The 271,924-nt window shown below is 41.6% G+C and overlaps 20 protein-coding genes, 3 long non-coding RNA genes and 1 pseudogene across 27 annotated transcripts; 14 read left to right on the plus strand and 10 right to left on the minus strand.

Annotated features, from left to right (window-relative positions):
• Window positions 1-3,649: 3,649 nt before the first annotated feature.
• Window positions 3,650-18,053, minus strand: LOC308312669. Its single transcript, XR_013963798.1, has 2 exons — window positions 17,417-18,053; window positions 3,650-3,887 (listed from the first exon to the last, which is right to left on the minus strand). It is a non-coding gene; the product is annotated as an uncharacterized lncRNA (long non-coding RNA).
• Window positions 18,054-24,107: 6,054 nt separating this feature from the next.
• utp6 (UTP6 small subunit processome component) lies at window positions 24,108-35,466 on the minus strand. Of its 2 annotated transcripts, XM_080760395.1 has the most exons (20): window positions 35,421-35,466; window positions 34,060-34,159; window positions 33,025-33,109; window positions 32,590-32,631; window positions 32,171-32,263; window positions 31,654-31,701; window positions 31,484-31,547; window positions 31,213-31,331; window positions 30,948-31,025; window positions 30,721-30,802; window positions 30,484-30,565; window positions 30,209-30,387; window positions 29,228-29,307; window positions 29,041-29,118; window positions 28,320-28,499; window positions 26,411-26,491; window positions 25,619-25,734; window positions 25,462-25,528; window positions 24,996-25,068; window positions 24,108-24,757 (listed from the first exon to the last, which is right to left on the minus strand). In XM_080760395.1, the coding sequence occupies exons 2-20, from the start codon at window positions 34,149-34,151 to the stop codon at window positions 24,603-24,605; spliced, it is 1,794 nt and encodes a 597-aa protein (XP_080616521.1). In that variant the 5' UTR covers window positions 34,152-34,159; window positions 35,421-35,466; the 3' UTR covers window positions 24,108-24,602. The 2 variants fall into 2 exon arrangements, with proteins under 2 accessions (XP_080616521.1, XP_080616520.1); XM_080760394.1 differs by lacking the exon at window positions 35,421-35,466 and having other exon boundaries at window positions 34,060-34,228.
• suz12b (SUZ12 polycomb repressive complex 2 subunit b) lies at window positions 34,805-48,711 on the plus strand. 2 transcript variants are annotated; one of them, XM_080760388.1, is made up of 17 exons: window positions 34,805-35,137; window positions 35,407-35,551; window positions 36,146-36,192; window positions 36,927-36,991; window positions 37,120-37,188; window positions 37,662-37,711; window positions 37,848-37,933; window positions 38,061-38,292; window positions 39,207-39,312; window positions 39,523-39,628; window positions 39,745-39,922; window positions 40,333-40,421; window positions 41,529-41,672; window positions 42,107-42,264; window positions 44,341-44,539; window positions 45,476-45,555; window positions 45,828-48,711. In XM_080760388.1, exons 2-17 carry the CDS (start codon window positions 35,422-35,424, stop codon window positions 46,171-46,173), a joined length of 2,085 nt encoding a protein of 694 aa, XP_080616514.1. In that variant the 5' UTR covers window positions 34,805-35,137; window positions 35,407-35,421; the 3' UTR covers window positions 46,174-48,711. The 2 variants fall into 2 exon arrangements, with proteins under 2 accessions (XP_080616514.1, XP_080616515.1); XM_080760389.1 differs by having other exon boundaries at window positions 35,414-35,551.
• Window positions 48,712-49,449: 738 nt separating this feature from the next.
• Window positions 49,450-59,413, plus strand: atad5b (ATPase family AAA domain containing 5b). The gene is made up of 13 exons (XM_080760213.1): window positions 49,450-50,114; window positions 50,593-50,931; window positions 51,054-51,150; window positions 51,853-51,935; window positions 52,115-52,260; window positions 52,501-52,675; window positions 52,767-53,041; window positions 53,130-53,223; window positions 53,320-53,384; window positions 55,803-56,001; window positions 56,555-57,308; window positions 58,278-58,436; window positions 59,159-59,413. The coding sequence occupies exons 1-13, from the start codon at window positions 49,553-49,555 to the stop codon at window positions 59,232-59,234; spliced, it is 3,024 nt and encodes a 1,007-aa protein (XP_080616339.1). The 5' UTR covers window positions 49,450-49,552; the 3' UTR covers window positions 59,235-59,413.
• A 126-nt stretch (window positions 59,414-59,539) lies between these two features.
• On the minus strand, window positions 59,540-62,813 carry tefm (transcription elongation factor, mitochondrial). The gene is made up of 5 exons (XM_080760214.1): window positions 62,521-62,813; window positions 61,727-62,205; window positions 61,270-61,419; window positions 60,652-60,830; window positions 59,540-60,298 (listed from the first exon to the last, which is right to left on the minus strand). Exons 1-5 carry the CDS (start codon window positions 62,570-62,572, stop codon window positions 60,037-60,039), a joined length of 1,122 nt encoding a protein of 373 aa, XP_080616340.1. The 5' UTR covers window positions 62,573-62,813; the 3' UTR covers window positions 59,540-60,036.
• Window positions 62,814-63,140: 327 nt separating this feature from the next.
• Window positions 63,141-69,761, plus strand: LOC308312521 (arf-GAP with dual PH domain-containing protein 2-like). The gene is made up of 11 exons (XM_080759130.1): window positions 63,141-63,752; window positions 65,469-65,599; window positions 65,881-65,972; window positions 66,898-66,986; window positions 67,106-67,218; window positions 67,494-67,634; window positions 67,838-67,921; window positions 68,329-68,391; window positions 68,599-68,673; window positions 68,777-69,005; window positions 69,621-69,761. Exons 1-11 carry the CDS (start codon window positions 63,665-63,667, stop codon window positions 69,647-69,649), a joined length of 1,134 nt encoding a protein of 377 aa, XP_080615256.1. The 5' UTR covers window positions 63,141-63,664; the 3' UTR covers window positions 69,650-69,761.
• Window positions 69,762-70,284: 523 nt separating this feature from the next.
• On the plus strand, window positions 70,285-74,028 carry rnf135 (ring finger protein 135; the record flags this gene model as incomplete). The annotated part of the gene is made up of 5 exons (XM_080759131.1): window positions 70,285-70,566; window positions 70,791-70,895; window positions 71,103-71,235; window positions 72,210-72,319; window positions 72,516-74,028. 5 exons carry the CDS (start codon window positions 70,285-70,287, stop codon window positions 72,969-72,971), a joined length of 1,086 nt encoding a protein of 361 aa, XP_080615257.1. The 3' UTR covers window positions 72,972-74,028.
• Window positions 74,029-75,977: 1,949 nt separating this feature from the next.
• rhot1b (ras homolog family member T1) lies at window positions 75,978-97,167 on the plus strand. The gene is made up of 20 exons (XM_080759254.1): window positions 75,978-76,077; window positions 76,777-76,835; window positions 77,399-77,480; window positions 77,721-77,764; window positions 77,851-77,904; window positions 78,065-78,117; window positions 78,541-78,649; window positions 79,771-79,872; window positions 80,467-80,565; window positions 81,218-81,326; window positions 82,286-82,406; window positions 82,812-82,896; window positions 83,676-83,821; window positions 87,792-87,892; window positions 88,013-88,143; window positions 90,106-90,189; window positions 90,521-90,643; window positions 91,031-91,233; window positions 93,272-93,394; window positions 95,029-97,167. The coding sequence occupies exons 1-20, from the start codon at window positions 76,035-76,037 to the stop codon at window positions 95,144-95,146; spliced, it is 1,989 nt and encodes a 662-aa protein (XP_080615380.1). The 5' UTR covers window positions 75,978-76,034; the 3' UTR covers window positions 95,147-97,167.
• Window positions 97,168-99,671: 2,504 nt separating this feature from the next.
• Window positions 99,672-106,581, plus strand: LOC308311885 (extracellular calcium-sensing receptor-like; the record flags this gene model as incomplete). Its single annotated transcript, XM_080758660.1, has 9 exons — window positions 99,672-99,717; window positions 100,838-101,118; window positions 102,179-102,265; window positions 102,539-102,808; window positions 103,385-103,591; window positions 104,294-104,569; window positions 104,706-104,933; window positions 105,461-105,584; window positions 105,683-106,581. 9 exons carry the CDS (start codon window positions 99,672-99,674, stop codon window positions 106,579-106,581), a joined length of 2,418 nt encoding a protein of 805 aa, XP_080614786.1.
• A 1,691-nt stretch (window positions 106,582-108,272) lies between these two features.
• sult6b1 (sulfotransferase family, cytosolic, 6b, member 1) lies at window positions 108,273-130,787 on the minus strand (the record flags this gene model as incomplete). The annotated part of the gene is made up of 10 exons (XM_080758674.1): window positions 130,646-130,787; window positions 128,610-128,774; window positions 127,682-127,754; window positions 127,160-127,353; window positions 126,589-126,701; window positions 126,414-126,503; window positions 125,546-125,672; window positions 124,903-124,997; window positions 123,905-124,061; window positions 108,273-108,289 (listed from the first exon to the last, which is right to left on the minus strand). Exons 2-10 carry the CDS (start codon window positions 128,674-128,676, stop codon window positions 108,273-108,275), a joined length of 933 nt encoding a protein of 310 aa, XP_080614800.1. The 5' UTR covers window positions 128,677-128,774; window positions 130,646-130,787.
• Window positions 130,788-132,370: 1,583 nt separating this feature from the next.
• On the plus strand, window positions 132,371-138,702 carry LOC308311897 (extracellular calcium-sensing receptor-like; the record flags this gene model as incomplete). Its single annotated transcript, XM_080758686.1, has 8 exons — window positions 132,371-132,447; window positions 132,845-133,139; window positions 134,487-134,597; window positions 135,333-135,566; window positions 136,332-136,607; window positions 136,900-137,127; window positions 137,574-137,697; window positions 137,800-138,702. 8 exons carry the CDS (start codon window positions 132,371-132,373, stop codon window positions 138,696-138,698), a joined length of 2,244 nt encoding a protein of 747 aa, XP_080614812.1. The 3' UTR covers window positions 138,699-138,702.
• Window positions 138,703-139,178: 476 nt separating this feature from the next.
• sde2 (SDE2 telomere maintenance homolog (S. pombe)) lies at window positions 139,179-150,295 on the minus strand. Its single transcript, XM_080757943.1, has 8 exons — window positions 150,161-150,295; window positions 149,110-149,227; window positions 146,375-146,486; window positions 145,403-145,572; window positions 142,070-142,190; window positions 140,761-140,877; window positions 140,355-140,547; window positions 139,179-140,160 (listed from the first exon to the last, which is right to left on the minus strand). Exons 1-8 carry the CDS (start codon window positions 150,269-150,271, stop codon window positions 139,576-139,578), a joined length of 1,527 nt encoding a protein of 508 aa, XP_080614069.1. The 5' UTR covers window positions 150,272-150,295; the 3' UTR covers window positions 139,179-139,575.
• Window positions 150,296-151,178: 883 nt separating this feature from the next.
• naf1 (nuclear assembly factor 1 homolog) lies at window positions 151,179-163,532 on the plus strand. The gene is made up of 11 exons (XM_080760278.1): window positions 151,179-151,295; window positions 153,055-153,590; window positions 154,064-154,251; window positions 155,249-155,476; window positions 155,984-156,128; window positions 159,495-159,588; window positions 160,191-160,273; window positions 160,953-161,113; window positions 161,458-161,509; window positions 162,297-162,378; window positions 163,055-163,532. Exons 2-11 carry the CDS (start codon window positions 153,060-153,062, stop codon window positions 163,522-163,524), a joined length of 2,034 nt encoding a protein of 677 aa, XP_080616404.1. The 5' UTR covers window positions 151,179-151,295; window positions 153,055-153,059; the 3' UTR covers window positions 163,525-163,532.
• On the minus strand, window positions 157,660-159,144 carry LOC308311086 (WD repeat, SAM and U-box domain-containing protein 1-like; annotated as a pseudogene). Its single transcript has one exon. The product of its transcript is annotated as a WD repeat, SAM and U-box domain-containing protein 1-like (transcript).
• A 5,270-nt stretch (window positions 163,533-168,802) lies between the features above and the next one.
• Window positions 168,803-169,524, plus strand: LOC308312632. The gene is made up of 3 exons (XR_013963791.1): window positions 168,803-168,975; window positions 169,141-169,248; window positions 169,394-169,524. It is a non-coding gene; the product is annotated as an uncharacterized lncRNA (long non-coding RNA).
• Window positions 169,525-169,596: 72 nt separating this feature from the next.
• Window positions 169,597-171,896, plus strand: LOC308312940. Its single transcript, XR_013963827.1, has 4 exons — window positions 169,597-169,660; window positions 169,768-169,901; window positions 170,138-170,247; window positions 170,985-171,896. It is a non-coding gene; the product is annotated as an uncharacterized lncRNA (long non-coding RNA).
• A 2,415-nt stretch (window positions 171,897-174,311) lies between these two features.
• LOC308311906 (uncharacterized protein) lies at window positions 174,312-183,710 on the plus strand (the record flags this gene model as incomplete). Its single annotated transcript, XM_080758698.1, has 6 exons — window positions 174,312-174,558; window positions 175,668-175,778; window positions 176,127-176,384; window positions 176,569-176,702; window positions 182,841-182,947; window positions 183,372-183,710. The coding sequence occupies 6 exons, from the start codon at window positions 174,312-174,314 to the stop codon at window positions 183,505-183,507; spliced, it is 993 nt and encodes a 330-aa protein (XP_080614824.1). The 3' UTR covers window positions 183,508-183,710.
• A 2,827-nt stretch (window positions 183,711-186,537) lies between these two features.
• On the plus strand, window positions 186,538-192,415 carry LOC308311915 (uncharacterized protein; the record flags this gene model as incomplete). Its single annotated transcript, XM_080758711.1, has 8 exons — window positions 186,538-186,766; window positions 188,832-188,933; window positions 189,336-189,539; window positions 189,653-189,786; window positions 189,939-190,045; window positions 190,467-190,521; window positions 191,011-191,120; window positions 191,726-192,415. 8 exons carry the CDS (start codon window positions 186,538-186,540, stop codon window positions 191,862-191,864), a joined length of 1,080 nt encoding a protein of 359 aa, XP_080614837.1. The 3' UTR covers window positions 191,865-192,415.
• A 2,041-nt stretch (window positions 192,416-194,456) lies between these two features.
• On the plus strand, window positions 194,457-198,070 carry LOC308311922 (uncharacterized protein; the record flags this gene model as incomplete). The annotated part of the gene is made up of 6 exons (XM_080758722.1): window positions 194,457-194,703; window positions 195,805-195,915; window positions 196,286-196,603; window positions 197,022-197,155; window positions 197,269-197,369; window positions 197,581-198,070. The coding sequence occupies 6 exons, from the start codon at window positions 194,457-194,459 to the stop codon at window positions 197,708-197,710; spliced, it is 1,041 nt and encodes a 346-aa protein (XP_080614848.1). The 3' UTR covers window positions 197,711-198,070.
• Window positions 198,071-200,352: 2,282 nt separating this feature from the next.
• Window positions 200,353-218,866, plus strand: LOC308311929 (uncharacterized protein; the record flags this gene model as incomplete). Its single annotated transcript, XM_080758734.1, has 12 exons — window positions 200,353-200,440; window positions 202,245-202,346; window positions 202,776-203,057; window positions 203,171-203,304; window positions 203,435-203,541; window positions 212,908-213,031; window positions 213,751-213,787; window positions 214,763-214,903; window positions 215,642-215,734; window positions 217,344-217,549; window positions 218,062-218,168; window positions 218,722-218,866. The coding sequence occupies 12 exons, from the start codon at window positions 200,353-200,355 to the stop codon at window positions 218,864-218,866; spliced, it is 1,566 nt and encodes a 521-aa protein (XP_080614860.1).
• A 10,980-nt stretch (window positions 218,867-229,846) lies between these two features.
• LOC308311938 (ubiquitin-like modifier-activating enzyme 6) lies at window positions 229,847-232,933 on the minus strand (the record flags this gene model as incomplete). Its single annotated transcript, XM_080758747.1, has 1 exon — window positions 229,847-232,933. One exon carries the CDS (start codon window positions 232,931-232,933, stop codon window positions 229,847-229,849), a length of 3,087 nt encoding a protein of 1,028 aa, XP_080614873.1.
• Window positions 232,934-235,586: 2,653 nt separating this feature from the next.
• Window positions 235,587-236,480, minus strand: LOC308312671 (SAP30-binding protein-like; the record flags this gene model as incomplete). The annotated part of the gene is made up of 1 exon (XM_080759336.1): window positions 235,587-236,480. The coding sequence occupies exon 1, from the start codon at window positions 236,475-236,477 to the stop codon at window positions 235,587-235,589; it is 891 nt and encodes a 296-aa protein (XP_080615462.1). The 5' UTR covers window positions 236,478-236,480.
• A 7,143-nt stretch (window positions 236,481-243,623) lies between these two features.
• LOC308311946 (iron-sulfur cluster assembly 1 homolog, mitochondrial-like) lies at window positions 243,624-243,968 on the minus strand (the record flags this gene model as incomplete). Its single annotated transcript, XM_080758757.1, has 1 exon — window positions 243,624-243,968. The coding sequence occupies one exon, from the start codon at window positions 243,966-243,968 to the stop codon at window positions 243,624-243,626; it is 345 nt and encodes a 114-aa protein (XP_080614883.1).
• Window positions 243,969-246,022: 2,054 nt separating this feature from the next.
• Window positions 246,023-270,798, minus strand: LOC308311404 (E3 ubiquitin-protein ligase pellino homolog 1-like). Of its 2 annotated transcripts, XM_080758091.1 has the most exons (8): window positions 270,670-270,798; window positions 257,130-257,324; window positions 254,991-255,120; window positions 254,626-254,727; window positions 250,864-251,061; window positions 250,228-250,416; window positions 248,928-249,212; window positions 246,023-248,360 (listed from the first exon to the last, which is right to left on the minus strand). In XM_080758091.1, the coding sequence occupies exons 2-8, from the start codon at window positions 257,222-257,224 to the stop codon at window positions 248,073-248,075; spliced, it is 1,287 nt and encodes a 428-aa protein (XP_080614217.1). In that variant the 5' UTR covers window positions 257,225-257,324; window positions 270,670-270,798; the 3' UTR covers window positions 246,023-248,072. The 2 variants fall into 2 exon arrangements, with proteins under 2 accessions (XP_080614217.1, XP_080614218.1); XM_080758092.1 differs by lacking the exons at window positions 254,991-255,120; window positions 257,130-257,324; window positions 270,670-270,798 and adding an exon at window positions 254,927-254,978.
• Between the last annotated feature and the right edge of the window lie 1,126 nt (window positions 270,799-271,924).

Genomic DNA, 271,924 nt, shown 5'->3' on the forward strand with positions numbered 1-271,924 from the left:
CCCGGTAGCAGAGATATAATTTTTTAGAAAGTAATATCTATGCCTATATGCCTGTTATTATGTTAGACATGCATTTATGGTATAAAGTTAGAAATCATTAAGCTTAGATATTACAGATGGTTAAGTTTAGGCATAGGCCTAAGGTTATTAGTTTATTCGTTATTACATTGAGGCATTCTTTTTTTTTATGTCGTTTGTTTTGATTAAGGTTAGGTACAGTTGGTTAGATTTATAGACATGGTTTGGTGTAGCCTACATGGTTACATAACTATATGTTTATTATGGAAGGACAGAACATTATTCATCAATCCTTAACTCTTCTGTATGTAGTTTTGTTTGCCGTGTAAATAAAACAGTGGTTCTCAAACTTTTTGGGCTCAGGTCAACCCTGTAGGCCTAAATAACTTTCTGATCCTCAGCACACATTAATTACACAGCATCTTTTATCGTATTTACAGTACGTACTTATGTAAATCTTAGATAGTGTGTCACAAGGACAACTGGAGAGAATATTTGCTTCCATTAGGACAGACTGAAAATAACTTTTATACATAAGCAATATTACATGAGAGGGTGTGCTTTACTGTGATTATTGGCACGCCGCAAGCATCACAATGCATTCACAACGCATCGCATCATCACGTTGTGACTCGTGAGCTTGTAGATCTGCTATTTTTGGTGAAGAGACTTCATGGGGCTCCATTTTAGTCACCGCTAAACCCCTTATCCCTAAACTTCTTTGCCTTTTTTTTTCTTTTTTACTATTTTGCAAAACATTTTTGAATAGTTAAAATAGCCAGTCTACAAGCTCACAACGTGTCAATGTAGATTGGCTAGTTGAACTATTCAAAAATGTTTTTCAAAATAGGAAAAAAAAGGAAAAGAAGTTTAGGGATAAGGGGTTTAGCGTTGACGAAAATGGAGCCCTTGGTGTACTGTATACAGGCTAAAAAAAGAAAGTGACATTGATAAATTTAAAGTATTCTGACTCGGGCACCCCTGGACTTGTGTCAAGGCACCCCAGGGTGCCACAGTACCCACTTTGAGAAGTCCTGCCATAAAAGAATATTATATTACAGAAAGATTGGTACCCTCAAAATGATTGGTATCAAAGAAAAGGGCATATTTTTGGTTTTGTAGTAGCTTAATCTTCAAATACACCCTACATTGTAGGTTAATAGGTGCATACTGTGCACCTGTGTACTGGGGAGGAACAGAACAAGTTAAACTGAGTTTATTTACTATCCCTCATCCTTGGGAACAAGTGTTTATTCCATTATGTACATGTTCTTTAATAACAATGAGATTTATTATAAGCTGTTGTTGCCACGGCTCCACTGGCCTGTTGCATACATTTTAGCCTCAATCTCTCTCTCTCTCCATGCCTTCTTGCAACAGGAGCCTTGAAACATCTTTATCTCCTTTCATGCTTAATAAAGCCAGGGTCGATTTGACAATTGAGCTCACAGAGAGGTAGAAATGTCACCACCAGACATGAGGAAGTCCAGCTCTCCATACTTTCCTTTTTTTTTTTGAAAGACATGTATTACAGTAGTTAGCAGCACATGGCTTCATAGAGTTGTTTCTTTCTATGTAAAGTGTCAGTTGTATGGCTGAATGGGTATATAGAGGCCTCCTGGGAAACAGAAGGTCCCAGGTTTGATTCCCAGACCCGGCTATGAGTCGAGGTGTCCATGAGTAAGATCCTAATTCTGCTCCCCCCCCCTGAGCACTCAATATGAGCATCTGAGCAGCTACGTTAAACTAACACAATAGAGCCCAGAGAAGCAGGAGGGGAATAGGAATGACGTCAGTATAGCACTGAGGTGACAGCGGAAGGCGTTCATGTTGGGTCCGCGTCAATATGCCGACGGGCCGGTGTTTCCGAAGCCTGCTATCGAGCATATAGCGGCCCATGACGTCATGCGTAAACAAGCAAGACAAGAGCCGGCGATCAAGAACTAAATCTAATCTGCACGCTGGCACAAATATGGCGGTCTGAAAGGGTATTGATTGACTGCCAACCAGCGCTTGCCCGGGTAAACTAAATTACGCATTTAAAGTGACGGTACGCACATTAACCAGTTAACAGTTTTTTCAATATAATTTACCGAAAGGAAAAAGCTCAATTGCCTTTCGTCTGTTAGAAAAGTACTGTATTTAAAGGCCCTGTCTTGTTCTGTTCTGTTCTGTGCACGTGCGTGTGTGTGTGTGTGTGTGTGTGTGTGTGTGTGTGTGTGTGTGTGTGTGTGTGTGTGTGTGTGTGTGTGTGTGTGTGTGTGTGTGTGTGTGTGTGTGTGTGTGTGTGTGTGTGTGTGTGTGTGTGTGTGTGTGTGTGTGTGTGTGTGTGTGTGTGTGTGTGAAAACTGTTGGTTGTAGCCTATTTATTACTTGTTATTACTGCGACCGGAGATAGATAACTATGAAACCTTGCGTTTTTGACACCTCACCCACAATCCCCGTCACTCTGACACGTCACCTAACTCAAATCCCCGTCGCTCGCCCCAGGCGAGCCCCGCAGGTGCCCGGGTCACTGTGACATCATCGTGACATCACGTGAAAAAGTTCCATACATGGGCATTCCCAGCCTTACAATCCCTGTTATGCCCATATTTGGAGATCCCTGACCGTGATCAATAATAAAACCCAGTATATGGGAATGCCAATATGGTCATGACAGTGACTCATGTCTCATGATGACCACTGTGGTCACAGTTAACTATGGAATCATGAGTTTCCCGTCAGTCAGTCAGTGTAAATCCCCATACATGGGGAAAGGCCCATATATGGTGCCCATGCACTGCCCACGTCTCGTGACATCATCAGGGATGGTGAGTAAATGAGACCTGCTGTCACAATTAAGCCCATATATGGAGATCCCTGATGTCATCAATATTAGTATATGGATATATGTCAGAACCTGTTCTGATGTCTCCCTTTTGACTGATACCTGTCCATTTAAACTCTAGACGGGCCCTGAGTTCTCAATAGGCCCGAAAATTAAGGCCAGTGGCCCTACCTGGGCCCTCATCAAACCCTGCATATTCGATACACTGCCCCGGCTGCCACCCTTAGATCTATCTATCTATCTATATATGGAGCTGACCTGTTCTGACATTCCATATCTTGTTCTGACATCATCACACCCTGTACACTCAAGATACGCTCCATATATGGCCAGTGTACGTACGCGACCTCGCCCCTTTAGGGTGAGGTTGCTTCTCGCCCCCCCAGGCGTCTTACTGGTTAAGTGGCCTATTGTTTAGTTAATATAATGTGAGTGAATTGTTTAATCTGTTTTCTATAGCTTGTTTCTGCATAACAGCCTATAGCCTAATCAACACACAAGCAAACCAACATGGCTGTGTGTGCATGCGCGTGTGTGTGTGTGTGTGCGTGCGTGCGTCAGAACAGCTTGGCAGCCCGTCGGAAGACCGGCCCATCGGAAACACCGGCCCATCGGAATTATGTCTGGACCCGCTCATGTCAGTTGTGTTTATGCACATATACAGTACGTGCAAAGGCTAAATATCATCTTGCTGTTTGCTAAGCAGCCAGGACAAAGATGCATTGAAATAATAAGTTAATTGGGGCAAGGGGTATTGAAATAGTGCTAACAAACAACAAAATATGAGTGTCATGAAAACCGTTTTTCTTTTTTTGGGTTAACTTAAGAGATATAAAATATATTACCAAAACTGTTGAGTTTGGAGTAAGGTCGCCATCAATCCACCGCACTTATGCCCATGGAATGAGTAGGAAGTTCTCCAAGGAGGCACATTTCAGGGCTTTGGGTCGCCTCAGGCATGCTTGTCATTATTGTGGCTCCCATCATTCTAGTGCCAACATAAAACAGCTCTTTGTTCAACCTTAAAATAAGACGTGCTCTATGCGCGCGCACGCACGCTCGCAACGCACGCAACGCACGCACGCGCACACACACACACACACACACACACACACACACACACACACACACACGCACACACGTACATTTGAAGTATTTATTTATGTCCACATCAGTTATGTCACATGGATGTGGCGCTGATATTTAACAGACTTGTCAGTTCAACATGTGCTTTGCAGACCGACATTACTTAACGTTACTACTAGCACATCAAACTGCTTCGAGGGGACAAAAGGCACAGAAACACATTTCCTTTGTGAAACCAAAATGGAAGAATCCCGTCGATGCATAAGCCAATTAACATAAAGAGCACGCATACGATAAATTACAATGTTTTTCCCAGGGCCTTGAATAACTTCCTTTCAATAGAACTGCAGAACCAATGTGGATTGAGGAACTTTAAAAAAATATATCTATCTATTTTCAAATGAGGTATTATTATTAGCCACTATCAACCTGGCATCCATACACTTCGGGCAAGTCGCGGGCAAAAGTCTCCAAAGATTCTGAAACATTTTCTTTCAATATTCAGCAGGGGGTCTCATGATGCGATGTGTGAGCTTGAAGATCGCTATTTTAGCTGTTTTCATAGGACACTGTAGTGCGGTAAAGTATAAAATATAGGACTTAAGTGGCTATAACCAGATGCCCATTTAGCAGCAGAGGCAGGCTTGGACAGAACACTGTTGTTCATCCAAAATATGTTGCCCCTACTGTTGCTAACCATTTTGAAAGAAAATATTGGACTACCTTTCCTATTGTATCTGTGAGAGAGAGAGAGAGAGAGAGAGAGAAAGAGAGAGAGACTGCTCCACCATGATTACTGAACGGTTTTAAAAGATAAAACATGTCCAGTTCTGCACGCTGAGATGTTTGGTGAATTCTGGCATCGAAACAGTCCATTTCTGGCAAATGATGTGCCAAAACTCACACTCTTTTCCTCGCTTGTAAAAACACAGCCACACATGCACACGCAGGCGCACACTCACACTCACACTCACACTCACACTCTCTCTCTCTCTCTCTCTCTCTCTCTCACTGGCTAACTCTACCTATTGGCTTGGCTGTATCTGCGACATCAAACAGATAACTGCCAATTTTACTACAGAGTGCAATGTTGCACAATGCGCACAGACAGCTGAGCTGAGTTCAACTTTCAGCTGGTTTTGCAATGCAAAGAGAGTGCTGGTGACAGACAGTGGCCCATCCATCTACATTCTACATTTCTGCCTGGCCAAAATCCATACACTGAGAGGACAAACACCAGACCTGAGAACTTTATAGTGGACAGCGGATTGGCCGCTGTGCGTATAGAGTGCGACCCTCAATCACCCATTGGAATGCAAATGCATGCCTTTCAGCCTTTGTAGCCTATACTCGTCTGGCAGGTATATCTCTTTGAAAACCTTTAGTGCTTCTGATTGTGCGCGCGGGGGGGACGGGGGGGGACGAGGGGGCGAAGACAACGACAACAAAACGAAAACTTGCCTGCCCAACATGCAATTCCTGGAAACGCCTCTGGCTGGTGAAGTTTAATTGCTAAATTATGCATCATTGACCCCAAACAGGCAGAAATCATCTGTATAAATCTATGGCAATGGGATTGAACTGGGAGAAAGTTCAGAGTCATTCTAATATTTGTGCTGAACAGAGGAACTGTTGTCCACGTCATGCTGTGGATAGGACCACATCTTGGCTATATAATGCAAGCTCCATTTCTCTTCATGATACGAGCAAATAGTTTCAAGCAAGGCCAAACTCTCAGAGACTGCAAATATGAAGTCTGCTGCATGCAGTCACGTATATGGCACACATACTCAGACAAACGGTGGAAGAGGAGGGCTGGAGAGGAAGACTATAGCAATTGAATTGCATTTCATTCCACACTCCATTGGCGCAGAAATGTTCAACAACAGTGAGCAGCGTAGCATTCAGTATGAAAACAAACCGTTGAGAGTTGGAGCGTTTTATGCCTGTGGCGTGTGCGCACTGCGCGCACATGTTTGTGCGCGTGCATCTGCAGCCCTGGTGTCTGACTGAGTTGGGAGATTTCAGTCAGGTGCGTGTGTGTGTGTGTGTGTGTGTGTGTGTGTGTGTGTGTGTGTGTGTGTGTGTGTGTGTGTGAAACCTGGCAGTCCTATTCTAGTGTTTATTTTCATCTTCTGCACAGTTCTACATACAGTTCTTATCCGTTTACAACCACATTATGTTGAGAGACCGACGTTTTCAGTAGCACAGCTATAGGCTTCAAATAGTTGCCAGCTTCTGTTAAAATATAATTGATTTATATAGTTCCTGGTCAAAGCTGCATGTGAAGTGGGTGATTATCTCTCTAGTTAAATATTTTATCTTACTAAGGCTTCGTACAGACATGTCAGACGAACATGCTCTGTGCTGTCCGTGTGTCATGGCCGCCCCAATGCTTTTCCAATGGAAGTCACGTGGTTTGACCAAACAGTTGTGTGTGATGGGGGGAGGGGGGGGCAATCAAACACAAACAAAGCATTGGGGCGGCCATGAAACACAGGCAGAGCACAGCACAGTTGTTCTTTATGTGTGTACGAAGCCTCAGGCCTTGATCATTCACACGTACCAAACACCAATCAAGTAAATGTTTGGTCGTTTTTTTTTCTTTTTTTTCTGGGCCACCGCAATGCTTTTCCAATGGGAGTCACATGGTTTGATCAAACATTTGTGTTTGATTGCTGGTGGTGTTCTGCCCCTCCCCCCTCATCAAACAAAAATGTTTGGTCAAACCATGTGACTCCCACTGGAAAAGCATTCATTGTGGTGGCCCAAAAGAACTAAAACAACGACCAAACAGTTGCTTGAGTGGTGTTTGGTATACGTGTGAATGAGGCCTCAGGCTTCGTATGTCTGTACGACGCCTCAAAGAATCCACAAGAGGAGGACAAACAAACTCCCATTCACTGAAACTAAAAAAAAAGATATCGCTAATTATTGAGGAAATGACCATTGCACCGCTGCAACACTTTGATTATACACCCTCCTCTATTGACTCTATTAGTCCCACCTATAAGGGCAGATCTCACAAGCCGATTGGCCGAAACCAGGTCAGGATCGGGTTCATTCTCATTTCTAAAAGGGGTTGCTATATACAGGCCCCGGGATCCACATGCAGAAAGTCTGCTCCAGTTTTTTCTCTCACCTTTGTCGGTTCACTGTTTGCTCTTGATTTGAGTGGTTCTTTCTACCGCGGGAACTTTGTGAGTCCACACCCTATAATGGCAACGTCAATTTAAGATCTAGGACTATATGCGGCTGCTGCTAGGAGTGTGTGTGTGTGTGTGTGTGTGTGTGTGTGTGCGCGCGCGTGTGTGCAGTACACATACTATTTACCCAGGGTGTGCGTGAGTGTGTGTGTGTGTGTGTGGGGGGGGGGGGTTCCTAGGATTTTACTCTGTGTGGGCGTGTGCTTTCGGGTAGGGGGTAGTATGGTCCCAAAGGCGTGTTCTTTTCTCTTGTCGAGTCATGCCACCAAGGAGCTCATCGTCTCATCACCCTCTCGGTCTTGGATACGCACATAAACTATAAAACTAGAAAAGTGTGCTCCTCAGAGCACAGCCAGGTCTCCACCAGGGCAGGTTGCCTATACCCAGATGTATGTGCAAACCTTTGAAAGCAGCCAGTCTTGTCCAACTGGAATATGGGATCTGAAAAATAATAAGACTTTTGATGACATGACAAACAAATCCACAGAGGGACCCTGGCCACAGCCATAGCCAAGGTCAGGCCGCCAGGGGGGAGGGGGGGGTTGGGGGGGGTGACTCCAGGGCCCAGCCCAGATTGATTGAATTATCAATTTGGGATTGCTCCAATCACTGGAGCAATTTTGATTTCTTCTCCTCCATTTGTAGTTGCATCATGGCAAGGTAACTATTGACGATATGCACATGGTTGCCAGCCCACACATCGTTAGACAGTCACTCACAGACCTTTTATTTGGTCGCACTTTGCAAGCCAGGAAGCGGGCCCATTCAAAACATTATCTCAGGGTGCATACTGTAAGTTCACTTAAAGGAGAATTCCATGCTAGAATGGTTTGTTATCTTTCTTACCTTTCTTTGTAGTCGTTACGTCCCCACCAAAGAGGTCCAGGTGGTTTTTTTGTGCAAAAACTCCTTATTGGCTATTTTCCCTACCATAAGCCCTCAATGAATTGCATTGCATTGAATGGGAATTGAAAGGGGCTATGGGGTGTTATGCTAATTAGCTTATTTCCATCGAAAGAAGTAGTAAAGTGTGCCGCTTGGGATATTATTTACATTATGAAGAGAGGATATATACAAAGAAATTATAATTTTGAGCGATGGAAATAAGCGAATTAGCACAACACCCCATAGCCCCATTCAATTCAATGCAATTCGTTTAGGGCTTATGATAGGGGAAATAGCCAATAAGGAGCTTTTGTACAAAATAACACCTGGACCTCTTTGGTGGGGACGTAACAACTACAAAGAAAGGTAAGAAAGCCTTTTAGTATGGAATTCTCCTTTAATAAATAAAACTAGTGTTGACTAATCATTACAAGTGGCCCCTTTTATTTTGAAGAGGAAGAGGAAGCCTGTTTCGGGTGGTAGACAACTGCCATGACAGTTGTGATGCAGAAACCGTTTGTAAACAAGAAGTGGTTGTGGATTAAACACATGCTTTTAGCCAAAGTTAATATAGCCTATTTACCATTATGTAAATTGTAAACCATGTATCTTTGACTTAAACAATGTACACACTTTTGAATTATGTTAAACATGGTGGAACCTCTACGGCGGCATTAGGTGAGTAGTTCATTAATTGTGTAAGTTCCACGCTGGTAAAATCATCAACAGCTGCCCAAAAAAAACATTAACAGGTAGGCTACAGTACAGTATAGTGTACTGTAATGTCACTGCCTGCAAGGATGTACTTGTAACTGTTTGGCCGCCGTGCCATTTCATATAGACTATTTAGTTAATTGGGTCCACCGTGCACTGTAGGCTACGTTGTGCAAATTGAATTTATGTGAGAGAAAACTGGTTTGTATAAGACTGTTTGTGGCAGTTGTGATGATTGTTTTAACCCATTTTGGGCGGGAACCCCTTTTGGTGTTTTAACTAAGCATTATGTTATAATTTAGCTATTGAAAAAGCAGATCTACAAGCTCATAGCGGCGCACTATACAAGCTTGTAGGTCTGCTATTTTAGAAAAATCGGAGCGAACGTTTTTTAAAATTTTGACGTCGGGCCTAAATGGGTTTTAAAGTGATGTTACGTCAAGCGTTGATGAGTTATTATTATATTGCACCATAATTCATTGTGTCGTACGGGTGGGGGTGGGGGGGCTGATCATGCGGACATCCCCCTAGCCCGGTACCAAGTTGTTCCACCGCTGGCCATAGCTGAGGTGTACCATTAAGCGCTGCTTGTCACCTCAGTATTGATTGCCTATAGCCTACACCAGCTGGCCTACAGGGCAAAGCTCTGTGGATTTGTCTGTAGACTAATTTGTCTGTAGGGTGCCCTGGGCGCAGCCGTCACAGAGGTACCATTAAAGGACTTTATGCACACGGCTGCCATCTTGCCAGCAAGGTGCTAACTATAGGTGCAACTTCCCATTGAAAGCCCATTCACCCAAACAGAAAAGTCCAAGCTAATTGTATTAAACAACGTCAAACTCGCCAACATTGCAGCTGTACGAAAAGCTTGGATTATCCTATTTCAATCTGCAGAGTTTTTGTTTAATAGAAATCCACCGTAGACATGTTATGAGCCACTTCCTGTCATCATTCATTGCAGGTGTTGGAGTTTGGAAGTGCTTGTATATCACTCAACGGCCCTGCGTACCACCTGTTTTGAATGTGCACTAATGGAGCATGCAGCAGGAAGTTGCTTTACTGATAATAAGTGCTTCCAAACTAAATAAACAAAATAAATCCTCTGCAAGGTATTTCTTGACGGGAAGTAGTTCATAACATGCGTACAGTGGATTTTTATGAAACAAACACTTTGCAGATAGAACGTGGATAATTCAAGCTTTTCTTACAGCTTCAATGCTGGTGAATTTGACGTTGGGCTTTCAATGGGAAGTTGCACCTATAGTTAACACCTTGCTGGCAAGATGGCAACCATGTGCATATCGTCAATAGTTACCTTGCCATGATGTAACTCCAAATGTGGAGAAGATGGGTTCGTCTATATGGAGAGTTGTGTCATGAGATATAAGTAATCCGGGGGGAAATACATTTGATGTGGATCAAGAGTTATAGGCCAAATCGTTAAGTGGGCTGTTATAGCGCCACCATGAGGCTGATTTGAAACATGTTTCATGGCAATTAGGTCTGTTCATGATTTGTAGGATTTCGTGCAAAAAACTCCCCACTCCCATAAAGCCAATCATAGCCAATCAGAATGGAATCAGAGAATTCTGAAAATGGCAGTGACCTATTTGGGGAGTTGGATAATTATTAATTATTCAAGGAATCCAAGGGGAAAATATTTGATTGTATGACCTACAGTTCATGAGTTATAGGCCAAAACATGATTAATCTGTGAATCATTTGTATAGTGCAACCGCATGAGGCTGATTCGAAAAGAATTCGGGTGGCATTCCTTTCTTAGCCTAGAAACTTTGCATGCACATTACCATGTGCATGCAAAGTTTCATGATTGTGGGATTTTGTGCAATACGTACAGGCCACTCCCGCACTTAGTTTATTCATATTCCATTGTGATTAGACATATGATTGGTTTCCACTTACATGATCATATGATAAATATGTTTGGACAACATTATGTAGGACAAAATGCTGGTGGAGCTATAACGGGTCGACGTGAAAATATTGGGGCAGAGGTTCTTCCTTGGGCTACTGGGAGTGTGCGTGCAGAATGTCATGCTGATATTGGTCCACTCCAATGGTGCCGAGATTAACCACGCACACACACACACACACACACACACACACGGACACGCACACGCACACACACACAGTCCGACATGCAATGAAGTCCGACACCCTGACCCAAACCCTAACCTAATCTTAACCGTACACAGAAGCCACGGGTGAGTCTTAACCGGCCACGCATGTATCTATACCGGCCACACACACACACACACACACACACACACACACACACACACACACACACAGTCACACACACACAGTCACACACACACACACACACACACACACACACACACACACACACACACACACACACAGATGCCAATTCTTGCCTTTGCGTGTTTGGCTCCCTGTCAGTATCTGAATCATCACCAACGCACACATCCAAAATCTCCTACTGGTTTGGCCTTCCAGTCACATGCTGGTAAAGAGAGAAGCCAGTTGCATGTCATGCTAATGTCACGCTTTAACTTAATCCGCCAGTTAAACACTCCACTAACATACATACAGTGGCTCGTCTGTCTGTCGAACATTGACGAAGATCTCATTTTAAAATTGTCGAACCTATATTCAAGCACCCATTAAAGAGACACATCAATTCCAAAACATCTAAAAAGGTTATTTTGTAGCTATGTGCCTTTAATGAGACATAAACATACTAACAACATCACTGCACCAGTCATCGCTACTGATACAGGCATTTTTTTATTGGCACATAGTTATGAAGAATAAGCCCAATGCAATATTATTTCCTGCCAGACACACACCTATTTTGATGCCGTTTCTTTTATACAATTTCCCTAGGCTGATCTACTATGACACTCTGTTTGAATGCTATTGCTGACTACCTTGTCTTTTGTATTACCGTACTTACAGATGTAATGTATCTAACAATGATCTTTTCTAATGTGTGGGATTATTGCTTGTGATATTCTTTCTGATTTTCAGATATAGGCATTATATAGCCAATTAGGATGGAATATGAAATATCGGACAGATCCGACTTGAACACATGACTATAGAGATTCTGTGTAACGATTTGTGGGATCTTTGGACAGAATCTGGAGGAGTAATATCAAAATAATTGTTTTACAGAAGTCGACCTCCTGGTGGCGCTATAACAGGCCGTTCTGGGAAATTTGGGGAAGAGGTTCATTGTTGGTATATCCAGGGAGTGTGTGTGCAAAATTTGGCATCGACGGTGCCGGAGATTAGCTGGTAACAGACGGACGGACACACACACACACACACACACACACACACACACACACACACACACACACACACACACACACACACGTATGGAGTGAAAAAACATACTCTCTCCCCATGCCTTCGGCCTGGTGGAGACAATAATGTTGTTCCTGTGAACGAAAAGGAGAAACTCTGTACCTCAACTGTTACTCTCTGTTTAGATAAAAGGCAATGACTTTCTCATATTATTTTTGAATAAAAGTCTGTGCTCAGATTACATGTTTCCACAACATTGCTTAATTCAGACAAGAGCAGAGAGACATGCGCCAACTTGCTGTAATTTAAAACCCAAATGTATGCAAACAAAGGCTCAGGTGAAACTCATCTTTCAAAGCACTACAATATTTATCCCATAAAAAGCTGTTTCCATCCCTGATTAAATCCAGGACACTAACCTGTCTTGCCACCCACTTTAACGGAAACCAGTGGTTAATTGAACAGCCACGTGCCAGAATTAAGGCCATGATGACAGACACCAATTCTGTTGCCGCACTGTCAAAAGTCTTTGGCAAAAGAACATAAGAATATATATATAATATTTTATTTTAATTCTTTTGAAAGAGATACAAAGGGATTTCAACATGGGTCATTGGGCCCTCACACACATTGTTGCCAGAAAACAAAGGTTACAGTTAAGAAAGACTTGTGGCACAGTTACTCAAGACTTCACCCTTCTCGCTCTTAACTCTGAGGACCTAAGTCACATTGATTATCTTTTGCTGAAAGAGCTTAAATCAAATTTTGCAGTCAAGTGCAAAGTGCCTCTATAGGTATAGCCAAACAGGAGTGAACACAAGTTTGATTAAAAATAAATCAAACACTACTTTCAAGTCAATTTCCCCCCCCCCCGCCCTTCCTTGCCCTCCACATATTTTGTTCACCTCTTGTCATGGATGGAAATGTGAGACTGATCCTAGGTCAGCGCTTGGGGCTAATGGCGGGTGGGTAGCGGGTGAGCAGCAACCATGCGGGAAGCACACAGTCAGTCCTGTGATAGCCATATGAGATTCCACATGCTCTGATGAGTAATTTGTCCCTCCCTCCCCTCCCTCCTCCATACATCCCTCCCCTGACACTCGCCGTACGGCCCTGAGTCATCATCCACACTTTCCCTCTCTGTCCTTTCCTCATTCCTTCTCTCTGTCTCCTTCTCTCTCTCTCTCCTCCTAGCTCTCCCTGTGGTGGGGAGGATTCTTCCTTCCTTCCACAGTGGCGGTCCCGGAGGGAATCTCAACAGAATAGCCTCCCTCTGATGAGTCATTCACCAACATCGAAAGCTCTGCTCCACACACCACCCTCTCTCTCTCTCTCTCTCTCTCTCTCTCTCTCTCTCTCTCTCCAGCCCCAACACACCACCACACCACACCCAGGCCTGGATCACAGTTCTGCACAGGCCGTCTGTCAGTTCTGCACAGCCTGTCTGCAAAGTAAAATCCTCAGTGTTAATTTAACTTCTTCCTTTCTTTCTACTGTCTTATCTGCTTGCGTTTGTATCTCACGTCTATTCATCTCTCTCCGTTTCGTCTATTTATCTGCCAGTTTGTCTCTCTCTCTCTCTCTCCGTTTCTGTGTGTCTATATATTCCTCTGTGACTCTTTCCTTTCTGCCTGCCTTCATGTCTGTCTGGGCTGGATGGCAATTTGTCATCTGTATCTGTACACCTGTCTGTATTGCTCTTTCTATTCCGTTTATCTTCCTGCATGCTCATCTGTCTGTCCATTCGTCCCCTGGCACAAAATCACAAAGTCAAAACCATGAAGGACACGGATAGGACCGACTCTCTGTCTGCATGTTAAACAATGAGTACTTGGGACAGAAATATAATGTCAGAGTAATTCATACGTTTGCCAAAAGGGAGCGTCGGTTCATAAGAGATGCATTTAATAATGTCTGGGCAAAGTGCGACATGTTCCCCTCTCGCTCCACATTCCCACAGCCCCCCCCCCCATGTTTGCAAAATTACTAATCTTTGCATGTACAGCGAAACGCACAGCAAAGCCCCCTGAAGGCATTATGGTTACTGTTTTATTTCTAGACGGTTGACTGCCTGGAAGAAAGAAACAGGTACATTTTTTTTATACATTTAGAGTTCAATTAAGTAGTTCATTGAGTACAGTACTATACCTGCCTCGCATTTCTTTAATAAGTTAACCATGGATGCCTGGTCCCCTTAGTGTGACAGCTAAGCTTGTTGCGGTGATGTCATACAATACATACTGACTGGTATAGAGTTTCTCGGGTGTGTTGCAACAGGAGAATTGTTGACCATTGCAAGAGCAATAAGGATTTTTAGGGGCATTATGACTGGGTTAATAAAACACAGCTGCCCCTAAAAGTCCCTCACTTTTCTTGCTGCCTTTTCTCTCCCTCGCCCCTCCCTCGCTAGCTTAACCTTCCTCTAATGTTTCATTCCAACATTTTGAGCAGTATTTACTAGGCTCGTCAAACGGGATTTGAGTTCATAACTTTGGTAGCGGTACGAGTAGCGGCTGAAGGACGGCAACGACCTAGAATGTTTAGAATATTTAACGTTTGAAGCAGGATTTATATACGTGGTTGCGCTCCAGAAAGAGCTGATCTACAAGCTCACATTGCGTCACGCTCATGCGACACATTTGTGAATTCATGGATCTGCTATTTTCGGTTTTCAACAAAGTATATCAAGCCCTTTAGGGGAGCTGGGTCACATATTTCACACAAAGCAAGCGTGCTTGCCAGTATTTATGAATTGTATATTTATAATGGCAGAGTTTTATTGGGATTTGCACTGACGTTTTTAAAGGGGGTCGAATGAGTTCATACCAGAGTTTCCGAGAAGGAACGCTCCTCATGTTCATTAGTAGTTCGGCTTTCACGCAAAAGGTAAACAGTCTGTGTTTTTTTGTTGTTTTTTTTACATTTATCAGAGTTTCCTACATAATGCTTAAATACAATCGCAAGATATAGCCTACTAAGGCATTCACTATCTCATTAGAGAACTTGGCGAACTCTGTGACCTACACCTACAATGCAAAATGTAGGGAAATTCTATTTAAAGTAAGCCTATATAACCCTACTGACAAATGGTGTGAGGAGAGAGCATTATGAGACAGGCGTGATGGAAAAAAAAAAAAAAAGATGTAAGCAACACTGTGCAGTAAGTGGTTGAGATGAGCCCGATTGGACCTTTTAAACGATGTGAAATGCCACTGAGAGAGAGCCTTGGCAGGCAGTAGCAGCCAGCACTGTTTAATATCACAACTTTAATCAGCACACTTGGTGACTATCCCAGAGTTCCCCATAGCTATGGGAGCTTATTCAAACCAGGCCCATTCCACCAAGCCCTGCCTTACTAGGCCCTGGACTCTCATACTCTGGCTGCGGCTCTTGCTCTTGTTTAGCATACATGGGAGTGGATTTGGCTGTACTGGAGACTGTTTATCTGCATTTTTTGTGATATGTCATTTTGGCATATGTCATTATGGCAGACATGTGTGAGTGTGTGCTGATAGGTAAATGTATAGCTCCTAATCTAAAACGTACTACACTTATGTATACAGTATCTAGACTTATACAGTATCTATCTATCTATCTATCTATCTATCTATCTATCTATCTATCTATCTATCTATCTATCTATCTATCTATCTATCTATCTATCTAGATGTGAGTGTATTTATTTATACATTTTCACTAATGGATACTAATCTACCTTTAATAGGAATCAGTGTCCATTTCCCTGCGACCCACTGTACTGTAGGCCCATAGCAACTTGCTACAATAGCAACAAAGAATAGCAGGCTTGTAAAAACAAATGGACTGCCACTGATTTGTTAAACATGGGCCTTGGAGCGAGACCATGAATAACTATTCAAAAAGCCAATACTCGATATAAATAAAACAAACTGAAAGATAAATGTAGTGATTTACTGTCTTGCTTGCCGGTGGCAAAGGGAGACGTTTATATGACCATTTAAGAGTGTTTCTATAGCGGTCACAGTGGAGTGTTTTTTTGTCAGCTTTTAAAATAAAAATCCCATGCTTCAGCAAATATCTTACCTATGTGTCATTTGCAGCACGGAGATGCCACCATCACCATCCGTTCTATTAATTACATAAAGCATCTAGTGTCAGGATGCTAAATTCATTAGTGAGATATGTACGGCATGCTAGGGTCAGGACAGATATAGAAGCAGGCCTTCAAAACAACTTCTTCACCACTTGACATGCTTGTTCCATATAATAGTGGGTGGGCTTTGCTACTTTTCTTTATGGTCACTCATTTCAGTAACTTTTTTTTTATTATAGCCCTATGCAATACCAGAGAGATGTATCAAATAATGTTAATGATCTTTAAATTCAATGATTCAGTCTAAAGAGGACGGGCATAATTGTCTGAAAACTCAACCTAATAACGGTTTAGATAGCCTTTTTAAAAGCCCATGCTCATCTACTTTTCACAAACTTTCGTTTTCTGGGGGGGCCTGTATATGTTTTTCCATGAGCTGGAAACACCTTTAGAATATATTTGTGAATTATTGTAGAATGAATTTTAAATAAATTGAACAAAAAAAACGACATATTGGAATTTTGCTAGGTTTACAATTTGCCTCAACCGTGCAGTAGATGTGCTGCACACAGTAGCCTACATGAGAATAAACTTGGCCTACTTTAGCCTACTATTATATTATCCAGTGTTATCGCTTCATATTTAACACCAGCCAGAGTTTGTTTGCTCTTGATCCCCCAATTTTCCTTATTATTTTTTTTAACTTCTTTGTAAATCAACAAGGAGTATAGCCTATTGTTTGAGCTTCTGCTTCTGTGCTAAAAGTTTAATGAGTTGCACTTGATCTAAACAGAAATGTATAGCCAATATGCTATTATTAGTACCCAACGAGATTATATAACTTCATAATTTAACCACAGAACTGCCAATACAATAGCCATGATGTAGTGAATTATAGCCCACAGTGGAGAATCTAACTTGGTGGTCACGTGCGCCAGAAACTGGGACTTTGTAGGCCAGTTGAATGAATGAGGACTCACCTTGCCCGCAAAGACCCAACCTCTGACACACAGCATCACTTAAAGTCCATGAATGTAAGCCGTTGTTTGTTAATAAATTAAAAATATATATATTTATTACTATACTTGTAGTATAGTAGCTATAGCCTAACTTAAACACCAGGTGTGTCATCTATAGAAATAGCTCAACATCCTGCCATAGATGGTCGGCATAGAGTGCACTAGAGCTCTCAATCTATAAACTATCTGTGTAGCCAAATCTATAAATTGATCCTCCGCTGTCTTGTCAGAGTGTGTGTAGATAGAACTTGTATGCGTCTCTATATAAGTGTCGCTGGGTGGCTGTTACCTTTCAGTCCAATGTCACACACACAATGATGAGCGCAGAGCACAGCGACGGGCTGGTGTCTGCATCCCGTGGTATTAAAGGCAGCAGATGACTTCGTTGTGATCATACAGGACTTGGTCTGTATGTGGCGTGCTGTTGAACTTGAAGTTCTCCGTTCCATCCCCACCATCACCACCGCCCCTGTTATAACATCGCGGATCAGTTGCGTTATAGTAGCCTATTGCACGAAGAACCCCACACATTTAGTAAGATTATCCGTTGGGACGAAATTGCAGCAATTTCTTCTAAAACAACTCGGACCAGTCCTGGCATTCCTCCCATGTCCCATCCAAGGAGGGGGGGGGAGACGCAACAGTGTATTGCTGCCTCAGTGCCTTCAGTGCCTTGTGGTGTCCGATTCTCCTCCTGCGTTTCATTTGGCGTTTTCCAGTCCGAGGAGCGGACCTCGATCGTGCGCACGCCGTGCAGTGTGTGACAGTTAAACCAAAATATATCCGCTCTGTAAAGAGCCCGCTGATGTTATTGCCATGTTGCAGCTTTATGACCACGATATCACTTGGAGGTGGAAGGACCTGATATATGGTGTTGCGCCCTCGTGTTGGGCCCTCCCCAAAATGGACTTCTGCTAAGTGGTATTCTGAGCGCGTCACTCCAATTATAGGTTTCCGTCGCTAAGATTTTGTAGCGCAGCAGTGTTTGTTAATATTGATTTGGCAATGGCACAAGTAGCCTATAAGTCAAGAGCACTGTTGGGTAATAATATAGCCACGATCCACGGACATATGTTTACCTAAAACATGCATGCATTCCAGAGGTAGGCCTATGTTGTTGCTTCTTCGAAAGTCCAGTAACACAACTACAACAGCCTATAATAACCATATATCTCTGCTCATTATGTTTCCAATGGATTTTAAATCAGTTCCTGCAGTGGCGGACCGGTGTCCCCTGTCCAAAAAAACACCGAGTGCCTTTACTGTGTGAGGTGATCGCTTCTCTTCGTTTTTAATTTGACTGAATCCCCACCGGGGATCAATACATATTTATCTTATCTTATCGTTTTACATCATTGCTGAATATCTTGGCGTGGCCTGACCCCTCGTGGTGAAAGTGTGCACTGCACATGTCATTGCCTTAACTTTATTTTACATCATGGGGCAATCTTTAAATTAGGCTACCGGTGGCGGTGCCTATGTGTGACAGTGTGAGACAATCTCAAGAGATTGTGTCCTTAGATTTGGCGGAAGTTATATCCTAAAATCTAGGTAGGCCTATAGTTATAGATGATAGATGACAGTGGTAGAGCGAATATTACATTTTGGGTAAATTGTTGATTTTGTTCTGATATGCAAAATGCAGTCAAGGGTGTGCATATATATTCACAGAGGTGAAATATTGTATTGTATAAGTTTGTATATTCTATTGTGGAGGAGGCTAATAATGCATTGTTGTTTTCCATTGTACGAGATGACGCCTACTTAGTCCGAGCGTGGTGACGCGCTCGCACAGCAGCAAGCAATGTCACACTGGGTAGATGGGCCAAGAACAGCTACAACACCAGACATCATTTCATAACAGCTTGATTGATATTTTACGCAAACGACAACACAAGTAGGCTACGGATGCGTAGCCTATGTTAATCCCACAGTTGCATTGGAAAACCGTTGGTAAGTAGCCACCATTAACTAGGCTATGGGTAATTTTAAACTAATACGTGTACGTATACGAACTCCTAGCTGCAAGCGACGTAACCAGCTAAACAAGTGCGCCTTGTTCATTCAGTAGGCTAGTAGCCTATAGGCGGCAGAGACCAATGCAGGATTTGTAATAAATCCTAAATCACCAACATTGAGCCGTTTTTCTTTAGATCTTTTTTGATTGACTGAAGTATTAACAGTTTGCAGAAACAGTAGCCTACATTTCAAGTAGGCTACAACTCAATACAAAAACTAGCTGTCTGCAACTGCAGGTGGACGACACCATAAAGTAGGGTTAGTACTTAGTAGGCTATTACATTTTCAATTCATCATAACATTTGACGTAGGCCTACAAATATACACTTCTATATAGCCAAAAACAGGAAATCATCATATAGAGGAGGTAAAAAAAACATATTGAGGGGGGGAAATGGGTGGGCGGGGGATTCAGAATGTACAGGGGTCTGTTTCGAATTGGTGAACCGTAGGTGCCCTTTGAGAGCGGGTTTGAAGGAGTCAAGGGATTCGCATGTCTTAATGACTGTTGGTAGGGCGTTCCATATTTTGGTGGCATAGGAGCGAAATTAATTTAGTCCCTTGTTTGTGCCGAATCTGGGTTGCACATGGTTTGTTGAACTCCCTCTGGTGTTGTGGGTGTGGACTTCGTTGACATTAAGGAAGTATTTAGACAGATACATGGGTATCTTGGTGGTGTATAGCGAATCTTGTGGACCAGACCATTGCAAGATGCTGTACCCTGTCGTCAACCCTAAGCCATTCAAGTCTTTATTCTTTATATATGTCAGCCCAGATAGCTGTGTAGAGTTCATGATTCAGATTTACATTCCCTATAGGAGTTATTATTGATCTTTAATAGTAAAGTAATGTGATTCAACGCTATCATTTACAATGTTTATTGCTCCCCATGGGGATGAACAGCTGACAGAAAGGCCCATAGAAAACAACACTATGTGTCATGAGTGAGTCATGACGTCAGAAGGCCCAGTGATGAGTCTGTCACTTATTCAGCTGGTCTAGAGCTGGTGATGTGATGGTCTGAGATGGGAGTGGATTCAGTGGAATGTATATAAGGAAATACAATACCAGAAATGACTGAGACACCAATACTGATTTCAGAACTGGTGACAGATTTTGTAGCTATTAATAAATAGCTACAAAATTCCTCATTACTCATTCCTTTCTCATGCAAAACGTCAAAGTATAGGGCCACCCATTTCAACAAGCCCCGTGCACTGCCCCTCTCTCTTCTCTCTTATTTGCAGCGTATAGTGGGGGCCCATAGGCACTGGATGTGGGCGGAACCTGCGCCTGGCTCCCCGTGGCCTTCTCGATGGTCTCTCCCACCATTAAGGCCGTGGTGGACGCGGCGTGGGCCGTGTGGAGCATCGGAGCCTCCGTCTATGACTACCTCCACACCAACGCCATGGAGGAGCGCATCCATGACCTGGAGGACGCCATCGGCGTCCATCAGTGTGTCATCGGGCTGCTGTCGGCAGGCGTGGTGGCTCTCATCACCTACGTCTTTCTCCGGAAGATGTAGGTGATGAGAAGGAACACAAACAAGAAGGGAGGAGTGTGATTCTACCGGTTGGGGGTACTAAACGCCGGGGAAAGGTGGACGGATCGGACCCAAAACCAAACATCCCATCGTTAGATCAAAGATTCTCCCATTGCCGATAAAGAGATATTTGAGCTTGTAATTCTATATATGTTGCCCCTATAGAGTCCTGATCACAAAGCTCTTAGTAGTTTAGTTTCCGTGGGTTGTAAGGTTGGGCCCACGCCAACCCTGCGGGTGTCTTCTCTAGTTGTACAGAAAGTTAGGAGACAGGAGTGGTAGTAGTAAATAACATGAGATAATGACCCCCCCTACATGCATCATGTGGTTGCTTTGTTATTTGCATAGAGAAAGAGTTTGCCATCCGTTAGCAGAAATTACTAAGAGTTTGCAGACTGTGTCTGTGTATTAGCCTTGACTACTACTGTATTACAACTCTTCAAAGGGATCTTTAACTGAAACATGCTCCAGCTCAACTTATGCCTTTTATAAGCCTTGTTTCTCCTCTCTGAACTCTTAACAGGGGCATTATTCCGTTTGCACTAATCTCATACTGAAGGCTGGACGTTGCATCAGAAGCAATGTGACGCAACATTCAATACGATACGAAACGTTGTCAAATATACGACAGGCATCGTGGCAAGATGCTTTGATGTCCGAGTTGAGGCAGTCAGGTTGCAGAGGGTCTGAATGTAGTTTTGTATTGAGGCATCTATAATGGATAATATCTATTGTATTCATCAAGCAATTCTCTAGATCAGGGTCTTCAACATTAACCACTTGAACCCTCGCAAGCCTATTCTGGGTGAACATTTGGGGAAATGGATCTATAAGCTCACAACGCGTCTGCAAGGCATTGTGAGCTTCTAGATCGGTTATTTTCAGCAAAGAGATTTGATGGACAGGGGGGGGAAAAAAGAGCAGACCAAGTAGCTACAAGGCCAAAGGTCAAGTGTACATAGTATTGAGGGTTTAAGCGTTTAAATGTCTGAAACCCCACATTTAACATGAATCCAATATTTAGTTTCATCTCTCTCAGCTAAGGGGTCCTTAGCCTGAAAAACATTGACCCCAGCCCTAGATCATAGATAGTTGGCTACAGGTTCTCCTCATACAAACATCACTTTTGAAAACAGGTAGTCGTTAAATAGTGTTCATGCTATTATACTGTCATTTCAGCATTTAGAGACACAATTAACTATTTGTGAAACCTTCTTGACAGGCCTACATTTCTGACTTAATCAACAAGTCAAATGTCAATTTATTAAGACGATTATTATGTACGATTGTTGTATGGTGATAGTTTTGCTAAAACAAGTGTAAATTGATATTCTAGTAATCAATCATTACTATGTTTGTTCAGTAACTCTTTAGTAAATAGAAAATTCACTCAGGATACCAATTTTATCCAATCATGAAGATAAAACTCAAAGGCTATAGGATAAATAAGTGACATTAGAAGTGGTGACACAAATAAATATATACAAGACTAAATCTAATCTAATAAAGCCACCGCCGTTGGGGAGACCCCTGTTACAGAACGCACTATTAGCAATGATTACTATCAGAATAAACGGCAAAGCTTTGACTTAACATTTACACAACCTTTAACAATGCGTTTGTCCATTGTTTTGTTGTACCTCATAAAATCACCATACAGTACACTCTAGAAGTGTAGATGCTTGGTATGGTAGAGTTCAAAGTGTCCTTAAAAACAGCAAACTTGTTTATTTGGTGCACTGCTAACTTAGTGTTGGGTAGCCTAGATCAGGGATACTCAAATAGATTTACCTGTGGGCCACATTACAAAAATGGCAAGGGGCCAGGGGCCAGTAGATAAAATTACGACATTAATGATACTTGATAACTTCTCTCTTTCAATTGCTTTATTTTCGCAAAATGTATCAAAGTACAATGTGCATGCACACAATATGTAAATAAATAAATGTGTTACATTTTCTTGCATAAACACAAAGAGCTGTTTCCATAACTGCACAAATTATTGCACATAACATGAGTAGCTGTTATAATAACATAATAACATAACATGAGTAGCTCTTTGCCTGCCTGCCTGCCTGTCTGTCTGTCCATGAGTAGTTATTTGTCTGTCTGTCAATGAGTAGCTGTCTTACTGTCTGCCTGTCTATGAGTAGCTGTCTGCCTGCCTGTCTATGAGTAGCTGTCTGTCTGCCTGCCTGTCCAATTGTCCATGAGTAGCTGTCTGTCTGCCTGTCTGAGTAGCTGTCTGCCTGCCTGCCTAATTGTCCATGAGTAGCTGTCTGTCTGCCTGTCTATGAGTAGCTGTCTGCCTGCCTGCCTAATTGTCCATGAGTAGCTGTCTGTCTGCCTGTCTATGAGTAGCTGTCTGCCTTCCTGCCTGTCCAATTGTCCATGAGTAGCTGTCTGTCTGTCTATGAGTAGCTGTCTGCCTGCCTGCCCAATTGTCTATGAGTAGCTGTCTGTCTGTCTATGAGTAGCTGTCTGCCTTCCTGCCTGTCCAATTGTCCATGAGTAGCTGTCTGTCTGTCTATGAGTAGCTGTCTGCCTTCCTGCCTGTCCAATTGTCCATGAGTAGCTGTCTGTCTGTCTGCCTGTCTATGAGTAGCTGTCTGCCTGCCTGCCAGCCAGCAAGTTGGTTAACAGAAAATAAATTGTTATGGCTGAGTAAAATAAAATACAATAAACACAATTTGCCTGAAAATAGATTACCCAGCTATGACCTTTTTCATGAAAAAAAATGAGTAGTGATATGGCTGACTGAGTAAAATAAAACAATCTACCTGAAAATAGATAGCTAATTTCCTCAATTTCCATTTCCGCAATTTCCATTTCCACCATTTCCGCAATTTCCATTTCCACCATTTCCGCAATTACAATTTCCGCAATTTCCATTTCCAACTATTAATGGCAGCTGGGTTTCATCATTCAAATAAAATAGAATTCTGTCCGTTTAGCTATAAAATTATGTCAGGGAATAGGGATACACAGTATATGTCTTTCATTTGCATTGCATCTCCCCCCCCCAAGCTTTTATTTTCGTTCGAGTAATAGTACAACTCTAATAGTATTACTTATAATACTGTAATTAAAGATAACTTCATTCAGATTTATTTATTTTTATTTCATTTTCCAGATTTTCTTTTCTTCTTTTTTTTAGATTTTCATTGGTGGGCCAGTCATAATGGTCCCGCGGGCCTGATGTGGCCCGCGGGCCTGAGGTTGAGTGTCACTGGCCTAGATAATTCTACTAGTTTTATTAAGGCACAATGTTTCACCATTCCATAGTAAGTCATTTACCTAGTATGTAATAAAGTTATTCTGTTAATTATGTCTTGATTATGAAGTGAGAAGTGTTTCAGTTTGTCACTTTAGAGACTATAAAGAATGTTTGTTAGGTCAACTGTAAGTATGAAACATGTTCACATCTTTATTTGTTATATTATCGTTACAGAGGGACCACAACAACACAAGAAAGAAAGCGTAAATAAATGTGTTTTTATATTACATTGATTGGAACTTGTTGCAACATGTTTACGATGTTACTTTGTGGCATTAAACACCATACATCAAATGCTTTGAATATACATTGTGTCAAGTATGAAATGGAAACAATTTAGAACAACTTGCAATTACTAAAGTAGCCGACAAGAACAAAGAGAATTGATCGAAAAGGCCACTTTCTGAAGAATAGCCTGGTTACAAGAGAATCACTGACGAGTACAACTGCACATGGAACCAGCATTCTAGAGGATCAGCACCTGTTCTCAGAACAATTCCGGTCACAGTGCTTTGTCAAACAACTCTTTCCCTTGCAGTGAAGACCTAATATTCTACTACACCTACAACTGGTGTACAAATGTAATTTATAGGTATTCTGAATGGCCCATTTCTTGAGCCAAACATGTGTGTGTGTTTAGACATGTCCAGTTTGAAGTAGAGTATATTTAGACGTGAATCTTTCCACGCTCTCCCCCTCTAGAAGCTTCATGGCTCTCCAGTGAATCTTGCTACAATTCTCCGGCTGGCCAAGTGGACCCAGTTCCTCTTTGATGTACTCCAACCACAGATCTAAAAGATAAACAGAAACATAATTTTTGTATGGGTAGTAGTCAAAACAAATTGAGCAGAATGTTCGTTTTTATGCCAAATTCTTCAGGCCCGACCCCTAATAAAGTCCTGAAGTGGAGGACATGCAACATGTAACTTATCATCTACTCAGTATTTTATATTAATAGAGATTTTCTTTAGCTGATGCCCTTTGCATTTCTTTACCATGATATCCTAATTGTATTTAATTTCCTCTCACCATCATCTACAGTGCCAAACTCCCGCAGAGCTCTTTCATGGTAGTCACGCAGATTGCTCATCTTTGGAGACGCCTGGAAGAAGCGAGAACATTTCTTTTCAACCAGCAGTGCATTTTATTTGTACGTTTAGGTATACAAATAACTCCAGATCCCAGAAACCAATGTCTCCCCAGAATTATTTATTGGCACAATGTAAAAAGGTATGTGAAACATACGCCTTTGACGCAGAAGCCATTAACTACCGTAATACAAATGTACTCAAGCACCTGTCCAAATAGTAGAAATTAATTTAATTGTGGCGCCAATGCCAGAATAGTAAGAGTTGAACTACGTCTGGAGTATGAAAAACCCAAAGCATGTGTCAAAATGTGTTGGAAAAATTGGTTTGAGCACTTTGAGGTCATGGTTATTGGGCCACACATTGTAGAGCTTTCACATATATGTTGGTATAGTTTGCTGGCTTACTTGTTCCTTCTCAATCTGGATCATCATGGTGAAAAACGCCTTGGAGAAGGGCCGGCTTTCATGTAAACTAGAGGACGGGGACAAAAGTTAGTTTTTCTTTTTGGGAAATATCTTGAATTTCTGCTCTTATTCCTCATCTATTAACATGGCATCTTACCTAATGAAGGTCTTTCTCACTTTCTTGTAGCCACCCCAGCCACTCTTGTATGACCAGTCAAGGTAGCTCTCCTTCATCTCCATGGCAACAGCCGCCACAGCGGAAAACAGACCTCTCTGAGAACAGTCAGGACAAAATGTCTGAGACACTCAGTAAAAGAAAATGCATGCCAATAATATTTACGGCACATGACATGACATAACCTGACCTGCTGCCACTCGACAGTGCTACGTTTTCTGACCAGAGGGTTTTTAAAGGGAGCAGAGAATGGAAATATAGGCTCTGTCTCAAACATATCACAACATATAAATGGCTTAACCCATTCTGGGCGGGAACCCCTTCTGGTGTTTTAACTAAGCATTATGTTGTACTTTAGCTATTGAAAAATAGCAGATCTACAAGCTCATACGAGCTTGTAGGTCTGCTATTTTTGAAAATTTGTGAAAATGTGGCACAAATCTTTGAATATATATTCTTTCAGAAGACTTTTTATTTTATTTCGACGTCAGTTCTAAATGGGTTAGATTGTTAAAAGGTTCATGCACTCATGTTTTTGTCTTATTTGTAGGACACTTACTATCCAACACGTATCATCTTTGTTCCATTATAAGCCAATAGGAAAAGATGTCTTGCTAGTTTGGGGAATCATTTTCAGTAAATGTGTACCGTCTGTTGTGCCGACAACATACAAACTAGATAGGCTGTCAAATGTGATGGGCGATAATTGGGGGGTTTGTGTGCACAGGTTTTTTTTTTGTAGCTGTCCCAGAGTTGATGGACTCTATACAGTACCTGGAAAAGAGCTTCTGTTTCCTCAGGCTGTTGGTTCAACACACTCCACTGAACCTGGAGCTGCCAGAGTGGTAGACTCTCCTGTCAAGTATCAACACACAGGTGCATATAGTTAAACCATAATGAGCCATTGGTAGACACACACACACAGCATTTTGATTGTAGGGAACAAGGTTAAAATTCACTAGAGATGTACCGAATACCGATAGCATTTTCTCCTTCCCTATACCGATTCCAATAACCACAACTTGTGTATCGGTCGATCGGTTTCGAGTGTTGTCATTTAAGAACAAATCCAGGACAGGGGTTCTGTGGGGTGGGGTCCAGGCCAGGTCCAAATTGACACCTCACAGGCCTAGAACTCTGAAAGTGTCTAAATGGAGCCGCCATTTGTACACTCTCAAGAGTAATGGGTGTTAAAGTGAGTTTAAGAACCACAGTAAAGTGTATAAAACAGTAGTGCAACATTTCCCCCTGTCAGGTGTTAAGAAGCGGCCTGCTCACTCCTCATGCATTGAAGGAAGCATGAGCTCAGTTCGGGCTCTTCCCAGTTTGGCAGAGGAGAGTAGCGCCCAAAAATGTGGAGATGAAAAACTTTGTACAAAAAAAAAAAAAGAATAAATGAAGGAGTGCAACATCAACTGAAGCAATCAAAATATATTACTATTATGAAATATCATGTGCAATCCCTACTAGCTCTGGACTAAATGGTTCTGGGTAGTTGTGTGTGTTTTGTGTGTATTTTGACCCATATTATATGGCTGCTGTCCTTGTGTGTCCATAGTCTTTTACAACAGTTTCACTCTCAAAGAAACGTATTATCTTGAGTGAGTGGAGCTTACATAATGAGCATGGCGACTATAATCCCACTCACATAGCCATTTTTCAGTGGAAGGGTGTTTCAAAATGCATACCACAAAGCCCTCGCTATTCAGCTATCTAACGACAAACTCGTCTAGGGGTGCGTTGCTGTATACTGTGAAGGGTTAAAGTATGTACTAGTAGTAATGCAGTGCTCCGATATGCTTCTGAAGGGGTGTAATGGGGATATATCTTCTCACAACTAGGACAGTGGTAGTCAAAGTGGGGTCCAGGGGACCCTCAGAATGGGATAGGAGCTACATGCAAAAACTATTGAAATGCTGAGGGGAAATCACATTAATTGATGGCTATCCAGTAGTATCCACTAAGAGAAAGAGATTTGAAGTTCATATCCTGGAGTGGAGACTAACCCATTTTGGGCGGGAACCCCTTTTGGTGTTAGCATTATGTTATGCTTTAGCTATTGAAAAATAGCAGGTCTACAAGCTTGTAGGCCTGCTATTTTTGAAAAAACATTTTTAGAATTTGATCTCAGGTCAAAATGGGCTAATTGAGCCAGGGAGCTGGCCCAGTTACACAGAGCAGAGGTGGTGATTGGTCTGTGTTCTAATTCCTGTGTGTGTGTGTGTGTGTGTGTGTGTGTGTGTGTGTGTGTGTGTGTGTGTGTGTGTGTGTGTGTGTGTGTGTGTGTGTGTGACAGGCAGCCAAGTAGGGAAAACAACAATAGTGAGGAAACAAGTTGTGTGCTCGCGCACACTTGAACTACTATTCTTGCAAGGGCAAAAATGTCCCCACAAGTATAGTAGAGGACAATTTTCCTGGTCCACACAGGAGATTAAAATATTTTTAGAGTTAGGCTTACAATTAGGAAACGAGGGCTGAAAGTAGGTATGTAGAAGTTAAATTTAGGGATTGGAGTTATGCCTGATTTATACTAAAAGGTGCATGCTGGTGTCGATTGTAGATTGGCTTCGGGGTTTAGGGTTGAAAATGGCATTCATAAAAATCGCTGTACAAAAATGCTGATGCCCTCACAACGAGTCACAAGTATAGTAACATGTGCATGTGTGTGTGTGTGTGTGTGTACCTTGGGATTGACGTGTGTGAGTGCTTCCTGGAATAGGCTGCCTATGTCTCCACTCTCAACCTGCATCAGAGTCTGAATGCTCAGGCACCATATTGCCACGGAGTTGCTGTTGCGCTGTGTGGCTGCCATGGCAACGCTGGCCGCTCCCTCTGCATCTCCTGATGAGAGTAGGACCTGAAGCTGGACAGTTAGGAGAAGATGGTGTTAATTGTAATATCCGTTTCCCTCTCCGACGTTGATACAGAGCAGCAGATAAGGCTGGCCGATAAACCCTGACCTAACCCAATGTAAATTCGATAATAATGAAGTAATTTTAAACTTTTGCCTCAGTGAGTCGATTACGATTAATGTATACGATCTTATACGTGAAAATAGCAGTTCTACAAGGAGACTTTCACAATTTTTGTATGCCAGGCACCATTGTACAACCAAGTATAATACAAGAGGTCAGACTAATCGATTTCGTCAATTATGAAGAATCTATTCACCTTCTTTTGTGTCGATTTGTTGATAAAAAAACAAAATGAAAAAATATGTACAAAAAAAGAAAGAAATGCTTCTTGATTACTCGATTAACCTATATGAGCTAGATTAACCCATTAAAATCAGTAGTTCTCACACGGTCGATATATTTTCGGTTAATTGCCCAGTCCTAGTAGCAGACCATAATATGTCATAGTCCTACTATGGGGCACTTTAGCACAGTCTTTAGTTGTCTTACCCATTTCTTGTAGTAATCTTCCTTCAGCTGCATGGCATCATGTGCACGCTGAAGCACTCCCAACAGCCTCTCCTCCCTCTGGGACGAAAACACGCAGATACACAAACATGACACATTATCAATCCCAAATAATATACAGACATTTTGTTCACATTTAAATCTCTAACAGCGACATTAATATTCTTACCTTTTCCTTCAGCTCCTGAACGTTAGTCTTTCTTTTCTGTCTCTCGACGCAGAAGGCCACATAGCACGTCCACATAGGCTCTGAGAACAGACACCGACCATACGATCGTCATGACGAGACCCACGACACACAATTTAGGCATTTATCAGAAGCTCTAATCCAGTGACTCTCAACGTGCATGAACCAAAAACAAGGTTGGGTAAACAGTCAAATAAGTGCCAGGAAATCAATTACGTTCTACAAGGTAAACGTCAAACTCGTCCGTCTTGAAAGAAAAAAACAACAAATAACGTTTCGGTCGATAAGGTTATCACCAAAGGATAACCTGACGAAGGCCTAATAGACCAAAACGTTATTCCCATTACACGTCCCACCCAGTTATTATGTCTGTGTCCCTTTTATGCCCATATATGGAGTTCTTCGTCAGGCATGCACAAATATGGAGTCTATGCAGATGTCAGAACATATCGTGATGTAAGAACAGGCCAGCTCCATATATGGAGATATAGGTTTTGTGGTGGTTCTGGACAACCTTGGGTCTGACCGACTCAAGGCCGGGCACTGCAATCCCTGTCGTGGGGTGGGACGCGTGTGGCGAATTTGAAGTCGGTGGGGCAAACGGTTCTCGAGTTACGTGGATTACAGACGTGCGCGCACACGTCTGTAATCGTCGATTGTCAATCGTCGATTGTCTCATTATGTGACAATCGTGTAGACAGTCACATAATGTCAGTGTCCGAATTAAAATCATTGCAGTTTGTAATATTACCAGAGTTCAACCCTGCGGTATTCAGGCCACGTATTTAAAGACCTCCATGTAAGTCGTGTGAATTCCACAAGATGGTCACACATTCCGTCAGGTCACCAATTTCCCCATAACACCGCCATGCTGGAGTTGATCCGAGTGTGAACGAGCGAGTGGCCGAGACTTCAATCTGGGTATTGTAATTTGGCTATAGTCTTCTTGTGTCAACGCCTCACCTGTATCAAGGCTCTTGAGGCCTTCCTCATACACCTGACAGCAGCGCTCCTCTCGCCGGGCGGTGTCGGAGGCCCTCCCCTTGGCACTCTGTAACTCCTCCCCAGCCCCGGGCGCCTCCAGCTCTCGCTTGGCCATGAAATCCCACGTTAGGCTGTCTTCTGTGTACTTTGTCTGTAAGCTAAAGACGACATGTAGGTGAGCAAATGTGTCCTTGCTTAGCCATAATAATGACGACATCCCACGTCAGAGCACAGAGAGAAAGAATGCATCTTACTCTTGAAGGATGGCGTCTTGGAGCTCTTTGGTGAAGTCAAAGATGGCTGAGATTTTTAAGAGTGATATGATGAACCCTGGTCCTGAGGGGAAAAGGATAAAAATGACATCGTTCAATCAACACATAAACAGAAGGCATCGATGAGCGAATATCCTAATTCTACTTTCTTTCCAGGTCTGGGAACACCACACGGATGATGTCAAAGGATTCTGTTAATACATGAAGTTAACTGCCCACCTTGGATTTTAGCTGTAGCATCTCTGTACACAACCTCGGCCAGTTTTCCACTCAGAATCTCCGGAGAGAACTCATATTCACCCTGGAATGTATGAAAGGGGGTTAAAAGCGGCAGTCAAGATAACATTTAACTGTATAGAGATTAGAAAGTTATGGATAGCACTAAGCAGCTTTATATAACAAAGACAACTAAATATGTGCACGTGTGTGCGGGTGTAGACACTCACCAAATCCATCTCAGCCTTCTCTAGTTCCTCCTTCTGCTTCCGCAGTTTCTCAGCGTGCAATAGCTCCATACGGAAATACTAGCACACAGACACAGTCATTCAAAACAGCAAACATCTTTGACAAACATATATTCACTGCCGTTTTCCCTTACATGAAACAATACCAGATTGGTTTGTAGTTTGTACTTAACTTGTGTGGTTTGGTTTCCTATGGGTTAATGTAATGCACAATCATTGTAAAGCGCCTTGGATAAAGGCTGCTTACCTCCTGGTAGACCTTTGAGTCCTCTGGGTGAAAGCGCAGTGCTCTCAGGAACAGGTGCCGGGCACTCTCTGAAGAATTCCTGTCCTCCAGTTCGGTTTTAGCTGCCATGATCCATAGGGCTGAAAAATAAATTAATAATCATCTGTCATTTCTATTTATCATTCATCTAACTCAAATGTATTTTTAAAACGGTATTACTACTAATGTTGGTCAATGTGACACAGTTTAGAACTCAACTTGAAAACTGAACTGAATGTTTAACCAACTGTACCTGGTTTGTCAGGGTGGATAGCCAGAATGGCCGAGTACACTTTACTCAGCTCACTCTTGGTGGCCTGTCATTAAAACGTCAAGAAACATATTACCAATAGCAGAGAGTATACATATTAGCTGAAAGTTAGTCAATCATGTACATTGTACAAACCAGATGATCAAACATACCCATTTTTTGCAGAACGCAATGTGCGATAGCCACAGCTGGATGTCATTCTGTGATAAAGGAAAATGTTCAATCTGTTATCTGCTATTTTTGAATAGCCAACGCAAAAATCTAAAATGACACGGATGCTTTACCGGCATAAATGGGTTAAAACCCAGAAAGCATGTGTCATTTTAGATGTTGCTTTAGCAACCAGATTTTATTTTTATTGTCTGAATAAAAAAAATACGATTTTTGGAAAACTGAGGTTAGGATTGAGATGTTTTTAAAATCGAACAGAACCTCGGATAAAACATCTGATTACCGTACACTATTTTGTATGTGTCTGATAGCAATGCACTATTGTCAAAATCCCTGTATAAACAAACTGATTCTGATAGATGCATCCCCAATTAATTGCATTTCCAAGCAAAAGGGAGAGAACACTCAGAACACATCAATACACTTGCTCCCCTGAAGCCTGAATGCAAGATCAATACCGGCTAGCTTAAATGACTACTAAACATGACATGAATCTACCTTCCACTTTGTTGTTGCTCTTCTGAAGACGATATTTATCCTACGGATGATCGGGTATTCAATCTCCTCTCTTTTGAACTGGTAGCAAATATGCTGCAAATGAAAGGTAGTTCTGGTGTTATTTAACAGTAACCGTTGATGAAAAAAAAGAGTGTACCACGGCACTGTGATATTTCAGTAATTTGATTAACAAGCATCCTTCAAGAGAAGAATCAAGATTTAATTTGTAACAATATGTCATGTGCAAGTACACAAAATATAATAAACAATAAAAAGGTAAAGGAAAATGTACAGTAATCATAGCTGTGTGCACTGCATGGTCCTGACAAAGTTATTACAGATTTAAATTTTATTCTAAACATTAATCTAAACTAAATAAAGGATAAGATACTCTTGTTTTGATCGTGCAAATCTCTTACCTCTCTTCTCTTCTTGATAAGTTCCAGAACATTGATTTCATACTGTAATCAAGTAAAGCTTTTAGGTTAGTATTCTCCCATCCAGCCTCAACCATAGCCAAAACATTGTGATCCTTTGGGATTTTAACAATTCCAGTTTCTTAACGACTCCAGCTCTTAACTGTGCGATTCCTTACTTAAAAGGTTCAGCTTGACATGAATTCCTATATATACTATATTAGTATATATACAGTACACCTGGTCCAGGGACCCTCTGGGTTACCCGACAGGGTTCCAAATGGACCCTTAACTCTGAGTGTACAAATGGAACCATTTGGTTATATTTGTAGTGCACTCTCAGAGTTATGAAATTAAAACATTCGAGAACCTCTGGTATTGCATTCCGGATCCCAAACCCAATTGTGATATTTATTGTATAGAGTTTGATGAGCTTACCTGAACGTAGGCAATGAAGTCCTCCTTATTGATGATGTACCTGTGGAGCTTGTATTCCAAGGCTGTTGCTCTCTTGATCATGGACCTACACAACAGGGGAAAATAACCCATTAAGATTGGGAAAGCATCCGTGTCATTTTATATTATTTTAGCTAAAAGGCATTCTTTTATACTTTGGCTTTTCAAAAATAGCAGATATACAAGCTTGTAACTGTCCCAATAATGGGTATTTTGTATTTCTATTTTTCTATTTCTATTTTCTATTCTAATTTATTGCTAATGTGAACATTAGAGGTATGTTTCTGGGTACACTGTATTTGCATGCCGTGTGTGGTGCCTGGTTGAGGCTGTGACGTGTTGAGGGCGTGCAGGAAGAGCCCTGCGAGTAGCATTAAATGGCACCTGTGTGAGCTGGCTCAGGCAGATTAAGCCAAGTTGCAGGGGTGAGAGGACCCCGTCTCACTCCACTCTGTAAGAGTGTCCGTAAATAATAAAAGAGATAGAAGAGAATTCAGAGTAGCTCCTAAAGAAATCGCAGAAGGCGCACACGGTACGTTACATGTTGTTTGGTTCTTTGTTTGTAAATATTGTCGTAGTTCCGTTGATTGTTTGTGTACGTTTCATCATGTTTGTTTACAATAATAATAATCCGGAAGTCATGATTGACCGACAAACAAGGACATTCACATTGCAATTCCACGGTGTTTAAGAGAATGTATGTATGTTTTTTGTTACAGTTTTCACGTTGTTTAACATGGGAAAATAAAAGACCCTTAAAGACATCAGTCGGAGCGTTGTCATATTTCTGCTACGGGAGCCGCTACAAAGCTCATTCTTTTTAAAGCAAACATTTTAAGTTTTTAACTCAAATCTTTGCTTCTGGGGGTCCCTCATGGAACAAAATATTTTGCCCGTGGTTGAGCAAATGGTAAAGTGTTGGAGAAATTATCAAAATAGCGTAAAAATAGGATTAAAGTTATCCGACCGTTAGCTAGCTGACTGTCACTGCTGGACTTTTCAGTGTAAAGTTCTCACCTGACTTCTTTGTTGGTAAACAGTCCTACTCTTTCCAGCTGCTCCAACTCGGGCACTCTGTCCTCCAAACGGTGCTGAACGATCTCTGCCATCCTTCAGACTGTTAAGATTCACAAAATAATTAAGACAATAACAACTGCTGATGTCTCCTACTACACACTACACACATGTGTCGAGTGGAAGCAGGGGGTGGAAGTTGTGATTGCCTCGTCTTCCGGTCCGTGTGTGAAATAGCTCCGTGGAGAAACGTGTACATGAAAAATTCACTTTACCATGAAACTTTATTTTAGATGATGGTTTATAGGAAAATATACGTGGAGACAAGGTTAAATAAAAATGGAAAAGGGCTGGTATTTATGGTTACTACTCAGAGTGTCTGTAAAAAAAGATTTGATCATTTATTTAGTTAGTTAAAAAGCAGTAACAGTATAAACAGAAGCATTTCAACAAACCATTTACATTCTTCCACATTTAAAAGCAATTACTGTCATGTCACTACAACCACTGTGCAAACTCACATAAATAAAACAAATAAATAAATAAATGGTGGGTCAGTTCCATCCATGCAAATTATGTGCATGGCTCGATTTCCCGCAAAATCGCAGAAAGTGATCCCGCGGTCGCGTGTCATTATGCCTCATTTACGCCCACCCACAGCCGTCCGCGGCCAATCGCCGGCCTCACACAGCTCTTCCCGAAGCCCATTGGCCGAGAAGTGCTTAATGCTTTGCTATCCAGTACAAAATCGGAGGAAAGCAAGCCAACTACTGTAGGAGAGAGAGATAGATAATATCAAATAATCAATAACTCTGTCCAAAAATAATCCACCTCGCCTACACCGGGCACCGTATATCCTCGGCCGGGTGACCAGAAAGGGGGAACTGAAGCATCTAAACTGGATGTCGGTGTGGTAGCATTAAGCCAACGATGCTAGCCTTGCTAGCCAGCTAGCCAGCAGCATCTGTCCCTCCTCTCCTCGCCTCCTCCTCTGCCTGCCAGGCTGCGAGGCTTGTGTTCTGTTCTGCTAGCCAGCTGTGGCTAACTGAGGCTAACTGAATAAACTGATGCCATTAGCCAGGTTGGATTGATTTTCTTTCTGTTGCTGTTGTACCCAGGATCTGTGTTTAAAGACAGCATTTTCGAGATTCTTTGTCATTACCACGCGTGCTAATGCCCAAATAGTGCCTAAACAAATAGCTTATATATCCACTAGTTAAGAGTTAGCATTGTGGTTTTCGCTAACTTGGACTAGTGCTAATGGCTAATAATTGAGCTAAACTGCGGTGGTGCTGTTTGTTATCATGGCATTGTTGTGGCTGTGATCTGATATCGTGTTTTTTTGTGAAGCCCTCAGGTCTTACTATGAGCGGGGTGAGTTGTAAAGCGAACGGAGCGGCGTACCCGGCCTCGTCAACCGCCATGAACTCTGTGAAGAAGCCCAAGATGGAGCAGATTCAGGCCGACCATGAGCTGTTCCTGCAGGCCTTTGAAAGTGGGGACCCAGATTATAATTATTTCATAATGCGGTGGTGGTGGTGTTGTGGGCTACTGTTGTGCTGTCAGTCAGAAGGACTTCCTCATAATTGGAATGAACATTATGTTCCACTACAGTTGTTTTGTCTCTTGCATGTACATTTTTGCTTTCCACATCTGATCATATGTCATGATGATGGTGGGGCCTGTTAGCTGAACTTGGTGTGAAAGTCATGAGGTTGCTACAGTACATGCATGTTTCCCTCCCACAGACAGACATTGCTAAATATCTTTTGGACAAACCGGTGTCACACCTTTTAAACACACATTGACTTCAAACGGTCTTAACATTCTTAAATGCTTAACATGTAGTCATGTACTATGAAAAGTTATATTGTTACTGGTGTGGGTGTGTGTCAATGAACTACAGTAGTTGTACGTTGTTGACATTCCTTAGTATATGGAGTTATTTGCACAACTTCTTTAGGTTGTGACAATGATGTTATAATGGGATATGGGTGGGTGAGTGTCATTTATTACAGTGGACTGAGAAATGCATTTATAAAGTTTACATAATTTCACATTCACTATTTAAATTGATCTTTATTTCTAGAGCCAACTCAGATATACAGATTTCTGCGCACAAGGAATTTGATGGCAGTAAGTTGACACATTTATTTATTACTGTACATTTTTGGCAATAAATAATAAAGTGTTAAAGGAGTATTCCATCGCGCCTCAGGCCCAAATTAGACAGATCCGTAGTTTAAGATTTAGTCTCTCGTATCAATTTTGACATTTTCCATCTACAAGAGTCTTAGGTCCATTCTCTCTGTGGTGTTGGACAGACACAGCTGTCCGACACAGACACAGCTCCGAACATGTACAAAATAAAAATGCAAAATATAAGGTGCTTACCCAGATTCCCCAAAATATGTGGAATCTGGGTAAGCACCTTATATATATACATTTAATGTTAGAGAGGCTGCTAGGGTGCTTGTGCAATGTATTAGTCTGTAGTTTTCAATAAAGAAGTGTTTTAGTCCTGTAAGTGGCCAAACGCCATTTTCCCATCCCCCTTGTTTACTGAGCTTATTGAGGGTAATTCCGGATGCGCCTGTTCACTAAAGCCATTGGAAACTTCCGACGGAATCGACCACTTATGGGATTAAAACACTTTTATTGAAAACTACAGAGCTACAGTGTGCTAGAGAAACATTTCCCCCCTCTACCACTGGCTAATGGATATAATAACATAAGAATTTGGTTAAAAAAAAAAACTGCCAGTCACTCCTTTAAAGTGAAAGGCTCCAATCTTCCGAGTTGCTCCAGCGCCTTCTTCATTCAACACATTTGTAGCAAGTTGTACTAATCTGCTCACATTTCTATTCTAGCCGATATTCTTGCACAGGACACTCACCTTCATGACTCACAGAAATACAAGAACAAATGCCAAAAGGTAAAACATTTGAGTAATTAATTGATACAAAATATGATTTAGAGTGGAATTCCGATTCAACTTCACTTGTCATCAAAATACGAGCACTCCTGGTTAATGTCGTCCCTTCATGTCAATTCTTGTAACAGGAAAACATTCAAAGTGGATGATCTGTTGCAGAGAGTGGAGAAGATGAAGGGAGAGCAGGAATCTCAAAAGTAAGATGTCAATATGAGTTTCATACGATGGCAATGTTATTCAAGAATTCATATATGAATATTTGTACATATCTGTCAAAAGGATCGGAAAAGATATCGAGAGCTTTATTCCATTTGTGGTCCCTGGGTGTCAATGACATGTGTGTGTGTGTGTGTGTGTGTGTGTGTAACTGAGTGCGTCGGGTTGGGTTCGGGGTAGCAGAGTTGCTTTTCCAGTTCAAGTTCTTTATTAGTGTCCGGACTCCCCAGGGCAATTTGATTTGCAGCAGATCATAGAGGTTTAAAACCTAAAAGTACAAAACAGAATGTGACAACATAGTATAGGACAACATGGCATGAGCACATCTGTGCAATTGATAAAAAAGGATAAGAAATAAAAGAGTAACCAAGTACAGTACAAAGTGAAGCATCATAGCATCGTCCCATCTGAATGTGACCATGTCAAACCCTCTTGTTTTTTTTTGTGTCTTTAGTTTGTCTTCACATCTGCAGCTAACATTCACTGGGTTCTTCCATAAGGATGGTAGGCAAATGTTACTGTTTAATAAAATGAATATGTCTTATTGATCTTGTTCTGAATTTGTGATACTGGTGAAATTATTTGTTAATGAGCAAGATGAAGTTGATTTAACTGAATTGAAACATGACTTGCCTTACAGAAAAGCCATCTCAGAATTCTGAAAATGAACAAAACTCAGTGTCCCTTGAGGTGCTACTTGTCAAAGTCTGCCATAAAAAACGCAAGGTAGAGTTACAAATGTTCCCTCTTCCCTGACATTGTTTTTAAATGTGAAATGAATGTTCAGTGAAGATTTACACATACCACATGCATCTGATTTTAGCCTTTCAAATTGTATGCGTCTTTCTTCCAGGATGTCAGCTGCCCGATTAAGCAAGTGCCTACAGGAAAAAAGCAGGTGCCTTTGAATCCTGACAGCAACCAAACCAAGTCGGGCTCCTACCCGTCTTTACTTGTCTCTAGCAATGAGTTTGAGCCCAGCAACAGCCACATGGTGAAGTCCTACTCACTCCTGTTCAGGGTGTCACGCACGGGGAGGAGAGACACCAATGGTCTCGTCAATGGAGAAGCCAACGAGAACATTGGTGAGTAGAAAGTGAAACCCCTTGCAGGGTTTCCAGCGTCTTAAACACTTTAACCCTATTGGTTTTACATTTTTAATCTTTGGATATGAATAGCTGAACTACAACCTCAACAATGGGTTGCAATGTGACATGTAAGCTTACTGTTTTCATGTTCTGTGTGAATGTTCCCCCAGAATGGGGATTGCTAGGGCGTGGTTAAATAAACACAGCAGGGAACATTTCCTTTAATAGTTGACATCAACGGCCTCGGGACAGGGCAGCAGAGTGGTGCTGTGTCTGTTTGGGTAGGGAGGTAGAGAGATGTCCTCGGCTGTTGTCTTCTACACTCAGTGACATGTAGGAGAGACTCAGTGACAGAGGAGACATTACATTAAATTAGAAAAAAAAGAATGGAATAGTTGACATTAACATGTACCAACTACAACATTAGCAGAAGAGTGCTGCTACACAGGTTTTTAATGGTTGCTTGGCAACAAGAGTCATGAATAGCATTTTCAGCAGGCATTTATATATATATATATATATATATATATATAGATATTTTACGGCATCCCTATTGGAGTCGTAGCTACTTTATTGGCAGCATGGCACATTCAAATGATAACCAATCAAAGTACATGCTCACTGTTCAGTCGTTGATTGAATGTATTGAAAAAACAAATGAAGCCTAGTACACAACTTTTTGGAATTTGAAACGGTAGACACCCAAGAACAATAATGGTGGTAATAAACGGCCCAGAAAAAGAGTTTGATGTACTGATTTGCAACCCCATAGAGTACACCTGGGGTTAGGCATTGCCTTGTTGCTGTGTTTCGTTGAGTTACGTAGGACGGATCAACTTGTTGAGATGTGTTTACAGGGTGATACGGCTTTTTCAGATGTTTGATGCAATTTACTTGTTTTCTCTGTGTAGATGTGACAGAAACTCCGAGCAGAAAAAAGAGGGGTTCGTCCCACAGAGAAGAGGGAGACACCACAGAGACATATGTTGCACAGATGACTGTCTTTGACAAGAACAGGTGAGTGGTGGATGGGCTCATGCTAAAGGGAGCAATAAGCGTCAAAATGTATTCATTCAGATAGACTTTATTGGTGTTGTCTGTAACCTCAGTAAGCATGAAGCACTCCTGTAGTAATAGAAATAGCAGAAAAACTATTGTTAGCCTGTGCGTCAAAATCGTGCTCTGTCCTCCATCCCTCTTAATTGCCATCTGTGTCTCCCCATTCAGGAGGCTGCAGCTTTTGGATGGGGAATATGAGGTGTCGATGCAAGGTATGGAAGACAGCCCCGTCAGCAAGAAGAGAGCAACATGGGAGACCATTCTGGACGGGAAGGTTTGTGCTTGAGCGAGCCAAGTGTATTCCATGCGTTTGTCCATTTTTACTTTTTCCGTGTGTCTTTGCTGTGTTAATAAATACTAATTTGTATTACCGTCCTCCTTCGCACACAGAGGCTGCCGCCGTTTGAGACGTTCTCTCAGGGACCCACGTTGCAGTTCACGCTGCGTTGGACAGGTGACGCCAGCGACAAGTCCACTGCCCCTGTGGCCAAACCGCTGGCCACCCGCAACTCGGACAGCTCCAGCCCCATGGAGACGCGGACCAGCAACAACAGAGCTGCCCTAATGTGTAAGGCTGACTGGCTGGCTGATCTCTGATCAGAATTATTTGATTCTGAATGACGAAATAGTGTCCATGTAAATACAGAGAAGGTTTTGTACAGGTGTTGGATGTATAACACCTTTGTCTTGTTACAAATAATGTATCGCTGACGACGATATGTTTGTTGGTGGATGACCATATGCTCATCCTGCAAGTTATTAAAGTAAACTGATAGTTAAAAGAGTTTTTGTAGAGTGCATTTTCACCCTTAAGATCAGAGTGCTCCACGAAAAGAAAAGCTATGGAATTCCAACCCACACGCTTCTTAAATATTGGTGTGGAACAGTGTATTTGTTAGTTACTACAGTATTCATCTAGGGTCTAATTGATTCAGTGAATTTGCTGTTCTACGAATAACTCCCATGTCTTCCATGCAGCTTTAAAAGACTCGGTCACCACAGATGTACAGATGAGGAAAGAACTGATCCTTTGTGAGCCGCGGCAAAAACTACGTATATTTTATCAGGTACAACAGTCGCAACACAGGATATGCGTGGGTGTAGGATATGTTTGTGTCGTGTGTATATATATATATATATATATATATATATATATATATGCCTTAATTTGAACACTTGATAGACCTAAACACAGACATGAAATGAGGTACACTCGGCTTGTTAGTTAAACAATAAACTGAATCATATTTGACTAGTTGACCAGTGTCTATTGTAAATCTGATCAATTGAAAAGCTGGTAACGATAGACCAAATACTGCATATCCTATCATACAATATACCTCCGTAAATTGACCAGTAGGTATAACTATTAACGAGGGTTGCGGTCCTTTAGGAGTTTCTTAATGATTCACTCTCAGCAGTCTGCTTCCTATATATTTTTAAAAATATATTACATTTTGGGCCTTTATTATAATAAAAATTCAATCATACATACAGCATTTCATATACTGTTTATAAAGAAGGTATGCGTGTGACATCATCATTCATCATACGTCATAGTTATGCGGGAATGCAAAAAACTACTTGCTGGTGAGTAAAGTGAGTGACATTAAAAGTCATTTAATGCAATCAAATAGGAGTTTCTGTTTGGATGTATGGGCTGTCAAGTAGGCATTCCCGCACAGCTTCCAGGTATGATGATGACGGCACGCGCATACCCTCTATACAGGGATCCTCTGAGTTACTTAACCCATTCTGACCTGAGATCAGATTCATACGAGGTTTCCACTGGACACACACTGGTCTGATTAACCCATTCTGACCTGAGATCAGATTCTAAAAAATGTCAGTCGTTCTTCGATTATTCAAAAATAGCAGACCTACAAGCTCGTAGCGCGCCACTCGGTGGCGCGCTACGAGCTTGTAGATCTGCTATTTTTCAATAGCTAAAGCATAACATGATGCTAACACCAAAATGGGTGCCCGGTCAGAATGGGTTAAAGGGGTTACAAATGAAAGTTTACAAATGGAACCAAATGAACCCTTATGGGTCCATTTGGTTCCATTTGTACACGGTTATGGTAGTCCTTTTAAAAATTAAAGCGTGAGAACCAGTGACGATGTGATAATCCCGTTCCAGTGACTAAATACACCTATTCTTTCCCTGTGTGAAGTTCCTGTACAACAACAACACGCGGCAGCAGACCGAGGCGAGGGATGACCTCCATTGTCCCTGGTGCACCCTCAACTGTCGGAAGCTCTACAGTCTGCTCAAACACCTCAAGCTCTCCCATAGTCGCTTCATCTTCAACTATGTGGTAAGGGTGCGTGTGTGTGTGTGTGTGTGTGAGACCGTGTACACTGTGACTGAATACCTCATTGCTTTATCATAGTGTTTAAAGGATTTTAAGAGACTTTAAAGAATGAATGTTAAGTGTTTGAAGTGTGCCTGTAAAGCGAGCGGTGGAATGTGACCGCACTCTTGGAGGTACTTTTATTAAAAACCTTTTTCACGTACCGTAGTAGTTGGCTTTTTCTGTCTAAAATCGTAAATGTTCCCCTTATAGTATCCTGTGTCGTTGTGCGTGTGTGTAAGGGGTATTGCATAGCTATGATTTGTGAGAGATTGGTTGTGCTCTTGCATATAACCAAATTGCAAGTTTGTTAAACGTTTCTCTTTTCTGGGCCCTCCAAAGGCATTGTGGTCAAGGTCGACATGCTCTCATTTAATTGGCATTATTTATATCCACAGCCTCACCCGAAAGGAGCTCGAATAGACGTGTCCATCAACGAGTGCTATGACGGCTCTTACGTGGGCAACCCTCAGGACATCCACAGTCAACCCGGCTTTGCTTTCAGCCGCAATGGCCCTGTCAAGAGGACTGCCGTCACTCACATATTGGTGTGCAGGTAAGAGTCGCCCCCCCCTTTTAAAAGTTACAGACCACCTGCTGTACAGAGTCGAGCAATTAGTGTCCAACCCTAATTTATCCATGAATTGTTAATTAATCAAATTCAGATTTTTAATGAGCAGTTGATGAAGTTGCAAAAGGGAAGAAAACTGCGCACCGTTGGGCTCCAGTTGTAACATGGCACACACGCCTGTGACATTTCCAGCTATATGCTTTTCATCAGACATGCTTTCCGTTTGCCAAATGGCATGTAGCTCGAAACGTCACGCTGTTCTGTCATTTTGCACTATTTCTCTGCATGTTCCTCATTTCTCTCTATTCTTTTCGTGGTTTGGGAGAACGAGTCTCATTTGTATGTGCATGTCTCCACAGAAGTAGACCAAACACGGGTCACGCTGCTATAGACTAATATAATGTCACAAAACAAACAATGTAAAGTGAAACTCGTGAAGAGTGAAATTTCTATCGGTTGATAATTTTGTGCATATAAAACGGTTTGTTGGTTGAATAACAATAAAATTGTAAATGCGATCTCTGTAAATAAAAACCTCTGGTCCAAAAAATCCAGTTGTCCAAAGGAGCTGTAGACTGAAGACGATGCAACTTAAAAAATGATATGCCTACAAGCAGCTGCTTGTCAATGTTTCTTATCCCAAGCAGCTTTGTACACCTTTTCAGACCCAAGGTTTTTAAAGGTATTTATTTGGGTTTTTTCTTAACCTTTATTGATCGTCCACAATGTAGACTAGAGCAACAGGAAACCGTCAGGGAGTGACACGCTAGCCTGGCATGGCCAGAATAATATGACTCTTAAATATTAGTCTGGAATCTCTATGTGGAACCTGCATTTGGGGCTGATTTAAAAAGATGCTTCTGGTGATAAACCCATAGACCTAGTATAAACGTTAGACGCCTCTTCCGGCTCTGGGGCGCATGTCGGAATTGAAGACGCAACTTTCCAGAGATTCCTTGCAAAGCATTTGCCTTCAATGAGCGGGAAGCATGTCAAGCTTCCGCATGTGCAACGGAAGTCCCGCAAAAGACGAGCTGGGATTGGCCAGTAGTCACTTGAGTGGGACGTGTGGGAGTGGAGTTGCATGAGTGACGTCACTTGGGCAGCGACGCAGCGTGCCTTCAGCACTTCTAAATGAGAAAGCTGCGGAGAACTGTTGCTTTGTGTTCACTCTTTGATGTTTTTTTGTTAGTAATCCGATCCTGATGTTGTATTTGTTGTTTGTGTATGCATCACGGTTGCATACTTGGCCCTGATTGGTGCCCCACAGCTATAGGGGGGCAGCGAAATCCAATCACAACTGAGCGAGGCCGGACCAAATCTGCAGAGGGGAATCTTTTTTTTTTTTTTTTTTTTGCACTGGCAGATTCGTCTGGTTTCCACTTTTCCAGGATGGTGATGTGCAGGTCCAGTGGGCCTGGCAATCAAACTTGGGGCTCCCTGTCAGGCATCAGAACCTATGTTGTTGCTATTGGTGCCCCCAAGATACTGAAACCTGAGCCGGATTTATAGTTTAAGTTGCCCTTAGAGGTGTTGTGCACTGAAAATAGCCAATCTACAAACTCACTCGTCATGCTGTGACGTGTTATGAAAAAAGCCGGCCCGCGCATCACTAGTGGACTGGATTTTCTGTCTGTGAATTATTATTTATTGTTTAGTTTGAAGGTTGAGTTGAAGGTTTGCTTGTGGGTAACCAATCCCTGGCTATGTGGTTTTCAGGTGAATGCTCTTGTGGTTATTTATCCTTGCAAATCCTTTCTAAAAAAAGGAGTTTTGTCCAAAACTAAATCGTGTTAGGCATTGATTGGACTAACTGGCACCCCAAAACGGGCACCCAAAAACACGGTGTCGAGTCGTGGGTCCGACGACTCGACACCGGGCACTGCACCACCCCCCCTGTGGTGGGGGTGTGGAACGCGTGTGGCGAATTTGAAGTCAGTTGGGGCGAACTTTTTCTCGAGTTGCATGGATTACAGACGTACGTACGTACACACACAGACTAGTTTGATGATAATACACATCCACATAAATGCCTTGTCACTCCTGCTTGTCATCCGTCAGGCCAAAGAGGACCAAGCCGAGTCTGTCAGAGTTCCTGGAGTCCGAGGACGGGGAGTTGGAGCAGCAGAGGACGTACGTGAGCGGTCACAACCGCCTCTACTTCCACAGCGACAGCTGCATGCCCCTCCGGCCGCAAGAGATGGAAGTCGACAGTGAGGACGAGAGAGACCCCGAGTGGCTCAGGGAGAAGACCGCCACGGTAAAGAGGCCATTGCTCAGAATGCCACGCTGTAAAGGACTTTTTATCTATGCAGCTAATTTAGACCCATACATGCCAGTAATGTAATAAAGTACAACCCAAACACACTTGAATAGACTTGAAATTGCTTAACCCATTTTGACCTTCCCCCCCCCCCCCCCCCCCCCCAAAATAGCAGACAGAGTGGCGCGCTACGACCTTTTAGATCTGAATCTTAAAATGTACAAATATGATTATAATAATAATGAATTATAATAATTACGGTATAATGGAACAAAGTCCAGCATGCACATTTTCTTTTGCGAGTTGTAATTGGGATATAAAGAAATGATCCAAATAACATTTGATGATTCATTTTAATTTCACCTCTAAACATGAAATTACCTCTAAACATTGTGAGTCTCTTTACAGTGCTGTGCTTTCCTTCAGTGGAAAGGACAGTTTTATAAAAACAAAATTACAACTGTTAACTTTTCCATTAGTAACTAATTGGCATCCATTAGTAACTAATTAACATGTACCGCTGCAAAAACAAAAGTCTTATGCACACGTTTGCAATGGTTGCTTAGCAACATGAGTCATGACTAGTGTTTTCCGCAGGCATTTATAGACCATGCCAGTGTACTTGTTCTTGCTCGAGTACAGCTTGGGTCCCACCGTATTTCCTGTCTACTGATATTTCACAAACACTGCCGCAGGAAATTAACTATTGAGTGCAGCTGGCTAAAATAAGCTTTCGTGTACACTTGAATCCCACTACTTAGCTGGGAACATACATTGCCGACATCAGCAGGGAAGAATTTGTTAATCACATGGCAGTTTATATAACTGAAATGTGAACATTTACAGTATCCATGAAAGTACATGAATAAACTTAAAACAATGATTGGATATATATATTTTTTTAAAGTACATTGTATTTGGCTTTTTTCTCAGCAACTGGACGAGTTCACAGATGTCAATGAGGGAGAGAAGGAGGTGATGAAACTCTGGAATCTACACGTCATGAAGAATGGGTATGTGTACATACAGTATGTTAAATATGGACCAAATGTTGACACCATCTTGTAGCTTCCACATGGTCATCAGTTAAAGCTAACCTACACACAGTATTTGATTAGCCTATATATATATAAACCATTGACCGATGAACTGTGTGATGTGCCACCCGTAGCTCCACATCATTATTTTCCGTTTGTACATTTAGGCATTGTATTTCTCAGGTTTTTCTTGCAAATGTCGCCGCTTTGAACTGCTGTGAAACTCACATCTGATCAAACTGTCGTAGCACCCCACCCTCCCCTTGCAGCTTGATCGCGGACAACCAGATGAACCAGGCCAGCATGCTGTTCGTGGAGAACTGCGGCGCCTACATCGCCCGCCGCAACCTCTGTCGCAACTTCCTCCTGCACCTGGTGAGCATGCACGACTTCAACCTGGTGAGTGTGGCGACCATAGACCGCGCCATGGCGCGCCTCCGGCAGATCCAGGAGGAGCTCCCGGACGCCGTGGAAGGGGACCACGACCTGCTGGCGAGTCTGATGATGGGAGGAACCTGGCCCTGCAACGGGACCACCAGCTCCTCCAGCGGAGGGAAGCACGGCAAGAGGACAAAAGGTGGCGTAACGGACTGATGTCAGTCGGTCGGACGGATGGACAGACGCTGATCGCTTGTCTTTTTGTCGTTCTTTTTGGGAGTTTTTGTTTTTCTGACCATTACCGGCCCTTTTGGTGCTTAGATAGGTGGGAGGAGTTACAGTGCAGGAACTCTCTTTGAGACAGACAGATATATACATAAACAACCTTTTTAGGGACTTGAGAAGACTGAACCAAATATGAACAATTATACAATACAACCACCCACATCCACACAAATCTGGTATTTGAGGACGGGATAATTGGAGTTGAACCAACTTAATATGCATCGTGTCAGGGCCACAAACCGGAGCTGCTGTTGTGTGAGGGTAAACTGATAAACCTTGTTATTTTGGTGTGACCGTCTCATAAGGACTGTATCACCAATACAGTAAGAAGTATACAATAACAGTGTCACTCATTGTTTGTACACATACACAATAACCTTGTTGGCTCTTGCTCTTATAGTTGATTATTTTAGAACTTGGTATTCATATTTTAGAGAACTGTTAACTTGAATGTTCAAGTTTTTTTATTTGATCCCTGCTGCATCATGTCAAATGCAGTTTGTCTCAAACATTCTGAAATGTCTTTTCCCTTGTCATAAGGGAAACCGTTGAGTTTGATTTTACAGTCATCTGTGATGTTAATTTGGATTAATGAAAAGTGGGACTTTTACCTGCTAATGTTAGAAATCTAAAGTATGGTTTGTTGAACAACAACTCTGCTGTACTTTGTTGAAGGACAACTCTGCCATCTTTCAAGCTAGTCTCCCTTTAGGACTGCAACTTTTATTAATGTTCTTGGCAATACTTTTGTGAGAAATGTATAATGTTTATAATCTACTACACGATTTAGTCTGATGAACCACTTAAGCCCTCTTAGGCTCCATCTCACACACACTGTTTTGCAAAAATAGTATGAAAGGCAAGGCACATCTACAAGCTTAGAATGTACGTTCACACATTCTAAACTTGTATATGGCCTATATTGACATGCCCAAGGATGCTAGGTTGAAAGTGGTTAAATTAACTGTTGCAGCCCTATTGAATTTAAATCCATTTATGCTACTGAAATTCAAACGTTTTTGTTTTTCTTTTCTCTCCTTATCTGATCAAATTAATTTTTCTGTTTCATGTGAAACACACCAGATCTACCTGTCCATGTTGTCTATATACCTGGCTGCAGAAAGTTTCCCTGGACCAAATGAGGTGACCTAGTTATAGGTCAGAATATAAGGAAAAAGGTTTTCCTTTTCCACCATCGATATATTTTTCTCTTTAAGTGGTAGCTTAATCACTAAGTTCTTGAGCAATTTTCAAAGATTTTAAACTTTCAGGCCCTTCAACTTTCATCTCCTATGTGGTGCAGTGTGACCTAAACGGCCGTACAGCTTTTGTTTTTCCATAGGAGCACTCCTACACACCAGCGGGGACAGGAGATGGCTCTCGCGTATACTGTACGTTTTTATAGCGTCTTGGAAGTCGAACTTTGTAGTTAAGCCTGTGTACTGGTGATGCAGTTAAAGCCAGTGCTGGACTCACAAGGTGAAATCGACTTTGAGATCTTCACACCAAAAGATGCAATTTGAGATGAAGCTGAAAACTTGTGGAGTTGTCCTTCATATTATGGATCAGTGGGAGTTGACAACATTGCAGTACAGTAGTAATGTTATGAGGCCGGATTCCAGGTCAAGAGAATAACTGATTTGGATTGCAGGCTAGAACTGTTACCATAGTAGGGCTACATTTAAAATCATCGTACTCTTATTAAGCCTTGTGGCCCACATTGACAAAACATTCAAGAACAAATTACTTATCTGAAAACGTTTTACAGAAGATTTTGTGTAGGGTGAATTGCATCACCTTGTGTGGCCCCCACATAGCATTGACTACCGTCTGAAAGAAAAATCTATTGACATATTTTGATAATATGCTGGAACCTGTTTTTTGAGTACAAGGTTCGAAAAGGTTGGGAATACAAAAGGCCTGATGGCATCCTGTATTATAAAGCAGGGTTATACTTGTTACTTTACAGAAACTTTGTATACATTGTAATGTTAAATCTAGCTGTACCCCATTGTGAATCCAATTATCTCTGATTTTATTTTTTCTTCCTTTCCTCAAAGCAATATGCTGATGGTTGGTTTTGAGGTCCAACTCACTTGTTTTATCCTATTAGGTGCAGTTTATGCCAAAGTGGGTGATTTTCATTGAAGTCTTTGTTAGTTCTGTTCTACTTCTAGCACCTTCTGTCGTTAGTTAATTTCACAATAAGGTTTCAAATCCATAAGATCTATGGTGTGTACACAAACTGATGGTAAACACCTTATTTCTCTTTTTCTTCATTTACGCTATGGATAACCACGATAGCCTTTTCCCTGTCCTCAGCCTTTTGTGCACATTTTCCTTTTGTCATCTGGAATAGGGAAATCCAGTCAATTCACCACTATTATCAAAGCACCGTGTTAAAATTTGTGAAATGTAAACTTTGAATATGGGGATTTTTATATTTAAATAAAAATACATTTGACCTTGTTCTTGTATTAACGGTTCTCAATCTCAACATGTTTATACAATAGCCATTGGGCTCTATTCAAATTCTAGCTGCTAAGAACAGTTTTGTGTGAAGTTTTGTGAACCTTAACAAATTGGTCATTGGCTACTTGGTTATAACATTGATGTTGAAAGAAGTAGGCTACATTACAATGTTCACTGCCAAAAATTATGTAAGTCTGTAATGTAAGACAATACATTGTACAAAGAGTCTTCACCCTAAGTGGACGTGACACTGGATTCACAATTTTGGTGACTTCATTGCATGAACGAAATGACTTGAATCCCATCTTGGTCTATTTGGACTTGAGATGGATGCCTAGAGACATGTCTGGATATGTTTAAAATATATCAATAACAGACAGTAGCACACACAATACTACACATTTTACAATTACAATGATTGCAGAGTCAACCCTAATTGTCAGAACTTAAGTTACAACTGACAATTACAATGACAAGTTACATTTATACAAAAGTGTATAATTACTGACCCACAAGCACTGGGCTGCAATTTTTCAGTTTTATAAAATGTTTTTATTTTTTATTTTTTTTTGTTAACACAATAACACATCATTGTCCAATCCAATGAGACCTATTCCACTATTCCAGCGACGTTATACTCTGGTACAGTAGGTGGCGGTAGATTCAAGCAATGGTTGCAACCCGTCATAAAACTGTAAGAACAAGAATGACTATTTCCACCAATAAAAACACTAAACAGCAAAACAATCGTGAGTAAAGCTAGTTGTAGTTCAGTTTCAGTATCAGTAAACTGTGCAATGAACTCCCTGCAGGACAGGCAAGTGTGAAACTTAACGTCATGTTTCAAACTCGGAACAAACTCAAACGGAGAAAAACATGTAAGAATGCAACTGACTTATTCAACGAGCGTCATGTCCATGCTGAAACTGAAGCCTGCGAGAAGGGTTCAGGAACTTCAGGTTCAACTCTCCTGTCTGAATACACCAAGTGTACTAGCAGCACAAATGGTGTCATTACTGGAGAACATCATCCACAGTATGGGAAGAACTGTATGCCAAACATCAAACTTGCGCCAATCTTCTTAAGGACAACAACGCAGCAAAACACCAGTGTTAAACAGACAGGTAAAGGCAGACTGGAGCACCCCTTGGATAGGGGGCCACTGCTGCACAGATCATCGGGTACCACTGCTCAGACTAGACACCATGAGGTGAAAGAAGAACAACCAACATCATCATCCAGCCTGATGATGGAGAGAAAAGGGCGATGCGAGCTGTCCGCGTCTGCTCAGAATAGCTGTCTGGAAGAAATGACACAAGATAACCCATCCTTTCCACTGAGAAGGGTCTTTCTTGCTCTGAAGACGAAACATAGAAACAGCCTACGAGATATATCCCAAGGTGAGCCTGAGTATCGATGTATTTAGACAAAATCTGTCTAAATGCATCCAGATTTTGTCTACATACCTGTACATTTTGCCATTCTGGATCAAACATACAGTATATTACATTATCATTATCACACTGACATTGAGGTGTCCATTTGGTTTCCAACTATCACATTTGGTTCTCAACTCAAGGTTCAAGGAGTTTCGTGTTACCAAGATCCTGGTCATGGCAGAATAAATAAAATACACCTAAATGCTATACATTGCAATACAGTGCAATAAAGTAATTGCACTTACCCAAATTAAAAAGCAGCAGCATTAAAAAAAGGTTCAGTTCATAGTGCAGTATCATATCATTTAGCCGGGGGGGGTGGGGACCCCCTGAAACCCCACCCCAGGCCTGGGGGTCCCCTGACCCCGCTTTGAGAACCAGTGCCCTTCAAATCTGTCTGTGTGATCCAAATCGATTATTAATTATTCTGTTGCCACAGAGACAGTCCCAACATCCAGCCAGGTCCCATGTGACCACGTGGGAGCGAAGAGGAAACAACCTTATGAAAGCGATGCCTCAGACAACACACTGATCAAACGTCGGCGTTCCAGCATTGTTTCAAAGGAAGGCAGTGCAACAGGTCATCATCGTCCGTCACCACCAGAGTACAATGACCCCGGTGGTGTTCAGCCCAGAAGAGGCAGGCTCAGTCGTACTTATAGATTGAAGCAGCATGAGCGAAGATGCCAGGGTGTCAAGTATGAGCCAAAACCTAACCTGACAAGTCAAACGGAAACGGCAAGCGTGGTGTTTGAAGCCGGCGCCAGTCTCCAAAGACGTGAGGATTCTTACATGGACATTGACTGATTTTGTTTTAGAAGTTGTATTACAGTATGTCTTGACTCTTCTCTAGTAACGGAGTCAAACCCTCATCTTTCTTTCTTTTGCTCGTCCGTCTAGACTCCATCATAGCAGATATGCTTTGGACAGGGAGGTACAGCCCTCGGCATTCAAATGAAGTCATTGAAAACGCCTCCTCTGTAAATAAGCTCCACAGGTGATATATTCACATAAAGTTATAATTATATTGCACTAGAAATTAGGGATGCTCCGATCAGGGTTTTTTTGGGACCGATGCTGATCACAGATTGTTTTTCCTCATGAAATACCGATCTTGTGCCTAAAGGGGGAAATTTGAATATTTCCCAAATTATAAATAAACCCACATCAAAACTGTTCCTGCGTGTGTGGGGAGGAAGGGGGGAATGTTTAGGCCTGTCACAGAGATGCAAAATTACATTATACTATATATCTGACTTTTATACAACTTAACCCATTCTGAACGGGAACCCATTTTGGTGTTAGCGTCATGTTATGCTTTAGCTATTGAAAAATAGCAGATCTACAAGCTCATAGCGCGCCACCAAGTGGCGCGCTACAAGCTTGTAGGTCTGTTATTTTTGAAAAATCGAAGAACGACTGACATTTTTAGAATCTGATCTCAGGTCAGAATGGGTTAATCAGACCAGTGTGTGTCCAGTGGAAACCTCGTATGAATCTGATCTCAGGTCAGAATGGGTTAAATGGTATAAATAAAGATCGGTTTCCGCAGATGGGGTTAATAGCACGTCACCGATCGAGTCATTTGGAGGCCGATCGGTGGCCAATTGATCGGAGCATTGCGGTACTAGAAATAGATTACCGTACTCGTATTCGGAAGTTACTAAACGTAGTTTCTCATTTTGTCTTTGCAATGCAGTTGGTTAAAGAAATGGAAACTGAGAGCTGATTGTGATGAAAGTAAAAATGAGCTGGTAATGAAACGTGACGAAAGCAGTAATGGTGAGGATTATTTATATAATTGTCTATATAATATAGCATATTCATATCCCTCTAACTGTGACAGTGACAGGGTCCATGTTGGATCTTATTGACAAAATGTCTCGTACTGTAGGATTTCTTTGGAATGTTGAGCATTTCCAGGAATGAATATGACACAATAATTATCTTTCCTGGGGCAGAGTCATGGGACTGTGGTGACTTCCAGGGTGAAGCTGGATTGGAGGAGAAACGGGAGCAGTTATGTACTGCGATGCTGATCACAGGACCTCCAGGCGTTGGAAAAACATCCTCTGTGTACGCCTGTGCTCAGGAGCTGGGCTTTAAGGTTGGTGGTTTAAACAAAACATAAAACGATGTAAAATACTCGCTCACCACACAGAAGCAGGGTTTGCTTCCTGTATATATGTGTGTGTGTGTATATATATATATATATATATATATATATATGTGTGTGCATGCGACAGGCTGCTTCTCGTCCTCAGGGCGTCTTACGTGTGGTTTTAGAAGGCGTTTTTAGAATCTGCCTCAGGTCTACATGGGTTAATTAGCTTGGTCTTTCCTACAGGTGTTTGAGGTGAATAGCTCCTCCCAACGAAGTGGCCACAATGTTCTTTCCCAGTTGAAGGAGGCTGTCCAGTCACACCTGGTGGAAACCTCTGGGAAAGACGCCCTCAAACCAGCTTACCTCAACATCTACAACACCACCAACGTTTCCACAACTAAACATGATACCTTAACGGGTAAGACGATACTGATGGTGTTTAAACCTGTGACATGACGGTCTCGAGTCATGTAAAATATATAATAATGGAGTGTTATTTTCTTTAACAGGAAATAATATGCTGTCTGCCAAACATGTTATCTCCACCTCAAAAAGAAGGGGACAGAAAAGTGAAAAATCTCGTAGTAAAAGAAAACCTAGCCCAGCTTCAATTATTTTGGCCAACTTCTTCAAGATGAAGGCTAAAGCAGACCAGTTGCATTCCAGTGTCCTGTCTGAGAAGACAGCCATTGATATTTCATCAGTACCTGGTAGTGAGTTGAGAAATTGCTCAACGGTGATGGAGAGGAAAAAGATGGCCACATCACTTATTCTGTTTGAGGAGGTAAACCATTTGGCATCATTAAACTGCATATCTGGTTGTGCTTGTGCATAAACTCCTTTATTTACTGTAGCTGTCACTGTCCCTGTAGGTTGATGTGATATTTGATGATGATATAGGATTCCTTACAGCCGTCAAGACGTTCATGAGGAACACCAAGAGACCGGTCATTCTTACTACCAGTGGTAAAAAAAAAAGAGATTCAAATGGATTATAATGTAATTACGGTATAATGTAATCATCATCAGACAAGGTCTAATGAAAGATAATCTCTTCCTTAGACCCCTTATTCAGAGAGAGGTTTGATGGACATTTTGAAGTAACCATTTTTAAGACACCTTCTTTGGTAAGTAACCCTTCACCTTTGCATCCTTTAAATTGTCTAAATGCAGAACATAACTAGAACTGCACTCTGCCGAGTGCATACTTGCTTGTTGCACACTAGTAGGCCATAAATGGCCTACTAGTGCGCAAGCAGAGCGCGCAAGTACTTTCGACCGCTGGAAAGTATCACATCTCAGTATCTCTGTGAAGGAACGTTTGAAATGTATAATCATTACGTGTAACTATTTGCTACCTAACTACTTTTTTACAGAAAAATGAATCATTGATATGTGATGAAAAAAAAAGTAGATTTACAAATTACAAATCACATTACAAGAGTATGTAGTTGTAATTTGATTAGCAGTATACTGTGGTTACTTGGTTCCAAAAAGTGAAGCCAAGTTTTTTTCAACCGTAAGTCTGTGCCTGGTTTGCTGGGACCAGTTACAACATTACGTCATCGTTGAGAACTGGGACCAGAGTACATGGTGTGTATATGTATGACTAGCTCTCAGTGATGACGTAAGAGATATGGTCATCTGTGTAGTCTGGTCCCAGCAGACCAGGCACAGATTTACAAATTACAAATCACATTACAACTACATACAGAGTATGTAGTTGTAATTTGATTAGCAGTATACTGTGGTTACTTGGTTCCAAAAAGTGAAGCCAAGTTTTTTTCAACCGTAGGTTTGTGCCTGGTTTGCTGGGACCAGTTACAACATTACGTCATCGTTGTGAACTGGGACCAGAGTACATGGTGTGTATATGACGTAATGTTGTAACTTGTAACTTGTAACTAGTCCCAGCAAACCAGGCACAGACTGTATGTAGTTGTTCTAGTTACAACTACATACAGAGTATGTAGTTGTAATTTGATTAGCAGTATACTGTGGTTACTTGGTTCCAAAAAGTGAAGACAAGTTTTCTTCAACGGTAAATCTGTGCCTGGTTTGCTGGGACTAGTTACAACATTACGTCATCCTTGAGAGAGTACATGGTGTGTATATGTTGTAACTTGTAACTTGTAACATTACGTCATATACACACCATGTACTCTCTCAAGGATGACGTAATGTTGTAACTAGTCCCAGCAAACCAGGCACAGATTTACCGTTGAAGAAAACTTGTCTTCACTTTTTGGAACCAAGTAACCACAGTATACTGCTAATCAAATTACAACTACATACTCTGTATGTAGTTGTAACTAGAACAACTACATACAGTCTGTGCCTGGTTTGCTGGGACTAGTTACAAGTTACAAGTTACAACATTACGTCATATACACACCATGTACTCTGGTCCCAGTTCACAACGATGACGTAATGTTGTAACAGCGAAACGATTACTTGCGCGCTCTGCTTGCGCAAGTAACTAGAACTGCACTCTGCCGAGTGCATACTTGCTTGTTGCACACTAGTAGGCCATAAATGGCCTACTAGTGCGCAAGCAGAGCGCGCAAGTACTTTCGAGTACTTTACGTCATCGCTGAGAACTGGGACCAGTATGTAACTGGTCCCAGTTCTCAGCGATGACGTAATGTTGTAACTGGTCCCAGCAAACCAGGCACAGACTTACGGTTGAAAAAAACTTGGCTTCACTTTGAAGAGACCAAGCGAAATGATTACTTGCGCGCTCTGCTTGCGCAAGTAATTAGATTGCAACATCATACAACTGTTATAGTTCAGTCAGGACAACTCGAGAATGGATGGAATATTTATTGAATACAAATGAGCAATATAAATCCTGGTCACTAAACTGCCTCCCCCTGGCCAGCCTGATGGAGGGGAAAGGAACTGGTTGGAATAACGTGTTCCTTCCACGCGCTGCGTCCAACCAGGGAAACTCCCCCGTCAGGTGTAAAGGAGCAACTTGGACACTCAGGCATGAAGGAAGCATGAGTTCAAGTCCGTTGCTCTCCCCTTGTCCCCCATATAGGTGGAGGGTGTGTAGAGCCCAGGATCACATTAGATGATTGACACAGGGGTGAAAAAATGGGTTACAAAATCGTGGGATAAAAAATATATTAAGAGCAAATGAGCAATATATTTATTATGGTTTGGCGATGAATTGGATCTGCGTTTAGGTACTGAGATCAAGCGCATCAGTCCCAACCATAATGGGGACTCTGAATCCCCCGTACCCAGCAGCAGATCCAAAACGACAGGTGGTAGCTGGGGGTGGAGGAGGGTAAGCAGCAAAAGTTTAAGCAGGCAGCAGCGCAGTATCCGTGTACAGCAGCAAGTAAGCAAGCAGATTGAGGGGTGCAAACTTCCAGTTTAAATAGCCCATGAAAATGGGATGAGTGTGTGATTGGATGAAAGTGAATCGTGTGCACGTGATGCTGAGGAGGCCCAATTAAAGTTTCCTGGCTGAACTTGCTCTGTGCATGTCTGACAGACGTGATGTTCATTTCTTCACAAAGATGTTCAATTTTCAGGTGAATGTTTGCAGTTATTTGCGGCTGGTGTGTTTGGCTGAGAGCGTGAGGACAGAGTTGGGCGACGTCACCAATCTCTTGAGACTCTGCAGGGGGGACATCCGATCTTGCCTCCTCCAACTACAGTTCTGGGTGCATAGTGGTGGGCAACTGGCACCTCGGAGGGAATATCTGCAGAAGGACCCCACCAGGACACTGTGTATGTTGCTCCGTGTTGCTTAAACATCTAAATATGAAAGTGAATGAATTGAATGTGAATGCCATTTTATAAATTATTTAAAAAAATATGACTCCATTCTAGTATCCAATAATATAAGTGAAGTGGAAGACATTTCAGACAATCCCCATCTTCCTCCCTGTGATGTGGGGTGCACTCCCAGCATGCTGGGGTTTCAGACAGAGACCCGTCTGAGCTTACTGGCCCTTTTGAAGGCAAGTGTGGTCTTTTTTATTTTTTTATTTAGACATTTCTATGCTGCATTTCAAATAGGTCAGTGTACTCACTGTAGAGAGAGCAATCTGGGAACCCATTGGCAAAACAAAGGAAAAAGAGCGCCCTCTTGTGAGTTAGTCAACTTGAGACTAGAGAGAGAAAACCAAGGGCAGAAAGAAGAGGCATTCAAGACGAGATGGGTCGGATTTGAACCTGTGTCCTCAGTATTGTCATAACGATTATCTTATTGATATGTGTTCTATTCTATCTTCTGTTCTACAGACCAATCTTGATCTGAACAAACTTCTGAACATTCTAGCTGAAAGCTGGAGGAGAGGTGTGCCACTGCTTTACTCCAACATGGACTTGCTTCTGCCCCTGGGATCCTCCACCTGTGCAGATGATGTGACTTGTTCTGGGTTGCAGAGTGATCAAACGGCCCCTGCCAGGCAGCCTCAGAAGCAACAGTCGGTTGAGGTAATTGATCTTACAGGAGCCACATCTGTGAATTCAGTCAGGAACTTTTCCAGGCTTGGCAGAAGGAAAGGTATGCCAACAGTGTTTGATGATCGTTCATCTTCTGGTGTTGCGGCCAAAACACACATGACCTCGGTGACACAATATAGAGCTACGTGTTCAAATGACAAGCCAAAGGCTGAAGACAGCGTGACTAAACTGGCAACCCATTGTTTGGATGCCTTAATTGATTTCATTGATCACATGTCATACCTGGATTCCACAGTGCCGACTGAAGAATCGCATGTATCTGGCCCATGCAGGTCAGCAGAGTTTGTCTGGACTGGGGCGGAGATCAGAGATGGGTTGTTGGACGAGATGAGAAACGGGGACAGTTGTGAGCGAGGAGAGAGAATATCGGAGATTCAAGCTTCTGTCGAGGGCTTGGCATTTCGGACATGTTGGAGAAAGGTGTCCGAGGTCTGGACTAAAGTCCAGGGACACAGACAGGGACTGGGGGACAGAGAGTGGCAGAGGCTGGTGGAGAGGTTCACCGTTCCCGTCTCATTCCACAGACAACGTTTCAACTTTAGTTCAACCCTTTTCTGTGACCCAAGGTGAGTGTGTGTATACTCGATCATAACTCAGTCTACTGTGTATGTGGGCCCAATTCAGTTTGAGATCATTTGATTCAGTTATATGATCAAGAGCCATAAAGGTAGGTATTTTTGTTAAAAGGTTAAATCACTATATTCTGATAGTAATCATAGTTTGTTCAGTAACAGTGGTTTCCCTGTATGTAGGTGACACATTTTCAGCCAATTAGGAGAGAGTAGCAGTTGAAGAGCTTACTGTTCCAGTTCCATCACTTACAATTATTTTTGTTTAATCTGTATTTTCTCTCCCTGGAAATAAAAACGTCTGTGTTTCCGAGGCTATCTGTATACAGACTGCGTTCTCTATCCTGATTGGATAAAATAGGTATCCCAGTTTCAGTTTCTGAAAATGGATTTTGTTTAATAAAACACTGGAGAGACATGGAGACTCCTGTTACTGAACAAACACTATATCAAATGAGTACTATCACGATAGAGCTTTTAAACACTTATTTTAACCAAAGAAAATAACCTTTAAAACCTCATTTGTTTCTGCTCTGTATACAAAAATGACCTCTAGCCTAATAGTATTGGCTTGCTCATTGTAAAACCTGGAAGTTGGTTTTAGATTCATGTAGGAAGAGGTGTGTGGTCAATGTAAGCCTGAAAGAGGTTCACATTTTGTGTGCATATCTAAAATGAGTGTGTGCTATAATTGGCGGCATAATGCAACATGAGGGTGACCGTGCATTTGAAGTGGTTGCCTCCACTTTGTGGAATGCCCTGCCCCTTGAGCTGAAGAATGCAGAGTCTGTCGACGGTTTTAAGAAATTGTTAAAAACGTATTTTCTATTGTTGTATTCTATTGTTTGTTTCATGCCCATGTTTTACCTTGTTGTACAGCACTTTGTGACATTGTTTCGAAAGGTGATCTATAAATAAAATGTACTTACTTACTTACTTTACTATGACCACATGTCTGTCCACTAGTGCCGCCCAGAAGAGGTATGAGCTGAGCAAGAAAGTTCTACGCAGTCGGTTCTTCAGCGTCCTGGGAAACAGACGGGCCGTCACTGTTGAATACATGCCTATGCTCCGCTCCGTCTGCCGCTCGGACAGGGCAGAGCAGCAGGGGCAGCCGCCGGCCAGGTGAGTCACAATATAAAATGTCATCGAATTAACCCATTCTGACCCGAGATCAGATTCTAAAAATGTCTTCTACATCCCGACAGTTTTCCATTCTGACCCGAGATCAAGATTCTAAAAATGTTCTTCTACATCCTGACAGTTTTCCATTCTGACCCGAGATCAGATTCTAAAAATGTCTTCTACGTCAGTCGCAATCGAAGACGATTTAAAAAAAATATAGCCATTTTAGGGGTTCCCACCTAAAATGGGTTAAAATCCCAAAGCGGAGTGTCTTATATTGAAGGTCAAATTTGCATATTTTTAATCTAAATCCTATGGTTCTATTGTGAGGATGCTGTGAAAAATCTGAAAAACGTCCCCCATTCGTTCTGTCATGAAAGCTTGCCTTCAAAAGCTCTGAAAGAAAAAAACCTTATCTGGCAGAGTAGACATTTATTATGTATGTGATTATGAGCTCTCGAGCATTGGGAAGTTTTGTACGATTTTTATATCCTCTCAATGGAACCATAGGACTCAAACTAGGAGATATGATATGAACCTTTAAGATATCATTAGGAAATAAGTTGCAGATTCTTTACATTTTTTACAAATTGTCAGCCTAATGATAACCAGAGTATCTTTTGTATCGGAAAATGCCTCAAGATGGCAAGATGACTTTGCAAGCATGCCACACCGTCGTATGAGAAAATAATTGTCAACCTTATGTATCCATTTTGTCCCAGGTTGTACTACCTCAGCGACATTGGACTAGGCCTCTCCAAGTCAACTATTCAACTCCTTTCTGAAGAATTCCCATAGACAAGCCAATACCTGGTCCTCATCAACCACACTATATATTGAGTTTTTTAACTGTGCTTTAGTACTGTGAATAGAGATGAACTAGATTTAGATTTTTTTTAATGGAAACTTCAGTTCTGTATTTGGAAAAACATTTGAAATATGTACAGTATATGAGTAAATAAAAATCCATTATTTTGTTGGAGGTATTTCGGGACTAGAGCCAGGTATGAAAAAGTTACATATAGCTTGACTTTGATACAAAGATGGGTTGCTGGAAGCCAGTTCATTAATTTAATCATCGTTCTTGTTCCTCTAAGATTGAGCTGCTGCAGAATTCACAGATGTTTACTTAGAAAGAATAGCGACAAAAGCAAGGTCCAAATACCATCCCTGTATGACAGCAGAAATGTCACAGTAATATTTTATGATCAGATATTTAGGATGATCTACCAGTAGCAACCACCATCAAAACATTGTTACATAATGTATTTGTCACAGTATGATTAGAAAACCAGTTGGATTTTTCGACGGAGGCACTGCTGAGTGAGTTTGAGCGTTGCAAAGTCATCTTCACTCAGCGCTGTCCGAGTTTTGTACTGATAGGGACAGAATCGCAAATGAATCCCCCACCCCCCTCCCCGAGGTGATCACGAAAGGAAAACGAGCACTCCTTTTTCAATCGTACAGTAACATTTATACCTGGACAGATTGGTAACGGACAGTATTTTAATCAATTGGAAGGCTCACACAGGAGTCAAAATTCATCCATGTTTGTCTGGGTGACTTAACAGTTCCCAAAGCATATAAATTAATGTCAAACCTATTTGGAAGATTCACTCAGCAGTTCGTAAAAGGCCACTCCTTGTAGGAGGGCATCGCACAGTTCATCCCCTCGTCCCGTTCGCATCTGGAAAGCGTCCCTGTACTTGATCAGGAGCTCATGGGGGAAGTTTAACCGAGGCAGCTTCTGTGTCACAGACTCCGTCATCATCTGACGCACCAACTCCGCTCCGCTGGTCCGTGATTCGCCGAGCATCAGTCCGAAGTGACGGCCCACTATCCCACGCTTCATGTTCAGAACCCTGGTGGAGGGGGAGGGGGGGGAATGGGATGAATTGTTATTTTTGCATGACAGTGTTAACTTATTCTGACCTGAGATCAGATTCTAAAAATGTCTTCTTTTCTACATCCCGACAGTTTTCTGAAAAAGCTGTTTCTATGTCAGTCCTTCGATTTTTCAAAAATAGACCTACAAGCTCGTATGAGCTTGTAGATCTGCTATTTTTAAATAGCTAAAGCATAACATGGTGCCAACACCAAAAGGGGGTTCCCGCCCCAAAATGGGTTAATCAATTCGATTGTCATTGTATAAAATAATTACTATATAAGAAAATACAAATAATCAATAGTTGTAACCCTTTGTCATCTTTTTCACCTGTGAGGGCTGTTGCCATCCGCCGCAGAGTATCGGGGCTCTAACAGGGCAAACAGCATAGCCTCGACAGTCCGCATGTGAGCCAGGACAGGGAACAGTGTTGTGTTTTGTAAAGTGATGACGTTCTTCTCCACAATGTAGAAATCAGCAGAGGGGAGGAGTGACACCACATATGAGATCTGTAGGTGGAAAATGCATTACAAATCATAACTAACCAAGTTGTCTCACCTAGACACAGAATCTGACCTGATGATTCATTTTGACCTGTCAATATTCAATTTATCAATAAAAAACATTTGATAACAAAATAAATATTCAATTTATCCTCTGAACAAGCAGGTGGGCTCTATTTAGCTAAAATAAATAAATCTGCGCTTGGCTTTAAGCCTGACATTGTCATAAGACGAAAATAATCTAAGAGCTCACGCGTGACAATGTTGCATCACAACATTTTGAGAGCTGCTATTTTTGCTCTGTAACCTCACCACAGGACATAGGCTGTTCTTTTTGTCATTTTAATAAGTGTGCTGCGTGCAAAATGGGTACTGTGAAGGAAAATTAGTGATTATGGGTTGTGTGTGATAATTGGAATGATCAACTTGAAATCTAAATACTTACATCATTCAAGTATGATGAGGCATCGTAGGTCCCCTTCAGGAAATTGGGACAATCCAGTTGCTGCCAGTCCAACACCGTCATCCCGCGGCCCACATGTGCCCAAGCAATGCTGTTCGTTCCACATATTAATGACACAATGGAGCTGGCTTCCTGAAACAACAAATCACAGTTGTTGAACCCTTATGTCCTAGCTTATTGTAGATGGGCTAGATTTGGTGTGTATGTGAAGTATATAGGGTTTAAGTGGAAGTAAAGGTAGTACATTCAATAAAAGTGAGTAAGTGACAATGGTCAATGCAAGCTGATGAATTGAACAATGTGGACCCTGTTGTAAACAAGTGTAATGCTTAATTGGGCCGTCAACAGTCTTTGTATTGAGTCTGTGCTTGAAATGTACTGTAATTCTGTACACTGTACATATTTCAATCAATCAAAAAAAGCTAAATCAGAAACTCACCTCCAGCCAAGACCTGTCAACTTCTGGCCTGATAAACTTGGCCAAGTTCATTTTAACTTTTCTCTCTTTCTTTGGCGGAGGATTGAGAATGGAATTGAAGACTATGATGGCACTTTTGTGTTTCAGTAGGGGAACACTTGTCACACTTTCCAGAGTTTTAAAAGGTCCGTTTTTGGTCCTATGATCCACAATGTTGACCGACTTGCGGCCACGTAGGAGCTTGACAAGTATAAGTTCTGACACAGTAGCGTTGTTGAGGAGGTTAAGGATGACAGACCGTTGATCTGTAGTGTAACAAGAGTCCAAGGATCTCAAGTCATCCTTGCAGTCGCCAGAGGATGAGATGATGGGGTTCAGGGTCTCGAACCCAGCGATGGGAATCCGACTCCTCCAGCAACACGTACACTGAAGATATCGTAGCTCAGGGAAGCAGCTTGGAGGGCGTTGGAATAAACCAAACTGACCTGCAGATTGTCGTCCTACAAGAGAATGGTACACAAGATCCGAGAATATTGTAACTTCTCATAGGAAATGGAATATGATTTCATTTGAGCTGGTCAGTCAAGCTGCAGGCACACAATTGTGCTGGGACCCAAAGCTCCACCTAACTCAAAGTTCTATCTAATCTTACGGGGGTACCTATAACATCATTTCAGAATGAAATAAATGATTGAATGCACAGAACACGCAAATCCAACGCATTTCCCATACAAACTGTGGAGTTGCATGGCTAACGATTAGCTGCTAGCTCGAGTAACCTGTAGAACTTACTTACTTAGAACTACACAACTTACCTCTGTGAACGACCGATGACAGAAATCTCCTTGCAACCCACATTCTCAGCATCCAAAACTGCTACGTATTAATACATTATAATAAACAACATTATAAAACATGCAGGTTGAACAATTTTGCCCTTTGGCTACTTGGTTGTTTTGCTGTGCGACACTCTTGACTGTCCGATATTGTAAGCGTGCTGGTGTTAGATGGTTCCGAACGTTTTTGTTCCGCAGGAGAATGGCTTCATTTTCTTTCCCTCAAGAGGTAAGGCGTGTCAAACTTATTTTGATCCAAATCCAAAAGATTTAAATAATGTATATGAAAACGCTAGTAGAAATGTATTTGAAAGCACGACATTAGAATGTGTGATGGACAGTTTTTGGACTGATGGTGTTAAAGCTAAAACGTATTTTGTTTGGGTTAGGGACGGGTTTAGGCCAGGGCTTTGTTACGTGACGTCAACCCCATATGTTCCTATTTTGGGCATTTCAGTTCTTACCCCTTTCCCCTCAGTATATCTTTTCCCTTTTTACCTCCTTTTATGATGATTTCCTGTTTTTTATTATAGAGATGTGCATATTTGTGTATGTCTAAATGTTATGATTAATTGAAAATGGTGGACCCTATATGTAAACAAGTGTAATATGCTTTATGGTGTCGTGTACGTCCACAGTTAACAGTTTTTGTATTGAGTAGTGCTTGAAATGTACCCATCCTGCATACTGTTATTAATAATTATTTCAATCAAGCACTACAAAAAGCATTGTGAGCTTAATTGTAACAGCTATTTAAGGAATTGAATAGGGCAAGTTAACAGGAAATATGCAAGCTATTAGTCACCAATTATCTCACACTCACAATTGTTCTGTTACCGACATAGAATTCTATCACCCATGGTGGTGGTGCCTTGTTTCACTTCCTTTCTGTTATTTCTGGAGTCCAGTGTTTGTGTGTGCAGAACAATAAATCCATAGTGCTAAGAGACGAAGAGGAAATGTTGGGAGGCACTCCAACAAGGGCGAGCACAGCTGAGTAGAACCACACTGTCTAATGGATAGAATAATTATTTACATAATATCTATATATTATTTGCTCTTTGGTTGTTAACTTAACTTAACTTAACAAGTGTTCCATGACAAAAACAATCTATTTTCACCTATGGCAAGCCTGGAGCGAAATAAGAAGGTTCTGCTTGAATTGGTCAAGCAGCCAGGCAACAACTTCTGTGCTGACTGTGGAGCCCCTGGTGAGTTGGCAGACAATAATAGCTAAAGGAACTGAAGGATCAATTACAGTGAAATTTAAGTTTGATTAAAATGTATTTATGCTTTATTTTATTTGATAAATAACAGGTGAAACAGTGTTGTCTGAATTCAATGTTTGTTTCAAACACTGCTGACAAAAAAAGTGATATTTGGGAAGACATGTATAGCCTGTTGTTTATTTTGTTCTGATAGTGTAAACTGAAACACATTCTTTGACATATTTGACATACATAACAAATATTCTGCACTACACGCAGACAGTGATGGAAGAAGTACTCACATTTTGTAATAAGTAAAAGTATCATGTTACAGCAATACAAGTCCAGTATTCCACATTTACTTACGTAAGAGTACAAAATATTGGCATCAGAAGTACCAATGCATAATGTCCATTATGTAGACGGTCCCATTTCACAAGTTTTCATATTTATAAAATGTATAACAATACATTGAAAATAGCAGATCTACAACCTCACAACGTGTCGCAAAGCAATTTTCAGACTGCACTGCAGTATATAGATCTGAAGTGGTTTTGGAATATAATAAAAGATTATAGGTCTGTCGTGTGTGTGTGTGTGTGTGTGTGTGTGTGTGTGTGTGTGTGTGTGTTTCGGAACCCTCGGTTAAGCTTTTCTGAATTTCGGACATCGCTTACCCCAGGGTCCCTGAGTACTTATTCCACCCTCCATGGGAGATGTACATACCCTCCGTCCACGGCGTGCGGCGCTCCGCTTGAGTGTTGGTGAGATGTTTCAAAGATGCATAAAGCGGCTATAGGAGACAACAGGTTTCTCCCACGTTTCCGTTGTCTCCTACGTATATCCGCTTTATACATCTTTGAAACATCTCACCAACACTCAAGCCTATGTACATCTGCCTCCCATGGAGAGTGGAATAAGTACTCAGGGACCCTGGGTCCGAACTTCAGAAAAGCTTAACTCAGGGTTCCGAAAGGGGCTAGCGTGCGCCCTGCAGTGGTCAATGGGTGAGTGCTTAGTGTGAATGGCCTGGCATCTGCAGGGGTCAATAAGTCCTACTCTAAACAGACGGACATAGGCACGGACAGACACACACAGGGGCACACATAGCCATTTCCGCTCAAAACAATAATTCTCAAGTCAAAATTGTACTTGCAGTATTTGAGCAAATGCACTTACAGTATATTTCCACCACTGTGCAGCACTACATGCAGTGTTGTTTGTTTCCGAAACTCATAGTTTATAGCTCTGTCATGTTTTGAAATAAACATGAAATAAAAATGAGAGGAAGTGACTGCTACTATGCTAATACTTCAGTTCAGTTTATGATCTGATTGTAATAGGTTCCTTTTTTCATGGTGGACTGCAGTTCATCAGAAGGGCAGCAAGTAATATAGAGATGTTTACTGTAAACAGTTACAGTAAACATCTCTATATTACTGTCCAGAATAAAACTGATAATACAAACAGAAGTTATTTTGTGTGCTGTGCTTATCACATTGCATGGCCAGAAAATATGTAATGCAGCTTGGAAAAGAGCAAAAATGTGATGTATTTCTATGTTAAATAGCTGTTGCCCATTCATTGGGATAACTCACCTACACTGTGTCTCTCTGTTAATTTAACTCTGAAAGTCTGAGGGTGTACAAATGGACCATTTTGGGTCCATTTGTACACACTCGGTTAACATTCGAGATTTTCATGTCTTTTTCTTCACAGAGCCAGATTGGTCCTCCTACACCCTCGGCATATTTGTGTGTCTGCACTGTTCAGGGACACATCGAGATTTGCCAGCTGTCAGCAAAGTAAAGTCTATACGCCTGGATTTCTGGGAAGATTCCCTTGTTGAGGTATAGTTTGTATTCACTTGTTGAGTGATTGTGCTCCATCAAGTCCCTGTTTCCAGATCCCAAAGATCACATATGCACTGCACATACATATCAATGGTGGAATAATTTAAATGGATACTTTTATTTTTCTTATTTCATCTTTGACAAAGTCACATATGCACTGCACATATACATATCAATGGTGGAATTTAAATGGATACTTTTATTTTTTCTTATTTAATCTTTGACAAAATACTTGATATGAAGGCATGTTTGTGTTGTTGTCTTTGTTTTTGTTATAGTTCATGAGGAACAGGGGAAATTGTGCTGCCAAAGCAATTTATGAGAAGTTGATCCCTGCTTTTTTGTACCGCCCACAACAAAAAGATTGTCTGTGAGTGACTGTCATCATATGCAGCTACTGTTATCATTCAACGTTTTGTTGCGGAACTGAAAACTCATGAATCAACGAAATAGTCCATTCAGTTTGAGAATTGACAGGTTGTGCTGTGCTTAAAAGAGGAACAAATACTAGAGGCTGTAAGCTCAGTGGTATATAGTGGAGGCGTATGCCTACCATAAAAAAAAGGGAAAAAATCCTCCATGTAAGACATATTGACCAGACCACCTTGAAATGTTACAAAGTACACACTTCTCAAGACACTACACCACTGATTAGGCTAGATGTAGGTGGGAAACATTGTTGGGCACATGATCACTCAAGCGGCTAATTGCAAGTTCAAGCTGGTGTTGCCTGCCTGGGGAGAAGCATTTTATCCACATCAAATTGATTGCCTGTTAGATCAAAAAGTGGTAGATGCCCAGAATTTCCCACCCCCGCTGTAGCATAAAGAATTGTTGTTTTATTGTTGTTATATTTATTTTTTCATGCATATGTTTTATTCAACTATACAGATATTCACATATTTTGGGGGCTTCTATGTCTTTATTGATAGTTGATTGTTAATAATAATAATAATAATAGCTCAGATTTATATAGCGCTTTTCTGAATACCCAAAGCGCTTTACAGGGAACACTAAGAACAGACTTTATTAAGAGAAAAAAAGACAAAATAAAACATAACAGATACAGGGTTAAAAAGAAAAAGGATAAACGAGACGTCAACTGGGGAAAGCTATTTTGAAGAGGTGGGTTTTGAGTGAGGTTTTGAAAGAGGGGAGAGAGGGGGCAGCTCTGAGGTGGTTGGGGAGTTCATTCCAGAGTTTGGGGGCCGAAACGTAAAAGGCCCTGTCACCCCAAGTGTTGGCAACACGTGAGGCTTATAGTCATCATGAGACATTTTGTTTTTTATCTTTAGTGTTCTGAAGGATCAATGGATTCGAGCAAAGTATGAGAGAAGAGCATTCACTGGAGAGAATAACGCCCTTCAGCAAGCACACAGCTCAGGTAATTAAACACAGACACATTATGCCTCAAAGATTCCTCAAAGTATTATTAATTCATAATTCTGCATACCAAACAGCGTTGTTTGATTCATAATGCTCTTTTGATTTCATCCAATCCAGACACATTTGAGTCCATTCTGTGGAAAAAGGGCAAGGACAACAAACAGTTCCTGAAAAGAACATTCCAGCTCTCCCAAAAAGACTTCACTCTTAGATACTTCGTTAAAAAAGATGTGAGTATTTATGTTTTATTTTTTTTACCATATGCCTGTTTACTACATTATAACTAGCCCCCCTGACATACAGAACTACGTTTCTCTTCATATCACATTATATTTATTTTAATGCTTTAATTTATAGCAACTTGTTTCACATTTTCTCTTTTTTATTCATTTTGCAAGTAAACCCTGAATATCTTCCATCGGGCAGGTGAAAGAAAATGCATAATTCTTGTCGTGGTGATCTTTTTCATCACTAATTCGATAATATACACATAATCCTTCTCCAGTCTCCAAAAGCTGTCATCTCCTTGAAAGACCTGAATGCAGTTTTTCAGCCTGAGAAGATAGGCCATGCTCATGGACTACAGATGACATATGTCCAAGAGGGACGTACCAGGAATCTATTTGTTTACCATGAGAGTGGGAAGGTGAGACAAACTTCCATTATGTCAATATTTGTAGTTTCCGTTTGACATCTTTAGAATAGATGATTGTCATAACAAAATTCAAATACATTGATTTCAATTGTCCTCACCAGACAACACACCTTTTTTCATCTAAAAATAAATGCATTTAAAAAATAATGCCCCTTGACTTCCTGACTTAGTTCCCCGTTTCCATTACCTTATAGGTAATTGTATCCTGGTTTAATGCTATTAGGGCAACCCGGTTTGTCTACCTCAAGAAGAAACACCCAAATGCTCAAGATAGTGAGGTAAGACCTTTTCACACTTTCATAAAGCGTACAACTATTTCCAAACTTCACATTTTAATCCCTAAACTTAGTTGAACGGGGTCCTCCAAAGCTCTATACTTGGTCCTCCCTGTTTTCCCCTCTACACCAAAAATGTCTCAACAAAAGAATAGTTGATCTGCAAGCTCATGGGACCTTGTAGATCTGTTATTCTGGCTGAATGTTCTCTCCACAAGTGGGAAGCTAGGTTTCATATGGTTAAATAAATTAGTTATTTCTTTATTATTATTGTTTTCTTTACTGTATTCAATTTCAAACCTACTTCTCTTATGATTATTTACTCCCAGGAACAGTCCCTATGTTTAGAGTACCAACAGGGTTCACTATTGCACCACTCACTTCAGACCGGTCTGATTCATGTTTTACAGCTCATACCTCAGTTAACTACAAGTAGTCTGAAAGAAGGGTACATGGAGAAAACTGGCCCAATGGTAAGTTGATCTTCTAGCTGTGAATTACTTTTCAACTGTCTTTACCTATCCAAAAGCTTTGCTTGCTTGCTTGCGTGTGTGTGTGTGTGTGTGTGTGTGTGTGTGTGTGTGTGTGTGTGTGTGTGTGTGTGTGTGTGTGTGTGTGTGTGTGTGTGTGTGTGTGTGTGGTTTTATTATTTTTTTATTATTGTGTGTTTGTAATTTCAGCAATGGGAGCCATTCAAAAAGAGGTGGTTCACTCTAAGCTTGGACAGAAAGCTTCTCTACTTTAAAACTCCACTGGTAATGATTGTGCACAGTATTTTTTGAATTTGCAAAAGCATGCACATATCTGCCTATGTTCATTTACACACATCATGCATTATTTTGTTTGTTTTGGCAACAGGATGCTACTGAGCTGGGTGCTGTTTTCATTGGCACAGAGAGCCACAGCTACTCTGTAAACGAGGGATCGCCCAGAGCCATGCGGGGCAGCAGATGGCAGTGTGGTATCACGTTGCAGACACCAGGCAGACAGTTTGTGTTCATGTGCGAGCAGGAACAGGACCAGAAGGACTGGATAGCGGCCTTCAAGCAGATCATCGCTCAACCCCTGACCATGCAGGACTATGCAAGTAAGATATACTTGCATTTCATAAATAAACGACAAGCTCACAAGCACATCATGTTGCGATGCGTTTTTTGATCTTTTAAATTGGTTATTTTTTTGAATGTTTTGAAGTTTTCTGACAAAGCTTGAACATTTTCAAAAACCTTCACCTATATATAATGAATGACATGCCCAAAAATAGTGATGCCAGGCCTAGGAGTTTATGGTTATTTTTCACATTTGGTTGGTGATGGGTGTGGGCACCGCATTGGCGCTTCATCATTGGTGGGAGCGTCTCTGTAGCTTTACAAATGTAGGTCCTTACCAGCTCACCTTAAGGCTGTTTGGAGGCAGAGGAGGAGAGTTGAGCTGGGAGCGATACAATTTGTTGACCGCATTTAAACTTTATTTGGTGACTGTATTGTAACGTAACGTCATTAGTTTATTTGTCACCAGGGTTAAAGTACGTGCTTAAACTAACACATTATAAATACTGGTTTGGTGTGATCTAGTATTATCAATCATTATTATATATCACTTTATCAGGCAAGTGCCCCCGGGCGGGCGGGCAGGCAGGCAGGCAGGCAGGCGTGCGTGCGGGCGTTGAAATTGATATTGTCCTCTTTGTTTATTTCAACAGCTGAAGCCAATTGGCCGAGGTTAAAATGACTTCAATCAGCATCAAGAGAAGACACTGACTGGATGTGGATATAGGAGTGAAGCACCCTTGTTGGAATATTAGACAACATTTCATCATAATGGAAGCAGTAGCTAAGGGAGTGCACTGGCAGCCCAGATCAACACCAATGACAGAATTACTGCAACTGCTAATATAACTCTTTGCACATTCTACACCGTAGAGTTGTAGACACTATAACAGGACAAATGGGACAGCTTGGTCCAAGTTGCTTGATCACAAACATGCTTCATTCACATAACTGTATCTTGCTTTTTGTTTGTTTTTTAAACACTGTTTATTATTTGTTTACAGGGTAAAGTCAGTGACTTTCTTAATAATATAACTCTGTTAGTATATAGGCTACTCAAAATTTACCCAATTTCTTATAAAATGCGGCATTTTATTTTAAGTGTTGTATTGGTAGCTTTCTCCTTTATATAGTGTAGAAAGAAACTGAGATCAAAGAAAGGGGAGAAGAGCTGGCTGTGCCACCAGACAACCAGCAGATGGCAGTATAGGACAATATTTACATATTGTCATGACGTAAACCGACGGAAAGGTCAAAGCAGATCGTTTAATTTCACTTTCATTTCGAGCAACTTGAAGCCGAAGCTGCTGGCTCAAGATGGAAATAGTTGAAGATCTTCTCAACATACTAGATGGATTCATTGAATGTCCTATATGTCAAGAAAACTTCACTGATCCGACGACACTGACCTGTGGACATAGTTACTGTATTGAGTGCATACGTAAACACAGGAAAAAGACAAAAAACTGCCCCGATTGCAGAGCACCAATTCTCAAAAACATGATATTACATAAGAGTATTGCACTATGCAACATTGCCAAAGTTGTTTGGGAACACAAATCGTTTGTCTCTAATGAAGTATCTTCCAACGCCGAAAGGGTAAGTTGTTGAACGAAACCGTAAGAGAGTGAAAGTGACAGCTGTCAGTCAAGTTAATTAGGCTATATCCCTTATTTTTCTAACTGCTGCTTTTTCAGTGGGCCTTTCAAAATTACTAGTCTACACAGCCGAACAAATACCTACTACTCACCACCTGCACAAAACGTATTTACAAACTGGTTTTATGCCCACGTTTTCATGGTGATGGTGGTGGACATATATAGGAGTTGAATGTGACGCCCGGATTTGATGAGACCTCCACACTTTCACCAAACCTGGCATGTGATCCTGGCACTGGCAGTGATGCTCATATCGTTCATTTAAGAGAGGCAAGTGAAAACATTTGGCTATAGATTACATAAAGTGTAATGCAGGGTTGCTGCAGGACAATTCCCTGGAACAAAGGTCAGTTATTTAAGCATTCCCTTAATGGATGGTATAGGCAAGGCAATGTAGCCTATTTGAAGTATTAGCAGAACTCTTTCTAATGAAACGCGTAACATCGTCATCAGTTTAAATGTATGAAATGATTTCAGGTTGCTGTTGCTGCCAGTGCTGCCAATGCAGAGGGGGCAACAGGTGATGTTCCACTGGACACAGACCTCAGTGAAAGACTGTCCCAGGACTTGGCAATCAGCCAACCACTGCAGGACAACCGTAGAGCAGAGGGTGGGTATACCACTGTACAGTGCTATAGCACTATAGCTTGTTTATTGAGTTGCCTATTAGTATCGTGTTACTGTATGTATACACTATAGGCCTACAGTATAGCCTACATTAGCATACAACCATTTAGAATACACAAAAAAAATGAGGTTTCCGTTTTTTGGTGTGTACGTGTAATAACTAACCTACTATATCAATGCTATATATTCGGTGTATGAGACAGTTTGTGCTGCCTTTAAATGCACCTCTGTATTGTAGCAGAGGTGACTGTCACAAAATTCTCCATCACATTTCTTCCCTAGTCTACTGTATAGTATGATGTTGGTACCTGATATCAGATATAGTTACAGCACACAGTAAGTGGCTGATATAAAATTGCCAGGCAGAGCCTCAATCACCAACAGATTCAACAACTGAAATTTACAGTCGGCTGTGGCTCAAGAGGTAGAGCAGGTCGTCCAATGATCCATGGGTCGGCGGTTTGAATCCCGGCTCCTCCTGTTTATATTTCGAAGTGTCCTTGGGCAAGACACTGAACCCCAAATTGCTCCCGATGTGCTGGTTGGTACCTTGCATGGCTTCCGCTGCAATCAGTGTATGAATGGGTGAATGTAATGCACAATCTATGTAAAGCGCCTTGGATAAAGGCGCTATATAAATGCACCATTTACCATTTACCAAAAAATTAAAGTGAGTATTTTTTCAGTAACAGGAGTCTCTTTAGCTCTTCAGCAAACTGAAAATGCATTTTCAGGTCAGGATACCAATTTTATGTAATCAGGAAATAGAACTCCACAAAGATCATTAATCAACTGCTCATTTTGTTGTTTCATGACATCCAACTTCAGTTATTTGTCCTGTTTATCCAGTATGAGTTGAAATATATATAATATATGAGATGAAAATGTATGTACTACGTTTATTTTGACAACAACTTACAACAATATTGATATTTATTTAATATACCCTGCTTTTAGACTTCCCCCCACCATTGCCTGGTGCTACGTTCGCCGTCCTTACGTTCACGCCAGCCCTGGGCCAGCGAGGTCTTGGCTTCAAGACAGCAGGCAAAGTGGTGGTGACCAAGGTAGGTGCTTGTGTTTGTGTAGTCTGTGGTCTTTGTCCCACTGTGTCAAATTAAAGCTCCTAATTTTTGTTATGTAGCCTACATACATACACCAACAACATATGCGTGACCTTTATTATAATATGTTGATTATTGTATGCATGTATGTATGTATTCTCCTCTAATTAACTTCATCTCTATTGTAAATCCACAATAGTCCTCAGCCGGACGCCACAACGACCGCTTCAGAATCAGCCAATGGCTGGCCGAGCAACAGCTCAGCGAGGGGCTCCATTACTGGGATGTGGACACCACAGGAAGCCAGGGCTGGGCTGTTGGCGTGGCGCATGACACCATTGGATGGGATGAGCAGCTGGGACGCACTGCTTGCTCCTGGTGCCTGGAAGGGAGCAAGGAGAGTCTGAGTTACTGGCATGACGGCAATGAAGAGCCACTGAAACATGAGAAGCCCCGTTCGGTGAGAGTGGCTGTGAGTGTGGACGACGTTACAGGGGGATCGCTGTCTTTCTACAGCTTGGAGGATGACCAGACTTTGTTGCACTGTGTGAACGGAGGGTTTTCACAGCCAGTGAGGCCGGCGTTCTGGCTGTATGGACTTAAACTGCACAACTCACTGTCTTTCCCTAGACGTAATGATGCACTGAACACTTAACCCCTGTTTTATACTTGTTATCATATGACTATGGCTATTTTTTATTTTTTTTATTTTATTTTTTTTCTGAACAAGAACACAGCATAGTCATTTTACAGTATACAAAATTTAACTTAAAACATTCACTCTCACACGCATACTCGTGTGCATGCACGCACACACACACACACACACACACACACACACACACACACACACACCCACAACACATCCATTACAATATCACCGGGTCAGTAAGTCTTTCAGGTCTGATATTAGGTCTGTCCACATTGAAATTGTGCCCTCTTGGGCCTGATTAATCCTTGCCGATGACAGTTCCAGATAAGCAATGTCCAGAAAGCTTCACAGCCAATGTGTTTTTGAAACATCATGTGGGGGATTCCAGCGTTGGGCTATGATCCTTTTGGCTGCCGTAAGTCCAGCCAACCAGACCTTGCGTGTCTTTGCCATAAGAGGTAACATAGAATCATCGTTTAACAGGTGTACAATTGGATCCATCGGAAATTGCACCCCCAATAGATCTGTCAAAGTCCTTGTAACTCTTCCCCAAAACTCGGACATTCCCATACCATATGAACAAATGAGCCCAGGGTTCCTGGGGCACAGAATGTGCAGTATGGGTCAGATGCCAATCCCATTCGGTGCCTAATTCTCGGCGTTACATACGCTCTGTGACAAAACTTTAAAGTGTATATGCTGATGATTTGGATTATTTTAATTAGTTTTTTATTGATTTCAAAATACTATGGTTGGTTTGAATGCATTGAGTGGCATATGGCCAAAATACTTTTCTGATATTGTGAACATCATGAACCAATGAACTACCCAGAGAACTATATGAACTCAAACAAATACTTTTCTGTTTTAAGCAACCTATCTACTTTTATTTTATTTTATTTTTTTCATTTTCTCAAATGTTTTTTTAATAAATGTGTTTATTATGCACACACACACACACACACACACACACACACACACACACACACACACACACACACACACACACATTTCCTTGTTGAAATGTGCTATACAAATGAACGTGCCTTGTCTCGCTTAAACTTCCAGAAGGAATAAGTGCACTATAATTTGTTTTTAAATGTAGTTATGGCATAAAGCTAGTGCAAATCTGTTTTTAAGATGTATGCATATTGCATTATGTACGATTCAAATGTTTATAAAAATGTATTTTTTTCCTGGTGTCTTTGTAAGTCATTTGATATGGTTGGTTGATTGATTGAAGTAACAGTTTGCAGAATGGGTACATTTTACAAGAAAGCACAACTCAATACAAAGGCTGTTACAGTGTTACTGACTGTGGACGACACACTGATAAAGCATTACACTTGTTTACAACAGGTTCCACCCTTTTCAATTCATCAGAACATTTAGATACCGGTACGTACAAATATACACTTCTATATTTAAAAAAACAGGAAATCATGTAAGGAGGTAAAAAGGGAAAATAAACATAGTATGGGGGATTCACATTTTACGGGGCCAGTTTCGAATTGCAGCCGTCCGTAGGTGCCCTTTGAGAGCAGTTATTCGCGTGTCTTAATGGCTGTTGGTAGGGCGTTACACATTTTGGTGGCATATGGTAGGCCTACATTTGTGTGCGCTTTATGTTTGTCTATGTGTGTCGTCTCTCATCTGGTCTTGTTGAAGGGGTGCCTCTGGCTGGCTGTGATGTGATGACAGGAGATCAGGTCAGGCACAGCCACTGCAGGCATCATTCCAGCTGGCTGATGCAGACTGGCTGGGGACTGTGTTAAGACTGACTGGTGAGGGTACCGATTGAGTCACCGAACTTTATTCAGATTTTACGGGGGCCAGTTTCGAATTGCAGCCGTCCGTATGTGACCTTTGAGAGCAGTTTTGAAGGAGTCAAGGGATTAGCATGTCTTAATGACTGTTGGTAGGGCGTACTGGGCGTTCCACATTTTGGTGACAGGAACTTGTTCTGCAGAGCTGACCGTTTTGCAGCACAGCACAGGTGCAATGCAAGGTATCTTGGTCTTGGACAAAAATGCGAATAATAGGCCAATCGAGTCAGGTCGTGCAGCAGAGCTGCATCGCAGCCTCAGTCTCCGTGGTTTCAAAGATAATGGCTCTATGCCTGCAGGTTTCAATTCGCTCGTCAAGTCTTAAGGAAGCATCAATCTTCCCGTTGGCGGACTTCACAATAATCTATTTTAATGAAAAATCACTAGAAATACCAGAAATGTAATTAATTAAGGAAAAAAATAAACGTTGACATGGCAGTGTTCTTTGGAACAGTGTCAGACTGTGCTGCCAGTTCTCGTTTAACATTGGATGATTGGAACCTGTTGAATATGAACCATATAGACTGTAAGATATGAACATAATAGGCCTACATATGATTTGCATGCACAGCAATACATTGTATTTTGTTCAGGATGATCAGATGATTGGGTACACCTCACTCTACAAAAGAGAAAAATAGCTTACATAAGGGCTGTTACAGTTTTATATTTGAAACTTCCTACATATTTTTGGGGATTCTTGGTCCAATTTAAATTCCCAAATTTACAGAACAGAACACTCATACTCATATTCCAGAATGTAATTTGGCTTGTATTATGGTGTTTATAAAATATCAATAGCCTATACTTTTCCCTTGACACTGTCCCAAAACCCCCCACTTTTTTATTGTTTGTTTTATTTGGAAAAAGCAACGAACCGTACAAATTACACGTCTATTCGTTAAAAGTAACACTAGAACTGTGTTGGAGAGACGATCACTTTCACAGTTTCACCTTTTCATGTCTTTTTTTTGTAAACCTGAAATCTTAAAATGTCAAACAGATTAATTGTTACCATGATGTTGTACCATCATTCTCTTATTTTGAAGTCCACCAACCGGACGTCACATGTTTATGTAGGTGGTGTTTGACGAGCGCGCTGGGGTTTACTTTGACGGAACAGGAACCGTCTGACGTAGAAAGCTCACGCCGTCTCGCTCTCTGCCATTCATCCAGATGAGCATATATACATGATTGTTTATTAAAATAAACACACCCAGCGCTCTGTTTCTCAACGCTGATGAAGATGCGCAAAGACGTGAGGATATTATTAGTGGGAGAGCGTAAGTATAGGCTAATGTGATTTCGCTTGTGTTGTTGATTTGTGACTGTCAGGTCACCCTCTGATTTCTCTTTTGCATCTCTGACAGCTGGGCGCGTGATGTTGACGTCCACCACGAATAATGTGTCTGTGCACATCGCCTCTCAATCTCATTCATCTCGGTCAAATAAATCTAATATTCAAACATATAACCCAGAGTGGCTCTGCCTCTGATATAGGTAACCCACACCCATAGAGCAGCTGCCACCACCGAGATAGTCAAGAATATAGCATCTCGCTTTTAGAGATAAGATATTGACTAAAGTGCCACATTCACACCAAAACATTATAGACTTGGCTCACCAAGAATAATGCTGACAGTAGTGCTCCTGATCAAATGTATAATTGCACTGGGTCCTTTTAGTGTGAAGGTGTAGTGTAGGTATGGCGACCTGATCATGTTTATGGCCTGATTAGCCTGATTGTCTGATTAGTGCACAAATTGATGGAACTTGTGCACTTTTGATGAACATATACTATCAATCTCACTCACACAAACACACACACACACACACGCACACACACACACACACACACACACACACACACACACACACACACACACACACACACGTATATTGTGTAGAAATGCATTTACAACACGCATTTCAAGAAATTGTTAATGGATGAGGACCCTTTTCTCCCCCAAATGATTCCACAGCCAAGGTGGGGAAGACCTCTCTCATCATGTCCCTGGTCAGCGAGGAGTTCCCGAAAGTGGTATGAGTGAATTATTCAAGCAATTACATCCATCCACTGCTATGGTACGGAGTTACGAAAGGACCACAAAGGTTCATCTATACTCTGAGAGCATGCACATGCTTTGATAAGAAGTTTTTTGGGGGTGTCCTCCTACCCATTCACTGGACAGACTGTTAACCATGTTAATGAGCAAATGTATGCTGAAATGTAATGCTGATATGAACTGTGATGAGCAAAACAATGGTTTACAAATGGTAGTTGAGCCTTTCCTCATCAGAAGGTGGCCTGTTAAGGCATTATTGATTGAAATATTTATTAACAGTTTGCAGAATTACAGTACATTTCAAGCACAAACTCAATACAAAGACTGTTAACTGTGAGTGGACGACCCAATTAAGCGTCACGCTTGTTTACAAGAGGGTCCACCATGTTCAATTCATCAAAACATTCAGAGACGTACACTTCTATATAGTCAAAGAACAGAACAGGAAATTCATCATAATATGCCGGAGCTGTAAATTAGGCTTTGATGATTAGTTTAAAGCCAGCTGTATTGCATTGTGTGTGTGCATCTGTCACAGGTTCCTTATCGTGCTGAGGAGATCACAATTCCAGCAGATGTCACACCAGAAAGAGTTCCTACACACATAGTTGACTATTCAGGTACCGTCATGGCTAAGACTATTTCTATGTATTCTTTTACTTTGTGGTGTTTGTAAAGTCGTATCTTATTCAATATTCTCCATCGTATTGTAATTGTACTTTTATACATTATACATTGGAATGGAGAAAAATACCATGTCCATTATGTCAGTGAGTAAAACAAATGAGAAAAAAAATGAGAAAAGAAATGGCTTGAGAAAGGAGTGGACTTTTAATAAGTCATATTTTATGCAACCACAGAGGCAGAGCAAACGGATGAGCAGCTGTTTCAGGAGATTTCCAAAGTGAGTTAATTAGTGCATTGCTCTGACACCCTTGCAGATTAGACCATTCCAGGTAGAATGCTAATGCACTGTTTCTCTCATTGTAGGCAAATGTGATTTGCATTGTCTATTCTGTCAACAATAAGACTTCTATGGAGAAGGTCAGTTACCAGCTTTGGTATACAGTTCATATTTTTGGTATTTTGTTGTCAACATGCTAGCTTGATAAGCAATATGTGTTTTCCCAATAGCCTCTAAAACACTTGATATGTCCATGACCATATACCACTGTGTGATAATCATCTCCTCTCTAACATCCAGGTTACTAGCCACTGGATCCCCCTCATAACTGAGAACAGGGACAAGGACAGTAGGTGAGTACCCTATATTGGCCTGAATATAAGACTGTTTTTTTTTTTCTCCAATGGAAATTTCCTAAAAACATTGTTGTATTCATCTTAGAGTCATATTTGGCACAATACGGTAGTCTGTGCCGTGGACAGTAATTGTGATTGAGGAACATACAGAGGAGAGGGTTCACGTCAATACCGTATAAGGGGGCGTCAAAAGTACAATTTTACAAGCTGGTCTATTATTATGTTGCTCTCATGGTGTTTATCCTCTCTGTCGGTTACTTTTCAGGAATCAAATAAATAAAAAATATCAAAATGTGTCGCTTCGCGCCACATTTTGAGCTTGTGGATCTGCTACTTTTGATAGTTTTGTCTAGTGCTATTTTTTGATCAAATTGGGTGTTGATTTACAAAAAGAGATAAAAGCTTATGTTGTGTGTGCAGGGTTCCTCTGATCCTGGTGGGGAACAAGTCTGATCTGGTGGAACACAGTAGCATGGAGACCATACTGCCTATCATGAACCAGTACAGTGAGATAGAGACCTGTGTCGAGGTAGGACCATGACCTCCACATGCACTGTAATAGAAGACTTACAAAGAATGCTGATGTATGGGTCGGAGATATACCGTGAAAAACGTTTGGGTCCATGTGTTTTCTCTTTTCTATGTATGATTATTACTTTTTAATGTTAAGGCCAGTCCACACTAATGCAACGCCTTGCAACAAAACAGTTTAAGAGACCGTTGCTGCGGTCGGGAGGGACTGATGGTCAGAACATCTTGATTTTATTTTGTTAAATGTACATTCATTTTGCCACTTCTCCAAAGTTTAGTCTTTATGCCAATTATTGTGCTATTGTAGATGAAAAGGAAGGAAAGACGTGCACACGATAAAAATCACACTCAGTGTGAAGTTATGTGAACTGTGAAGTGAGCGGCGCTCTTAACATCATACACCATACATCTCATTCCGTGCACAGCCAATCAAATCATCACAAATGTCATTCCGGCCGATCACTTTTGGCGTCTTCACCTTTATGCCCTCAATGCTTATGCTCAACATGTACTTTGCTCAGCCAATCAAATCATCGCTATGGGGTGATCAGCCAATCATCATTGGCAGAAGCTGGGCTTGCACACTTGCACACTGATTGGATCCACTTAAAATGAATGTATGTATGTTTTGGGCTCACATGCCCCATATCAGATGCTGCTATTGTGTACCCTACTGGCTCACCTATGTGTGAGCAGTCCCCCCCGGGAGGGCGTAGCACCCTCTGTCCTGCACCTCTCTTGTCTAACACCTCCCACTGACAGGCATCGCTCCCATGACGCATTGAAAAATTGTAGATTAGGCTATTTTTAGTTGCTACAGTTTGGCCAGCTATTTTAGACATGGTCACTCACTAAACTGCTGCTAACACACAACACACACACACACACACGCACACACACACACACACACACACACAGACACTGACTGACTGACTGACCACACATGCACGCACGCACAGTCGTGCACACACACAGACAGAAATACAAGACATGGCCCTACTTTTGAGCTTTCGATACTAACAGTCCCCTCTGTAGAGTGGTTATATAAAGGTATAAAGATATGTCTTTCAGGAAGCATTTGTTTATCTATTTCATAATTCTTCTTCTTAATGTTTGCAGTGTTCGGCAAAGAACTTGAAGAATATATCAGAGATGTTCTACTATGCCCAAAAGGCAGTACTTCACCCCACCGGCCCCCTCTACTGCCCAGTGAAAAAGGATGTAAGCTGAAGAAGGAATCTATGGATTACATCATAATGTATTATTTTGCCTTATGACCTTGTGTATAAACAGCCCAAAATGTACCCCCGGCTGCCCGGGGTTAAAGTGTTTCATACAATGGGGTAGCCTATATTCTGGGCTATAGTCCAGTTTATTCACCTGGGGTATCAAACAGGCTAGCCGACTTTAACCGTGGTTAAAGTTTGGCTGGGGGTACATTTTGGGTTGAAGATAGACGGATGGCTATTGCTAGAGTATATTGTTTTTAGTATAGTGGTTCTCAGCTGGTTTTGCATCTTTACTCAACTACAGAACATCTTAACTGATATTTTTTTGGCTCCATATTTATTACAAAACTTCAATTCAATTAAAAAAACTGTTCTCCATGCCTGGAAAATGTTTGGAATTGCTTTCTGCTTGTTAGCATATGATTGCTATAGGTCTGGAAATTAGGTAAAATACTTTAGAAAAGTTGTAAAAATTCATTGTTAAAACTGTGTGGCAACTGGGAACCCTGTTTTAGTCGAAATCTACTGAGTTGAAAACCAGTATATTTGACTGACTTTATGAATCCCGTTACTGTTTGATCTCCAGATGAAGTTACTTTGTATGAAAGCCCTGACACGAATCTTCAGAGTGTCCGACCTCGACAACGATGGAATTCTCAATGACATTGAGCTAAACTTCTTCCAGGCAAGTAAACCACTTATACCCTATACAATGTATATACATCATATCATATCAACCCTATACAGTATACGTTGGGTCTGTACTTGGTAACCACCGCATAGGAGGGGTTAGCGCCCCTCACAAATAGCCAGTCTACAAGCTCATGATGCGTCGCAAACACGTGAGCTTGTAAATCTGTATAATATGTTCCAAAGAAAGAGTTACAATTTAATGACTCTTAAGAAAGACCCTTTTAATACCAAAATATGTCAAATATTACATAAGAAAGAGGCAAAATTTGTGACATTGTCACTAGATTTAATCGATGGAACCGAGTCGAACTAATGACTACAATTGCAAGCGCTTATCAGTTCAAATGTGACGCAGCCTGAAAAGGTTGAGAACCATTCTGTTAGATTAGTAGAATATCACATTGTTTGTGTTTTGTGTGTGTGTGTGTGTGTGTGTGTGTGTGTGTGTGTGTGTGTGTGTGTGTGTGTGTGTGTGTGTGTGTGTGTGTGTGTGTGTGTGTGTGTGTGTGTGTGTGTGTGTGTGTGTGTGTGTGTGTGTGTGTGTGTGTGTGTGTGTGTGTGTGTGTGTGTGTGTGTGTGTGTGTGTGTGTGTGTGTGTGTGTGTGTGTGTGTGTGACTGTGTGACTGTGTGTGTATATTCACAGAGGATATGCTTCAACACACCACTAGCACCTCAGGCTCTGGAGGACGTAAAGAACGTGGTGAAGAAGAATCTGACTGATGGAGTGCGTGACAATGGCCTCAGCCTGAAAGGTAACGATTGATAGTCTGACGGCCCGGGCTACACCGGGCTACACCTAAAAGCGCACGCGTGCTTTTAGGTCCAGTCCTATTTTAAGTGCGCGTATACACGGGGCTCACGCGTGTGCATGTAAACGCGAGCAAAAAAGCCTGGTGTAGCTCGGCCGTCGTCCAAGTGTCTAAAGGTAAGCTCTCCACCAAACGGACTACTACAGATTCTGGGCTATATCTTCCTTATTTGCCATGTTTTACTATTTTGAAAAACCTTTTAAAATAGTTCAAATAGCCGATCTACAAGCTCAAAACGTGTCAATGTAGCTCAGCTAGTTGAACACAGCTAGTCAAAAATTGCAAATAAGTTTAGGGATAAGGGGTAAGGTGTGGCGCAAGATAGGGCCCTCCGTCTTTTTTTTTAATATATTTTTTATCCCACGATTTTGTAACCCATTTTTCACCCCTGTGTCAATCATCTAATGTGATCCTGGGCTCTACACACCCTCCACCAACCTAGTCCCCATATATGCGGGACAAGGGGAGAGCAACGGACTTGAACTCATGCTTCCTTCATGCCTGAGTGTCCAAGTTGCTCCTTTACACCTGACAGGGGGGAGTTTCCCTGGTTGGACGTATAGCGCGTGGAAGGAACACGTTATTCCAACCAGTTCCTTTCCCCTCCATCAGGCGCCACAAGCTGGCCAGGGCCCTCCGTCTTTTTCAACAAGCCCGCTGCTACAGTGTACCCAACGCACGTTCAACAGCAACTTTTCGGCAACTGAGAAGCTCGTCAGTGTAGTGGAGTGGCTGTCTTAAATCAGTGGCACTGGACGATTTCAGCTATGGAAAACTGAAACATAACGGTTCATGTTTGTGGTCTGTAGCCTGTGCATGCGCACACAGACACACACACACACACACACACACACACACACACACACACACACATTCATGAACCCTCTGTCACACTACCGCAGGCTTCCTGTTCCTCCACACCTTGTTCATCCAGAGAGGGCGCCATGAGACCACGTGGACAGTGCTCAGGAGGTTTGGATATGACGACGACCTGGAGCTACACCAGGACTACCTCTTCCCTCCGTGAGTTATTTGATAATAAGTTATTAGGATTTATACTGCAGCTCACACAAAGATAACACGGACCCAACCAGGGCATAAACACACCATTCTGGTTATTCTGGTAACCGGAAGGCTTGCCCCAAAACACACTCGCACAGACCGCTCACCCTGGGAATAGTATCAGGGAATAGTATCAGAATAATGTCAAATCTCTTCTTTCTCTTTCTTTCTTCTGTCAAATCTTTCTTACAAAGAACTTTTTTCACCAATGTGTTTGTAAAGGTGTCTGCTAACATATCCCACATTGTTTTCTATTCAACCACCTAGGGGAAGTTTTGACATTAACCCATTTTGACCCGAGATCAGATTCTAAAACTGTCTTCTACATCCTGACCACTCACTTCAGACGGGTCTGATTTTCCCCAGGTTGAAAATTCCCCCAGACTGCACTACAGAGCTGAACCACAACGCCTACCTCTTCCTCCAGAGCATCTTTGACAAGCATGACAAGGTACTGAACAGTGTGTTCACTTCTGCCCCCAGGTATGCACTGGGGAGAATTCTAAAATACAGCCCTGAGGAAAAAAAATATTTGAGCTACTATAGGGAGAAGGGCTTGACAGGAGGGAGAATGTACCATCTTCTCGTGGGATTAGTGTCCCACCTGTAAATGTTCTTGACGGGTGTTGGCCTTTGTAAATAGGGTTGATAAACTGCAGTTCACTAGTTGGAACGAACACACCGTTGTGGAAGGTTTAAAGGTTTTATTGAATGAATGAATGAAATGATGAGGAGGAGAGTGGGGGGAGCGGGGCGTGGGTTCCGGCCGGGGGGTCGCCGACCCTGGAGTCTTTGGGGAGGGGGTCGTGTGGCGGTCAGCCCGCGGTACACGTGGAGGCGTGATCCCCCCCGTGGGAACTGTGAGGAAGGGAGGAGGTGAGGAGAGATCATCTGTTGTTCCAACTGCACACACGCACACACACACACACACACACGCACACACACACACACACACACACACACACACACACACACACACTGTTCTAAGTGATTATTGTTGTTCTCAAAATGCATTATAAAGCATAGATGTATAAACAAACATTTTATCATGCTGTGACTCATGACCTCAGTATATCCTGGCCCTCCAGCAGTTCGGTTAGTTGTTGCTCCTTCACTGAAGTGGCTTTTCAGGCTGCAGGTGTGCAAGTAGACATTGCTCTATCTACAGTATTGCTTTAGCTCCAGCTATAACCAACCAATGGACACTGTGTTTGTGTAATCCTATTTCAGGACCGTGATTTTGCGCTGTCACCGGAGGAGATGAATGATCTATTTCAAGTGTTTCCCTACATGCCCTGGGGTCCGGATGTCAATAATACAGTGTCCACCAACGACCAGGGCTGGATTACCTACCAGGGATACCTCTCACAGTGGACGTACGTATACAGTATGTAGTGTGTAGGACACTGGAGACCCAAAAGAGAGGTTTTATGTCTCCGGCCCAGACCCAAACTAGTGAAAATAGCAACATCTACAAGCTCACAATAGCCATAATTATGGGCTGACGACCCAAACTCGAGTCCCGACCCACTGTTCGGGAAAACAGTGCTGTAGTAGAACATCAACATTCCTTTGATGTTTTAGATCATACATGGGCAACTGGCGGCCCGGGGGCCACATGCGGCTCTCACCAAAGTCCATCACGTAATGCGGCCCTCAGGTTAATATCCGAACATTGATATATTATTGATTTCAGCTAATTACTAGTATTAAAATGTTATTGTCTTGTTTTTTTTATGTCCAATGTATTTGTATTTCATTCATAAAGTTAACATAACTATAACTAAATGCATTTGAAATTTAAAAAAGAAATAACTTCAGGATTCTAATTAAAAAATGGCAAACATAAAACACTTTTTATCTCTTGGTACTGGACTGATGACTATTATCTTGATACGGTGACACACTGACTGTAACTAAAGGACACTTTATTCCTTTTTACCTTCCATAACCGAGAAAGAAAGATCACACTCATCATGTGTGATGTGTGATTTTAAGAGCGAAATGAATGTGATGTGACATTCCGTGCTCAACCAATCAAATCATCACTGTGATGATAATAATAATAATGAATTGCATTTTTATAGCGCTTTTCCAAGTGCTCAAAGCCCTTTACAATGGTTCATACATTGGGAGGTGAAGCGGCGAACAGTCGACGCCAGCGTCCTCACTTCTCACATTCACACACCGACGATGGCGAGCTCACACCGACCGACTCATTGGAGGCAATGTAGGGTTCAGTGTCTTGCCCAAGGACACTTCGACATGTAGACAGGAGGAGCCGGGATTCGAACCGCCGACCCACGGATCATCGAACAGCCGCCCACAGACACACAAACGCACAAAGCGGCTGTTCCACAGGCGCGCTGCTGCCCAACAGAAGGAAGGCCTGGTCGGTCCCCCATGGTGTACATGGTTGGTATTTGGAACCTAGGAATATATTTTCAGATCTGAGGGTGTGGGTGGTTTTTTGGAGGGTAGGGTGGGGTAGGTAGGGAGGGGCAGTTGTGCCCCAGACAAACAAGTCAAAGGCACCGCTCACTTCACACAAGTGTAATTAGTTTTTTCCGTTTTATGAATTTGTTTAGTAAACGCATTGACAATGAAGGGAACATTTACGCCATAATGTGTCGTTTACGTCATATTGTCTCTTTATTGTTAACACATTTTGTACATAATACGTCCTGAAACGTCATAAGGATTGGAACCGAGAGGTGCCTTAGACGTCTGTGGACGTCCTAGCGACGTCCAAACGACGCGGGGCGAGATAATAATATTCAGAATAATTACTTTTTTTTTTTTTTGGCATTTCGCTTTTCGCTTGCCGTATGCTAACGCTCTGTGAAACTATTAGCTTGTCATTGACTCCCATGTTAGCGCGGCGGAAAGAATGACTCGTATCTCCTCATCCAGGGCGCTCTCCGTGGTGATGAATGGATCGATATGCTGGCGCTGCGTTTCTGCTCCTCATCCGTCTCTCCCGCAAAATATGAACTCTTTTTGTAGCATATATAAATATATTAAGATGATCGGAGATTGTGATGGCACTTTGTCAGTCAACTTTTTTAAGAAAGTATTTCCGGTTCATGGCTTTCAAAATGGAAGCGATCACTACTCTGGCGATTACTCCGGCGCAAGCAGCGCCTTTATTTTGATGCAGTTCCGGTACTAAATGTGTTAATGGCGTTTAATGTTTGTGTTGGCACCGTTTGTTTTACATCACCTAATCAACATGACTGAGTTAGACTTTAATATAATTAGCGCCCCTCACTAGGCATGCTTTTATCATGTCGGCGTCGTCGGGTTGTTATTGTTGGTTGTCATGGCTGCCAGTTCCCACCTGATGTCGTGTGTGAGCTCCGACTGCTCCAGACCGTACTGAATAACTGCTAGCTTACATAATGTCTTGAGGCTAGGATTTAAGTCTAAGACATACAGGTCGTCAGGTGTTCTTAGTCCTCCAAAGAGGAAGATACGATCTCCCACCATGCATGGAGCAGCATATCTCATACATCGGACCCGGACCTTTCCCTTGGGCTCAACCTTCTTCCAGGAGAAGGTCTCTGGACTGAATTTCCACACATTCATATTGTTACAGCCACCAAATATGTACAGCTCTCCATTGTAGGTAAATGCTGAACGATATAACCATCCTTCTGGATGAGGCTGTGGAGATGGTGTGCTCAGCCAGAGGTTGGTCTCTGTGTCAAACAGAGACCTGATACTGATCCCCCCCGAATACAAACATCTTTGTCCCGATGATGGTGGCAGAGTGAAAGTATGTAGCAGTAGGTTGAGTACCTCTGGTGTTAATTAAAGTCCAGACCATTGTGCCGGTGTCCAACTTGTACATGTCAGTAGTCCATCCAGTCAGCATGGTGGATCCTCCATGTATAAACATGACCTTCTCCAACACACAGGCTGAGTGGTACTCCCTCTCCTCTGGAACAGTGCCAGAAACCCTGGGTTTGAACCATCTGTAGGCGTCAACACCAAATGCATAAAGCACATTGCAGTAAGGCCTCCCTCCCCAGATGTAGACTATATCTTCAACCAACACAGCTGTGTGGCCAGAGCGCCTGGATGGAACCTCTAGGTGGCGTCCTCCTCCTCTTCCTGGGGTGAGCTGCCTCCAGCATAAAGACACAGTGTTGAAGACGAGAACATCAATGGGATCACTGTCTCCTCCAAAGCAGTACAGCTTGTCCTGCAGCACCACCACAGCTGGATGGCAACATCTCTCTGCTCCTCCTTTCAGACGGACGGTCCAGCGGATCATTCTAACATCAGGTTGTTCTTGCTTCTCTGTCCCACAATGCAGTTCTGTCTCTCCGTCTCTGTCCCAGAATGCAGTTCTGTCAACCACACGCTATCTCTTATATCTCTACAGTGGTACAAACGTCATGTGACGCCTCTGGCCAATCCGTGAAGCCGGTGTGTTGCGTCAGCCAGACATACGGTAGTCTATCTGTGTCCGTCACTCAGGGAAAAGGCTCCAGTTTTCAGTGTGACTGTGTGTGTGTCTATCATAGAGTAATAAAAAGATAGAGACCGAACCGGAGTGTTGATATATTATTGATTTCAGTTAATTACTAGTATTACAATGTTATTGTCTTCTCTTTTTTTTTATGTCCAATATATTTGTATTTAATTCAGAATTCCAATTAAAGAAATGGCAAAATAAATATTCAGGATTTTAATTCAAATATAGCAAAAAATATTTTTGCTACGACATTAATATGCAATGTGGCCCCACTGGAGTGAGTGTGGAAATATTGTGGCCCTCTCTATCGTCAAAGTTGCCCACCCCTGTTTTAGATGATTGCTTTTAAAGTATTTTATTGAATTTCCACAAATTACAAGGCTTCACAGTATCACATCATTAAGACACGCAATTAGTCTCCGTGAATACAGTTTGATGCATTGCATTTCACTATTTCTATTTCACTATTACACTATTGAGTTAAGTTGCCTCAACTTCTCTGCTCTTCTATTTTACATTTTCTGTATTTTGTATTTCTTTCTCCCCCTCACACGTTTCTATATATAATATATATATATATATAGTCAACTGATTGCATAATTTCCTTAGGTAGAGTAAGTGATTTCACTTAATTCAAATATCACTTATTTTTTTGTTTTGTTGTGATAATCCTCCCTACTATAGAGTGTGCTGACCATATGACGAGTTCCTCCCTGTCCCCAGTTAACCCCTGGGGGTCAAAAAACCTTAGGTTTCGTTTTTGGTTCTCTATCCTGATTGGATGAAAGGCTGGGTCCCAAGGCAAAAACGAAACCTAAGGTTTTTTGAGTGAAATCACTTACTCTACCTTTAATTTTGTCCAGGCTAACGACTTATCTGGATGTCCAGCGATGCCTGGAGTACCTGGGCTATCTTGGGTATTCCATCGTCGCTGAACAGGAGTCCCAGGCGGCAGGAATCACAGGTGAAAAACGCGTGCTGACCATTTCATCTCCTAAAGTAAATTAAATGACGATTAAATTACGATGAGTTTTATTCAAGGTCCTAATCATGCGTTTCCCTGATCCTCGTTGTCTGTTGTCAGTGACCAGAGATAAGAAGATTGACCTGCAGAAGAAACAGACCCAGCGCAGCGTCTTCCGCTGCAACGTCTTCGGAGACGTCGGCAGCGGCAAGAGCGGCTTCGTCCAAGCCTTCCTGGATAAAAACCTCGCGGTGAGCGGCCATTTTGAGCGGGGATCCCCTTTTGGTGTTATGGCATTATGATATGCTTTAGCTGTTGAAAAATAGCAGATCTACAAGCTCATAGCGTGCGCTACGACATATATTTGCAGTATATATTTGCAGTATGGTGGGGTGGTGTTCCTATGCAGAACGACTGACATATAAACATAGCTTTTTCAGAAAACTGTCAGGATGTAGAAGACATTTTTAAGGTCAGAATGGGTTAAAGACAAAAGCAACGAGACATACTGTACAGCTCAGAGGCACAAATAAACGGTCTGTGATTAAATGCAATAAGCAGTAAACATTATACAATTCAATAATTTTGCGGACGCTCTTAATCCAGAGCGAGTTACGGTAATACATCAAATGCATAAAAAAATTAAATAATCCTAAAAATAAGAATCACCAAAAATAATCCCATGATCCTAGTAATCTAGGGTAAACCAAGAACATATCATCAGTCAAATCAAGGGGGTTCAAATGCCAGTGAGTAAAAAACAGACTGGGGAATGCCCAAAATTGGGAGTGGGGATCACTCAAAATAATAATTTTTCAACTGGGGACCGACCCCAAAATAATCATATTTCAACTGGGGATCACTCAAAATAATCATATTTCAACTGGGGATCACTCAAAATAATCATATTTCAACTGGGGATCACTCAAAATAATCACATTTCAACTGGGGACCGACCCCAAAATAATCATATTTCAACTGGGGACCGACCCCAAAATAATCATTTTTCAACTGGGGACCGACCCCAAAATAATCATATTTCAACTGGAGACCCCCTACCCTGACAACCCTTTGTAATTGTAGGCATTACATTTTGTTTGACCCCCCCCCCCCCCCCCCCCCCCCCTGCATGTCAAACTACTATAGGCACATGTTTTCACTGTGAACTTTAAAGAAAAGACAAGCCTGTTGACTGCCAGACTATACGGTAGGTAATGGAGGGTTTAGGTAGAGTTATCATACATATTTGGTATCTTTTCTTGCCTGTACTTGGTACCAGTACTCCCAACACCCATTTTGTTTTCTGCACTTGGCATTTAAGTTTGTGCCACACTGCTCACATGGGAGTAAAATTAACCTGGTATAAATTGTTCCTTTTATATACATGGTACGAACTTTAAAAAGTAAAATGTATAAAGGTGTGGTTCCCAATAAGTCAAGTTGTGAAACTGGAAGTACTGAAATTAACAGGCTCAACAGTTCAATTGTGGTTAAGTAATTGTACAGTAAAATGAATAGATGCTTGCTTCTGTAGTAAATTAAAGAAGAAAGTCACAACTTCAGATGCCTCAAAAATGTTGCAAATTGTGATGTATGCTACATATCATGCAATGACATGCATGCACGCATACACATGCAGACGTATACTCACTTGTGTATGCACAAACACCATATATAGAAACAGGTAGATAAAATAAATACAACATGGGCTCACTGTCCATCCTCTTCCTGGGAGGTCTATGAAAGGCTATGAAAGAGCTCAAATCACCCAAGATGATTTTCTGCTCTGATGTTAATTCTATGATGTTGTGGAAGGCTGCCGATCAGAGTAGTCACCAGCAATTTGGCATACATTTTACCCACTAGACTATAAAGTAGTGGTTCCCAAAGTGGGGTCCTTCCCAATTACCAATCCAAAAGCTCATTGGCTATTTTTGCACAATGTTTGTCCATTGCATTGTGACAGGCGCAGAATAGGGATGCTAGTGTTAGTAGAAGTGTTATATTATGTACATGCTGTACTGTATATTTTTGCACAAATTGCAGCTGCACGGAGGCATCCTGGTGAGCTATGATAATCACTGATAATAACAGAATCAGAGATTCAAACGACAACAATTTCCGGTATACGTATAAAATGTACTTTGTATTTCAATCTGTTTCATGTGATTGTTACTTGTCTTTTTTTCCCCCTCCATGCTATAATCTCACAGCGCCAGAAAACGATTCGAGAGGAGCACAAGTCCTACTATGCCATCAGCACGACATATGTTTACGGCCAGGAGAAATACCTCCTTGTGAGTCTCATGAGCATTTATTTCTCTGTGTTATGCTTCAATAAAATAAAGAAATGCCCCTACCCCAAAATGTCCTCGGCGAAAAGAGCAGATCGACAAGGTCACGACAAGTGTGTGTGAGTTTGTAGATCGACGGGGTTTTCGCAGAATGTTCGCCCCCCCCCCCCCCCCCCTCCACACTATGGGAACGCAAGGGTTTTGTTATACTTTAGCTATTGAAAAATAGCAGATATACAAGCTCATAGCGGGCCACCTAGTCCACCTAGACTTTTTATTAATGTTGGACCTTACTGTATGTCACGTCATGGTACATGTTCCGTCCTCTCTTCAGCTTAACGAGGTCTTCCCTGATGTCGACTACCTGTCAGACGCTGACCTGGCCTGTGACATCGTCTGCCTGATTTATGACAGCAGCAACCCTCACTCTTTTGAGTACTGCGCCAAAGTCTTTAAGGTACGGGAGCAGCACTCGCTGCCAGGTGTAAGAACCTTGTGTGTCCAAAAACGGTTACTTTTCAGGAAAAGGAAAACAAAAAAAAAGAGAGCCCGTGTTCCAGTTATTATTTAGTCACGAGCTCTTAATACTTTTAATTGGTTCAGTATTCATAAAACCCACACAAGACAAGAAAGTAGACCTACAGGTACAGGCTCACCTGTTCTGAGCTTTTTTCACAACAAAGTAGGACATTAATTGACAAAGAAACAACAACAAAAAAGGACAGCAACGTCATGAAAGCGACTAAATGTTTATGTATGCTCCGCGCCGACTGCCCCGCAACAGTTAAATTCTCCCACGAAATGTGCTGATTCGTTAACGTTGAATCCTCTCTTCTCCCCTCAGCAATACTTCATGGACAGCAAGACGCCATGTATGATGATAGCAGCGAAGTCGGACTTGCCAGAGGTCAAACAACTCTACGCCTGCAGTCCTCTGGAGTTCTGTAGGAAGCACAAGATGCCCCCTCCTCAGTCCTTCACCTGCAACACGGCCGCGGCGCCCTGCAAGGACATCTACACCAAGCTCACCACCATGGCCATGCATCCGTATGTGGACAAAAGCACGTCGCAATCACAACACACTTCGCACTATAGGCCCGTCACAGTTATCGCATAATCGCCTAATCGCAATTATCTGAGATGGTCACAACTCATTTTTTGCATAATCATTTCGATTTTATTATTGTATATATATTATTTTTTTTATATAGTGGAAATAGCAGATTTACAAGCTCTGAGTCTGAACACACTCTAGTTACAACATCCAAAAACCTTTAGGCATAAGGCGCGCCGTCTTAGCCCTTATCCCTAAGCGTTTATGGATTTAGTTTTTCTCTCTCTCTCCCTGTTTCCTGCCTACCTCAGATCATCATCATCTTTTGATTTTGAGTATCTGCCGATAACGATTTTTCACGATTCTATAGTTGTGTTTTTATAGAACGCTGCCATATCACAATAGTACAATATCCAAAATCACAGACAATATCCAGTCTAATATCATGATATCGTCATCATCATCATCATACTATAATTCAGTCAATGTCTGTCTGTCTGTCTGTCTGTCTGTCTGTCTGTCTGTCTGTCTGTCTGTCCTCACTGCCTGCACCAATCACTCCCACTTTTCACACGGGCATTGACCATAACAATATGGAGGGCGTAACTAAGCCCCTTTTTTCGATTTAACACACATCATGATTAATAATTAATTTATTAGTGAATAAAAAATGCGAAAACGCACCCAGGGCGCAGTAACCCCCACGGCCACAAGGGGGGGGGGGGGGCACAACGGGTAAAGTCTAGTGCATATAATTTATTGATACTAGGGATGTCCCGTTCGCGTTTTTTTGTTGTTGCTCCCGATCCGATTTCAGATCATTTGAAAATGACGTGATCGGCCCCTGATCTCTGATCACGTGATCGGAACGGAGATCAGCCCTAATCACAACTTCTATCCTCCAGAAGGTGGTCAGGTTCCAAACGGAACCTCCTCTGCCTGCCTCTAGTAAAGCTCAACTACACCACGTCCTCCTCTTTGGCAGAGGCTTTGCCGTCCCCTTGGCATCAGTGCCTGACATAAAGTCACACATTCAATCACTTTGGAAACACTGCTTTGCAGTGTGGTGGGGTGGTGTTCCTATGCAGAACGTGTCCACGTTCTGCTCTGCTGTAACGTTGAATCCTCCCCTGCACACACGCGCGCGCGCACACGCACACACACACGCGCACACATTAACTGTTAGTCCATCTAACCGTGCCGAAATTATAAACATCAACAGTAAGAAATTATAGTAATTCATTATCAAGCTGAAACACCCACTCAGAGGCTGGATCCTCACTACAGCAGTGTTTCAGAATGGATAGATAGCGGTTTTCGAGTGAAACTCAACTGATAATCACCAGTAGGTTACTCATCAAGACGATCTTATCGACCTACTGCACATGCTGCATGGACTGGAGCCTACTGACAGCGTTCCCAGACCTGAGCCGACAGCCACGGACGTTTTCTGCTGTCGGCCAAGCGTCTTTTTCCGGGTTTTTAGACAGCTGGTGGATGGAAAAGAAGCTCCACCCACACGGCTGAATGCCGCGACGGACGGCCAGATTCCCGGAAACGCTTGCCCCATCGGCAGTCAGCCGCTTGGGTGGAGCTTAATTTCCATCCACCACTAGCTGTCTTAAAAAACCCGGAAAAAAACGCCGGGAGACAGCGGAAAACGTCCGCGGCTCTCTGGTAAGTCTGGCAACGGCTAGTGAACGACAATAAACCTAACCGCAAGCACGGAGCAGCGCAGTCACTTCCGTGTTTCCTAATCGCAGCAGGTAGGTCGATATGGTAGTCTTGATAAGTAATACCTACTGGTGATTATCGGGGTGAGATCGCAGCGTAGCGGAGTTGTAGCGACATCCAGATTTACACATTTAGACAATGTAGTCATGATAATGATGATGGTGTTTCTGCTGTGCCTTCTTCCTTCTGTGTGTGTGTTTACATAATCCTCTTTAAACCGTTTCTGTGTACATGTGCAGTACGGTCTGTCTACTTACAGCTATGTGTGTGTGTGTGTTTCTTCCCCTCTCTTCTCAGCCACGCCCGTTTGCGGTGCATGTGCACGTGCAACAGGTGCACCTTCTGCCTGTGTCAGAACTTCCTCAACTCTGAGCTGCTGCAGACGGTCAGGGCCAAACTCTACGCCGTTGTGCTCAGCAGGTGCTCTCCCTTTTACGTCCCTCTTATATGACTATGGCGTTGTTGTTGTTGTTTGACCACCTTCTAGCTTTGCTAACATACCATGTCGATGCTTCTCATCGTCGTCATGTTAACCTTCTATAATGCTCTAAATTCTTTACTGATTGTAGCTGTTGATTCCACCAAGATAAATGTTTTAACCCGTTTCGGGGCGGGAACCCCCTTTTGGTGTCGGCATTATGTTATGCTTTAGCTATTGAAAGATGGCAGATCTACAAGCTCATAGCGCGCCACCGAGTGGCGCGCTTGTAGCTTGTAGGTCTGCTATTTTTGAAAAGTCGAAGAACGACTGACAGAAACTTAGCTTTTTCAGAAAACTGTCAGGATGTAGAAGACATTTTTAGAATCTGATCTCAGGTCGAAATGGGTTAATAGATTCTTGTCCTTATTTCATTTTTGTGTAATTTTTATATATAGTGTGTGTGTGTGTGTGTGTGTGTGTGTGTGTGTGTGTGTGTGTGTGTGTGTGTGTGTGCATTCTGTGCAAGATAGATAAATACTTTATTAATCCTGAAGGAATTTAGCAAATCGAGTGGCAAAGTGAGTTTTACGTTGTTTAAGGTCGTCTAATACAATCAGATCTTCTGTTTGGATGTATTGGCTGTCAAGGCCAGAAAGTCGTTTTTTGACACTCAGTTGGCGTTCCCGCATAACTTCCGCATATGATGATGATGTCACGTCACTAGTGACATCCATCTATAGCATATCTCCACATAACTCCAAAATGTAAATCTTTCAGAAAAGGAATAAACATCCAGGAGGTTTTTGTCAAAGCGCTGTTTATTCTTTTCATTCGTTTATTATTTTTTAAACAACACACAGACACAAAGGGTGTTCAATAGCACTGATTTATGAGCCACACCTCACAAGGCTCAAGGCCTTTCTGGCAGTTTTATAGAAGGGAGAAAAACGAGAGCACTCTCAGTACAAAAATGCAGATTACCGGGTGCACGGCTCACTAGGAATCACTGTAAGAGAGAGATAGCCAGCGCGCCGAAGTCCATTCAAGGTACATTTATTGCATCGTGCAGCACGGACAAACAAGCAAGACACGGGTGCATTTCGGCGCCACGCCTTCCTCAGTATAAGACAATACAACAATTGGGACACATTTATAGCGGGGTGTGACACTCAAAGTGGTCCGTCTTGAAAAGGGGCAGTTTGCCTGGCCTCTTTTTCAGGACTTTGTAAAAAAGTCTTGCATGTAAAACCATACTCCTCTCCAGGTGCACTAATCGCCTGGACCACTCTCACTCTGATAGAGGTCAACGTGGTTACACAGTTACACACATTACCCTAGCCTACAGAAGTCCTGTTTATCTATATTTCCTTTTACAGTATTTAGACGTATTATTGCATGACAATGCTGTTGCTGAGCCCTCTCTTATTTAGACCTTTTCTACGTCCATTTTCTCTCTCAAACTATCCTTGTCTTCACCATCTCCCCATTTCTGTCTTTGCCTCTTATTTCTTACATCAGTATTTATGCTGTGTTCCTCCGTTTCTCTCTCTCTCTCTCTCTCTCTCTCTCTCTCTCTCTCTCTCTCTCTCTCTCTCTCTCTCTCTCTCTCTCTCTCTCTCTCTCTCTCTCTCAGACATGTAAGCCATGCGGATCTGAAGAGTTCTACCTTCTGGCTGAGAACAAGTGTTGGGGCCACAGTGTTTGCGGTGTTGGGTTTTGCGATGTACAGAATACTGCTAAAACCACGGTGATCATTGGACAGTACACGTATACTGAACAAGCCTTCCTTTGGTAGACACGGTCTAGGCAAGACTTCGCCCACATTTAGCCCAAGACATTAGGCTACACACATCTACGTAGAAGATGACATTTGGGCACATGCTGAAATCCTGTATTTTTCTTCCCCTCCAGACCTTTATTTCAAACACTGCAAGCCGAAACTGAGGAATCTCATACAAGCCGCTTCATTCTTTGCAATATAATTACCGGTATATTATACTATTGTCCCCTAAGGCCTGATAAGGAATGAGGATGAAGATGAAAAGTTTAATTTTGTACAAAGGCTGTTAAACTGCGTTCTCTGACGGTGTCTGAATTATGTGGGCAAAGTATAGATTTTATACTTTGTATCCCTAAGAGTAGCTATTTATATTAAAACCGAGAAGATAACTAGTGCTGACTTAGTCTTAGTTGTTAGCACAGCATCTATGCTTTTTATTTTTTCTCAATGCTGATTGAGATGGAGAAGTTACTATTAACCATGAAAGAGAAGGGTTGTGAATTGTGATGTATGCAATAATAGTGTGTGAAGACTGAACAAAATGTAAATATTGTATATAGAATACATTAAGGTTGTACTTTGGTTGTCCATGCACAATAGGAAATAATAACTATAAGTTATAGTTTGGCAGGTCTCAGAACATTAAATTTTTTGTGTTAATGAGGTGCCCTGAAAGAACTACAATTCGCCAAATGATCTGTGATGTTGCGTGACATTGATAGATTAAATCCATTTTGGGGCGGGAACCCCTTTTGTTGTGTTTTAAACATTGTTATAATTTAGCTATTGAAAAACTGCTGTTTTTTTTTAAATTGTGAAAATATTTATTTCAGAAAACTGGAGGATTTAGAAGATTTCTTTTTAATTTCGAGGTCAGGCCTAAATGGGTTAACACTGACTGCACTGGCATTCACACTCGCAGTCAAACGTTTGATTCTACAATTTGTATGTTTGTACATCTGAACAGGCTCCTATACTTATAGTTACTGGACATCCATGTGACCATGTGTGTGTGGAATGACTTCAGTGCATACTACTGTAGTGCCACATTGACAGTAGTTGCGGTCTTCCCACATTGATCCTTTTCCTTTGAGGCGCTGGTGGTTTGTGTGTTTTGCCCGTGTGCAATCTCTTATCAATTGCGCGACATGGCGCACAGTTATCTTATATTGCAAGATATATAAGCATGCTTCAGGACTTACTGTTTTTTGAAAATTATTATTGTAACAGATGACGGCGTCAACTACAGTATATGCCACATGACGTAATGATAGCTTCCAGTAACACTTAAAATATCTTCACGGAAACATATTGAGTGTTCATGTAACTGTGAGAGTGTAAAAAACATGGACCCTGAAATACCAAGTGTAAAAACCGTCAATTTTGCTAACTTTTTTTTTACACTTTTGAGTTAAATTAACACTTAGTATTTTGTTATCATATAGTGAAGTCTCATAGTGACATATCTGTATGTTTGCCACATGAGTGGCCATCCTGAATCACCATTTCTATTCTTTATATTAACCCACAGCTTCATTAAGGGGAAAATATATACCGGGTAATCATGTTTACAATTCAAATCCAGATTGACCACGTTCAACCTAGTGTTCATATTTTTTTTTATTTTGAAACATTTTGAAAATAGTGAGAATTTAGTCATGTCTCATTTGTGTAAGCTTGGAAATCTGCGTTTATTTGTTGGCATTTTAAGCCTTTATATGATGGCAATAGGGCAAAGAGAGACAGTAAATGTGGAGAGAGTGACATTCAGCAAATCGTCCCGAATTGAATCAGGTATTAGCTGATCAGGGTGTTGAGGTAATTTGGTCTGTGGCATAACCATCTGGCATTATTTAATTTACGCCAGTGGTCTGTGAGGATATTGCAATTGGGCCCCAAATAATTGACGAAACACCAACATCTTTATGATAATGTATCATCATTTATATGGTCTCATGTTGTTCCATTATATTTCCCACTGTCTCGGTTCGTTTAGTTCTGTTCACTTACCTTTGCCTTTCCAAAACGTTTATAATAAATGAACATCTATTGTAGTCTGTGTGATGGTCTGAAGTTCATTGTTGGCACTGGAGAACTATTTTTTTTTTTTACAATCTAGTAAGGTGGATCAGTCTGATCCGATCAGAATGAATTGTGGTAGCAGGTTTAAAAAAATAATAAGTCTAACTGACAAATTGGTTCTTTCATCAACCCTACTAAATGTATCCTTGTAGAACTAGTTTAAGAGCTGCCCAGTATAGCTAGTGAGTCCTGCACTTAGACTTCAGTCACAGTTTTATGGAAACTGTTCTGTCAAGGAATAATGATTAGGATGCAAGTTGGAAATGCATGCCTGCCCCACCCAGTTATTATGTCTTGTGTCCCTTTTTTTGCCCATATATGGACGTCTTTGTCAGGCATGCCCAAATATGGAGTCTATGCAGATGTCAAAACATTATGACGTCAGAACAGGCCAGCTCCATATATACAGTATGGAGATATAGGGCCCTGGGCAGGGCCCCTGTCCAGTGCCAGGACAGAGGCCTTTTGTGGCGGTTCTGGACAACCGTGTTGTCTGACCGACTCGAGGCCGGGCACTGCACTCCCTTTGGTGGTGTGGAACGCGTGTGTCGAATTGGATTACAGACATAGGAAAAAGGACATGCAATGATCTAGGTAAAAGCAATGCTAAAAAGGCGTGTCTTAAGATTTCGTTTAAAAGTGTTCAGAGAACCGTATATAGATCCCTTGGCAGGCTGTTCCACAGCACAGGGGCATAGTAGCTAAAGGCGGCTTCTCCATATTCTTTTGTGTTTGGGGTCTCTGGAATCTCTAAGCATCACTAGATGATCTAAGCCAAGGGGTCTGCCGAGCACATAATTATTTAGGAAGCACATTGTGGCTGTGCCACTGTGGGTGTCGATTTTTTTAGGTAATTAGTCAGATACATTACAGCGGGGGGAAGCCAGCGGTATAGCCAGCGGTTCGATTCCCAGGACTGAATGGCAGAAATTAAGAAACCTGGTTGGGGAATGAATAGAACTGTCACTGACACTTTTCAGTGTCAGTTCTATATTCTGACACTGAAAGAGAACACTCACCCCTCTCTCTCAACACTGTTGAAAGGCCTTTGAGCAAGGTCGTAGGTTTTAATTGCTGTATGCTGTAGTTTATTTAGATCTATCTACATTTGGAGTATATTTTGTGAACCAGAACCATACAGATGTAGGTTCCTGTCTCTGTTATGACACTGTACAAATCACTCCCGCGCTAATTAATGAAAATGAATGATCTCCGGTGACATGAGAATTAATTATTTTCTCACATCACACCTGTTTCATAGCCCCTGGCACCGATGTCATCACTGGAGAAAACACACGGTACCTGTCTTTGCTTGCCCAGCTCACGTTGGATTCAATTGCCATGACGACTATAATACCTGTACACCTGGGGACTTCTAAATGCAAGCTATAGTTCACAGAAATGATCAAAGTAAAATATATATATAAATTAATTAAATACGCAAAAAGAAATCCCAAGGGAGAGGGACAAGGCCCAAGGGAATGCAGATGATCTGACCCATGGGCAGACAAGTATATATATATATATGGACCAGTATATATTGTATGGACATACAGTATGATGACATCAGAGATCTCCATAATATCGACATGTTGTGAGCTTGTACAGTAGATTGGCTATTTGAACTATTTTAAAATGTTTTTCAAAATAGTGGCAAATAAGTTTAGGGGTAAGTGGTGCGCTTGCATGCAGGGCTGTGTGATGTGTTGCAGTAGAACTGTGGGAGTAGTGCCTGTAGCCTAGTTTGTGCATGTTGTGCTGTTTTCAGCTACTGCGTCGGCTAGCCCATAGATATATATAAGAAAGCTTGATGGCTCACCCACGCTCTGGCCAATGGAGAGCGACGTCACTACGTGGCGGCCATCTTACCTCGGGACAGCATAACATTGTGTCTATGGGGCATGTACTTTTAAATAACCATACATTTTCAACGGTTTGCTTTGTTATAAACGTTCATGTGAAAAACAAAATTAAGCAAGGATCTGAAAGTGAGGAAGGCATGACAAGTGTATGGAATTCCAACCTCCCCCGTCAAATCAAACTCAGCTTCTTCTATGCAACGGTATAGAGTCTGTTCTTCTATCCACACTTTTCCTGGGCTGTGTGTGCTCCAGTTCCTGTTGATTTCATTGGATATCATTGGTCATCTGACCAGTTTCATTGGCTTTCATTGGATCAAATCGACAGGAACTGGAGCACACACAGCCCAGGAAAAGTGTGGATATGGCAGTGAATGCTGGACCCTGAAACCAACCCTGCAGAAGTCTCTAGACGGGTGCTACATCAGAATGTTGCATGGCAAGGGTACCAAGGGTGAGCCAGAAAGTAGCAGCAAGGAGAATGAGACTTATCAGGACACTGCCAAAGACATCAAGTACTGCCAGCCAGCAAATTGGTGTTGTGGGAACCAACACATGGGCATCGCTCAAGATGCCCAAGAGTTCTGGGCCTCCATGGCTGGTAGGTCACGCCTCAGAGTCGTCTGAATCAGAGTCCGTAATCGCTAGAATCGGTATCGGCATGCCGGTTTCAAAATAAAAGGATCGGAGTTGGATCGGGAGCAAGTATTGCAAATGAAGCACGGGTGAGGTAGTGCACGTTGCAGGACATACACAACATTATTTTGATATGACGTGATTGTTAATGTATGTTAAGCCATGCCCCTACTTCTGCCTCTGCCCAGATTAGTGTTGACACAGGGGACGTACGGCACGCAGCACCGTGTATAAAACGTAACAACTGGACAAACAAGGTGGGGAGAGGGGGGGGTTAGACACAGGAGGACAGTCAGCCATGAGGGCTTCTCTAGACATACACCTGCTTGCATATATGTACTTATACTTGTTCTCTTCCTTCTCTCCTTCGTCTTCCTCACCTTCCTCTTCTTGTGAGTTACAGGCACGGTTTAATCTCAACAGAATCTACGAGGCCGGGGACTTTATTCTGGGTGGTTTGTTTACAATCCACTTCTCCTCTGTATTCCCGGAGCTGTCTTTCACCTCCAAGCCACCTGACCCCTCTTGCAATACGTGAGTATCACACAATGCATATAGCAAGCAAGAAAAATGGGAACTTCTTCCTGATAGATACTGTAGTATAGCGATTACTTAATGCTTATTTCTACAATGAAAAGAGAGAATAAAATCTGCACTCTCAGTCGTAGTAAGAGTCTTGTTCTTGTTTAATAATGGAGTCAAACCAGACAGACACGTTTCGGAGCGTGCAGGCCTTCGTCTGTGTCAGATTTCAGGACGTTGTGGTGACCCACATCTAGAGACTGGGAGAGACATTCACCCGAGGAGTATGGTGCCTTTAAGAGCACTGAGTCATCAATTCTGACACTGACGAAAGGCCTTCGCGCCGAAACGCGTTTGTTTCTCTTTTATATAATATGTTCTCTTTGAATCTCCACCCACCACACGGCCTGAACCTTTAAAAGACTGTCTGAGTCGAGCGAGCCTTTTCCCTTGAAGTGAACTATTCCTACAATGATACATTATTAAAGGTTACAGTTGCATTGTGTGTGTGTGTGTGTGTGTGTGTGTGTGTGTGTGTGTGTGTGTTAGTTTTAACATTGAAGGGTTCAGATGGGCCCAGACCATGGCTTTTGCCATTAATGAGATCAACGGCAACCCCAGCCTACTCCCCAATGTGACCCTGGGATACAGTCTCCATGATAACTGCTATTCTCTCGGAGTGGCGTTCCGTGCAGCGTTGTCAATGGTCAGTGGGCGAGAGGAGCAGTTCACACTGGACGAGAGCTGTGTCGGCTCTCCTCCAGTGCTCGGAATAGTGGGTGATGATTCTTCAACAAATTCTATCGCCATCTCTAGTATATTAGGTTTGTACAGAGTGCCCATGGTAAGTGAATGTGAACGTGCCCCCTTCCCTTAAAACAAGCAAATCACTGGCCTCCTTTAGGTTTGCATTTTTCTTTTGTCTAATAAAATATTCAATCAATCAATCAAACATCACTTTGATCATCACCAATTTGATATTACATTTCATTTTGAGATACTGTATTGGTATCGGTCCTAAATCCTAATTTGTCATATCTGTATCGGCAAATATGCCAGTCTAAACCACAGATCCGACACAGGGGGTAAGGGGTTAACACTATGGCAGGTAAATAAAATGTTGGGGCATGTGGAGTTTGCTTTCGAGTTGCCCAAACTGCAAGTGCACATTTGAGTGAGTCTGCTATAAACACAACACGAGATATATAGATAGATAGCTATAGACACAACACAAGATCACAATTAACACTGGTATCGGTAATTGGTATTGGCAGAAATTGTGGTCCCTAATTGAATTCATAATTTATTTAGCTATTTACAAAAGTACTGCTTAACTCTCAAATGGTGTGACCTGCATACGTGCAAAGAAAATAAATCCAAGGCACTCCGTCTTTGATGATAAAATATGACATATTTATTTTGATCCCTGCAGCACTTATTTTTCTCTTTTTAAAATGATAAACAATGTATTGCCTTTGTATAGTGTATTGTGTTATGTTTTGTTTATAGTATAATTGTTATATTATGTAACAATGTAATCTTTTGACATCTTTCTCCCTTTATTTTCCTTTCGCCTTTCAACATATTATTACTTCTGTGCACAATAAGCAAACATACAATCACAGTCACACAGAAGTGACAGTGTCGCTGTCCATGGTGCTTATGGATAGTGTTTGTTGAGCTACTTTCTGTCAAGAAATTCCTTGCAGGTGATTCTTTTTCCAAGTGTTGGAGTTTGGAAGTGATGAGTGATCAGTATGAGCAGAGTGACAGGGATTGTGTTTGAGCAGGCCTTATGACCTGGAGTGGGATTTCTCCCTGTTTAGCTCTATCACATGCTCTGCTTGCAGGGGAAAGGTAGTAGTAGTATATCACAGGATATTAATGTTTTGTGCTTTTTGCAGGTTAGTTACTATGCCACCTGCTCCTGTCTGAGTAACCGGCATAGGTTTCCATCCGTCTTCAGAACAATCCCAAGTGGGGCTTTCCAGGTGAACTTCTTGCAAAACACTGTTGGCATGAAAGTAGTACATTTTCCACACGCTTATCAAAATGTTCCTCTAGTGAGTATAGACGAATTCACAGAAGGGTGCGCCCTGGGCGCGGCCATTACTGAGGTGTGATCCATGGAGCAGGTGCTCCGTAGGCCAGCCAGGTGTAGCTAATCAGTGCTGCTGCACTTAATGGTACACCTCAGTAATGGCCGCACCCAGGCAAGCCTCTGTGAATTTTGTCTATAGTCAGTATACACCTCTCATCATCAGGTGCGAGCTATGCTCCAGATTATGAAGCGGTTCGGATGGACGTGGGCAGGGATGCTGTTCACTGACGATGCCTATGGCCGCGACGCAGCCAGGTCCTTCCAGTCTGAGCTGGCCCAGTCTGGTCTGGGTTGTCTGGCTTACGTGGAGGTTCTGCCCTGGGACAATGACCCCGCTGAACTGCAGAGGATCGTCACCGCGATGAAGACCTCCACAGCCCGTGTGGTCATTCCAGTGGTCTATGGGATCCATATGTTTAATCTGCTGGAAGAGGTTGGGGTTAATGATTCATGTTAATTTATAGGGATTCATAATTATAAGGAATCTGAAATGAGTTACATTGAAGTTAATACATTCCTCCATAGAAAAACAAATGGGTTACAAATGAATTCCAAACATTGTTTTTAATTGCAATGCAATCGAATCCCTGCAATTTTCTCAGTACTTCTGTGTACAATAAGCATATGCTCACATGAGTCACATTGTTCATATATTTATTCAATGTCACACATCTCACTGCAAAAATGATTTAGGGAATTAATGGTTTAAAAACCTTAATGCAGTTACCACATGCATGCACATACCTGTAACAGAAGTGAACTCAAAAAGGCCCAATATATCCCATAATTCCATCCACGTACAGTCGTACACTGCACTAGTTATGGCTCTGATATCTGATGGCTGATAGATCCAAACAATGATCCAAATGAGATAGTACATCTGCTTGTCCTTATTGCAAGAAAGGCAGCACAATTCACATAGGCTGAGAGAGAGTGTGATTCATTTTATTTTTGCTGCCACAAAAATGTACAGAGGAAATGAGCATATTATATGTTTTAATTTGCTTAGGTGGTAAAGCAGAACGTCACAGGACTGCAGTGGATATCCGACGTGGGCTGGACAACAGACGCCAATTTCCAGACTCCTCACTTCATGCCGTACCTGGCAGGCACCCTGGGTGTTGCCGTCCGTCAAGGAGAGATAGCAGGTCTCAAGGACTTCTTGTTAAAGATACATCCTGACAATGGCCCTGACAACAGACATGAAAATACCATAGTGAGTCTTTGGTTTAATCTAGTGTTTACAATTTAGGCATGCAGGCAGAGCAACTTACAAGTGTCAGATGCAAATAAGCAGAGTACATTTTTACTTTGTAACAACACAAATAAATACAGCCCAGAGACAACAGTGCCTCAGAGAAATTAGCTTACCTCGTAAGCAATGAGCTTATCTGCTTAAACAATATGCTACACACTAAACACTAATCATATTACATTTTAAATACCAGGTAAACAATAAACCTAGAATCTGTCTAGTATCCTCACATTCTTAAAAGTGCCTTTTTCTGTTTTGTATGTGTCTATCTATGGAGTTAACATGTGGTTAGAATATTCAAGTAATATGTCTTCCCTCTGTATGTTTGGTTTCTTCCTGAAAGCTGAAAGCCTTTGAGTCAAAAGGCCCAATCGAAAATACATAATTTTTGTGACATACAGTACATAACCCTAACCTCTCTCCCCTAACCTCTCCCCCATTACCATACAACACACCGTTGTATACTTAATGAACTGGTGAGTGTGGCCACATAAAAACATAATTTTAACACTTCCTAGTATAGTCATTGTACCTGATGAACAGTGTGTTTTTTCTTGGTCGAAAAAGACAAAGCTACGAGTCTGCAGCTTATTCAAACTGTTGCCTGGTAAATATTCACAAAGTATTTGAATTTATGCGTAAGTCTTCATTGTGTTTCTTCAGGTGAGGCAGTTTTGGGAGAACACTTTTGGGTGTAAATTTGCACCCCTTCCGTCAGGGTGGGTGGATGCCGGCGGAGGGGTGTGCACTGGACAAGAGGACCTGGGCACAGCAGAAACTACCCTGTTGGATGTGTCCGAGCTCAGGCTAGAGTATAATGTGTACAAGGCTGTGTATGCTCTGGCCCACGCCCTCCATGACATGTTGCAGTGTGTTCCAGGAAGAGGGCCTTTCACTGGGCACAGATGTGCCAGTTTGCAGACAATACAGCCATGGCAGGTGCAACTTCAACTCACAGTTTCATTGTTAAAGGGTGTGTTACAACGTGGGAGTGTGTATGAGCACAAAGTCAGTCAAACGTTTCTCAGTGTTCATAATTTAGCTCATCAGCATTTCTACATCTGTATATCTGTAGCTTATGTATTACCTGGAAAAGATCAACTTCACCACATCATTTGGTGATCATGTATCATTTGATGAGAGTGGTGATCCTATACCAATCTATGATGTCATGAACTGGGGGTGGCTCCCTGACGGAAGCGCAGAGGTTCACAATGTGGGTGTGGTCAAGAAGTCTGCCTCCGGAGATGACGAACTCATCCTTGATGAGGACAGAATCTTCTGGAACGTTGCATTCACAAAGGTCACTTTGGCTTCATTATATAACTTATATCGAGCTAATTATGTGCATGGAATTTAGTTTAGACAACTCAGGCTCATAAACCCATGTGGACATAAAGTGTACAACTGAATGAAATTAAGTTAGATTTGTCCTACATGTCTGAGTTAAATTAGTCCTACATGTCTGACACTGAACCCTACATTGCCTCCAATTAGTTGGTTGGTGTGAGCTTGCCACCATTGGTGAATGTGGGAAGTGAGGACGCTGGCGTCGACTGTTCGCCGCTTCACCTCCCAATGTATGAATGAATGAACCGTTGTAAAGCGCTTTGAGCACTTGGAAAAAGCGCTATAAAAATGCAATTCATTATGTCTGAGTTGTGTTGTTTCTATTACGGTAATTGCTGATTGGTTATTTGTGGACTTTGTGCTTTTTAGATACCTCATGGTGACCTCGTCTGTACAGCACTTTGGCCAATTAGAGTTGTTTCTAAATATGCTTTATTAATTAATTTGTCTGAAAGTGATCATTGTTACTTAATTTTGTAGGCTCCTCGGTCAGTGTGCAGTGAGAGCTGTTCCCCTGGAACCCGAGTGGCCAGAAGGAAAGGGGAGCCTGTCTGCTGCTTTGACTGCATTTCTTGTTCCGAGGGAGAGATCAGCAATGAGACCGGTAGGTTTACAGAACCACATTCAGAGCACTCTATGTACAGTGGGTTATCTTTAAAACAATGTTGTTGTCCATCCCTTAAATATTGCCCTCTTCGTTAGACTCTACAGAGTGCACCAGCTGTCCAGAGGACTTCTGGTCCAGTCCCCAGCGTGACCAGTGTGTCCCAAAGAGCATGGAGTTCCTCTCCTACCATGAGGCTCTGGGTATCTCCTTGACAACCATCTCGTTGCTGGGCACCTTTACCTGTGCCATTGTCCTGGGAATCTTCATCTATCATCGAAGCACACCCATGGTGCGCGCCAACAACTCAGAACTCAGCTTCCTTCTCTTGTTGTCCCTCAAACTGTGTTTCTTGTGTTCACTTCTGTTCATTGGCCGTCCCAGGCTCTGGACTTGTCAGCTGAGGCATGCAGCGTTTGGGATCAGCTTTGTGCTGTGTGTCTCGTGTATCCTGGTAAAGACTATGGTGGTGTTGGCCGTGTTCAAGGCCTCCAAGCCTGGGGGTGCAGACATCATGAAGTGGTTTGGTGCCATGCAGCAGAGAGGAACAGTTCTGGTTCTTACTTTCATCCAGGCAATAGTCTGCATAACCTGGCTTGTGTCTGCCTCACCGACTCCTCATAAAAACACACAATACCACAGTGATAAGATAGTCTATGAGTGTGCAGTGGGATCAACTGTTGGTTTTGCAGTATTATTGGGTTATATTGGCTTACTGGCACTCCTCAGCTTCCTCCTAGCATTCATGGCAAGGAATCTCCCAGACAACTTCAATGAAGCCAAGTTAATCACTTTCAGCATGTTGATCTTCTGTGCCGTGTGGATAGCCTTCATCCCAGCATACGTCAGCTCTCCAGGCAAATATGCAGATGTAGTGGAGGTGTTTGCCATATTGGCATCTAGTTTTGGCCTGTTGCTGCCACTGTTTGGCCCAAAGTGTTATACCATCCTGCTGAGACCTGAGAGAAACACTAAGAAGTCCATCATGGGTCGATGACCCACCAACAAGACATAGCGGAAATATAGAAAAATATAGAACACTTTACTAAACATGTAATCTACACAGGAAAAACTTGCACCAGGATTTGAGAAAGGGAAAGAAACGTGTGCTCTTTAGTCAGTGACCTGTTGTAAATGTTGTGTATACTGTCTTTTGTTAGCACCCCTTACCGTTTTTTATTTGCTTGAATATCCACAAATATCCACACCCCGTTTGTAACTTCACACACTTGACAAAATAAATAAAACAAAACATTTCAAAGTAAAAACTTCCAGCATGTGTCTCCACAGTAAGCCGAATAATAAACAGTGTGAATGGAGTTTCTAGGTGAATGTGATTTTTGAGTGCCTATAAAGCTGCCATTGAGCCCCATGTTAAATGTCTCAAATTTGAAAGCACTATATTTCTAAAACTATGACAAAGATTCCTTTTCAGGCAAACATGTCCACCCTAAGATGAACCCAAGTAGGCTAGAATGGGGTTGGTAGGTTTAAGCATGTAAGACTAGTAGCATGCCAAAGTTTGTGCTATTGCCATAGAGCAGGGATACTCAAATAGATTTACCTGTGGGCCACATTACAAAAATGGCAAGGGGCCAGGGGCCAGTAGATAAAATTACGACATTAATGATACTTGATAACTTCTCTCTTTCAATTGCTTTATTTTCGCAAAATGTATCAAAGTACAATGTGCATGCACACAATATGTAAATAAATAAAACCTTTTTCATGAAAAAAATGAGTAGTGATATGGCTGACTGAGTAAAATAAAACAATCTACCTGAAAATAGATAGCTATAAGTGAAGAGCAATTTCCGCAATTTCCATTTCCGCAATTTCCTCAATTTCCATTTCCACCATTTCCGCAATTTCCACAATGACCATTTCCGCAATTTCCATTTCCGCATTTCCGCAATTTCCGCAATTTCCATTTTCCAAATTTCCATTTCCGCAATTTCCATTTCCGCATTTCCGCAATTTCCGCAATTTCCATTTTCCAAATTTCCATTTCCGCAATTTCCGCAATTTCCATTTCCGCATTTCCGCAATTTCCGCAATTTCCATTTTCCAAATTTCCATTTCCGCAATTTCCGCAATTTCCATTTCCGCAATTGCATCTCCCCCCCCCCAAGCTTTTATTTTCGTTCGAGTAATAGTACAACTCTAATAGTATTACTTATAATAATGTAATTAAAGATAACTTCATTCAGATTTATTTATTTTTATTTCATTTTCCAGATTTTTTTTTCTTCTTTTTTTTAGATTTTCATTGGTGGGCCAGTCATAATGGTCCCGCGGGCCTGATGTGGCCCGCGGGCCTGAGGTTGAGTATCACTGCCATAGCCCATGTCAAAACCCAATTGGGCCCAGATGGACATGTTAGCTGGGTCACTTCATACGGGTGTGATTTTTATATTACAGAAGAGAGAATAATAGATAGAAAGAATAATAAATAGTTCAGATTATCATGAACCAACCAATAAACTCTTTATTACATACCCTATAATACATTTTCCAATTCCATGATATTGTTGGACACAAGCTGCATTCAGAAACTGTTCCAAATGAAAGATAACCATTATGAGCTGAGGAGTATACTGATGTTTGAAATCATAACAGCATGAACCAACATTAAAAAAAGACAGGCAGAAATGTCTAAAGGTGTTTGTTGTCGAGAGAGACCAGTATTTATTCTGTACACTGATCTGAGAACACAGAATGTCAGACAATGTAAAATATGCATATTTGTAGAGTTATGTTCATCGTTCCACTTTATGTTACCGAGCGTGTGTATTTCAAGATTTTAAGATTCTTTATTGTACAAGAGTAGAATTCTTGGATTCTCAGTTCCTATGCATTGCACCAACCAGAGGAACAGCCATATAATAGTGATAAAATCACAACATAAACAGTAAACAAAATAGCCAGGTATACTAAAATTACAGTACAAAATCAATTGCACAATGTAAAGTGTTAGGTGCATGTATTAGGTGTGTGTGTGTGTGTGTGTGTGTGTGTGCGTGCGTGTGCGTGTGTTTGTGTGCGTGCGTGCGTGCGCAATACATGCATGCGTGCGTGTGCATGCATGCCATGTGGTTACAGCATGACTAATTTGTACTGTCGTGTCCTCATAAGAAATCATTCAGTGGTAATATATACGTATAGTTGACCAGTTGACCAGAGACCTCCTGTAATAGAACGGCCCCTTTTTTTTCACACTAAAACTCTCGACGATCGAGTCTCTCGGTGTTAGAAGTAATCAACCTACAAGTTGTACAAACTCTTTCGTTTTTTCAAATAATATTCGCCCAAGATAGGGAATTATATAGCCATGGTTCATGACTCTCGTATTCATACGAGAGTCATGGCTTAACTGCACCCTGTTTTTGGCGCTCGCTACATTTAACAAAAACGTATATATAAACATTCGGATTTCAAAAATAAAGTACTCACAATTTGTCCCACGGGTGCAACTGTGGATTTCTCAAACGAACCCCGTTTGAAAAAAGTGGTCGGGGCGCTCGGATAAAAATGCTTTTTATTAAAGAATGCGGAATGCAGCAGTGCTAATCGCTGGTGCAGCAACTAACTAACCGTGGGACAAATTGTGAGTACTTTACATTTGAAATCCGAATGTTTATGTATACGTTTTTGTTGTAAATGTAGCGAGCGCCAAAAACAGGGTGCAGTTAAGTCATGACTGTCATGATAATCATCATGACAGGCAGCTATAACCCATCGTTTAAAAAAAAAATTCAAATCCTCCAAAATGATGAAAAACGGCGTGCTATAGTATGCCGTACGATATGGGCTATAGCCCATGGTCCAAAATGATGAGAAACGAGGCTAACTTTTTTTTTCAAAATTTCAAAAAACATGGGCTATAACCCATCGTTTTTGAATTTTTTTATTTTTTTCAAATCCTCCAAAATGATGAAAAACGGCGTGCTATAGTATGCCGTATGATATGGGCTATAGCCCATGGTCCAAAATGATGAGAAACGAGGCTAACTTTTTTTTTCAAAATTTCAAAAAACATGGGCTATATATAACCCATCGTTTTTTTATTTTTTCATTTTTTTCAAATCCTCCAAAATGATGAAAAACGGCGTGCTATAGTATGCCGTACGATATGGGCTATAGCCCATGGTCCAAAATGATGAGAAACGAGGCTAACTTTTTTTTTCAAAATTTCAAAAAACATGGGCTATAACCCATCGTTTTTTTATTTTTTCATTTTTGTCAAATCATCAAAAATGATGAAAAACGGCGTGCTATAGTATGCCGTATGATATGGGCTATAGCCCATGGTCCAAAATGATGAGAAACGAGGCTAACTTTTTTTTCCAAAATTTCAAAAAACATGGGCTATAACCCATCGTTTTTTTATTTTTTTATTTTTTTCAAATCCTCCAAAATGATGAAAAACGGCGTGCTATAGTATGCCGTACGATATGGGCTATAGCCCATGGTCCAAAATGATGAGAAACGAGGCTAACTTTTTTTTTCAAAATTTCAAAAAACATGGGCTATAACCCATCGTTTTTTCATTTTTTCAAATCCTCCAAAATGATGAAAAACGGCGTGCTATAGTATGCCGTACGATATGGGCTATAGCCCATGGTCCAAAATGATGAGAAACGAGGCTTATTTTTTTTTTTCCAAAATTTCAAAAAACATGGGCTATAACCCATCGTTTTTTCATTTTTTTCAAATCCTCCAAAATGATGAAAAACGGCGTGCTATAGTATGCCGTATGATATGGGCTATAGCCCATGGTCCAAAATGATGAGAAACGAGGCTAACTTTTTTTTCCAAAATTTCAAAAACCATGGGCTATAACCCATCGTTTTTTTATTTTTTCATTTTTTTCAAATCCTCCAAAATGATGAAAAACGGCGTGCTATAGTATGCCGTACGATATGGGCTATAGCCCATGGTCCAAAATGATGAGAAACGAGGCTAACTTTTTTTTTCAAAATTTCAAAAAACATGGGCTATAACCCATCGTTTTTTTATTTTTTCATTTTTGTCAAATCATCAAAAATGATGAAAAACGGCGTGCTATAGTATGCCGTACGATATGGGCTATAGCCCATGGTCCAAAATGATGAGAAACGAGGCTAACCTTTTTTTTCAAAATTTCAAAAAACATGGGCTATAACCCATCGTTTTTTCATTTTTTTTCAAATCCTCCAAAATGATGAAAAACGGCGTGCTATAGTATGCCGTACGATATGGGCTATAGCCCATGGTCCAAAATGATGAGAAACGAGGCTAACTTTTTTTTTCAAAATTTCAAAAAACATGGGCTATAACCCATCGTTTTTGAATTTTTTCATTTTTTTCAAATCCTCCAAAATGATGAAAAACGGCGTGCTATAGTATGCCGTATGATATGGGCTATAGCCCATGGTCCAAAATGATGAAAAACGAGGCTAACTTTTTTTTCCAAAATTTCAAAAAACATGGGCTATAACCCATCGTTTTTTTATTTTTTTCAAATCCTCCAAAATGATGAAAAACGGCGTGCTATAGTATGCCGTACGATATGGGCTATAGCCCATGGTCCAAAATGATGAGAAACGAGGCTTATTTTTTTTTTCCCAAAATTTCAAAAAACATGGGCTATAACCCATCGTTTTTTCATTTTTTCATTTTTTTCAAATCCTCCAAAATGATGAAAAACAGCGTGCTATAGTATGCCGTATGATATGGGCTATAGCCCATGGTCCAAAATGATGAGAAACGAGGCTAACTTTTTTTTCCAAAATTTCAAAAAACATGGGCTATAACCCATCGTTTAAAAAAAAAATTCAAATCCTCCAAAATGATGAAAAACGGCGTGCTATAGTATGCCGTACGATATGGGCTATAGCCCATGGTCCAAAATGATGAGAAACGAGGCTAACTTTTTTTTTCAAAATTTCAAAAAACATGGGCTATAACCCATCGTTTTTGAATTTTTTTATTTTTTTCAAATCCTCCAAAATGATGAAAAACGGCGTGCTATAGTATGCCGTATGATATGGGCTATAGCCCATGGTCCAAAATGATGAGAAACGAGGCTAACTTTTTTTTTCAAAATTTCAAAAAACATGGGCTATATATAACCCATCGTTTTTTTATTTTTTCATTTTTTTCAAATCCTCCAAAATGATGAAAAACGGCGTGCTATAGTATGCCGTACGATATGGGCTATAGCCCATGGTCCAAAATGATGAGAAACGAGGCTAACTTTTTTTTTCAAAATTTCAAAAAACATGGGCTATAACCCATCGTTTTTTTATTTTTTCATTTTTGTCAAATCATCAAAAATGATGAAAAACGGCGTGCTATAGTATGCCGTATGATATGGGCTATAGCCCATGGTCCAAAATGATGAGAAACGAGGCTAACTTTTTTTTCCAAAATTTCAAAAAACATGGGCTATAACCCATCGTTTTTTTATTTTTTTATTTTTTTCAAATCCTCCAAAATGATGAAAAACGGCGTGCTATAGTATGCCGTACGATATGGGCTATAGCCCATGGTCCAAAATGATGAGAAACGAGGCTAACTTTTTTTTTCAAAATTTCAAAAAACATGGGCTATAACCCATCGTTTTTTCATTTTTTCAAATCCTCCAAAATGATGAAAAACGGCGTGCTATAGTATGCCGTACGATATGGGCTATAGCCCATGGTCCAAAATGATGAGAAACGAGGCTTATTTTTTTTTTTCCAAAATTTCAAAAAACATGGGCTATAACCCATCGTTTTTTCATTTTTTTCAAATCCTCCAAAATGATGAAAAACGGCGTGCTATAGTATGCCGTATGATATGGGCTATAGCCCATGGTCCAAAATGATGAGAAACGAGGCTAACTTTTTTTTCCAAAATTTCAAAAACCATGGGCTATAACCCATCGTTTTTTTATTTTTTCATTTTTTTCAAATCCTCCAAAATGATGAAAAACGGCGTGCTATAGTATGCCGTACGATATGGGCTATAGCCCATGGTCCAAAATGATGAGAAACGAGGCTAACTTTTTTTTTCAAAATTTCAAAAAACATGGGCTATAACCCATCGTTTTTTTATTTTTTCATTTTTGTCAAATCATCAAAAATGATGAAAAACGGCGTGCTATAGTATGCCGTACGATATGGGCTATAGCCCATGGTCCAAAATGATGAGAAACGAGGCTAACCTTTTTTTTCAAAATTTCAAAAAACATGGGCTATAACCCATCGTTTTTTCATTTTTTTTCAAATCCTCCAAAATGATGAAAAACGGCGTGCTATAGTATGCCGTACGATATGGGCTATAGCCCATGGTCCAAAATGATGAGAAACGAGGCTAACTTTTTTTTTCAAAATTTCAAAAAACATGGGCTATAACCCATCGTTTTTTCATTTTTTCATTTTTTTCAAATCCTCCAAAATGATGAAAAACGGCGTGCTATAGTATGCCGTACGATATGGGCTATAGCCCATGGTCCAAAATGATGGGAAACGAGGCTAACTTTTTTTTCCAAAATTTCAAAAAACATGGGCTATAACCAATCGTTTTTTTATTTTTTTATTTTTTTCAAATCCTCCAAAATGATGAAAAACGGCGTGCTATAGTATGCCGTACGATATGGGCTATAGCCCATGGTCCAAAATGATGAGAAACGAGGCTAACTTTTTTTTTCAAAATTTCAAAAAACATGGGCTATAACCCATCGTTTTTTCATTTTTTCATTTTTTTCAAATCCTCCAAAATGATGAAAAACGGCGTGCTATAGTATGCCGTATGATATGGGCTATAGCCCATGGTCCAAAATGATGAGAAACGAGGCTAACTTTTTTTTCCAAAATTTCAAAAAACATGGGCTATAACCCATCGTTTTTGAATTTTTGAATTTTTTTCAAATCCTCCAAAATGATGAAAAACGGCGTGCTATAGTATGCCGTATGATATGGGCTATAGCCCATGGTCCAAAATGATGAGAAACGAGGCTAACTTTTTTTTTCAAAATTTCAAAAAACATGGGCTATAACCCATCGTTTTTTCATTTTTTCATTTTTTTCAAATCCTCCAAAATGATGAAAAACGGCGTGCTATAGTATGCCGTACGATATGGGCTATAGCCCATGGTCCAAAATGATGAGAAACGAGGCTAACTTTTTTTTTCAAAATTTCAAAAAACATGGGCTATAACCCATCGTTTTTTCATTTTTTCAAATCCTCCAAAATGATGAAAAACGGCATGCTATAGTATGCCGTACGATATGGGCTATAGCCCATGGTCCAAAATGATGAGAAACGAGGCTTATTTTTTTTTTTCCAAAATTTCAAAAAACATGGGCTATAAACCATCGTTTTTTCATTTTTTTCAAATCCTCCAAAATGATGAAAAACGGCGTGCTATAGTATGCCGTATGATATGGGCTATAGCCCATGGTCCAAAATGATGAGAAACGAGGCTAACTTTTTTTTCCAAAATTTCAAAAACCATGGGCTATAACCCATCGTTTTTTTATTTTTTCATTTTTTTCAAATCCTCCAAAATGATGAAAAACGGCGTGCTATAGTATGCCGTACGATATGGGCTATAGCCCATGGTCCAAAATGATGAGAAACGAGGCTAACTTTTTTTTTCAAAATTTCAAAAAACATGGGCTATAACCCATCGTTTTTTTATTTTTTCATTTTTGTCAAATCATCAAAAATGATGAAAAACGGCGTGCTATAGTATGCCGTATGATATGGGCTATAGCCCATGGTCCAAAATGATGAGAAACGAGGCTAACTTTTTTTTCCAAAATTTCAAAAAACATGGGCTATAACCCATCGTTTTTTTATTTTTTTATTTTTTTCAAATCCTCCAAAATGATGAAAAACGGCGTGCTATAGTATGCCGTACGATATGGGCTATAGCCCATGGTCCAAAATGATGAGAAACGAGGCTAACTTTTTTTTTCAAAATTTCAAAAAACATGGGCTATAACCCATCGTTTTTTCATTTTTTCAAATCCTCCAAAATGATGAAAAACGGCGTGCTATAGTATGCCGTACGATATGGGCTATAGCCCATGGTCCAAAATGATGAGAAACGAGGCTTATTTTTTTTTTTCCAAAATTTCAAAAAACATGGGCTATAACCCATCGTTTTTTCATTTTTTTCAAATCCTCCAAAATGATGAAAAACGGCGTGCTATAGTATGCCGTATGATATGGGCTATAGCCCATGGTCCAAAATGATGAGAAACGAGGCTAACTTTTTTTTCCAAAATTTCAAAAACCATGGGCTATAACCCATCGTTTTTTTATTTTTTCATTTTTTTCAAATCCTCCAAAATGATGAAAAACGGCGTGCTATAGTATGCCGTACGATATGGGCTATAGCCCATGGTCCAAAATGATGAGAAACGAGGCTAACTTTTTTTTTCAAAATTTCAAAAAACATGGGCTATAACCCATCGTTTTTTTATTTTTTCATTTTTGTCAAATCATCAAAAATGATGAAAAACGGCGTGCTATAGTATGCCGTACGATATGGGCTATAGCCCATGGTCCAAAATGATGAGAAACGAGGCTAACCTTTTTTTTCAAAATTTCAAAAAACATGGGCTATAACCCATCGTTTTTTCATTTTTTTTCAAATCCTCCAAAATGATGAAAAACGGCGTGCTATAGTATGCCGTACGATATGGGCTATAGCCCATGGTCCAAAATGATGAGAAACGAGGCTAACTTTTTTTTTCAAAATTTCAAAAAACATGGGCTATAACCCATCGTTTTTTCATTTTTTCATTTTTTTCAAATCCTCCAAAATGATGAAAAACGGCGTGCTATAGTATGCCGTACGATATGGGCTATAGCCCATGGTCCAAAATGATGGGAAACGAGGCTAACTTTTTTTTCCAAAATTTCAAAAAACATGGGCTATAACCAATCGTTTTTTTATTTTTTTATTTTTTTCAAATCCTCCAAAATGATGAAAAACGGCGTGCTATAGTATGCCGTACGATATGGGCTATAGCCCATGGTCCAAAATGATGAGAAACGAGGCTAACTTTTTTTTTCAAAATTTCAAAAAACATGGGCTATAACCCATCGTTTTTTCATTTTTTCATTTTTTTCAAATCCTCCAAAATGATGAAAAACGGCGTGCTATAGTATGCCGTATGATATGGGCTATAGCCCATGGTCCAAAATGATGAGAAACGAGGCTAACTTTTTTTTCCAAAATTTCAAAAAACATGGGCTATAACCCATCGTTTTTGAATTTTTGAATTTTTTTCAAATCCTCCAAAATGATGAAAAACGGCGTGCTATAGTATGCCGTATGATATGGGCTATAGCCCATGGTCCAAAATGATGAGAAACGAGGCTAACTTTTTTTTTCAAAATTTCAAAAAACATGGGCTATAACCCATCGTTTTTTCATTTTTTCATTTTTTTCAAATCCTCCAAAATGATGAAAAACGGCGTGCTATAGTATGCCGTACGATATGGGCTATAGCCCATGGTCCAAAATGATGAGAAACGAGGCTAACTTTTTTTTTCAAAATTTCAAAAAACATGGGCTATAACCCATCGTTTTTTCATTTTTTCAAATCCTCCAAAATGATGAAAAACGGCATGCTATAGTATGCCGTACGATATGGGCTATAGCCCATGGTCCAAAATGATGAGAAACGAGGCTTATTTTTTTTTTTCCAAAATTTCAAAAAACATGGGCTATAAACCATCGTTTTTTCATTTTTTTCAAATCCTCCAAAATGATGAAAAACGGCGTGCTATAGTATGCCGTATGATATGGGCTATAGCCCATGGTCCAAAATGATGAGAAACGAGGCTAACTTTTTTTTCCAAAATTTCAAAAACCATGGGCTATAACCCATCGTTTTTTTATTTTTTCATTTTTTTCAAATCCTCCAAAATGATGAAAAACGGCGTGCTATAGTATGCCGTACGATATGGGCTATAGCCCATGGTCCAAAATGATGAGAAACGAGGCTAACTTTTTTTTTCAAAATTTCAAAAAACATGGGCTATAACCCATCGTTTTTTTATTTTTTCATTTTTGTCAAATCATCAAAAATGATGAAAAACGGCGTGCTATAGTATGCCGTACGATATGGGCTATAGCCCATGGTCCAAAATGATGAGAAACGAGGCTAACCTTTTTTTTCAAAATTTCAAAAAACATGGGCTATAACCCATCGTTTTTTCATTTTTTTTCAAATCCTCCAAAATGATGAAAAACGGCGTGCTATAGTATGCCGTACGATATGGGCTATAGCCCATGGTCCAAAATGATGAGAAACGAGGCTAACTTTTTTTTTCAAAATTTCAAAAAACATGGGCTATAACCCATCGTTTTTTCATTTTTTCATTTTTTTCAAATCCTCCAAAATGATGAAAAACGGCGTGCTATAGTATGCCGTACGATATGGGCTATAGCCCATGGTCCAAAATGATGGGAAACGAGGCTAACTTTTTTTTCCAAAATTTCAAAAAACATGGGCTATAACCAATCGTTTTTTTATTTTTTTATTTTTTTCAAATCCTCCAAAATGATGAAAAACGGCGTGCTATAGTATGCCGTACGATATGGGCTATAGCCCATGGTCCAAAATGATGAGAAACGAGGCTAACTTTTTTTTTCAAAATTTCAAAAAACATGGGCTATAACCCATCGTTTTTTCATTTTTTCATTTTTTTCAAATCCTCCAAAATGATGAAAAACGGCGTGCTATAGTATGCCGTATGATATGGGCTATAGCCCATGGTCCAAAATGATGAGAAACGAGGCTAACTTTTTTTTCCAAAATTTCAAAAAACATGGGCTATAACCCATCGTTTTTGAATTTTTGAATTTTTTTCAAATCCTCCAAAATGATGAAAAACGGCGTGCTATAGTATGCCGTATGATATGGGCTATAGCCCATGGTCCAAAATGATGAGAAACGAGGCTAACTTTTTTTTTCAAAATTTCAAAAAACATGGGCTATAACCCATCGTTTTTTCATTTTTTCATTTTTTTCAAATCCTCCAAAATGATGAAAAACGGCGTGCTATAGTATGCTGTACGATATGGGCTATAGCCCATGGTCCAAAATGATGAGAAAGGAGGCTAACTGTTTTTTTCAAAATTTCAAAAAACATGGGCTATAACCCATCGTTTTTTAATTTTTTAATTTTTGTCAAATCATCAAAAATGATGAAAAACGGCGTGCTATAGTATGCCGTACGATATGGGCTATAGCCCATGGTCCAAAATGATGAGAAACGAAGCTAACCTTTTTTTTCAAAATTTAAAAAAACATGGGCTATAACCCATCGTTTTTTTATTTTTTCATTTTTTTCAAATCCTCCAAAATGATGAAAAACGGCGTGCTATAGTATGCCGTACGATATGGGCTATAGCCCATGGTCCAAAATGATGAGAAACGAGGCTAACTTTTTTTTTCAAAATTTCAAAAAACATGGGCTATAACCCATCGTTTTTTTATTTTTTCATTTTTTTCAAATCCTCCAAAATGATGAAAAACGGCGTGCTATAGTATGCCGTACGATATGGGCTATAGCCCATGGTCCAAAATGATGAGAAACGAGGCTAACTTTTTTTTTCAAAATTTCAAAAAACATGGGCTATAACCCATCGTTTTTTTATTTTTTCATTTTTGTCAAATCATCAAAAATGATGAAAAACGGCGTGCTATAGTATGCCGTACGATATGGGCTATAGCCCATGGTCCAAAATGATGAGAAACGAGGCTAACCTTTTTTTTCAAAATTTCAAAAAACATGGGCTATAACCCATCGTTTTTTCATTTTTTTTCAAATCCTCCAAAATGATGAAAAACGGCGTGCTATAGTATGCCGTACGATATGGGCTAAAGCCCATGGTCCAAAATGATGAGAAACGAGGCTAACTTTTTTTTTCAAAATTTAAAAAAACATGGGCTATAACCCATCGTTTTTTCATTTTTTCATTTTTTTCAAATCCTCCAAAATGATGAAAAACGGCGTGCTATAGTATGCCGTATGATATGGGCTATAGCCCATGGTCCAAAATGATGAGAAACGAGGCTAACTTTTTTTTTCAAAATTTCAAAAAACATGGGCTATAACCCATCGTTTTTTTATTTTTTCATTTTTTTCAAATCCTCCAAAATGATGAAAAACTGCGTGCTATAGTATGCCGTACGATATGGGCTATAGCCCATGGTCCAAAATGATGAGAAACGAGGCTAACCTTTTTTTTCAAAATTTCAAAAAACATGGGCTATAACCCATCGTTTTTTCATTTTTTTTCAAATCCTCCAAAATGATGAAAAACGGCGTGCTATAGTATGCCGTACGATATGGGCTAAAGCCCATGGTCCAAAATGATGAGAAACGAGGCTAACTTTTTTTTTCAAAATTTAAAAAAACATGGGCTATAACCCATCGTTTTTTTATTTTTTTATTTTTTTCAAATCCTCCAAAATGATGAAAAACGGCGTGCTATAGTATGCCGTACGATATGGGCTATAGCCCATGGTCCAAAATGATGAGAAACGAGGCTAACTTTTTTTTTCAAAATTTCAAAAAACATGGGCTATAACCCATCGTTTTTTCATTTTTTCATTTTTTTCAAATCCTCCAAAATGATGAAAAACGGCGTGCTATAGTATGCCGTATGATATGGGCTATAGCCCATGGTCCAAAATGATGAGAAACGAGGCTAACTTTTTTTTCCAAAATTTCAAAAAACATGGGCTATAACCCATCGTTTTTTTATTTTTTTATTTTTTTCAAATCCTCCAAAATGATGAAAAACGGCGTGCTATAGTATGCCGTACGATATGGGCTATAGCCCATGGTCCAAAATGATGGGAAACGAGGCTAACTTTTTTTTTCAAAATTTCAAAAAACATGGGCTATAACCCATCGTTTTTGAATTTTTGAATTTTTTTCAAATCCTCCAAAATGATGAAAAACGGCGTGCTATAGTATGCCGTATGATATGGGCTATAGCCCATGGTCCAAAATGATGAGAAACGAGGCTAACTTTTTTTTTCAAAATTTCAAAAAACATGGGCTATAACCCATCGTTTTTTCATTTTTTCATTTTTTTCAAATCCTCCAAAATGATGAAAAACGGCGTGCTATAGTATGCTGTACGATATGGGCTATAGCCCATGGTCCAAAATGATGAGAAACGAGGCTAACTGTTTTTTTCAAAATTTCAAAAAACATGGGCTATAACCCATCGTTTTTTAATTTTTTAATTTTTGTCAAATCATCAAAAATGATGAAAAACGGCGTGCTATAGTATGCCGTACGATATGGGCTATAGCCCATGGTCCAAAATGATGAGAAACGAAGCTAACCTTTTTTTTCAAAATTTCAAAAAACATGGGCTATAACCCATCGTTTTTTCATTTTTTTTCAAATCCTCCAAAATGATGAAAAACGGCGTGCTATAGTATGCCGTACGATATGGGCTATAGCCCATGGTCCAAAATGATGAGAAACGAGGCTAACTTTTTTTTTCAAAATTTCAAAAAACATGGGCTATAACCCATCGTTTTTTTCATTTTTTCATTTTTTTCAAATCCTCCAAAATGATGAAAAACGGCGTGCTATAGTATGCCGTATGATATGGGCTATAGCCCATGGTCCAAAATGATGAGAAACGAGGCTAACTTTTTTTTCTAAAATTTCAAAAAACATGGGCTATAACCCATCGTTTTTTTATTTTTTTATTTTTTTCAAATCCTCCAAAATGATGAAAAACGGCGTGCTATAGTATGCCGTACGATATGGGCTATAGCCCATGGTCCAAAATGATGGGAAACGAGGCTAACTTTTTTTTTCAAAATTTCAAAAAACATGGGCTATAACCCATCGTTTTTGAATTTTTTCATTTTTTTTCAAATCCTCCAAAATGATGAAAAACGGCGTGCTATAGTATGCCGTACGATATGGGCTATAGCCCATGGTCCAAAATGATGGGAAACGAGGCTAACTTTTTTTTTCAAAATTTCAAAAAACATGGGCTATAACCCATCGTTTTTTTATTTTTTCATTTTTGTCAAATCATCAAAAATGATGAAAAACGGCGTGCTATAGTATGCCGTACGATATGGGCTATAGCCCATGGTCCAAAATGATGAGAAACGAGGCTAACTTTTTTTTCCAAAATTTCAAAAAAAATGGGCTATAACCCATCGTTTTTTAATTTTTTTCAAATCCTCCAAAATGATGAAAAACGGCGTGCTATAGTATGCCGTACGATATGGGCTATAGCCCATGGTCCAAAATGATGAGAAACGAGGCTAACTTTTTTTTGTCAAAATTTCAAAAAACATGGGCTATAACCCATCGTTTTTTCATTTTTTTCAAATCCTCCAAAATGATGAAAAACGGCGTGCTATAGTATGCCGTATGATATGGGCTATAGCCCATGGTCCAAAATGATGAGAAACGAGGCTAACTTTTTTTTCCAAAATTTCAAAAACATGGGCTATAACCCATCGTTTTTTTTTTTTTTTTTTTTTTTTCAAATCCTCCAAAATGATGAAAAACGGCGTGCTATAGTATGCCGTATGATATGGGCTATTAACCTGACGCTGCCAGATCCAAAAAGCTTGCTACACAAATTTGTTTCACAGCTTATTGGGATCTGGGATCGCGGAAGCAAATTCGATGACGGGGCTGTTCCTTTTTTTCAAGATACATGGTAGATGATTGGATGGGAGCGTCTGTCTATCACCGTGTGGGCGTGCAAACACAACCAATCATATTGACGTGTCTATATAGCTTCACATCCGGTTTCGCACATAGCTCACGCTGATTGGTTCGGTACGAAGCAGATCTGACTCAGGGCTCAACTCCGTCAGAGATCCCAGATGAGTGTTGTGTTGGAGAATATGTTTCCCCAATACCGCCCTCATCTGGCAGCGTCAGGTTAATGGGCTATAGCCCATGGTCCAAAATGATGAGAAACGAGGCTAACTTTTTTTTCCAAAATTTCAAAAAACATGGGCTATAACCCATCGTTTTTTTATTTTTTTCAAATCCTCCAAAATGATGAAAAACGGCGTGCTATAGTATGCCGTACGATATGGGCTATAGCCCATGGTCCAAAATGATGGGAAACGAGGCTAACTTTTTTTTTCAAAATTTCAAAAAACATGGGCTATAACCCATCGTTTTTGAATTTTTTTCAAATCCTCCAAAATGATGAAAAACGGCGTGCTATAGTATGCCGTATGATATGGGCTATAGCCCATGGTCCAAAATGATGAGAAACGAGGCTAACGTATTTTTTCAAAATTTCAAAAAACATGGGCTATAACCCATCGTTTTTGAATTTTTTCATTTTTTTCAAATCCTCTAAAATGATGAAAAACGGCGTGCTATAGTATGCCGTACGATATGGGCTATAGCCCATGGTCCAAAATGATGAGAAACGAGGCTAACTTTTTTTTTCAAAATCTCAAAAAACATGGGCTATAACCTATCGTTTTTTTATTTTTTCATTTTTGTCAAATCATCAAAAATGATGAAAAACGGCGTGCTATAGTATGCCGTACGATATGGGCTATAGCCCATGGTCCAAAATGATGAGAAACGATGCTAACTTTTTTTTTCAAAATTTCAAAAAACATGGGCTATAACCCATCGTTTTTTCATTTTTTCATTTTTTTCAAATCCTCCAAAATGATGAAAAACGGCGTGCTATAGTATGCCGTATGATATGGGCTATAGCCCATGGTCCAAAATGATGAGAAACGAGGCTAACTTTTTTTCCCAAAATTTCAAAAAACATGGGCTATAACCCATCGTTCTTTTATTTTTTTCAAATCCTCCAAAATGATGAAAAACGGCGTGCTATAGTATGCCGTACGATATGGGCTATAGCCCATGGTCCAAAATGATGGGAAACGAGGCTAACTGTTTTTTTCAAAATTTCAAAAAACATGGGCTATAACCCATCGTTTTTTAATTTTTTAATTTTTTTCAAATCCTCCAAAATGATGAAAAACGGCGTGCTATAGTATGCCGTACGATATGGGCTATAGCCCATGGTCCAAAATGATGAGAAACGAGGCTAACTTTTTTTTCCAAAATTTCAAAAAACATGGGCTATAACCCACCGTTTTTTCATTTTTTAATTTTTTTCAAATCCTCCAAAATGATGAAAAACGGCGTGCTATAGTATGCCGTATGATATGGGCTATTAACCTGACGCTGCCAGATCCAAAAAGCTTGCTACACAAATTTGTTTCACAGCTTATTGGGATCTGGGATCGCGGAAGCAAATTCGATGACGGGGCTGTTCCTTTTTTTCAAGATACATGGTAGATGATTGGATGGGAGCGTCTGTCTATCACCGTGTGGGCGTGCAAACACAACCAATCATATTGACGTGTCTATATAGCTTCACATCCGGTTTCGCACATAGCTCACGCTGATTGGTTCGGTACGAAGCAGATCTGACTCAGGGCTCAACTCCGTCAGAGATCCCAGATGAGTGTTGTGTTGGGGAATATGTTTCCCCAATACCGCCCTCATCTGGCAGCGTCAGGTTAATGGGCTATAGCCCATGGTCCAAAATGATGAGAAACGAGGCTAACTTTTTTTTTCAAAATTTCAAAAAACATGGGCTATAACCCATCGTTTTTTTATTTTTTCATTTTTTTCAAATCCTCCAAAATGATGAAAAACGGCGTGCTATAGTATGCCGTACGATATGGGCTATAGCCCATGGTCCAAAATGATGAGAAACGAGGCTAACTTTTTTTTTTCAAAATTTCAAAAAACATGGGCTATAACCCATCGTTTTTTTATTTTTTCATTTATTTCAAATCCTCAAAAATGATGAAAAACTGTGCTATAGTATGCCGTACGATATGGGCTATAGCCCATGGTCCAAAATGATGAGAAACGAGGATAACTTTTTTTTTCAAAATTTCAAAACATGGGCTATAACCCATCGTTTTTTAAATTTTTTCATATTTTTCAAATCCTCAAAAATGATGAAAAACGGCGTGCTATAGTATGCCGTACGATATGGGCTATAAACCGTGAATCTATAACTGTGCAATTGTGCATCACCACCAGTCCAGGATCAATGATGATATAGCAGCGTGTAGGGAGGCTATAGCTTGAAGAGTATAGGAGTGATATATCATATATAGGAGAGAGAGAAAGTAGGACAGCTGAGCTACAGACATTGTAGGAGAGACATAGGAGAGAGAGAGACAGTAGGAACAATGAGACAGTACAGAGAGACAAATGGTAGAAACACACACACACACACACACACACACACACAGTCACACACCCACCTTTCCTGAAGATGACACGTGCCACATTGCCGTGGGTCTCCATGGAGTTGTCCTTCATGGCGCTGAAGGTGCTCCGTTCAGAGATGTTCTTCAACTGATCCTCTGTCAGCCTGAAGCCAAAGAACTGAGACATCTCACGCACCCCCCGCTCCAGGTCCTATATAACAGCCAATCAGAGCAAGCGCAAACAACTCGGATTAAAGCAGAATTCCGGAGCCACAGTTTTCTTAACTTAATCTGCTGTTATTATGGAGAACGAGTGGTATACTACAGGACAGGTGCAACATTACATAACTCTCTCTCTCTCTCTCTCTCTCTCTCTCTCTTTCTCTCTCTCTCAGAGAGAGAAAGAGAGAGAGAGAGAGAGAGAGAGAGAGAGAGAGAGAGAGAGAGAGACAGCTCCGACCGTGCACGATGGGTTTAACGCTAACGCTTATTTTGATCGCTCACTTTTTTGAGTGGTGCTAGCCATTCCTGTAGACAGCAATGTGTGTGCCTATGTCTACAGTATATACGTATACGTCTGTGTCCAAGCACGGAAAGCTGAAACACCTCGCCAATGCCACTGGATGGCACTGTTGCGCAGCGTCACACACACACACACACACACACACACACACACACACACACACACACACACTCCAGCTGCGTTGGACTCGTGATGGAGTTATGTACAAATTTTTCACCTGTGCCACTCAAGAACACAGCTTGTCAGGAATTCTACTTTAGGGTTAGGGTTAGTGCAGGTCGTCTAGTATCTGTCTGCAGAGGACCCGTGTGGCCATTTGGTGGAGGACAGGACCAAATCTCAGTGTTTAGGGGGAGTGGTGCATGTTTATATATGTTTTTTTCCGTAATTTAACGCACGCTCGTAACAGGAAATCAGAATGAACAGATCTAAAGCTTGTCGATCTTCTGCTTTTGCTACCTTTGAATTTGAATCGTGAAAAGTAACAGTTTTGGACAGAGACGATGTCCAGGTGGGTTCTGGTTCTGACCTGTTGTAATTCCTCGTAGGTGACGACCATCACGTTAGGACTGCTCAGCCTCTGTTCCCATGCCAACGCATGCTCAAAATATGAACCCCAAGGAACTGCAGAAAGACATTGAAAAGATTTGTTAATATATATATTAAACAAATGGAGATCTTTCAGTTCAACAATGCACAATGTACAAGCTTGCAGTGCGGCACAAAGTGAGCTTGTAGATCTGCTATTTTCACAATATTTATCTATGGAACCGAGTGAAACTAAATGTAATGTCTCAACTCCAAAAATTCCAAGTGCATGTCTGCATGTGTGGGGGTCCCACCCAGTTCAGGGTTCAATCCCTGGCCGGGTCATACCAAAGACTCTAAAAATGGGACCCAATGCCTCCCTGCTTGACACTCAGCAAGGGTTGGATTGGGGGTAAGTCCCTGCGACATACTAGCGTCATGTCCAGGGGGTGTACTTAGTCTTGTACATCAAGCTGCCTCACGCTACAGAAACAGGAGATAGGCTCCTGCCCCTATGGGCCCCATGGCTCGGCAAGGCTACTTACTTACTCAGTTAAAAATCCCAGTTCAAATAATTATGATTCATTTGATGGGTCATATGGCCTGAAAAGGTTGGGAAGCTCTGACCTGCTGTACATACATACCGTCTCCTGTCATGAACTGCCCGTAGAACGACTCCCAGGACTTCACAGACGGTACTACGGGGTTGCTTTTGGAGAAGTGATACATTGACACCAATGTGTCTTTGGGGTTCCTGAACATCACCACGATCTGACAGAAACAGAAATAGGGCTACACGTTGTGAGCTTTGTAGATCTGATATATTCAAGCCAAAATAAAAGTTACAATGGGTTTGTATAGGAAGGGGGGCGGGACAGCTAAAATGAATAATCAAATATCTAAATGCTAAATCATTAAAAGTTAAAAAACTGTCTGCAGGGTGTTCACTAAAAGCCTGAGTAGTAGACGATGAAATGACCACAATTATTTTTGGAAGTGAAATATCCCTTTAAGTATACGTTCCCAGCATGCGTGAATGTAGGTGTGTTTTTATTTAACTTTTATTTATTTAACCTTTATTTAACCAGTAAAAACACATTGAGACAGAGTCTCTTTTTCAAGTGGGAACTGGCCGAGAGGCAGAAATAAAATTACACTTACAAAGCTACATCGTACATGTGAATTACAGAACAGCCAATAATACATCCATGATACCCCATAAAGTACTGTACCTAGTAATACAAAACGAGCTACGAGCTTGTAGTTCTGCTATTTTTGAAAAATCGTGAAAATATTTATTTCAGGATTTCGAAGATTGGGGGGGAGAGAGGGGAGTTGCACCACTCAGTTCACATGGGTGTGATTTTTTTTTTTTTTCGAGGTCAGGCCTAAATGGCCTACTAAAAAAAGAAGTAGGCCTACAACATATGGAGGCCTGTCCTAAACCCAAGGCTACTACACATCTGTAGCTGTACATCTGAGATGAAGAAAGACACTTTCTGGGCATTTGACCTTGGCCTTGCTGGTGTAAAAAGAAGGTGGGATGTTGTCCGGGTGCAGGTGGGTCCCCAGGACCCTGGGCGAGGGGCTCTGACCTACGACCTGGGAGAGATACAAGAGGTGAAGGGTCACTGGAGGATTGGTGTATGGCTGCACACACACACACACACATGCACATGCAGTTTACCTTTAAGAGCTCTGGGCCGAAGAATTCCATGAGTGGAGGCATCTTGGACCGTGTATCAGCACCTGTAGCTGCAGCCACCATCTTCTCCACAACGCCAAAAATCCAGTTGAAACCTGACGCACACACACACACACACACACACACACACACACACACACACACACACACACACACACACACACACACACACACACACACACACACACACACACACACACACACACACACACACACACACACACACACACACACACACACACACACACACACACACACACACACACACACACACACCTCCCATCACATGTGTTATTATGGACCATCCATGTCCATATATGGTAATTGATTTACAATAACATGATAGACAATACAACAAGACAATATGTCTTATTGTTAATTATTATTGTAACCACTACTACATTTCTTTGCGTTTGCGTCTCCCTCTCTCTACCCCTTACCTGTGTATATGTGCTTTCATACTGTGACGCTGCTCTGACCCGTGGCGATCATAAAAGACGGTGTAGATAACAGTAAACATCAGTTACAGTATATAGGCCTACTGTACACTCACCACATTTGGGATAAGCCACCAGCAGGACGTCGTCGTGTCGGGCCTGCAGGTGCTGCAGAGCTCGGAGGTGTTCCTCTGGACACATGACGGCGGGGTACAGGACACCTTTGTAGCGGTACAACTTGTCCTCGTCGCTCAGAGCCTGCGCCCGCTGCATTTTGGACTGCAGCTGGTCCACGAACCTGCTCTTTGACCTGCCGAGACGGACAAAACACCCGTTCGTTTTAGCACTATAAAACCATCCAATCCAATCCACTTTATTTAACGAGCAACATTTAAAGCAACAGTGTTGAACCAAAATAATGCTGTACACTACAGTCAGTACCAAAGGGCCTTAACTATAAGTACTATAAGTACCATATAGGTTTATTGTGCTCTAGAGACTTATGCTACATGTTAGTTATCACTAACTAATCCATAACATTATAAGATAATATCTTCAGACTCCGGACACACCAAGGGCAGAGACAGTGCTTTTATAATTCAGTATATACAGTAAATATACCAGTATAGGATACTTACGCAGCAGCATCTTTAGAGCAACTCTGGTCGTCTTTGACCCATTTGTTTTCAGAGTCCTTACAGGAGTCCACCTCTAGTGAAATGACACACATACGTAACACAGACAAAAGTACCGATTACAAATATATTCATTGTTAATAGACTGTGTGTGTATATATATATATATATATATATATATATATATATATATATATATATATATATATATATATGTGTGTGTATGCGCGAGATGTTGGGCATAAAGCTCTCATCTCCGTATTTTTACTTTTCGTGTTTCGTTTTTCTTTTGTTAAATTACTTGATCATACAACAGGGTCACACTCAGCATCCAAGGTATATCTACAACGGACATGCAGTGGTATTTTTTGTGTGCCTTGCCCACAAAATCAACTTCCTCCCAAAACACAGTTGCACTTTAATCTCTAATTGAATGTTAGATTAGATTAGACTTTAACGTCCCAGCCTAATATTAGTTTCCACAGGCCATTCTACACAGAAACACACAATAAACACAGTAGCCTATAGCAACATATACAGCCAGGTAGGCCATTCTCTAGCTCCATTAATACATCCATCCACATACTTCATAGGCATAATATAGCACACAAACATTGTCAACAAGGCTTTGGTTGCTGCAATGGCAGAGAAGACAAAACTCCTGCTAAATCGAGTCCCCCACATTTGATCAAGAATCCCTATTCTGGGCACGTCATAACTGTTGAACGTGTGGTGAAAAATAGGAAAACATGAAAATGGCGCTTAAAAGTTATATCTTATATGTCCGTTCAGGTGGCAGTAATCTAATTTGCAGTTTGTGCATTCACTGCATTGTGCATGTCACAAGCTGGTTTTAACACCCTTTTGTGCAAATAGGTAGCATATCTACAAGCTCACTTGTGTGCATTGTGTGCATGCATGTGTTTCTTACCTTTTTCTGCAGCTGCAAAGCCAATGCAGACAGCTGCCACCAAGAGAAGTGCCACTCTGGACGTCATGTCAGTGAGGTGTGCTGTACTGTGTGCTGAACACAGCGTTTTGAAGTAGACTTTGAACTCTGGGTAAGAGCTCTTCAGTGGGTCGTCCAGGGATATAGCTGCATCATAAAACACAAGAGCCATGAGATTAATGTTTAACTCTATGAAAAAATAATTGAATTAATAGAGCTGGTAATGCATGTGCCTATACTGTTGTGTAAAGCCTGATGCTATGAGCTTGGCTGCTTGGGGGCTATTTGGGGTTTCACATGGAAACGTTTGCAGGGGAACCTATAGTCGAAGATCCCTCACTAGCAGCACCTAAAGGCCATGCTGCCACCCTGCACACAATAGTCTATGCAATCCAGCCAGTAGCCTACTTTTTGAAATGCTGTTTTTCTTTATTGTTTATCTTTAAAGAGGTTTTATGTCTTTTCACATTTTTTTTTGCATTAAAATGAGTGCATGAACACAAAGAGTGTGGATTTTGAATCTGCACCCAGCACACGCCTAAACCCTCACAAACTGTCTACCCGAGTTGAAGTGTACAGTATATAGTGTACAGTCCGAAGGGCCTGTGTTCCCTCACTGTATTTGTATGCCACCCTTCCTGGATACCAGATGCAGATATGGGACAAGTGGCACCCTCCTAGTGGGCTTTTTGGGGCTGTTTTGGGTTAAGGTTAGGTTTAAATTAAATTTGTTTTACTGAGGTCAGGGTTAGGGTTAAATGTTAACCCTGCGTAAAAAGCCGTAGCAATCAACATGCCCCCCAAAATTCCGGGCACCCCTCACTTCACACGAGTGTCATTTTGTATTATGATATAGCTTTGTTCTCTCTTGCAGTGTTCTCAATTAGCATGCATTTAGAAGTCCCCAGACAATGATATCTGATCGTCTGGCAACACAACACCGACGTGAGCTGGGCAATTAAGCAAAGGCAGTACCGTATGTGTTTCCCCAGTGATGATGACATTGGTGCCCAGGGCTACGAAATAATGGCTGAACAACAGGTGTTAAATAAAGAATCACTAATTTCCAGGGGACAAGATTTAGTCACCGGAGATTTGTTTCAAAATGATGTTTCAAAACATGATGTGACACATACTGTGTATAAAAGGCATTATTGCAACACATAACATTATGAACCCCATGGCACATTAAACCCAATAAACACATTACCGACCCGTGCTGGAAAGTGCAGATTGCTGGCGTTGCCTAGATCGGATTTAACCACATTCCTTGATGGTTTGAAAAGTTATTCAAATCTGATTTCCAAACATGTGTCTCAGTCTGGGCAGTCCAGCACTGAAGCCTGTTTACACTTTGTAGTGACATGTTTTAGATGTGCTATTTTCGACTATATGTCTGAAGAATGCACAAATCTGATGCAAATAACAGTGTGGACACTGGACAGTCAGTCCTAAAGATCAGATCAGATTGGCCTACATTTTGAACATGAAGGCCTAACATCCCCGGAGTGCTGCACAGTGCACACTCTATATTGTATAATATATTTGTGAACATTCGCAGTGGAGATATTTAGTTGTGGATGTCAGGTTGGATTCTTCAGCACAGAGGTTCCCAAACCTTTTTCCTTGGAGCCTTCGTCACAGTGCGACTCGGTAGATCTAGGATCTGTGCAGAACAGACAATGATGCTAATGAACTATGATTTATTCTCCCAAACACAGACGATTGTGTGCACATCTCGGGCCTGTATTTAGGCCAGGTGCTGGACATCAGCGTTCATTTTGACAGCTAATTCTGATTTAGTCTTATAGTCTTTTGAACACACCATTTAGTTCCCATTTAGTGATCTGAAATTGTTTAGTTAGGCTCAGGTTACTAAATATCAAAACCCTTTAGTCTTTACATCACCCCTGTTTTACACCAACTCCACTGGTTCCCCATCAAATACCGTATCGACTTCAAGATCCTTCTCCATACATTCGAGGCCATTCATAACCTCGTCCTCGCCCCCCCCATACCTGTCTGACCGTGTCCACGTCAACATCCCCACCCGGTCTCTTAGGTCTGCCTCCTCCATCACTCTGAAAGTCCTCCCAGCCCGTCTCTCCACCGTGGGGTCAAGAGCCTTCAGGCTCCTTAGAAATAAAATGTATTATTATTATTATTATTAGTTAGTCAACCAAATTAACACTGTTGGACATCAAGGCGAGAATCAACGTGAAGATAAAAACATCCACATACTGTTTTTAAGGCCCAAAACATTTATTCATTCATTTTTACAGTGTGCTGTGCAAATGTTTTATCTTCTCCTTTATTCTTCCAAACACACAGGAGCATAATAACATTTAAGAACTGCCAACTGGAACACAAGGTACGGTTAGCATCACTGTGTTACTTATGACTCGAGTGTGGTGTGACCCAAAAGCACAGCAAGGAGAGGCAAAAGCAGAGTAAAGCCCACCCGGGCGGGTTATTATTCACAAACTCGGGGGGGGGGGGGGGGTGAAAGGAGTGCAGGGGTCCGTAGGCTGCTCCACAGAGCTCGGGTCCCGGAAACACTGGAGGGGAGAAGAGAAGGTCGAGTCAATGGCAGGTTCACAGAGTAGAAGAAATAGCACAGTAACGGCGTGACGTTTAACTGTCTAACACTAAAACACTGAGAGCCTAAATGTCTGGCTGTCTAACTTTACCGCGCCGAGCTGCAGACAGGCCTGGTTCTTGTAGGCTCATCAGGTGATTGCAGACGACATCCAGGTGGGGAGATAGTAACAGGGAGAGAGGTGCTGTGGAGTGCTCTGGAGTCCTCTGGTGGCGCTGAAGTGCCCAGAACACCCACAGCACATGGATATGGGAACTGTAGCCTATATGCCGACTGCAAGTCGCTACGGAGGATAGTGCAGAGAGCAGTGGAGAAGATCACAGGCTCACAATCTCCCCCACCATCACAGGCCCCCCCCCCCCCCCCATATCTGACATACAGTATACATACACAGACTGATGTGTCAGGAAGGCCATGAGCATAATGACTGACTCTTCCCACCATATATTTCAGGAGCTTAGGGGGAAGCACCAGCAGAACCAGCAGTTTCAGGAGGACTTTTTTTAATGCTATCCTTTTAGAGACTTGTCTGACTGTACATACATTTATGTCTATATTAAAGTATTCAATCAATCAATCAATCAATCAATGCTTCCCCTAAACCATCAGAACCACTGAATGCTCACCATATGCTGCCTCCAAAACCAATATCCTGAGAAATGAATATAATAGCACTTTCTCTTCTCTTTCTCAGGGCACTGTTGTGCATAACATCAAGTATGCCCCACGACGAGACCATTCCAACAACAATAATAAACCATACTAGCTCCCGCCCATAAGGATACATGCTTACCCCTAACTCCCCGGCCACCCGCCCACCTATACTCTTGCTAGCTACAGAGACTGGGAAGAGTGAACGATTAGGTAAAATGACACAAGTTGACACAGCTGGGGGACGGCACAGCACTGTGTATAAAACCCAACAACTGGACAAACAAGGTGGGGAGAGGGGGGGTTAGACAGAGGAGGACAGTCAGCCATGAGGGCTTCTCTAGACATACACCTGCTTGCATATATGTACTTATACTTGATATTGTTCTCTTCCTTCCCCCCGTCGTCTTCCTCACCTTCCTCGTCTTGTGAGTTACAGGCACGGTTTAATCTCAACAGAATATACAAGGCCGGAGACCTTGTTCTGGGCGGCATGTTTGACATCCACTCCTTGTCTGTGGTCACTGAGCTGTCTTTCACCTCCAGGCAAAAGGACCCCACTTGCTATGGGTGAGTATCAAAGATACAGTAGCAAGCATGAGACGAGGGGACTTGTACTGTAGTACAGGGGTTCTCATGCATTTTTATGCCAAGGAAGGACCCCCAAATTGATATGCATTTGGCTGCAAACACCCATTTGAAAGGTTAATTGTGCCAGGGACCACCCCATAAAAGAAGATTTGTGTTTAAAAAAATGTTCAAAATATTTCAACTTTTATGCTATATTAACACATTTTATCAGGGACCACCGGGCCCCTGGAACCCCCTTAAGGGTGGTTCAACTTTCACAACAACTGCTGTATAGTCTATAGCTGCTAGACGACTCTAGTATATTGGATAAGATAACAAGATTGTGTTGTATATTTCTGAAATTATATTAAGTTGCTGGTGGCATTCTGTGTGTTAGATTTAACATCGAAGCGTTCAGATGGGCCCAGACCATGGCTTTTGCCATTAATGAGATCAACACAAACCCCAGCATACTTCCCAACGTGACCCTGGGATACAGTCTCTATGATACGTGCTACTCGCTTGGAATTGGATTCCATGCGGCGTTGTCAATGGTCAGTGGGCGAGAGGCGCAGTTCACACTGGACGAGAGCTGTGTCGGCTCTCCTCCGGTGCTCGGAATAGTGGGCGATGTTTCCTCAGCACTGTCTATTGACATCTCTAGTATATTAGGTTTGTACAGAGTGCCCATGGTAAGTTTCCTCCTTGAAGCCACTTTTGCCGTCGCCATTTTGATGCGTTTCATTCTGGTTATTTTGTTATTCACAAAATATGATGAACAATTCAGTGTTTATTGTGTTGTGTTTTGTTTATTGAATAACGCTGAAATGTGTCATATTTTGTACGGCTTTAAAGACACTAGAGCATTACTTGCAGGCAGTGCATGTGAGTGATCCGTGTCCGGCAGGCCCCCGTGGTCACATAATTATAACATCTTTTTCATTTTGTTGTTGGGGTGAAGATTGAGCTATATATGTGGTGTGGTATTCAGAATGTTGTACATTGTATAATTATGTTTAACCAGTTAAACCACCTCAAGACTTTACATGAGTTGGCTCTGTACTTTTTTTTACTGTAAATACAAAATGTCACGGTTCTACAAATTCACAGTGTGAACGACATGTTGTGAGCTTGTATTTTTGGGCTGACATTAATCACTGTGCTCACTCAATACAGTAAGGTTTCAACTTCAACCTTATCATAATACTAACATATGTAGCACACAATACTCGGCTCGGGTATTGTACATTTCTGTATGTATTATGAACGGATTTCTGTCAACTTTAAAGTATGCTGGATTATTCCTGAAATTATGCTTTTTGCCTTTTTGCTATACCTACTGTGTACAGACTGTACACCACGTTCATCACACTCACGAGTGCACAATTGAGCAGATTGACAGGGACTGTTCAATGGATTACAAGGTTGTTTCTCTCAATCTCTCCACTACACTTCATCACATGCTCTGCTTGCAGGGGAAATGCAACGGTCTCCCTGTAATCCTACTTGCCAGTTGCCACCTTGGAATGATGCTGTACGACTGACCAAGCTATCGTTAATATGCAGACATATTTAGGTCACTCATTATCATGTCTTTTGTTTCCTAGATTAGTTTTTTTCTTGAACACAAATCAAGGGCTTGGAGAGCATAGGCAAGAGTTTTACAGGAGAGCTATTCATTGATTGTAATTGTTAAATAAATAAAAACATAAAGTATTATTCTTTGTAGCCTAATCTAAAAAGAAAAAGATAGATTGCTTAAATAAGTTGTTTTGAATTCAATCGATGAAAAGCTCTCCTGTAATATTCAGAACATTTCACTTGAGCTTAAAGTCAAAGAATGGGATTCACTGTTATTTAGACAGATGTTAGGTTCATTGTTTATTTGACATGCTAGTTTCTTTAGGCACTGCACTGTTTTCTCTGCATTCTATTCATTTACCTTGTTTTGTCGCTCTGGTTAAGAACGTCTGCTAAATGCCTACATTTTAAATGTAGTAGGCCTATATCACAGAACAAATGTTTTGTGCCTTTTGCAGGTTAGTTACTACGCCACCTGCTCCTGTCTGAGTGACCGGAATAAGTTTCCATCCTTCTTTAGAACAGTTCCAAGTGGTGCTTTCCAGGTGAACTTCTACAAACAACTGCTGGTATCAAGTAGTATATATGTACACACTATAGTGTGAAAACATCCCTATAGTGAGTGAGTGTAATTGATATCACCTCTCAGTCGCTTGTGTGTATTAGGGGATGAAGATCTCTGCAGACAGAGTCAAAAAGACAATAAGAATGACAACTTTTCGTTGTGGAATCTGTGTAGGAGATTCACTGATTTCACCGCCATTAAGTTAAAGGAACACTTCACCCATTTTCCACCTTATCTTCATGTAATTAGCCCTTCGTTAAGTCCCTCCCCAACCACGTTAGCAGTGAGGAGACAGGGCAAGCTGTCCTCCCCCTATGGTGGAGCATCGCTCAGATGCATGTTAAATGACTGGATTTCTCCAAATAAATAATTGATTATTTCAGTAGCAAGAGCATCAAAATGTCTTCTAAATCTAGTCAACCAGGCCTGCAGTAGGCTATATGATAGATCAACTTTTAACGACCACCCGACAGGAGTTTTCATGTTGCACGGTAAGACTACAATTAGTATTATTGCCATCACCTGGGTGGATCAGTCGTGTAACTTTCGAGGTTAAGCCGTGTATATGTTCAACAACACAGCAATTCAAAATAACATTGACAGCTATCAGGTGGCGAAAGCTTGACCTGCATAGCAACAGTTGCTAAACTATTTGGATTGCATTAGCAAAGAACAATTGAAAATGGGTGATATGGTCCTTTTTACAATATAGCTTAAACACAATTCTCTATTCAATCAGGTACAAGCTATGCTCCAGATCACGAGGCGGTTCGGATGGACGTGGACAGGGATGCTGTTCACTGACGATGCCTATGGCCGTGACGCAGCCAGGTCCTTCCAGTCTGAGCTGGCCCAGTCTGGCCTGGGTTGTCTGGCTTACGTGGAGGCTCTGCCCTGGGACAATGACCCCGCTGAACTGCAGAGGATCGTCACCGCGATGAAGACCTCCACAGCCCGTGTGGTCATTGCATTTGTATATGGGAGATATATGGTTAATCTCATGGAGGAGGTTGGGGGTTATGAGATTCATAATTATCAGGAATCTGAAATAAGTTATATTTAAAGTGAATATTATATCATGTATGTATACGTGTATGTAAATACACACACATATATCAACAGGTGGTGAAACAGAATGTGAAAGGTGTGCAGTGGATAGCTGATTTGGGCTGGGTGACAGATCCCAATTTCCAGACTCCTCGGCTCATGCCGCACCTGGCAGGCACCCTGGGTGTTGCCGTCCGTCAAGGAGAGATACCAGGTCTCAAGGACTTCTTGTCAAAAATACATCCCGCCAATGACCCGGACAACAGACATGAAAATACCATAGTGAGTCTTTGGTTAAATTTTATGTAATATAGTAGTTTTGGTTTCGCTTTTTACTCCCCGTTTAACCCAATTTAGTCATTATGCCGATTAATTCCTCATCACAAACATTTTTTGCGTGTTGTTCCTGCTCTCATATCCGTCTGACTCACCCGTCAGTGAGGAGCCCCCACCGGCAAGGAAGCTCTGAGAAGGAAGTAAAGTAGTGGTCACATGACTGGGCTGCGCCATGACACTTTCATGGACACTTTCACACTAAAAGGTGCCGCCTGTAGGATTACGTGCCGTGACAAATGTCACCCTTCCTGCCTGGATCCCCTCCCCCGAACACGGGCCAATTGTGTTCCGTGTTCATATCAACATTATAGACACCTATGTATGCTTAAAGTTTTCATTTTTTTTTTTTTTTCAGGTGAGAAAGTTTTGGGAGAACGCATTTGGGTGTAAATTTGCACCCCTTCCGTCAGGGTGGGTGGATGCCGGTGGAGGGGTGTGCACTGGACAAGAGGACCTGGGCACAGCAGAAACTACCCTGTTGGATGTGTCCGAGCTCAGGCTAGAGTATAATGTGTACAAGGCTGTGTATGCTCTGGCCCACGCCCTGCATGACATGTTGCAGTGTGTGCCAGGAAGAGGGCCTTTCACTGGGCACAGATGTGCCAGTTTGCAGACAATACAGCCATGGCAGGTGTGATGTCAGTTCAGTTTTAATACTCAATGGAGTTAGATAAAACATTTGAATAATAATTCATAATGTACTGTAAATGTAGGCCTACTGTAAAAGTATTATTTGGAGCAGTAACAAAGAAGCCTCTCTGTATAGTGCAGGGACACAGAAGATCATGATTGTCATGCTGGGGGGGAAAAGATTTACTGTATGTATGCCCAAAATACAAAATGCAGTGTAATTTCAACAGACCGTGTCAATGTAAGTATTATGTACTGCTCCTTCAAAACTATTTGCGCATCACTATTTCTAGCTTATGTATTACCTGGAAAAGATCAACTTCACCACATCAATTGGTGATCGTGTATCATTTGATGAGAATGGCGATCCCATACCAATCTACGATGTCATGAACTGGGCGTGGCTCCCTGACGGAAGTACATACGTTCAAAATGTGGGTGTGGTCAAGAAGTCAGCCCACGGAGATGAAGAACTCGTCGTCCACGAAGAGAGAATCTTCTGGAACTTTGAATCCACAAAGGTCACTTTTTGGCTTTCTAGAATAGCTCGTGTTAAGCTTGCAAAAAAATTTGAATGAAATTGATCATTAGTAGGCATGTAACGGTATATCGATATATATCTATATTAATCCAGACGATATGAATCGATTCAAATCGATGGGGGGGGGGGGGGGGCTATTGTGATGTGAAATGTGAGCTTTAGTCATATTCAGCTGTGTCTGTGACTGTGCCCAGGTGATGGTCGTTGATGCTCATCAAGGAAGGCAATTATGTCAAAAGTAATGCTACTTATTTTGCAATGTAGTTAAATAAACAATCTCAAGGGGGAACATTAATCATATAAAATTTTAAAAAAAAACGTAATTTTTCTTTAAAATATATATATTTTTTAATATCGTGAAAAATCGTATCGTGATACGAATCGTATCGTGAGTTGAGTGAATGGTTACATGCCTTTCCTCTGTAGGCGCCTCAGTCAGTGTGCAGCGAGAGCTGTTCCAGGGGAACACGGGTGGCCAGAAGGAAAGGAGAACCAGTCTGTTGCTTTGACTGCATCGCTTGTTCTGAGGGAGAAATCAGCAATGAGACCGGTAGGTTTACATTACGTAGCTATATATGTACAGTAGGTTATCCTTAGGAGGATCATAGGATGTTGTACTTGTCTGTCCCTTAAATATTGCCCTCTTCGTTAGACTCTACAGAGTGCACCAGCTGTCCAGAGGACTTCTGGTCCAGTCCCCAGCGTGACCAGTGTGTCCCAAAGAGCATGGAGTTCCTCTCCTACCATGAGGCTCTGGGTATCTCCTTGACAACCATCTCGTTGCTGGGCACCTTTACCTGTGCCATTGTCCTGGGAATCTTCATCTATCATCGAAGCACACCCATGGTGCGCGCCAACAACTCGGAACTCAGCTTCCTTCTCTTGTTGTCCCTCAAACTGTGTTTCTTGTGTTCACTTCTGTTCATTGGCCGTCCCAGGCTCTGGACTTGTCAGCTGAGGCATGCAGCGTTTGGGATCAGCTTTGTGCTGTGTGTCTCGTGTATCCTGGTAAAGACTATGGTGGTGTTGGCCGTGTTCAAGGCCTCCAAGCCTGGGGGTGCAGACATCATGAAGTGGTTTGGTGCCATGCAGCAGAGAGGAACCGTTCTGGTTCTTACTTTCATCCAGGCAATAGTCTGCATAACCTGGCTTGTGTCTGCCTCACCGACTCCTCATAAAAACACACAATACCACAGTGATAAGATAGTCTATGAGTGTGCAGTGGGATCAACTGTTGGTTTTGCAGTATTATTAGGTTATATTGGCTTACTGGCACTCCTCAGCTTCCTCCTAGCATTCATGGCAAGGAATCTTCCAGACAACTTCAATGAAGCCAAGCTAATCACTTTCAGTATGTTGATCTTCTGTGCCGTGTGGATAGCCTTCATCCCAGCATATATCAGCTCTCCAGGCAAATATGCAGATGTAGTGGAGGTGTTTGCCATATTGGCATCTAGTTTTGGTCTATTGATGGCACTGTTTGGCCCAAAGTGTTATACCATCCTGCTGAGACCTGAGAGAAACACTAAGAAGTCCATCATGGGTCGATGACCCACCAAGACATACTGTAGCATCATACGGTATTAGCAATATCAATATTTTTTTAACTTGACATTTTACGGTAATCAACACAGAATCAAACTTGCACCAGGAAAGAGAAATTCAACTCGTCACAATCAGTGAGTGACCTACTGTAAAGCCCTGTGTCCAGCTTTGTCAGATCAGTGAGGTTGAGAACAAAACGATCACAACAGCTACTGGCAATTGGCCTATTGGACTCATGGACTGTTAGAATTATATCTACAGTTTACAAGTGCTCATCATTTAGCAATTAACTAATTCAGCGTTCAACAAGAAACATAATAGGTCGCAGTAGCACTAGTCAAAATACACAGGACCTAAATGGAAACAAGCCCTGAGGGCTTGTCTTGGTCATCCTTTTGTAAACACTATGGTGGCTTGTTTTTTGGAAACTGTTAATAAAGTAATCTATCAATGAAATTAATAAAATAAAAACCACTGTCTGGTATATAACATAAAATGGTGTTCAATAGCACTGATTTATTAAACAGTTTTTTTAAACAGTTTGTGACGTTGTTCCCAAAAGCAACAATTGAAAAAGAAAAATTTAAAAAAGAAAGAAAACTCAAAAACAACTAAAAACAAATACCATAAAAAGTGAACAAATGACAATTGTCAAAACTTGACTCTGCTCAGAGTCCTTTAACTTTGTAATACAAGGACCTCTGTAACTCTGTGTACAAATGGAACTATAATGGACCTAGGGTTACATTTTTGTACACTGAGTTACAGATCTGAAAGGGTCTATTTGGAACCCCTTCATGGAACGCTGGCAGTCCCTGGACCACACTTTGAATGACCACTGCATTAACCAATCAGAAGCGTGCTGGTCAGTGATTGGAGGATCTCATTTCTTCTTGCCTTTGGTAGCTTTGGCCATCAGAAGCGGATTGATCTGGTCTGCTCTCAGTCCCTTGACGGAGAAGAGACGAGCGGCGCGCTCGCCAAGCGTTCCCCCACATTTCAAACCTCTGCTCATTAGTTCCGCCTTCAGCACCTCCAGACCAAACGCCTCTAGCTCCTGAGCAGAGGTCATGGCCTCCAGGTCAACTGGACCCGAGGTCGCGGCCTTCGATTCAACTGGAGCCGAGGTGACGACCTCTGGGTCAACTGGAGCCGAGGTGACGACCTCTGGGTCAACTGGAGCCGAGGTGACGACCTTCAGGTTAACTGGAGCCGAGGTGACGACCTCTGGGTCAACTGGAGCCGAGGTGACGACCTTCAGGTTAACTGGAGCTGAGGTGATGACCTCCGGGTCAACTGGAGCTGAGGTGACGACCTCCGGGTCAACTGGAGCTGAGGTGATGACCTCCGGGTCAACTGGAGCTGAGGTGACGACCTTCAGGTTAAGTGGAGCTGAGGTGACGACCTTCAGGTTAAGTGGAGCTGAGGTGACGACCTCCGGGTCTACAGGAGGTGGAGGCACCTTCTGCTGTTGAGAACAAACACAGAAGCACATCAACACCTTATGTTATAAATCTCATTGCCTGCCAATGCCAATTTTGAGAAAATAGTTGCTTTTTGGGGTCCCGGGAAAACTTTTGGGTCTCTAGCCAAACATTTTGGGAACCACTGCACTGACATAACTGATGTAAAAACATCTCAAATATATATGTTTTAATTTACCTTCTGCTCACGGTGCTGCGGTGAGCTGGCTTCCGGAGCACTGGGATCACACTGCACACTACTGGGCCCAGGCTGAGGTTCTGCGGCACTGGACCGTGGATCACTGGAGCTGCTCGCTGCACTGCACTGTGGTTCTGTCTCCATGGCAGCACACTCCTCAGAGTCACTGGAACCGGTGGAGCTGCTTTGTGCTCTGAAACACATCGATGATTGACGACACAAGAAGAAACAACGAAGTGTCAACACACTGGGTTATATATAATAAACAAAGACGTCGTCAACACACTGGCCTATAAATCTACAAGGTGTTGTGTGCTTGAAGATCAGCCATTTTTGGCTCCCCTCATAATCCTACGATCCCTACAAGAAAGGCTGGGAACCCCAGCCATAGAGGAGGCTTCATTACCTGTTAGACAGCTGGGGTTCAACCCTCTTCTGAGCTGCCTTCCTCAACGGACTGATGGATGGAAGGCCTTCATCATCGTCATCCTCCTCAGAGCTGTCCAGGTCATCAAGCCCCGTCCTGAAATAGATTTAACCTGGATTCACATTGTGTGTGTAACATCCTCAAACATGTTTAAACAGGGTTCACATTGTGTGCGTAACATCCTGGGTGCCTGTCGCTGATATGGTTTCTGCCTCGCATTCGGTACAGAGTGACGTAGAAGGGGGCGCTGTGACTGGCCAGTCGCTGTGATTGACAGCCTACACCTAAACCTAACCCTAACCTTAACCTCAGTAAAACTATACCTAAACCTAACCTCAGTAAAACTATACCTAACCCTAACCTCAGTAAAACTATACCTAAACCTAACCTCAGTAAAACTAACGCAGTGGCTGGGGGGCGTTTCCAAGAACCCGAAAGCGAGGCAGATACCTTGTTAGCGTGCCTGTCGCACCCCATGGAAACAGTACCAGACTGAGAAGTCAATGGCGCGAATAAGTCTGGCTTCCAGGCTAATATGATCCTCCATCAAATCTAATTTCAGACATTCCCAGACTTGTGTAGGAAACCTGAGCATCACACAAGCCATAATAACTCAAGCTTTTGGCATTCAATGCAACAATTGTGAGCTGTTTTTGCTATTTGTCATACGGGACTGCTAAGCTTAACTGAAAAAAATATCAATTACACAACCCATAAAGCCTTGAATTCATGGAGATTCTTCTGTTTTTGATGCATTGATTCCTAAGCAGATCATTTGTTTCCGGTGCAAATATCGATCTGCTGGTGGCGCTATAACAGGCCAATGTGATAAGGGTGGCATTTCTTCCTCTGCCTATCGGGAACATGAGTGCAAAATGTCTGAAGGACTAATATTTAAAAAGAGTTTACAAAGCTATATCGATCTGCTGGTGGCGCTATAAAAGGCAGATGTGAAAAATGGAGGTCAAATCAGCTTGTTATCACGCCACCATGAGGCTGATTCAACTGTTCAAATTCAACTGTTATTTCTTCCTCGGTCTTAGAAATTATCCTCCTGGTGGCCCAATCAGAAAGATTTCCCAGGGAGTGTTTGTGCACAATTTCCCTGCAATCGGGCCAATGGTGCCGGAGATTAGCTGTTCAAAGACAGACGAACACACACAAGGATGGACGGACGGACAGGGCGCAAAACACTCCCTTTGGCCTGGCGGGGAGGAGCCAATTAACACGGCTGTGAAAACAGGTGTACTGAGTTTACCAATCAGAAACCAGTATCAGTGTGACTGACCACATGCATGTCTTCTTGGCGTTCTGCTGGTCCTCTTGACGTGATTTGTTGATTCTCTTTCCTCTGTGTCCTTCCTGCCCCTCCCCCACTGACACCAGAGCACTGGACGATGCCTGCATGCCTATTAGATCATATAATAAATAATTATATATATATACACACACACACACAAGCACACACACTAGGGCTGCAACTAACGATTCTTTTCAAAATCAATTCATCTGCCGATTATTTAAACGATTAATCGGATGACGACACTTGGGTCACATTCATACCAGAGAGCTTTGCTGCGATTAAAACGAATCCTGCTGCGTAATTTTCAGAAAGTGCACTTCGGTTGGCAGGTGTGAAGGCTCATTCGAATCGTAATGCGTATCAAAGAACCGCATTATACTCCGAGCAAAAACTGGGTTTCGCTTCGCTTCCAATCGCACTTTCGGTGCAGGTGTGAATGTAATCCGCAGTAAATAAAGGAAATAAAGCAAACAATGTGGCGGGTGAGGAGCTGAACACAGTTGGAGACGGAGAAGTCATATTTTACGCAGCGCAAAGATGTCCCGTTACCGTGGATAGACGTGGTCGTCTGGTTGAATGAGGAGACTGAAGCCCTGATCGAAATGAGGACGAGTACATTAATCAATTGCTTAAGAAAACACATAAAAACTGCAGTGCAGTGTAATAGTATTATAGCCTACAGAATATTCTGTCTGTCTGTGTGTGCTGTAAACATGGAGTGCTGTCACTGTGTGGGGACTAGTGGGGAGTAGGAACTTTCATCTCAATAAACGTGTAAACATTTTGCGCTGCTGTCTGTTATATCAGTGCGCTCAGCGCTGTGCCTCCATGCCCAAAAGAACAGTGTGTGGCTGTGTGTGTATAGTGAGAGAGCGAGAGAGAGAGAGAGGGGGGGGGTCCAGTCCCAGACGGCACGACACATGCACGTTATGAGTATAATTTTATCACCATAGATTTCACTGTGTACTAGGCTACTTTATGAACACATTGATAAATGTGCTGCGTTTCCAATTGCTGCGGATGACAGTGTGAAGGCAAACCGCAGCAAATTAAATATGCAAGAATCCCAAATTCTCCGCCCATACGCATTGAGTCTACCGAAGTATTAGGTGAGAATGTGACCTTATTTAGCTATAACCTTAAAAATATATTTTAGGTTCTTTTATTTTAGGTTCTAACTAACACAAAATAAAATTAATTCAAAAGAATGATTTGATTAGCTGCTGATTTAATAGGCTGCTATTCAAATAAAAGACAAACTAAATTAAAATTAATTAAAGCAACTCATGGTGTCTTTAGGCTTATTCTGACTGCATACATTTGATTAAAGAATAGCTACACATGTGTCAGTCTAGAAGGAACAGTAGTCTTCTGAACTCAAATAGGTCATTTAAAAATAAATATTCAAGCCATATGTTTTGTTCTTGATACTATAATCGTGTCATATTTTGCTTTGCAGAAGCTACTGTGCGACTATCATCAGATTGTAAGGGAAGGGAGATGGCTCACTCCTCTTTAGTTTAGTTACACTTAACACTGGACAAACTATGGTTAAGTGGGAAATCACCTATGATAAATTGCAAAAAACTCTAGTGATTAGTTGCCAATTCGATGAATCGACTACTAAATTAGTTGACAACTAATTGAATAATCGATTTGATTAATCGATGAATCGTTGCAGCCCTAATACACACACACACGTGTGTGTGTATATTTGTATGCGTGTGTGTGTGTTTGTGTGTGTGTGAGAGACAGTATAATTGGAAAACTGGAAAACCAGATAGACCCTGATGAAGACCTTCTAGGTCGAAAAGGGGTTTGTCAAATTTGTTGCCTTGCTCAAAATAAATCCTTAATTCTCTTTCATCAAAGACAGAGTGCCTTGGAATTATTTTCTTTGCCGGTCTGCAGTCTACACCTTTTGGGAATTAAGCAGTATTTCTTTCAAACCCCTTTTTTTGTTCAGTTGGGAAATCTGTGCTGAGCGTTACGTACGTAGAGTTCAAAGAGAACAGTACGTGCCTCAAAGAAACTATAGGATACCAGGATTTTTTTTTTTACCTAGCATCTGCCTAAATGCTATCTAAATAACATTCTGTTTCTTCTTCAGACTCCACCCGCGCTCAGCGCTGTGCCTCCATGCCCCAAAGAACAGTGTGTGGCTGCGTGCGTATAGTGAGAGAGCGAGAGAGAGGGGGCCAGAATTATTTTCTTTGCCGGTCTGCAGTCTACACCTTTTGGGAATTAAGCAGTATTTCTTTCAAACCCCTTTTTTTGTTCAGTTGGGAAATCTGTGCTGAGCGTTACGTACATAGAGTTCAAAGAGAACAGAGCGTGCCTCAAAGAAACTATAGGATACCAGGGAAAAAAATAACCTAGCATCTGTCTAAATGCTATATAAATAACATTCTGTTATTAACACATTTAGTACCGGAACTGCATCAAAATAAAGGCGCTGCTTGCGCCGGAGTAATCGCCAGAGTAGTGATCGCTTCCATTTTGAAAGCCATGAACCGGAAATACTTTCTTAAAAAAGTTGACTGACAAAGTGCCATCACAATCTCCGATCATCTTAATATATTTATATACGCTCCAAAAAGAGTTCATATTTTGCGGGAGAGACGGATGAGGAGCAGAAACGCAGCGCCAGCATATCGATCCATTCATCACCACGGAGAGCGCCCTGGATGAGGAGATACGAGTCATTCTTTCCGCCGCGCTAACATGGGAGTCAATGACAAGCTAATAGTTTCACAGAGCGTTAGCATACGGCAAGCGAAAAGCGAAATGCCAAAAAAAAAAGAAGTAATTATTCTGAATATTATTATCTCGCCCCGCGTCGTTTGGACGTCGCTAGGACGTCCACAGACGTCTAAGGCACCTCTCGGTTCCAATCCTTATGACGTTTCAGGACGTATTATGTACAAAATGTGTTAACCCCTTAACCCGTGGCACTTGACCTAGCTTTGACAACCATGCAGCCTTATGCAACTGATAAAATGTAATTTAGACATATATTAGTTATATAATGTATTGTAGACAGATGCAGGTTCATTTGTTGACCTGCCATCCTATAGTTTGCATAGTTCCAATGTATAGATTATTATTTATTGATATTCTAACGTTTAGACTGATGCTAGGTTCTCGGTTTACATGTGATCCTAGTTGACTGAAGCACTGTCTCTCTGCATTCTATGTATGTGTTTATTGACCTTGTTTATTATGAGTCACTCTGGATTAAGAGTGCGTCTGATAAATTCCTACCTACATTGTAAACCGAGTGGTCCAGTCTCTCTCTCGGACAGAGTGCTACTGTACCTTTGAGGACAGAGTCGTCCAGTCTCTCAGAAAGGTCGTGACATTGCTGGTGGAACTTGGGGTCAGTGAAATGGTGTTTGGGTTCAGACAGTTTCCTCTGGATTCTGTCCAGTCGACGTTGTTCTTTCTCTGCTTCACGCTCGCCCTGTTTCTGCAACCACTCTGCCATCCTGACACACAAACACACACACACACACACACACACACACACACACACATTAATATACTTGTGAGGACATGCAATTTGGACTGCAATTTTAAGAACGTTTATTTGAATAAGTTTTACCATCTTTAACCTTAAAAAAAAAGAAGGATCGGTGCATGAAGTATGCAAGCATAAATAATGCGTAACTCTAATTCCAACCACTAAACCTACCCTCTAAAATAAATGTCTAATCCTATTCTGAATCCTTTTCACAAATCTCTAAAAAAATTATTTTCAACCATAAAAGCATTTTTCTTGTGTCATTGTCACCAAACAATGCAGCGAGAGAGAGAACGTACACTGAGGTAACTGGAATGATCGCTCCAAGTTCTTCATCACCTTTATTATTGTAACATGTACTCTTTGTTCTCAAGTAGCCTCAAGCACTGTAGCACTAAAACACATAAATTTACGTTTTAAAAAAATGCAAAGAATGTCTAAGAATGTCTTTAATACGTCATGGTTATTATTGGTTTTTATTATTGTGTGGGATACCCCCACACAATAATAATTATTCACAGATTGGAGTTCAAAGTAACCTGCTTCTGCCCTATACGTTCCGTGGTCACGTGTTGTGACTTACAACTATATAAGGGGGTGGCTCACAAATGATGTCACTTGATGAAGGCCATCTGTGGTCGAAACATTATACAAAACTAACTCAAACTAAACACTTCTTTTGAACTGTTACACTATGTCCAGCGACAAACTGGATGTGTGCAACCCACTGTTCCGAACTGCTGTCATGCTGTGTGGGCGTGTCTTACTCTTTCTCATGATTGACGTCTCTCAGGCGACGCCCACTCAGGTCTCGACACGCCTCTCTATTGGTGGTCTTCTCAATCTGAGCACCCAGAGCTCTGAGCATGGAGCCGAACCCTAAGGGGTTAATATATTAGTATAGGGTTAATAACATTAATATACTATATTAACTATCAGACGCTATTAATCCAGAGGGATTTACAGTAAGCGTGGACAACACGAGGTAATATATCAAATGCATAGAGATAGTAATCTAGGATCATAGTTAAACCAAGAACCCATCATCAGTCTAAACTCTGATGAATGATCTGTACAAACTAGGGTGTATTTATTCATATGCAAATTAAGCGTTAAAGGTCCGCTGACATGCCCCGAAATTAATATGGGTGGTACAGCACATCACGTGGTCTGACTGAAAACAGTTTGAAACAGTTTGAAACGGGGCTACGGCGCTAGCAACAAGTGGCTATAGGTCAGGCTAGCGTTTTTGACGGTACATTTAGCGTCATATTGGCTATAAATGTAATTGAAAAAAAATATTTTTTCGCCAGAAATGCTTAGTTTGAATGCAATTGAGGTTGGCGTGGGGTTTTTTAGGGGAACTGCAGCACAAGCGCAAATTTTGGACTGGAGTCCCATGTTCCCCCGGTCGCCAACACCCCTGTCTGCCCGCTCTGAGACCTCTCAGCCCCGCAGCGCGACAGTCGCGACTACGGACGGTCTGCTGTTGTCTGGCCGCTGTGAGAGCAGCGCGACTACTGTTCTTTTCTCCTCTCAGCCGCAGGCTGACATGTACACCCTCCCTCTCACTCTGTAATACCGTAGTTAGTTACCACAACATTGTTCAAGTGAACTATAGTGTGTTTATGTTTGTATTCATTGTAATAATAAATATCGCTATGCCGAGGCATAGTCTTGCGGACGAGATCATGAGCCTCTACGGGGGACTGGGCATGTGTGTACACACACAGCATAGCAACTTATGCTACTATTTTGGTGTCACATTTAGCTTGAATACTGGGTGAAAGTCTCATTCAAAAAATTAATTTTTCGCAACATTGTTCAGGTGAACTGTGTGTTTATGCTTGTTCATTGTAATAATCAATATCGCTATGATTATTTTATTTATCGCCGCGTCGCTCCGCTCCGCATCACGGACGTATAGTCTCTGGTCAGGTCCCCGCATTGAACTGGGCATGTGTGTACGCACACACACACACACACACACACACACACGCAATGGCACGGAATCTGCCTCGGGCGTCTGTAGCTCTCTTCCCCGCTGTCATGCACTATAGCCGTGTGTGTGTGTGCGTACACACATGCCCAGTTCAATGCGGGGACCTGACCAGAGACTATACGTCCGTCCGTCCGTGTGTGTGCAGCCTGCATCTGAGACGGGCTAGACTGTATGTTGTCATGCGGAGCGACGCGGCGATAAATAAAATAATCATAGCGATATTGATTATTACAATGAACAAGCATAAACACACAGTTCACCTGAACAATGTTGCGAAAAATTAATTTTTTGAATGAGACTTTCACCCAGTATTCAAGCTAAATGTGACACCAAAATAGTAGCATAAGTTGCTATGCTACCACGGCCACCAAGCCCGGCGAGCCCGCATAGAAGTCGTTGGGGAAAGCTTTCGCCACTCTGACGTCAGAATCATGATAGCATTGTTTGATAGCAGTTATTAGCTCCCGAGGGGCGTGTCAGTTCTCCTTTAAGGGCCTTGCAAACGAGGAGCGCCTATAGTTCATTTTCAATGAGACCTGCGTTTTTGCGCAGAGCAGTCGCGGTGCAACAGCGCAAGCGTATTTACGTGAGCGCGGTCCCGTGAATTTGTTGCGCGCGTGCTCGTTACCTGCACACGTCTGCGACTCACCAGAGCTGGATTCTGTTTAGCTTTTTTTTTTACGCTTGTGTTGTTGCGCCACCTCTTCAACAGACCTGGAGGAGACCTGTGTTGATCCAGGCTTCACGTTTGCAAGGCCCTTAAAGCCGATGAGCATATTAATGTTTTTTTAACGGGTTACCCCTGACCTTTAACCCCATGACGTCTCTAGTTTGCACAAGGAAACTCTTTATAAAAGGAAGGGACAGTCAGAGACTTCATTTTCTCCATCCAGCAATTCCAGCCGGCCACCTGGGGTGGGGAACTCGCACCAGAAGTTTGGTGAAATTACATTGGGAGCCAGCAGGACAGATGATATGAACAAACACTATTTCTGAACGATTGAGACCTTTATAAAATACTAGGCTAAGGAAAATAAAAGAGATCACACATTGTTTTCTGCTGTGTTGCTTTTAGATGTGTACACCAAGTGATTTTACAAAGAGCACAAAGTGCATTTCTGAACGGTGCAAGTATCGTGTGACTGTCTACCGTTTTTTGTCTGGCAACCAAATCTTGCAATACCTCAGACACAGAAAACGATACCTGCCGCTGTTTAGATGCCTCTATAAGTGTATACTGTGCACATCGAAAAACAACGATAACAACCTGTTATAAGTCTTATTTTATATTCCTGAACCAATTATCATAAATAATGTTTGTTCGTGAGCTGGTCCAGCCGGCTCCATTCACTGCCATGAATTAAATCAAACTTTTGGTGCGATGTTTGCCACCCATGATGAGTGCCATGGTGCATCCTCGGCATCCGTTCCTTAAAAAAAAAGGATTTCTTGCGTTTGCACCGATCAATCAGTCACATGATTAGAGGAACAGGAAGCCACCTCCTTTCCCTCCAGGGAGGCGGGGCTCCAGATGATAAACGCCTCCATGTTGGATGATGTCATCAATGCTGGACAGATGTCCGTTGTTCTTCACGTAGAAGTCCAGGCGAGGAAGTCCCTGAAACACGACGAAGAGCGAAGACATCATCAATACAACCATGACCTCAACACAAAAACGGCTGAACAAGGCATGAGCACAGCCTGTCGTGACTCGTCAGGCTCGTCTCAGACTTTTGCTCATCCTCTTGGATTTAATATACCAGTGTACGACGTTTACCTGTCTTTTTTGGTGTTTGTTTCTAATAACTAACGTCCAATAGTATATATACACTGCACTGCTACCCAAACAGTTACAATTTGTAACCCACAGAATATACACCTTTATTTCATTTATTTTTCAGGGGCGCCCAGCGCACACCTCACTTCACACGTGTGATTTTATTTTCTTAATTTCCATTTTCCAACATTTATTTAAATCTCAAAATATTTTCTTTATATTATATACAATATAAAGAAAACGTTTGGGACATAACAAAACGATAGAATTGATTTTCAGTTTGCAGAATGGGTACATTTCACTTGCAAGCACAACTCAATACAAAGACTGTTACTGTGGACGACACACTGATAAAAGCATTACACTTGTTTACAACAGGGTCCACCTTTCTCAATTCATCAGAACATTTAGAGACGTACAAATATACACCAACCTTAACATCTCTCTCTCTATATATATATATATAGTTTTTTTTAAACGGGAAATCGTGTAAGGAGGTAAAAGGGTAAAATAAACATAGCAAGTAGTAGTTTCGAATTACAGCCGCCCGTTAGTGTCCTTTGAGAGCGGTTTTGAAGGAGTAAGGAATACAATGAGGAATAAATCTTTGTGGTCCCTGAATCAGTAGAATTAGAACATTGACTTAACCAACGTGGTATTTTATCTGGTCGTACATTGTGTTGTTACTAGCATGTTTAGCTGCTATAGCTAGCTGCTAACAGCGTGATACGGTGTGTAACGTTTAAACTATTAAAATAATGTCAATATTCTTACATGTGTCTCGGTCAAAGTGTCCAGCAGCTCACAGACTGTAGCAGCAGGTGACAAAGTGACGACGTTTAACTTTAAAGACTTTATAAACGGAACACAAACAAACACCTCCATATTGCTGCTGCTGCTGTTGTTGTTAAAAAAAAGAAAACGACCACGTCCGGGTGTTATTATATTCTTGTTCTGGCGCCGCTGGGAGCGGAAGCTAAAGTCCTCACAGCGCCACCTGGCGGCTCCGGGTTTGATTGATTGATTAACAGTTTGAAGAATTACAGTACATTTCAAGCAAAATTCAATGCAAAAACTGTTAACTGTGAATGGACGACACCATAAAGCATTACACTTTTTTACAAGAGGGTCTAGCCCTGGTCCAGTCAGTGAGAGACTCGCTGTAAGCACTGGACCAGGGCTTTCAATTCATCAACACATTTAGAGATGTACAAATATACACTACTATAGCCAAAAAACAGGAAATCATCATAAATAAATAATAATAAATAAACAGTGGAAAAAAACATATTCAGTGAGGGGTAAAAGGTGTGGGTGGGGGATTCAGAATTGCAGCCGTCTGTAGGTGCCCTTGAGAGCGGTTTGAAGGTGTCAAGGAATTCACATGTCTTAATGACTGTTGGTAGGGCGTTCCGCATTTTGGTGGCATAGGAGCAAAATTTATTGAGTCCCTTGTTTGTGCCTAATCTGGGTTGCACATGGTTTGTTGACAAACTGTTAATAAATACTTCAATCAATCAATTAATAGTGGGAAGAAAATCATGCATATTAAGGTCTTGAGGCAATCAGATGAAATTGAAAACACACTATTTATGATTCAGGAAAGTTTTAAATCGGTAAGATTTGAGTATCTCATCTCAATTTGATACTCAGAATATAGGCCTACTGCACAAAATGCTCCTGGCTCATAGACTATTTACAAAAACGCTTTGTCGCTATCTAGCGGCCAGTGGTTATTGTTGAACAACGCGCATGCGCGCAGCGTACCAGGAAAAACAATCCCCACGTGTTGTTGAAAGGCTGGATTCTGCTCTGCTGCATGGATGGTAGTTCATGGTTGTGTGGATTCGGGAAGGTAGCTCTGGTCAGAGTCAGGCAGGACATTCTTATTGAACATAAAGCCACCCAGGTATGTAAACAAACGAACTAATACACCTTCATTATGTTGACTTTAGTTGTGGGTTAAAAAGGGACATCAGATGGTGATCACAACCTGCGGCCAACGCGATTAGCATTAGCATGTTTAGCTGCCTTGCAAACGTTTATTACTTCTAACGTTTTTGATTCATTGAATACTTCGTGCCAATAGTACAGTGGTACGATTATACGATGGTGCTAAAAAGATAACATAATGGGCCATTTGGGCTTGTTTCCATAAGTGGTGCTACCGTGCTAGCCCCAGTATGTTCCCTCAGCACTACGCGTAGGGAGAGGGCACATATGGGGCTAACGTGGTGCATGTGTATTCAAAATAATGCATCGAGACATTTAAAGACATAACCAATGATATACAAGACATAAATCAGCACTGCACTAGTAGCAATACAACTACTCTACGCATGTCGCATGGGCGTCATTTCTGTTGTTAAGCTTACTGTTTTGATCAATATGTGTGTTGTGTTAGACTTGTAACCACCACAACATACTCTTAATAAAAAGGCAAATCATAAAATAAATTATAACTAGCTAAAACCAGTGCAAGGACATCTCTTCCTGGCATTCTTAAATTTACTCAATATAGTGGCTCAAAGTGTGTGTTCCACCAGGGACCCCCAGCCCCAGGGGTCCCTGAGGGGCTTCTGACGGTTCTCACCCCAGCAAGAAGAGCAACAGTTTAATTTCACTATTAGACAAGTACTTGCTTATTTATTGAGAAGTTAACCTATGAGAAAATTGTTTAAGAATGGCAATGCCAGGGGGCACGGTGGCACAGTCGGTAGTGCTGTTGCCTCGTAGCTAGAAGGTCCTCGATTTGATTCCCGCTGGGGTAAACATGCAGTAATCCTGGTCTCTAAACTAGTACTACCTTCCCCTGGCCAGCCGGGACACCTGATGGAGGGGAAAGGAACTGGTCGGAATAACGTGTTCCTTCCACGCACTGCGTCCGGCCGGGGAAACTCTCCCTGTCAGGTGAAAAGAAGCTGCTTGACTCCTCATGCATAGAAGGAACTAAGCATGAGGTCAGTCTGCTGCCGCCCCAGATTGGCAGAGGAAGTGTAGGTCCCAGGATTACATGATTAGATACTTGACACTGGGTGAAAAAATGGGTTGCAAAATCGTGAGATAAGAAAAAGAATGGCAATGCCAATCACACTCTCCATCTATCTACAGTTAGAAATCTTTACAAAATATAATCTTAACAAGTAAAACTCTTCTCCTTTGCAAAAAATATTTTCAAATGGGGGTCCACCACAGCCTGAACAACTGGACTAGAGTCCACGCCTCTCATTCTGGCCTTGCACTTTGCAAATCTCGTTGGATAACGGTCAGTCTGCTAACTAACTGCCCACCAATGAGTGGCTCTCGAGGTGGACTCTGACCCGGGCACCCCCAGGGGTCTTTGAGGAGGTTCAAGGACATCCCTCACCTAAATGATTGATAGTTAGGAAATAGGAACCAAACGGAAACGTACTTACAAGTATATAAATCATAGTGTATGTAAAGCTTTGGATTCATTCGAACACAGGTTTCCTTGTGTGGAAAGCCAACATCCGGATGTCGGCCGTTCACGCTCCTTTAGCGCTCCACTTCCGGTCGCATGTGTCTTTGTTTACATTACTAACATTCCTAACTCGCATTGTAACGGGAGGTGGCGACATCTGAATCTGTCTTGAGATATTATTACCACGGATATTACCCTAAAACTGACGGTGTGTGTTTCATTCCAGTTGTGATGGCCTGTATGCCGGTGGAAGAGAATGGACTGATGTCCTCCACAGTGGAGGAGCAGGGGGAGGAGACCATGGAGGTCACGGTGACCGCACAGCTGGAGAGCCTGAACGTCGTCACCCCTGGGGAGACTGCAGCACAGCTGGAGAGCCTGAACGTCGTCACCCCTGGGGAGACTGCAGCACAGCTGGAGAGCCTGAACGTCGTCACCCCTGGGGAGACGGCAGCACAGCTGGATAGCCTGAACGTCTTCACCTCTGGAGAGACTGCAGCACAGCTGGAGAGCCTGAACGTCGTCACCCCTGGGGAGACTGCAGCACAGCTGGATAGCCTGAACGTCGTCACCCCTGGGGAGACGGCAGCACAGCTGGATAGCCTGAACGTCGTCACCCCTGGGGAGACTGCAGCACAGCTGGATAGCCTGAACGTCGTCACCCCTGGGGAGACTGCAGCACAGCTGGATAGCCTGAACGTCGTCACCCCTGGGGAGACTGCAGCCCTCTCAGATCCTACTACTACCACCACACCACCAGAGGTACGACTTAGTTAATGACCGTCACAATTTTTGATTGTAATTATTTCAGCATACCCGTTAAGAATAGTTTCCATTAGTGTATGTTTGTATAAAAGGGGTGGATTAAATTGTCATATTTCCATGTCACGGTCCACGCTATTTTAACCACTTTTTTAACATGGCATCCCTGTTTTGGGTATTTTCAAGACTCTGTTAGCTGTTTTAGCTAACATGTTTTAATGGTGTACAATTTCAGGATTTTGCCTGTATAATCTACATTACTTTATTTTGATTATTGGTACCGGTCATTTCTCAGCAATAGGCCTTTTTAAGCCTAACATGCTTTGTAAAAACAGTACAATAATGACTGTAATATACTAATATTTATATTTTATGTTCCAATGTTCAATGTCAAAAACACAACTTAATAAATCAACAGAGCTTTTAGGGCAATCGATCGTCAACTAAAAAAATCTCATGATTGTCACTCACAGCCCTATCCAGAGGGACAGGAGCGCACACCGCCTGCCACTGTGGTGGATGGAGAGCCCCCTGCAGAGAACGTTGGCGAGGCAGTGTGTTTCCCTGAAGAGTGGAGGGTTGGCAGTGCCAGTGTGACAGACCCTGTCTGTGTGTCAGAGAAGGACAGAGAAGAGGGCAGCAACACGGAGGATTCAGACAGGTACGCACGGATTTGTGCTTACACCCACATACTGTACGCATCATACACACACGTACATACTGCATACAACGCATTAGGGCTGGTCATTTAACCCATTCTCGATTTTTCCAAAAGTAGCAGACCTACAAGCTCTATAATTCTGCTATTTTTCAATAGCTAAAGCATGACATAATGCTAACACCAAAAGGGGTTCCCGCCCCAAAATGGGTTAACAGCAAATATACTGACATTTGGAACCATCCTCCAATATCCGACTTAATCTTGCTCATGTATCTAGGGTGAATCATATTTATGTATGCGTTTGTTTATTCATGTTTTATACCTGCAACAATGTTCTACTACGAAATGTACCTTTGATTGATTGAATATTGTATTAACAGCAAAAAGTACAGAGGTACAGACGGAGGTACCAAAACGGTTATACAATAAAGCTAAAAGGATAACACAAACGGAGGGCCTGTTTCTGTTGTGGTCCTATGTATTCAGTTCACCGAGTGCCCCCTCCCTGCCTCAGCCTGTGCTCGGTCTATTATGAGTGCGTTTACATTGCCTGTATCTTTTCTACCTCTGCTTCTACTTCTGTTATATCTTCTGCTCTGAGCTACAACATACTTGAATGTAATTTATTATATATTTATTATATAATAAATAAATAAATATATTTATTTATATTTATAATAACCCTTTTGAGATCAAACAGTGAGAGAATTGTACATGTATTGGGGATCCATACCATTTCCCTGGCTGGGAACCACTTGAATGACTACCCGTGGGGCCCGGGACCCACTAAAGTTCAACATCAATGCTTCAGACCCGTTACACCTATGCGTTGTTACTTGATTATACTACAGGGTCACATAAAAGTAGCAGATCCACAAGCTGGAACCGTGGCACGAAGCAATTGAGCCCTTGTTTTTGTTTTATCAACCAATTAAATGTTACATCCCCTGAAACATATTTTTTTAATCTGCTTTGTTTACCATTTTTGTCCATGAAGGATGGAGGTTACCGTGACCGCACAGCTTGAGAGCCTTAACGTCAACCCTGGGGCGACAACAGCGACTCTCCTAGACGGTAGCACACCCCCAGAGGGACAGCCGACCCCCGGCTCCACACCTCCCCTCAATGTGGCGGAGTGTGTGTCCCCCCCTGAAGGTGTGACAGACGCTGTCTGTTTTGTGTCAAAGGTCAGAGAAGATGGCATCAAATCAGAGGATTCAGACAGGTAAGTGGTATCACTCGCGCACACTATAAACATTCTGTGTGGACAGGAGGGGTGGAATGTGTACTTTGTGCCAACCCATTAAGACTGGAGGCAGATTGTACAAAAGCCTTCTAAATCAGTAGTTTCATTTTCTTACACTTGACATGTATTTGGCCGCGCGCCACCACCCGCTTTCCCGTATTGAATTGTTTAAAAGCAGGGACGTCAGCACTTTCCCTGCATACAAATGGAGCAAAAATAGCTGTTCTACTTGCCTTTGGTATTCATCTTAGAAAGTATAGTGCTTTAAAGTGATTAAATATGCCCAAAGGAGCCTGATTTAATGGAGATTTATTTTTGTTTTTGTTGCATGTCATCAAATTATTGGCCAACCACTCAAAACCTAGGACTCACGACAGTCTACCACATTCCATGTTAAAACGGATGAGTTGATTTGTGTTCCAGGTGGTCACAGTGTGATGATCACTCTTTCTCTCCCCTCTCTCTCTCTCTCTCTTCGTCTCCCAGTGATAGCTCCTCTTCCTCCTCCTCCTCCGCCTCCTCGCCCCTCCCTCTCCGCCGAGCTGTGAGGATGGGAGGAGAGGACGACGAAGACGACGAGGGTTTCAGCCAACCGGCTCCCATCAAGACACAGGATGAAGTGTTGCTGGAGGTCAGTCAGTCTGTCTGTCTGTCTGTTGATTGGATGCTATAGTTCACTGTTGACCAAACTGGGCCATGACCCGACTGTGGGTTGCGAGTGAATATCGTTAAAACATTGACATCATGAATAATATCTAAACCGAAAACAATTCCACAAATGTCACTTTTAAGTGGAAGTAAAAAAAAATAGCCGATCTACAAGCTCACAACGCAGCTCACGTTGTAAGTTTCGAGATCTGATATTTTCACTAGTTTGGTCCCGGGGAGATATTTAAATTTCTCTTTTGGGTCACGGCTAAAATGTTTGGGCTAAAATTATAGCATAGTTCTCTGGTTACAAAACCGTTCCAAACCAAAATAGAAATTAGACATCCGCCCAAACTAGTGAATATAGCATATCGTGAGCTTGAAGATCGGCTATTTTCACTAGTTCTTAAATGCTTTCCCCCCCCCTCCTTTTCCTTTCACAGAGTCACAATTCCCACATTAGGACTTGGCCATACAAACGTTGTCAGTCGTGAGATTTAATTTTTGCTTTAATCCATGGTCATGTTTGGGAAATAATAAACTACATTACATCTAGAGGCTCTCAGTGAGCAGGTAGAACCGCTATTTTCAAATGAATTCAGATTAATTCTGTGGTCAGTAGAGTAAAACATTTCTGACAATACCAAACGTCACCACTTGGTGTCACACTTGACTCAGGAATATAACGAGAGCCCATGGACCGTCACACTATGTTTCTCACAACATTCAATGTAACTTTTTTTCTAAAGTTTATCATAAAGATATTACAAAACATTGACTAGTACAAATATCAAAATGATGTATGAAAAATAGGCCTCTCTAAATGACAAAATGTGCCGTATACATTTGGCCTAATACAACTCGACAAAATGTTTATAAAGGGGTTGTGTAGAGACAAACAGACATACAGGGTTGTTACAGGTCTGATTTGCTTGACAATTCCCGAGAATTTAATGTTCGTGTAAGACAAAAATAGACACTAAGCCGATTTGCTCAGACACTGATGTAGAATTCTCCATTCATGTCAATGGGAATTTAATGTTTGTGTAAGACACTAAGCTGATTTGCTCAGACACTATGCCATAAAACTCTCCATTCATTGTCAATGGGAATTTAATGTTTGTGTAAGACACTAAGCTGATTTGCTCAGACACTATGCCATAAAACCCTCCATTCATTGTCAATGGGAATTTAATGTTTGTGTAGGACGAAAATCAACACCATTAGCTGAATATAGGAGGGGCTAGCGCCCTTCAAAAACACGATATAGCAACGACCGCAACGATACAGTAAAAGTGGGGTGTCCAAAGGTTATCACTGTACTAGACAACTAAATGAGTGATAAATAAACATTTAATATAGACAAGGAGATGAGGTTATGAGACAGTGGTTTAAAACCATACACACCGTAACCATGCAGACTAATTGACTATGGCCAGACTAATACAGTAGACTACTACGCACATAGTCACGTGTTGGCACCGCTCAAAACAAACAAACAACATGTGTGAACGCTAATGGCTGGTCCTCCATCGAGTGATGGCCATCTTCAGGGTGCGGTTTGGGGTGAGCGAGGTGGTCAGCAGTGGGAGGTTAGTCATGGGGCTGGTGCGGTTCTTGGTGGCGATCCAGCTCTCGATGGCTTCTCCCTCGTACGAATACCCGTCGGCGGCTGTGACCGGTTCCCTCATGAGCTCTCTGGTGATGGGGCACAGGAACTCGTCTGGGACGTCGTCCGACGATGATGATGATGATGATGCACATCTCAGCTCCTCCACCTTCCTCAGGACCTTGCCGCGTAGCCCCGCCGACTCCACGTGCAGCTCCGAGGCCAGCGCGTCTTTGGTCAGACGGAGCAGCTCCGTTCCGTCGACGTTGTTGCTGCGGAACCCGTCCACCAGTTCCTTCAGGCCCTCCTGCACCAGCCAGCCCGAAACAACGTCCTCCTCTGACCGGTCGACGACGAGCCGCTCGGAACGCCCCGACGAAGTTCTCGCTTCACCGGAGAAGAGTGACCCTTCTTCCCCGGGTGACGAATCCCCTTCGCAGCCGCCGCGGGCGTCCTCCAACCGCCAGATGTTCACGGTCTTGTCCATGGAGCCGGTAGCGAGCAGCGGCGACGCGGGAGAGAAGGCGCATGTCGTCGCGTGCCGTCCGTGCGCGCTCAGCGTGTGAAGCACAACGGCATTATCGGCGTCGTGAATCGAAACGATCTTATCCACGGAGGCGGACGCGAGCAGCCGTCCGCCTGAGGAGAAGGCACAGGAAAGGACGGGGGCCGAATGGCTGCTTAGAGTACGTAGGAGCTTCATCTCACAGTCCCCCGTGTCCCTTATATCTATGGCCCAGATCTTCAGGTTGCTGTCCTGCCCACAGGATGCCAGACTGAACCGCACTGCTTGACCACCACTAAGGACTTTGGGAGAGAACGCACAGCAGGCTACCCCCAGGTCATGGGCGTTCCTCTCGGCACGCAGCCGGTGCATGTCGAGGTCCCGGAGGCAGAGGTTCCCCGTGCGACGACCCGGTCACGAACAGCTGTCCGCAGGGACTGAAGGAGCAGGCTGCTATTGTAGCGTCGTCGTTCACCGCCGCCGTTCTGAGCAGCCGTTCGGACGTGAACTCCCATAAAGCCCAAGGAACCGTCGGACGCACCGGAGACCAGGTGTCGCGGAGTCGGGCGACGACGCGCAGATCCTCACGGCGCTGCGTCCGGGGTGCTCCAGGACGTGTTCTCTCTTTCCTGTCGCCGTCGACCAGATGACCACCGTTGCGTCCGTTGAGCACGAGGCCAGGAATTGACCACAAGCGCTGAAGCAACAGCAGTGCACGCCATAGCCGTGCCCAGACAGTGGCGAGTAGGGCAGTTCCGAGAAGTCGTCGGCGTTGTATACTCGGATGGTTTTGTCTCCGGAGCAGGTGGCCAGCAGCGTCGCAGAGAACGTGCACCAGTTGACGTCATCGCCGTGGTCTTTCAAAGTGCATATCAGAGACACCATTCGGAGCGGCTTTCCTTCATGTCGCTCCTTTCTCTGTTTGACGTCTGCCGTTTACCTACTATTCCACTGTCAATATGACCACCGGTGATCTATGACATATCTATGACGTAATAACTCCAAATGTGGCCAGGATTCCAGTGTGATCGCAAGCCCCATTGACCTCAAAATCCTTTTTTAAATTGCATTTAAATATTTAATTACAGATGAGAGATGTGAACAAACATGTTTGTTATTATTTTTTAGTTGTGCATTTGCAGTATATGTATTTTATAAACAGTGTTATGGAGTGTGTTCTGTCATTCTGTTTTTATATTATTCATTTAAAGTAAAGTCTCGTTCTGTGTGTTTAGGAGCTTCCGGCTGTGGAGGATGTGTGTGTGTCGTTACCCGATGACGCAGAGATCCAACCCCTAGGATCAGTCTCCAGTATCATACAGACACTTGGTTAGTAACACACACACACACACACACACAAAGCGCACACACAGTGCACAGGGACACAGTAACATGCATATAGAAACAGATCAGACATGCATATAGAAAATCAAGCAGAGATGGCTTGCAAGCCTTTCACCTCTGTGCACCTTTGTTAATTTTATTAATTTTCTCGTTAGCTTTACCCTAAAGAGTAGTAGAGTACTAAGAGTAGTTACCTAAAATGGAACAGCACTTTGGGGGTCAACAAGTTACTTACTTTGTATTGCACTTCCCAGATATTAATTCATTATTCAATCATGAGCCAGCCAATTCTGTATTTTCTTCTCAGTGGCATAATCTTTACTAACGATTATATCCCCAAGTATCAGCTTTGTGTTGTGTAGTTTCTTTTTCAGATCTTAACGTCTATAAGGCAGACATCTTGCTGGTGTTTCACAACTACTAGCCTTCTGCTCATACATACCGCTTGCAATGGAAACATAATTTGTGAATTATATTGCGAGTGGCTTTTTGACAGTTTTAAATGTGCAAGCAGAACAGTTGGCGTTCAGCCCTACTTGTCAGGTTCCAAAACTGAATTTTGTCTCTTGCCTGTCCCCCGTGTCCAGTCATCATCCAATCACTGAAGGACACGCCCCCGCTGGCAGATGACAGCATGGTGTTCAACTCGGAGAGACAGGCCGTAGGGAAGGTACAAGAGTTTTAGATTGGTCCTAGGTTTAGGACATGATGTCTGTGATTTCCATTTCATTCCATACGCCAATATATGACAATAAGTGTCATTATGCTTTGAGTGAAAGAGTTAAAGGAGAATTCCATGCTAGAAGGCTTTCTTACCTTTCTTTGTAGTCGTTACGTCCCCACCAAAGAGGTCCAGGTGTTTTTTTGTGCAAAAACTCCTTATTGGCTATTTCCCCTACCATAAGCCCTCAATGAATTGCATTTAATTGAATGGGGCTATGGGGTGTTGTGCTAATTCGCTTATTTCCATCGAAATAAGTAGTAAAGTGTGCCGCTTGGGATATTATTTATGAAGAGAGGATATATACAAAAAATATATAATTTTGAGCGATGGAAATAAGCGAATTAGCACAACACTGAACACCCCATAGACCCATTCAATTCCCATTCCATTCAATGCAATTCATTGAGGGCTTATGGTAGGGGAAATAGCCAATAAGGAGCTTTTGCACAAAATAACACCTGGACCTCTTTTGTGGGGACGTAACAACTACAAAGAAAGGTAAGAAAGCCTTTTAGTACCCACCAGTCGTCAACAGTGAGAACGTATGTATTGTGAGATGTATTGTGTCTCCAGTCCAAATGATTCTGTTTTGATCTGAACTTGTCGTGTCTCCGTGTCGCGTCAGGTGTTTGAGGTGTTTGGCCCGGTGTTCAGTCCCTTCTACGTGATGCGTTTCAACACCGTGGATCAGATCAGTAACAAAGGACTGACCATGGGACAGAGCCTCTATTACGCACCTTCTATCAAGGAGTATACCGGATACATTCTGACGCAGCAGCTGAAACAGTAAGCTCTCTCGCTCGCTCGCGCACACACACACACACACAGTTTTAGTTTTAGGAAAGTTTAGTAGTTTTTTTATTTCGTTGTAATTAACATTTTCTGGAAATGGAATACTATAGTTTTCCAGGCTCACAACACACCAAGGACAGAGCACTGGTGATCCAGTCAACTATATCGGGTGGTTAAAAAAAGTGTGTTCCAAAACTCTGGATAGTTAAGTTACTGTTTGAAGAAACACTTGAATGAGGTGTTTCTGAGGTAGAATTCCGATATATAAAACATGAACCATGTTGGGTCCAGTTGGTTTGTTTTCAGTGACATAAAAAAGTGTTTTTTTTTTTTTTCAGGTTAAAAGGATCTGATGCATCATGGAAGAATGACCAAGAACCACCACCAGAGGTACACACACACACACACACACACTCTCACTCGAATTAGCTCGAAACAACATGTATTTGCACAATTTAAATGATTAAATGTTGATTTCTATCTATTTATTGCCGTTTTATAATTAAGCAATATTACACGAGAGGGTGTGCTTTACCGTGACCCATTAGGGGGTGCATTCTTAGTTTAGACTAGTCATTGGTTAGACATATGGGTTAAGGTTAGGTTTAGGTGTGCTGCCCCGTGGGAGGTTAGGGTTAGGGTGAGGGTTTGAGATAGATTGTAGTTCAGGATTCACAAGCGTCACTGAAGTGATGCTTGTGAAGTGAGCTGAGGGAGATGGGAGCGTAATGATATCTGGTAGGCATGTAGCGATATATCGTATATCGATATATATCGATATTAATCCCGACGATATGAATCGAATCGATTGCACTGTAGAGGGGAGCTGTGTGTGTCTGTGTCTGTGCCCAGGTGATGGTCGTTGATGCTCATCAAGGAAGGCAATTATGTTTCTGCACTGTCAAAAGTAATGCTACTTCTTTTGCAATGTAGTTAAATAAAAAAATCTCAGGGGGGGAGATGAATGATGAATAAAACAGTGATTTCTCTTTAAAATATATATATTTTTTAATATCGTGAAAAATCGTATCGTGAACCTCATATTCGTGTTACGAATCGTATCGTGAGTTGAGTGAATCGTTACATGCCTAATATCTGGGGTGGGACGGGGACGTGATGTGCTGAGAATGTGATGATAAGTGTGTGTGACTGTCTGTCTGTCTGTCTGTCTGTCCAGGCTTTAGATTTCAGCGATGATGATTTGGAGCATGAAGCAAAGAGGAAGAAGAAACAGAGAAAGAGAGACATCAGCAGCACAGGTAGACAAGTTACACAATATACAAACGCAGGTAGACAGACGGGGAAGGCCATTATGAATTAATTTAAATAAACAAGACTCTGGCACAGGGGAATTTGGCTTCTGGGTTCCTTGAGTGTGTTATACAAATGGACCTGTAACTCTTTTTAAAGCTGCAATCCGTAACTTGAATATCCTACCTGGGATTTGAATGCAGGTCGTCTTCCTTTCGTAGGCTTCACAATTTCTACTGCTGAAATAATACACAAAGCCTGTTTGACCCTCATGCAATACTACTTGTCTACAAGTAGGTGTCCTCCCCAACCACAGGATATGCACATTTCTCAATAGAAGAGCAGTTATACTGACTCCAACCATTGCTGTTGTGTATACTCAGATTACACAGATTAGTCAGAATAACAATGTATTAACTGAAATAGTTATGGGTTGTGGATTACAAATGGGAGTCTGTACAGTCTTCCTTTTTTGTGGAAGAAAGTTATTTTAAGGATGACATCACGTGCTTGCTGGATATTACCAATAGCGTATTTTCCCAAATAGTAGCCTGGACGTTTAATAATATGCAAAATCGATTTGGACCTCGGTCGTTTTAAAAGAACCAGGCGGCTATTTGCAGCAAGCTATTACTTATTTTTGCACCAGCCATTATTGGGTTTACAGTTCTTTCTTTCTTCCAGATAACCCGGACCAGACTACCCACAATGCCTCACACCAGCAGCATCAGTACCAGCAGCAGCAGCAGCAGGACACCAACAGGGCACCGTTCTCACCCAGACAGCCGAGAGGAGCGCCGCCCTTCAGGCACCAGAACGCCAGACACCCCAACCACCGCCCGGCGTTCCCGCGCTCTCACACCCCGCCCCACAGACACCCCCGCCACCACGGGCCCCCGCCCCCCGTCTACCTCCCCCCTCCCTGCCCGTACCCCCCTCCTCCTCATCATCACAACCAGCATCCACCTTTCCCTCCCCCCTCGTTCCCTCACTTCCCTCCCCCCCCTCCTCCGTCCTTCTACCATCCCTCCTTCTCCTCGCCCCCCTGGCCCCCGCACAACATGCCTCCTCCTCATATCCCCTTCTCTCATCTCCCCCCTCCCCCTCCTCCTCCTCCTCCTCCTCCCCCGCCACCTCCCCCTCCTCCACAGTGATGGCAAAACATCCAACACACACACACACACATAGATACTGTACGTACGCATGTGACTATTTTGCACTACAAAGGGTAAAACAGAACCTTTCATAACTTGAAACGTTCCAGAACCTACGAAGTTCTGTGATGTTTTGTGTTTGTTTGCATCATAACCACAACCACCCTTGAAGTTTTGGTTTGTTTGTTTGTTTGTTTGTTTGTTTTACTTTTGGAGCGAGATTTTCATTTTTTTCTTTTTCTGAAACCAGAACTCAGGATTATATTTTTTACTACCTTCTGAGCAGGGCCAAAATTAGGTTCTGGAAACGCATCTAGAACCCCGTGAAATGGGTCGCGTGGCACGGTTCACGTGAGTCCTTGTAGTTGAAAACAGGCATTTAGATGCCGCGTTGATTGGAACTGTGCATCAATGTGGACGCCATATTGGTCCGGTCAATGGTGCGGCTTGGTGCCCATCCTATAGCAGGAGGTCTCTTCGCTTGAAAGATTTTCAGGCGGTTTGTCTTGTTACTGTACAACTATCAGAAATGTAGTTAATGATACATGGGCTTGATAGGCCTGCATAAATACCAAAATCAGGGGCACCTGTTTTAGATTGTGAAACTATTGTTTACTCTCACAAACACTTTTAGCTGAAAATAATCGGATAACTATCTTTATCGACGTTCTATCTGGAGAGATAATCTGTTGACTAAGGTCAGAGAAGCGACCTTGGACTGATTAAAATGCAGACTGAGTGTACTGACTGCATACCAGAGTTCATTTACTTTTTGGTATAAGTTTGTACACTACTTTTTTTGTTTAAAATGTTTCAATTTGGCTTTCCAATTGGCTATTATAGTGCATGAAGACTCTGAATGTATGACCGAGGTATTTAGGTCAACAGTAGAGTTTCATGTATGTTAATTAAGATGACAGCTGTCCTTAATAAGAGGAATAACGACCTTTTGAAAACATTTCCAGTACTAGTACGGTAATATAGTTTGAACGGTGCTAAGCAGTCACTGATTTAGTTTGTACACGGGTTGTACACAAGGTTATTCAAGCGGTCTCGTTGCTGCAACTGTGAAAAACAGCAGCAGTTGCGGAATGTATGTGAAGTACTTGTTGAGAGGTATTTCACAGGTATTTTGTAATAGAGACATCGACTGGATGTTGATATGAATCTGTCCTTGAATGACAGCAGGCAGTTTGAACAGAATTTATTATAGTTTTGAATATTGCTGTTGACCTGTTCCATCTGGCTTCAACATGTGTCCGATATGTGGTTTGTGTCTAGTTATTATTAAGCCAGAATCATGAATCAAGATGTTTTATTCGTCACTGACTTATACAGGTACAAGCAGCGACATGTTGTTAGGTTCCTGCGCCACATTACTAACCCTGTGTGCCAAACCCCTAAACACACTAAAATGCCTCTTCTGTTCGCCACTTCCTCTTGTGATGGCATTTCTCACATTGCACCCATTGAAAGGTTGAGGAGTAAGAAATGGATTTTCATGACTCCTTTTCGATTATCAAAGCCAGCAGTTTCAATTCCGAGCTAGGTTTGTGTATCGATCTGAATGTTCTGATACCATTTAACATACTTTCCTTTAGTTTGTGAATGTTTATTTCGTTTTGTTTTTATATAGACGTATTACATTGTCATGTATAGAAGATGTGACACTTTATTATCAATGTGGCCTTATGTATCTCAGTTTGTCTCTGACTGTTTCCAGAGAGTAAACTTCAGTCCATCTTTTATTAATCCATGTTCCTGATGTGGGTGTGTCAGCAACAGTCTGTTGACAATTATTCATATGAGATTGATTTTTCATTTTGGCAAAAGAAACAATATAACTTCAACCCATGCAGGATGAAGTTACTAGCCAGTAAGCAATTTATTAGTACACCTCTTTGCTTTAAGTTGGAGAACCACGTAGACTGAATTAGTTGACAGACGGTAGAATGACAATATAAAATACAATAAAATGGTGGATTCGCTCTTCATCTAGGACCAACCTGTTTGTCTGTTGGTGCTGTTGGAGCTGTACTGCTGCTGCTATGTCGAGCACACAAACCCATCAGTTCCCCATAAACATGAACACATACCTTCCTCAAACTAGAGAGACCTAGCTGTAAAGGAAGATTGACAGTCGATGCTGAGTCATTGTCACCATAGAGCCATCATTAAGCCTTTTGCCAGCTAGTTTTAATATTTAACCTTTTGTTTTTTCTTCACATTTTCTCCAAAACTTGGTAATGTGAACTCTGAACGAGACACATCTACAGTATGCAGACACAGCTGCCTCTATGATGCTGTATAATTGTTGTATTGGATCATATTGCCGAGATGCTGCCTTCACATAAACATCCAGGATATTGTGGAGTCACGACACTTAAAAAGAAAAACGTATTGTACTGTTTTGTAAATTACATTTGTACGGTCTGATCATCAATAAATGTCTTATTTTGGAAGCGGTCCGTCATTGTGTGCAACCTTTCCATGTAATATGGGCACGGGGTATGGTGGTCATTAACCCATTTAGGCCTAAGGCCGATTCTAAAAACGCCTCTAAATCCTGACCTAAGGTTTCTGAAAAACTTCAAATATTTATATAGCAGCATCAAAACATTTACATTTTTGAATACTGTACATACCGTACTGTACAGAACCCAAATATGGGTGCCCGGCCTGAGGGGGTAAGATACCAATAGAATAAATAGCCTAGCTAGAAATTACAGATCTTTGATTCCTCCTAAAGAGTTGTTTTTCCTTTGTCTAACTAAAGGATGACTCCAAGGTTACCTAGTCAGTCAAGCATAGAGAAGTGCTGTGTGATGGTTGCTTAGTTTAACCCGGGTCCGAAATGGTTGAGAAGTGACAGAGTTACCGTGTTTTCCGTACTCGGACATACAGAGACAGACCGACACACATAGCTGCGTATTGGAGCAAAGGCACAGCTCATAAATAGCAGATGCACAGCTCGCAAGTTTGTACATTTTTTCTCATGTTCCCTTTGTGGCTCCAGCAGCGGATGAGCGGTGGTTCCTTTTACACAGCAGCAGTTGCGGAATGTATGTGAAGTACTTGTTGAGAGGTATTTCACAGGTATTTTGTAATAGAGACATCGACTGGATGTTGATATGAATCTGTCCTTGAATGACAGCAGGCAGTTTGAACAGAATTTATTATAGTTTTGAATATTGCTGTTGACCTGTTCCATCTGGCTTCAACATGTGTCCGATATGTGGTTTGTGTCTAGTTATTATTAAGCCAGAATAATGAATCAAGATGTTTTATTCGTCACTGACTTATACAGGTACAAGCAGCGACATGTTGTTAGGTTCCTGCGCCACATTACTAACCCTGTGCCAAACCCTAAACACACTAAAATGCCTCTTCTGTTCGCCACTTCCTCTTGTGATGGCATTTCTCACATTGCACCCATTGAAAGGTTGACGAGTAAGAAATGGATTTTCATGACTCCTTTTCGATTATCAAAGCCAGCAGTTTCAATTCCGAGCTAGGTTTGTGTATCGATCTGAATGTTCTGATGCCATTTAACATACTTTCCTTTAGTTTGTGAATGTTTATTTCGTTTTGTTTTTATATAGACGTATTACATTGTCATGTATAGAAGATGTGACACTTTATTATCAATGTGGCCTTATGTATCTCAGTTTGTCTCTGACTGTTTCCAGAGAGTAAACTTCAGTCCATCTTTTATTAATCCATGTTCCTGATGTGGGTGTGTCAGCAACAGTCTGTTGACAATTATTCATATGTGATTGATTTTTATTTTGGCAAAAGAAACAATATAACTTCAACCCATGCAGGATGAAGTTACTAGCCAGTAAGCAATTTATTATTACACCTCTTTGCTTTAAGTTGGAGAACCACGTAGACTGAATTAGTTGACAGACGGTAGAATGACAATATAAAATACAATAAAATGGTGGATTCTATATTCTAGGACCAACATGTTTGTCTGTTGGAGCTGTACTGCTGCTGCTATGTCGAGCACACAAACCCATCAGTTCCCCATAAACATGAACACATACTGTACCTTCCTCAAACTAGAGAGACCTAGCTGTAAAGGAAGATTGACAGTCGATGCTGAGTCATTGTCACCATAGAGCCATCATTAAGTCTTTTGCCAGCTAGTTTTAATATTTAACCTTTTGTTTTTTCTTCACATTTTCTCCAAAACTTGGTAATGTGAACTCTGAACGAGACACATCTACAGTATGCAGACACAGCTGCCTCTATGATGCTGTACAATTGTTGTATTGGATCATTTTGCCGAGATGCTGCCTTCACATAAACATCCAGGATATTGTGGAGTCACGACACTTAAAAAGAAAAACATATTGTACTGTTTTGTAAATTACATTTGTACGGTCTGATCATCAATAAAAGTCTTATTTTGGAAGCGGTCCGTCATTGTGTGCAACCTTTCCATGTAATATGGGCACGGGGTATGGTGGTCATTAACCCATTTAGGCCTAAAAAACGCCTCTAAATCCTGACCTAAGGTTTCTGAAAAACTTCAAATATTTATATAGCAGCATCAAAAATTTTACATTTTTGAATACTGTACATACTGTACAGAACCCAAATATGGGTGCTTGGCCTGAGGGGGTAAGATACCAATAGGGGTTCCCGCCCAGAATAAATAGCCTAGAAATTACAGATCTTTGATTCCTCCTAAAGAGTTGTTTTTCCTTTGTCTAACTAAAGGATGACTCCAAGGTTACCTAGTCAGTCAAGCATAGAGAAGTGCTGTGTGATGGTTGCTTAGTTTAACCCGGGTCCGAAATGGTTGAGAAGTGACAGAGTTACCGTGTTTTCCGTACTCGGACATACAGAGACAGACCGACACACATAGCTGCGTATTGGAGCAAAGGCACAGCTCATAAATAGCAGATGCACAGCTCGCAAGTTTGTACATTTTTTCTCATGTTCCCTTTGTGGCTCCAGCAGTGGATGAGCGGTGGTTCCTTTTACATTTTTGTCTGAAGGGTTAAAAAGTAAAAACCCATGCATATCTGAGGGAAGTTTTAGTTCTGATGGGAACTTTGAGAACAATAAACTCTTTTAGTAACATTTCACTCGTGCAAAGTGTTGGCTATATTATAACTTCCAATATTTAGATTTTTGCCTTTTCCCTTTTACGCAAATATGAAGAACTGAACAAAAGGTACTGTATGGAGGAGTTTCCTCTCCATATACTGTATATAAGCACACACAAAAACATAACAGTTTGATAATAAGCGAGAATGTCTGAGCACGTGTATGACGATCCCATCTGCCCAGACCTGGAAATGGAAGTCAGACATGCATGCGGAGGAGAGATGGAGGAGAGAGAAGAGAGAATAGTCGACATCTATTATGTCTCTGCAGATGCCCCTGACACTGGGCCACATGCTATACAGAGGAACACAGCACAAGAGCACCATGGAGGTAACGCACACACAAACTGTAATACAGAAGCTAAACATGCAAATTACTGCAGCTCCTCAAGTTGCCATTCCCTAATAGCATATTTGGATTATTTGAGTAGTGACTCTTTTCAAAATGTGAGTGAAATTAAAGTATAACCTCCTATGTTTGTCTTGTGTTGTTCAGACTCCGACGAGACAAAGAAGAAACACTCTAAAATGGCTGGATTGTTTCTGGTGCTGTTGTGTGTTCTCCTGTTCTCCTTGGCTGTCATCATTGGTGTGGTCATATACTGTGAGTGTCATTCTAAACTAAACTATCTTTGCATGAGTCAGAAGTAGTTTTGATTATTATGTTAAGTGTTTTTATTTTTACTGTTGCTTGATCAGACCACAGTTGAATGTGAAGCTAATTCATTTGTCGGTTGTTCTTCTTGCAGATTCTGAATTAATTAAAGAGAAAAACAACAACCTGGTCAAAGAGCGAGACAAGATACAGTCCAGTGTTGACGAGCTAGACAGCAGACTCAACAACCTCACTGAAGAGATAGAACAGTCCGGTTTTGACCAGTTGGGCACTACATATGAACTGATTAAACAGCTAGAGACCAGATATAACAATAACCTGGTTGAAAAGAATCAACAGCTAAACTCAATTTTTGACAAATTTGAGAGTCTCGAGTCGAGATATAATCAAACGATCATTTGTGGTCAGTGAGACATTACTGTTTTTCTTCATTGTTATATCATGTTCATCATTTGTCATTCATCTGAGCAGGTTAAACAGCGGCTAACTTTATTCTTCTGCTGTTAGAATTATCTGGATGGAAGACATTTGGCAACGGGTGTTATTACGTCTCTACTGAGAGGAAAAACTGGAGCGAAAGCAGACGATACTGTAAAGATGAAAAATCAGACCTGGTGGTCATAAATAGCCAAGAAGAACAGGTGTGTATGTATGTATGTGTGTGTGTGTGTGTGTGTGTGTGTGTGTGTGTGTGTGTGTGTGTGTGTGTGTGTGTGTGTGTGTGCGTGTGTGCGTGCGTGCGTGCGTGCGTGCGTGCGTGCGTGCGTGCGTGCGTGCGTGCATGCGTGCGTGCGTGCGTGCGTGCTCTCTAACATATTCCACACAGCTCTATTGTACAGTTTGTACTAATTCAGTAACCAGCAGTGTTTCTGCCCAGAACTTTGTTGGCAGTTTAAAACGTGGCTCATGGGTGTGGCTGGGTCTGACTGACAAAGAGGAGGAAGGGACATTTAAGTGGCTGGATGGAACACCACTTAACAAATCACAGTAAGACTTATTATTTATTTATTACTTTATTACTTATTGTATCTTCATTCTTCTCTCATTCATTTCAACAAACATTTTAAGTCCATTGTACATATTGCTAAAATGTTCAATGGTTTTAAATAATACTATAAAATACAAACCTACACTGTCCCTAAGACTACATTTACGCACAGGTATGCTCAGTTCAGATGTTTTGCCTATGTGTGATGTTAAAAGCAAAACCTACATGAATAAACTTCAAGCTAACCTTTAAACACAAATCCCCAGCTGCAATTCAATGCACATACACATACAGTACATGTGAGAATGACTTCCCCTAGAAGACATTTGTTTACAATGTTTGGTGCACTTGACAAAGTGCAATGTGAAAGTAAACGAAACAAATTAAAAAAATGCAACAATAAAGTTGCGACTTCAACCCCAAATTACAAAGATTAGAAAAAAGCACCCTTTGTCTGTTTGACCCCTTACTTTTGGCCCCTTAAGGGCGACTGTGGCTCAGGAGGTAGAGCAGGTCATCAATTGATCCATGGGTCGGCGGTTTGAATCCCGGCTCCTCCTGTCTACATGTTGACGTGTCCTTGGGCAAGGCACTGAACCCCAAATTGCTCCCGATGTGCTGGTTGGTACCTTGCATGGCTTCTGCCGCAATTGGTGTATGAATGTTTTAGGGTGGAATGGAAAACCATCCTAGTAAAGGTGTAATTGTAATATCTCAAATGTTCCTATTTCTTCAGGTACCCTGGTCTATCTAACAATGGACGAGGAAGAGACTGTGTTGGTTTTGATTTTCCTCAGAATACTAGACAATGGGATGTCAGATCATATAACTGTAACAACAACAATTACCGGTGGATCTGTGAAAGAGTTATTATCTGAAATCATCATTTCACAATGTGTTATAGTGTGTTGTGGTACAGCTACATGATAGGCGTGTAAGTCTGTTTTTGTTTGGCTGCCTTGCATGCCTCTACCCAATATACAGTAGCCTATATACTGCGTATAGAGCACTTGCCCTATAGCCTTGACAACCGTGCAGGCTTATGCAAAGGCTAAATGTCTCTCTACGTCGTCCTCAGACGAGCCCTCCATCATCTCGGTTCTCCGTACATCTGGCCAGCTCTTTTGTGCTTTCTGCACCAGCATCTTTCTTTAGTACGTCCACGTAGGTAGGTGTGGGACGACGTCCTCTCGATCGATGCCCGTGTGTTGGTTCCCACAGTACAAGCTTTTTGGCCGGGAGTTCTTGGTGTCGGTGGCAGTGTGGCCAGCTATAGTCTCATCCTCCTTACTGCCGTCTTCTCTGATACACTTGGTACTGCTCCATACAGACGCTTGTTGGTGATGTGCTCGTCCTGTTTGATGTTCAGTGCCACACGTACTGAACATCAACCAGGACGAGCCAGGACGAAATGTAATGTAGCTAGAATGTTCTGTAGACAGATACCTGGCATCCTTTAGTGTGTGTATAGTTTAATTGTACTACAGATTATAGACTATAGTCTTTCTTTTTTCTTTTTCTTTTTAAATACGGTTAGACTGATGATAGGTTCTTAGTTCACCTACTGTATGATCCTAGATAACTGCTATTTCTATGCATTTGACCTTTTGTTTTCCTTGCAAATCGTTCTGTATTTAGAGCATCTGCTCATTCCAAAATTGCAAATGAAATGGCAATTCATATTCATATTTTCATTATTCAGTTTAAGGTGAACCTGTGTAGAATATGAATGACATTAATCTAATCTGTTGTATTTTAACACAATGTTTCATGCATATCAATAAAGTGTGTTGTATTGTTAAAGTGAACTTGTCATTCATGTACTAAATTAAAGAGTGACAGAGGACAGCAGACAAAGCAGAAATGACAGATATTACTGTAACATGAGGTGACAGAGGCTACTCTACAGTATATGTTACTTATTAAATGCTCCATTAATTAACACGCTGCCTTTTTATTTACCACTTACATTTATTCATAGAATTCACAAAATCAATGGTCTGTTTATGAGAGCAGAGTGATGATAGAAATACATTTTTGCAGATATATGACAGATGAAAACACTTCTGTAACATAATACGCTCTATATCTTTTGAAAAAACAAAGATAGTCCCCAGGACGTTTTTGATAACCGTAATGTCTGTACAGTCTGTACAGTTTTTACTAATATTAGTATTCAATCAATCAAACATTTTCTGTGCGATGTGAGAGCGATGATTTCCGCAAACAACAAATAAGTCATGATCAACACAACCCCTCCACTATCCACCATCTCACCCAATACAAACACCATATTGGTATAGGGTGTCCAAATACAACAATGATATATGTTATAGTATAGTTGTCTCTTTTGAAAGATGACCGGCATTCATTGTTCCTCTTCCACACAAACGCTTCCTACATGTGTCCCAACTCTTTGATATCATACTGTATGAGTTATAATGAGATGTTATGTTACCGTATATGGTCAGTTGAAAAATAGGCCTTGTCGGCCACTAGAAGTACCAAATCTTCCTGCTGAAGGTACCAGCAGGAAGATGGTACCTTCAGCAGGCTTCTAAATTAAAACCTAGTTTTCTGAAAAACGTATATAAAAAAAAGAATGTTGCTTGCTACAGTATGTACTGTGCGTGGCCTGAAAGGAATAACAACGTATACTGTAGGTGTTCAGGTCTAAATGGGCTATATAAGTAATTTCGTCTGAATTAGTCTTAATCGTATAGTGATTTCTATTATACAGAGTTAACCGTTTAAACGTCCCATCCCTAATATGCATGATATCTTCCTTCATTACCTCTAACCTCCTAAAAGCAGTGTAGGACAGGCTGCCATGCATTTAACAAATGAGAAGTTGGCATGCGGAAACGTCGGTGGAGAAATAAATTACTTCACTATGTGCTCTCAAAACCGTTAATCTTCAACTTCCTCTTATGAATTGTTTTCCAACTGCATGGGCTATACTTGTATACACTAAGGAGTGTATAGTTTGGAGATGAGCTAGGATGTCTGAGGATGTGTACGCCCTGCCAGACCTGACCAAGAAGGCCAGACGTGGCCGAGGAGAGCATATAGACAGCAGAGGAGAGAGAGAAGAGAGGATGGTCAGAGTTCACCAATGTTGAATGGGCTATTTGCAACAGCAGCCAGACATTGGGCCCCGGCCTCTCTATTATACTTCCTTCACAGGCATGAATGATACTAATGTAGGCTCTGTTCCATAATGTAGTACAGTGGTTCTCAAACCTTTTAATTTCAACGAAACCCCATAACTGACCCCATAGAATAGAGTGTATAAATGTAAACAAATTAACGCCTGCTGGTCCGTTTGGTTCCATTTGTATACACTCTCTGGGTTACACTTAGAGGAGCCATTCGGAACCCCCTCAAGGAGTGTGCGCAAGGCCAAATTACCCATTGGGCCGATAGGGCCATGGCTGAGGGGCCCTTGGCTCTCAGGGGCCTTTTGGGGAAACTGGACCGTGCGGTATTAGGTTTGAAGTCCTGACAAGGGCTTCAAACTTCCTGGAGCTCTTCATTCAGTGTGTGTGTGTGTGTGTGTGTGTGTGTGTGTGTGTGTGTGTGTGTGTGTGGTGAAATGGTAAATATTCCATTATGGTTACAGAATGTCAGAATTGAAATAATAAGTAATTAAACATAGAGAACATACTGCTATATGCTATCAAAAGTTGATAGTATATACTCACTTGTTATTAATTTGCAGAGGTGAGTGGTGGCCCCTGCAAATTCACACCTCTGGCGTGCGTGTGTGTGTTGTGTGCGTGCATGTTTGTGTGTGTGTGTGTGTGCGTGCGTGCGTGCATAGTAGTAGTAGTAGTAGTAGTAGTAGTAGTATAGTAGCAGTAATAAATAGAATATACTATAACCTACAGTAGCCGCATCTGCACTGAGCGTCACACATTTACCATTGATTGAGGTTTTTGTGAAGTAATGGGCTCAATGACTTCACTATTCTCATTTATTGTTAATCTTCCTCTTTTTTTGGTGACTTCTGTTTCCCAAAAAAACTATACAAAGAGTGCAGTAGTTGTAAAGATGTGCTAGAATGTCTGAGAACGTGTATGCCGTGCCAGACCTGACCCAGAAGGTCAGACATGGCCGAGGAGAGAGGGAGGTGGAGATGGAGGAGAGAGGAGAGAATGAAGACAGGGGAGAATGGGAAGAGAGGACAGTAGACCTCTACGGGACTGCAGAAGATTGCACTGCAGTTCAGGACAACCCTGACCCTGCTGGGACACAGCAGGATACTGTAGGCATGATACAGGTGAACACAGCACAGCCGCAGCATGGAGGTAAAGCCAATAAAATGCTACACAATGGATGGTTAACTATAACAACACATTGCTGTTACAAAAGGGTGGTGGTGTACGTGGTGGTCTCTGGAGAAGCTAATTTTGTCAATCATAATTCAAGGTGGCCTGTGGCCCTGTGTGAACATTCTCAGATTTCACTGAAATCTGCCAGTCTTCTTCTTACTTTTTTCATTCTTTCTTTCTTTTTTGTAGGCAAAATTATACATTATTTTCCACAACATTTATTGCAGGGGATTAGGGGTTGGGCATGGCCACCATGTGACCACGGTACCGAATATAATGGCCTCCAGGACTCTGTATCTCTATATTCGGTGTCAATGAACAGTAAAACTCTTTGTATCCATGAATTCAATTGTCATTAGGACAAAGGAACACAATAATTCTGTGTTGTAAGTAACACGGTGTATATCAAATATCAAAAAGATTGTTACATAGAGTTCATATCATTTCATTATTGCGGTGCCTATATCACTTCTGGCTGCAACTTCCGCTTATCCTTATCTACACGAAAACAGTTTAACTTTGCAGTTGTATGTGGTTACGCTGTTGCTACAATTAAGTTACCTTTAGACATCAGTTAGGAGACTGGCCAACAGGCGTACAGTTGGTATAATTTAAAGATAGATTATAATTAGTCCTGGGCCACTTGCGTATAGTGTTGACAGCGTGTTGTGCGTCCGAATCCCAATCCCCAAATCCCCAAATAAAATAAATTGAATGTGATTGTCTTAACTCACTGCATGTGCACAGTACACAATTATGGCTGTCTTGCGCACTCTTTCACTGTTTTCCTCTTTCCTTCCAGTTCAACTTATATCAAATTCATTAATATGGACTTGACAGGGATTGCGTGACCACGTAAACCCCATACTTGTCTACGCAATAGCCGATTGTGAGCTTGTAGATCTGCATCTTTTCGTGAACGTTCTCCTGAGAATCAGGACACTTAGGGTTGGGGTGAGGTGCTATGGTTCAAGTTGTGAACTGACATGTTCTGTTTCAAGCCACTCAGTATGTTGGCTAAAGATATAAAGGTCATAAGGCAGTTGTCAGTTATTTTAAATGTATTTTCTTCTTGTGTTGTTCAGACCCTGGTGAGTCCAAGAAGAAACTCTCCAGAGTGGCTGCAGTGTGTCTGGGAATAATCATAACGCTGTGTCTTCTCCTATTGGCTGCCGTCATTGGCGTGGTCGTACGCAGTGAGTTCTTACTATAAACACTAGTATCATTATATTTTAGAACAGTGGTTCCCAAACTGGGGGTCGACCCTAGGGGGGGGGGGGGGTCCCAAAAAACATGTCATTTTTATTTTGGCTTTAGGGAGGGAGGTCATACAACTTTAATTTGTTGAATTCTAAATTTTAAAAATGTTTTACACCTCTATCTCCCATTTCTGTTTGTGTCCACCCGACAGTGATGATAATAACCTAACCCACGGTACCAGTCCACTACCAGTCCATAGTCCACAACATTCAAAAATGTCTCTCTCACAAACAAACTGCCTTGCCACTGACTGCTCATCAGATTGTTGATTCTTCTTCTTGCAGATATGGTACTGGTCAAAGACAGAAACAACCTGGCCGAAGAGTTGGAGCAGATACAGATCAATTTTAAGCAGTTAGAGATCAGAAATAGCAACCTGACCAAAGAGATGACACTGTTAGAGACTACATTCAATGAGTTAGAGAACAAAAATATAAACCTGACTGAAGAAAAGAAACTGTTAGAGACTAGTTTCAAAGAGTTAGAGATCACATTTAAGAACCTTACCGAAAACCCAGCCCTGCTGAAGAAGCTCCTTTGTGGTCAGTGGAAGATCGCTGTTTTTCTACATTGTTATACCATATCATTATTTGCCATTAATCTGAATGGAAAACACTCACACATACACATACGTAAATACCTGTACAGTACGCACGCACGCACGCACGCACGCACGCACGCACGCGCGCACCAAATACAAAACTAACATGATTTTGTTGTTGTTAGAATCCCATGGATTTACATTTGGTGGTGGCCTGTGTTATTACATCTCTACTGTGGAGAAAACCTGGGAGGAGAGCAGGAAAGACTGTAGAGACAGCAAATCAGACCTGATGGTCATAAAGAGCGAAGACAAACAGGTATGATATGTGTGTGATCCATGTGTGCCTGCATGTGCATTAATGAATGCTGTAACTCATTTCACTTCCTCAAATCAATTGTGCAGTTAGTAACCAACAGCTTTTCTATGCAGGACTTTGTTGTCAAGTTAAACCAGATGGTGTGGCTGGGTCTGACTGACAAAAAAAAGGAAGGACACTGGAAGTGGGTCGATGGAACACCTTTGACCACAGAGTAAGACTTTGTCATCTTTTGTTCATTTTCAAAAACATACATTTCACAATTTACATATTTTTCTGCTCAATAAAATAAAATATGTAACTGTATACCACACTGTCACTAAGACATTATCTGTTGTATATTTCACTATACGGTTATTTGATTTCATTGTTAGAAAACAAAATAGAGTGGAAATTGTGATGAATGATATGTTCCTATTCTACAGGTACTGGAACAAAGGTGAGCCTAATAATGCTACTGAAGAAGAAGACTGTGCTGAGATGAAAGGCGGTGGATGGAACGACGTTCCATGTAGTGTAAAGAAATATTGCATCTGTGAAAGAGTTGTCTTGTGAAGTCACAGGTTTCACAATGAATTAGTTTATTATGTTCTTATGTGATGGTTTGTGGAGTGTTTGCTTCTGGTACATTTTAGCTTTGGTTTGTCTGCCTTGCAATTTTACTCACTATGCAATGTATTATATTAAATTCATATTTTCGTTATTTAGCTATGAAGGGGGTCCTATATAGAACCTTTTTATACTGAAGTACCACCTCAGAAAACATTTGGCTCTCCAAGTACCACCTTAATAACTGATATAGGAGCGTATATTCCTGCCCTTCTTGTTCCAGGACCATTCCTAAGCCAATAATCCGACGAAACTCTGTCTAATCACTAATCACTAATCAGCGATGATATTTCTAACGTGATTAATATACCTTCTCAAATCGTTCTGTTAACGGTTAGGTGTGCTGTCTGTCATGCTCATTCAGCACGGCTGGATAGCCTATTACAACTGCATTCTTGCAGGGCCTGGTATGAGACTGGTATTTCTTCGTCAGAATAAAAGATGCAAACCTTTTGTCTTTTTTTTGCCTCCTTTTTTGGGTGACTATGGGGGGGGGGGGGGGAGGGGGGGCTCAAGTACCACCAGTACTGTATTCTATAGAATATGAATAACATAAATCTAAATCTAGTCTGTAAATTAATAATGTCTTTTGCATTTTGACGGAAGTGTGTTTGGGTGTGGTGTGGGATGTGTGGGGTGGGTGGGTTTCCAATTTATATTATCTAACAGAAATGTTTAGTATAGGCTACAACAGTGCTTGAAGTTTAGCAATCTGCCAGAGGAGCACAATGAGACTGAGTACATTGTATAATAACTAATAAAAGTGATGAAGAACTATAAGGAGGGAGTCCATGCTTTAAGTTTAAGTACCGGTATCTTTTTTGTCATCATATACTTCTCTCTTTGTTGACGTTTTGTTAACTCATCCTCCGCCGTTAACCCAGTGGTGGAAAGTAACTAAGTGCATTTACTCAAATACTGTACTTAAGTACTATTTTGAGGTATTTGTACTTTACTTGACTGTATTCCAATTTCCAATACATCTACTCCACTACATCTCAGAGCCAACATTTGTACTTTTACTCCACTACAATTATTTTAAAACTTTAGTTACTAGTTACTTTGGAGATTTACATTTTGATTAGAAAAACATACATTACTGTAACCACTTCAACCCTATATAAATTTCGACCATTTGAAAATAGCTGATCTACAAGCTCACAATGCGTCGCGATGCATTGTGTGCGACCTCCCTTTTCTATTCAAATATGAATATAAACTAGAAAGGTCGCAATTTTCAACAACATCCCTGGAACAACATATTTTCAGATGGGGGTCGGCGGCCAATTACATATATTTTTGGGGTCCTTGCATGAAAAACTTTAAGAATGACTGACACAGGCTTTTCAGAAAACTGTCAGGATTTAGAAGACATTTGCAGAAATGTCTATAGGTCTAAATGGGTTAAGAGCGTACCGGACCGCATCTCCATGATATGCACCACGGATATGTCAACATGAAGTCGAAATGAGTCATAGTTCTCTCTTTTTGTATCTTTTTGTCATCAGTTTCCTCCTTTAAGTGAAAGAAAAGTAGTGTCAAAATATCTTTTGTATATTCGGTTTCAAAACAGGAGGCATCCATAATCTCATTAACAGAAGGGAGGCCATTCTACACCTTCCACACACTGCAGTCCGATGGAATAAATGAGGACTAAGACCTATCAGTGTTTCTGTAAACACTCTGGACTTTAAACATGGATAAGGGTCAGTTAAACTTTAAGCATGGACTCCCTCCTTAGTTCTTCATACCGTGACCACACACACACACCCACTGTTTTTACAATCACATCTTCTGAAGTTCACAGATATGGTCAACGTTAAAATTCTACAAATCATGTACAAAGCAAGATATAAACAATTACCGGTAAATGTACAGGACACATTTCTGGATAAGGAAGGGGGATGCAACCTTAGAGGACCACTGAACTTTAAAAAACCAGTGATGCGCACAAACTTAAAAACAAGGAGCATCTCCTCTTACGGAGTCACACTGTGGAATGAGCTGGAGGATGAACTAAAGCACTGTGGAAAACATAAACCAATTCAAAACTAGATAAATACAGAAGTGAACAATATGAAAATAAAACTTCCGAAAATAAAACTGAACTGAACTGAACTGAACTGTGTGTGTGTGTGTGTGTGTGTGTGTGTGTGTGTGTGTGTGTGTGTGTGTGTGTGTGTGTGTGTGTGCGTGTGTGTGTGCGTGTGTGTGGGTGGGTGGGTGTGTGTGTGTGTGCGTGTGTGTGTGTGTGCGTGTGTGTGGGTGGGTGGGTGTGTGTGTGTGCATATAAGTGTGAGCTGTCAAAATAACAGTGTTGTCATCGTTTAGGGTAGTGAAGATAGTACTGTATACTCAGTGTGTTGTGAAGAGGTCAAAAACCTGAATTGAAGTCATAAAGGTATACAGATGGCTGCAGCGAGGCATTCTGAAAACATTGAGGTCCATGATGGAGACCAAGAAGATACAGATTATGAGAATGATACCATCGTCACTGCAAGAAGAACTAATGTAGAAATGTCTGAAGTAGGACATTATGAGAGTCTTGATCGGCACAAGATAGACGATGCCGTCTATGGAGATCTTCAGACCAAGAAGAAGTCTGGTAAGAGATATTACTATTAAGACTAAAAATCACCAATACAAACATGTTTTAACCTTTTAAACCATAGGTTCAACGATTTTAAATGATCTCCCTCCCTCCTTCTCCCACAGTATGTATATGTTTGTATGTGTGCATGTGTGTGCGTGTGCATGTGTGTTGTGTGTGTGTGTGTGTGTGTGCGAGAGAGAGAGAGAGAGAGAGAGAGAGAGAGAGAGAGAGAGACTGTAGCAAAGCCCCGAATGCCAAGATAAAATAGCATTCATTACATCTTATGTCTATTTGTGAGTTCTCTGACTGAATTAACTAAGTACATAATTTACAAAAAATCATGATAAGTGCCATTTTCATTAAACCAATCAAGGACTCTGAGAGTAATAATCAAGATAGTTTGTTTGTTGTAATTTGTTAACTTGTCAACTTGTCAGTTACTTTGTATAAATTTGAATTATTATTACCAAACACATACATACATTAACCACTTCAGCCCTAAAATAGCCGATCTGTGGTACGACACGTTGTACGACACACGCACACTCACACGTGCACACACACACACGCACTCGCACACGCACACACACACACACACACACACACACACACGCACACACACACACACACACACACACACACACACACACACACACACACACACACACACACACACACACTAAGGCTGTCCCCAAACATTCAAGGTTCGAATGTTCGCTCGTTAGGGTTGGCACTCGAATCTTAATTAATGGGCTTGAACCATTCGTTTTTCTTATATTATTTTTTATTTTTTTCCTTTTTTATTAACTTGAAAATATATGTTCGCTCGGAAATTCCTGCAAATGTTCGAGTCCTAAAAACAGGGCTAGGGTACAGCCTTAACACACACACACACACACACACAATTAAAATCGGGAGAATCACTTTCTTAAAGCAGTCATGCCATGTATTTTCTAAATGAGAAGTTGTCATGAAGGAAGAAGCAATAAATGACTGAATTAATTACTTCCTCTTTCGTGGCTAAGTTCTCCACCCTGACCCTGGGTCACATACACGTTGCATAAGGGCAGTGGTGTAGTGATGTCTGGGGAAGTGGGTATGCTCTAACATTGCCAAACAAATTTCAAGGTGTCCTCTGTCCGCCTAACATCTTTAGGGGCTCCAATGCTGCCAAAAAATTGCATATTTTCCAGGCCAAATTAAAAACCTGGTGAAGTGGGTTCTTTTATTCTTTTTCCTTTACATTTTGATTAGACGGCCTCACAACCAATCAGGAAATGTATAATTGTGTTGAATATTTAGCGACTTAGCCTACTTCATAATGGTCCCACGCTGAAGGGACGATGGGACGTTTTTTATTTGTTTTTATTGAAGGAATGACCAAGCATGCACAGACAGTTCAGCCACTGTTAACATGATTTCATTACTTTATTGGTTGTTTTTAATGGAACATTTGCAACCAGGGCACTGGCACTATGAAAAAGATCAGACCAGTGGTGCGCATGGGACAGATACACACTGTCTCACACAATTATGCACTGTAGTGAGTGAACAAGAGACAGAGAGAGAGAAGGGCAGGCCGACAGGCAGATTATTGTGTTTTTCATTAAAGCATCATTTTCAAATATGACCCCCTTTGAAAAACATTTGGAATTGAATGTCTTGAAACTCTCTCAACAATGCTTAATTAAGTTTTCTAACCTACCGTATTCTAGCAGGACTACGTAGTGTAACTTTTTCCAGTGGTGTATGTGAATTGAAATCTTCCTCTCAAATAACTTCATATGTTTGTCTTCTGTTGTTCAGACTCTGATGAGGCAAAGAAGAATCAGTACAGAGTGGCTGCAGGGTGTGTTGGGGTGCTGTTTCTTCTCATGCTGGCTGCCATCATTGGTGTTGTCGTACACTGTGAGTATGGGTGCAACGTTGTCATTCTACAAACAGTGTAATGTTATGGTATATTTTAGTCAGACAGATAGTCAAATAGCGTTGATGGCTGTTTCTTGCAAACAATGGAACACTGAGGAGGAGACCTGTGCTGTCCACAGACCACGGGAGATAAAACTGTTTCAAAGAAAAGTGTCACATAGCTTGTATAGCGATGATGCAATGACCTTTTTATTGTTTATTTTTCACCAATGTAAAAAGACGTTTCCTCATCTTATAGTAGGATTGTATGATCTATCCCACCTCACCCACTTTGTTACTGACACTCCACTGTTCTCCAAAATGCCAGTTCACCTATTGTAGGCTCTTTTTGTCTCGCTGGCAAATAAAGATTTACTGTCAGAATGAAGTTATATGTAATGCTCACCAGTTTGTTGATACTTCTTGCAGATTTTGAACTTAAAGAGAAAAACAACAACCTGGCCAAAGAGTTAAACGAGATCACTACCAGATATAGCAACCTGACTGACGAGTTGAAGGCCAAGTTGCAGACCAGCTTTTACAACCTAACTGAAGAGAAAGACAACCTGATCATAGAGCTAAACGAGACAAAGACCAGCTTTAACAACCTGAAGAGGAGGATTTGTAGTCAGTCATACATCACTGTTTTACTTCATTGTTATATCATGTTCATGTTGTTTATCATTCATCTGATCTGAGGACGTTTCAGAGCAGTTGCTAACATTTTTTCTTTGTGTTAGAACCACATGCATTTCAATTTGGTGGTGGTCTTTGTTATTACATCTCTACTGAGGAGAAAACCTGGGAGGAGAGCATGAAAGACTGCATAAACAAACAATCAACCCTGATGGTCATAAAGAGCCAAGAAAAACAGGTATGGTTGGTGTGTGTGTGTGTGTGTGTGTGTGTGTGTGTGTGTGTGTGTGTGTGTGTGTGCGCATGTGCGTGCGTCCGTGTGTATAGGCGTGTGTGTGCGTATGTACAGTATGTTAGTGCATGCACTAACACTAACTAACACTTTTCTGCAGGACTTTGTTGTCGGTTTACAACAGCAGAACCTGTGGCTGGGTCTGACTGACACAGCGAAGGAAGGAACCTGGAAGTGGGTGGATGGAACACTGCTGACCGAACCAAAGTAATACTTATCTTCTTGTTTATTTTAACAAACATTTTAAGTACACTCTGTTGTAATATACAACATCGGCTATACAACAATCGGCTATCAGCAAGTTGACCTTGCTCTCTGAGCTGTCTCCAGTGGCTAACAAGACAGTCAGTCGTTATTGTTATTGTCGTTATTGTCATTAGGACACAGCGTGTTGTATATTACAACACACTCCACCTATACTATTTTTCTGTATTTTTTCTAAAATGGCATGAAATGCTATGATAAAATACAAATATACCATAATGGTCGATATATATATAAGGCAATTATACATGTTTTCTATTCCACTATCCAGTTGTTCACTATAATGATTTGAAAACAAAATATTTGGAGTAGAAAAAGCATCATTGTAAAGCATCATGATGACTTAAATGCTCCTATACTTCTCCAGGTTCTGGAACAAACCTGTTGAGCCTAACGACGCAGGGCCAAGTCCAGGAGAAGACTGCGCTGAGGTTAGGGGTAATGGATGGAATGACAATGCATGTAGTAAAAGAAAACGCTACATCTGCGAAAGAGTTATCTAGTCTAGTGAAAATCATAATTTCACAATGTATTATAGTTGTGTACACAGCTATAGGCTACATGATGGGTGTGTTTAAATGTGGTAGTTTGTCTTTGCTTTGGTTTGGAGGTTTGTCTGACTTTCGGCCCTATACCCAAATACACATATAATGATTTATATTCATATATTCATTATTTGGCTAAATGCCATCTATTGCGTTTTAATAACATGTTCATATATTGATGAAGTGTGTTGTATTCATAGTTATGGTTATATTCTGATTGAACCCGGTTTGGTCCAAATTAGTGTCTTAACCCTAGGACACTAAACCTGGGTGATTTCAACCTGAACAATTATGTTTATGTGATTTTTTCTTTTTCTGCCCCTCCTATGCCCAGTTTTGTGTGTCTGTGTGTACCATGGAATGTGATGATTTGATTGGCTGAGCACGGAATGTGATGATGATGTATGATAAGAGTGCCCGCCCTCAATTCACACAAGTGTGATGTTTTTGTGAAATTGTATGTTGAAATATTAAAGAGTACCTCAAATTGCCATGTATTGCTGTACTTTAAGTGGTTAACTGAAAGAAGTGTATTCTGATGCAATTCATTTGTGCACAACACTTGGATTCTACAATTCTGCCCAACGTCACGTGAACATATTGTATAAGCTGTTGGTCTCTCCACCACTCTTGTGACATTTCCGTGTCAGAGAGGAATTGAAAACCTTTGCCAGAAAACATCTATCTATCTGTCTGTCCGTCTGTCCGTCTGTCCGTCTGTCCGTCTGTCCGTCTGTCCGTCTACTCTGCAGTAGGCCTACTATATAAAAACAAATATATATATATATATATATTGCGATATTGGACCAATGATATGTCTGGCTTCAAGCAAGAGAGAGGTGGAAGCAAATGCAGGTGGATGACGTCACAGCAGGAAGGAGTGCGGACACATATGCTCATATGATCCCAAAACGATCTATTGCACAAAACATTACAAAATAAAAGTGTCAATAAATAATATGTGAGGGATTTTTGGTGCATTCATTCACTTGTATATCTTATATACCTGCTACATAATTTTGACTAAAACCTGTCAGCTCAATAAAATGTGTCCTTATTTCAAGTTATTTGTCATTGAACTTTTATTTAACATCGTTGGTTTTGGTGTTCTTAAAACTGGACAGTTGTGTGTTGTGTAACTTTAGAGAGATCATGACATGATAGAAGGGAAACTGCATAAGCGTGTGCGACGTGCGTGTGTGTATGTGTGTGTGTGTGTGTGTGTGTGTGTGTGTGTGTGTGTGTGTGTGTGTGCGTGCGTGCGCGCGTGCGTGTGTGCATGTGCGTGCGTGTGGGTGAGTGGGTGTGTGTGCATACAGTGTGAGCTGTCAAAATAACTGTATAGGGTTGAGAATGTTCTGTGGTCACAAGAGCGGAAGTGCTGACCAGATGTAACTCTTTGCAGAGTAAAGTCTTGGCTAAAGATTTAAAGATGGACAAGTTAAAGATAAGGGAATGACGTAACGACTAGGTATAGATCATATCACTAAACCTTCTTCTAATGTCCCATTTTCTGTTAGGGTAAATGGGTATATTTTCATCAAAGTGTTCTTATGGTTATTGAAAATGACACATATTTATAGTTTCTATAGCTACGCTGCTGTCAGTTTTATAGAAAAAGAGCTGAATCTTCATGCTTAACTGAAGGAAAGACAAATGCAACAATGATATTAGTAGTCCTCCCTTTTGAAAGGGAGAACGCTTTATTGTGTGTCCCTGGTGTCACGTTTAACCAAACTGGCAGACCCAAATGCAGACACGACAAGGAGGGCAAAGTCCAAGGGTGTTTATGTAAACAAAATGATGAGCTTGTAGATAGGCAACTGTCCAGAATGAGGTTGTAGATTGGCTACTTTTCAGAAGGCTAGCAGGAGCTGGCTAGCAGGTAGGCTGGCAGGCAAACAGGCAGGCAACTGAGGCAGAAGGAAACCAAAGTCAAAAACCAAAAAACACTGGAACAAAGCAAAAGTAGAGCAAAAACACTAGGAATAATTATCACTAGGAAACATTAAGAAATAACAGCTAGACGCGTTACCGCACAGAAAACTGTGGGACGATCTGGCAGCCTGCGGCGAGGAAACCAGGGCTTTTATGGAGTGGTGGTGATGAGAAGATGGCAGGCAGGTGAGTGAGATTGGATGATCAGAGCCAGGTGTGCCAATCTGGAAAGCCAGGAACCAAGCCTACGCCCACACATGCTCACACACAGACAGACAGACTAACACAAATAGACACACACAGGACACTACTGGCAGGGGCCGTGACACCTGGGACGTATCCTCAGTGATGTATCCCAAGGTCATCGGGGGTTTTGGGTCTTGGGAACATCATACCCCTCACTCAGGTGACCCAGCCGTGGTGATCAAGTCCCGACTTACATCCCAGTTGCAGCTATACTCTCGTCCCTCGATCAGACCCAACTCATCATTTGCTCTTATTTCCAACTTTTAATACTATACTTTTAATACTTTTACTTCTACTCCGCTACATATCATATCAAATATTATACTTTTTACTACATTACAATTATTTAAAAACTTTAATTAGACCTACTAGTTACTTTGTATAGATTTGAATTATTATTACCAAACACATACATACATTAACCACTTCAGCCCTATTTGAAAATAGCCGATCTGTGGTACGACACGACCCGTTGACACAAGCACACGCGCGCACGCGCACGCACGCACACACACACACACACACACACACACACACACACACACACACACACACACACACACACACACAATTCTATTTCTTTATTTGAGTCCACATTTATAAAATACATTATCAAGGGCACAAATATTTTCAGTTGCTTCTGATATACTACGCACTCGAAACATCACGAGGATAGACTGCCATGTTCGAAATGAGAAGGTGTCATGAAGGAATTAAGCAATAAATGACTTAATTACTTCCTCTTCCTCTTTCGTGGCTCTTTTGTTTTCCAACAACGAGTGTATAGTTTTAATATGAGCTAGAATGTCTGAGGACGTGTACGCTGTACCAGACCTGACCAAGAAGGCCAGACGTGGCCGAGGTGAGAAGAAGGTCGACTTGGAGGAGAGAGGAGAGAATGAAGGCAGGGGAGAATGGGAAGAGAGGATAGTAGACATCTATGGCACTGCAGACAGCCCCACAGTTCACCACCCTGACCCTGGGATACAGCAGGATGCCATACAGAAGAACACAGCACAAGAGAAGCATGAAGGTAAAAAAAGTAGATGAACTAACACATACACGTTGCATAAGGGCAGTGGTGTAGTTTAGGTTTATGTTTATTGAAGGATCCCCATTAGAGACACATGACTGAGCCTCTAGTCTTCCTGGAGTCCTGAATAAAACAAATACAATACAAATGTACAGCTAAAAATACAATTTAAAATAAAAACAGAAAAAAATAATATATATATATATATTTTTTTACAAAGAACACAGATACAAAGTACAAATTCACATTATAAATCAAAAGAACAGATTTACAAATCACAGTTATGTACTTGGCAAATTGGCTAGGTATATCTTGACATTCTTTTTGAAAGTAATTTTGCTATGTATTGTAGTGATGTCTGGAGAAGTGGGTATGCTCTAATATTGCCAAACAAATGTCAAGGTGTCCTCTGTAGCGTAGAATAACAGCAGCACCCTGCAGAAAATGATGTGAAACAGTGACATCGTGTGCCTAACATCTTTAGGGGCTCCAATGCTGCCAAAGAAATTGCATATTTTCCAGGTTAAATTAAAAACCTGGTGAAGTGGGTTCTATTATTCTTTTTTCTTTACATTTTGATTAGAATATTCTGTCTAAAACGGCCTCACAACCAATCAGAAAATGTACAAGTGTGTTGAATATTTAGCTACTTTAGCCTACTTCATAATGGTCCCACGCTGAAGGGACGACGTTTTTGATTTGTTTTTATTGAAGGAATGACCAAGCATGCACAGACAGTTCAGTCACTGTTTTTTTGTTATATTAGTTTTTATTTGGTTTTTATAGACATGACAAACAAGACATACATAACGACACATACACCAGACTGTATATAATATAAATATATATATATATATATAAATATATAAATATAAAACGAGTGGGGGCCTATCGATATCGCCTATCGTGTTAACCCATAGATGCCTGATGCCGAATCTGGGAACGCCTTCTAGGGCCTGACCTAAGGTTTCTGAAAACCTTCAAATTCAAACAATTCTATTTTTTTAAATAGTTATGTTGCTACATGTATAGCAATAGCTGATGAGACACAGAGAGCACGGCCGGCATCAAGGGTAGAACAACGTATACGTTGCACCAGGCGTCAATGGGTTAAGATAGCATAGGTCATAGGATGAACACAACCATGAGACATCAAAGGAGTAGAGCAGGAGGGCATGCATATCAGTTCAGTCACTGTTAACATGAAATCATTACTTTATTGGTTGTTTTTAATGGAACATTTGCAACCAGGGCACTGGCACTATGAAAAAGTGCGCATGGGACAGATACACACTGTCTCACACAATTATGCACTGTAGTGAGTGAACAAGAGACAGAGAGAGAGAGAAGGGCAGGCCGACAGGCAGATTATTGTGTTTTTCATTAAAGCATCATTAAAAGTGCTATTAGTGATACATTGTTTTGTTATTTATTTATAATTTTATTAAGCTCTACATTGTTATCAGTGCCTGGGGGGCAAACTGGGGAATATATTATATGGCCCACAGCTCACTTGCTAAAATGTATTATTTATAGCCGTCAGTCAGGTGAAATTTATATATTGGAGTGGCTTTTTTTAGATAGACTTTTGTGGAGACCTTTTCCACACATTTGGCAACACTGCCATTTGAACACAATTTATTGGACTGCAAATGTACAACATAATGCAGTGCATGCATGTAAAAAAGGCTGAATTGTTTTAGTTTTGTTAAAACCACTAATGCCATTACATTTGGCTACACTGCCAACAAGTGGCTATATTGATATTGCAGTGTAGTTAATGTGAAGCATTTGTTTGTGACATTGTTATGGTTCAAAGGTACAGTAAATATAATAAAGAATAAAGTATGACAAGAGATTCAGTCGGCACCAAGATATTTTCATATTTTCAAATATGACCCCCTTTGAAAAACGTTTGGAATTGAATGTCTTGAAACCCTCTCAACAATGCTTAATTAAGTTCTCTAACCTATTCTTACAGGAGTAGTGTAACTTTTTCCAGTGGTGTATGTGAATTGAAATCTTCCTCTCAAATAACTTCATATGTTTGTCTTGTGTTGTTCAGACTCTGATGAGGCAAAGAAGAATCACTACAGAGTGGCTGCAGGGTGTGTTGGGGTGCTGTTTCTTCTTGTGCTGGCTGCCATCATTGGTGTTGTCGTACACTGTGAGTATGGGTGTAACGTTGTCATTCTACAAACAGTGTCTTTTTATGGTATATTGGCTGTTTCTTGCAAACAATGGAACACTGAGGAGGAGACCTGTGCTGACCACGGGAGATAAAACTGTTTCAAAGAAAAGTGTCATATAGCTTGTATAGCGATGATGCCAATGACCTTTTTATTGTTTATTTTTCACGAATGTAAAAAGACGTTTCCTCATCTTATAGTAGCATTGTATGATTGAGCCCGTAATCTATCCCACCTCACCCACTTTGTTGCTGACACTCCACTGTTCTCCAAAATGCCAGTTCACCTATTGTAGGCTCTTTGTCTCGCTGGCAAATAAAGATTTACTGTCAGAATGAAGTTATATGTAATGCTCACCAGTTTGTTGATACTTCTTGCAGATTTTGAACTTAAAGAGAAAAACAACAACCTGGCCAAAGAGTTAAACGAGATCACTACCAGATATAGCAACCTGACTGACGAGAAGGCCAAGTTGCAGACCATCTTTTACAACCTAACTGAAGAGAAAGATACATTGCAGACCCGTTTTGACCAGTTAGAGACCAACTATAATAACCTGACTGTCCTGAAGAGCAGGATTTGTGGTCAGTCATACATCACTGTTTTACTTCATTGTTATATCATGTTCATGTTGTTTATCATTCATCTGATCTGAGGACGTTTCAGAGCAGTTGCTAACATTTTTTCTTTGTGTTAGAATCACATGGATTTCAATTTGGTGGTGGTCTTTGTTATTACATCCATACTGAGGAGAAAACCTGGGAGGCGAGCAGGAAAGACTGCATAAACAAACAATCAACCCTGATGGTCATAAAGAGCCAAGAAAAACAGGTATGGTTGGTGTGTGTGTGTGTGTGTGTGTGTGTGTGTGTGTGTGTGTGTGTGTGTGTGTGTGTGTGTGTGTGTGTGTGCATGTGCGTGCGTGCGTGCGTATGTACAGTATGTTAGTGCATGCACTAACACTAACTAACACTTTTCTGCAGGACTTTGTTGTCGGTTTACAACAGCAGAACCTGTGGCTGGGTCTGACTGACACAGCGAAGGAAGGAGACTGGAAGTGGGTGGATGGAACACCGCTGACCGAACCAAGGTAATACTTATCTTCTTGTTTATTTTAACAAACATTTTAAGTACACTCTGTTGTAATATACAACATCGGCTATACAACAATCGGCTATCAGCAAGTTGACCTTGCTCTCTGAGCTGTCTCCAGTGGCTAACAAGACAATCAGTCGTTATTGTTATGTCTATAGTGGCACGTCATTAGGACACAGCGTGTTGTATATTACAACACACTCCACCTATACTATTTTTCTGTATTTTTTCTAAAATGGCATGAAATGCTATGATAAAATACAAATATACCATAATGGTCGATATATATAAGGCAATTATACATGTTTTCTATTTCACTATCCAGTTGTTCGCTATAATGATTTGATTTGATTTGGAGTAGAAAAAGCATCATTGTAAAGCATCATGATGACTTTCATGCTCCTATACTTCTCCAGGTTCTGGAACCCAGGAGAGCCTAACAACGCAGGGAAAGGAGAAGACTGCGCTGAGGTTAGGGGTAATGGATGGATCGACAGTGCATGTAGTAAAAGAAAACGCTACATCTGCGAAAGAGTTATCTAGTCTAGTGAAAATCATAATTTCACAATGTATTATAGTTGTGTACACAGCTATAGGCTACATGATGGGTGTGTTTAAATGTGGTAGTTTCTCTTTGCTTTGGTTTGGAGGTTTGTCTGACTTTCGGGCCTTACCCAAATACACATATAATGATTTATATTCATATATTCATTATTTGGCTAAATGCCATCTATTGCGTTTTAATAACATGTTCATATATTGATGAAGTGTGTTGTATTCATAGTTATGGTTGTATTCTGATTGAACCCGGTTTGGTCCAAATTATAGTGTCTTAACCCTAGGACACTAAACAATTATGTTTATGTGATTTTTTGTGTGCGTGCGTGCTCTCTAACATATTCCACACAGCTCTATTGTACAGTTTGTACTAATTCAGTAACCAGCAGTGTTTCTGCCCAGAACTTTGTTGGCAGTTTAAAACGTGGCTCATGGGTGTGGCTGGGTCTGACTGACAAAGAGGAGGAAGGGACATTTAAGTGGGTGGATGGAACACCACTTAACAAATCACAGTAAGACTTATTATTTTCATTATATCTTCATTCTTCTCTTGTTTATTTTTAAGTCCATTAATTGCAAAAAATAATAATAATACTATAAAATACAAACCTACACTGTCCCTAAGACTACATTTACACCACAGGTATGCTCAGTTCAGATGTTTTGCCTATGTGTGATGAACAGCAAAACCTACATGAATAAACTTCAAGCTAACCTTTAAACACAATCTACAGTAACCTTCACACATGTCGCGATGCAATGTTTTGTGACCTTGTATTGTATGCTATTTTCAATTATTTTTAAATTGTATTTTCCCCTCTAATTTAGCAACTCCTTGCATCAAAACAGTTTTAAGGCCAGCTCCACACCAATGCAACTTCTTGCAACTGCCATTGAAGATAATGGTTGCAAGTATTATCCAGTCTACATTGGTGTAGACTGGCCTTAAGACAAGTATACATTGCCTATTTCACTACCCAGTTAATTTGAAATTATAATCATATCTAAAATATAATTTGAGGTCATAATTAAAAAATAGCTAAAGATTTAGGGTGGAATGGAAAACCATCCTAGTAAAGGTGTAATTGTAATATCTTAGATGTTCCTATTTCTTCAGGTACCCTGATCCATCTTATAACAATGAAGGAAGAGACTGTGTTGGGGTTTTCTTTTCTCTGTCTACTAGACGATGGGATGTCAAATCATATAACTGTAACAACAATTACCGGTGGATCTGTGAAAGAGTTATTATCTGAAATCATCATTTCACAATGTGTTATAGTGTGTTGTGGTACAGCTACATGATAGGCGTGTAAGTCTGTTTTTGTTTGGCTGCCTTGCATGCCTCTACCCAATATACAGTAGCCTATATACTGCGTATAGGGCACTTACCCTAGCCTTGACAACCGTGCAGGCTTATGCAAAGGCTAAATGTAATGTAGATAGAATGTTCTGTAGACAGATACCTGGCATCCTATAGTGTGTGTATAGTTTAATTGTACTACAGATTACTATAGACTATAGTCTTTCTTTTTTCGTTTTCTTTTTAAATACGGTTAGACTGATGATAGGTTCTTAGTTCACCTACTGTATGATCCTAGATAACTGCTATTTCTATGCATTTGACCTTTTGTTTTCCTTGCAAATCGTTCTGTATTTAGAGCATCTGCTCATTCCAAAATTGCAAATGAAATGGCAATTTATATTCATATTTTCATTATTCAGTTTAAGGTGAACCTGTGTAGAATATGAATGACATTAATCTAATCTGTTGTATTTTAACACAATGTTTCATGCATATCAATAAAGTGTGTTGTATTGTTAAAGTGAACTTGTCATTCATGTACTAAATTAAACAGTGGACAGAGGACAGCAGACAAAGCAGAAATGACAGATATTACTGTAACATGAGGTGACAGAGGCTACTCTACAGTATATGTTACTTATTAATGCTCTATTAATTAACACGCTGCCTTTTTATTTACCACTTACATTTATTCATAGAATTCACAAAATCAATGGTCTGTTTATGAGAGCAGAGTGATGATAGAAATACATTTTTGCAGATATATGACAGATGAAAACACTTTTGTAACATAATATGCTCTATATCTTTTGAAAAAACAAAGATAGTCCCCAGGACGTTTTTGGTAACCGTAATGTCTGTACAGTCTGTACAGACATTCATTGTTCCTCTTCCACACAAACGCTTCCTACATGTGTCCCAACTCTTTGATATCATACGAGTTATAATGAGATGTTACCGTATATGGTCAGTTGAAAAATAGGCCTTGTCGGCCACTAGAAGTACCAAATCTTCCTGCTGAAGGTACCAGCAGGAAGATGGTACCTTCAGCAGGCTTATAAATTAAAACCTAGTTTTCTGAAAAACGTATATAAAAAAAAGAATGTTGCTTGCTACAGTATATACTGTGCGTGGCCTGAAAGGTATAACAACGTATACTGTAGGTGTTCAGGTCTAAATGGGCTATATAAGTCATTTCGTCTGAATTAGTCTTAATCGTATAGTGATTTCTATATACGGAGTTAACCGTTTAAACGTCCCATCCCTAATATGCATGATATCTTCCTTCATTACCTCTAACCTCCTAAAAGCAGTGTAGGACAGGCTGCCATGCATTTAACAAATGAGAAGTTGGCATGCGGGAACGTCGGTGGAGAAATAAATTACTTCACTATGTGCTCTCAAAACCGTTAATCTTCAACTTCCTCTTATGAATTGTTTTCCAACTGCATGGGCTATACTTGTATACACTAAGGAGTGTATAGTATAGCCAGACCTGACCAAGAAGGCCAGACGTGGCCAAGGAGAGCATACGGACAGCAGAGGAGAGAAGAGAGGATGGTCAGAGTTCACCAATGTTGAATGGGCTATTTGCAACAGCAGCCAGACATTGGGCCCCGGCCTCTCTATTACTTCCTTCACAGGCATGAATGATACTAATAATGTAGGCTCTATTCCATAATGTAGTACAGTGGTTCTCAAACCTTTTAATTTCAACGAAACCCCATAACTGACCCCATAGAATAGAGTGTATAAATGTAAACAAATGAACGCCTGCTGGTCCGTTTTGGTTCCATTTGTATACACTCTCTGGGTTACACTTAGAGGTTGCCATTCGGAACCCCCTCAAGGAGTGTGCGCAAGGCCAAATTACCCATTGGGCCGATAGGGCCATGGCTGAGGGGCCCTTGGCTCTCAGGGGCCTTTTGGGGAAACTGGACCGTGCGGTATTAGGTTTTCCTGTCCTGACAAGGGCTTCAAACTTCCTGGAGCTCTTCATTCAGTGTGTGTGTGTGTGTGTGTGTGTGTGTGTGTGTGTGTGTGTGTGTGTGTGTGTGTGTGTGTGTGAGTGTGTGTGTGTGTGTGTGTGTGTGTGTGTGGTGAAATGGTAAATATTCCATATGGTTACAGAATGTCAGAATTGAAATAATAAGTAATTAAACATAGAGAACATACTGCTATACTATATCAAAAGTTGATAGTATATACTCACTTGTTATTAATTTGCAGAGGTGAGTGGTGGCCCCTGCAAATTCACACCTCTGGCGTGCGTGTGTGTGTTGTGTGCGTGTGTGCGTGCATAGTAGTAGTAGTAGTAGTAGTAGTAGTAGTATAGTAGCAGTAATAAATAGAATATACTATAACCTACAGTATAGCCATCTGCACTGAGCGTCACACATTTACCATTGATTGAGGTTTTTGTGAAGTAATGGGCTCAATGACTTCACTATTCTCATTTATTGTTAATCTTCCTCTTTTTTGGTGACTTCTGTTTCCCAAAAAAACTATACAAAGAGTGCAGTAGTTGTAAAGATGTGCTAGAATGTCTGAGAACGTGTATGCCGTGCCAGACCTGACCCAGAAGGTCAGACATGGCCGAGGAGAGAGGGAGGTGGAGATGGAGGAGAGAGGAGAGAATGAAGACAGGGGAGAATGGGAAGAGAGGACAGTAGACCTCTACGGGACTGCAGAAGATTGCACTGCAGTTCAGGACAACCCTGACCCTGCTGGGACACAGCAGGATACTGTAGGCATGATGCAGGAGAACACAGCACAGCCGCAGCATGGAGGTAAAGCCAATAAAATGCTACACAATGGATGGTTAACTATAACAACACATTGCTGTTACAAAAGGGTGGTGGTGTACGTGGTGGTCTCTGGAGAAGATAATTTTGTCAATCATAATTCAAGGTGGCCTGTGGCCCTGTGTGAACATTCTCAGATTTCACTGAAATCTGCCAGTCTTCTTCTTACTTTTTTCATTCTTTCTTTCTTTTTTGTAGGCAAAATTATACATTATTTTCCACGACATTTATTGCAGGGGATTAGGGGTTGGGCATGGCCACCATGTGACCACGGTACCGAATATAATGGCCTCCAGGACTCTGTATATCTCTATATTCGGTGTCAATGAACAGTAAAACTCTTTGTATCCATGAATTCTGTCATTAGGACAAAGAAACACAATAATTCTGTGTTGTAAGTAACACGGTGTATATCAAATATCAAAAACATTGTTACATAGAATCATTTCATTATTGCGGTGCCTATATCACTTCTGGCTGCAACTTCCGCTTATCCTTATCTACACGAAAACAGTTTAACTTTGCAGTTGTATGTGGTTACGCTGTTGCTACAAATTAAGTTACCTTTAGACATCAGTTAGGAGACTGGCCAACAGGCGTATAGTTGGTATAATTTAAAGATAGATTATAATTAGGCCTGGGCCACTTGCGTAGTGTTGACAGCGTGTTGTGCGTCCGAATCCCAATCCCCAAATCCCCAAATAAAATAAATTGAATGTGATTGTCTTAACTCACTGCATGTGCACAGTACACAATTATGGCTGTCTTGCGCACTCTTTCACTGTTTTCCTCTTTCCTTCCAGTTCAACTTATATCAAATTCATTAATATGGACTTGACAGGGATTGCGTGACCACGTAAACCCCATACTTGTCTACGCAATAGCCGATTGTGAGCTTGTAGATCTGCATCTTTTCGTGAATGTTCTCCTGAGAATCAGGACACTTAGGGTTGGGGTGAGGTGCTAGGGTTCAAGTTGTGAACTGACATGTTCTGTTTCAAGCCACTCAGTATGTTGGCTAAAGATATAAAAGTCATAAGGCAGTTGTCAGTTATTTTAAATGTATTTTCTTCTTGTGTTGTTCAGACCCTGATGAGTCCAAGAAGAAACGCTCCAGAGTGGCTGCAGTGTGTCTGGGAATAATCATAACGCTGTGTCTTCTCCTATTGGCTGCCGTCATTGGCGTGGTCGTACGCAGTGAGTTCTTACTATAAACAGTATCATTATATTTTAGAACAGTGGTTCCCAAACTGGGGGTCGACCCTAGGGGGGGGGGGGGGTCCCAAAAAACATGTCATTTTTATTTTGGCTTTAGGGAGGGAGGTCATACAACTTTAATTTGTTGAATTCTAAATTTTAAAAATGTTTTACACCTCTATCTCCCATTTCTGTTTGTGTCCACCCGACAGTGATGATAATAACCTAACCCACGGTACCCACCCACCTCACCACCTCGCTGTGGGTACCACTACCAGTCCATAGTCCACAACATTCCAAAATGTCTCTCTCACAAACAAACTGCCTTGCCACTGACTGCTCATCAGATTGTTGATTCTTCTTCTTGCAGATATGGTACTGGTCAAAGACAGAAACAACCTGGCCGAAGAGTTGGAGCAGATACAGATCAGTCATAGCAACCTCACTAAATTCAAAGAGTTAGAGAACAAAAATATAAACCTGACTGAAGAAAAGAAACTGTTAGAGACTAAATTCAAAGAGTTAGAGATCGAAAATACAATCCTGACTGAAGACAAGAAACTGTTAGAGACTAAATTCAAAGAGTTAGAGATCAAAAATATAAACCTGACTGAAGATAAGAAACTGTTAGAGACTACATTTAAGAACCTTATCGAAGACCCAGCCCTGCTGAAGAAGCTCATTTGTGGTCAGTGGAAGATCGCTGTTTTTCTACATTGTTATACCATATCATTATTTGCCATTAATCTGAATGGAAAACACTCACACATACACATATACGTAACTACCTGTACAGTACACACGCACACACACACACACACACACACACACACACACACACACATACGCACGCACACGTGCACGCACGCATGCACGCACGCACGCACGCACGCACACACACACACACGCACACACACGCGCACGCACACACACACACACACACACACACACACACACACACCCACGCACACACGCACACGCACACGCACACACACACACACCCACACACACACACACACACACACACACACACACACACACACACACACACACACACATATATCCACATACCAAATACAAAACTAACATGATTTTGTTGTTGTTAGAATCCCATGGATTTACATTGGACGGTGGGCTGTGTTACTACATCTCTACTGAGAGGAAAACCTGGGAGGAGAGCAGACAAGACTGTAGAGACAGCAAATCAGACCTGATGGTCATAAAGAGCAAAGACAAACAGGTATGATGTGTGTGTGATCCATGTGTTCCTGCATGTGCATTAATGAATGCTGTAACTCATTTCACTTCCTCAAATCAATTGTGCAGTTAGTAACCAACAGCTTTTCTATGCAGGACTTTGTTGTCAGTTTAAACCAGATGGTGTGGCTGGGTCTGTCCGACATAGAAGAGGAAGGACACTGGAAGTGGGTGGATGGAACACCTTTGACCACAAAGTAAGACTTTCTCATCTTTTGTTCATTTTCACAAACATACATTTCACAATGTACATATTCTTCTACTCAATAAAATAAAATATGTAACTGTATACCACACTGTCACTAAGACATTATCTGTTGTATATTTCACTATACGGTTATTTGATTTCATTGTTAGAAAACAAAATAGAGTGGAAATTGTGATGAATGATATGTTCCTATTCTACAGGTACTGGAACAAAGGTGAGCCTAATAATGCTACTGAAAAAGAAGACTGTGCTGAGATGAAAGGCGGTGGATGGAACGACGTTCCATGTTTCGTGAAGAAACATTGGATCTGTGAAAGAGTTGTCTTGTGAAGTCACAGTTTTCACAATGAATTAGTTTATTATGTTCTTATGTGATGGTTTGTGGAGTGTTTGCTTCTGGTACATTTTAGCTTTGGTTTGTCTGCCTTGCAATTTTACTCACTATGCAATGTATTATATTAAATTCATATTTTCGTTATTTAGCTATGAAGGGGGTCCTATATAGAACCTTTTTATACTGAAGTACCACCTCAGAAAACATTTGGCTCTCAAAGTACCACCTTAATAACTGATATAGGAGCGTATATTCCTGCCCTTCTTGTTCCAGGACCATTCCTAAGCCAATAATCCGACGAAACTCTGTCTAATCACTAATCAGCGATGATATTTCTAACGTGATTAATATACCTTCTCAAATCGTTCTGTTAACGGTTAGGTGTGCTGTCTGTCATGCTCATTCAGCACGGCTGGATAGCCTATTACAACTACATTCTTGCAGGGCCTGGTATGAGACTGGTATTTCTTCGTCAGAATAAAATATGCAAACCTTTTGTCTTTTTTTTGCCTCCTTTTTTGGGTGACTATGGGGGGGGGGGGGCTCAAGTACCACCAGTACTGTATTCTATAGAATATGAATAACATAAATCTAAATCTAGTCTGTAAATTAATAATGTCTTTTGCATTTTGACGGAAGTGTGTTTGGGTGTGGTGTGGGATGTGTGGGGTGGGTGGGTTTCCAATTTATATTATCTAACAGAAATGTTTAGTATAGGCTACAACAGTGCTTGAAGTTTAGCAATCTGCCAGAGGAGCACAATGAGACTGAGTACATTGTATAATAACTAATAAAAGTGATGAAGAACTAAGGAGGGAGTCCATGCTTTAAGTTTAAGTACCGGTATCTTTTTTGTCATCATATACTTCTCTCTTTGTTGACGTTTTGTTAACTCATCCTCCGCCGTTAACCCATTGGTGGAAAGTAACTAAGTGCATTTACTCAAATACTGTACTTAAGTACAATTTTGAGGTATTTGTACTTTACTTGACTGTATTCCAATTTCCAATACATCTACTCCACTACATCTCAGAGCCAACATTTGTACTTGTACTCCACTACAATTATTTGAAAACTTTAGTTACTAGTTACTTTGGAGATTTACATTTTTTCTATATAAATTTCGACCATTTGAAAATAGCTGATCTTCAAGCTCACAATGCGTCGCGATGCATTGTGTGCGACCTCTCTTTTCTATTCAAATATGAATATAAACTAGAAAGGTCGCAATTTTCAACAACATCCCTGGAACAACATATTTTCAGAAGGGGGTCGGCGGCCAATTACATATATTTTTGGGGTCCTTGACATGAAAAACTTTAAGAATGACTGACATAGGCTTTTCAGAAAACTGTCAGGATTTAGAAGACATTTGCAGAAATGTCTATAGGTCTAAATGGGTTAAGAGCGTACCGGACCGCATCTCCATGATATGCACCACGGATATGTCAACATGAAGTCGAAATGAGTCATAGTTCTCTCTTTTTGTATCTTTTTGTCATCAGTTTCCTCCTTTAAGTGAAAGAAAAGTAGTGTCAAAATATCTTTTGTATATTCGGTTTCAAAACAGGAGGCATCCATAATCTCATTAACATCCTATTCTACACCTTCCACACACTGCAGTCCGATGGAATAAATGAGGACTAAGACCTATCAATGTTTCTGTAAACACTCTGGACTTTAAACATGGATAAGGGTCACTTAAACTTTAAAAATGGACTCCCTCCTTAGTTCTTCATACCGTGACCACACACACACACCCACTGTTTTTACAATCACATCTTCTGAAGTTCACAGATATGGTCAACGTTAAAATTCTACAAATCATGTACAAAGCAAGATATAAACAATTACCGGTAAATGTACAGGACACATTTCTGGATAAGGAAGGGGGATGCAACCTTAGAGGACCACTGAACTTTAAAAAACCAGTGATGCGCACAAACTTAAAAACAAGGAGCATCTCCTCTTACGGAGTCACTCTGTGGAATGAGCTGGAGGATGAACTAAAGCACTGTGGAAAACATAAACCAATTCAAAACTAGATAAATACAGAAGTGAACAATATGAATGTATGCACTATAGGCAGGCACGGTCTGCTACACGTGCACAAATGGACTCCAGGGGTAGGGCCCGACAAGCCAATGGCTTCTCCCTAACCCTTTTTCGGAACGGACAGGACATGAGCTACGGACACTAAAAAAAAAATAAAAAAAAAAGAAAGAAAAAGAAAAAAGATGGAAACTGTGTGCAATGTATGAATGTATGTCCTCCTTCCGAAAATAAAACTGAACTGTGTGTGTGTGTGTGTGTGTGTGTGTGTGTGTGTGTGTGTGTGTGTGAGAGCGTGTGCGTGTGTGTGTGCGTGCGTGTGGGTGGGTGGGTGTGTGTGTGTGTGTGCATATAAGTGTGAGCTGTCAAAATAACAGTGTTGTCATCGTTTAGGGTAGTGAAGATAGTACTGTGTATACTCAGTGTGTTGTGAAGAGGTCAAAAACCTGCAGAAAGAATTGAAGTCATAAAGGTACAGATGGCTGCATCGAGGCATTCTGAAAACATTGAGGTCCAAGATGGAGACCAAGAAGATACAGATTATGAGAATGATACCATCGTCACTGCAAGAAGAACTATAGTAGAGATGTCTGAAGTAGGACATTATGAGAGTCTTGATCGGCACAAGATAGACGACGCCGTCTATGGAGATCTTCAGACCAAGAAGAAGTCTGGTAAGAGATATTACTATTAAGACTAAAAATCACCAATACAAACACATTTTAACCTTTTAAACCATAGGTTCAACGATTTTAAATGATCTCCCTCCCTCCTTCTCCCACAGTATGTATATGTTTGTGTGTGTGCATGTGTGTGCGTGTGCATGTGTGTTGTGTGTGTGTGTGTGTGTGTGTGTGTGTGTGCGAGAGAGAGAGAGAGAGAGAGAGAGAGAGACTGTAGCAAAGCCCCGAATGCCAAGATAAAATAGCATTCATTACATCTTATGTCTATTTGTGAGTTCTCTGACTGAATTAACTAAGTACATAATTTACAAAAAATCATGATAAGTGCCATTTTCATTAAACCAATCAAGGACTCTGAGAGTAATAATCAAGATAGTTTGTTTGTTGTAATTTGTTAACTTGTCAACTTGTCAGTTACTTTGTATAAATTTGAATTATTATTACCAAACACATACATACATTAACCACTTCAGCCCTAAAATAGCCGATCTGTGGTACGACACGTTGTACGACACACGCACACTCACACGTGCACACACACACACGCACTCGCACACGCACACACACACACACACACACACACACACACACACACACACGCACACACACACACACACACACACACACACACACACACACACACACACACACACACACACACACACACACACACACACTAAGGCTGTCCCCAAACATTCAAGGTTCGAATGTTCGCTCGTTAGGGTTGGCACTCGAATCTTAATTAATGGGCTTGAACCATTCGTTTTTCTTATATTATTTTTTATTTTTTTCCTTTTTTATTAACTTGAAAATATATGTTCGCTCGGAAATTCCTGCAAATGTTCGAGTCCTAAAAACAGGGCTAGGGTACAGCCTTAACACACACACACACAATTAAAATCGGGAGAATCACTTTCTTAAAGCAGTCATGCCATGTATTTTCTAAATGAGAAGTTGTCATGAAGGAAGAAGCAATAAATGACTGAATTAATTACTTCCTCTTTCGTGGCTAAGTTCTCCACCCTGACCCTGGGTCACATACACGTTGCATAAGGGCAGTGGTGTAGTGATGTCTGGGGAAGTGGGTATGCTCTAACATTGCCAAACAAATTTCAAGGTGTCCTCTGTCCGCCTAACATCTTTAGGGGCTCCAATGCTGCCAAAAAATTGCATATTTTCCAGGCCAAATTAAAAACCTGGTGAAGTGGGTTCTTTTATTCTTTTTCCTTTACATTTTGATTAGACGGCCTCACAACCAATCAGGAAATGTATAATTGTGTTGAATATTTAGCGACTTAGCCTACTTCATAATGGTCCCACGCTGAAGGGACGATGGGACGTTTTTTATTTGTTTTTATTGAAGGAATGACCAAGCATGCACAGACAGTTCAGCCACTGTTAACATGATTTCATTACTTTATTGGTTGTTTTTAATGGAACATTTGCAACCAGGGCACTGGCACTATGAAAAAGATCAGACCAGTGGTGCGCATGGGACAGATACACACTGTCTCACACAATTATGCACTGTAGTGAGTGAACAAGAGACAGAGAGAGAGAAGGGCAGGCCGACAGGCAGATTATTGTGTTTTTCATTAAAGCATAATTTTCAAATATGACCCCCTTTGAAAAACGTTTGGAATTGAATGTCTTGAAACTCTCTCAACAATGCTTAATTAAGTTTTCTAACCTACCGTATTCTAGCAGGACTACGTAGTGTAACTTTTTCTAGTGGTGTATGTGAATTGAAATCTTCCTCTCAAATAACTTCATATGTTTGTCTTGTGTTGTTCAGACTCTGATGAGGCAAAGAAGAATCAGTACAGAGTGGCTGCAGGGTGTGTTGGGGTGCTGTTTCTTCTCATGCTGGCTGCCATCATTGGTGTTGTCGTACACTGTGAGTATGGGTGCAACGTTGTCATTCTACAAACAGTGTAATGTTATGGTATATTTTAGTCAGACAGATAATCAAATAGCGTTGATGGCTGTTTCTTGCAAACAATGGAACACTGAGGAGGAGACCTGTGCTGACCACAGACCACGGGAGATAAAACTGTTTCAAAGAAAAGTGTCACATAGCTTGTATAGCGATGATGCAATGACCTTTTTATTGTTTATTTTTCACCAATGTAAAAAGACGTTTCCTCATCTTATAGTAGGATTGTATGATCTATCCCACCTCACCCACTTTGTTACTGACACTCCACTGTTCTCCAAAATGCCAGTTCACCTATTGTAGGCTCTTTTTGTCTCGCTGGCAAATAAAGATTTACTGTCAGAATGAAGTTATATGTAATGCTCACCAGTTTGTTGATACTTCTTGCAGATTTTGAACTTAAAGAGAAAAACAACAACCTGGCCAAAGAGTTAAACGAGATCACTACCAGATATAGCAACCTGACTGACGAGTTGAAGGCCAAGTTGCAGACCAGCTTTTACAACCTAACTAAAGAGAAAGATACATTGCAGACCAGCTTTTACAACCTAACTGAAGAGAAAGATACATTGCAGACCAGCTTTAACAACCTGACTGGCGAGAAAGACACATTGCAGACCCGTTTGGACCAGTTAGAGACCAACTATAATGACCTGAAGAGGAGGATTTGTAGTCAGTCATACATCACTGTTTTACTTCATTGTTATATCATGTTCATGTTGTTTATCATTCATCTGATCTGAGGACGTTTCAGAGCAGTTGCTAACATTTTTTCTTTGTGTTAGAACCACATGCATTTCAATTTGGTGGTGGTCTTTGTTATTACATCCCTACTGAGGAGAAAACCTGGGAGGAGAGCAGGATAGACTGTGTAAACAAACAATCAACCCTGATGGTCATAAAGAGCCAAGAAAAACAGGTATGGTTGGTGTGTGTGTGTGTGTGTGTGTGTGTGCATGTGCGTGCGTCCGTGCGTATAGGTGCGTGTGTGCGTATGTACAGTATATATGTTAGTGCATGCACTAACACTAACTAACACTTTTCTGCAGGACTTTGTTGTCGGTTTAAAACAGCAGAACCTGTGGCTGGGTCTGACTGACAGGGACAGCGAAGGAACCTGGAAGTGGGTGGATGGAACACCGCTGACCGAACCAAGGTAATACTTATCTTCTTGTTTATTTTAACAAACATTTTAAGTACACTCTGTTGTAATATACAACATCGGCTATACAACAATCGGCTATCAGCAAGTTGACCTTGCTCTCTGAGCTGTCTCCAGTGGCTAACAAGACAGTCAGTCTTTATTGTTATGTCTATAGTGGCACGTCATTAGGACACAGCGTGTTGTATATTACAACACACTCCACCTATACTATTTTTCTGTATTTTTTCTAAAATGGCATGAAATGCTATGATAAAATACAAATATACCATAATGGTCGATATATATATAAGGCAATTATACATGTTTTCTATTTCACTATCCAGTTGTTCGCTATAATGATTTGAAAACAAAATATTTGGAGTGGAAAAAGCATCATTGTAAAGCATCATGATGACTTAAATGCTCCTATACTTCTCCAGGTTCTGGAACCTCCCTCATGAGCCTAACAACGCAGGGAAAGGAGAAGACTGCGCTGAGTTTAGCGAGAATGGATGGAATGACAATGCATGTAGTAAAAGAAAACTCTACATCTGCGAAAGAGTTATCTAGTCTAGTGAAAATCATAATTTCACAATGTATTATAGTTGTGTACACAGCTATAGGCATAATAGGCTACATGATGGGTGTGTTTAAATGTGGTAGTTTGTCTTTGCTTTGGTTTGGAGGTTTGTCTGACTTTCGGCCCTATACCCAAATACACATATAATGATTTATATTCATATATTCATTATTTGGCTAAATGCAATCTATATGTTCATATATTGATGAAGTGTGTTGTATTCATAGTTATGGTTGTATTCTGATTGAACCCGGTTTGGTCCAAATTAGTGTCTTAACCCTAGGACACTAAACCTGGGTGATTTCAACCTGAACAATTATGTTTATGTGATTTTTTCTTTTTCTGCCCCTCCTATGCCCAGTTTTGTGTGTCTGTGTGTACCACGGAATGTGATGATGGCTGAGCACGGAATGTGATGATGATGTATGATAAGAGTGCCCGCCCTCAATTAACACAAGTGTGATTTTTTTGTGAAATTGTATGTTGAAATATTAAAGAGTACCTCAAATTGCCATGTATTGCTGTACTTTAAGTGGTTAACTGAAAGAAGTGTATTCTGATGCAATTCATTTGTGCACAACACTTGGATTCTACAATTCTGCCCAACGTCACGTGAACATATTGTGTAAGCTGTTGGTCTCTCCACCACTCTTGTGACATTTCCGTGTCAGAGAGGAATTGAAAACCTTTGCCAGAAAACATCTATATATCTGTCAGTCTGTCCATCTGTCCGTCTACTCTGCAGTAGGCCTACTATATAAAAACAAATATATATACATACATACATGTGCTATAAGTGTATGTCAGGGCTTTGTTTTGCAATTTGCTTGTCAGAAAAACATGACTGCTTAAGAAAAACGTCTGGGGGACCACCATGCAGTCCCAATTAACACTGATTCCAGTTCCAATATAGTTCAGTGATTCTCAGCCTCCTGAGATAGTGTACAAATGGGACTAAAATGGACCCTTATGTTATGTGTCCATTTGGTTCCTATTTGGGCACGCACAATTCCCTGTAAGGTTGATTTGGACCTTATCTGCTGCTGGAGTTCCCCAGACCCGACCAACATAACATGGGGAAACAGTGAGTTAGGAAGAGAATTGCTCAAGTACCACCAGTACCAGTACCAGTATTGAATGAGATCGCACTTGATTACGATTCGGTGCAGGTGTGAATGCAATCCTCAGTAAATAAAGGAAATGAAGCAAATGAGCGGGTGAGGAGCTGAACACAGTTGGAGACGGAGAAGGCATATTTTACGCAGTGCAAAGATGTCCCGTTACCGTGGATAGACGTGGTCGAATGAGGAGACTGAAGCCCTGATCGAAATGAGGACGTGTACATTAATCAATTGCTTAAGAAAACATAAAAAACACTGCAGTGTAGCCTATTATAGCCTACAGAATAGTCTGTCATCTGTCTGTCTGTGCGTGCCGTAATGGGAGTGCCTACTGCTGTCACTGTGCGCTCAGCGTTGTGCCTCCATGCCCAAAAGAACAGTGTATGTGGCGGCTGCGTGCGTAGAGAGAGAGAGAGAGAGAGAGAGGGGGGGGGGGGGGGGGGGGGGGGGGGGGGGACAGTGCTTGAAGTTTAGCAATCTGCCAGAGGAGCACAATGAGACTGAGTACATTGTATAAGTGATGAAGAACTAAGGAGGGAGTCCATGCTTTAAGTTTAACTGACCCTTAGCCATGTTTAAAGTCCAGAGTGTTTACAGAAACACTGATAGGTCTTAGTCCTCATTTATTCCATCGGACTGCAGTGTGTGGAAGGTGTAGAATAGGCCTCCCTTCTGTTAGTGAGATTATGGATGCCTCCTGTTTTGAAACCGAATATACAAAAGATATTTTGACACTACTTTTCTTTCACTTAAAGGAGGAAACTGATGACAAAAAGATACAAAAATAGAGAACTATGACTCATTTCGACTTCATGTTGACATATCCGTGGTGCAGTTTAGATCATCATGGAGATGCGGTCCGGTACGCTCTTAACCCATTTAGACCTGAAGACATTTCTGCAAATGTCTTCTAAATCCTGAAAGTTTTTCATGTCAATGACCCCAAAAATATATGTAATTGGCCGCCGACCCCCATCTGAAAATATGTTGTTCCAGGGACCCCCCATGAAGCAAAGATTGAGTTAAAAACGATCTCTCTGACAGAATATATATTCAAAGATTTGCACCACATTTTCACGATTAAAAAAAAATAGCAGACCTACAAGCACTCGGTGCCGCGCTATGAGCTTGTAGATCTGTTATTTTTCAATAGCTAAAGTATAACATCATTCTTAAAACACCAAAAGGGGTTCCCGCCCGTCACTAGTCACTACACCATTGGTTCTCAAAGTTGGGGTCTCAGCTGGTCCTTAGAAGGGTAGAAACTAAAATCAGCCAGAGAATGTATCATTCATATACTGTACTACTATGCTGCGTGAATAAACATACAATTTGATAGCATACGGTAGATCACCCAGGTTTTATGGTTTTTCAATCCCCACACGTGTGCGTGCGTGTACTGTATGTATAAGTGTTGCAACACTTAAAATGTAGAATATTACATTTTTGCGGTAATATCGTGTACACGTGTGTGGGTATATGGATATAGGGTGGCCTGGCTGGGTGTATGACTTGACTACCGCGGCCTGAATCATTCAGCCCTGCAGCCCTGGTGTGAGATATGATCTGGACAACAGATGTCAAAATGAAGTTTAGGATAACATTGACCACTTCTGTGTCTTAGTCATACTTCTCTCTTTCTTTCGTAACATCACATCAACACCACTAGGTCTGGAAAGGGGCTGTGGAAAGGGGACGGGGCGGTGAAGGGCTGTGAGATAGGCCTATTAAGGTTGCGGTGAGGGGTACGTTAAGGGTTGGGTTAAGGTTCGGTTTAGGTGTGCTGCTGCCCCGTGGGAGGTTAGGGTTAGGGTGCAGGGTTTGCGATATCGGACCAATGATATGTCTGGCTTCAAGCAAGAGAGAGAGGTGGAAGCAAATGCAGGTGGATGACGTCACAGCAGGAAGGAGTGAGGACACATATGCTCATATGCTCCCAAAACGATCTATTGCACAAAACATTACAAAATAAAAGTGTCAATAAATAATATGTGAGGGATCTTTGGTGGAATGCATTCATTCACTTGTATATCTTATATACCTGCTACATAGTTTTGACTAAAACCTGTCAGCTCAATAAAATGTGTCCTTATTTCAAGTTATTTGTCATTGAACTTTTATTTAACATCGTTGGTTTTGGTGTTCTTAAAACTGGACAGTTGTGTGTTGTGTAACTTTAGAGAGATCATGACATGATAGAAGGGAAACTGCATAAGCGTGTGCGTACGTGCGTGCGTGTGTGTGTGTGTGTGTGTGTGTGTGTGTGTGTGTGTGTGTGTGTGTGTGTGTGTGTGTGTGCGCGCGTGCGTGCGTGTGTGCATGTGCGTGCGTGTGGGTGAGTGGGTGTGTGTGCATACAGTGTGAGCTGTCAAAATAACTGTATAGGGTTGAGAATGTTCTGTGGTCACAAGAGCGGAAGTGCTGACCAGATGTAACTCTTTGCAGAGTAAAGTCTTGGCTAAAGATTTAAAGATGGACAAGTTAAAGATAAGGGAATGACGTAACGACTAGGTATAGATCATAAACGCAACTACCAATATTCACTTTACAGAAAAGCAAGTCCAAAGGCGATATAAGATGACATGGCAATACTGCTTAGTTAGGAGAAGTGGGCATGCCACAGAGTGACCAGCTCCTACTGTACTCCTGCCAGTACACATGGGGGCATTATATATTAAAATACTTTGAGGTGGATTGTTTTAAAACTGCACTAAACCTTCTTCTAATGTCCCATTTTCTGTTAGGGTAAATGGGTATATTTTCATCAAAGTGTTCTTATGGTTATTGAAAATGACACTTATTTAGAGTTTCTATAGCTACACTGCTGTCAGTTTTATAGAAAAAGAGCTGAATCTTCATGCTTAACTGAAGGAAAGACAAATGCAACAATGATATCAGTAGTCCGCCCTTTTGAAAGGGAGAACGCTTTATTATGTGTCCCTGGTGTCACGTTTAACCAAACTGGCAGACCCAAATGCAGACACGACAAGGAGGGCAAAGTCCAAGGGTGTTTATGTAAACAAAATGATAAGCTTGTAGATAGGCAACTGTCCAGAATGAGCTTGTAGATTGGCTACTTTTCAGAAGGCTAGCAGGTAGGCTGGCAGGCAACTGAAGGAGAAGGAAACCAAAGTCAAAAACCAAAAAACACTGGAACAAAGCAAAAGTAGAGCAAAAACACTAGGAATAATTATCACTAGGAAACATTAAGAAATAACAGCTAGACGCGTTACCGCACAGAAAACTGTGGGACGATCTGGCAGCCTGCGGCGAGGAAACCAGGGCTTTTATGGAGTGGTGGTGATGAGAAGATGGCAGGCAGGTGAGTGAGATTGGATGATCAGAGCCAGGTGTGCCAATCTGGAAAGCCAGGAACCAAGCCTACGCCCACACATGCTCACACACAGACAGACAGACTAACACAAATAGACACACACAGGACACTACTGGCAGGGGCTGTGACACCTGGGACGTATCCTCAGTGATGTATCCCAAGGTTATCGGGGGTTTTGGGTCTTGGGAACATCATACCCCTCACTCGGGTGACCCAGACGTGGTGATCAAGTCCCGACTTACATCCCAGTTGCAGCTACTCTCGTCCCTCGATCAGACCCAACTCATCATTTGCTCTTATTTCCAACTTTTAATACTTTTACTTCTACTCCGCTACATATCAGAGGCAAATATTATACTTTTTACTACATTACAATTATTTAAAAACTTAGACCTACTAGTTACTTTGTATAGATTTGAACTATTATTACCAAACACACATACATTAACCACTTCAGCCCTATTTGAAAATAGGATCTGTGGTACGACACGACCCGTTGACACATGCACACGCACGCACGCACGCACGCACGCACGCACACACACACACACACACACACACACACACACACACACACACACACACACACACACACACACACACACACACACACACACACACACACACACACACACACACACACACACACACACACACACACAATTCTATTTCTTTATTTGAGTCCACATTTATAAAATACATTATCAAGGGCACAAATAGTGTCATGAAGGTTGTCATGAAGGAATTAAGCAATAAATGACTTAATTACTTCCTCTTCCTCTTTCGTGGCTCTTTTGTTTTCCAACAACGAGTGTATAGTTTTAATATGAGCTAGAATGTCTGAGGACGTGTACGCTGTACCAGACCTGACCAAGAAGGCCAGACGTGGCCGAGGTGAGAAGAAGGTCGACTTGGAGGAAAGAGGAGAGAATGAAGGCAGGGGAGAATGGGAAGAGAGGATAGTAGACATCTATGGCACTGCAGACAGCCCCACAGTTCACCACCCTGACCCTGGGATACAGCAGGATGCCATACAGAAGAACACAGCACAAGAGAAGCATGAAGGTAAAAAAAGTAGATGAACTAACACATACACGTTGCATAAGGGCAGTGGTGTAGTGATGTCTGGGGAAGTGGGTATATGCTCTAATATTTCCAAAAAAATGTCAAGGTGTCCTCTGTAGCGTAGAATAACAGCAGCACCCTGCAGAAAATGATGTGGAACAGTGACATCGTGTGCCTAACATCTTTAGGGGCTCCAATGCTGCCAAAGAAATAATTTTCCAGGTTAAATTAAAAACCTGGTGAAGTGGGTTCTATTATTCTTTTTTCTTTACATTTTGATTAGAATATTCTGTCTAAAACGGCCTCACAACCAATCAGAAAATGTATAAGTGTGTTGAATATTTAGCTACTTTAGCCTACTTCATAATGGTCCCACGCTGAAGGGACGACGTTTTTGATTTGTTTTTATTGAAGGAATGACCAAGCATGCACAGACAGTTCAGTCACTGTTTTTTTGTTATATTAGTTTTTATTTGGTTTTTATAGACATGACAAACAAGACATACATAACGACACATACACCAGACTGTATATAATATAAATATATATATATATATATATATATATATATATATATATATATATATATAAATATATAAATATAAAACGAGTGGGGGCCTATCGATATCGCCTATCGTGTTAAGATAGCATAGGTCATAGGATGAACACAACCATGAGACATCAAAGGAGTAGAGCAGGAGGGCATGCATATCAGTTCAGTCACTGTTAACATGAAATCATTACTTTATTGGTTGTTTTTAATGGAACATTTGCAACCAGGGCACTGGCACTATGAAAAAGTGTGCATGGGACAGACACACACTGTCTCACACAATTATGCACTGTAGTGAGCGAACAAGAGACAGAGAGAGAGAAGGGCAGGCCGACAGGCAGATTATTGTGTTTTTCATTAAAGCATCATTAAAGGTGCTATTAGTGATACATTGTTTTGTTATTTATTTATAATTTTATTAAGCTCTACATTGTTATCAGTGCCTGGGGGGCAAACTGGGGAATATATTATATGGCCCACAGCTCACTTGCTAAAATGAATTATTTATAGCCGTCAGTCAGGTGAAATTCATATATTGGAGTGGTTTTTTTTTAGATAGACTTTTGTGGAGACCTTTTCCACACATTTGGCAACACTGCCATTTGAACACAATTTATTGGACTGCAAATGTACAACATAATGCAGTGCATGCATGTAAAAAAGGCTGAATTGTTTTAGTTTTGTTAAAAGCACTAATGCCATTACATTTGGCTACACTGCCAACAAGTGGCTATATTGATATTGCAGTGTAGTTAATGTGAAGCATTTGTTTGTGACATTGTTATGGTTCAAAGGTACAGTAAATATAATAAAGAATAAAGTATGACAAGAGATTCAGTCGGCACCAAGATATTTTCATATTTTCAAATATGACCCCCTTTGAAAAACGTTTGGAATTGAATGTCTTGAAACCCTCTCACCAATGCTTAATTAAGTTCTCTAACCTATTCTTACAGGAGTAGTGTAACTTTTTCCAGTGGTGTATGTGAATTGAAATCTTCCTCTCAAATAACTTCATATGTTTGTCTTGTGTTGTTCAGACTCTGATGAGGCAAAGAAGAATCAGTACAGAGTGGCTGCAGGGTGTGTTGGGGTGCTGTTTCTTCTCATGCTGGCTGCCATCATTGGTGTTGTCGTACACTGTGAGTATGGGTGCAACGTTGTCATTCTACAAACAGTGTAATGTTATGGTATATTTTAGTCAGACAGATAGTCAAATAGCGTTGATGGCTGTTTCTTGCAAACAATGGAACACTGAGGAGGAGACCTGTGCTGACCACAGACCACGGGAGATAAAACTGTTTCAAAGAAAAGTGTCATATAGCTTGTATAGCGATGATGCAATGACCTTTTTATCGTTTATTTTTCACCAATGTAAAAAGACGTTTCCTCATCTTATAGTAGGATTGTATGATCTATCCCACCTCACCCACTTTGTTACTGACACTCCACTGTTCTCCAAAATGCCAGTTCACCTATTGTAGGCTCTTTGTCTCGCTGGCAAAAAAGATTTACTGTCAGAATGAAGTTATATGTAATGCTCACCAGTTTGTTGATGCTTCTTGCAGATTTTGAACTTAAAGAGAAAAACAACAACCTGGCCAAAGAGTTAAACGAGATCACTACCAGATATAGCAACCTGACTGACGAGAAGGCCAAGTTGCAGACCAGCTTTTACAACCTAACTGAAGAGAAAGACAACCTGATCATAGAGCTAAACGAGACAAAGACCAGCTTTTACAACCTGACTGGCGAGAAAGACACATTGCAGACCCGTTTGGACCAGTTAGAGACCAACTATAATGACCTGAAGAGGAGGATTTGTAGTCAGTCATACATCACTGTTTTACTTCATTGTTATATCATGTTCATGTTGTTTATCATTCATCTGATCTGAGGACGTTTCAGAGCAGTTGCTAACATTTTTTCTTTGTGTTAGAATCACATGGATTTCAATTTGGTGGTGGTCTTTGTTATTACATCTCTACTGAGAGGAAAACCTGGGAGAACAGCAGGATAGACTGTGTAAACAAACAATCAACCCTGATGGTCATAAAGAGCCAAGAAAAACAGGTATGGTTGGTGTGTGTGTGTGTGTGTGTGTGTGTGTGTGTGTGTGCATGTGCGTGCGTGCGTGCGTGGGCGCGTGTGTGCGTATGTACAGTATGTTAGTGGATGCACTAACACTAACTAACACTTTTCTGCAGGACTTTGTTGTCGGTTTACAACAGCAGAACCTGTGGCTGGGTCTGACTGACACAGCGAAGGAAGGAACCTGGAAGTGGGTGGATGGAACACTGCTGACCGAACCGTAATACTTATCTTCTTGTTTATTTTAACAAACATTTTAAGTACACTCTGTTGTAATATACAACATCGGCTATACAACAATCGGCTATCAGCAAGTTGACCTTGCTCTCTGAGCTGTCTCCAGTGGCTAACAAGACAGTCAGTCGTTATTGTTATTGTCGTTATTGTCATTAGGACACAGCGTGTTGTATATTACAACACACTCCACCTATACTATTTTTCTGTATTTTTTCTAAAATGGCATGAAATGCTATGATAAAATACAAATATACCATAATGGTCGATATATATATAAGGCAATTATACATGTTTTCTATTTCACTATCCAGTTGTTCGCTATAATGATTTGATTTGGAGTAGAAAAAGCATCATTGTAAAGCATCATGATGACTTAAATGCTCCTATACTTCTCCAGGTTCTGGAACACAGGAGAGCCTAACAACGCAGGGCAATCGCCAGGAGAAGACTGCGCTGAGGTTAGCGGTAATGGATGGATCGACAGTGCATGTAGTAAAAGAAGACGCTACATCTGCGAAAGAGTTATCTAGTCTAGTGAAAATCATAATTTCACAATGTATTATAGTTGTGTACACAGCTATAGGCTACATGATGGGTGTGTTTAAATGTGGTAGTTTGTCTTTGCTTTGGTTTGGAGGTTTGTCTGACTTTCGGGCCTATACCCAAATACACATAATAATAATGATTTGTATTCATATATTCATTATTTGGCTAAATGCCATCTATTGCGTTTTAATAACATGTTCATATATTGATGAAGTGTGTTGTATTCATAGTTATGGTTGTATTCTGATTGAACCCGGTTTGGTCCAAATTATAGTGTCTTAACCCTAGGACACTAAACAATTATGTTTATGTGATTTTTTCTTTTTCTTCCCCTCCTATGCCCAGTTTTGTGTGTCTGTGTGTACTACGGAATGTGATGATTTGATTGGCTGAGCACGGAATGTGATGATGTATGATGATGTATGATAAGAGTGCCCGGCCTCAATTCACACAAGTGTGATTTTTTTGTGAAATTGTATGTTGAAATATTAAAGAGTACCTCAAATTGCCATGTATTGCTGTACTTTAAGTGGTTAACTGAAAGAAGTGTACCAGTACAATGTCACATGGTTCAGATTCTGATGCAGATTCATTTGTGCACAACTTGGATTCTATACAATTCTGCCCAACGTCACGTGAACATATTGTGTAAGCTGTTGGTCTCTCCACCACTCTTGTGACATTTCCGTGTCAGAGAGGAATTGAAAACCTTTGCCAGAAAACATCTATCTGTCCGTCTGTCCGTCTACTCTGCAGTAGGCCTACTATATAAAAACAAATATATATACATACATACATGTGCTATAAGTGTATGTCAGGGCTTTGTTTTGCAATTTGCTTGTCAGAAAAACTTGACTGCTTAAAGGGTAAGACCACTTTTTTTGAGGTTTGGGTTGTGTAGTTACTTTGCCATGATGCAACTCCAAATGTGGACAAGAAATAAAAAAGTAACTGCTCCAGTGATTAGAAATTGACACAAACAATGTTGATTCAGACAATATAGAGCATCACCAAAACTCATGTGGTTTTATTTTTTCATCAAAATGTTATCTTCCTGTTGATTTGTCCATTTTATTGGGAAGAAAACCCGGACTGGATCCGTGGATCCGGATCCAGATCTTCAAATAGTAAAATCAACAGGAATCTAACATTTTTATGAAAAAATAAAACCACGTGAGTTTTGGTGATGCTCTATATTGTCTGAATCAACTTTTGTTTGTGTTTGTTTACGTACTAAAAGAGTGACTTTGAGAGATGTTTTAGCTACAATGTAAGTCAATGAGGAGCATATTTTGAATTATCAATTTCTAATCACTGGAGCAGTATTTCTGTATTTCTTGTCCACATTTGGAGTTGCATCATGGCAAAGTAACTACACAACCCAAACCTGGTCTTACCCTTTAAGAAAAAGGTCTGGGGACCACCATGCGGTCCAAATTAACACTGATTCCAGTTCCAATATAGTTCAGTGATTCTCAGCCTCCTGAGATAGTGTACAAATGGGACTAAAATGGACCCTTATGTTATGTGTCCATTTGGTTCCTATTTGGGCACGCACAATTCCCTGTAAGGTTGACCAACATAACCTATGGGGAAACAGTGAGTTAGGAAACACAAACACTAGACATAGCGAGAGAGAGAGAGAGAGAGAGACAGAGAGAGACAGAGACAGAGACAGTGATTTTTCTTGAAACATAAACCATAAGCGTTGGAGAGAAGTTTGAACCAGATGGCAGTTTTGCACACAGCTGGTAATGAAGCCACATTGGAGGTTGGTGTTTATGAGGAGCTGTCTTTCCCTGAAGCCCAGGAGGACACTGTTGCACAGCAGAGAGCATCCAAGACAGGTATGTGTTGCATTCTAAAGCCTGGTTTATATGTGTGTCGCACATCTGTAGTATGCGATATACCTGTTGTCATAGCACCCATTTTTACTGTCTGTCTGTCTGGGTCCCACATGGAGATCTCTATCTGTCTGTCTGCCTGTAGCCTCGGAAACCCAGACGTTTTTATTTCCAGGGAGAGAAGAAAAAGTCTGCCTGTGTGTGAGGAGCTATGGTGAGGAGTGCAAACTGACTGTGAAAAGTGGTGTCGTATAATTAAAATACAATACAGGAGAGAAAATGTGCACGGCAGACAGACGAGATTCGATGTTCCACAATGTTGTGGACTGATTAATTGGCAGGTGTGTGGTTGCCATGGCAATCAATTGGCAGAGGCAGAGGCTGGAAATTGCACAGGTGAGGGGATTTAGGCTGATTAGGCCCACTGGCAGAGCCTGATCCCATAGGGTCGCACACCATAAATAGCTGATCAACAAGCTCAGAATATACTGTATGTGACATCTTGTGAGCTTGCAGATCTGCTATTTTTGCTTCCTCATGCTGTGCGACTGTCTAGGCCTATTGCACACAAGTGACTGAAAAAAAGGATTCACAGGAGTCACATTCAAAAATAAAATATAATAGAAATAGTATTATTTGTACATGAAAGAAGTATTTTCATAATTCACTCAATCCATGCTGTGTGTGTGTGTGTGTGTGTGTGTGTGTGTGCGTGTGCGTGTGTGCGTGCGTTCCATACAGAGGAAAGGTATCTCACAGTGATTTTTGTGAGCTTCGGCCTGCTGTGTGTCCTGCAGGGTGTTCTCAACATCGCTCTGAGACTCTCTGCTCCACGTGAGTCCAAATTGATTCATTGATTGATTGAATACCATATGAACATGTTTGATAACAGTGCGGCGAAAAAGCTCTGAACTGACCAGGGCCAAGGCCCATACCAAAAATGCCCTAGCTATTCCCCGGAAATAATGTGGTTAACACTACAGTTAAAATATCAGAACACAGAACTGTCACTAGTCTGAACATCAGAGTTTGTCTATGGCTAATTTCCAAAACTTTGTCTTTTAAAAGAGTTTAGTACAATATAAGCATTTTAAAAGTCTTACTTGACTTGAAGTCAGAATGCACACGTGCTTGTGCTGTGTTTTTGCAATTGGTTGTTTGGCGGTCTGCAACCCTATGTCATCTAGGGTGACCAGATGTCCCTCTTTGCATGGGACAGTCCCTCGTTTCCATGACTTTTCATGTCATATTGAGACCCCGTCCCACATTGTGACTGACAGGCAATTACATCAGTGTTCAAATGCCCTAATAGTTAGTCCCCTAATAGTTGGCCTTCTGTTGTAAAGCTCTCTCATTGTCTCTTCCTGCAAGATGTGTTTTTAAGCCTGGGCATAAAAATAAAGCATGATTTTAAAACAAAATGTGAGACACCAGATAAGTTTATAAATTATAGCCAATAGGCCTATGGTCGAATATGACATCAAGGCATTTAATAGCAACTCAAGTAGTACGTTGCTATAACCCGGTACTCCAGTATCGCTTGTGTCCCACACGACACGAGCGATACTTCTGTCCCTCAAATGAACAGTTTGGATCTGGTCACCCTAATGTCATCACACATAGGATTACACAGCACCAAGCAGCATGATGCAATATTCCGTTACAGAAGATTGCAACGTATATGTTCCTGTATTCTTTGTTGTGTTGGTTGTCTTCTGTTTATGCACCTGGCAAGCAAAAAAGTATGTGCTATATTAAAGGGATATTTTACTTTCAAACATGTGTGGGGTCATTTTAACATCTACTCTGACTTTTGTGAGCACCCCAGACAGTTTCCATGTTGCTTGATTCAGAATGTAGATATTTCATATTAATGTTATCTGACACATTTTACAAATATTAGGTTAAACATATGTGCTTTCTTGCTTGTGGTGGTGACTGATATTGTCCTTCTAAGTTACATTTTTTTTCATTTTCAATAGAAATTAATAAAAAATACATTAAGAACAGTCCCATTAGGGAAAAGCCAGGGCCACACAACCCGCTCCTCCGGAACTACTCTGCTGAGACTGGGTATGCGGGAGGATCGCATCAATCTGGTGTGTGGAAGGACGATTCCACACACCAAATTGATTCGATTCTGACGAGCGATATCCTCAGAATCGAAAAAATAACTCTACGAGAGTCTAAATATTGGGCTACACCTGGCCCATGGCGATGCCGCAAGCCCCACACTTGCGGCCTAAAGGCCTCACCGTGGGTTTGTTGGGCTTACTCCTCACGGAAGACACAGTCACACAGGCTGGGGCGCCAACCCATACTGCTACATTCCGGCTGCCACCCGTCTCTCTAAATGTGTCTTTAACAGAGGCTGGTACTAGGCTACAGTTCACTGGCAGTTCACTGACTAACTGAGCTAACTGCATTGTATCTGTGTCCCCAGCAGGTGCCGTAGTTTCACTCGTCAACACCACAGAGGCACCAAACATAACGGTAGTAGCAAACAACAGCAGCTGCTTTCTGAACTGGAGGCGGCTTGGTTCCAGCTGTTACTTTGTGTCCTCGGAGAGGAGGAACTGGGACAGGAGCCGACAGGACTGTCAGGAGAGAGGAGCTGACCTGGTCATCATCAACACCAGGGAAGAGCAGGTCAGACACACAGAGACATAGTGAGTCGTTCTGAATCTGGGCAGAGCAGGGGTTCCCCAAAGCTTTTCAGACACTCACAGCTAGAAGATCCTGTGTTCGATTCCCACTGGGGACGCTGGGGGTTCGCTGTTCTCTCCTTCGCGTCATCAGTACCCATACACACTAGGTGGGGTTGGCGAAAGGTCCTTTCTGTGTGGAGTTTGCATGTTCTCCCCGTGTCCCTTAATTGGCCCTATAGGGTAGGTACCCTCACAAAAAACATGCAGTAATCCTGGTCTCTAAACTGCCTCCCCATGGCCAGCCGGTGTGTGCGCCTGATGGAGGGGAAAGGAAGGTTGATAATCACATGTGTTAAACCACTGAAACCTGGCTCGTCATACGCAGAATAGCTGAAATTGAGGGGCCCCTCGAGATGCATCTCATGGGGGCCTATCCTCCAAATGAATACATAAATAAATAGGATGGCCATGTTGTTAAGTTGTTAACGAGCATCTCTGTGGTGTCACTGACAGGACTTTCTCCATAACCTGGCCCAGGCAGCATGGATTGGTATGACGGACAGGGAGGTGGAGGGAAGGTGGAGGTGGGTGGATGGGACACCAGTCACCACTGCTGACGGGTGAGGCAACTATTCACACATTGTATTAATGACTTCAGGTCGGTTACAATTGTATTTATTTAACATATCTGTACAGACCGTTTGTACTACTACTACTACTACTAATAATAATAATAATAATAATAGGCTACACTTCAAAGTGCTTCACATGCAGGACAGTGTTCAAATAATCTCACAATTAAAACGAGATATGTCAGACGTTAAAGGAAATACAGCAAACCACAGAAGCACAGCATATATGCATAAAGCATGGGCATAAAGGGATGGGCATATAGGATTAAAATAATGAACACACAATAAGAAAAGGTCAGGCATAGAATTAAAATAATAATAAAACAATATAACATTCAACTTTCTTGACAATGTAATGTGTGGAATCTAATAAATGCACGGCTTCGTGTTGATCTCAGATTTCATGTGGCTATATAGAGTCAATGATATCAGTACATAACTTCATTTAAAAAAAAATGCATGGAGGTATACAAGACATTTGTAACACAAGTTACATATTATTACAATGTAAATTGATATCATGGAATATTTGTTTCTCTAGGTTGTTCTGGGCCCCTGGGCAGCCCGACGACTCCTCCGGTGGAGAGGACTGCGGCGACATTCGTACTCAGGATCGGTTTGTTGGCTTGAACGACGCTAACTGCAGTGTATATGAAGCCTGGATCTGTGAGAGAACAGCAGCGTAGACGTCGGCGACGCACCCGTCTCTCCGACAACAAAATATTAACGTTGCTGTCGGGGAGAGAAACCTCTTATCTCCATATTATTATAATTTTGTGTTTTGTTTCGTTTTTTGGGCTCGTAAAATGAATGCCATATACTTGATCATATACTGTACACAGCATCGCACAAAGCAAAGGCATCAAAAGTAGCAGATCTGTTAGATTGAAACGCGGCGCGAAGCAACTCATTTTGAGCCTGTATATAGATCTGCTACTTTTGCTGTTTTTTTTTCATTTGAATCCTGAAAAGTAACAGTTTAGGACTGTATACAGTATGGGGTTTCCACCCAACAACTTCAATAAGAATCAAATATGTCAAACTGCCAAATCATATAGTTGTTTACAATAATGTGTATGTGTATAAAGGGGGATTCCATCCCTGAATAGAAACGTCTAATTTCTCAATTTAATAATACATAATTCGTGTCATAGTGATAATCTGAGAGTGTACAAATATAACCACATTAGTCAATGTTAACTTAATAAAACTGCTTGATTTCAGCTTGAATCTTCACATGCACATAACTATAACCAAAAATAAAGCACAATCAAATGTTCTGTTAGATTATAGCTCAAGCAAGTCCTAGAAAGCTGATTGTTGCATCATACTCAAATATGTTCTCTCTCTACGCTGCTTCCTTGAAGATCAAACAAACAGTGCTTTGGAAAATGGTCGGCAGTAATGTAATGTATGTTTTAGCAGCAGCGGCCTAGTATAGAGTAAGGTAAAAGTAACTTGAAGTTGTATTTAAATGCAGTATATACCCATTTTATTAAAGGTTCCCGTGTTTTTGTGCCTTTGATATATTTCTGTATTTTTTCACATACAATACATACTTTCTCATAAACAGTTGAGCTTGACCCTGGTTGTCTAATTGATCGTCGTATTTTAACTTCATCATTGGATGATGTTGCATTTTCGCTGGATTGTCGCTGCACAATGGTGTCTAAATCTATTTTCATTGTGAATTTTTTTCTGCACTTAGCATGATATTTTATTTTGGGGATTTCATTAGAGGCAAGTTATGTGCAATATCCAGGAGGGGCTGAAATTCACGGATCTGGGCAGCTTGTAATAACGTAGCCCATGAATTTAAGTCCCTCGGTTCTACTAATGGGGCCATTGGAGATTCCAAAGAACTGTGTACAACACAGTCAGTGGACTCCTGCCTATTGATTACTGGTCTCTGATCTGGTTCCATGCTTGCTTGCTAATGCTTGCTGGCTTGCTGACTGGCTTGCTCACTGCTCTGTCTGAGTGGAGAAACAAATCTGAGCTTCAGTCAAACTGGGGCTTAAATAGGGCTGGCTTGATTGCAGGATGATTGTCTCCAGGTGGTGTCCACCTGCCAGGCAGGAGGCACAGACACGCCCACTCCCAGAACTAGGTCAGACTGTGAGATGCTCAACAAACATCTAACATAAATTACTATCAGTGAAATGAAAGATATTAATGATATTTACATGTGAACAGTAACTTGTAACTTTCTGCAGGGTAATTTCCCAGGGGTGCGGGATCATTCTATGCCATACTTACCTACTTTTTGTTTAATAATTGTTATATTTCAACATCAGGGAGTCTTTTGGGTACACTGTAATGCTAAATGCAAGTCTCTAAGTCTAAATATGGTGGGAAATATAGCCCATTTTGTGACCAAAGGAAAAAACAAAAATACTAATTTGACCTATTTTGTGAATTATTACTCTTGTATACCTTAATTCTATATTCCCAAGAACCATTTTTTGTCATTACAATGTTTTATAATTCAGTCCCCATCAATTCCAGGCATAGTTTAATGTATTAACTTGTATTATAAGGATATTATAATTATGAAAATGAATAAAGGTGGAGGTAACAGGTAGAAAGCTACCAAGTTGGTAGTGCTACCAGGGCTTAAATGATACCATGGGCATGTGGGAACATAAAAATCATCATTAGAATTTGCCACCAGAATCTATTCCTATCATACTTCTGTTAACTCCAGTGGGCACGGGGTGCTGTCCATGGTGCTGAAACAGTCACCAGCACATCTTTATTTTGATCTCTTTAAACAAATCCCTGTCTAACATGCCATACATGGCTTAATATATTATAATTGCCCTCTATAACTAAAATACAAAAATCACACCTGTGTGAAGTGAGTGGCACCAATATATTAAAGTCTAACTCATGTTGATTAGGTGACGTAATCATGGTGATGTAAAACGAACGGTGCCAACACAAACATTACATTCTCTTTATTGTTAATGGCATGTAATGTTTGTGTTAGGGACAAGATGACGTACATTTTCAATTGGCGTTTTAAAAACAAACATTGAACTAAAAACACAAAATCTGTATATAGGAGGGGCTAGCACCCCTCAAAAAATAAAAACTGTTCATCTTTTACTCAAGGGGGACAACGTCCGTCGCAAGTTAATGATGTAATTTGTCCATGTGTGGTCCAGCCCTATGGAATGTATGGAATTCATGTGCTAATTTTTATATATAAAAATATATTTGAATATATAATAATAATTTGAATTATATATTATTAGAATATATATATTACGTTGTTGCTTTTTAGCACATGCAGTATTCCATACATTCCATATAGGGCCCCTTCGAGTAAAACTATTTCTAAAATAAATAAAACATTTAAGGTCAAGTGTTTATAGTTAGAGAGGGCAATTATAATGTATTCAGGGATATAAGGCTTATTAGCCTTAATATAAGTTTGAATGAAGTTACCCATTTTGTACTCAATCAATAATAAAGAACCCTGTTTTGAACAAATGAGCATTTGCGCCTGTCGTAGACATGCGCAGAGCAAGTTCAGTCAGGGAACCTCAGTCAGCGCGCCGGCTGTTAATTGGGCCACCACAGCATCATCCACATGATTCACTCAGCCAATCACAGCTCACCCCATCTCTCATACCGGCTACTTGAACCAGAGGTCTGCATTCCTCTGCCTTCTTGTTTGCCCACTGCTGCTGTATCAGCGTGCTGCTGTCATACACTTGCGCTCATTCTGCTGCTTGCCCACTGCTGCTGTATCAGCGTGCTGCTGTCATACACTTGCGCTCATTCTGCTTGCTTATTGCTAAATGCTTTATTGTATACTGTGCGCTGCTGTATACAAGTGCGTGCTCAATTCTACTGCTGCTATATGCCACCAGTCTTGCCACTGCCACAAGTGGCGTCTGTCTGGGCGATTATGCACTACGTTGCTTTCACGGTTTTCATACAAATCCTGGTAAGTCAGTGCAGTCTAATTGTTTGGAAGAACGTGCACTGCTTTTGTTCACCGACGGAAATAACCTAGATCAAGTTGAAGCTGCTGCTTAAATGTTCTTTTCTGTTGCCATTTTATCGTTGTGCCTCGATCACACCGAGATCGCATTTGTTAGCCAATGTATTTCACGTCGGGTCCTGTCCTGCTCACAACACTAGTCAAGGAAGCGGCTTACCTGCCGTCTGCTCTGCTTTCCGCCGTTCTTCACATGTAAATCCAGGCCAAAGTTTTATAATCCGTTTTTTTTTAACAATGGTCACGCTTGGGGCGCATTCTTGTCTTGGCTGCGTAGTAGTAGGCTACTAGTCAATATGTGGACGTAATATAGATTCAAGGCAGCAGGATTAAAGTATACACTGCGACTAGTTGTCCACAGTGCAGAGTAGGAGAGTGGCGACACGCTTTGTATAGTTCCAAACATTGTTCCTTTGGCTGGAACTATCACATTGAGATAGAACGAGCACTTCCGCATTCCATTGTTGCCACGGGAATCAACACTGTCGCCACTATTACTAGATCACCGCATCGCGTCTGTCAAGCATGTTGCCACGTCTGCACATTATAAGCGTCTTGAGCTTGTTTTATTAAAGTCACTTGCCGGGTGAACGTTGTTTAAACCCGCGGTTCATTTGAAGCACCCTCAGTTTAATATGATGATAAACTTATTTGACGTTGTTGGATTGTTTTCATAATGATTCAAGATAGTTTTTGTGGCTTGTTTTCGCGGACCTGGCTGCTTGTCTGTTCCAATATGGCAACACAGTTCTCGGATCAGAATGAAACGTCCAATGCAGCATCAGTCAGAAGTAAATGGAGTTGACCAGAGCAACTGAGGGAGCAGTGAGGTTGCTCCTGGTTGTATAGGCCCACATGGCACCTGGGTCCCAAGGGATATCTCAGTGTGAATTGTACCATATCATGCATCTAGTGTTGGGCAGAGCCATGCTGGATATTTATTTTTTATTTTTGGCTGGAGGAATCAATAGCATGCCAATGTTTCATGCTAACTATCTATAAACTAATTGATCCTGCTGTTTAAGTAAATTATTTACCTGGCTATAAGGTGGATGCTTGCACATTCAGGAATCTCAACAATTATTTTAATTGGTAGTCCTATTATGACGTATTTAGGAGGCTAATTATAGGGAAATTAATGATCTGGAATATGTGTTGCAACTATTACCAGTTGTCAAGCACAGTTCAATGTAAGCGGTCTGCAGCTAGAGGATTAAAAAATGCCCAGAAAGCACTTTGGCTCGGTTACATTGGGGGGTCCTCCTTTTCAATGAATCAGATGCAGTACTCACGATGGTTGGAATGTGCTCATGCTCATGAATGGAGAAACAGTCTATGGTACGGACGCACAGGATATAGGCCCTATGCGGGCGCGTAAGTTCTTAGAACGGTGGTGGGTGCCCCCGCCCCGCCCCCAGTGCGGGAGCGCACTCGTCTATTTGTTTGCATTGCACAGTGTGCTCAGTGCGCTATTTCCGAATGTGCCCATTGTGTCAGTGGGTGCTTCAGGCCTCAAGCACCCCCGACTCGCTGCCTATGCCTATGCTTGGAGAAATGGCGGCATGGGTTACAGCAGAGCCATCTAATACTAGAAGAGTTACGATGAGCGGGCAGAAACCAAGCACTGTTCATGCAGCCTGAAAGGCGGACAAGTGGAGTTTGAATACATTGTTTTCAACAAGGGCGGTGCAAATAAGAGCTATTTAGGCATGTGTGCAACATGACAAATGTTTTAAAAGTATTACTCAGTGACGACTAAAGTCTCTGTAATGTGTTTGTTGTATGATTACTACAAACAATCTAAAATAAGGGATTTAAGAATACTAAAGCTGGGCTGTTGCCTGGGTCCATGCATTTCTGCCTACTTCTGTCCTTCTACCCATTTGTAGAAGAAGAGCCGCGCCATTGAACTGGCCCCATGAAGTGAACGGAGTTTTCGTAACTCTGTCTTACTCTATGGGTCTGTTTTACAGGTAAGTACATATGGTGCGCCAGGGAAGTGTTTAACATTAAATAAAACGTACAGTCTGTCTTTAAAGACAGGAATTGGCTCATTGCTAACATTTCTGCTATGCTTAGCCCAGGAACAGAGGCGTGGTGTTTTTCCTATGCTCAGTCCAGGAAAAGAGATATGGCGTTACCGCGTTGCTAACACTGCTGCTAAATGATTGATTTGAATTCTATCAGCGTTACGGCTTAGATGATACTACACTGTGACTGAAGCTAACTTGCTTTAACGTCAACTTTAGCTATATCCTTGTCATTTAAAGCGATTCATAGCCTGTTCTCATACTGCTTCTGTTTCCATTTCCTGAGCGACAGCCCTTTATACTGATGAGATGAACCTTGGATGCCGGGAAGGTCCTCCCTGTGGGTTGCCGCATACAGTCTTCATCGCAGCTGCAGCCATTATCGATAGGCTCACATTGGTGGTATACGTGGATCTGCTGCTACTGAAACCATGAGGCAGGTCATCAGTTAATCAATCTGCATCTTCACCTAGGCTGCATTTGTTCTATTAATTCTATTCACATGCAGTCGCTCAGCCGCTCAAGTAGTGTTTCGGTTGAAACATGTGTATCCTTGATATGTTGACATGGACGCAGCTCCTTCTACGATCTTGGGGGAAGAGTACGAAGGGAGATGAGTTGCAGATAAATGGCTGAATTTAATACTTGCCGGCAGATGCAAGTCTTCCGTGTTATTTGAGATACCTTATAAGCAGCGGTGGCATGCTTTTAGTCGGATAAAACCTGGAATGGGAAACTGTCATAAATGTCATAATGAAGGAATCTGCATCACCCATCAATAAGGACGCTCCTCTGTTCCATCTATCGACACGTTACTCAGTGGTATAACTATTGGACCTGTGTTATGGATTATTTCATTCTAAGAGCTGTTCTAATTCCAGGTTCGTCAACGTAGAGATGCTTGTCCTGTTTAATTTCATGTTCTAGCTCAGAGGCCATGCTGATGGTTTCGAAGTTGCCTGGAAACCTTCAATCAAACCATGCTAAATTATTCCTGCCTTCTCTTAATTGCAGCTGCAAGCTCATGAGGTTACAGTATGTTTGCCAAATCGTCTTAAAACCTATGACTCTGCAGGGTCCTATTCATCTTTCCAAGTTGCTTTCTGTGTATCCTATCATAGTAGTGCTTTTAGTTAATTGTTTTAAATCTCAAAGGCATTATAACTGGCGTTCAGCTTTACTCCAGATCCTTCAGTGAGTAATCTACTGGCAATCCTATAATAGTTTTTTTTTTTTTTTTTTTTACTTCTATGTGGTGAATCCTATGCATGATATTTCCACTTCTGACTTTGCTTGGATGCCCACCATAAATCTCAAAACAACTAATTTCATTAAGGTATATCTGTGACAGCAACTAACACTAGTCTTTGTCCTTTCTCTTCCATGCCTCATTTTCTGCCATGCTGTCCATCCGCAATGTCATGAGCCCCTATTCATGATGGATTCCGGGAAGCCATGGCCGGTCCTGCAAAAGCTGCTTATTCTGTGTCAAGGCTGTGGGCTGCCTCCTAATCTCTACACGTCACACTCTTTAGGATTGGCGCAGCTACCACAGCAGCACCAAAGTTCAAAATGCTACACTCTACAAGCTTTGGGCTGGTGGTCTTCTGCAGCTGATGAAAGCTATGCTCTGCTAAACGCAAATGCATTTTTCAGGCTCAGAACTAATGAGCTCTGAATCATGTTGGTTACGTTGCTGCTGCTGCTGCATATATTCATTATTTTTGCTCCTTATGCTGCAGGATATTATTAATACTCTTAAAACTGTTTCTGCATGATCTTTCTGTTTCTTAGGCCAGTGGTCCTCTGCTGCTTACGAAAGCTATGTTAGACTAGTCTTGAAAGATATTTTGCAGGCTCAAATACTAACTAGTTGCGAATAGTGTGTTTGCTACTGATTTTCTTTGCTTACTGCAGAAGTGTATAATTAATTCTTAAAACTGTATTTTGTATATTACTGTGGCAGAACTTGCAGCAGCAGCGTTGCCGCATCATGATCATGCATGCGATCATGTTGCCAATTTGCAGCTCCAGGTGGTAGACTACTGGGTACTGATTTCAGACATTAATGATAATGATAGAATGTCCTTTTCGGTGATCCTGGTTGGGTTGGGTTCATGTTGGTTTGCTGCGCAGTGGCAACCAGGACACCGTTTAGGACCCCTGAATTTCAGGGATCAACAGGCGCTGTACTGTTGAACACATTGACCTAGTCATCACATAATGCTAGAACAGGCGCTGTACTGTTGAACACATATATAGCTTAGGGTTGGTGATGATCTGCTTTTTGGGGGATTCGGATGTTTTGCGCTGTTTGGGGGATTCGGAGTCCCTATGGTCGGGACTGATGCGCTTGACCCGTACCTAAAAAGCAGATCCAATACATCGCCAAACCATAATAAATATATTGCATTGATTATCTTATATTCAATAAATATATATATTACATCCTCCTTGAGTTGTCTGACTGAAATGAGCATTTGCGCCTGTCGTAGACATGCGCAGAGCAAGTTCAGTCAGGGAACCTCAGTCAGCGCGCCGGCTGTTAATTGGGCCACCACAGCATCATCCACATGATTCACTCAGCCAATCACAGCTCACCCCATCTCTCATACCGGCTACTTGAACCAGAGGTCTGCATTCCTCTGCCTTCTTGTTTGCCCACTGCTGCTGTATCAGCGTGCTGCTGTCATACACTTGCGCTCATTCTGCTGCTTGCCCACTGCTGCTGTATCAGCGTGCTGCTGTCATACACTTGCGCTCATTCTGCTTGCTTATTGCTAAATGCTTTATTGTATACTGTGCGCTGCTGTATACAAGTGCGTGCTCACCCACCTCCACCCCAGCTACCACCTGTCGTTTTGGATCTACTGTTTTAGGTACGGGGGATTCGGAGTCCCTATGGTCGGGACTGATGCGCTTGACCCGTACCTAAAAAGCAGATCCAATACATCGCCAAACCATAATAAATATATTGCATTGATTATCTTATATTCAATAAATATATATATTACATCCTCCTTGAGTTGTCTGACTGAATTGTCTGTTTATTACTTCCAGTGAAACCTTTGTATTGGTGAGTAGTGAAAACATTATTTTTATTTTAGCAGGGTCGAGAGGCTGGACTGCAATTCATGTGAGGGCAATTCATTGAAAGTCCCATAGCTCTTATGCAACTGCAACAATGGCAAGAATGAGTGTTGTTGAATTCAGTATCAGTAAGGTATACAGTATATTAATGACATAGTAAAATGTTGAAAATGAGTGGTATTCCCCTTTAAATAAATGTGCAGATAGATAAGAACATCCATGGATGGACTGCACCAGAGTTGCGATATTGAGGGGGCAGAAAACAGCCCGGTCACGTGGTTCATGTACTCGTGCGAGCCCATAGACTCCAATGCATTCCGTAAACTTCCGGTTGTCCCTATTTGAAGCCTTCAAATTGGGACAAACCAATAGAAGTCTATGTAGAAGAGCCGCCATTGGACTGGCCCCATGAAGTGAACGGAGTTTGCGTAATACTCTGTAGACTGCACAGGTGCCCGTACAAATCGGTGTAGTTAGGCAATAGGCATCCAAATATTTTTGTTTGTTTGTAATGTCAGACCATGCAGAGCTCAATTAGTTTGATAATCTTTCATTTTAAAGGACAACTTTAGTTTTTTTTCAACCAAGGTTCAGTCAGGTTTTAGTTTGTTATTAGATAAAGTACAAGGTGAGTGTTATTGTTGACAGTGGCATTCGAACATGGGGCTAAATACGTCCTTTTTTTACAACATTTTACGGTGATTTCTTTTTTAATATTTACTATAGTCCTACTAGAGCCCAGGAAATTACATTACAGTAGACCGCTGGACCTTGCACATGCAAGTAAACAGAGCTGCTACCTTTAAAACAGTTTAAATTTAAATCTAAGTTTTTCTGTATACTATTTAAATAGTCCTGAGAAGAAATGCTGCCATTTGTCCCAAAGTGACTGCAAAATAATTGCTGCTATATATTTCAAAAAAGCTTTATACCCTGTTGTAACATGTAACGATGCAATGTGACAGTTCTGTTTACAAAATGCTGTACCCCCTCCAACTGTATACCATTTTCAACTGTTTTTATTATATCGTGAGTCGTGACACTTGCTTTGGCAATGTAAACGTATGTTTTCTCATGCCAATAAAGACATTGAATTGATATCTACTTTTTTTGTGTGTGAAACGTAATGATGGCATACTAAAGAAAAGTATGTCAAGTTTCCATGTATTGCTGTACTTCAATATATTTTGATGAGAAATGTGCAAATTCGCAATAAGAACCCACTGTCTGGTGCTCCTATTTTGTTTACTATTCTACTATTCTCTGCCGTTATGCAACTCAAATGGGCAGTTGGCAGAAGTCGGTATTGCAGCACTCGTCACTTTCGTCCTCACATGAAACAGAGTTGTACTGGGATCCTTTGACTGCTGAACCAGACTTTCCCATACTAATTGATATAAAGACCTCTCTCCCTGCCAAACCCGACTGTCGTTTTATTTGCCAATGTTGATTTACAAGGTTTATACCGCGGATCACATGACCGGAACCAAACCACTGACGCTCGCTTCTCAGGACTGCTGGGAAATCGAGTCAAAATGCAATCCTATCGGAAATGGTTCTCTGTGTCGTTATCGACGCCGCTTGTGGAACATTACACTAGGAAAAGCGACCAACGTTATTTTAAGGGGGACGATTTCAAAATGGAGGTACCTTCACGACCGTGTGATTATTCAAAGATTCGTGAAAAACTGCGGCAGAAAACTTCCACACTAAACGTGCTCTGCCTCTTAGAGGCCATTATTATTATTATTTCTTTTTAAGTGGTGCAACCACTTATACAACCAGCTTGCAATGTCCGTGTACCTGTTTGTTTGTCTGTTTGTGTATGTCAATGAGCACGAGTATGTGACTTATTCATAGCAGTAGGGGGCGCCAGAAACAGAGAGAGGGGTTGTGCTGTGTCTCTGAGAGAGAGAGAGAGAGAGAGAGAGAGAGAGAGGGGAGTTGCACCACTTGGTTCACACAGGTGTGATTTTTATATATACAGTGGTAGAAGGGCACCCTAATTAGGACCCACAGTGTTTCTTCAGGAACAGTATTTTCTAGTTGTGGGCTCGAGTAGCGTAATTATTCCATGTGGGTATCGTATCCAATAGGAAGACAGAGGAAGGGTGCTGTGACACCACGTGGGTCAATCCATCAAAGAGCTACTCGAGCCCAGTATCTTCTAGTAATTACGGTTATTGTCCAACTTCGTGTCTCTGCTCTTCTATATTTTATTTTACTCTACAAGCTCACAACACATATACTGGCGCCAGGTGTAGATCTGCTATTCTCACAAATGTCAAAAGTGTTGAAATATCCATCCATCTTTTTATGGTTATTTTGCTTTTCCTTCTCAATTCCAGTTGGCCCCCCCCTAGTGGGTTATGGCAATATTGACACAGGCAGAGCCGTGCATTAAACCAGAGTAGGAAAGCATGAGAGACGTACTATGTAAACGGGTAAGTGCTATTGGAGTTGTGGGCAAGATCTGAAAGTGACATGGATCCTTGCTCCAAAGGTTACGTATCGGGGGGCATGGCGAGGGGGCTTCAGGACATCTCGCTATCTGTGTCCCGGCTGAAGTAATACCTCACCGGGGGTCCAGCGAGGTGCTCATCCCCTTCAACCTCTGGGGCAAAAGACACGGCCAGGTCCACATAACACTGCTCCGCCGATGGCTTGACTAGTTTGAGCATGGTGAGTTTGAGTCTTTTTCCATGTGCAGGAAACGTAGAAGGCACATAAAGCATCTTCGGACCGCGAAACACCATGGAGGGCTCAATGCCATGCTTCTCCCTCACTGCATTTATGAAGTCGGAGAGAGTGAAGTCCTTGTGGCCGTGGACAGTCCAACGGTCCCAAAGGGAGAAATGAACGTTGTCCCTGATGTGCTGCCTCTTGACAGCAGCGGTCTCCGTCAACACAACCACGGGGATGGCCAGGTTAAAGAAACAGTTCTTGAAGGATTCAAACTCGTAGCCCCCCACCACCTTTATCATCTCTAGAGCCACGAATCCGGCAACCATGGCGGTCGCTGTGGCAATAGCGGGGATGATCTTTCCCGCGATGAGCTTGGTCCTGAGACGGTCGGCAGCCTCGATGGAGTACATCCTGGCCCTTAGAGCCGACGCTGACGCGATGAAGTCTATGTGGCCGTTGCTGTCATCGTCCTTCTCAAACTCCAGCGGGGTCATCTGTAACGTCCCCGGTGTGACTTTAGAAGCGACGGCTTCCTCCAGCTGCATTATAGTCTGCCTTTCCACATCACTGCCGTGGGAGATTTCCACTTGATCAGACTTCGTCACAGACTCATCCGTTTCTATAGTTCTCTCCGAAGGCTGATATAGTGGAATCTGGACATCACTGAGAATCCTGGCTATCACCTCTTCTGTGAGATCCTTCTCCGAGTAGGGGATGCTGTAGATGCCTGCAAGGAGCCGCGCTGTGCTGACGATGAAACCCAAGTGCACAGAGTCTCTCAAGTCAAATTCAATAGGTGATGGAGGTCGTTTAGGGGACTGCCAAAACAGACTACCGTCTTTCACCTGTGTGTCCATGGGGAACGTGTGCAAGAGCTGCAATGCCTTTTTCTTGAAATACTTCTCAAACTTGAGGCGGGCCAGAGTGACACATTGCTCCCACTGACTAGGTCGTCTACCTAACAGCTTGATAACTTGGAAAGCTTTGTCCAAACGCACTCTTGCGTTCATCTTCTGTAGCACAGCTTCAGGCGAGGAGTGGTTCTGCCAGAAAAGGTTATACATGGAGGGTTTGAGGACGAACATATTATCAAACTTGTCTTTGGCCCACTGGATAGTGTGCTCGATGATCGCAGGGAAGGACTTGAGTGTGCAAAAGGGGAACCCCTCCTCTGCGGGGTCTTTATGGCTATTATAAGACTCTGTAAGGTGTGGCACGATAATTTCAGTGTGTCCTTTTGTACCCATAGTGCCAGAGTCCAGCAGAGGCTTCTGGTTGGTCACACAACGGCCGTCCATGTATAAACGAGCTTCCACGTTGTCCAGCGCCATGACCACCAGCTGCAGGGGTGAGTAGAAGGAGTCACTGTAGACACCCTCGGTCTCGGCACACATCTTATTGAGGCCAGCATCCACTTGCAGCTCCGGGTTGATCTCCAGAGTGGCCGCAGCTGCCGTGGTGCTCTTGGGTTTCTGGATGTGATGCGGTCTGAAAAGAAACTGTCGGTTCAGGTTCGACTTCTCTATCAGATCCGGGTCCGTGATGCGCACCTCTCCCGAACACTTGGCCAACCCCACACCGAGCAGGGCGAAGTTCTTCAGCATCTCACAGCCAATGGCTCCGCAGCCCACCATGAAGACCCTGAGCTTGTGCAGCTTCAGACACATGGACTCTCCGACGCAGGCTCGCAGTCCGTCGTACCGGTCGCCCCTGGGAGCAAACTCCTCGGCGGAGAGAGACCGAAGAGGTCGCACGACCTCGACGGCGTCCAGGTAAAACCACTGCTGCAGGGGAGTGAACTTCCCCGTGAGAGCCTTGAGGACCTCCTGACTGGCCAGGCCTCCTACGGCCGCTGCCAACGGAGGAAGGACTCCCCTCGCCGTCCTCGAGAGGCAGCGCACCAACTCGGCGTTCACCGGAGCTTTGTCCTTGAGCTTCGTGTTGACTGCCTCCTCGGCGAGCTTCACCATAAGCTCGGCGTCCTGCGAACACCCGGTGTTGGGCAGTCTGCTTTGTTGCTCTCGGAAGGCGTCCAGGGCCAGCATGGCGGCGTGAATCTGCAGCGGGGCTTCTGGCTTACTGAGGTCTGGGATCAGCAGTCGGGGATCACACAGCTGTCTCTCCATAGTCTCAAAGCTGCAGGTTTTGGGAGTTTTCACGAGGACAAAGGACCCTCCGTGCGCATACGGCTGCAAAGGGGAAGTGTCACCGATTGAAAAACTGTCCGGCGAAAGGACCGTGACCTGCCTCGTAGTGCCGTTGAGTTCCTCCATGCCGTTGACCTCTCTGAAGGAGACACTCTGGCCGGTCTCCAGGCCATGGGTGCGACTGTCCATACAGGTCACAACTCCGGGGTTGTCCTGATTGATACTTTGGATGAATACCGCTTTTGCCTCCTCTCCCGTGGGGTCCGACACCTCAAACTCATCTCCGAAATCACAAAACAGCCTCACGCAAATCCCGTAGGCATCGCAGCCAATGAATCTGATGGGAGGTTGCTGTGAGTGGCAGAACGTGTTTACCCTCTTCTGCAGGCTCAACCTGGCTTCGGTCAGAATCACGCATTGGTATCTTGTGAGGAAACTGAGGTCGGAACTGTGATCCAGAGCAGAGGAAGACATGTCCACGTGGACATATGGGTTCAACTCCGCTACTCGAGGCAAGACTGCCTCCACTCTTTTCCTCTGGCTCGCCACATCCTGTTGGCGGATGAAGAAGTTGGAGCCTAAATCACAGGTCTCACACTGCTTGGTGTCATGGAGAGTAACAGCCTTTACGCCAGCCAACACGATATTCTTTGCGATCTCTACTCCCACTCCTCCCATTCCACTGAGGAACACAGAGGACCGGGCCATCTGTTGCATAGCGCCATCTCCTAGAACATAGCGTTGGCGGCTGTAGAGAGAGTCATCAATCTCCATTGAATCTTCTGCCATGGTGTAAGCGGGTGAGGGAGTAACTAACCATAACTAACCAACTGAACAAGCTGAAACTCTGAAATAAGATGAGATTAATCCTTTTATACTCACAGACTCTAACACATCACAAAGTACTTTGATGATGTCACCTTCCTCAGATCCCTGTGATTGGCTGCTTTCAGCCAGAGCCAATTCAGCCTTCAGCCAATGAGCTTCAGCACGTCGGCTATCATCAGCATTGCGTTGCAATACCCATTGTACCCATTGTCGGTGTACGTAGTGCAGTATCCATTATCATACTTGGAGGCCAGACTAAGACCTCAGTACTATCACGTGAGATCTCTCCACGCATAAAAGGGGCATAGGCAGACTGTTGAGATGTGATCTGTATTGTATCTTATTCTGAAGTGCCAAATGCTCAACAGGAAATGCCTATTAACATGTGTATAAAACTGCTGAATAAACGGCTGGTTTCAGTTGTGTTGACACTGAAGGAGTGGATGTAAGCTGCTGCCTACTCGTCCTTTTATTTCCTCCGTAACATATGATGTCCGACTAGCTCCCAGCCAGGCTATCTAGATTCCTCCTATCGCTGTAATGGCAGCTCTGCTGGGACCCAGCAGGAAGACCCAGCAGGAAGAATATTGGAAGCCGTGGAGTAGGCTATGTTTGTTTGACGGAGACTGATGCCATTTCCAGGTATGGCAGACCAGATTTCTCACCTACCTGAAACTGCGAGGGCTGAAGAGCACCATATTGAATGCGCCTGACAACAGCGACAATGTGGACGCCAAAATAAATGAGGAGGCATGCCAGAGTCATACAAGCCATTTTCTTTTTTTTTTAAGATATGTTTTTGCGGCTTACGCCTTTTATTGGTTTTTGAAGGGACAGACAGTAGGCTGACAGGAAACGGGAGAGAGATGGGGGAAGACAAGGCAGTAAAGGCCGTGTCGGGCTCGGGAGTCGAACCTGCGGCACACTGCGACTGGATTGCCAGTCGGGTGCCCAGATGGTTACGCCACCGCCTGGGCCTACAAGCCATTTTCTATCCACATTACACAAAGTGATGACAAGATGACCTTCGCTGAGTTTAAGACCAAACTGAGGAGTTACGAGAGCGCTGATAAGTCAAGTGGACGGCACCGGGGGACCGAAGCGGAGACTCTTTCAGGGCATTGCTCTGAGCAGAGGGTCGACACCGGGGCTACGTCACACATTGTGTTCCGAAACTTCGACGAGAGTTTCGAGCCACGAAAGCATGTTCTGGAGATGCGGCTGATGGAGTGAGGGCCTCTGGCATATACGCTGAAGAGAGGTACTGCAAACGTTTGGCTGAGAGATAACAAGGGTCGTGAGGTGGAAACGATGCTGAAGGGGGCGCTCTATGTTCCATCCTTTCCCCAAGTCATTTTCTCAGTCAATGCAGCTATACATAAAGGAGCCACAGTCATATTCAAAGAGGGACAGAACAAGCTCGTCCATAAAAACGGTACGACATTCAACATTAAGGTACATGACAGATTGTTTTATTTAAACACTGCTGTAGAGAGAAATTCTGATGATGAATGTCATGACTCATGGGTGCTATGATATCAAAACGTGGCATGACCTTCTAGGACATTGCAACTACGAAGATGTGTTGAAATTGCAGAATGTAACAAAGGGTATGGAAATTAAAGGCGAAGTTGATATTTCCAAATGGTCATGTGACGTGTGCACAAAAGGTAAATTAGCTCAGAGCCGAAACAGAGAGCCAGACCAAAGGGCTAAAGCTGCACTAGAACTTTGTACATTCTTGTACATTACTGCCTTCACCTCATTGGAGAAGAGGAATATAGAGAAATAAATATATACTATCTCGCCCTCACCTTAGAAAAACACTATGAAAAGAAAACTGTCTTGACCTTACTGTTACAGTAAGGCCTCCCGGAGCACGCTCCGGGTTATTTGAGAATATTTGAGATGATGATGATGAAATAATTATAATTATTATAATTGTTGTTATTGTTATTTATTTTAATTATTGCGAACGCAGTGAGCACTTACTATGAGACCTAGCAGATCATGTCTGTGTGTCTGTGTGTGTGTCCGTGTGTGTGTCCCCCCTTTGTGCCCATATATGGAGCTGAGTGATTTGTTTGTGATTGATGCAACACACTCCATATTTAGACGTATAGCTGCTTTGGGGACTCCTTATATGGTTATGGCCAAGTTAAAAACTTAACATAAAAATAACTTAACTTAAAAAAATAACTTAAAAAGAAATCTTAAAAAAACCCAAATATGTACGAGCTGCGTAATTCACTTCCCGCGTTTGCGCGTCTTACTGGTATAATTTATATTATGTCTTCACAATCATTGGGAAAAGAGAAGAATGGAAAAATCCTCATCTCTGTCTTCACCTCATCGGATGTCCTGTCCTGTCCTCTCGTTTGTCCCCCTTTTCCCTCAGCCCCCCCCCCCCCCCCCATTTTTATGCATAAAAATGCATAATAAGTGCCCATCAGGTCAGTTCTCCTCTCTCTCTCTAGACTTGCAATGTTTACATTTAGAAGTAACATTGAAACAATGTGCACACTTTATACTCTCAGCCACTCACTCACTCACTCACTCTCTCAATACACACACACACACACACACACACACACACAGATTCTCCCACACTTCTTCATTGTTTAGCTTTCTTCAGGATGGCGCCTACAGCGGAGATAGCGGTTGTCCTGGTGCCGCTGGCTGTGGTCGTCACAGAGACGACCCCTGGCAGGGACGACGAGGCGGTGGTGAGGACACCGGGTTGCTGTGAGGCGAGGGTCACGGGGACGGCAGAGTCCCACTTGCTTTTCCTCTTCTGGGCCTCTGCTGTGGCTGTGGTGCTGCTGCTGGTGCTGGTGGTGGTGGTGGAGGCTGCTGGGACAGAGGGGTCGGTGGTGCCCTTCTTGGTGCCGGTCACAAACTCAATCTTGGTCCTCTCTTTCTTGGCCTTCTCCAGCTTGTCCATCTCCACTTTCTGTGCCTTGGCTAGGGCTTCATAGTAAGAGTCTTCCGACCACCCGTGAGGATCAAACATGTCTTCTGGGTAGCTGGTCCCCAACTCGTCTATACCGCAGAACTGAATGAGTTTCTCGTAAATACTTGGGTTTCGGAACTCTTTCTTCTCCTGGATATGGTTATTTGTGTCAAAATGTCCTCGTTGCATCCTCTCATAGAGCTTACAGATCTTCTCCTGGAGACGGCTGGAGCAGCGTCCGGGGGGCTCCGGCGGGATCCTGATCCGATCAGGTGACATGTTGTTCCTGACCTCCTCTGAGAAAAGAGCAACTAGCTCATTCGGATCTCTCCTTTCTGCTTTGGTGACCTCCGAGTTGCGGGAACTGTCTCTACTGTCGTCATCGGGGTCGTCCAGCCGGGTCCCGTCTTCCTCACCGTAACTTGACGAGACTAGGCCCCCTCCTGCACGGTCCTCTTCTGGATCGTCTGTTTCGGGCTCAGAATCGGGCTCAGAATCGTCCCCATAAGCCGCTAAAGATGAGAGAAGTGCACTCCTTTTAGCACTCCCCATTTCTGTCTCTAGACTCACACACACAGATATTCGTGGATTTACAGATATTCTGGGAGAACGGATACAACCCACTTTCTATTGGGCACTCCACTGCTGAGATACACAAGGGACTCACTCATTCATTCAATCACAGAGTTCCCGTGCATTTGATACCTGCTGAAGCCTACTAGTGAAGCACCCATTATCAGGAGCAGTTGGAAGCCAATCTATGAGTCATCTATGACGTCAGTCAACTATTGTATCAGTCATCTGTATAGTATCGCGTCAGTAATATCCACACAACACAACACGAACAGTGAGTCCAATGTAAAATATATAAACAGATTGTAGGCGTTTGCTGACTGGAATGTAAAATAACGAAGTTATAAAATAGCTCAAAGCTCTATTGCTGATTACTTAGGTTAGAACCTATCGCAAGTGGTGTCCGGTTAGAACTTAAACCAGGATGCTTCGACTTCTGCCTTCTCCCTGAAGCCGACCCTTGTTATATATTCTCCGACTATGCTTGTCACGATGACTAAACCAGTTAGATCTATCCATATATGGTTCTGCCACATCTATCTGATATCAGCACTAGGTCGGCTCGGGCCAAATATAGGGATCTCAATGTCATACTAGACATGTCATATGTCATGTAGCCCAACGTCCTGGTCAGAGTCTTCGTTACACCAATCTATGATATGAGTCATCTATGACGTCAGTCAACTATTGTATATCAGTCATCTGTAGTATCACATCAGTAATATCCACATATATGGGCATAACACCTAACACGAACAGGGAGTCCAATGTAAAGATAAACTGTGTTTACAATTAATGTGCCAAATTTATTTAGGAACACAAAGTCAGTGTGTTCAATTGAAAGAACAAAAAAGCACCCTTCAGTGTTTTCCCCCTTCCTTCCTACCTGAAAGCCATTTAGAGGATAAACCTTGTTTTCAAAGAGGTCCTCAGGCAGCCGCACAAACAAAAATGAACAGTAACATCGACTAAACAAACATACTGTAGTGGAAATAAATAATTACATGCAGGAAATGTCACTGATTCAATCGCATCCTATTCCTTGAGCCGTACAATAGGGTTATTTAGATAGCATAGATGTCAGGTCATTCAATTACCTATCTACTACTGTACATAACATGCTATCTAAATAATGTACAGATTATAGATTTTTTGGATATTATACTGTTTAGAACCTGGTCTAAACAGGCCAGGACCCCTTAGCTACAAGAGAGATGAAGCAGGGACCCCCACTACATGTTGTATAAAATTGTGTTGCAGATTAAAAATGATTCATTGATTTCATAGTGCTGTCAAACAAGTCTACGAAACCATCTATCGTAACATTTCAAATCTCCATATAGTTCTTATAGGACTAGATTTTCATATACCACGTTGCGGCCTGAAAATGTAGTTTTTCTTTTTTTTTTTTTAATTGGGCATAACCCATTCAGGCCTGACGTCGAAATAAAAAAAAACGTTCTGAAAGATATACCTATTCAAAGATTTGTGCCGCATTTTTACGATCTTTCAAAAATATCAGACCTACAAGTTCTACAAGCTATGAGCTTGTAGATCTGCTATGTTTCAATAGCTAACGTATAACAAAATGGGTTAAAGTGTAATGTCACTTAGTTTGCTTTCACACTGAAAAACGAAATGATGAACTGAGAGAAAATGTCTTATAAAATTAAACAAATTGCCTGTAAATGAGCTTATAATGGCAATATATAAGTTAGAAAAAAAAGAAATCTTGATGAAAAACAAAAACAGGTATGTTTAAAGAACATTGGTAGTAAAAGTATATCCATAAAAAAGAGGGATGTCATTAAGGGAGTAAGGGAGGTGGTCAAATGGAGTTATTTTGTAAAAACTGTTAAATTCCCGGATGCAAACTGTAACCCAGATGAAACCATAGAGAACCTGCTAGTGGACTGTCAGAGGTCTAGAGATGTATGGGGGGAAATGCCACAGATCGGTTTTTAACATCAATAAGATCTGGAACACCAGGAGTGATCAGGAGGGCCATCTCTGGAGAGGTGGTCTTCATACAAATAGTAACTGAACTGAAAAGACAGAGAACCCTGGACTCAAGACAGAAAAACTGATACCAACACTCTGTGTGTGTATTGAAATTCCTTACTACTGTACTGCCAAACTCAATGGAATAGGAGTTCCATGAATAATTTAAATAAAGCATTATTTAAAAAGGAAAGTAGGACATGGGTTTAAAATGTATTTCGAAACTTAATTGTATTAAATATTGTAGGATGGCATTTTGTATTGCCGCTATGTTTTGTATGTTATTTGTATGGATGAGGCTACATGCTTGGCAGGACTTAAGAAAAGGCCTACATTGACAGAGGTGTTGACACAAGCCAGCGTCATATGAACCAACCAGAGAGAGAGCGAGAGCAAGAAAAGAAAGAAAGAAAGAAAGAAATAATTATGGCCACTGCGGGCCATGAGGAATTGACCAGTACGTAGAGATACGTTTTGCAGTCAAGCCAGTCATTAAACAATAGCCGTCACAACACACAATCTTCAACACACCCACAACACAGCAGCCGCACACTTAGTAACACTAACTAACTATCTACTAACTGTAGTGTAGATGAACATCAGTCTTCATTTTTAAATGATGTGAAAGCCCAAAACCTCTAGCTTGAACTTAAAAGGCTAATTGAAGTGGCCAAGATCCACATGATAATACTATTCTCTGTTACAACAACTCAGTTTGTTCAGTGGCGTGGCCAACACAACACAGACTGCAGCATCCACCCAATCCCAGAGCAGACACAACACAGACTGCAGCATCCACCCAATCCCAGAGCAGACACAACACAGACTGCAGCATCCACCCAATCCCAGAGCAGACACAACAAGGACTGCAGCATCCACCCAATCCCAGAGCAGACACAACACAGACTGCAGCGTCCAATCCCAGAGCAGAAACACAACACAACACAGACTGCAGCATCCAATCCCAGAGACACAAACAGTCACTGACTGAACATGTTTCATTAATTGCCACCCAATCATTGCGTCCTAAAATGACAGCAACAGCTTGAAGTGTACACACAGCTTAATTTGCTTACAACACAAGCAGCAGCAGCAGCAGCAGCAAAGATGGGGAAAAGGGTTCGTACCTTGAGCTGTCTTCTACTTCAGTTGTAGAAGAAGGGATGGCGGCCAGCAGGGTCAAAGTTTGGAACCCACCAATGGATAGAGAGAGATAGAGCAGTCCTCTTTTAGTTCGTCCTCAGATGAGCCCTCCAGCGGGGTCTCCAGTCCTCTCCATCCTCCATACGTCCTCAGATAAGCCCTCCAGCGGGGTCTCCAGTCCTCTCCATCCTCCATACACCCCGAATGTGGCGACTGTGGCTCAGGAGGTAGAGCAGGTCCTTGGGCAAAACTGCTCCCGATGTGCAGGTTGGTACCTTGCATGGCTTCCGCCGCAATCAGTGTATGAATGTGTGTGTGTGTGTGTGTGTGTGTGTGTGTGTGTGTGTGTGTGTGTGTGTGTGTGTGTGTGTGAGTGAATGTAATGCATATGTAAAGCGCCTTGGATAAAGGCGCTATATAAATGGCACCGTTTACCATTTAATCCCAGTGTCAATGGCACCGACCAGCCTCATTCTCCTCCTCCTGGAGGCCATCTTCTCTCACCCACCCTCGGTATCACTCCATACAGATGCATGTTGGTAACGTGTTCATCCTGGTTGATGTTTAGCACTGCACGTATAGCATTCTGGTGTAGCACAGTGGGGCCAGGGACGATAGAGCAGGCTTCAGGGTCCAGCATTCACAGCTATATAGGAGAGCGGACATCATGAATGGTAAATGGTGCATTTATATAGCGCCTTTATCCAAGGCGCCTTACATAGATTGTGCATTACATTCATCCATTCACACATACATTCATACACAGATGGCGGCGGAAACCATGCAAGGCACCAACCTGCACATCAGGAGCCATTAGGGGTTCATAAATCATAAATAATAATAACTTGAATTTATATAGCACCTTAAAAAAACAAGGACACTTTACATGAATATACTATGAATATAGTAGAGTATTTTTTTTTTATACATTGTATGGTTTTATTACTGTAAATTGTTTGACATTGACTTATAATAATAATTATAGTTGAAATACTTCAGTTATTGTTATTTTAGTATTTAAAAAAAAACATTTGCACATAGCTTGTATAAATGCCTATTCTCATACTTTAGTGTGACAGTCTTGTATGAAGAAGTATAGGGCATTAAGCCATTTTGGGGTGGGAACCCCTTTTGGTGTTTAAAACATTATGCTATACTTCAGCTATTGAAAAATAGCAGATCTACAAGCTCATAGCGCGCTATGAACTTGTAGGTCTGCTATTTTTGAAAAAATAGTGAAAATTTGCCTCAAATCTTTGAATATATATTCTTTCAGAGTTTCAGTTCAAATCTTGGAAAAATCCTCATGTCTGTCTTCACCTCATCGGATGACCTGACCTGTCCTCTCTTTTGTCCCCCTTTTCCCTCAGCCCCCCCCATTTTTATGCATAATAAGTGCCCATCAGTTCAGTTCTCCTCTCTCTCTCTAGACTTGCAATGTTTACATTTAGAAGTAACATTGAAACAATGTGCACACTTCATACTCTCAGCCAAATTTCAGGCCTAAATGGGGGATATATTTCTGCCTAACAGCAAACAAACACAATATTATTCACTTCACAGGCACAGCACACAAACAAACAATGCTTTATATCCTGCCTAGTTCTTTCATTTTACTTTTTGTGAATATAGTGACATGACATTACACACAAACAAACAATTCACCTCTATTAACCATGAATGCTAAAGCAGCTAATTAACTACTAGCTAGGTAAGCTAACGCACCTGGTCTCTTGGGGAATTGTCGTCCAAGGACGATAATTAAACTTCTCCTCCTGCTGTCACCGTCATTTCTCTGGGCAGTTTCCACTCCCTGACAACACTGACAACTCTCCTCGTCTTCCATGAGGTGGAAGTTGGTACGTTTTAACTTGTTTATTTGTTATTTCACTGTTTTACTAACAAACACGAAGGAGTTTGAGTCAGAACAAACACTCGCAGGTGTGTGTGTGTGTGTGTGTGTGTGTGTGGGGGGGGGGGGGGGGGGGGGGGGGGGGGTGTCTCCGCACGCGTCAACGTGTCAACGCAACACGCCCAGTGGAGCCCTGGCGTTAGGGAGTGTCTGCCAATAACCTGCTGCATCACAGAATAGAGTGAGCGTCTGCCTTATTACGTTTTTAACTCAAATCTATGCTTCTGGGCCGGGGGTCCCTGGAACAACATATTTTCAGATGGGGGTCGGTGGACAATTACATATAATTTTTGGGGTTCCTTGACATGAAAATGTTTGAGAACCACTGACATAGAAACATAGGGTTTTTTCAGAAAACTGTCATGATTTAGAAGACATTTTGTAGAATCGTTCTCACGTCTAAATGGGTTAAGACATTTAGGACTGAGGCTGCCGATTCTACAATATGTCTTCTAAATCCTGACACTGGTGCTCAAACTATAGTTCATGTGAAGGACCCCCAAAAAATTATAATGATCCGTGATCCGCTGACCCCCATCTCAAAATATGTTGTTCCTGCATGACCTGCAGGGACCCTCTTCACCCCAGAAGCAAAGATTTGAGTTAAAAACGTTCGCTGTGAAAGAATATACAATTCAAAGATTTGCAGCACATATATTCACAAAAATAGCTAAAGTTTACAATAATTGGTTAAAGTGGTTAAGAGCTATAAAGGTGACACAGATGCGTTCCAGGTCTCAATGGGTTAAGTGTTCTGAAAGTTATTTTCAACAGTTCTATCAGCTTGAGGAAATGCATCTCAGGTTCATATAACATTCCCATAAAGTGAACAAAGCTTGGTTATTATTTAGTTACCGGTAGTTATTTTATTTATCTCGGTAATGATTTAACACAGCAGTTGTATACAGAATAAAGGTTAACAAATTACAATTGACCGAAAAGGTATGGAGCTTATTAAAAAAGCAACCAAAAGCAAAATAAAGAAAACCATGTATCATTGATTTATTATTATGATGGTGTTGCAGGCAGGCAAAACAGCGGCACAGGATGGGACTTAAGGGTCACACTAAAGTGGCCCACTGTAGGTACATAATTAAGTAATTTACCTGTGACAGTTTTAAGTTGTCAAACATTTTCTAAATCCTCTAAAATAGTAGATCTTCTAAAAACTACCAAATAAAACTATACTTTTTCACTAAACTAAACTAAACTAACAAATCCACTTCAAAAACTAAAAATCTAAAAAGAATAAGTCAAAACTAAATCTAAATTCCAAAATCCAAAATATAATCAACTTTATATGCAATGAGGTAGACTCATAGGGCTGTATTTTGCGTGTCTTAAGTACCAGGTCTTATTCCCTAACTTGAGTAAACTAAAGACCTGGAGGCGTGGTCAATGCTCTTTGGCCACTCAGAATAGCCAAATGGCATTGACCGCGCCTCCAGGTCTTTAGTTTACTCAAGTTAGGTAATAAGACCTGGTACTTAAGACACGCAAAATACAGCCCATATTGTGGTGTAACACATAGAGGGTGGAAGAACTTCACTGTCTTTGTGTCTGCTGCTAATCTCGCCAATAAGGCAATATTTGCCCAATAGTTTTCAAATATTATGAGTCGTAGTTCTTTTCTTCACATTCAATTAATAATCTCAGATCTACCGTCATCCCACATTCCTCAATATTTAGGAAAGGGAAGTCATGTGCCATCTTTTAACTAATAAATTCTAGATTTTGCATCCTCAAAATTTGAGGACGAAATTGACGGAATGCGTCCTCAGATATTGCACGCTCATGTGATCGCTGGAAGGTGCAGTGTCAAAATAGAGTTAATCGCATAAAGGGTGCACAGGGGACATCTCACACACACAGCACACACACACACACACACACATAGAGATAGAGAGAGAGAGAGAGAGAGAGAGGGAGGTATAGGGATTGGGTATGTCATATCCCCGAATGGGCATGGACTAGTCTACACAATTCATCTTGTCGTGCATCGTGTACTGTACATCACGTGCACATCACGCTCTGTACATCACATTCATTCAGACTAGTGTATAATGCGGTCAGATATTGAAGCTCTCGCCACAGCCACACGTGCTCTTGATGTTGGGATTGTTGAAGACAAACTCGCTGGAGAGCTTCGACTCCACAAAGTCCATCTCGGTCCCCAGCAGGGTCAGCTGGGCCTTCTTGTCGATGAACACCTTGACGCCGTCCTGCGTCACCTCCTGGTCAGACTTGTCCGGCTCTTTGGTGTAGTCCAGCGTGTAGGTCAGTCCATTGCAGCCGCGGGTCCTCACCCCGACCTTCAGGCCGACGTACTCGGCCCTGTCCCGGAGCAGTGACCTGATCTTGTTCACGGCCGCCGGGGTCAGCGTCAACGCGGCTCTCGTCGTCGTTGGCGACATCTTTATCTTACTGGCTGCGAAAAAGGTCGTTTTCAAAAGGGAGGAAGACATGTTAAACTGTCATGTAAACACTTTAAAACCAAAAAGGTTTTTGATTTGTCATGAAGAAAATGACACTTGACAGGTTTAAATATACTAAGTTAACCAATGACATCAAGCTAACATCACCATCAATCATCAAGCGGGGTCTAATAGCGGCTTAGCTCCCATGTGGACTGTATACTTCATGTGGCCAGACCGCCATGATGTATCTATGACGTATGTATGATGTCATAATGAACTAGAAAATACTGTTCCTGAAGAAACAGTGTGAGTTTGAGTAGCTCACCAAGTGCATTCTGGCATTGTACTGAATGAGATGTGACCCTCCCCTCCCTCGGGCTCCCTATTGGTTGGCCCACATGAGTGTTTCAGTGTCTATTATTCATCATCATCATCATCATCATACGTCATTATCAAATAATAGTGGTGTAGCAACACCGCTCACTTCCCTCTGGGGAGTGATTTTCATCATTGACTGTATGGCTTTTGACATACTTTTCTCCAAGTCCCAGCAGATGTCAGCCTAAAACTAGAGACCTGGAATAAACCACTTAGAGTAGCTCTCTCTCTCTCCCTCTCTCTCTCACACACACACACACACACACACACACACACACACACACACACACACACACACTGAACTAAAACAATAGAAAATTGAATAGAATAGAATTGTAATGTACTTTAATTTACCGGTATGTACATACTGGAAGAAAGGAAGGACTAAAAATGATGGCAACATGTCTGTCAACTAATTTAGAAGTAAAACCATTTTATTGCAGTGTACACAATATGGCAACAAGAGTTAAGGACACCAAGGGATTAAGGCATGAGTGACAAAGGCTGCAAATAGACTCAAACACTTAAAAATGTCTAAAACTAATTGGGATAATTAAGGAAGTTCACTTTGACGGTTAAAATCCCACAGACAGCAAATTCTATACCGTTAGTAGACCTAATTGAATTTCTGAAGTTTATTTTCCTGGCAGCGTTTATCGATTGACAATCCAACTTTGTTCTAAATGAGGCCAAATTTAAGGCAGTTTAAGGCAGCAAATTTTCCAGTGAGACACAAAACAGAGGTAGCAATGGTGACACATAAACTAAACAAGTAACTTGATTTTATATTATAAATATTAATTAAAGATTAAGATAATTGAAATCAAGCAGTAGGCCTATGGAGCAAACTTAAAGCTGCACTAAACTAAACTTCTACGGTGCTATCCTGAATTTGAACCCGGTTTCCTGCGCAATTAAGGGCTGACATTTTTACCATTGAGCTAATAGAGCCTGCATGCCCGCTTGCTCAGTGGAAAAATGTAATCTTGACCATTAGTGATACGAGTGATACATGCTTTTATTACAACTCGCCTTGACTATTGTAATGCCCTCTATGCCGGCATCACCCAAGCCTCCCTCTCCCGCCTTCAACTTGTTCAAAATGCTGCCGCACGTCTTTTAACAGGAACCCGGAAATATGAACACATCACTCCCATTTTAGCTGCACTCCATTGGCTCCCAGTACGTTTTAGAATCCATTTTAAGATTTTATTGTTTGTTTTTAAATCTTTAAATGGATCAGCGCCAGTTTATGTCTCCGATCTCCTAAAACCCTATGCTCCCTCTAGGTCACTGAGGTCAGCAGATCAAATGCTCCTTGTCATCCCCAAGGCAAGGTGTGTGAGAAGAGGGCACCGAGCCTTCTCAGTAATTGCTCCGAAACTGTGGAACCAGCTTCCTAGCCACGTCAGGCTGGCTCCAACACTACCTGTTTTTAAAACACATCTTAAAACTCATTTCTATTCCCTGGCTTTTAAACCGTGAATAATGTGTACTCTTGATTGTTTGATTTTATTATTATGTTTTTATTACTGTATTGTATTGTATTATGTTTTGCTTTGCCTAATTGTACAGCACTTTGGTCAACTTTGTTGTTTTAAACGTGCTCTATAAATAAAATTGGATTGGATTGGATTGGATTAGTCAAAATATGTGTCAGATCCTGTGTCCAACTGTCCACAGGTGAGACATGACCTTTGACACAATATATACAGAATACAACAACCGCCATTTGTATATAAGTTATATTGTATAGTCTACCGTATACAAATTTAGATTTTACTCATTAAATAAAGTTACACTTTAACATCAACAGAAGAGGTCATTCATGTCTTCTAAAGTTTTTTATTATATATATATATATATATAAAAAAGCTACAAACATTATCACACAAACATAAATCCTATATTTTCAAGTCAAGAGGTCATGAAATACATTGTGAGACAAATGTCCATGTTAGCGTATATATTATTATTATCTATAACTGTCACAAAAATAGTGTTTAATTCAAACATGTAACAGAAGAACTGTCAAAGAAGGTCACTTGATTATTTCTTTTTGAGGAAAAAGTAGAACACATTCCTGTCTAACTCCTTTGAAAATATTTTAAGTTATGAAAACCGTAAAGCTCATAATAGCACTTTCCCACGATCTGCTTTACCCATTAGGGCACAAAATACAAAAAAAACAAAACAAAGTCTGAGCTGTCTCCTTTTTCAGTGGTCTTCAAAATGGGGTCCTGGGACCCTAGTGGTCCTAAAACTATTGATAGTTATTATACATAATTATTGAAAGGAAAATACCTCTTTGGTAGAGGTTTGGGTTGTGTAGTTACCTTGCTATGATGTAACGCCAAAGGTGGGCAAGAATAAATAAATAGCTCTTTGATGATTCAAAATGTGCTCCTCATTGACTTACATTGTATGGTAAAAAAAAAAAACGCTCCCAAGGGCACCTACGGACGGCTGCAATTCGAAACTGGCCCCCGTAAAATCTGAATCCCCCACCCAATCCTTTTTACCCTCACTGTACAGTATATGTTTTTTTTACCTCCTCTATGATGATTTCCTATTTTTTGGCTATATAGTAGTGTATTCTAACGACCCTTGCGAAAGACCCGGCCGTAACTTGCTCCTCCAAACGTTACGTTAGTGTCAGAAGTGGGATGAGGACCCCTGGAGCGTGCCCTTGCGTGAGGGACGAGAGGGACTCGAGGAGTGAAGCGAGAATCCGCAGGGGCGCGCTTCGGAAAAGAGGGGGTAGTGTTACGACCCTGCTAGCTCTCTTGGCGCGGCTTGTTGCTTGCCTTAATTGCCTACTGAGTTGGAAGCCGGCGTTCGACTCCAGCTCAGGGTGCTAAACGTTACAGTATATTTGTACGTCTCTAAATGTTATGATGAATTGAACATTGGTGGACCCTATTAAAACAAGCGCAATGCTTTATGGTGTCGTCCACAGTTAACAGTCTTGTATTGAGTTGTACTTGAAATGTTCTGTAATTCTCCAAAACTGTTAATACATTCTTCAATCAATCAATCAATCAATCAATCAATGAAACCACTCTCAAAGTCAGTATTTTACATTAAAAAGAGTACTGGGCTTTGTGATGTTTTATATTGTCTGAATCAGCATTGTTTGTTTTACAGGCTAAAAGAGTGACTTTGAGAGCTATATAGGCCCACACCATGGCATGGTAAACTACACAACTCCAATCACTACCAAAGTGTGACTTGCCCTTTAAGAACTAAATGTGCCCTTTAGTTTACAGGTCTATAAAGAGACTGTACAAATGGAACCAATATAATGGACCTTTTACAGGTTCCATTATGGGGGGGGGGGGGGGGTCTGTGGCAGTGGTTCTCAAAATGGTGACCTTGTAATCTTATGTCATACATCATATTGTAGATCTCCTATTTTTTTAATCTCCTATTTAACTTGAACCTTTTTGCATTGGTTTTTTTTAAGCGAACATTTTCAACACAATCTTTGCTTCCGGGGGGGTCGGGTTCCCTTTCACATGGGGGTCTGTGGCCAAATACATACCAATTTCGGGGGTCCTTTGACTTTAAAACGACTGAGAGAACCACTGCTTTACGGGGTCCATTTGGTTCCATTCGTTAAGTTATGGGGTTTCCGTTTACCTTTTGAATGCATAATTATACCAACCTAGAGGTCCTTGAGATAAAAAAAAACAAACAACGTAGTCCTGTTGGGGCCTACAGTTAGTCCAGAGGCCCTTGGAAAATAAGTCTCTTATAGCCGGCGTCTCCCGTCAGCTGCCGGACGCAGAAGGGACAGGCGGCGTGGAAGGTGTGTGTCCCGTGAGGCAGCGGGATCTGACTCCAGAAGGAGGCCGTCTTCTCCGAGCACACGTGGCCACAGGGGACGAAGGCGTGGGTAGGGGGCGCGGCGTCCAGGTAGAAGCCCGCCTCGCAGCCCAGCCACAGGGGCACGTAGGGGCCCCGCGACCGGCACATGGGACACTCGCGCTCCTGGACCTCCGCTTCCACCTATAAGGGGGGGGGGGTAGTCGCCACCGTTGTGATTAATCGACGAGTAATAGTCGTTCAAATAATTTGCAATTAAACATATCATTGTCGCTGTTGGGCAGAAACCTCTTATTTAACTAACTAACTAACTTTTTATTCTAACTGTATTTTACATATTCAATATTATACTGTGCAGAGTCACTATAGATTGAAGATCAATGTTTATGCAAAAACACATCATTTGCAATCAGGCTATAATACTGTCTCTGTCTCAGGTGGAAACCTCGTACAGTATGTATGACGTATAGCTTAAGTATGATTCATGATGACTATTCTGATGATTAGTTGATGTATTACCATGTTTTAGTTCTTGCTTACTGTACAAGTCGTGTCTGCCAAATGCCTAAATTGCATGTTCAAAACGGTTCAGGATTCAAATGCAAACGCAGATTTACAAGCGGATTCTAGATTGTAGATCTGCTGCTTTTGCTATACTTTTGTGGTAAGCGGGGCGTTAATTATAATTACGGAGTATAGAGATCTGCCCCCGACAGCAAAACGACAACATAACATTTTTGCGACAGTCACCTCGGCCTGACCGCCCCACGCGTGGTACCCGTGTACGTGTCCACAGCGGAGGTAGGCCCACGGCTGCTTCTCGTCCAGCACCTCCTTGCGCCTCAGGCTGGGGAAGGCCAGCGTGTTGAAGCCCACGGGGCACTGGGGGCGCCCGGCGTTCAGCTCCTGGCGCAGGGCCTCCAGGTGCTTGATGGTGGGCGTGCACGCCAGGCCCTCGGCCGTGCGCCACAGGAGGGTGGCGCCGCACAGGTCGATCAGCGAGCCGTCCACCAGTTCCTGAGACTCACTGTCCACCTGGACGGAGACATTATAGGATTACCATTTGTTGATTGTTTTTATTGTTGACAAAGAATGCTTTATACAGGTACAAGAACATAGAATTGTATACATCTCTGTTTTTCCATAAATCAATGCTATTGAACAGCCTTTACGTCTGTGTGTTGGGTATAGAAATTTGGAACCAATGGAAAGCATTAAAAAAGTGCTTTGGAGAAAACCTCTTAACTCCATTGGACCCTCAAACTGCCTGCTATAGCAAAAGCAGCTAACTCCACCACCTCTCCTCCTCTAGTGGTTTCTCCCCGACAGCAGAGATTTATGTTAACGATCAACGAATCGATTGTGTTCCAGCTTTGATCAATATACTTGACGAAAACAACATTTCCGAGGTTTTAAAGAAAACATACTATGACATTAGTCATCATTTTAATATTCATTGCGAACGCAGTGAGCACTAACTATGAGACCTAGCAGATCATGTCTGTCTGTGTGTCACGCTTTTGTGCCCATATATGGAGCTGAGTGATTTGTTTGTGATTGATGCAACACACTCCATATTTGGACGTAGCCAAGGGCCATGATGAACGCAGGAACGTGGACAAGGCCCTGCTTCGAATGCACAACAAGCTGGAACATGCCAACGAACAAGTATAACTACGCTGCGTTCGCTTCCCGCGTTTGCGCATCTTACTTGTGTTATATTAGCAATACAATATTTATGTTATGGCAATTATTTGTCCCAATAACTGGTCTAGTTTTTTTCTTTTTGTGTTTTTTTTGTAAATCGACGCCCTACTTGATCACACTACGACTATACAGCGTCACACGAAAGCATACAAAGTAGCAGATCTACAAGCTCCAAACACGGGCACCGAAGCGACACGTTTTCAACACGTAGATCTGCTACTTTTGACGTTTTCGAATTTGGAATCTTGAAAAAGTCACCGTTTTCCCGACACATTATGAGGCCTCCACCCCCGAAAGAGACGACACACATACAACAACTAGCATACAATGTGTTTAAACCCACCATCTTCCCCCGCTGCTGAGCGGAGCGGGTCTCCCGCAGGGTGAACACGCTGCCACAGACGGAGATCTCCCTCCACAGGCCGGGCTTGGAGTCCTGGGTGAAGCCGTGGCGGGGGTGCATCACCAGCACGCCGTTGGTGGTCAGCCCGTCCATCTGACCGTCCTGCATCCGCCACTTGGCTGCCTTCTCCTGGCAGGGGGGCAGTGGTAGAAGTAGTTTATTATTATTAACCCATTTAGGCCTGACGTCAAACATTTTAAAAGAAAATATTTTTTTCTGAAAAACCTCATGTTTCTGTATCAGTGGTTCTCAATATTTCATGTCAAGGACCACAAAAATTATATAAAATATGCCGCCGACCCCCCCCCCCCCCCCCCCATCTGAAAATATGTTGTTCCAGGGAGGACCTCCCCAGAAGCAAAGATTTGAGTTTAAAACTGAAACTGTGAAAGAATATATCTTCAAAGATTTGAGGCACATTTTCAGGATTTTTCAAAAATAGCAGACCTACAAGCTCGTAGCGCGACACTCGGTAGTGGCGCGCTACGAGCTTGTAGATCTGCTATTTTGTTATTTTTTTATATATTTTTTTTATCCCACGATTTCCGTCATTCATCTCATAACGAATGACCTTACACCCAGGAAGATGTTCTTGGAGGAGTCGAAGCCGGCGGCGTAGATGTGCGCGGTGTAGGGCGGGCTCCGCTGGCAGATGACGCGGCAGGCGAAGCGCGAGATGGTGCTCTGCACCGACTGGCTGTCGCCGCCGTGGCCGCCGCCGGGCATGGTGTCCGTCACCACGAAGTCAATGGGACTTTCCGTGGACCGCCCGATCTGTTACGTACACACACACACACACACACACACACACACACACACACAAACACGCACGTTATACTCACAGCAGAGTTGTTTTCGTCGACTACAACTAAGACGAAAAATGTTCGTCGACTACCTTTTTTCACTGACTAAAACTAAATAAAAACTAAATAAAAACGAATCTATGAGACTAAATATACTGACAATTTCGTCAACAAATAAAAACTAGACTAAAATGTTAGGAAGGGACTAGTGGACAAGAGATCCAGTTTTATGCTGGGTTGCATGGTGAAAATAGCAGATATACAATCTCACAATCTGTGAGATTGTATATCTGCTATTTTCACCATGCAACCAAAGTGTAAAATATGTCATTACAACGACATCAAGGCCTGTCAAAACACATTTTAGTCGACTAAATCAACAGTTGATTTAGTCGACTAAAATCGTATGACATTTAGTCGACTAAAACTAGACTAAACACTAGAACATTCCAGGTGAATAAAATGTGACTAAAACTAAGTGAAAACTATTCAAGAGACTATGACTAAAACTAAAATAGAAATTTGCTGACAAAAACAACACTGTTATACTCACAGGTTGCTTTTTTTAGTATGGGAGTTAGCAAAGTGTAGCAATGTGTGGCAAAAACCCACTAGCTTTTTACAAATTTGATGACCTCATCACGTTTTGTGATGAACGGCTACGCCCGTTTTTAGCCCGAGGAGTGTTTTTTCGTGCAAAACAAATGCTTGCAATGGACTGAGAATCATGAAAACCACCCTGGTTTGTCCTGTCACATGTTACTTGTAGCAGAATGAACTTTTGCCTACATATATATTTGCCACAAACTTAGCTAAATTTCCCTAATCATTATTTGTTGTTGTTTTAACATACACTGTTTTAACCACGTTCACCGTAGTGGGTGAGCCAGGGATCAAACCGGCAGCCTTCCGTTTGTCCAAATGGCCTCTCTACCTCCTGAGCCACTGCCTCCCCCTTAATGGTAAGTCACAATCACCGTCATTTGCAGAACCAGCATAATAGACTGTTGCAATAATAATGGTTCTATGTGCATTATACTACGGTAAATACAAAACACAAAATGTCCATGAATACCATTCCCAACAATGAATGGGCCCTTAACCCATTTAGGCCTGACCTCGAAATTAAAAAACAAATTCTTCTAAATCCTCCAGTTTTCTGAAATAAATATTTTCAAAAAAATTGCAGACCTGCAAGCTCGTAGCGTGCCAGCTTGTAGATCTGCTATTTTTCAATAGCTAAATTATAACATAATGTTTAAAACACCGAAAGCGCATACAGACTGAGACATGTTACATTTTGCTTAAAACCATGTGGTTCTCAAAGTGGGGTCCCCCGGTAAATTATTGAAAGTTAGGAATCGTTAAATTATAAAGGAATCAAAATGGACCCATGAGTTATGGGGGTTCGTGGGCTAATCATAATGCATACCAAACCAAAAGGGTCGTTGAAATGAAAAAGGTTTGAGAACCACCACTTTAAACAGAACCAGATAGCAGTCTGAAAGTCATGGTGCTGCAGACAGACACATTCATTCTTTTTCTCAAGCCAGCATCGTTCTAACTCCATTTATACAATCCTAAACCCAAATAGCTTTTCCTCTAACTGGAGCATAATGAGTCTTTTCAGAAAAAGCCAAGACGTAATTAAGCCAGTCGGTGACAACAATCTGTTTCCGTAAAAAGGGGACTGTTTAAGTCTCTGTCCCCCCTCAGTGTTGCGTTAATTGTGATTTATAGTACAAGGCCTCAATTATCAGAGTGTTTTCCAGACACATAATTACTAACATGATGTTTGTGCAACGGCAGTTTTACAGTTGATTGCTTCAGCACTTCCCGTATTGTGTTTTTTTTTTTGCGTCATGTTGTTCAACCACAGGGGCCGGTTAGGAAGTCCATACTTACAGCAAGACAGTGATTTTCAACTTGTGGGTTGACCCCCCCTAGGAGAGGTCTATCCAGATGATTTTTTATGGGGGTCCCCAGATGATTCGCTTAATGTGCTGCAACATTGTGTTCTCACTCAACAGTAAACAAACGTGTATACTAGTGTACTAGTCTAGTGTACCAGTGCACATTTCTAAAGTGACAATTTAAGGACATTTTAAGACCTTTTAAATAGCTTAACATTTTTAATAAATTACTGTGAATGTCTGTGTCAAAACTGTACTATGAAAATGCTTCAAACATTGGCCAAAATATCAAATATCACCTAATAAAGAATATAGCCATCTACACATAGGCTTACTTATAGACTACTACTGTACTACTACTGTACTCACTATTACTGTACTACTATAAAGAGACTACACTGCTACTATACTATTTTCATCTGTGGAACTGGGTCAAACTAATGCCTCAACTCCTACAATTCCGAGTGCTTGTGAGGATGGGGGTTCAAATATGATTATTTTGGGGGTCATGGCCTATAAAGGTTGAGAAACACTGCAGTAAGATATCGTCACGTTGGGGCAGGCAAACCTTTTTTGTAAATGCATGCCCTACGTTTGTTGAGAGTGTCGAGCAAAGGTAGCAAGAATGGCCAATCTTAATTTAACTCAGAGAGCGTATACACAAGTACTGTTTCGGAGTTACGGACCCATGTGGGTTCATTTTGGCTCCATTTGTATTATGGAACTTTCAGACTTACAGACCAGTACAGCTGGAGACCCCTAGCTAGAACCCCCTCCAGGACCTCTAGGGGTCGCCAAACCCCACATTGAAAACCAATGACCTAGTTAGTAGAAGTCATTAAATGACACAGTCATTAAATGTAGCCAATTTATACCTCGCCACGACCACAGACAAGTGACCAGGGAGCAAACAGGGTAGTTACTAAAGCACTCTTCAATTATTGATTAGGTACCGGTACGTTTCAGAGAGACGTAGTCTATTCCTCCTCCACACAAACTGACATCCACAATTAAATGTTTTTTTTTTTACTTTTTTCGGGCTGACATGGTCATTACATTTAACTTGACGATTACATGTCATGCAAATAGCGATTTAATTGAGTTTTTGTCATTGAACAATAAAATTACATTTCAGGGTTTTCTTTCTTAAAAATGTATAATGTACTAGGGCCAATATTTTCGGCCATATTTTATAATTTCATGTGTTAAAATCAGTTTTAACCCATTTACTCCTGGGGCCGATTCTAAAAAAAATCTTCGAAATCCTAAGTTTTTCATGTCCCCGCGCTCATAGAGTGCCACGCTATGAGCTATTGTAGATCTGCTATTTTACAATAGCTAAAGTATGACATAATGCTTAAAACACCAAAAAGGGGTTCCTGCCCAGTTAAAAAGTAGAAGATATTTATTTAAAAAGCTATCTTTAGTTACTGAACAAACACTCACAAATAACAATCAGAATCCAAACACCAAATATTTTCAAAAATAGCAGATGTACAAACTTGCAGATCTGCGAACTTGTAGGTCTGCTATTTTTGAATAGCCAATCGATAAAAAAATGATTGTGATACTACTTTTCCTATACTTTTGATAACCACTGCATTATTATGTATCCAACAGACCTGAAACATGTCCGTGTTGATGTCATGAGTGTATTCCACCACAACCGTCTGGACTCGGGAGAGAGTATAGGAGATGCTGTGCTGGTCCTTGTTGCTTATAGCCTGTGGATCACAGAGACAACAATTACTGTTAGGAACCACATGCTATGTTCTTAACCACATTGCCATGTGGGGTCCTTGAGAGGCAGCTGAACCCTTTTGTGTCTGCGACTCTGAGAGTGTGACATATGGAACCAAATTTGGTTCCATTTTGTTACACTCTCAGATTTCAATGAACACTGATGAGTACTGTAGCCTATACCTTAGCTGCCTGTGGACTACAGCCCATGTGTACGGTACTGGGTTTCACGCAGTTAGCCTCCTACCTTAGCTGCCTGTGGACTACAGCCCATGTGCACGGTACTGGGTTTCACGCCGTTAGCCTTCGGTCTGCGGCACAAAGCGAATCGGCTTTTCCGCCTGCCCTTGTCCCCGTTGGGCAGGGAGCCATTGTACCTGAGAGGAGAAGATGAAAACAGCTTTGTGGTTAATAAAGCAACAAGCTGGTTCCGTCGGTACCAAAGACCAATGTTTTTTTAACTTCAGTGGGAAATGTTAACATCCTGTGTTTCTTTAACCATTTTCAACTTTTTTTTATTTTTCCTTTTTTCGTACTTTGTTGATGTTTTTTTTCCTCTCTTCTGTTTGTTTATTGTCCCCCATCAAGTCTGTTTGATGTCTAAAGGATGGGCGCAATAAGCCATTGGCTTCAGCCTAAACCTTTTTGGTCTCTACAAAACTTTGTAAAAAATGATGAACTTATGACCTATGACCAAAATTAAATAAAATAAACTAAACTGAACTGAACTGAACGTGGTATCCCTTTTGTGGGCATGTCATTATAGGGGAAATTGTTCAAAAGATTTCCAAGAGTAAGAAAACATCACACCCGTGTGAAGTGAGGGGCGCTTTTGTATCATCATGCATCATCATACAACCAACCTCAACCAATGAAATCATCACAAATGTCATTCCGGCCAATCACAATTTGCGTCTTCACTTTTCTGTCCTCACTTTTGGCTTCAATGTTTGTGTTTACACAGACACCAAAAGATGACTAGCTCCCTTCTTTTTGAAGGCAGTTATGTCCATCTTTCGGACAAAGAAAGAAAAAAAAAGAAATATAGGCTAAGCGGATATATATTTTGTGTTTTGCATTACATTCACCACATGCAGGGACGTCGCTGACCGTTCGGTTGCCCTACTCGCATATTATTCGTTATTTTATTCATAGCAACAAAACGTACATAGTGCCGCTTTAAATGGTTAAGAAATAGGGACAGTGACTTGCTTGTCAGGCTCCGTCTACTGTACATTCAACCTTCTACCGTAGCCGTATGTGACAATTAAAATCAGGCCACACTTCAAGCAACCTTTGTTTTCACCAACCATTATGGCTCTGCAAAATGAAAGATTACCATCACTGTAATTGTCAGTTTGGCGGTATACATCCCAGACGCTTTAATTCTATAGTTCCCGACACAATTGAAAAGTATGAAAGAAACATTTGAAACCACAACAGCCACTATTTCCACTACATCTTCATGACGCTCCAGCAGCACACATGCACTCTCTTTTTCCAAGTGAACCGAGTTCACTCAGGAAGGCAGCTACGTAGCATTCCTCCTCCATGCGGTGGACGGCATCCGTGCATTTGACTGGATCTAGGTTGAATTATGCGGCGCTAAAACAAAACCCACTGGCTCGAAAGTGCAAGACGCACAGTGCTAAAACGCAGGCATTTGTTTAAGCTCATTCAACATTCAGTTGCGAGAGAGAGAGTCAACCATGTGGGCAATGGAGAACAAAAGTTTGAGTTAAAAACGTAGATTGGTGGGGCACGGTGGCACAGTCGGTAGTGCTGTCGCCAGTCAAAGCTATAAGGTCCTGGGTTCGATACCCGCTGGAGATGCTGTGGGCGCTGGGGGGCGGGTTCTCTCCTCCGCGTCATCAGTGCCCATACCCGAGGCGGGGTTGGCGAAAGGGCCTTTCTGCGTGGAGTTTGCGTGTTATCCCTGTGTCCCCTATAGGGTAGGCAGTAGGCACCCTCACAAAAAACATGCAGTAATCCTGGTCTCTAAACTACCTCCCCCTGGCCAGCCGGGGCGGCTGTTGGAGGGGGAAAGGAACTGGTCGGAATAACGTGTTCATTCCACGCGCTACGTCCGGCCGGGGTAACTCCTGTCAGGTGAAAAGAAGCACCTTGGACTCCTAATGCATATAGAAGGAAGCATGAGGTCAGTCCGCTGCCCCCCCAGGTTGGCACTGCCAACATGGGGGGCAATCATTGGCTTCCTTTAAACCTTAGACAGATGAACAACCCCCCCCCCCTTTCTAATTTCTAAAGTGTTCTATATTTTGTGATGATATTGCATCTGGTTATTTATTTTGTGTTATGTTTTATGAATTGACTGTATGTACTCTGTTAAATAATATGAATAAATGAACTAAACATGTCATCATACCCCAGGACAATGAGCTCCCCATATTTGACTGGGCCTTTGGTGGAGGCCGGTGAGGAGGAGATGTTTTCCTGGTCAGCAGCAGGAGGAGAGAACATTGGTGATTCCTTCCTTCAGAGGGAGAACCAAAAACACTCCTCTGTCTCTGTCTTCTTCAAAGTCTAGTCATTGTTGTGGTTCCTCCACGCCCCACTTAACCTGCAGACATCACAAGAGACAAGAAACACGTGAGGTTTCGTTCCACAATGAGGCATTCCTCCATTTAACCACTTAAAAAAGCCTTATACTTATGCGACGGACAGCAAAAACAGCCACTCCACGTCGAGCACACGTCCAGACATGTTGTGAGCGTGTAGAGCCGCTAAATTAGTTTTCGCTTTTTTCGAATGTCCGTCTACAAAATACTGTATGGATGGCAGGTTAAAAGTGTTAAAAGTGACACTTTTCTTTTAAGCGTCACTTTCATTAACGTCTGGGTTGAGGTAGAAACCTAACTGCAGACACAATTGCAGTTATTGTTATTACGTTACTTACTTACATAAATAGCAACAATTAAAACTAACATAATTCTTCCGCAATAAGCACTCATTTATTTTACAATCCCCAAAGAAGACCTTTCCAGTTTGAAAAGTTTGTATAGGCCTACTAATTAAATAAATTATCCTGCACCGTTGGCTATGAGTGTGCACAGCCTTTTCTTCACTTTTATACAAATTACGGTATTCAGATTTATTTTCTCAGTAGAACCGGGATCGAAACCTGCAACCACCCAGTCACAAACTCGAACTTCTCACCGTTCAGCCTCTCGCCACCAAGACTGAGCAACTGTTCCACTGTTGTATGTACCAAAAGCACCATTTGATGAATAAATGATAGCAGGCTGAGGCAGTGTGGTCACTGAGCACCAACCAGGTCACTGTGCTCCATGTGCCGAATAGCAAGTGTTAGCCCTAGTGTATCTATATACTCAGAGGAACCTATATTACAGCTTGGCCCCTTCGACGCTCGACAAATAGGCTCTATGGCATGGCATGTGCCATAGAGAACATTACAGGTCCATTTGGTTCCATTTGTACACTCTCAAGAGTTATGGATGTTTGAAAACCACTGTGCTACATGAAATGGAACAGAGCCTTCATTAGTATCATTGGCAGCAACCTGTGAAGAAAGTGAAGAAGAGCAAGGCTCAGTTTCTTTTCAATGTGGCTGCAGCGGCAGAGCCTATTGCATTTCAGAGAACCTTATCTCCATCCTTTTGTGGGTTTTTGTCTCCGTAAATTAACATCAAAAGTAGAAGATCTATAGAGCTCAAAACATGTCGCTTCGTGCCGCATATTTATGAAAAAAGTAAACACAAAAAGTTAAGAAATGGTGATACAGTAAGTGGTTTCTGCCCGACAGCAATGATATACTGTATAGGGCAAACACTCAAGTAGCTAAGTAGCTCATCAAATGACAGGGCCTGTGAGAGACCAGAGAACACCAGACTGCGTGTGTGGGTCAAATGTCTCAGCACAGATCCACAGAACAATCCTATAATTATTGGCTCTGAGTGACACATGCAGGCTTCTCACACAAAAAGTCTCTCCTGGCATAACATCAAAGGAGACTATACTATAAACACTCCTTTCAAAGAATGGTTTATTCTTACTTCTCCGACAGGTTTACACAGAGAACAGCAGGAGTATAAGGTCTCCTTCACAGTTCACACACAGGACCATTTATGTGATTTTGTATTGAATGTGGAGCCTGACCGATGCTGGATTATGTTTGGGTCTAATGCCGTTCCCGATTTTGGAGTCCTTAGAACACCACCAATATTTTGACCAAAAGTACTAAATTATATTTTTGGGGCCTTTATTGATAGAGATAGTAGACTATGACAGGAAATGGGGAGAGAGAGAGAGAGATGTGAAGTGACACGCAGCAAAGGTCGCCGCCTCTCCGAGGGATCGGATTCGAACCCGCAACATGCTGTCAGGCAGCATTAGCAGCCTAGGTGCCGGGCAGTACTAAATACATTCGAATACATTCGAAAAACATATATTTGATTAAATATTATATATATTTGATTAAATATTATATAATATTTCATTAAAAAATATAAATATTTTTAACATAATACGTTGCCTATAGTGGTTACGGCACATACCACACATTCAAATGTGGACTGACATTGAGTCACGGATTCGATTCTCAAGCCAGTGACGACCTTTGCTGTGCTCAGTGTGCTGTGCCCTGTTGCTATCCTGTTTCCTGTCATTCTACACTGTACGATCTACTATTAGGATTCTAGATAAAAGGTCAAAGGATATCTTTAAATGAACATACCTATACAAGCTCACAAAGCATTGCAAAGCGACACATTGGTGATTTGTGAGTAGATTGATTGGCTATTTTTTTTAAACTATTTGTCGCCTTTAATATTATGACATAATGTCATGACCAAAATATAGGGAAACAGGGTTGACAGTCCGTCAGTCCGTCACCGTCAATATGTAAACACGAAAGAAGCGGTAAAAAGGTATGCACTGGGTGAGCACCTCCATACACGTGAATAGACAATCCACACAGACTGCCCTATAGGCACAATCATAGCTGCGGTGTCACGTTAACCCATTTTGGACTGAGGTCGACCTTTTGGGAAAAATTTTCCGAAAAACCCATGTTTCTATATCAGTGGTGCTCAACCTTTTTCATGTCAAGGACCCCCAGAATTATCTCTATTGGGCCACGGACCCCCCCCCACCCCATCTCAAAATATGTAGTTCCAGGGACCCCCCAAGAAGCAAATATTTTAGTTAAAAATGTTCGCTCTGATACCTGTTTATTTTATTATGATGTTTTTTTTTTGTTTTTTTTTTGTGTGTGTTGTTGTTGTCTTGCTTTGTGATGGAACCGGGGAGGGTGGGGTATATGTGGGGTTGTTTGTCTACAAAAATTGAAAATCTTATAAATAAAGTTATAAAAAAAAAAAAAAAAAATGTTCGCTCTGAAATGTATATTCAATGATTTGCGCCACATTTTAACGATTTATCAGAAATAGCAGACCTACAAGCTCGTAGCGCGCCACTCGGTGGCGCGCTACAAGCTTGTAGGTCTGCTATTTTTCAATAGCTAAATTATAACATAATGTTTAAAACAACAAAAGGGCCGGGTTCCCGCCCCAAAACGGATTAAGTGACAGACAGACTGTAAAAAAGAGGGCGCTGTTTTTCCTGGGTTCTCATTATCTCATATTGAGTGCAGCTTGGTACCGGCCTACAGGGCACCGCTCCAATGACTCGTCTATAGGAGGGGATTTTACGTGTTACCTCTCTAGATATATATAATATAACTCTATGGTTCCATGTCTATGGAGTGCAGGACTACATGGACACACTGTCTGCTGCAGGGACTGTGACCTTTCGACCCCTGACCATCGTCACTCTTTAATTGTTTTCCGTGACATCACGTGACAAAGACCCCCACCGCATGCCGTCACGCTGGATGTAAAGCATGTTTCTGTGAGTGTGTATGACATGCATCTTAGCCTGTGTGCGTGGGTTAAAGACATGTGATGAACAGAATCCCTCCCACCCACCCACCCCCACACACACAAGTCACACGTTTACTGTTTATTTCACTGGGCCATGAATAAAGCCAGTGAACTAGAGGGGGGACAGAGGATCATTCACTCGCTGTAACTGGATAATAGGGGAGCTTTGCACTAGCTCCCCTCCCCTAGACCCACCCCCTTCCACCACCAAGACAAGGAGGATGACTTTTAAAGTGACTTCACTCCTCCGTAACAAGGACACTTCTGTGTGCCGTGCGCCCCCCCCCCCCCCACCTTCTCCTCTCGTCACAGAAGACGTTAACAGGCCCACAAGTGTTGACCGCAGGGCAGAATCATGGCGACCACACGACGGGACGGAGGGCGCAGGGCGGCCAATTCAGCGGCGAGAGCCAATCGCCACAGAGGAGAGAGCAACATGTGAGCTGGCCTCGGTGTTGAAAAGAGACGCTTATATATATGCTCAGCACCTATAGTGATAATGAACGTGGAGCTAACAGGCCTCGAGGCCTATACTTAAACATTGAGATTGAATTGACATACTGTATATAGTTTCACCAAATCAGCAGGGTTTATCCTGCACATCTGTGCACAATGTTTTTTTCTTTTTTGCCTTTATTGATAGTATCAAGTGAAGATAGACAGGAAAGAGGGAGAGAGAGAGAGAGAGACATGCAGCAAAGATTCGTCATGAACGGGACTCGAACACACAACGCGCTGTCAGGCCCAAAGCCATATATGTGGCATGCGCCTGGACCGCTAAGCCAGCGGGCGCCCACCGTGTACAATGTTGACTATAGAGAAAAGGTCATGCATGGGGTCGCTCAAATTGTTAAGAGCTCATGCTGTGAGGAGCGATATTAAGGCCAGGGCGATCTATTCTGAGATATCAGGTTTTAACCCATTTTGACCTGAGATCAGATTCCAAAAATATCTTCTATATTATCCTGACAGTTTTCTGAAAAAGCGATACGTTTCCATGTCAGTCGTTCTTCGATTTTTCAAAAATAGCAGACCTACAAGCTCGTAGCGCGCCACTCGGTGGCGCGCTATGAGCTTGTAGATCTGCTATTTTTTCAATAGCTAAAGCATAACGTAATGCTAACACCAGACAGAACAGACCAACAGGTGGAGCTATCCTTAGGGGGTGAAAATACTGAACTGTATATACAGACACCAACCAAAGCATATTTCTTCCCCAGTTGAAAAGGCCAAGGTGCTCTCATGCAAACAAACGCTCAGAGTTGAAAATATGTGAATCCTTTTGAAGACCAGGATAAAAAACGGCAGACGTGAAAAGGTTCTTATCTCACAAAGATTTGTAGTCACTCTGAGGACCCCGGGCATAAATCCTGTAGCCCCTTAAGTGGACTTAAAAGCATTAGCCTATTCTGTTCAAAAGCCTCCATTGGAATTTACAAAGCTAATCAGATATAGTATCCTATATTGCTCCTATACTGTATATAATTCAAAATGGCTTAATAGCCTTACAGAAGAATATCGGGGTATCCATGAGCAATATGACAGCAGTATAGGCCTACAGTACTTAGGATTTTCCTAACAGCTTATAAGTTAATAACTTTAATCAACATAGGCCATACTGGAATCGAACAAAAGTGTATGTAAGTATGAATGATGTAAACCAAGCCATGGTTGTTTAAATGGGAGAACTTTAAAATCCCAAAAGGCAGGACCTGTACAACGGACCTCAAGTCAAATATTGTTGTTGCATTCATCCAATGAGAGGGTTGTTTAGCTGTAAAGAGTCAGCTTCACATCACAAGAAGCCTCTAAAATAAGATTAGGGTCAAAGACTGCTGCTAACACAGCCCCTCAATACTAGCTATTCATAAGTGAACACAGGCTGCCCCTTCTGTGCTAATAGTCTTACAGTATGCGTGCCCGGCTATTGAGGGCCAAACTGAATTTGCTGGCAAATGAGTTAGAATGACGCAAAACGATTTGCTGCTTAAAGTTAAATTACAGTTGGGTTTTTGTTTACAATGCAGAGCTGCTGTTATCAGTGAGCACCGGACAGTTCACGGGACAGTGGTTCTCAAAATGGGGTCCAGGGACCCCTAGGGGTCCTTGGGGGGGGGGGGTTCCAGTGGGTGCCCTGCAATAGTATAGTTAGTCCATTCATATGGACTCCCTGTGAGCTTGTACATCTGCTACTTTTGAAAAATCTTGAAAGTGTTTGAAATATGTTGAATAATTTAGAATTTATTTTACACAAATCTTCTCTTCTGGGGGTCCCTGGCACAAAACATTTTGAAATGTCGGCCAAATGATTGCGAACGCAGTGATTGCGAACGTAGTGAGCACTTACTATGAGACCTAGCAGATCATGCCTGTGCGTGTGTCCGTGTGTCCCCCCTTTGTGCCCATATATGGAGCTGAGTGATTTGTTTGTGATTTATGCAACACACTCCATATTTGGACGTATAGCTGCTTTGGGGACTCCTTATATGGTTATGGCTAAGTTAAAAACGTAACTACTAATAACTTAACTTAAATAAATAATTGCGAACGCAGTGATTGCGAACGCAGTGAGCACTTACTATGAGACCTAGCAGATCATGTCTGTCTGTCTGTCTGTGTGTCCGTGTGTCCCCCCTTTGTGCCCATATATGGAGCTGAGTGATTTTATATATATATATATATATATATATATATATATATATATATATATATATATATATATCAATTTGGGGGTTCCTTGACATGAAAAGAGTTTGAGAACATACTGTACATACATTTCAACAAACAGTATAGTAGGCTGATGGCGGGTGATCACATTTTGTGACATTCGTGGGTGATGATACACTAATCACGAGCACAAAGTCAAAGTCAAAGTCGTACGATTTGTCACACACGTTACCGCAGTGAAATTTGTCCTCCGCATTTGACCCATCTCTTGGAGCCGTGAGCCGCAGCCAAGGAGCGGTGAGCCGCAGCCAAGGAGCGGTGAGCTGCAGCCAAGGAGCGGTGAGCTGCAGCCAAGGAGCGGTGAGCTGCAGCCAAGGAGCGGTGAGCTGCAGCCAAGGAGCGGTGAGCTGCAGCCAAGGAGCGGTGAGCTGCAGCCAAGGAGCGGTGAGCTCTCGGGGAATCATTTGATTAGTAGATTTGACCCCCCTAATCCAACCCTTTGATGCCGAGTGCCAAGCAGGGAGGCATTGGGTCTCATTTTTACAGTCTTTGGTATGACCCGGGCCGGGGATCGAACCCCCGACCTCCCAGTTTCAGGGCGGACACTCTAACCACAAGGCGCACTGAGCTCTGACCACACCACCCACCAGGCCACCACGCATTCTGAGCAAGTTCATTCTTTCAACGCTTATCGGCAGCATCCCTGGTTCTGACAGAATGCTATACAATATTTAAAACTTGTGAATTATTCACTAAACAATCACCTTGGGAGGAAGCTTCTGCACGGTTTTCATTTAGTCATTCAGACTTTCCTTTCATTCAATCAGCAGTTTTCCCTGGAAAAATAAAGACCTCCCGAGCTGTGAGGTTTAAAACACGTGGTATCAGCGCCACGGTATGATCAAGTTATTTAACCCATTTAGGACTGAGGGCTGAGGCCGATTCCAAAAACACCTTCTAAATACTAACGTTTCTGAAAACCTTCAAATATTTATACGAAATGTGTGTTGCGTAAATATATTGTATACAAATGCTTTAACCAATTAAGACCTGAGCCCGATTCTACTAAATACTAATGCATTCCAAATCAGTAGTTCTCAAACCTTTTATTTTAGTTTAAATTTTTTCACGATTAAAAAAAATCTGCTACTAACAAAAATCTAAAATGACACAGATGCTTAGTCAATAGTCACAGGCAGTGTTGCCAGATTTTGTGAGATAAATAAGCAACCAGGTCTCTGAAAATTAGCGACTATAGGCCAAATGAGCACTTGAAACCTATATATACATTGGCCATTTGAAAATAGCAGATCTATAAGTTCACAACGCATCGCATGGGGCTTGTAGATTGCCTACATTGCATAAAAAATCTTGAAAAAAGCAAAACATTTTGAACAAATGGTGTCGCTGGCACAAAATAGTAGATGGGGGTCCGCGTAGCAATACATTAATTTGGGGGTCAGTCCTTGCCCAAATAAGCAACTACAGTTACATTGTACAAATATCCCCAAAAATATGCAACCCACCAACTACCTATAATTTACAAGCAAAGACACTTTTGTTATGTACTGTTCTGTCTTTTCTATTTTTATACCTGTACAGCACTTTGGTCGACCATTGGGGTCGTTGTGATATGTGCTATATAAATAAAGTTTGAGTTGAGTTGAAAAGGGCTGCTTACAATAAGCAGACTTGGCACCACTTGGTCACGGTCAATCCAGCTCAACAAAGTCAAGCGAGGTTACAGTATGTTATGGTTATGTGTTTTCGCAGTATAGCCCTGAACAGGAAATAATAACACAGCCTCCCTGACCCCAGTTCACCCTGACGCCAGACAGAGGTCGGTCTATATGAGAGTCAGTCACTTCACTTCTGTGGACCTGTCAGAGAGAGAGCACCTTTAAAGCTGCACTCCTGTAACTTTCATGTCCTATACCCTGGATTCAAACCTGGCTCTCCTCTATCTGCAAGCTGCTGAAATGTTTACCACTGAGCTAATAGAGCTCAGAGCTCAGTGACAATCAGATGTGAGATGTGAGTTGTGACAGGTTATTTTTTAAACCAGACAGAAGATGATGTCACGTCATTTTAACTACATATTTGAAACAAGCCGACTGACGTTGGAAACAAGTGGAAATTTTTATTCCACCACAATAGCTACATTTCTCTCCAGTAGAACGTTCCCAGAAATATACAGTATACTATTTCAGCCGGTGGTCCGTTGACTATTGCAGGGCTGGCCAATGTGGCCATGCATTCAGAAACACGTTTAAATAATAATAATATAATATTATTATTATATTATATATACTGTATATAAAATCAACATTGGCCGTCAGTTTAAGTGCTTTATTGTATAAAACACCAACCAAGTATAGCCTAACAGCTTGAACAAATACCTACAGTATCAGCCAGATGTAAGCCTATTTGACAAACATAATTGCCTTGATGCTTGTAACAATAGCGAGCGTCAATGTCAGCTTGATACCGACCACACACACACCTGCCCTCTAAGTCTGTCTCATGCATTTCTCTCCAAAAGCTGTTGAATATGATGGAATATGAAAGGATTACTGTGATTAAGATAAGATGGTTGGTCACCCTAAACGTAACCCACGTAATGGTGCATGAACCCCCGCCACTATTGTGTCAGGTGGGTCTATGATGATGGACCCACCCAACACTAGCGTCGCAGTCCTACCCCCTCGAGAAACCCGGAAAATAAATCCCCGTTAATTTTCCTCATAGACCTTTCGGAAAGTATTTATTTAAAGACGTTTGCGCGGCAGACAAAGCCAACTCTTGTCGTGACAAATCATGATAATAAACACAATGTTTTGGCCCGAACAAAGAAACAAAGAAACAAAGAAAAAAACGGCATGTTACAACACTTTTTTTGTTGTTTTTCTTCTTTGTAATTATTTGTTTGGTCCAAAATATTGTGTTTGTTGTCATGATTTGTCACGACAAGAGTTGGCTTTGTACGACGCTTAAAAGGTCTTTAAATAAATACGTTTTGAAATGAAATGTCTATGGGGAAAATGCATTGGGAACTATTTCCTGGGCCTGGCGTCGTCATGAAAGGGGGCGGGACTGCAACGCTCTCTATAGTGTGGTCTCCAGGTTGCTCTTAGTCAGGATGGTGGTCCCTGGGCCAAAATTAGTTGAAAACCCCTGCACTAGAGGATCTATTATACTGCCCTGGAGGTCAAATAAGTACTGTAGCCTATATATAGGGTTGAAATGTGGTTAACAGACTTGTTTTGAATAACCTTTTTTTAACAGAATGTACTGTTGGTGTGGTGTGTGGCCCATCCCACAGGAAGAGCTTTAAGTGGACAGATTGACTGACTGCCTCCACTTGGCTGCTTTTTGGCTGACAGATGTTGCTGACTCATCAAGGCCGTCCGTCTTCGTCACAAAAAAACGGTTCAGGGCAAAGCAGTTTGGGTTTCATCCACTCGACTTACAGTTACAGTGTTCCGTTCCATGCACTCATAATGGCTCTCATGTTTATACATCAACGGAGCCCTTTACGACAGATCACAACTGTCCTTTTATAGTCTTCATGAAGCAGCAATGAAATATTAATCATACACTCCCCAAAAAGCTCCCTTATTGGCCAAAATAACATTGCTGAATAGAAATCGCTTGTATTACTCTGCTCTGACATTTTGTATATTTCATAAGGTCGAATTCAAAATGTGCTAAGATTCTAGCGGCTAGCGCATAACAGGCTTTGTGGGGGATTCTTCGATGTCATTCAATGTTGCTGAGAGAACATGGAACATCCGCTCAAAAAGTGTTAACATTTTGGAGTTTAGTTAATACAAAATACAGAAAGAAAATCATAACCCTAAGATGACTAATTTTCTCATTTTGGACTATCATGATTCCTTTGGTGTGGTGCTGCCTGAAGGCACAATTTGCCTGAATGCTGCATGTACTTGTCAGCAGGTCCAGATTCACAATGGACTTATAGTGAAGCTTAAGCTCCAGGGCTCCGCGCAGCTTGCAGGGACCTGTGCCTGAGACTATTTAAAATGGGTATACAGCTGTCACCGATTTCCATGTAACGCAACACAGTAAGTACCCTCAGCTAGTGTTTTTGGTCATACAACAGTTTCTTAAAAAAGTGTCGTTCTTGATTGTGTTACACGCACGTGAATCACATGGGGGCCAGGGCCCTCGGAGGGGTTGATTCGGCACTGCTTGTCAGTAGAAAATAGATTTATTGTTTTTTTCCCCAGACCTCCAAAATTAAATAGCTAATTAAGCTAAAATAATTCAAGACGATATCTAGTCTCCTAAATCACAATTATATATATATATGCCCATTACATATCACTGTTACAGACCGTGTCAGTATAAATGGCTTATTACTGTACTGTATTGTATGTTACTGATACTTCTCTGCTCCAGTATCACTTTTTGTCTGGTCTAATTACTTCACTTTAAAGGAGTATAGTCTATGACTCGCAGACCAAAGACTTTGAATCAGTAACAACAATGAATGCTTGTTGTATCACAGATTGTGCATGATTATTCTATCATACTGTATAATGATGTCAAAACGTGCCTCTGGCAAGGAAGTGATATTTACGATGAGTAATGCCTTGACATACAGTAAGAAAGCTGAAACGTATAGGCTGGGCATAATGGACTGCTGTTATGGGCCGACCAAACCGGACAGTTAAGTTTAGGTGACTTAATGCATTAGACTCTGATCATCTCCAGTCTAATACCTAATCTAAACCATCTAACCACCTAACCTTATAGTTAGGTACTGTATGAGGTTGAAAACGGTTAACTGTGTATGTTATTAGAGATGTTTAGGTATGAAGCTAATACATTGAAGTCCTAGGTATTAGGATAGACCTCATTAGGCTTGGCATGGGTCAGGTTTGGTTCAGATCAGGTTAAGGTTGTGTTGTGGGCCGGGAAAATAGGCCAATGGCAGCATCCTATGGACCCTATACGTACGTGTACAGGTCCATTTGGTTCCATTAACTTTGTACACCAAGGTTTCCCAACCGGCTCATGGCTGATCCCTCAAAATTAATTGGGGACCCCCCCAGTTTTGGAACCACGGGTATACACTGCAGAGTTGAAATAACACTGAGGATTTTTTAGTTATCTCAAGATCTCCGCTTACAAAAGAGTATCCTTTTTCAGGAAACAATGACCACAATATTGACTACTGAGCAGCTGTGATTTTCAGATGTCCCGTTTTTTCCCCAATATAAACACACAGGATTTTTCCTGTTTTGGAACTTTTTCAGGCCCCATTTTCAAGCGTGGCTTTTCAACTCAAAGGATGCTAAGTTTGTGTGCCTCTGTTAAAGCTGAAACTCTGTAATACAATACTCGCCCATGGCGCTGCACTGCACTCTGAAAGCGTCAGTTTTCAGCCCTGTTGGAACCTTGGTGACCCTGCAATTGTTTTGAGTCTCCAATCAAGCCTTGAAATGCACACCACCCATCCTTAGGGGCTTTTCCCTCTAAACAAATGCAGCCTGGCTCGCACTACATCAGTGGAAGATAAACAGTGCTGGTTTTTGATGAGTGTGAATGTGATTAACGGCCGGGAGAGAGCTATTTCAAGAATGGAAATTTTTGGCGGAGAAATATGATGCCGATATATTTATATACACATCTTCCTTGCCGGATTGATGTGAATGGTGTTACTGTATAACTAGTAAATGTGTTATTATGGCCACCCTGTGTGATGTTGTTTAGTATGAGGAAGAGCTGTGAGCTCGAAACGTCACAGGCTTTTTTTGTGGTGCGATAAAGCATCTGTGGCATTGAAGCTCTCGGTGTGCGAGCGTTTATTTATTTGTCCTTGCTTATACTGTCACTCAGCAGCACCTGCCCAAGTTATGGTTGCGGATGTGCATGTCTTTTAGCTTTTTTCATGCCGTCTACTGAACATGTATAAGACAGTTCAGTGAGTGAGAAAGAAATGTTGCAAATTAAGCATAATCAACTGGGGAAACCCACAGTTTGAGAACCACGTACTGATGCACAGTTGCACACACACGAAGGACAATAAATAGATGCCCAGCTGAGCCACAAGCTCAGATGTCAGTCCAAGCCAATGGTCTGTGTAGTGTATAGTTGTGATGTCAAAGAAGGTTTAAGGTTATTAAAACACACACACACACACACACACACACACACACACACACACACACACACACACACACACACACACACACACACACACACACACACACACACGAGCAGCTCACAAATAAATAATTACAGTCGGCAGGAGGGCTCTGAATGACCTGCTGGACTTAGACAAAATGGGCCAAATTTGAGAGAGGGGAACAAAGGAGACTAGACTCGGAGGCCAGATGCTCAAGTGAGATGATGCATGCAAATCAGTTGATGTGGACGGAACAATAGCCAGCCCCCCCACCCCCCCCCAGCCCAGCCCAGCTGGGGCTTGCCTATATACCCCCAGATCAGTGGTGGAAGAAGTACCCCGATATATATTATCGAACAAGTAAAAGTATAGCGAATAGCAAAGTTATAAAAAAAAAGGCCTGTGTTCAAAATGTCACTTAAGTGAAAGTACAAAAGTATTTCGCATGGAAAGAGGCTTACTTGAAGTATCAAAAGTAAAAGTACTAAAATGTTTGGAAATAGCAGATTTACATGCTTTACAACGACTCGCAACTGTGAGCTTGTATATTGACCTTTCAAATAGCCTATAAAATAGACAGTGCTGCTAAAGTGGTAAATGTTTTATAATAATTAGTAACCAAAGTTTTTAAATGATTGTAGTAAAAAGTACAATATTTTTCAGTGGAGTAGAAGATAAAATACTCCAGTAAAGTAAAAAATACCTCAAAATTGTACTTAAGTACTTCTACTTAGTTACTTAACTGTGTGTATTGTACACCATTGGCCCAACCGGCATGTCACACAACAAGAGAAGAGACTAATCTATTGTGTGGCAGTGAGCTATGGCACTATAGCGACAATGTTAAGTTCGTAGCTATATTCAGACGAAAAATAACAGAAATAAATTTGCTTGCTTGCAGTGAACCTAAAGTCTACAATGATACATGAATTATTTACTTGCATAAAATAACTAGTGAAATGAATACAAGCTCACTCGGGACAGATAGCATCCTTAATTATATATCGGATAACGAGTTAAAGAGAAGTTGACACTCATGGCTATAGCGTATACGTTGCCATTCATTCACTAGCCCACATTAATGTAACACATGGTAGATTATTATGATGATAATGGGCTAGGCTAAATACACGTAAAGAAAACAATTAACTTAAATGCCAAAAGGAAGAAAATTATCGCCTTACCTATCTGTGTGAACGCATCGTATTGACGTCCCCCAGTAGGATATCCACAACGGTGAGGTGGAAGAAACTATAGCAGCTTCTCAAAATAAGTAAGTTTTAACTGTTTTATTATAACGCTCATCCGTTCGGTCTTCAATGTACTAAACAGACTGTCATATGTGCCGCTCTCTCTCTCTCTCTCTCTCTCTCTCTCTCTCGCTCAGCACACACGTGACAGCGAAATTTGACACTTCTGGTTAGCATGGTGAACCTCTAGGGGGAGCTGGACAACATTTTCTCCCCTCAGGCAGAAAAATAAATCTGGGGGGCTGTTTACGGTTCCCGCGGTGGTTTACGAGGCTAGATTCTGGTCGTTCATGTAGTCACAAAGTTGGCAAGCAGAAGCCAATAAATAGTATGTATGTAGTTCTCACTTATTTTGTGGCCATCATGCCATATTCCATATGTCGGATGTCCCCATATAATACTTGGTATTGAGGCCATATATATAGGCATGATGCATTTGATGCATACTGTAAAATGTAGTCCTAGGCTTATAAAGAAATTGAGAACAGAACACTAATCAGCATTTTAATAATTAAAAGGACCACTTAGGCTATATCTTTATATATAATTGGTCCTCACAAATAATCATGATAAAAAAAAAATGGCACCAACATGGGAGTGGAAGAATATGCTGGCTTGGTAAGGCTGCAGCAAGGATCTGCTAAATGTACTTACGGTATATAAATATAAATAGGCCTACTGTAGTGTCCACCTTGGTGTTTTAACCCTTCTGGATGGGAAACCCTTTTGGGGTTCTGTACAGTATGTACAGTATTCAAAAATTACAAAAAATGGATGCAGCTATATATAGCCTATATCTGAAGTTTTTCAGAAAACTTAGGTCAGGATTTATAAGACTTTTTTAGAATCGGCCTCAGACCTAATTGGGTTCACTAAAATACAACTAAATTGAACAGAGGATCAGGATATTATAGCCAATGTTGAATATTAATAATAGCAATTTAAAATATAGGAGAGTCGCCATTAAACAAGTTAACTTAGACAGCCCTAAAAGAATATACGATGGTATGGTCCTTTATGGCAGTGCATGGTTCTCAAAGTGAGGTCCAGGGACCCCCAGAGGCAACACCATAATGGGGGTCTCTGTGGGTCCCGCTTGACATGAAAAGGTTTGAGAGCAGAATCTGTTGAGGGTATTTATTTAGAAGTCACACTTTTCTACCGAGTGTAAGTGTAGCAAAGGATTTAC

The sequence above is a fragment of the Protomyctophum bolini genome (assembly GCF_963924005.1).
Source record: "Protomyctophum bolini genome assembly, chromosome: 3".
In the NCBI taxonomy this organism is placed as follows: Eukaryota; Metazoa; Chordata; class Actinopteri; order Myctophiformes; family Myctophidae; genus Protomyctophum; species Protomyctophum bolini.

What these genes read in the sequence shown, in the direction of transcription:
- utp6 (XM_080760395.1), bottom strand. Translation starts at nt 34,151, where the DNA reads ATGGCAGAGATCGTTCAGCACCGTTTGGAGGACAGAGTGCCCGAGTTG. An exon ending in TTTACCAACAAAGAAGTCAG is followed by an intron (nt 33,110 to 34,059) that starts GTGAGAACTTTA and finishes CCTGTTGTGTAG; the next exon opens with GTCCATGATCAAGAGAGCAA. An exon ending in CAAGACGCCATCCTTCAAGA is followed by an intron (nt 30,388 to 30,483) that starts GTAAGATGCATT and finishes TGTCGTCTTTAG; the next exon opens with CTTACAGACAAAGTACACAG.
- suz12b (XM_080760388.1), top strand. Translation starts at nt 35,422, where the DNA reads ATGAGCGGGGTGAGTTGTAAAGCGAACGGAGCGGCGTACCCGGCCTCG. An exon ending in GCACAAGGAATTTGATGGCA is followed by an intron (nt 36,193 to 36,926) that starts GTAAGTTGACAC and finishes TTTCTATTCTAG; the next exon opens with CCGATATTCTTGCACAGGAC. An exon ending in ACTCACATATTGGTGTGCAG is followed by an intron (nt 42,265 to 44,340) that starts GTAAGAGTCGCC and finishes GTCATCCGTCAG; the next exon opens with GCCAAAGAGGACCAAGCCGA.
- atad5b (XM_080760213.1), top strand. Translation starts at nt 49,553, where the DNA reads ATGTTTCAAACTCGGAACAAACTCAAACGGAGAAAAACATGTAAGAAT. An exon ending in TAAACATGATACCTTAACGG is followed by an intron (nt 52,676 to 52,766) that starts GTAAGACGATAC and finishes TTTCTTTAACAG; the next exon opens with GAAATAATATGCTGTCTGCC. An exon ending in GGACCCCACCAGGACACTGT is followed by an intron (nt 56,002 to 56,554) that starts GTATGTTGCTCC and finishes TGAACATTCTAG; the next exon opens with CTGAAAGCTGGAGGAGAGGT.
- tefm (XM_080760214.1), bottom strand. Translation starts at nt 62,572, where the DNA reads ATGCTGAGAATGTGGGTTGCAAGGAGATTTCTGTCATCGGTCGTTCAC. An exon ending in GTCATCGGTCGTTCACAGAG is followed by an intron (nt 62,206 to 62,520) that starts GTAAGTTGTGTA and finishes ATTCTCTTGTAG; the next exon opens with GACGACAATCTGCAGGTCAG. An exon ending in GATGGCAACAGCCCTCACAG is followed by an intron (nt 60,299 to 60,651) that starts GTGAAAAAGATG and finishes CCCCTCCACCAG; the next exon opens with GGTTCTGAACATGAAGCGTG.
- LOC308312521 (XM_080759130.1), top strand. Translation starts at nt 63,665, where the DNA reads ATGGCAAGCCTGGAGCGAAATAAGAAGGTTCTGCTTGAATTGGTCAAG. An exon ending in GGGAAGATTCCCTTGTTGAG is followed by an intron (nt 65,600 to 65,880) that starts GTATAGTTTGTA and finishes TTTTTGTTATAG; the next exon opens with TTCATGAGGAACAGGGGAAA. An exon ending in CCACAACAAAAAGATTGTCT is followed by an intron (nt 65,973 to 66,897) that starts GTGAGTGACTGT and finishes TTTTATCTTTAG; the next exon opens with TGTTCTGAAGGATCAATGGA.
- rhot1b (XM_080759254.1), top strand. Translation starts at nt 76,035, where the DNA reads ATGAAGATGCGCAAAGACGTGAGGATATTATTAGTGGGAGAGC. An exon ending in GCGAGGAGTTCCCGAAAGTG is followed by an intron (nt 76,836 to 77,398) that starts GTATGAGTGAAT and finishes CATCTGTCACAG; the next exon opens with GTTCCTTATCGTGCTGAGGA. An exon ending in TGTTTCAGGAGATTTCCAAA is followed by an intron (nt 77,765 to 77,850) that starts GTGAGTTAATTA and finishes CTCTCATTGTAG; the next exon opens with GCAAATGTGATTTGCATTGT.
- sde2 (XM_080757943.1), bottom strand. Translation starts at nt 150,271, where the DNA reads ATGGAGGTGTTTGTTTGTGTTCCGTTTATAAAGTCTTTAAAGTTAAAC. An exon ending in GCCAAGAAGACATGCATGTG is followed by an intron (nt 140,878 to 142,069) that starts GTCAGTCACACT and finishes AATCTATTTCAG; the next exon opens with GACGGGGCTTGATGACCTGG. An exon ending in GAACCCCAGCTGTCTAACAG is followed by an intron (nt 140,548 to 140,760) that starts GTAATGAAGCCT and finishes GATGTGTTTCAG; the next exon opens with AGCACAAAGCAGCTCCACCG.
- naf1 (XM_080760278.1), top strand. Translation starts at nt 153,060, where the DNA reads ATGGCCTGTATGCCGGTGGAAGAGAATGGACTGATGTCCTCCACAGTG. An exon ending in AGAGACAGGCCGTAGGGAAG is followed by an intron (nt 160,274 to 160,952) that starts GTACAAGAGTTT and finishes GTGTCGCGTCAG; the next exon opens with GTGTTTGAGGTGTTTGGCCC. An exon ending in ACCAAGAACCACCACCAGAG is followed by an intron (nt 161,510 to 162,296) that starts GTACACACACAC and finishes CTGTCTGTCCAG; the next exon opens with GCTTTAGATTTCAGCGATGA.
- LOC308311404 (XM_080758091.1), bottom strand. Translation starts at nt 257,224, where the DNA reads ATGTTCTCTCCTCCTGCTGCTGACCAGGAAAACATCTCCTCCTCACCG. An exon ending in CTCAGCAGCGGGGGAAGATG is followed by an intron (nt 249,213 to 250,227) that starts GTGGGTTTAAAC and finishes GTCTCCGTCCAG; the next exon opens with GTGGACAGTGAGTCTCAGGA. An exon ending in CGTGGGGCGGTCAGGCCGAG is followed by an intron (nt 248,361 to 248,927) that starts GTGACTGTCGCA and finishes CCCCCCTTATAG; the next exon opens with GTGGAAGCGGAGGTCCAGGA.